This window comes from Styela clava, chromosome 4 (genome assembly GCF_964204865.1).
Source record: "Styela clava chromosome 4, kaStyClav1.hap1.2, whole genome shotgun sequence".
NCBI lineage: Eukaryota > Metazoa > Chordata > Ascidiacea > Stolidobranchia > Styelidae > Styela > Styela clava.
The window spans coordinates 6,203,801-6,489,358 of NC_135253.1; the positions used below are offsets into that span (position 1 = coordinate 6,203,801).

Genomic DNA, 285,558 nt, shown 5'->3' on the forward strand with positions numbered 1-285,558 from the left:
CTTAGTTGTGTGCTATGAGCTCAGAAGTTATAAAAAATGATTCCCATTTGCATAGTTTCTCAATTATGAAATTTTGTAGTTGTAACGATCTAAACAAATTTCAACAGATGTGCTGTAACTGTCTCCCACAAAGGTGGATCCTCTGTGTGATGTCATTCTTTGGAACCTTTACTGTGTATTCGCTAAGAGTGAACTTGAGCTCAGCGATTGTCAGTATGGTTGACTACGAGAAACTTCGAGCGATTCGAAGTCCACTAAACAATTCTAGTTCAAATGGCGCTACACAAAGCTCCAACTATTCAGTATACCGAAATGCGAGAATGTTTTCGCTAAAAATGCAACAGGTGAATAGAACGACTCTCAATTGAAACCGTCTTGACATTCGTATTTTAAATCCCATGAAGGGTTCTTATTTCACACGGGAATCTCGAGATATATAAATATTTCAAATGTCGAACCTACCCTGATTTTTCTGTCAATGAATAGTGAGAGTTGTGTAAGAATAACAAATGTTGTAGTACAATTTTAGCTATGTTCTTGGTGGATTTATTGTTTATACTTTAATTCGCTTGCGTTTAATATATGATTTGGTTGTTATCAGTGGTTTCTTCGTTATCAAATGAAAACCGCATGCACGCACATATATGAGGAATATAATTCTACTGATTTTAGCTATGTCCTTAGTTTTTCACTCTCATCGTCGTATGGTGGAAGCGCAATTCCAAACAAACGAAATGACTTTTATTTTAATAACAAATATTAATATCTTCGTTGGCCAAATGTGGTCAGAGCGCGAATGCAAATAACGGTATAAATAAAACGATTAATATGTACAACAATAGTACAAATATCTCCGATTTATGTTAGTTTTCGGTATTTTTTACCAGGAAAGTTGAGATTGAAGAATACTGGGTGGCCCAAAAGTAGGTGGTGGCTCAAAAGTAGGTATACAGTTATTAAACTATTTTATATGCTTTGAAGCTACTTGCAGTTCACTTTATGTTACTTGTTAAGTACCACAAAAATTGCCTATTTTTTAGATAATAAATCTAGTGTGAATTTTACATTAGTTTTCTAGCTGCTTGCAAGGTAATAAAAAATAAATAAAATAACTGTATACCTACTTTTGGGCCACCCTGAGGGCTTAGTCTGGAAGATCTCAAAAATTAGGGGCGATAGCGATTCATAAAAATGGGTACTCCCGTAGTGTGCGTACCAGGTTAGGGTTAGGCCATGATTTTATTCCGAATTTTCCTTATTTTTGTCCTATTAAATTAGTTCGGGAACTGTCTGTATTAGACAAGGGAAATTAATGTAAAGTAGGCAAACAAAATTAGTTACCTCCATATTAGTACACAAACTTAGCAGCGCCTAAAAATGTTTCGTAAATTCGAATGAATCATGTGCTATTTGTTTTTCATCAAATCCACAAAACATTTCCATCTACTAATGAAATAGGTTATAATGAAATGTCACTCGTATTTTTCTCTGTGTAGTTTTCAGTCTCAACGTAACCGTCTTGTGGATTTGTACTATGAGTAGTAGATAAAAAGAAGTCCCTTTGTGATAATAAATAGTGAGGAATTTTTTAAATAAGCAGACCTACTCAGAATCGTTAAGAGCTGATAGAATTCCAGCGATTTTGTCTTTTTATGGTACTCTACATTCGTTCAATAAAAGTGCGAATTGATTTATACTTTATTATAAATTAGGAGTTCAATATCTGTCTTAACTCTATAAAGTTAGTCAATTCGACCCTGGATGAGATTTAATGTCTGGACGATTGAAACTGAAGGAACTTTACTCTCTTATTTGAGATCTATTCAATTCAAGAGTCTTGCTGCACACGAACACAAATATATTTCTGTAACGTTTCCTCTGACCGAGGTCAGACTTCTTCAGACAAGCATTTCACAACTATAACAAGAAACGCAATTGTATGCACATAAATAACGGTTTCAAATGTTGGATCTGTTTGCGATAGAGAGATATAAATAAAATTGAGACAGTGCCAAGGTCAGACGAAACGTTACAGAAATATATTTGAGTTCGTGTGCAGCAAGACTCTTAAATTGAATAGGATAGCCATTTACACTCTTGTCACAGCATCCTTGCGTAATACGCATACGGATCCACCTGCGCAAAGGCATAGAGCAAGGAAAGGTAGTTAGTTTCACGGAACCTCAACTGTTAGTTATTTGAGATCGTCTGCATTCTCGCGATCGATAAACTACGTATTTCCGTGCGGATGTTTCCCGGCATACAAGTGCAAGCTACAATTTCAAATGAAGGCGTATGCTCTCGGTAACGTGCATTTTCCCGCTTTTGCGTGTTTGACATTCGCCAATTTTCAAAGGAGTTTGTATATATATATAGCCTATATGCAATATTATTTGGTATCAAATACGTATAACATACCTATATTGCTATACTACAGAGACGCTCTTTACGCCATATTGTAAGTAATAAACTAGAAATCTCGAGAAGTTTTGTCGCAACAGTCGATGCTAGATAAATGGAAATAAAAACATGAATGCATACAGAAAATTCAAAAAAGTTTGGTAAGTACGCCTTACTCCTATAGTGCTAAGCACACGCCAGGTTGAACCAATTTTAGATACGATATCAGAGAAATTTTTACAGCATTCGTACGAGAAAATTAATTCAGGTAAAATTTCCCTTAGTTGTGTGCTATGAGCTCAGAAGTTATAAAAAATGATTCCCATTTGCATAGTTTCTCAATTATGAAATTTTGTAGTTGTAACGATCTAAACAAATTTCAACAGATGTGCTGTAACTGTCTCCCACAAAGGTGGATCCTCTGTGTAATGTCATTCTTTGGAACCTTTACTGTGTATTCGCTAAGAGTGAACTTGAGCTCAGCGATTGTCAGTATGGTTGACTACGAGAAACTTCGAGCGATTCGAAGTCCACTAAACAATTCTAGTTCAAATGGCGCTACACAAAGCTCCAACTATTCAGTATACCGAAATGCGAGAATGTTTTCGCTAAAAATGCAACAGGTGAATAGAACGACTCTCAATTGAAACCGTCTTGACATTCGTATTTTAAATCCCATGAAGGGTTCTTATTTCACACGGGAATCTCGAGATATATAAATATTTCAAATGTCGAACCTACCCTGATTTTTCTGTCAATGAATAGTGAGAGTTGTGTAAGAATAACAAATGTTGTAGTACAATTTTAGCTATGTTCTTGGTGGATTTATTGTTTATACTTTAATTCGCTTGCGTTTAATATATGATTTGGTTGTTATCAGTGGTTTCTTCGTTATCAAATGAAAACCGCATGCACGCACATATATGAGGAATATAATTCTACTGATTTTAGCTATGTCCTTAGTTTTTCACTCTCATCGTCGTATGGTGGAAGCGCAATTCCAAACAAACGAAATGACTTTTATTTTAATAACAAATATTAATATCTTCGTTGGCCAAATGTGGTCAGAGCGCGAATGCAAATAACGGTATAAATAAAACGATTAATATGTACAACAATAGTACAAATATCTCCGATTTATGTTAGTTTTCGGTATTTTTTACCAGGAAAGTTGAGATTGAAGAATACTGGGTGGCCCAAAAGTAGGTGGTGGCTCAAAAGTAGGTATACAGTTATTAAACTATTTTATATGCTTTGAAGCTACTTGCAGTTCACTTTATGTTACTTGTTAAGTACCACAAAAATTGCCTTTTTTTTAGATAATAAATCTAGTGTGAATTTTACATTAGTTTTCTAGCTGCTTGCAAGGTAATAAAAAATAAATAAAATAACTGTATACCTACTTTTGGGCCACCCTGAGGGCTTAGTCTGGAAGATCTCAAAAATTAGGGGCGATAGCGATTCATAAAAATGGGTACTCCCGTAGTGTGCGTACCAGGTTAGGGTTAGGCCATGATTTTATTCCGAATTTCCTTATTTTTGTCCTATTAAATTAGTTCGGGAACTGTCTGTATTAGACAAGGGAAATTAATGTAAAGTAGGCAAACAAAATTAGTTACCTCCATATTAGTACACAAACTTAGCAGCGCCTAAAAATGTTTCGTAAATTCGAATGAATCATGTGCTATTTGTTTTTCATCAAATCCACAAAACATTTCCATCTACTAATGAAATAGGTTATAATGAAATGTCACTCGTATTTTTCTCTGTGTAGTTTTCAGTCTCAACGTAACCGCCTTGTGGATTTGTACTATAAATAGTAGATAAAAAGAAGTCCCTTTGTGATAATAAATAGTGAGGAATTTTTTAAATAAGCAGACCTACTCAGAATCGTTAAGAGCTGATAGAATTCCAGCGATTTTGTCTTTTTATGGTACTCTACATTCGTTCAATAAAAGTGCGAATTGATTTATACTTTATTATAAATTAGGAGTTCAATATCTGTCTTAACTCTATAAAGTTAGTCAATTCGACCCTGGATGAGATTTAATGTCTGGACGATTGAAACTGAAGGAACTTTACTCTCTTATTTGAGATCTATTCAATTCAAGAGTCTTGCTGCACACGAACACAAATATATTTCTGTAACGTTTCCTCTGACCGAGGTCAGACTTCTTCAGACAAGCATTTCACAACTATAACAAGAAACGCAATTGTATGCACATAAATAACGGTTTCAAATGTTGGATCTGTTTGCGATAGAGAGATATAAATAAAATTGAGACAGTGCCAAGGTCAGACGAAACGTTACAGAAATATATTTGAGTTCGTGTGCAGCAAGACTCTTAAATTGAATAGGATAGCCATTTACACTCTTGTCACAGCATCCTTGCGTAATACGCATACGGATCCACCTGCGCAAAGGCATAGAGCAAGGAAAGGTAGTTAGTTTCACGGAACCTCAACTGTTAGTTATTTGAGATCGTCTGCATTCTCGCGATCGATAAACTACGTATTTCCGTGCGGATGTTTCCCGGCATACAAGTGCAAGCTACAATTTCAAATGAAGGCGTATGCTCTCGGTAACGTGCATTTTCCCGCTTTTGCGTGTTTGACATTCGCCAATTTTCAAAGGAGTTTGTATATATATATAGCCTATATGCAATATTATTTGGTATCAAATACGTATAACATACCTATATTGCTATACTACAGAGACGCTCTTTACGCCATATTGTAAGTAATAAACTAGAAATCTCGAGAAGTTTTGTCGCAACAGTCGATGCTAGATAAATGGAAATAAAAACATGAATGCATACAGAAAATTCAAAAAAGTTTGGTAAGTACGCCTTACTCCTATAGTGCTAAGCACACGCCAGGTTGAACCAATTTTAGATACGATATCAGAGAAATTTTTACAGCATTCGTACGAGAAAATTAATTCAGGTAAAATTTCCCTTAGTTGTGTGCTATGAGCTCAGAAGTTATAAAAAATGATTCCCATTTGCATAGTTTCTCAATTATGAAATTTTGTAGTTGTAACGATCTAAACAAATTTCAACAGATGTGCTGTAACTGTCTCCCACAAAGGTGGATCCTCTGTGTAATGTCATTCTTTGGAACCTTTACTGTGTATTCGCTAAGAGTGAACTTGAGCTCAGCGATTGTCAGTATGGTTGACTACGAGAAACTTCGAGCGATTCGAAGTCCACTAAACAATTCTAGTTCAAATGGCGCTACACAAAGCTCCAACTATTCAGTATACCGAAATGCGAGAATGTTTTCGCTAAAAATGCAACAGGTGAATAGAACGACTCTCAATTGAAACCGTCTTGACATTCGTATTTTAAATCCCATGAAGGGTTCTTATTTCACACGGGAATCTCGAGATATATAAATATTTCAAATGTCGAACCTACCCTGATTTTTCTGTCAATGAATAGTGAGAGTTGTGTAAGAATAACAAATGTTGTAGTACAATTTTAGCTATGTTCTTGGTGGATTTATTGTTTATACTTTAATTCGCTTGCGTTTAATATATGATTTGGTTGTTATCAGTGGTTTCTTCGTTATCAAATGAAAACCGCATGCACGCACATATATGAGGAATATAATTCTACTGATTTTAGCTATGTCCTTAGTTTTTCACTCTCATCGTCGTATGGTGGAAGCGCAATTCCAAACAAACGAAATGACTTTTATTTTAATAACAAATATTAATATCTTCGTTGGCCAAATGTGGTCAGAGCGCGAATGCAAATAACGGTATAAATAAAACGATTAATATGTACAACAATAGTACAAATATCTCCGATTTATGTTAGTTTTCGGTATTTTTTACCAGGAAAGTTGAGATTGAAGAATACTGGGTGGCCCAAAAGTAGGTGGTGGCTCAAAAGTAAGTATACAGTTATTAAACTATTTTATATGCTTTGAAGCTACTTGCAGTTCACTTTATGTTACTTGTTAAGTACCACAAAAATTGCCTTTTTTTTAGATAATAAATCTAGTGTGAATTTTACATTAGTTTTCTAGCTGCTTGCAAGGTAATAAAAAATAAATAAAATAACTGTATACCTACTTTTGGGCCACCCTGAGGGCTTAGTCTGGAAGATCTCAAAAATTAGGGGCGATAGCGATTCATAAAAATGGGTACTCCCGTAGTGTGCGTACCAGGTTAGGGTTAGGCCATGATTTTATTCCGAATTTCCTTATTTTTGTCCTATTAAATTAGTTCGGGAACTGTCTGTATTAGACAAGGGAAATTAATGTAAAGTAGGCAAACAAAATTAGTTACCTCCATATTAGTACACAAACTTAGCAGCGCCTAAAAATGTTTCGTAAATTCGAATGAATCATGTGCTATTTGTTTTTCATCAAATCCACAAAACATTTCCATCTACTAATGAAATAGGTTATAATGAAATGTCACTCGTATTTTTCTCTGTGTAGTTTTCAGTCTCAACGTAACCGTCTTGTGGATTTGTACTATGAGTAGTAGATAAAAAGAAGTCCCTTTGTGATAATAAATAGTGAGGAATTTTTTAAATAAGCAGACCTACTCAGAATCGTTAAGAGCTGATAGAATTCCAGCGATTTTGTCTTTTTATGGTACTCTACATTCGTTCAATAAAAGTGCGAATTGATTTATACTTTATTATAAATTAGGAGTTCAATATCTGTCTTAACTCTATAAAGTTAGTCAATTCGACCCTGGATGAGATTTAATGTCTGGACGATTGAAACTGAAGGAACTTTACTCTCTTATTTGAGATCTATTCAATTCAAGAGTCTTGCTGCACACGAACACAAATATATTTCTGTAACGTTTCCTCTGACCGAGGTCAGACTTCTTCAGACAAGCATTTCACAACTATAACAAGAAACGCAATTGTATGCACATAAATAACGGTTTCAAATGTTGGATCTGTTTGCGATAGAGAGATATAAATAAAATTGAGACAGTGCCAAGGTCAGACGAAACGTTACAGAAATATATTTGAGTTAGTGTGCAGCAAGACTCTTAAATTGAATAGGATAGCCATTTACACTCTTGTCACAGCATCCTTGCGTAATACGCATACGGATCCACCTGCGCAAAGGCATAGAGCAAGGAAAGGTAGTTAGTTTCACGGAACCTCAACTGTTAGTTATTTGAGATCGTCTGCATTCTCGCGATCGATAAACTACGTATTTCCGTGCGGATGTTTCCCGGCATACAAGTGCAAGCTACAATTTCAAATGAAGGCGTATGCTCTCGGTAACGTGCATTTTCCCGCTTTTGCGTGTTTGACATTCGCCAATTTTCAAAGGAGTTTGTATATATATATAGCCTATATGCAATATTATTTGGTATCAAATACGTATAACATACCTATATTGCTATACTACAGAGACGCTCTTTACGCCATATTGTAAGTAATAAACTAGAAATCTCGAGAAGTTTTGTCGCAACAGTCGATGCTAGATAAATAAGTGGAAATAAAAACATGAATGCATACAAAAAATTCCAGAAAAGTTTGGTGAGTACGCCTTATTCCTAGTGCTAAGCACACGCCAGGTTGAACCAATTTTAGATACGATATCAGAGAAATTTTTACAGCATTCGTACGAGAAATATGACTCAGTTAAAATTTTCATTAGTTGTGTCCTATGAGCTCAGAAGTTATAAAAAATGATTCCCATTTGCATAGTTTCCCAATTATGAAATTTTGCAGTTGTAACAATCTAAACAATTTTCAATAGATGTGTTGTAACTGTCTCCCACAAAGATGGATCCTCTGTTTAATGTCATTCTTTGGAACCTTTACTGACCTTCACTGTACCAATCGTTGATCGCACGGCTTGCGGGATATAGGCTGTACTGAAAGAAGTGTTACAGCCTTACAACGCGAAGTCAAAATTGATAGCTCAAACTTATGACGGCGCGGCGGTCATGAGTGGGTCGAAACATGGTGTTCAAGTTTATATAAAAGAAGATTTTCCTCATGCGCATTTTTTACATTGTTATGCACACCAATTTAACCTCGTTATTAAAAATATGTGTCTTGATACCCCTCTCGTCCGTATATTTTTTGCAAATGTTTCGGGGTTTTCTTCATTTTTTCCGTTTCGCCGAAGCGCTCTGACCTCCTTCGCCAGATATGTAGACGCCGTCTCCCAGCTTGTGCACCAACACGTTGGAACTTCCAATCACGCGTGGTGCAGGGCGTGTCCGAAATTAGGTCTGAGCTCATTGAGTGTTTCAATGGCATTCAGAGCTCTCCGGTTTGGGACGAACGCTCTGTGAGGGAGGCGGCAGGTCTAAAGCGTCTGCTAGAAGATGGTGAGTTTTCATTTTTTCTCGCTTTTTTCTCCACAATATTCTATCACGCGGATGTATTATACGGCGCGTTGCAGTCAAGGCTAATGGATGGAGCGTCTGTGCAGTCGTGTATTTCAGACTTCTGCGATGCTGTATCCCGTATCCGGGAAACAATAAAATACGACGACACATGGAGTGCTTCTTTACGCCGCGGGCAAACAACGCAGCGGTTGATTTTGTCTGCAAAGGAATGCTGTGACATTCTGGTGAATCAAATAGGCGATCGTCTGCGCACTGAACACCTTCCCGCGTTCTCTTTGATGAACCCCAAAAATTTTTCAAAATTTGCACGTCAATTTCCCATCCATTTGTTGGCTACTGTCTCCAAATTTTACCCTATGATAAACGTGGGTAAATTGGAAAATGAATTGCGATGTATATACACCAATCAAACTTTTTTGAACATCACATCAACTTGCGCGCTCTATGGGTTCCTCATAGATAACACTCTAGTAACTACCTTTGCGGCGTCTGCAAAATTTCTGGACATCATTTTGACGACGCCTATTCCTTCCGCCGACGCAGAGCGAACATTCAGCACGCTGAAGCGTATTAAAACGTATCTCAGAAACACAATGAAGCAAGATAGATTAAATTCCTAGGCTGTTTTATCCATTCACAGAGACGTTATTTCTGGGATGCATGACTTTAATCAGCGCGTTATTGAGCATTTTGCTTCCAAGAAACCGCGGCGTGTTGCATATATGTTCAAGCAGTAGAAGTCTAGCAGCATATATATCTATGAGTGAGCGACGCATGTCCTTATCTTTGCATTAACTTTCCTTTCTTCATAGTAACGTTTTAAACCTTATTTTAGGTTTTGTCTGCTTTCCCGAAGTTTCTGTTAATATGTCATTGTATTTATCTGGGTAATTCCTTTTGAAAGAGGTTTCAAAATAAACTATGTCTATATTTATTAATCCCTTGACTTGGACCGGTTTTAAAGACGCTTTCTTATCGTTAAAAATTGTCGCTTTTGCCGATTGGTTGTTACCGATGGAATGGTTTTTATACTCATAAAATGATGGGAGAACTTACAGCGCTCATCCTGTCCCCGTAGATGGGGGTGACTTGGTCCCGCAATAGCTTGCCCCGGTTGTCAAAATGACCACGCGCCGCCACTGAGTTACCTCCATATTAGTACACAAACTTAGCAGCGCCTAAAAATGTGTCGTAAATTTGAATGAATCATGTGCTATTTGTTTTTCATCAAATCACACAAAACATTTCCATCTACCAATGAAATAGGTTATAATGAAATGTCACTGGTATTTTTCTCTGTGTAGTTTTCAGTCTCAACGTAACCGCCTTGTGGATTTGTACTATAAATAGTAGATAAAAAGAAGTCCCTTTGTGATAATAAATAGTGAGGAATTTTTTAAATAAGCAGACCTACTCAGAATCGTTAAGAGCTGATAGAATTCCAGCGATTTTGTCTTTTTATGGTACTCTACATCCGTTCAATAAAAGTGCGAATTGATTTATACTTTATTATAAATTAGGAGTTCAATATCTGTCTTCACTCTATAAAGTTAGTCAATTCGACCCTGGATGAGATTTAATGTCTGGACGATTGAAACTGATGGAAGGAACTTTACTCTCTTATTTGAGATCTATTCAATTCAAGAGTCTTGCTTCACACGAACACAAATATATTTCTGTAACGTTTCGTCTGACCGAGATCAGACTTCTTCAGACAAGCATTTCACAACTATAACAAGAAACGCAATTGTATGCACATAAATATTGGTTTCAAATGTTGGATCTGTTTGCGATAGAGAGATATAAATAAAATTGAGACAGTGCCAAGGTCAGACGAAACGTTACAGAAATATATTTGAGTTCGTGTGCAGCAAGACTCTTAAATTGAATAGGATAGCCATTTACACTCTTGTCACAGCATCCTTGCGTAATACGCATACGGATCCACCTGCGCAAAGGCATATAGCAAGGAAAGGTAGTTAGTTTCACGCAACCTCAACTGTTAGTTATTTGAAATCGTCTGCATTCTCGCGATTGATAAACTCCGTATTTCCGTGCGGATGTTTCCCGGCATACAAGTGCAGACTACAATTTCAAATGAAGGTCGTGTGTTCTCGGTAACGTGCATTTTCCCGCTTTTGCGTGTTTGACATTCGCCAATTTTCAAAGGAGTTTGTAGATATATATATATATGCAATATTATTTGGTATCAAATACGTATAACATACCTATATTGCTATACTACAGAGACGCTCTTTACGCTATATTGTAAGTAATAAACTAGAAATCTCGAGAAGTTTTGTCGCAACAGTCGATGCTAGATAAATGGAAATAAAAACATGAATGCATACAGAAAATTCCAAAAAAGTTTGGTAAGTACGCTTTACTTCTAGTGCTAAGCACACGCCAGGTTGAACCAATTTTAGATACGATATCAGAGAAATTTTTACAGCATTCGTACGAGAAAATTGACTCAGGTAAAATTTCCATTAGTTGTGTCCTATGAGCTCAGAAGTTATGAAAAATGATTCCCATTTGCATAGTTTCCCAATTATGAAATTTTGTAGTTGTAACGATCTAAACAAATTTCAATAGATGTGCTGTAACTGTCTCCCACAAAGATGGATCCTCTGTGTAATGTCATTCTTTGGAACCTTTACTGTGTATTCGCTGAGAGTGAACTTGAGCTCAGCGATTGTCAGTATGGTTGACTACGAGAAACTTCGAGCGATTCGAAGTCCACTAAACAATTCTAGTTCAAGTGGCGCTACACAAAGCTTCAACTACTCAGTACCAAAATGCGAGAATGTTTTCGCTAAAAATGCAACAGGTGAATAGAACGACTCTCAATTGACACCGTCTTGACATTCATATTTTAAATCCCATGAAGGGTTCTTATTTCACACGGGAATCTCGAGATATATAAATATTTCAAATGTCGAACCTACCCTGATTTTTCTGTCAATGAATAGGGAGAGTTGTGTGAGAATAACAAATATTGTAGTACAATTTTAGCTATGTTCTTGGTGAATTTATTGTTTATACTTTAATTCGCCTGCGTTCAATATATGATTTGGTTGTTATCAGTGCCATCAGTGCCGTTATCAAATGAAAACCGCATGCACGCACATATATATATATGAGAGAATGTACAATTATGCAATATGTATTTTTCGCTCATTTTTTAGCTGTAACTAAATACTTTATGAGTAACCGTGACCCTTGCTTTTATATTTATTGTTCATCTGGTATTCAAAATCATTTTAGCATGATATGTTTTTTATTTTTACTTCGAAAGAGCCTGCAGCCGATGGATGGGAAGGTGAAAAGTTTTTATGGGATGGCAACATGCAGGGACTGGCGCTGGGGTCATATTTTTACGGATACATATGTTCACAGGTACGCATATAAACTAGATGATACTTGCAACTTTGGAGTAATAAACTCAAAACTTTAAATTCGAACAAGTCATTGTTTAGATACTCGCCATATCATCACGCTAATGACCAAATTGCGTAAGTCATTTTTGGCGATTTCGAGTTATTTTTTATAAAAAAGGTATTTATGTAATGCTGCGCACCTGTCTGTTAACTCAGATTTATTTTAAGAATTCCGAAACGCATGAAAATGGAAATTTAGTATGACATGCACATTTGTGCAATTGTTTCGTCATAATGAATTATCATTGTTACCGCCGGACTATTGTGACGTCACAAAGGCAAAATAACCTCGGCGAAGTATTTTCGAGTGTTTGCATCTCGAATTCTAACTTAGCGCGTATTAATTTGAATTTATACTACAGTATAGGAAGATGTGCACTCGTGATATTCACTGTCCGAGTCCAATTCATCATGGTTGGCTTTCATATTGGGTGCATTGCTGTTTTATTCTCTATATTTAATCTTAGTCTTATTTCGGTGGGTGTGCAGAACGTGTTATATTGAGGAAATATATATTTTTAAACATAAAAAATAATGTAATTGAAACTGATTAGCTATTTTGGGGATTAGACATTGTAGATACTGAGAATTACATTCGTTTTTGGAATGTTTGTTTTTCAAGACTGGTGCATATGGTAAAGTAGCAAAATTGCGTATGTCCCCAAGTCATAGACACATTTTTGCCTAAGTCACAGTGCGCCATTATGACGTCACTTAACTGCGTCATACAAATTAACTTAAATCCGGCTACGATCAAAAAATGAACAATGGCAAATTATTGACAATCAATGGCATAACAATATCATTAGGAAGTTTTTTACGTTTTTCTCAAAACTGCCAAAAATAACTTACGCAATTCGGTTATTAGCGTGACGATATGTGTTTGAACTTGCGCTAATTCACGTGGATCTATCATCATATTTTCGCGTATTCAGATTTCACGCGGTGACAATTTTTTCTTTCTATTTTCTCTTCTATATATATAGTTTATATTTATACGATAGTGTGCTTCCCGTATCATGCCCTGATGAAGTTTTTCTGAATAAAAATTCGAAACGTCGGCAAACTAAATCGTCTTGCTATACACCGGTTGTGCTTTATTTATCATCGACCTGAATATACCTGGTGGCAATCATACGCTATTGAAACTTTAAATTTTAAATAATATTCAGACATTCGGTACCTGGATTGCAAGAAAACTTGGCCGTGTTCGCGTGTTTGGATTTTGTATTCTTTCGGCATCAGTGTTTACAATTATTCTCCCATTTGCAACTCAGATTGGATTTCCGGTTTTTGTGGCCACTAGAATCCTGATTGGCTTTTTTTCGGTAAGCTTGCTTTACAAAGACTAGAGTATAGTGTATTTTGAACGTCAACGAAAATATCGATTTTTTTTTCTTAACAATTTTGTGTTTATGTTGATCAATGTCAATGAACAATTGTCGTCACATCCTGGACCAAAACCACTGAATAAATATGAATATTACGTGATTTTGCATCAAGTATCTGGTTCCACGTGCGAAAAATATGGCCATTTTTATAGTTGGTTAAAAGTTCAAATTTTCGAACAGTGGAACGTCAGTGTCAGTTTTGATCTATCTTACAGTCGCAACAGGCTGAATAGGATGTCCTTATATTACGTTGGGGCATCGTGTATAACCAACTAATATTCACAGTATATCATATATATTTCGAATATACTTCATAATGTTCAATCACTAGGGCGTTTCATACCCGATCCTTCAAGCAATGTGGACTGTGTGGGCACCATCGTCTGAGAGAAGCAAGTTTTTATCGATACAATATGCTGGTAAGATAATGACATATACATTCCAGTGTAATAGTTTGCTCTTTATCATGTATACCTTTGTTGATGTAATGCTTAAATATAATTCAACTTTCAAAAGTTCATTTTAGTTCAAGTTAGTGTTTTAAACACTCTTCATTAGTCATCCGACATTGCGAACAAGGGGAACGTGTGCAGACATTTATTCTCATGAATAATGTGATATTTAATAATTGTAGCCGTAACTGTGAAAATTCGTGGCAGTTGTTTTGTTGTTATCCCCCAACAGTTAGGATTAGGGCCCAACTAGCTACAGAGGTGGTGACTCCTCTACGGCCCATGGTCCGGAGCCACGGCTCATATGATTGGGTCACATGGGCCATGGCCCATCAAGCTATGGGCCGCGGTCCCATCAGGAAAAATACAATTATCTTACCAAAATTTTCAAAACTGTCAACATTCAAATAAAAAAAAATTGCTGTATGCCACAGTTTTCTTTACGATAAGCATTTATATAAAAATAGAGCAAAATACCAAGCTACAGAAAAGGATACTCCTGTAGTATGTGTACCAGGTTAGAGTTAGAACAAAATTTTGTTCAGATTTTTCACATTATTGTTTTATTATGAGTTTGGGGACTGTCTGTGTTAGCCAAGAGAATAGTCCCTTTGCACAACTTAATTCCAATTCGATTCAATTAGGTCCAATTCGATGGGTCGTGGGCCCGGCCCATGGGCCGTAGAGGAGTCACTACTTCCACTCCTAACTAGTCACCTGGTGATTTTTATTTACTTTATCGACATTTGTAACTAACGGGTATTACAATTCATAACAGGAGGACCTTTCGGTAATATTATTGTTTGGCCTCTCGCTGGTCTCTTGCAAACAAATTTTGGATGGGAATCAGTATTCTACATTACAGGTATTCATTTTTTTTATTAACAATCGTAACCCTTTTCTCTAAAATCTTCTGTTCTCACAACTTACGTCACAATTTTTAAGACAGCCAAGATGAAGGTATTCATATTCATATGCTATTCGGTACAATTCTTTTAACATTTATCTGTGATTTTACTCACATTGCGGTAGCCATATTGATCATTTGACATCAGGCCTATCTATTCGAGCATTGCTCTCTTGTTATTCTAGGAATGATGGGATGCATCTGGTTTGTTTTTTGGTGGGTACTTATATATGATTCTCCAGCTGAACATCCGTTAATTTCTGAAGAAGAAAAACGCTACATTCAGGATTCACTAGGATACACAGGGAATGATGAAGTACGTGTGTTTTTCATTTATTACAAAGTTGAATTTATCACGCTATGGACAATATATTATTTTGATATAACTATTTAATTTATTAGGCGTAAAAGCAAAATCGATATGTTTTCTGACTCAGGTAATTACTAATACTACATTTTCCTTTTTCAGTCAATTAATCAACGAACTAGAGCGGTGCCATGGAAAACGTTGCTGGGATCGATTAGAGTTTGGTCTGTGATCATTCCCCAGTTTACTTCCAATTTCTTGCTATTTGTTTTCCTTACAATGCTACCAACGTATTTACGGACCGTGTTGAATTTTGACATAAAAGGTGTAAGTAATCTATTCAATTTAGAGTCACTGTTAAGGTTGCTTCGGATTATTGACTTTGAGACCCATTTTGAACATTTTTTGTGAGCTTTGACAGTATCAGCGATTGTTCCAACTATGCTGGTAGCAATAAAAATAAATGCAATCCAAAATTTTATTGATTCACAGCAGAAAATATTTTTTACTTCAAAATTCTGGTTTATTGCACCTTGTCTTTTTACAATCATCTTTTAATGGGTATTATGAAATTATTGTTTTTCAAAAGCAAATTCAAGCTGAAGAGAACAACCTACGGCAATAGCAACCCTGAATATGCCGCGCTAATTCTCGAATTAATAGGTTTTAATAGGTAAATTGTTATGCATACTTGACATCAATGTTCCCTCTAATTTTTGTAGTATGTGTGCGCCGAAATTTTGGTGTGTGCGCACTTTTCTGGAAATGACTAATATTTGTGCAAACACCCATGAAGAAATTTTGGCGTTCTAACCGGGTAATAGGTGGGCTTATTAAGGAAATTCTGGTTATTCAATAAGTTTTTCTGTAGATTGTAAATGCTTTAGTGAAGGCTATATGTTATCAGTAGATAACAATGAACATACATGGAAAATAATAAATGAAATTGATTGTAACAGATGGTTTTATTTGAATTCAAATAAAGGGTGAAAAAAGAACAAAAGAACATTGTTACATTACATCGAAATACGTCTGTGCGCAGTAAATCTATGCGTGTGCGCAGCCTCTGAAAGCTGTGTGCGCGCGCACACGCGCACACCTTAGAGGGAACACTGCTTGACATGAATAGTTAACCAATTGATAGATAGACACTATTTACGACATATGCAATAGAATCATTATCACTCTTGTAGACCCTTTTTCTTAGCTCTACATGTTACAAACAGTCGCATATTTCTCATACATTTACAGAGTGCAGTTTTAAGTGCCATCCCATATATGGTGAAATTTCTTACTTTCCTGGTAGTTGGATTACTTGCTGATTGGGTAATTTCATTAGGTGTAAAACCCATCTATGTTCGTAAATTATGGACATCGATAGGTAAGTTAGTTAACTAATTATAGATCTATTCCCCTAATGAATATTGTTGTTTAGCATTGTGTTTTGCACATAAGATTCAATATCATTTTCTGTCCTAAATTTGTTTGTTGTTAGTGAATTGCTGTTAGGAATGGTTGTCTTGAGATAGAAACTGAAACTTCCGAGGTTTAGTATTAGTTATACACTTTTGACAGCAACCAAAATATATTACGATTACAGTCGCAAAAACTGACTTCATAAATGCATTTTCATCAAACTTCAATCCCCAATCTTTTCTAGGTACAAATTCCTTATAATTCAGTAAAAATGCACTTTCTTCAATATATTCTGAAATACTCTTAACACAATATCCAACTTGCATTTTTTTCAATTCAAGGAATGTTTGTTCCGGGATTGACCGCCATCATTGCAGCATACATGGAATGCAACATTGCAGTTGTTTTATTACTTTTCACGCTGACTGGTAAGTAAGTAACAATGATTGTGCTAGATCGTTTTGTTCTGTTATTTATACAGAATTGACTAAATATTTTAGCGGTAACTGTAAAATATTTCAGGCAATTACTAGACCCGACTTGATTATCAAAATAATTGAGTTCTCTTAGAATTTTAAAAACTGTGACTGCGCTCAACGTAAATAAACTCATACTTTGACTGAATTTTGTATCATTCAGTCGCCACCGATGCCTTCAACACGGCTGGTTTCAAAACTGCAATGATTGAAATGGCACCAGCATTCGCAGGAATCATATACTCATTCGCAAACACGATTGCCACAAGTTCTGGTTTTATCGCTCCACAGGTAGCGGGAGGTTTACTCGAGTTGCACGTAAGTATTACTTAACTTTGCTATATTTCAAACTCTCGATCTCAACTAGAAAATGAGTTTACAATACACTTTTAACTGAATCATAAAATGTTCATATAGCCTATATCAAAAATTATCATCGGATTTTATCTAGGATGTCTATATAGTTTTGATTCATACTTTATCTATCTCATGCATTTACAGCAAGATGATCCGATCCAAGGCTGGAGATCATTGTTCTGGTTGGCATCAGTTGTTATATACGTTGGATGCATTTTTTTTCTTGTATTTGGAATATCACACGTGCAGAAATGGGCCAAGACCGATGCAGAAATAGAAAAGGATAACATGCAGCAAGTTACAGAAGAAACCTCACAAAATAGTGGTCAAAAAATGAATTTATTGATCTAAGGTGTTGATCCTATGTTCGCCCTGTGTATACTGCCACAGGCGTGTGTTATTTTACTCAGATATTTAATTTATCGTACTATGTATTGTATTATACACAATTTTACGTCGATCCCATAATTTCGATTATATTTTAAATTTATTGTAAAGAAAAGTAGATATATATATATATATATATATATATATATATATATATATATATATATATAATCTACTACTAGTGAATACAAGAATCAATCTGCCGAAATTTGGACTGTTTGCGGATTGTGATCAATGATTTTTCATAAAGCAAAATATGCCAAAAACTTCAGAAAACTGTACTGCAGCTGAAAAATTCGTACACTTTCAAAATATCATATACATGACAGGTATATTGAAATCGATTATAGTTTTTGTTTGTTTTTATGGAAATTTGGAGTTTTCAACAAGGAAATCACTAAAACTCTCCAACATGTAGCGTCCATCAAGGCCAACAACATCCATGACACAATTATTTAATAATATCTCATTTACATGAGATCAAATGATTTTGTTTGTAAAATGATCCGTATGAGAATGTAAGTGTTTTAGTTTTCATTGCATTTTTTACAAAAGGTAATCAGACATTGTGTGATCTATAGTCAACTTCTTTTGACCTCGATACGGTAATCACTGTGTCTTTACCGGGCTACGGTGCGTCTTTCACCCATGCATCAACTCGTCTATTGACTATGTTGTCAAGTGATGAAATCACATAGTTTGATTGATTTGTTTTTTGATCTTGGACTACGGCATTAATTTGATGCAAAGTTGTAAACTTTTTAACACCAATGTGAAACAGTATTTTACAGCAATTTCGAATACAAAAAACAGTTATAAAAGTTTATTTAATGATTAAAACTGAGGACGGACTATTAGAACAAGAGCAATATAACAAGATGTATGTAAGATCATCATCATAGAGCGGAAGAGAGTTGGGACACTTTTTGCATGTAGTTTTCATAGGGTGGCTAAGAAATTCCCAATCGACATATATTTTACCACCAAAATGCTTTGAAAATGGTGCATTGCACCTCACTGGTGGGGCGCATTTGGACACACTTTGGTGCACCATGGGGCAGTCTATTAAATTCAACAAAAAAATATAACGTTAAGAAATATCAACATCTAAAGACCTATGGAACTTCAAATTTGAGGATTCAATATTTTTAAAATCAACCAAAATATTTCAGACATTTGCCAAAAAAAATCTTAGAACGAATTTTCTCCATTGGCAACATAAAACCACTTTGGCGACTTACCTTTCTAAAGAGTCTGCCATTGTAGAACTACTTGTTGGATATTTTAGATTCTTACTATTACATCTGAAATAAATTATTTGTTCACTTTTGGATTGTGCCTAATTTCAATTAATTGAAAAAGAGTTCTGAAACCTCCATTTTCGACAATGTCAGTACTTTTGAAAAAAATGCCATAAACAAATACGGGTTTTTAGAGATCAAACAATATCTATTTATTCACTAACACGACGAATAAATTAAATAAATATACAGTATATAAATATTAGTTTTAGCTGAAAGAATATGGGGCTTCGTCAGTAACTTCTCATTTAGAGATGATAGCGATTATGTCACTTTGAAAGCTCTGGGTTTGCCCAGTTGAAAACAAAACTTTTGTAACTAATAAAAACATGTTGGAATGAAACGATAAGTTTTTGTTCGTTTATGCTACTCGCCAGTCGCCATTCGTTCTTTCACGTTAAAGCTAATATTTTCTTCCTCTAATATTAATTAAGAGCTGAGTATCCATCTACTCTTTACTATATAACGTCAGTCAATTCAACCATTAATGTCGGATGGTTCGAACTCACAGAAGAAACTTGACTTTTTTTATTTAGGTCGTTTGTACTCTCGAGTCATTAAAATTGATGAATTGCAACCTCAGTTCGAAAGATGCCTATTAATTCGAACTTCCTGAAGACGATGATTCGTGAAATCTGTTTCTGTCAGATATGATCAGCATAATTAATGCGAGACTAAAAGTAAGACGGTTGTTTGCCATACCAAATCCATGATTACACTATATGCCAAAGTTCTGAATGCTTGTGACAAACGAGAAAAAGCATTTCCGGGCGGAAGGTTTCTGGCAGACGAGCTACATTTTTAAATAAATGCCATGTGTTCTCATTAACGTACATTCTACCTATTCTGCTTACTTGTGGTTCGCCAATATTATTTGTTATCAAAAACGTATAACATGCCTTTTTCGCTAAACTGCAGAGATGTTGTTCACACCATATTGTAAGTGAGAGTCGGCGAAGAATAAAAAAAAAGGAAATAAAAACATGAATGCATACAAAAAATTTAAAAAAAAAGATGGATCCTCGGTATAATGTCATTCATTGGAACATTTTGTATGTTTTCGTTAAGAGTTAACTTGAGCTCAGCAATTGTCCAATTGTCAGTATGGTTGACTACAAAAAACTACTAGCGATTTGTAGTTCACTGAACAATTTTAGTTCAAAAGGCAATACGCAAAGCTATAAATTGAAACCGATCCATGAATTCCCCTGGATCTATGTGTACTTGGGGCCGGGGCTACGACTCGGTCTGAAAAATTACTCAGATAGATTTATTTTTTTGAATAATGTGAGGCACAGTTGACAAATATTTCAACAACAATGCAAGAGTTTTTACAGCAATGCTATACAATCTCGAGAAATAAAACAATATGTCTGTAAGAATATCATCATCTGCAGATTGGTAGGAGCAAATCTGCTGGGGTATTTCGAACATGAATTTAATTTAGAAGTGTTCAAATACATCTATGTTTGAGAAAAGCGTAGCGCATTGCGATTTTACTATAAAAGTCGTTGGATTATAAACTGCAAATGTAACTACTACGATCTTGGTGTCAATCTTTGCTCGGCGGTGGGGCGCATCTCGCTAAGCGTTAGGAATACGCTCACCACCGCACCTCTGGTTACCCTGCGTGGGTTCGAATCCCATGGGGGATAAATATGTGCGAGAGGATCGCTGGAGTCCACGCCGCCGTTTATACAACCGCCGGTCGGTTACAGCTCCCTCCACCACCAAGTTCATGCATCTAAAACAAATAACTGGCTAACTAATTCGATATGACGACATGGACTGGTAACCGAACGGGAGGCAGTGGTTCTATCTAGGCAGTTTCCCTAAATATGTAAATATTATCCTAATCTTTGCAAGTTCGAAAAACGAAGCGCTTTATCCTATATATATATAAATAAAAAATATTATTAGACAAAACAATTGCCAGTGTATAACAATGTTATCATCATCCTCAATGAATAAATTTCATTTTATTCTGTGCATGTATATTTTTGCATTCTTCGTTGCGTCGCTATTGTTATCGCGAATATCACGTACAAATTTGAAAAAAAAAATGAAAATTAATTTGTTCTTCTGAAGCCATCATAAAACAATCTTTCATACCGAGACAGAAATTCATATTTTCTCGTTTAAAACAATTCACTCATTTACCTCAGACCAAAATCGACCTGTTATGGGACTAATAGCAAAATAAATGCAATAAAGTTTCAGTGCGTAGTTTACAAAAATCACACATATTTGTATCCACTCGACTTGTAATCTGAACCCATATAATAAATCGGTAAATACCACAAAGCAGTGCATTATATCTGGTACAAATGGCCATTTCAACTCATTGGATGGCTATGTTCCAATCTCTAATAGTAGATCTCATCATCGAGGTGTGGGTGTTGGTCTCAATATTCGAAATGGCCTGAAATACATTGTTCGCAACGATCTCACTATCATGTGTGTGAAGATCTTTGAGTCCATATTTATTGACATATCATTAGAAAATAAAACAATCCCTTTGGGACTATTTCTAGATCACCATTCACTATAATTTTCTTGATGAGTCTGATATTAATACCCAGGCTTGTCCATGGGAATGGGATTCCCATGGGAAACGTCCCATGGGATGGGACAGCACACATTTGTATTTCCCATGGGACACGTGGGACACGAATACTGTGTGATTTTCGGGGAAATGATGGTAAAACATTTCGTTATGGACTTCATGTCAATATACTTGAGCATAGCTTTCTTGTTAGTCATGAAAAGCAAAATATATTCAGCATTGAAAATATACTTCGTGAAGGGACTGATGGACACTTGTATAATAGTTATGAATACAAAGTTAACGAAGTCCGTAAATTTTGTTGTTTTACATGTCTATTCGTACATGTAGTCCTATTTAGTAGACGCTAAACCCAAATTCAACAATTTTTATTGAACTTTATTCCAATGGGAATTCCAGGTATGATACTGAGTTACGCAAACTCAACACAAAGTCAAACAAAAACCAAAGGAATCTTTATGCTCCACTACTCCAAAATAAGAAAGCAAATTATTATACTGATTATTTGGTTTCTGCGAGACTAACTACTTATCCTTCTTCTATGCTTTTGTGCCGGTGGATCCGTATGCATATATTGCAAGGATGCTGTAGCAAGAGTAGAGATAACAATCCTAAGTGATTCAAGAGTCTTGCTGCACACTAACACAAATATATTTCTGTAACGTTTCGTCTGACCAAGGTCAGACTTCTTCAGAGTAGACATACATAGTTCAACTAGTTGAAGTTGAAGAAGTAGAAGACTAGTTGAAGAAGTCTGACCTTGGTCAGACGAAACGTTACAGAAATATATTTGTGTTAGTGTGCAGCAAGACTCTGGAATCACTTAGGCAAATTATTATATGTCGAAATTTTCCTCTCACAAAAGCAACATCAAGGTAGTGTGGAAACAATTATCAAACTTATGATAAAAATAAAATCAGATATTGTCCTTCGATTGAACTCGAATGCAATAATACCAAAATTGCAAATAAATTTATGAACACTTTTCCCAAGTAGCACAAAGCTTGTTTTACAATATGCCACAAGCCCACAACCAGCTAGCTGTGACAAAAACCACCTCTCATATCATTAGAAATAAAAATAAAAAACATATATATCAACTTCTCACTATCTGGTCTAGTGAAATATTTATGAAAAGATTCTTTTCTAAAATTCTTGAAAAATATATAGCAGGATGTCAAATTATTTTGAATGTCATAATATTTTGTACTTGCATCAGTTCGGTTTCCGCAAGAAACACTCCACTGCTATGGCTGCTAATGTTTTGGTACATAAACTGACAATGGCGAGGCTGTAAGGCTGAAAACAAGTTGTTTAATATGACATTACATTCTCTTCTAATAGCTTTGTCATGAAGCACGCAGTTTTTCAAGGATCTTTACTTGGCCAATTGTTGTTTCTGACCTACATAAACGACATGCCCAGAAGTATGGATTCCTCTGAGTAGTTCATGTTTGCTGGTGATTTGATTCTATTTGGGGAAACATGGAATAACTATTCACAGCTGCAAACCGGGAACTGGTGAACCTTCATAGCTGGATGGTGGTTAACAATACCAACAAAACTAAGTTTGTACTATTCCATGTAAGAAAACATAAAAATGTGAGTTGCGCAAAATCCTTACTGCTCAATGGCATAGAAATTGAAAGAGTGAGTGAAATGAGAATTCTTAGAAGTTATTTTTGATAAAAATCCTACTAGCAAAATTGCACATGTCATCAGTAAAACAGAAAGAAACCTGGCTGTTGCTGCCAAGATATCCCATTATGTTAATCCATCAGCTTTACCATCAATGTTTAAGGCATTATTATCAGCCACATCCGATACTGAGGCTCAGTATGGTTCCATGGGAACAAAACACTCGTCTCGAAATTGCAGAATATTTGTGATAATTTTTGAGAAATGTTTTTGGGGAAGAGAGATATGGTATATATAGCATATATAAAGTTGTTCTCAAGTGGATAATTTGGTTTTAACAAGATATTCGAATTTACGTTATTGGAATATTACTGGAAATAAATTTTATTTTTACATGGGATGGCACCGAAAGGCTATTAAAACTTGAAATTGGATTTGGAGAAATTGATAATTGCTATACCGGGAATAATTAATTCTGTTTTTCATGAGTTTCTCACGAATTGGGCCAATTAGGTGTAGTTTTGTAGTTACATAACAACTAATTGGCTTCATAACTCCCCCGCAGGAGTTCGGATCTGGAGAGGGAGATAATATAGCAACTAACCCCCAAATGTACCCCATTCCATGTTGAAATCATCAAAACAAAGTTAATTTTTCCCAAAATTCGATCAAAGACTTTCGTAGGAATCAAATTCCACCAGTTTTAAGAACACAACATGTTCCACCCATTCATTATCAAATTAAAATTTATATTCTTACGAATCGATATCTTTCAATGTTAAGCTAGTCTGGATAAATGTTATAAGATTTATATTCTGTGTATCGTGGAAATCTGAGAATAAAATCAAACAGAGTTTTCTAAAGTTTCCTCATTCACGTGGGCGTTGAAGCTGAAGGGTGACTTGCAAGTCAGAGACAATCTACAAATTAGCAATATACGGTAACATCACATTCATTTACTAATATATATGCTATAATGGAAGTGTAGATCCTTACTTCAAATCGCTAAATATAATCAAGGTTGAGAATATGATGATACTTGAAATACTATCATTAGCTTTTGACTTTCATAATAATGCGTTACCAAACTGGATTTACGACATACCTCCAACCGAAGAAGTAATTCCGATTTCTTACTGCTCGCCAGAATGCCTTATATACTGAATCCAAACTATGGAATTCTTTTCCTCTGAACTTGATGACGTTGAAACCCAAAAATGAAAAAATCCTTTCACATAAAGTCAAGTCCCACTTAGTATTCAAATATACGACAGAAAGTTGAAATACTCGTCACTCGCTCATACTTTTTTTCATAGCAATGATTGTTGAACAGTTATAAATTTGCTATTGTTCCTGTAACTACTAATTTTTGCTTGAACTGTTTTACCTGCGTACATTTCAAATAGATATATATCTAGTACTATAACATGTAAGAATAACATGTTTGGCTGGGTATGTTTGCCTCATTCAACAGTAATTGACATACTTGGATGAATTGTTCTTTAAATAGCTGTTCACATTTTGACGTTTGCATGTGTATGTTTCTTTTTCAATGTCGGGTCTTTGCTAATAAACATGCATTGCTTTTGTTATCCATTTGGGTGGTCTAATTCTTCATGAGGGTTGTAGACGGTATAATATAATTCCTGCAAGACAACTAATAATTGTGATTAGAAGAGCAGTCAAGCTATATTGAATTCTCCCCTTCAAGTTTTAATTTGCTGTGTTATTCTACGCTTTGTGTGAACTGGACTGATTTATTCCTTTGGTTAAATGTTTTGATGTAAAGTTGTCATAATGGCCAAAATGTGGATGGTTAGTGTGGTTTGACCAAAATTGAGTATTTTTTTGTAATTTCTCCTGTGCCCCAAACCCAGTTTCTTCTCAGGTCTTTCAAGCAGTTTAATGATCAATATTTTCTCAAATCAATAATTTTTCTCAAAATATTAGGTTAGTCATTTGTTGTTTTCTAATATGCAATCATTGAATATTCTTCTCGCAGATTTATTTTTCGCTCTCTGGGTTACGTCGTGATGAACAATCAATTCAACAGCTAGCTTGTTAAAATTTGCGAAAACTCATGAATCATCTATGATAAATTTGAACTGACCCTAGTAATCGACATTTCGCGATTTTGCGAAACCTGTTTTTGTTGGGCGGCTGGCGCATCGTGCACCTGACTTCTGCGTGCATTTGCAGGTTTGAATCCCGTGGGCGATAATCACACGCGAGAGGATTGCTGGACTCCTCCCCGCGTAAGGTAGTTCGCGTATCTCAGGGGTCGGAAACATACGGCCCGCGGGTAAATAACCCGGCCCGCGACGCTTCACTGAATTAGAGCGACAAAACGGCGGTTTTGACGATGAATTAATTTTATAATCTACGCTCGAGGAGAAGATTATATTTTTTACGTAACAGAATTTATCGTAAGACACGTTTAGACTAAATTATATTATAACCCAACAAGTTAGTGACCAGCTACTCGTTTAACGATCCTACGAATTTAATTATAATTAGACAAATAGCAGCACGAAGAAAAGTTGATGCTGGGTGCAGGGTTTCAATAGCGCAGAAAATATTCAAATGGAGCTCCTTGAGATGCAATGCAATGAGGAAATAAAATTCATATTCTATTCGAAAGATTCATCACTGCTTGGTTTTTATGAAAATGTATCTTCAAGAAAATCTCTATCAAAATTTTACAAACCATGCGAATAAATCCACTTCAATGTTTGGAAGTAGGCCTACATATGTGTGCGAACAGTTATTTTCAAAAATGAACATTACAAAGAACAAGCAGAGAACTAGGATTAGTGATGCCCATTTACAAAATGTTCGAATCTTGGCTTCATTCAGTGTGCCGTCGAAAATTTATCAAGCGTGATGGAGCAACAAGACAGTGTCACATTTAGTTTCATTTGTAATTTCTTTTTTTGGGAGTTGAGTTCACGAATTGTCGCAGTCTTCGCACGCTGTTCCGTTTTTAACTTTCAAAAAATACGTGCGGCCCGCCAAGACTTGTAACCAGTGGTGAGCTGTAGCCGGAACGCACCGGAACGGTGTTCTGGTTGTTGGACATTTTATTGCGTTTGCGTTCCTGTTGTTAAAATAAAATTATGGTTCGAAAAGTATAGTTTCTGCGGGATATTAATTGATGCTTTGTGCCATCATAATTCTTTTTACATTACAGCTGGCAAGTAATTAGCGCACAGCAGTAACGTGTAATGGATGTTTCGCCAACCTTTGACCCCCGTGAAAATTCATCCAATACCTTTCTAATAATAACATTTGCATGAATATTATGAATGAAAATTCTTTCAATTTTAATCTGTCATATTTCAGATAATTTTTTCATATTTCATTATGGTTCTTCGGCTCTATCTTACGACAGACAAAATTACTGGTAACGTCGTGTGGTAAATATATATTACATTTTCACGAATTTGGTGCGTTCCAGTTGTTACGATGTTTCCAGCTCATCACTGCTTGTAACCCTTAATTTTAGCCCGCGGGCGACAAAAGGTTGCCGACCCCGGGCGTAGCCGATGGTCAGTTACGGCGTCTCCAACCATCAAGTTCATGCATATGAAACAAATAAATGGCTGATTTATTCTATGTACTGGTAACCGGACTGGAGGCCGTTTTTGTGGATTTTTGTGGAGGTAGAACCCTGGATTCTTTCATTTCCGACCTACTATATGGTGGAAAAGGGGTTTTCAGCATTGACGCTATTGCAATCAAAACGACGAAATCGCATTTCCATAAGTAAACGGGGTGATTTTTAATGTCGGGAATGGGATTAGTTATTTATTTGTCCTCGGAAGCATGGACTTGAATAAGCTGATTATAGAGTAAAAAACAAACTTATACTATATTGTGTCAGCATTCTGTTTATTTATTGTATATTCTGTTTTTTGGTTGACAAATCAATGGACCTTTCCCTGACCTTTGACCCCCGAAAAATTCTTTCTATACTTTACCATTGCAAAATTTTCGGGACTATTTTATGTGCTTTTGCGAGTTGGCGCCTGTAAAATGGGGTATGTGTTTTGAACCATCATTATGATTCATCGCATACAACAATCTGTTTTTTGAACCGGTAAAGAATTTTAGCCTAGTCTATCCAATGACATTTAAAGTCATTGGTCTATCACAGCTATTTATACACTCATTTTTTATTATTGCAATTAAAGTAAAACTCCTAGGAAAAGTAATCATTGAATTAACTGATTTATATTTGAGTTTCCGAAACGCACCTGAAAACTAACGAATAGAGTTAAAAACGCCAAAACGAGGTGATGTTCACGACCACGCTTGAAAATCTGTCTGAGTGAGGAAAGTGTCTGAGCGGATGCGAAAAGGAAGCATTGTTACGTCACTTTTTGCATCTTGCTGATTGGCCAATGTCACGAAGTAAACAAGGATGAAGATGCTCGTGGAAAAGTCCATAAATCTATCTAACAGCTATACTTATACATGTAAGTTTTTAAAATACAGTATTGAATACGCCCTCTAGTGCCCTCTCTGGTATAGAGAAAATTACAGGGCGGTTTGTTTTGCCAACGTCCGGACATGTATGTATGTTTATTCGTCTCGTAAAAGCAAGACCACAGGGTTTAGTAAATGTCAACATCTGGGTAATGTTCAGAAGTTACGGTACCGGTACCGAAGTTAAAAGCATAAAGACGAGTTCTGGTTTTCAATATTTTCATAGTTATAATAATAATTTATAAAAACATTTCTGGGTGGGCCACAAACCTATTCATAATTGCAAGAGTTACGATACCGTACGTACCGGTACCGTACCTCCCGGCGGATAAGTCTACTGGCAAATAAGACAACGCCTATTTTTGGCACTGAAAAATAGGGGTTTTCCATATACCGTAACCCTCCAATAAGACGGGGAAGAAAAATTGCTTCTCTGTTGCAGAGTTAAGCACTAATAATATGTATCAATCATTTTTATATGGTTAGAACCAGGCCTTGCTTTTTTCAGGCATAATACTACTCACAGAATTAATTCATACCAATAAAAGGGTAATTTTAATCAATTCATCAATTCAACCCAATAACTGAAACGTTGAAATAACCTGTTAATATGGTGTGATAATTACGGTACCGTACTGCACTGTCAGACCTGCAGACTGTACGGTACGTCCATGGGTTATTTAACAGTTGTGTTTCCAGTCTGGTGTCCCTTTTTGCTGAATCGGAAAAAACCGAAGAGTACCGGTAATAAATAAATCACTTTTTCTTGTGGTACCAGTACCTGTAGCAGTTTTCATTTTGACGTGACGAGATTAGTATACTGGTATATGCATAAATGGGAGTGCTTCATGACACGGCCACATTTTTTAAAAGTAATAGGATAAATAACAGCTGGCAGTACAAAGACAATTGAATAATCTTGATTGACAGACACTTTGGCAGGCGGGAATACATTATGAAATATAGACTATAAACCCATATATGAAGATTACACAAATTATGTTTTTTGAGAAGACTGTGCCAAAAATAGGCCGACCCCAGAAAAAACAAGAAAAGTATAGCTGCCCAATAAGATGACTCCCCACCTAAAATCAGACCAAAAATTGGGTTCAGAAAACCGACTTATTAGCTGGGAAATATGGTATTGATAAATTAGTTAGACTTTGATTGAAGTGAATGTTGCTGCTGCTTTTGGCTTTGGGTGGTGATTCTCATTTTAATTACCGATATTTAAAGTGTCTATATTAGTGAAAAGAATTTTTGTAGTTTTTTCCCTGCTTGAGAAAGTTAATGGGCCATAGAATTTTTTGTGCAACAAAAGTGGGCCACAAAAGAAAAAAAGGTTGAAAACCACTTTCAGACTTTCTAGCATCTAAATACCGTACTAACTAGCTATAACTGTATAACAGTGTAAACGAATTTGTTGGAAAAAAAAAGCAAAAATTCCCAATACTGCTGCAGTTCACTGCAGTTTTCCAGGATTTAATAAAGCACTGGGTACCCAACATTTACTGATACTCCAGGCAATTCAAAGTGCTGTTCTGTGAAATTTACTTTTCCCTGTTTTATCCTATGTATCAAATCAGAAAATTTTGTCATTATCAACAGATAAACTTGTTGGATACCATCACTCTCAAGTCACTAGTATACTTTATATAAATAGAATCATATATAACGTGTTGGACATGGGGAAGAAATTTTCGAAAATACTTGGCAACAAGGAAATGAGAATACTTATGCTTGGCTTAGATGCAGCTGGCAAAACAACTATTTTATATAAATTGAAATTGGATCAGTCAGTGACGACTATACCGACAGTAGGATTCAACGTTGAAACAGTGAAATATAAAAACACCAAGTTCAATGTATGGGATGTTGGTGGTCAAGATAAAATCAGACCTTTGTGGAGGCATTATTATACCGGGACACAGGTAAAGTGATATGGGCCATACTGCTGTTGTCATTTGGAATTTGCTGTTGCATATTTATAGTAGATGATATCATGGTAAATTTGATAGGCTATGGTTTTAATGCTTTTTCACTTGGTTTCAAAAGTACTCCCATAGTTTGTGTACCAGGTTGGGGTTGGGCACTAATTTATTCAGATTTTCCTCATTTTAGTTCTATTACAAGTTCGAGGGCTGTCAGTGTTAGCCCCTGCCCATAGGTTGCAGTCCCCTTACACACGCGCCGTTTTTAAGCATTTTCGATTTATTAAATGACTTCGTTTTCCATATCTTTTATGCTTTCGTTTTAAACAAAGCGCTATACAAAAAGACATTCAGATGTATTAGTACTGTATTTTGAGGAAACTTAATCTCTCTAGTTCAGGGGTGGACAGCCTTTTTCGGCTCGCGTGCCAAAATCAGGTAAATTTGACGGCAAAATTCTTTCGCGTGCCGACCAAAATTAAAAACAACTATGTGCTAATTTCAAAGCAAAAATACACAAAAATTAACCTCATAAACACGTACAGACAGCTTAACTATTCAGAAAAATATCATTCCGGCAATTAGATTTGATTACTTTTCTTATTCTATATCAGCCAGACCTCCGCTGCTGCATTACCGCTGATAGAGATGTTACATTGGGTTTATGTTTTGTAACTTTAAATAAAATACCTGAACTCTTTTCAGGCTACTCCCGTTACAAGACTTAATTAAGTACATAACTGAGAACACAGATTCACAAACATATGTAGATGAAAACATGGAGAGTAATGCAGTTGTGGAGTTTTTAAGATACGAAATTTTCCGGGAATGTCATCCCAATCACGAAATAGATGGTTTTCTGCACTTCTCTTTTGCATTTCCTTCCCTGATTGCTTATATTTCTTTCGAAATCAAGTTATAACTGTAAGTTAGCAAGTAATACTAACCAAAATGATCTGTACAACTTCATAAATCAAACAGAAGTGAAGAAAAGGGTGGCACAGTCCGACTATATTTCTATATTACTTAAGAATGTAGCCAAATGAATGCTGCGCTCTTTCCGAAAAAATTTCTGGAGAGCCTACTCTTTTGTTACGTCATAATGTATTTTTTGTAATCATATGTCATGAAAGTACAAAAAGAGTTTAAATAAATGACGGATTGTTAACAAACGATAATGAATTTTACACCTAATTTCATCAGATAATTGAAGAGTCTTGAAACTTTTTATCTGAAGGTGAATGATCTCGTTTGCGAGGCCTCGCTCGCGTGCTGAATAAATGGGCACGCATACCAGGGGTTGCCCACCCCTGCTCTAGTTCTACATAGCCTACCAATTCTTACATTCAGGCTGAGATGGGCTTTCGGATGAAACTTGTTGGTTTGGCTTTGGATAACCATACATTTTGCGAAAATGCTGTAATAGCAATATGTAACATGTGTTCATAAGTTTAATTATTGATAAACAAATCAAAATAAACAACTTCTGAATGTCATCGATGTCAATGAAAATTTCTCAAATACTAACAATCTTAGAGAGAAATATTGTTGTAAATGGTGATGGGGAAAATCAGTTTATTTTAATTCAAACTTCTCTCATCCTTCCTTGCTAATTTGTAATATTTTTGTCAGGGATTAATATTTGTTGTCGACTGTGCTGATTATGATAGAATCGATGAAGCGAAGCAAGAATTACATCGTATTATTAATGACAGAGAAATGAGAGACGCACTTATTCTTATCTTCGCTAATAAACAAGATCTTCCGGATGCAATGAAAACACATGAAGTACAAGAAAAATTGGGATTAACACAAGTTAGGGACAGAAATTGGTATGTTCAGCCATCATGTGCAACAACTGGTGATGGTCTTGATGAAGGACTTCGTTGGCTGACATGCAACCATAAATCTAAGTGAAGAAAGTTTTTTTTAAACCCGTGCTCTATGTGCAAGCCTAGACTCTGATATATATCGACACGTCATCATCACGCCAAATGCACAACACAATTTCATCGTCACATCATATAATTGTATAGAATCTGCATAGGATGTACAGGTTTATTTTTCGACTATTTTGCCTGAGTAATTTTGACCACAATTTTCTTGGTGATGAGAACTGTAAAACCGATGATATCATATAACATAGGATAATTGCCATTTGTATTAGACCAATAACTGCAGTTTGATTTGCCTGTGATTAGTGTTTAGTGAATTTCAAATTAATATGTTTACAAATGCATTTTATTGTACATCTGGGCTGCAGATGGTTATTAAGAAGTATGTGCATCTCACCAGGGAGAAATAAAATACCGTATAGTGAATTCTAGTAGCAATTCTTTAACTTTTTGAATTATCTTTAATTAATTTTACTCATTATCCTGGCAGTCAATAATTACATCTAGATTATTATTGCAATATATTTATTCTGCCTGGCTTGATATGCATATGATAAATATACTCAATCCTAAGGTATTACATATTAGTTTTAGTGATTTATCATAAGTAAGGCAGTATAAGCTTCTGTGTAATGATTCTAAGAACACGAGTTGGCCACATTGCACAATTGTAGGTATTTGTTAAAATGTTGATTATATTTTTCATGAGGGAGTATGTGTTTTAAATAATTAATATTACAAAATTTTTATAGGTTATTAATTTGCAAGACATAAAAAAAGATAAAACAGTTGGAAATATTTGGCCATGACTGTTAACATCTTATTTAATGCGTTCTCAAAACAATGTCCAACAGTTTTAGGAAATTAATTTCCTTTAGTGTAACCAATTAGGCTAAATATAATAAATGGATCTTAAGTAGCTTATGCAATATCACAATTAAACTGTGAAGAGGCCATTCATTTGATCTTAATGTTCTGCATACATCTCCATGATTATGCACATTTTACCTCTAGGATTTTGATGATATATGGTTGAGCCAAAGCATACTGTTGATCATAACTTAATTTCAGATGAACAAATTATTGATTAAATTTTATAGGACAATGAACAATTTAAAACTTGTGTTGTATTAAGAAAATTTAATTTAATTTTTTTTTTAAATTGGTCAACATTTATGTTTATTATGAGAGATTCATAATGATGTGTGTTGTCACAATTATATCCATGTTTTCATAACTCATCAGGTATGTGCAAGCCAATATCTTTTCGTGCATGACTCATTCTTTTATGTGATGATTTAACACATCTGCGTTAATGTATCACAGAGCTTGATCTGTTATTATTACAATAGTGTGAAGTGAAGATTGAACTGTGAGCTGTAGTCACTTCTCTTCCTCTGTGAAGGAGTTTAAAAGAAAACCTAAATTTAGAACAAAACATGATTTTAATTTATTTGAAGTTATTCAATATTATACACCAGATGATAAATTACCATTTATTCTGAATTGTCATTTCTGCATCTGCAAATGCTATGACATTCCTAGTTGCTGCAAAAGTGATAAAGATATAACAGAACCTTTGTATACCGAGACCTGTTGTCTATGATATATATACTTCATGATTATATTCCTCAAATGTGTTTCAGTTATCAAATGTTGAATTGTATCAAATATATGCTGCTTTGTGATTTTTTATGTCATCATTTTTATTTGCATGCTTTGTTTATTACTTTCTCACAGCATTTGAGTGTTGAATTTTCTTTTCATTGACGTCATTTAGACATTAGATATGTATTAAAATGCATAAATGCAGGGTACTAAGCTTGGAGAACCATTCAGTTTGTGGCATATTCAAGATGCTTATGTGTATACAATTTTTGTGTTCTTGTTGTTGGCATTTTTACTTGCTAATATGCCTTTACAATGTCATTTTGTGTGTCACATAACTTTCTCAATTCATTTGGTTTGTATTAAACTGATGATCAATTACGTATTTTATGTCTGATAACAAGCGTTATTGAAATTCTAGAACATAGCTAGTTTTGATGAACATGTATATTATTACCTATGTATGTTGTCCGATACTTCTTGGACCAATTTTTACTGCTATATACGTTATTATTCACAGTTGTTAATAGCAAATAATTTATTGCTTTGTTGTTTCCCAAAAATGTGTTTGAAAGGCTATTTTTCCTGATGTGTTGTTTAATTGTATTGTGGCTGGCTTAAGAAAGTTCTTTAGTTCTATCTCCTATCAAACCAATATTTGCTGAAAAGTGTTGAAGTTTGTCATTTTCTGTAGTTCGAAAGTAAATTCACTATGACTCAGAATGTGATGATTTCGATCGCAAAATCATGAAATGCAATTGCAATGGATTGTTAGTGCTATGCGTCTGCAAACATAAAAAAAACTATATTTTCCTAGACAACTAGAATAAACGACTTGTTTTTGAATAAGGTTTCGGATACAAGCTTCCCTGTGTCACCTTCCCAGCAATAGAACTTGCTTGATTGTGTTTTCTTTCACTTGATAACTATAGTAATAGGAAGGGGAAAAGCTCAATTCAAGAGGTGTTATGTCATGGTTACCCTTTGAATTAGATCAAATAGGTACTGAAAAGACCTGATTTTTGACTATCAGTTTCACAATCAACGGTAATGACGAGTTGATTCAAGAAGTGTCATGTCATGGTTACCCTTTGAATTAGATCATGACATGGTCAAATATTTACGGATAAGACCTGATTTTCAACTATCAGTTTCACGATGATCGTTAGTAGCAGAGCATCATCAGAATGAATAAATAAATATATTTTGTACCTAACCAAGTCTTTTTAATCTTTATCAAATCCAATGTTATTGCAATGCTATGAACTACTACAACAGTGGAGTTATTCAGAAGTGATCAAACTCTAAAAGTGAAATTCGACTTTCATTTATTTAACTTATCGCCAAATACATGCATTAGCGTTGTATAAAGCCACATTCCATTCAACCATAATTGTCATTAGCAAAAAATTCTTGACTTTAAAGCAGCGGTTAATTTAACAGATTGTGATTTTTTAGGGCCCAATATATACGTCAGAACCAATCTACTTTGTTGTGTTTTTAATGTGTATGTTTAGGCGATTTTGATGTAAATTGCAGCGGTGTTTTCCATGCTTTTTTTTCTTTATTATCATTATTTCCGTATTAAATGACAATAATTATTTTCAGTTGTGTTTGCGGTTTACGTACTCAAACGACCATAGAAGTTTTTTTAACCTTGAATTTGTGTAAGAAAATCGAATCTATACCCTAGCATTTTGCTGGGTCAAGGTAGGTATACTTAAGGTGATTGATCACTTCGTCTAATTGAGACCTGAAAATGTGTTGAAAGCAAAGTGATGAATGATCATAGGGCGCTTTCGCTGCTAGTCGTAATAGAAGAGAAGAAGAAAGTTGCTGTGAGCCTATTAATGGATAATGATACGAGTGGCGAGAGCATGTCAAACGTAGGATAGGATTTTTATGCCGGGAGGGAAGCCGATAAGACGGCTTAATGATGATAGGGCGTACCACTACCTCTCTTTACGCTACCAGTCCATGTTTAAAATACGCAGATTGACTCCTATCGCATGCCGCAACAACTACCGGATTAAAATAAAAATTTATTTCTCCAAATCTTCTTACTCATCAATCAATAGAAAATGAAACAACTGCAATCAAATCACGTAATTCTGATATAACTGGATCTCACGTGAGTAATAATCAGGGCCGTAGTTAGCCTAGCGTTAGAAAAAGAAGCTTAGGGACCCCCGGCGTTTAATTCTAAACTACGCCTGCTATCCATTTTAAGGCGCTTTCAAATTGTAAATGCTTGTTCCCTGATAAACCGGTTTTAAATTCAAATACCATCCTATCTACTTGGTTGATTAGCATACGTATATTATGCAATTCAAAATTGTATACACGATGTCATAGTACATTTTCAATATCCACAGAAAATACATATCATGACGTCGTAATGATTTTTATACCGGTACAGTATTGTTAAAGAAAAGCCTCACAAAGGGCGTATGCCAGGGCCTCTCATAGTCCAAATCCGGCCCTGGTGATTATGGGTAATGGAAATATTCGAAGCAGCATTCTCGAAAACGCACAGAAATAGTCTGATTTCTCAATATGCTTGTAGCTTTTTAGATATGAAAATTATGTTTTAGAGTTCGATGTGTTGAACTATTCGTGGTTGAAAACGAAATAGTCCTTCGAAGATCAGAATGTCTGTGTCTGTAAACATTGGTATTGAAGCCGAATGTCTGTAAATGAATCAATAAGGAATATTTATTGTCAGTTCGCAGGAATCTTTCGATAGCTATTCCTATGTACACTTATGTGGAATTTTTGAGTGCTCCCAAGCGTTGAGATACAGGTGCCGCGATACAAATAACATTATTGTTTCAAACATATTTCTGACTTATAACTATCAGAATACGGTTCCATTACATTTGAATCCACGACAATTGCACCTGCATACTATTGCATCTATGGAAATTTGCACGGGTATTTGAACCCATACTAACCCATGGATTTCAGCACCCGCATGTGGATTGAATCCGCGTGATTTGGCAGCAGTCTAGATTTATAATGTGGATGTGTGGAACAGGATTTAATAATCCTGTTACTAATGGACTCACTTATCATAACTTTGTTAGATAATTTGCTACCTAATCCACTAGAATTTTTTTTCAATTCGCAGATAAACCTATGTATGTACAGTACCTTTTACTTCTGGTGATGGGCTCGCCTTCTGCAAATTTGCATCGAGTGTAACTTCCATAGCAAGTACAATTAAACTTTTGTCTGGAATATATTTTTGTATACGTCTCACATTTTTGTCGAACAGGACAGTCCGTCTTACCTGAAGGAATTGATTTATAATATATATATATATAATAAGAGATATCACTTTTTCAGTAAATTTCCTTTGTGCCCATTTTTAAATTACTACATATTAAAGTATTCTCTGCTTTATTATTTTACTCACCTCAACTTAAAAATGTCGCACAAATATAATATTACTTATGGCGTCTTGGACGAAACTTTCTAGCTAGACTAAAATAATTTTGAAAATTTTCAATTAAAGACACACTTACCAGATCCGCACGCATAGCATTTGGAAGTAGGATCTGGAGCGCATTGGTTTTCGAGTTGAGACATCGCTGAAAAAAGTTTATATATATTTACAATGTCACAACCACAAGTATGACTTTATGATCGGATACTCAATTATTTAAACGAGCTCAGACAAGTTTTACGAACCTTCGCGCTAACTTATTTGGAAACCTTTCCGTATCATTCATGTTTTTATGATTTTTTATTCTTTAATTTTCAAACAAAATAAGCTAGTTTAAATAAATTGAACAGTTTTTACCATAATAATGCCTCCATTTCCTAAAAAGGATTAGAAAATAGCGATATAAAGTTATACTAATTTATCTTAGCAACAACTAATCGAAGAATTTTTACTATTTCGGATTTTTTTTATCGAACCCCTTTATAAAAGGAAATTCTAATTTCATTCATCAGTGATCTTTTATTTATCAGTAATTAGATCATCATGCCCCCCCCCCCTCTCACCCAACCCTCGCGACTATAAACGGGTATAATCATGGCCACCGGTTGGTTACTGGTGCAGTGTCGTTTATTACAGCCTTGTGTATCAGTATTTTTAAATTCAACTTACTTTCCAATCTACTTGGGTAACGAGCTTACTATTTTGCCTGTAACTAAAATTTCGTATTCCATGCAATTTTAATTAAGGCGTCATATTACATTCTACATAGCGCCAGACACATATTATAGCGTCATAATGAGGTTGTGCCGTTATTGTACGGCAGAGGTTTCTAACCGGGTGTTGCAAGAATGCTCAATTGTGAAGTTTGGTTAAAAATACAACGCCATTAAAGGTTTGGAGTGGTGGAAGAAATTCTCCACTTTTCCCATATTCTCCTTAACTGCTTGAAACTAAACGCTTCAAACGAGATATAAAAACATATTGAATGCCAGATACATGAAAAAAATGAATATACTACTATGCCTTTACTATTCACGCGTATAAACAATACTGTTTTTCAGCAATTCCTAAACGGGGTTGCAAGAATCGTTGATGTGAATTTTTAGGGGTGCGAAGAGGAAAAGGGTTAAGAACCCATAGCCTGGGATCCCTCTTTGTCTAAATCCGGCCCTGATTATTAATTTCGATGCCGGTAATTAAACAGACACGCGGTGAAATGGCGCTATATACAAATATATAGAACTAGTTATTTGAACCAATATTCCTATTTGACAGAAATATTCGATTCGATATAAAAATCACTTCGTATTCGAGAAAATTATCCGTTCATATTCTGTATGCATGAATAAATAACAACAACATCAGCCATATATATAAGCTATTTCGGGCAATAGAAAATAGACGATTGGATTTACAGTAATAATTTTAATTGTGTTTTTGGTTCGAGTATTACTTACAGCAAACACATTTTGATGCTCCTCTTCCTTCCCCAAGGCATGTACAATTACATGTGTCGTTATATTTCCATGATTCGTTTATTTTGTATAAGTCACCCGTCTAAAAATAAGGCCTAGCTTATTATATTTACCACAATGCATCAAATGCGAAGTGCTTATGAAATATTTTCTAATAATAAAATAAAAATAGGAAAATGCTCGCACTTTGTGGTATGTTATTTTCCGTTTTGATTCACTTTTTTGCGGAATTTTGAATTCAACTAATGCGGTATTTCAGCTATATGCACAATACATCGACCTGTAGTTCGTGATGCCACATGTGATTGGGAAAAGAATGTGGAGTTGCAAAAAATTTAATCTAGTGCAACTTTCTTCGATTACTGGTATAATACCAAGGAGCATAAGCATAAACGGTTCCGATTGTGTACTTATCAACTTATTAATTGAAAACTTGTGAGATAAATATTATGAACCAATAACAGTCTCGAAGCTATAAGATTCTCGTAAAAATTCAAGGTACGCTCCAGAGCACAATTTTGACCATTGTATACGAGAGCGATACAATCTATTATTTCTATTCTCATTACACAAACAAAATGACGAACCAATTAATCATAAATCATTGGTTACATTCGTTTTTGACGTAGACGTGTTCAACTAATTCCGAAGACGATTTCGGGACCTCCTGAAGTATGCGCACCAAGATGGCGCACAACCTGAACTCAGGTTGTGTATACCGGGTTAGGGTTCAGGTTGTGCAACATCTTGATGCGCATACTTCAGGAGTACCCGATTTTGTTTATCACATCAGAAGTTTAAATATATATATACTGCTTCCCCGAACGGTATAAAATTAATGATAAGAATTATGTAATGAAAGAATTATGAATGAGAGAATTCATGAAACCGTACGTATTTATGTAGCCATGTGCAACGCAGTCTTGGGAACCCCAGTCATGATTCAAGTCGAGTCACGGGTCCTCGGAGTCTCAAATAGAGTCAATCACTGAGTAAAGTGCTATTTGCACAAGTTATCTCAATCAGAAGATTCGAGATTTTGGTGAATAGTGAGTGACTCACGTCGAATCGAAGACTCTAGCTTTCTCAACTCTGTAGCATTGTGTATATTGAATAACTAACTGAAGCCTCAACTCGAAATTTGGATTGCTGATTTTATTCTGAATATTGTTGTGATATGTGAGTGCGCGTGATCTTTCCCATGCAGAAAATCGCAATAAGATGGCAGTAAAAAAGTTTATGAATGAACTTTCAACAATTTTTTTTAGAGATAGTAGGTATCACCTGTTGATCTTTACAACATTCTCCATATTCGCAGTGATAAGACTTGGGACAACAGCCATCGGATATTAATTTACAACAATATGGGAAACTGATAGATGGACAGCTGAACAAACAATAAAAACGTAAAATTAAAGATCTCCGTACATAACATGTTGAAAACAGCTCAAATTTATTCTTAAAATTTTATCAGACTTGAATAACAAAGTGTGAGTGATGTGATAAAATCATGCATTTGTTTTGAAATATATTTATGAATGACTATTATTTTCGGTTACATTGGAGACACTTCGTTAAAATATTTTTGAACTATTGGCCTATTTTGGTCAGTGGAATCGTATTTTTATTTAAGTCATACTTCATTTGACTTCTCTATGTCTACACCTTGTCCACACATAAAAAATATTTCTAATACCGATCCTACAGGCTACATGTACAGAAATTACACGCCACTGTGTATAAGAACGATGGGAAATTGAGCATTATTAAATGAATAATTATCTTACCTGCGGAAACAAACTACTTTGGGTATAATGCGATGCCCATATTTCTTCGGTGCACACTTACACCGATATTGGCATCCTGCATATTCATGCTTGAACAAAGAACCAATTGGGTGTGCTTTTTTGTTCACATAACACTTACGAATTCCTATGAATTGGAATTTGCTTCAATACTCGGTATAATATTACGGTAATGAATATTGCATCAATGGATCGTTTTACACCAAATAATATGGAATCATGTTATACAAACTGGAGTTAATTCACATAATAATTGTATTATTAACTGATTATCGAAAGCAAATATACATATTACGTTAATAGTAAGATTCAATCGTTGTTGTAGCGAAGTAAATATATATCAAGTACCCAATAGCGTCTTATGTTTAATTTTTATAAAAATCACAATATCTATACTAGGCCCTTATGTTATTAGTTTCCGTTATCGCAATTTTGGTCCTACCTGGTATTGAAAGGATCCAAATTGAATGGGCAGGAAAATGCACCTTATCAGAATATAATCAACGTGCGTTGACAATCTTACTTGTTATTTTTTTAGTTACATAAACTCACTTGGTGTACTTTTTGTTGGTGATGTTCCCAGAAGTAACAGAAATACAATAGTCATTGGAAGAATGAATATGTGCTTCATTTCACTATTAGTTTTCTGATACTAAGAAATTTATAAGTATGAAGAAATTTGATTTTCCTACCTACACCTGATACAGCCCTACACAATACTGTCTGACGAGTTATCATACATCAGGAATATCATCCAATCGAAAACCACTGTTTTCTATGCTTCGTATAAAACTGCGACGAATCTATAAATAGATTACCAAACTACTGTAAACAAGATCCGAAACTTCCAGCAGTTTTGAGCTTTTATGTTCATGACTTTGCTGTTTCCTCGGACTGAAATATGACTCGTATTTTGTCAAAAATAAAAAATTACGACAGCGAAGTAGCTGGATTTTTGGGAGAATGCGGGCTCTTTTTTTACGAAAAAAATATTTATCACGGAATCATTCTAAATCAGTATTTTTTCAGGAAATAGCCACACACTGTATACAATCTTCATGGAAAAGCGTGAGGTCAAAAATATACACCATTTGCAATCTAATATAACTTAGCCGGCCTACCTCGAATAAAATTGTTTGATATGCTATTTTTGTTCCAAACACCTCGCTTGCGGAGATTCAGTGGTTACATCCAATTCATACACTAAGCGAATTTATCTACCACTTGCATGTAAATACTGTTGCAGATACATATTTTTAAGCAGTATTGGGAATGTTTTACCCTTATCCATGATTTGAATTCATGAGTCTGCTAAAATTCTTCATAATATTTTTAAAATTTTACACAATTCTCAAAAGTTCTGAATGTAAATATATACGCAAATTTTAACCCAATAATGTCGTCAACGAAATCAGAATAAAAATGTTTGTATTGTTTATTTTCATTTTATCAGCTATGCATTTCTCAATGTGACTTCAATAATTCAGAATGTAGTTACAGAGTACAATTATAACTATTTAACATGCCCATGCGAAGATTAATATTTCTATTATTGGGAATTATTAGGGCACTTAATCCAAACAAAATGGCGAGACCAAATGGAATCACGGAATGTGGAACAAGCAAATATTTATGCCTCCCCGTTAAAGTGTGCAAAAACTATATACAAACAAATAGAAATTTCAAACTCGACAAAAAAATAATGAATTTTTCAACCAAAAGCACGCTCTTTTGAAAATCAACCTTAGGGGATAACAGTATCGGTGATGTCTCGACGTAAACCAAATTTATTTTGACAAAACAATATTGAGGACAAAATAGAGATGAAACATATCCTGGAACTATTGCAAAGTAGGTGATTTATTGCTTCTTATGAAAGTACCGAAATCAACTTTTATCAACTCATTGTATGGCGCTCCGGAAGTATTCGTACCAAGATGACGCACAACCTGAACAACCCTAACTGGTACACATACTATGTTCAGGTTGTGACTACTTATAAGAACATTTCGAAAAAGAATATGCAATGCAGTCGTAATGGTAGTTAAACAGTTTTACAAATAACATATAATGAAAACTACCATATTTCCAAAATACCAAAAAATATGGCATATCAGTTGACGAAGACATACATTGGTCGATGCAGTTATTAGCAGAATCAATCAGCTGTTCAGTTCATCATTCCGTTCTCGATTCCATATCGTTCGCACAATATATTCCACCTGGTATTATATTCATGACGACATGCTTCACAGGCTACACACGTTTGTTTGATAATGTTATCTTGTAACGATGGATCAAAAGAAGTCACTAAGTCGATTAGAGTATCGTGAGCATCAGCTGTGGAGTATAAAGCATTTCACGTCGTGCGTAGAAGTAAACCAAAGGTTTTGTAGTAAAGGTAATACAGTAAGCCTGTACATGCTTGCTTGCTTTCGGACTGACTGACCTGTAAATTGTCTATCCGATTTTTTTTTTAATGAGAATGAGGTTACCAACTTATGTTATCCACAGTCATGATTTGTTGATATCGGATAAAAACTAGATCAAACTTATATCTGAATAAAAAGGAATCAAAGATTCATATTTACCAATAACGCGCACTGCAACTTCTTGCAAAGGCTTTATTTGATCTTCCATTGACTTCAAACTTTTCTTGACTGCAGAGAGTGATTCTGCTTGTGTTTCTCCCTCCATTATGTCAAGATCAGAAGCAGAAATACGATGTGTCCTGAATTGTAATTTCCTAACTAAAAAAAATTCACAAAACAGTAGTGAAGATTGAAAAAACTGGCAAAACCTTCAAAAAGGTTGGGAAAGTGGTGGAAAGAATTGATTGTGCCAGTTCACCCATACTACACAAACAAACATAAAAAAAAAAGATAAAAACACGAACGTGCATCGTTCGGGCATTCAACTTGGTGAACACGCTGCAAAAATGTGGGTGCTGGCAAATTGGCATTAGAACAAATTGAAATTCACAGCTGAAAACTACATTGATGCAAAGGTATTGAATTACAAAGTATAGACTTAATAAAACACAGCATGTTTCTTATGTGAGTAGCTTTCACTCTATCCAACTAATTAACACTACTAAACCAGGATCGAAATAGTCCATGACAAATTTTCAACATCGGAGATTTAGAAAAGTCATTACAGTAGGCTTAAATCCAGATCAATATGATTTGTTTAAATGTCACTGCAAACCAACAAAGCGTCTACACTAGTTCATGCAATATATAATGATATTTATCACATGGCAGGATATGCAACAAAGATTTGATTATGCTCCTGCACATAATCCTACTCAAGCAAAGCCTTGTTCAGAGCAAAAACAGCTCATAAAAAGACTATTCTTTTTTCACACAAAAGTTTTAAAATAGACAGAGGCAAACCACCATCAATGTAAGTATAAGAGAAAATAACTGTCCGATACAAAAATCATCAGAAACAAAATTTGAACAATGAAACAGGAAATCCAAACAACAGCCAAGAAAAAGACACATAGTGAGAAAAAAAATAAAATGGAAAACTTGTAACAGGGACTTATTTCCAATTATGATACCTATTACTACAAGGCTTTTTATATTTAAACCAGAATGAGGAAATATTAGCATGCAGATTGCGACTTCAATGACTCCAGTATTGTGCTGGGGATTTATGAATCAAATGGTGCACTATTTTATAATAAACCGCCTACCATTCCCTGTCATCCGATAAATATGCAAATCAAGCATAAGAATAACGTGACGTAAACGAACTTAAATCATACAGCAAAATTACAATACGGCATCAAGTTTGGTAATTTGAATTCATAACAATCGCCATGTAAATGTTACAAATTCGTGGGTTGAAATTGAAAATCTGTTTTAAGATTGGAGTTTGATAGAAATATCCAAGCTGTAGGATTCATTCCACGAAGTTTTTATCTCAACACTGCAATGTTCAATTTGTCCATTCAAGCATGACTGGAATGCTTTCATTTTGTTTTCTGTTGCAACAATCTGATTGTAGTGAATTTTTTAATACTTCTCAAAAAGCTTTTCCCTCAAAAATACTTTTCGCAACAGGTACATTTAAGCAGCTGTATGTCTGAATGTTTCTTACGATGACTATTCATTGCAGGGACAGTTGTTAAATGTACTTTTGCAAAATAAACTAACTAGGAAATATATTCTTCTCGGCACCCAAAGCATTTGAACGTCTGGTATTGAATTTTCTTTCAGAGTTATAATTTTCTGCATGTTTGCTTTCCTTCAGCATACTCTCTCTATTTATATAGAGCCCTATTTTCCGTGCTCTCGTAAAGCTGGATGAATAAAAGTATCAAACTTTTTCAATGTACTTCTGTAACAGTATGTCGCTACACTAGGCTATAATAAAAATCTAGAATTTACTTTGTCTCATGTTATCAGGATAGCAGGAATGTGAAATTAATATGAATGTATTAACCCGCATGGCCTAAACGAGAATACACTTCACCGCTCCACGGGATAATACATCTAACGAACGCGATCAACCATTCGGCCACTGCTCTCGATGCTCTGAACTCGGCGACAGCCGTTTACTGACTTGTATTTGGTGACGCAACAATCGGCAATCTGTTAAAAGCACTCAGCTACATTGTACAGGGTTACCAGATCAATGCGTAGTATTCACTCCTAATCTAGCAATTTAAATTCTTGTTTGCAGTTTTGCAAAAGACGAGCTTCGTATCATTTTATTTCAAAAAGTTCACTGAAGTGAGGAAGAATGATAAAACTATAATGCTGGAGCCATGTACTTTATGGATGTTTCCCCGAGTATCGATTTCCTTGTTTATTTCCATACAATGAACAATTAGTAATAGGTCAACAATGACAAAACAATTGCAATTTGTGGAGTCGCTCAGACATTTCTTTCGCACAGACAGATATTAAGCATAGTTGTAAACATTGTCTCGTTTTCGTGATTTTGAGTGTGATTTATCAGTTTTTAGTTGTGTTTCTGAAAATCAATAACTTGATCGTCATTATGTCTTCCAGGAGCTTCAGTTTAACTTTAAAACAATAACCAAAAGTTAGCGCCGAAAAGAAGTGTAGACACAGCCGCGTAAAAAGCCAATATAAGCAGAGGGCGTAGTCCGGCTAAATTATTAAATATTAATACAACCGTAAATATATATTGAACACAATTGCAAAATGATTTTCAAAACGTGTCCTGTATATCTACAAGACATTTTCTCCTATTCAATCGGGTGATGTCATTTTATGGAGCGGTGTTAATGTTACCAAAAATAGCTCTAAAAATGATGAAAAGGCAAGAAACTTAAAGGGAGGATAACGCGCGAAAATCCGAAAAGTGGATTTGGAAAAGTAATTGACATAGAAAATGTGGGGCCATACGTTGCAGTCGTGCCATTGAAATAATACCCTCGTGGTCACTGTGTAACACGTTTTTATGTGCATGCTACGCCCACGAAATTCCACCAAAAGCGTACTTTGGCACCGTGCAATAATACCAATACTACGCAATACTTATCCATGAAAAAAAATTCTCATAATACATGCATAGAATATTTCTCTAATCCGCTTTTGTCAACGTTATGGTTGAAAGTTAGCTTTTAACTAATACGACAGATTAGGCGCTAAATAAATGTAGCTTCCTCGCTAACGGTGACCACGCATGTTTTTTGAAAACAATTTTAATCCTCCATATTCGTGAGATGTACCACTATGAAACAATCTATTAAGTGGGTTACTTTTGTACGGAAATAACATTTCATCTCATATAATGGCATCGAGAGCTCCTCAGATATCAATACAATTAATCTTCGTACTTCTGGAATTTATATCTTGTCCACGACGAGGCAGATAAAAAAGACTAAGGTATATTAAAATACAACAACACCACATTCGATAACATAGTTTAAACTTATTGAAAAGTTGCTTATGAAGGGATTTTTACATAATCGACAAAAGTTTATTGTACGTATGCGTTAATCGATTATGCGTAATTGTTTACATAAAAGAAATTAGCTAAAGGAGAAAACATGAAAAGACTACAAACAAAGTTTCTGAAAATGGAATAAAGTGTACGCTTTTCCCTTTTAATGTAAACTATCCCATATAACTAAAATAGCTATAGCCTAACCCTAACAAATGCTTATCATCTTGACAAGTTTTTAACAATAGCAAACATATATATAAACAATCAACGTTATGACAACAATTTAATATGGAAGGTCGTTGCCTAATTTCGAACTTCGTGAAGCTGTTCTTTGAAAAGGAAGGTTGTGACAATGTATTTACGAGACAGCTTGTCGTTATAGCTGATGCTTATCAGAAAATTATAGTGTCTTACAAGTATTCGTTTAGAATCAAGGTTACGGTGCTTCAAAACGTGTTATGTATGAGCAATCTTTTTGAGTCCTGACAATATGGCAATTGTACATTGTTTACTTGTAGAATCAAGTACACAAGGGAATTCTCTGCCCTTTTAGCATTCTGAACACGGTGGAGTCACGAACTGGTAAAAATATAATCATATGTAAACAAAAACACCCAAGGTATTTGTCAACACAATTTTTAACTTCATTCAGCAATATTCATTTACATGCTCGGATTAACATAGTTTTCCGATAAACTAGAAATAATAGTTGCTTAAATATAACTATGGAAAGTTTCACGTGAATTCTCCTAATGTTTTATATCCAACACGTTTTAAATCCCCAGAACATAAATATGATAAAATTAGAACGTACTTAGATGGTGGAATTTTACAGAGAAATAAAACCAGCAATGACACATTTTATAATTTGAAATAAAGACTTGTAATGTTTTTATTCAGATGTTCGGTATTCACCGACAATGCAAGCTTTTACCGTGTGGAAAATTGATTTAAATCGTATTCATTTCGAGATGCAACTAAATTTGAAAGTCGATGAAGGTTTATCAAGATTTTATATTCCAAAGTCAGATTTAAAATAGAAAATTGGCCACGTACGACCAAGTAAGAAGTAACCTACACGACTTTTACTTTTACATGGATCATTTGCTGTCCTATCGCTGACACAAATCCGCCCCGGACACACCCATATCTGCGTAAGCAACAATCAAAAGCCTGTATGAATCAGACGTAAAAGTACCGGAGGGCAAAAATATATGATGAAATCACGGTACCGCCATCTTTTATACAAATTTCGAATGTTTTACAACTTTGCGATGTCCCGCAAATTGTTGTATTTATATATATATATATATATATATTAGAATTTTCACACAGAACCTGCTAATCAAGATGGATCTCAAATTTGCTTATTATTTTTCGTTCAAACTGTAATCCGGGACGAAGTTGACTTATAAATGAACAGTTTTTCAAAAGGGTTACTCTTTTTCAGATGTTGAGGATAATATTTAGTTTAAAGGGTCAAGTCCAATAACAATTGAAGGGCTACAAAATGAAATGTCATATCTTCGATTGAATATTGCAACATTTGCTTTGTTGGTGACGTCCAATGAGACATTGACGTATTTAGACCGAAACATGGATTATCGCCACAAGATATAGAAACTATTTTTTATCTTACACAGCGTGTTTCTAAATAAAACTCTAAACTGTAAATTATTTTATGTTTTTTTTTGGCAGAGATAAAATGAGTTCATTTAACGATGAATTTTTAAATTATAATATCCTCATTATATTTTAAAAATTCAAGGTTTTTCTTATCATATGCAGACTATTTTTGTCATCACAAAAACATACTTTTTGGCCCAGAAACTTTAAAAATATATTCGAGTCATTTTGCATATCGTATTAGCGGCAATTCGGATTCTTTACTATGCCACAGAAATCAAAGCATTTGATTTGAGAAATCATTTTGTGAGATATGAAAAATTTAGTATTTTAGTTTTTAAAATCAGTTTTCATATTGTTCACTCTCTTTAGCTTTCGTCCATATATCTTTCAACAGCGTTTTTGTTGAGAAGAGCAGAAAAAGTTTGCTCAATGCTTCATGGAGTAATGTGTGAGTTGGAGATTGTCAAGGCGAATATATAGTTAATTTCAAAATATTTCATCATTCTGTACATTCTTGCCTAAAATGAAATCTACAAGTAGTTTAGTCATAATTGAATGGAAACTGTTATACGGAAAGCGAAAAGTTTTTGCCTCAATCAATTTCGCATCGAAAATCTTATTTTACGTTATAATAGTACATGATGAAGATAGTTGAGAGAAACACGTAAGATCAAATTGGTACAATTTAATTTTCTAATGAAAATTCATTTGAAAAGTTATTGAAAATTTTTCGCGATTTTGCAATCACTGAACATAACATTTTAAGTTTCAACCAATGCTGAATAATTCTACAAGGATTCGAACTCAGATGTATATGTAAGGGCGGTCCACCTATTTTGTAACCTGGAGCATTTTTTTTAGTTAATTATTCCATTTTTAGGTAATGTGACGAAACACACAGCATTCTATATTAAGACGAAACGTCGTCAAATTGTGAACTTTGTTCAAAGCTAAATTTAAACGAAAATTTGCAACCATAGAACATGAACTATCGACAAACGATTTTGCTGATTTTCAATCCAGAACGTTCCGCCTTAGCTTCTTAGAACTTTGTTCATTCTTATTAACACAACTAAACAGATTCGCCCGAAACTATTTTTGCTTATTCTACGCGATATATAAGCATGGTCCGATAATGTTCAGTAATTTTTTGTATTAATCAAACGTGTTTGCAAATGAAAATAGTATATATTGCTAAAATATGCTCGTTATGCTCAAATTTGTACATTCAACGTTAAAACCGTATCATTTGAGTCGCATTACCTAAACGCTTAAAAGTCTTAGTTTTACAATGACGGCGATAACCTTGTCGTTATATTATGTCACCTCAGTAGGATGCCAATAAATCATTCGCAAATAATACTTTAAAAATACGATCTCATCGTTACTGGTTATATTTCGTCACAAGACTAGGATGACGTGTAACAATGCTGAAATGGGGTAAACAAGAATGACCGGTGATGACGACATTATGTATTATTTGCTTGCGTTCGGTATTTTCTCCGCTGACTGGGACGGTAGAACACTGCCTTACACCCCACCACAAATTCAAAATTATATATCTTTTAGACTTTTTCTCAAGTAAAACTCAAGAATTCTGATTTATTGTAATCACTACATGTAAATAAATAAAAACTTCTTGCCTAAATATATGGCATATCAATATATATAAGACAAATAATATATCAATAATTATATGATTCACGAAAAATTAATTTGTACGACAATAAAATATAGATTATAAATAATATACAAACAAAAATTTGAAAATAGAGTACAACGACGTTGTTGAAGACAAAAGTGGTTAAATTGCTACGTATATGAAAAAGTAATCATACATAAGAAATTTGCATATATGTATAAATGATAAAATTGACATTTTCTCACATGATTGAGCATCTAATAACCCCGGCAACCTCAGCCGCCTCGTTTAACGACGTGTGGTTATTTGCAATACCGGTCATGGCAAAAGTTTGATTTTTGACAGTGTTATATCTATATGTTTCGAACAAATTTGTTAAAGATGAAGTAGTACTCTTCTGTTGCAAAACTTTATTGAACAGTTCACCTTTGTGAAGGCTTTCTCGAAACACTTTTGTTGATATTCTGCACAAATCTTTCGTCGTCCATTCAGATAAATTTACTGTGCTGTATGATGCCATTTCCGTACTTGATTCTTTTATTTTACTTTTCAACCTCCCTTCAAAAATCAATAGAAAATTGTATTTGATTGCGTATTGTTCGACGGTACAAAGTTTTGTCGAATTATGAAGTCTCAGCAACAAAGTTGGAACAAGTTATATTTATATACTCACGAGATCTACTTACATTTCTTTGCGATGAAAAAAGGTTAGCAGAACTTCTTCACATTTTTCTCGGCGTTCCGTAAATCGTTTTGGATCATTAGAGCCACCGAGTGATAACAAACACGATTTTTTAAAAACAGATTATTTGATCTGGTGCTAATACTGTATGTTATCGGGCTCAATCAGTCATGGTTTAAAGTCGACTCGAGATTCAAAACGCGTCATCAACTGTGGCGCATTCCTTTCTGACGTTTTGATTTACAGATGTTGTCATGTGTTTAACATACCGGGGATTTTTATTTACTGCTTATAATTTTCCCCTCGTGAAACGATATGTTCCGGACCGCATTTCAGGTGCGAGTTTATGGGATTTGGAGTCATACTAAACACAATCATCGTCAAAGTAAGGGTGCTTCGGTACGAACTCATTAATCATTCTGGAATTGTTGTCGTCGTCCATTTCATCCTTATATAATGGCATAATGGCCAGATTTGAAAAAATGGGAGCATGAGGGTTACAAGATGGAAGCAAAATGTTATTGGTCATACGTTTGCAAATCTCCCCAAACGTATATCGCGCGAAGGGGAATTCTTTTTGGATAAACTAATAAACATGAACACTTTTTTGCATTACCTATTCTGACGCATGCGTCTGCTCAACTATATAGAAAATAGAGAAATAAAAAGCTGATATTCGGCCTTTTCCAGGAAAAAAGCTCATTCTACGGCCAACTTATACTAGCGATTGAGTGTGATTGAAGCTTACTCGTGTTATTGGCTGTAGAGTTACAGATTTCTTGTATATATTATATTCACTCTTCATCCGACTGAATATTTTGTTGACAAAATAAAATGGTTAACATTTTCGTTATCGTCAACATGCCTCAATGTTGAAACCATTGATATTTAGTCGTTTATATTGAAAAACGTTGTTTTTTTCAGATCCTACACCGACAAATATTTAATTTTACGTAATTTGCTTTGCATACTAACAGATGCAAATAATTGAGGTACAATTCTTCATATGTGACCACCAACGTAAAACACTACGATTACAGATAACAAGTTATAGTCAATATATATACAAGAAATCAACCCAATCATTAATGTTATCTTGTCGTCACACATTGGGACTTTTGTCACTGGCAAAGATTTTTAGGCGTATTTCAATCATTAACTTGTTCGCACTTTTTTTCTACCGAAGCTTTCGATAGATAAGTTACTAAGCATCAATAAAAGCAGTTTTCACGAATTAATAATCATTGTGTGGTTTTGAAAATGAAAAGTGAATCAGTTTGTTTTTTGTTGTTAAAGAGGTCAGCAACGAAAAAGACGTCAATTTACCATTAAATAAACGTATGCAGCAAACCACATTAAACATGTTTTTTCCAATTCATCATCATAATCACTGCGGAAGTATTTGCATCTTGAATTAATACAAAATCAACAAGGATATTTTGACATATTTATTATGTTTTGGTATGGTTTCCGACTTGTTATTTTTCTTCCACGCATGTTCATATTTACCTCTGACCGAGGTCAAATGTCTTCTCGTTGTGAGCGGATTCTTTGCTTTGAATTCATGGCTTGTTGGGTAAAAACATGCTTTTTTATTGAAATAACTTGCTCTCATTTACGACAACGAAAAATACCCCAATCAATCTTTTATACCCAACGTTACACCTTGATCTTCTTGTTAGTGACAAATTGATATTATCAGTTTGTGAAACGAAAATATATTTTTCTTCACTGTACCAATTAAAAACATACAGATTATCATGTTTAATTGAAATCTCGTCATTTTTTGTATTTTGAAATGCTAAATTTCATACAACAGCAACTTATTTGTCATAAACATAAAAAAGAAGTCCTAGATATTTTGAACGAGAATCGTGACAATGATAACTGAAACATATTTAACAACGCGAGCATTTAATTGGCAAAAAGATCTTTAGCGAAAGCAACCGTCTGCTCGAGTGTTTGAGCAAATATAATTTTACGAGAACCCACTTTGGCTAGAACGAAGTTTTGCGAGCATGGACTTTTGCCAGTTACAAAGTATTTTTACAAAAGTTGAATTTTGCGAAAATCTTTTTTTAAGCAATTGCACGTGAGAATGATATTTTGCACTTTAAACTCTCAGCAAAAAATATTTTGAATTATTTTTCTTCATTTTCAGTTGTTTTTTTCTGTTCGGTCGTTTATTTCTCTATCGATTAATTAAAACAACACCTCTAGTTGGCGCAATTAAGCAGCCTTTCCTTTATAAACTATTTTTGTTGTAAACAATCTTCGATGAGAAAATTAATCGAATCGCATGAAAGAAGTCGTGATATGTTTCCGTTTTCAATTAAAATCGTGGTGTTATATTTACATATACAGCCAGAACAGCAACGAAGAACGTTTGTTCTCATTCTTCAGCTCAGAGTTGAAACAGTGAGTAAAGGAGGAAATGCAAGCTATCTTATATAAAGGCTAGACCAAAATAAATATTTTATGATATGTCAAATCTCATTTTAAAATTTAACTAATATTTCTGGAATTATTGCGATTTTAGTCAAGTAAGTATAAGCAAGATTCAGAACTTCATGTCCGGTCCTGTTTTAGCGTTATTAGGCCAGCTTCAGTTTGAAGTAACTGTCAAAGATGAGTAATTATTGCCAGATCAGTAAGACGGACAAAATTGTGGTTGCTATTTCATTAATATAGTGTCATATTTGAGTTTAATTACCAGAGGGATGGCACTTTTAATATTGTGTGTGTTTTAATATTACAGAGACAATTTTAATCTCGACCATTCACGAATTTCGTAGTATACGGCAATCAGTAATTTGCTGTATTTGAAGCAATACTATAAGTAGTGGTTCTTTCGAAATACTTTAAAGTTGTCTAAAAGATAATAAAGAACAAAAGATATTATCTATCACCGAAGTACTTTTTTTTTATAGTATGCGTTTAGGTTATTTTCTTCACTTTGTAATATTTGATATTGAATTTACTATAAACTGGGATTCACCAACCATCAATCAAAAATAAGCAAAATAAAAAAAAATCCAATTTTTTTATTTTTTATTCATAGATATTAGCCTGTTAATAGTTTTACTAAATTTAAAACTACGTTTTATTCATGTCCGCACAACAATTGTAATCTTATAATTGAATTATTAATATTTAATCATTTATCTCTCACTAGACATGGTAAAAAATCAATCTTCTGTCTTGCATTGCATCGCTTCAGCTGAATCCATTTTGATACTATAATAATGTATAGTCATCACATTCTCATCCTTACTGAAACTTTAAATTCGTTCTGCAGATAGTAGCAATTTTTTTACGGTAGTCGCCAATTTTATTTCAGTCTCGGGTTATAAATATTTGACAATGCAATAGTACCTGAAATGGAATCTTTGTTTATATTATGACTGATGGTCGAACAATTTTCTCAAAAATGGGGCTTAGAAAAGTAAGTTTGATTTTTGTTTTCATTCTTACTTCATGTTGTTTTATTTATTAAACATTGTCACAAAAATATTGACTTCATGTAAAAAATTAAGGGTCAAATGACTCTTCTGAGAGATTTAGGGGGTTTCGGCAACGGTAATAAACAATTAAGAATAGTGATGGATATTATGGTCCTATATTTGCTACCATACAGAAATCAAGATTTTTCGGGCAACTATACACTTGGGCATATACTGAAAAAATATCCAGAAGTGGGAATGATGTTTTTACAAGATTGGTATATTGGTCAATATTAGGAATTTGAATTTATATGAAAAAATTATTCAGTAATAAAATCGTCTAGTCAAAAGTATACCCCAAAGTGCACTTCTGAAAATCGTATATTAAAAATAACTTTTTTTCGAATTTTTTATTGTTTTATTTGATCAGTTTAAATTACTTTGAAAAATTTAATGTTAATAAAGAGGTTATCAATCATTCAATGAAATCAATACTTTTTCTCACATTAATCTTAATATAATACGTCGCAACGTTCATTCATAGAATTATGACATGAATATTTTCACATTTATCCGAAATGTCAAATTACTATAATCTGATAATAAATTAATGGTTCTTCACTAGGGGTCATAGGTTATTCTAGAAAAAAGATAACACATTTTCACAATATGAGTGAATTTTAGTAATTACGTCTACAATTAATATTCCAAACTACTATCCGTTATGGTATTTTTTAAAATTGTAAATGTTTTACATTCGTTCATTGATAATTTGTGATATATGATCTGGCAACGCTCCTGAACAACCCCCTACATGCCGTTAGACCAACGGGCAACCATGGCGGTGTATCGATCACAAAATTTTTAATAAAATACACCACTGTGTATATTTTTAGATGAATGATTGGTAATATTCTGTCTATAAAAATATTTTTTACTTCCAAGTATTTACTTCAATCGGGAACACTTGATTGACTTATTCAAAGTACAAGTGAAATTATTATTATGTTTTACATCACTGAGTTGAAAACCGGATATGCTCGTAAATAATATTGAAAGAACAATAAGACTGAAACTATTACGAAAGTTTATATTTTTAATTATTATAAAACCTTTTTAGATTCTTCACTGTTTCGTCGTCGTAACATATGGTATTGTATCAATTTCTTCAGTTAATTACAGAGGTAAGAAATATAGTTTTATAGACGATATCGAAATATAACCAATGTGCTGCTATGTCCAAATAAAAACATATTTCAGTCAATTTCATGAACTAGCACTAAACTTTTTAATTATCTTTTTAATTAATTTAATTATCTTTAATTTGGTCCTGATTCGGTATAACATGAGAATGACCTTCATGATATTTGATAAAAAGAATATAAAAGTGGGAATTGTTCATACATATGGAAGGCTGGAATATACTACTACTTTTTAATCAAAACTAGCTATTAAATGCATGTACAAAACAAATTAAGTTTCCGAATGATATTAAACGTTCCAATTAACATTAAAACAACGATTCATCGCGTCTGAAGAGATTCATTATTAGATTCATCTATTAAGTAAATGAGTTATCAGAAGGTCTTAATTTTTACATATATTTCGACATATAGTCCAACCCATTAATAACCATTTCACGGTAAGCTGCAAAAATCATTATACGTCTGTAATTGGAATCTTCTAAACTTGATCAACAATTTTCAAATATTCACGACTTTATCAAGTTTCGCAACTGTGTAACTAGACCTCCTGAGAACTAAGAATATATATATGTATATGTTACATGCAACTCACTATTCAAAGATAATTATTATATTTGTAATTGCGTTGATACACACGCCATTTAGAAACAGGTAAAGAATTATATGTCGTCATAAATTTTTGCGCCTTCGAAGTTTGTGTCTGAATGGTGAATTATTCAACATAATCTTCAGCTTACCACTTTACTGAGTGAATTTTGATGTGATTTTCAAATGTACATTTTATGTAACAATTTCTGGCGTCTGTTTCACGAAAAAATTATCGAAGTTATGAAAAATTTAGGTGACTATAAAGCTCGTACACACAGCACTTTGAATTTTCATCTTTTCCCATACATCTCTCATTTGCGTATTTGTAAACAATTCCAATAAAGGTTGATTAAGACAAAAATTGACAGTTGGTCAATTTTATATGTATATATATGCCATACGCTTTGCTGTCTAAAAAGTGACGATGGTGAGCAATGCATCCGTAAAATGAAAAAGTATACCTATATTGAAGTTGGTCAGAAATTGTTGCCAAAATTTCGTTAACATTTCGAGTTAGCGGCTAAAAATTGTGTGCTTTAGTGAAATTTCAATTTTGAAAAGCATCGGCAAAAAAGTGCATATGTTGCTAAATCTTATGCAAAAATTTTAGAATTTCGGTTCTGTGATACGGGCATACATAGGTTTAAAACGGCTCTTAAACCAGCTTAAATGCACACTGATCGTATTTTTATATGCGATATCTAAGATCCAATAAATAAATCCCTTCTTTCTTTTCAAAATTTTTACAGCATCAAGATGTCCACCAACTTATTACAGACTTCACGATAGATTGTGCTATAAAATCAGCTCAAATCCCGTATTTTGGACAGCAGCAAATCGTGCCTGTACACGAGACAAGGGCTCCCTTATGACTATGAAATCTGCAGTCGATGTTGATAACCTCCGACAAATTATGAGCCGTTCGCAACAAGTGACAGGATCGGCATTTATAGGTAGTTTGATTCTGAGATATTCTTTTATAAATACTATTTCATGTTTTGTGCCATAGAACTAGTAAATATTGTTATTTGCATCCACCGGCATTGTCATAGATAAATTGTGCTTTTAGGTATATATGTTGAAAACGCACATGAATATCTCGTGAGAAACCAGCACTGGTCCAGGTACTTTTACTGGTAATATTCTCCAATTGAGAGCCGAGTCCTAATACATCCTATTTAAAAATCATTAACACGATAATTAAGCCTTGTTTCGATTGGTCCTCTTGCATTTCACGTAATGTCGCTGGGACAAAAATAGCACCAACGTTAGTGACATTAAAAGGTCATCAATTACAAAACTTGGAACTGTGTCTAACTATGTCATATCAATATAATATTCCGCAAAGCTGATTGAATTTATATTGTAATATCGGATAACATTCTTACATCCATCAAAGTCATATATATTACAAATGTGGAACATGGCATTTCAAATAAATTATTTGATTTAAACATCGGTAATTTTCAAGACCAACGGCCTTTTTCTCTAAATTGGTTTTTCAATAGCAACGAAATATAGAAAAATTTCATTTAAATTCGTCGTTCAATTTTGTCCAACCGATGCCGTTTACTGTCAACTTTATTGTATCAAAAACCGGTAGATCGACAAGCGTTAAGTAAAACGAACTTATCCGAGAAAAAACGCTTATTTATGACTAAACCACTTTTAGACCATTACAATACCAGTCATCATGAGTCTCGTCTTGAAACGGCAATTTCCCTGTTCCCGCGCTATCTAATCTGAAAGCATTGTTTGTTTTTTTACTATTATTTTCATGCAATACCAGCGCTATTTGTAAACTTAATGGTAAACTTTGGGAAAGGTTTGTCAAAGTAAATAATCCACAAAGTTTTGGCACCTTCGCATTGCGTCATTCCGTGCATGTCAAATTTATTTAATTTAAGTTCGGAAATTTTGACTTTTAAAATATTGTATAAATAAAGACAATAGAGAGGTTAAAAGTTGAATCAATTCTAAGTGAATGAAATTTTTTGTTGTCCTGGAATCCTGTTGCCCTTTTATCAGTAAATTCGAAGAATTGTCACTATTGTGACATAGATTATTAAAATTCCACAAAATTACTTGTATTTTACTGTAATGACATGCAACCTAATGTTAAAATAAATAATGAATTGACTTCTGATTTAAGCATCGAAATTTGTGAATACAAAATTCATTAACAAGCTACAATCTTGAATTATGATAGTCTAAAATAGCAATTATTTATTTCAGAAGCAATAAATGTAAATTTAAGAAAAGATGAGGAAAAAGCCATACCTATGCTGGCTTATTTCTCCGAATTTCGTTGCCAAGTAATTATGGTTTATATACAAACTATATTTCCCTAGTAGTGGACAGTGAGTGGATGAAATTTCATGAGACTTATCAATATGCTTGATGCCGGTTTGTTTCCATGAATTTCTTTTTGAACCATTTCACATATTTTAAATGTCTAACAAGCGTAAGCGTGAAAATACGTATGATTTTCATTTCGAAGGCACCTTTGAATATCATCAAAAGTTGTTGAATGTTAAGCTTGAAGTTTGAACATAATGACGCATATATACCAGTTCATCAAAGGTCGCAATTTATACTTATTAAGATTTTATCGCAAGCAAATTTTGTCCAGCTTGACTCGGAACGTAAACATACATTGACAGTTTACTTTGAGCGTGACACTCTTTTCGTAAAAAATTTACTTCAAAAATACTTTATTGATGACAAATTGTTATAAAGCGACTCAATTAGCCTGTAACTTGTTTTTTTTTGCTATTTTTGCAATATTTTCCATCGAATTCCAAGTGGTTTGATCACTATCACTCATATAAAACAACTGGATTTTATGTTTTTTTTCGCAGTATTTGATTTTGTTTCTCAAACGTGATGCATAGATTATTATTATTATCGATATTCATGATGTCACGCTTCTTCAATTCATTCACTTATGTTTATATTCACGTTTTGTAATCATAAAATAATTGAAGCAGAAGTATAATTCTATTTCAACACAGCCAATTATGGGCCATTCATAGAGAGCGTTTGGAGTGTGCATTTTCTGTGACTCGAAATAGCTTATAAAGCTTTAGACTTGGATGAACTGTTGAGGATAAGCGATATTATCAGAAGTTCTACGTAATTTGTAGATTCAATTTAGTTACAACTCATCTTCGTTCACAAATCTGCCTTGGTTTGTGGCGGGCAACCGTTTGTAATTAGTTGGTCATATCATTTGGAAATTCTCGAATTGCTTATCATAACAAAAAATTTTCAACGATATGAAAAAAATTAACCAGGCATAGTCTCAAGCAATCAGCAAAACAATGATTTTATATTATCATTCTTGAAGATGGCAAATAAAAACGACTCTTTCGTCGAAAATTGTCAAGAAATTTTAGCTATTGATTTCGAATCTGATACCCAGCTTTCATTACTGTAACAAAAATGGGCGATTATTACAGCTGCGTATAATAATAATTTTGAAAATAGCATGTGCATAAATTAATATGATCTAACGCTTTCAGAACATAATTTTAAAATTTTGGTCGACGATTATTTGGAATTTTTTTAAGAAAATTTAGCATTATATTATCATTTCAATATTTAGTTCACGCAAAAATTACCTCAGAAATTCTGCATAATTTTGTGATAATGGATTCATATTCATTGGAAGCATTGCCACCTTGTACATAAGACATACATTTCGCCTTTATCAAGAACTATCTTAGTGAAGGATTTGAATAACTATTGATCAGGAAATAATATTCAATAAAAAAAACTTATTTTTAGGAATGTAAATTAACTTTACTTCCGGCTTATTGCAATTTTTAAATGAAAATTTGATATATATGTTGTGTATTAGCGTTATAAAATAATACTATGATTTTCAAACGCAGTCAAAGTTAATTTATATGTGTCACTGACCCAGTACAAGCGTGTATGACGAATGGTTAATCACCATTGACGCTCGCGTCGAAAAGTTTTGAGTGCATAATAATGACAGCAAAAAAATAAAAGGGTATTTCTTAGCCAATCGCTCACTGTGAGATTTTTCACTGTTACAAATATACAATATTAGAACGAAAAGATCAATACAGATAATAATTAAGTCAATTAATATGACGAAATTCAACGTTCAGTATATCTTCTTCAACTTGGTTCAATTTAAATTAACTTTCCTAATACTTGAATTGTCGCTTGAGTTATTGTAACCCTCTGTATAAACCTATGTGTATTTTTGTAATTTTCAGGTATTATTGACAGAGGTGATGGCGCAGGCTACGCCAACTTAGATGAAACCAATATTCCAAATCCTTTTTGGGAAGATCATACTTCCCCTATTCCACAACAACTTGGGGATCCGAGATGTGGGTATATCGAATTTCCTGGCAATGGAGAATGGAAATCTGGCGCTTGTGGCGCAAGGAGAAAATACATATGTTCCTATGTGCCAAGTATGTAATGTACTTATTTCAAGTATAGGCATCCTAAAAAATAGAAGCAGGAAAATTCTCTTGATGAAAAGAAAGACAGCCTTGATAGTAAAACTTATGTTTTTGTTTCAGTGGATATTCAACAGCGAACCGCCGCCAAAAAGCAAATAAGATGTCACGTGTGCCATGGAGAATCTTCAAATCAACGATGTAATGCCCGAGGAACAGTTTTATGTCCACCAAATGCGGTAAGAAGTGACAAACGAAAGGATATTTTTAGAAAACATTTGATATAAAGTGGATATTTTTATATATGTTTTCTAAACTTTCAAGCGTTATTGTAAAACAGGGTTCTTGCCAAAACGAGGTACGAGTTGTCAATGGAAAGAAAACAATTACTAAACGATGTAAACAGACGAGAGCGTGCATGAATAATTTTCTTCAAAATTCAAAAGCGATGTGGCTCGAGGCTCAATGTAAACCCGGAAAGGGAAAGGGAAGCAGTGTGTGTAGATGTTGCTGCGAAGGAAACGGATGCAACGCTGAAGAACTGCCTTGTCTAGCAAGTAAGCATTTTAGGGTCAAAAAAGTTACAAAAGGAATATATGGTTTAGTGCATGAAAGACTGATTAGATCAAACAGTTTTTTTTTTCTGTTGTCTTCCATTTCGTCCATAATGACCTTGACTTACTTTGTTCGCACCGGTTCTATAGAACCGTCTCGCGGAATTTTATGAGTTAAGCGAACCGGTTGGCATTAATGGTTACTGTCAATGTTCTGCTTGTAACGCAACCGGCTGAAGAATATGACTTTTGTGAAGGAACCGGCTGACAAAAAATTTGAATCCCACCACTGGATATATTCGTGATTATGCAATGACCTATTGATAAACTATTTTTGCAGAGGGGTGTGATCCTATACGAGTTCCAAAAGATGGACGTATAAAATGTACAGATCAGTATATGGTTGGATCCCTGTGTACGTTTTCTTGTGATTTCGGATTTAGCATTCAAGGAAGTAAAGCAACTCGATGTACAGGAGAAACAGGATGGACATCACCCGTACCTGAATGCATACGTAAGTTTTGGTTGTCTTCGGGATTTTTTACTTTGCGTATTTTAATTATTAATTGGGAAATTAAAGCAACAGCTGAGGCATCTAGTGACATTGGGTTTCTTTGACCCAACTTTTCACGTCGTCCGGTTGATGTACTAGATTGCATATATATATATATATATATGTTGTCTACTGATTACCTCAAAGTTTTTGATCAAAGTTTGTTCAATTCTGCTCACCTTGTATGTCAGTGTTGATATGGTGGATTTAGTGCACCGTATCATGTCATATCTGCTACCAACTAACTAAATCTGTATCTTCTATCTAAATATGTATCTGTATCTGCATATTCTAGTTTCTTTGTAGTAGCCTATAATCTTTCAATTTCGAAATCAGTTCTTGTTGCCTGACGTTTAACCAACTTACTTAAAACTATACATTTGATGAATGACAAGTTCAATCAAATTTTTAATTTCTTGGAAACACTTGAGCACAATCAGTTAGATGCCAAACTGCAATTACTCTTTTTATTAAGGTACGCAGTGTGCACCAATCATGACAGCACCCAAAAATGGGAGCGTTGCATGCACTAACATTAATTTTGGTGCATCGACGTGCAGATTTAAATGCGACTACGGATATTATCTCCGAGGACTTTCTCTAACAACTTGTCTTGGAACTTCTCGATGGAGCGTTGAACGTCCAACCTGCCATTGTGAGTAAACATTTGAAGAATAGAATGGTGAATTTTTTCAGCTGCTAAATGACAAAAATATTGATTGTATATATAAGAAAATAATCCATTCGTATTTTACCATTCGCTTTTGAAAATCATTTAGAATGTCCCTTGCTTTTAGTGATAACGTGCGATAGACCCCTAAAACAGCCAGAGAATGGACGAATTGTCAATCGAAGCCCGGGAATATTTGGTGAAATAACAACATTTGAATGTGTCGAAAAATATTTCATGGTTGGAAATCCAGGGATTCGATGCACGGATAGAAATTTAGATGGAATCGGCGAATGGACAAATAAAGAACCAACATGCAGACGTAAGTGCATAGATTCTCAGATAATATATACCATTGCAATTTAAAAACTTGGCAACTTGTTTATGTCGAAAAACTATCGATTGAATTGATTGAGAAAAGAACGATCTATGTTGTCATGCAATGATTTTGAAAACTAATTAGCTCTGGTTTTACTGTTGTCTTATGAAGATCAATATATTTTGTTTTTACGTAGTTCGGTTTTCAAAACACGCACCGTAATAAATGATGATGAATTGGCCCGTGACGTCATTTCATAAAAATAAATTTGATAGGTTTCATGTTTGACAATTAAGAAAAATGTGCAAACAGCATGCGATTAAAATAAACGTGGCGAGTTGAGGTTGTTTTCGATATACACTGTCAAAAGTTCTGAAAAAGTTCGGTACTCGGCACTAGGACCGATGTAATTCAGTGATGTGAGTTGATTTGAAATTTTGATTGAGAGCATTTGAATGATCAGATAACAGGTTTCTGTGTAGGTCGCATAGGCTATTTTTGTACTGCGTTTAGTCATTTGACCTTCGCGTCCTTTACTTTGATCATTGCTCTCTTGCTTGTATTCAATCTTTTCCGGGCTTGGCTTTCTCACCAAATATTTCACAGAGAAAGCGCTAATCGAACTGTGTTGAAAAGTGGTTTACCTGTACCAACGTCGTGTCCCTGTAATGAAGCATTGCTCTCTCATTATTCATAATCTATACGCGTGGCGTAAAATAAAGAGATTTGGTTTAAATATTGGAAATTGGCAGTTCTTTGATATTTACAGCTAATAAAGTCTTTTATTTTATCTAGTTATACAATGCTCGGCTTTAAAAAAGCCGCTAAACGGGAGAGTAAATACAACGACTCAAAACAACGAAGTTGGAACGCTGGCAACATTTAATTGCAATGAGGGGTACTTTCTAGTGGGCAACCCTACTTTAATTTGTGAAGGTCCTACCAAGATTGGTTTTGGTAAATGGAGCGGAAAAGAGCCTAAATGTGCAGGTTTGTATAAATCATTTTGTCTTTGTACGTGTTTACTGAGTTTGAATGGGTATAGTTTATTGATCTTCATCGACTCACAGGAGAAAATGTAGACCCTAGGTCAAACGCTTGGATTTCATTGTACTTCAATTGTATATTTATTGGATTTACTTGTGTACTTCTGATCTGAGGAATGAATATGTTTAAGATTTCGCATTCACATGTTTTTATAGACATCTTTTTTTTCTCGTTTAAATATGCAATTTGAAAAAAAAAAATAATGTGGCGTTTCATAACAAAATATCCAGTACTTCAGTTTTCAGAAAAAAATCTTTTGTGTGAACAATGTTCTTGATGTTATCTTGTTTTTCATCCAGTTATCAAATGCCCAAAAGTGACTGCACCTATCAACGGAGAAGAAATTCAGTCAACAACATCGACACCACGGTATGGAACTGTGATCACCTTCACTTGTAAATTTGGATATTTTCGAAATGGGGCTGAAACGTCCATCTGCGTTGATCAAAATGGAGATGGGAAAGGAGAATGGACGAATAAAGTACCTACATGTAAACGTACGTGAACTAGAACGAACACCTAGATAAAGGTCGCGTCGACCGTTGATTGATTGAGTGACGCGTCATCAGTCGCCGCGACCGTACCTAGGTGTCGCTATATAGGTAACCCCGTACACTTGCAAACATTTGTTGTCGCATTGGCATTTGTACAACAGATTAACCAAGTCAAATCATGTTTTGATTCATCGTTTTAATTTTAAAGCAATTGTACATTTGAAAAAAAGTTGTGCATTTATTTCAACACGATAGCTATTTTTCTTAGAGATCGTTTGCCTGCCAAATTTGAAGCCACCAACCAACGGTCGATTTGTCCGGAACGGTGGTTCAGCTTTATCAACGACATCCGAGTTCGCCTGCGATCGGGGATATTTCCTCTTAGGAACTTCGAGAATTACTTGTCAGGATGAAAACAACGACGGCGCTGGAGAATGGAGCCAAAGTTTGCCAACATGCAGACGTGAGATAATTTTTATTTATGCTGCAGAAAATCTGGCGCTTTATTTCTATTGTAATATATTATTTTTTCAGTTAAAATACGTTTTGTTGATTTAAAATTTTGAAGCCCAGATCTTGGGTATGACAAAGATATTTGATCACATACTTTAATATTACCTAATATCACATACGTTAACGTTACCTAACCAATAAATACATCCGAAACCAGTTTCAATGAAGTATGATTTTTTTAAATTATTTTTTTAATATGGCCATTTTCATCTCTATCGTTTTCAAAAAAAAATTATAACATCTGGAATTTTTTCTAGAAATTAAGTGTGAGCCGTTTTTCGGTGTTCCAAGTAATGGTGGAATGATTTGCTCAAAGGAGAATGATTTTGGAACAAATTGTCAGTTTTCGTGTGATACCGGATTCTTTTTGTCTGGATCTACATCATCATCATGTGTTGATGACAACGGAGATGGTGTGGGCGAATGGAGAAATCCAGTACCCACTTGTGAACGTAAGTATTAGCATACCAACATTTTAATTACACTGTTGCCTATGCCTACTATGGTGTTCTAATCAAATGTTCTCTCTACTAAGTCTATACTTGAATATTCGCACCTCAAACTTTTCTATACAAATACCAGATGAAAAAAAGATGATCAAGTTGTTTATTGCTGATGATTTGATTTATGCAACAAGTCTCGCGCCCCTTTACCGTATATCATGTTTAAAAGTACTACTAAACTTCTGTTCAATTTTAGCAATCGTATGCTCTTGGCCACTGAGTCCTTCGGCACATGGAAGTGTTTCGTGCTCGGAGGAAAATTTGCACGGATCGGAGTGTGAATTTAAATGTGAAGAGGGTTATTGGCTGAAAGACTCTGATCTTCTTGTATGCGAAGGAGACGGCAGCAGAAAAGATGGAAAATGGTCAAGAAATCCTCCAATCTGTTTTGGTAGGTATTACTATTAGCAATTATATTGCCTGGTTTAAAGAACAGTACAGATGGAATTTATAAACAAACTCATATTTTGTTAAGAAATTAACTGTGACAGACCACTCATGCCACCGGAATTCGGATCAGTATCTTGTGACAACAGACAAAAGTTTGGATCAGCATGCACATTCTCTTGTGAGACAGGTTACCATCTTGTTGGCGACTCTAAATCTGTTTGTCGTGACGTCGATAATAACGGGAAAGGTGAATGGAGTGGAGACAACCCATCTTGTAAAGGTATTTTAACTATTTGAAGAGTTATTTAAAGTTAATTATTATATTCGTTAGCTTTCGTGTTGTACAGCATTCTAATTCAAAGGTGTTATCATTAAACAGAATCCAGTTGTCGCCCGTCATTTAATGAAATCAAGTTTGGAAAAGTTACCTGTAGTAATGAGAATGGATATGGAAGTTTATGCCAATTCCAGTGCAATCCGGGATACAAGTTGAGCGGAGAGGAAACTGTTTCATGCGGCGAACCAAGAACTGAATTACGAGCTACATGGAGCAGCGTTAAACCAAAATGTGAAGGTGAGAAACGCTTCTTAAATGAAACGTTGAATTACTCAAAACTTAAGCCTCACCGTTTGTTTGTGAGTAAACAAACAACTGTTCAGGATGCTTGATTATATTATGGATATAACGTAGACATCATAAATCATAGCACTAAGCAACATGCAGTACAGCGAGAGAGAGAAAGAGCGCAACAGTGACATCAAGCAACATAAATAAAGTATTACTAATGACGTCATAAATATCATCTTACACCTACTACACATAGCATTAACAACAAATTTATATTACTATATTTCATAAAGTACGTCGATGTTCCGAACCGAAAAATCCAGTCGGTGGAAAAGTGATCTGTAGCGATGACTCAGTGCTGGGAAGCGTATGTACGTTCTCATGTGATGCTGACAGATATCTCAATGGAAAAGGTAGAAAGACATGCATAACTGAAGATTCCAACCCCGGGTCTGATGTAATTTGGAATGACCCAGATCCTATTTGTCAGAGTAAGTTGATTGTTTTCATAAAACAACATACTGACACTATAGTTAAACTCTATTTATATCTGCATTTGAGGCTCACCAATAACTTGATATATTTTTGAAAATATTTAATTTTGCACAAACGTTGAAAACGATTTTTGATCTACATTATAACGTAACATGTAATTAAGCAAAAATGGAGTTATATAAAATAGTATTTTCAAATTCTATGTATTTCAAACTGTTGTTGTGACTTAGTGATCACCTGCAAAGAACTGGAGTCAACTTCCGACCTTCTCACTATTAAATGCACCAACTCCCAACTTTCCCTCGGTACCGTCTGTGCATTTGATTGCAAGGAAGGATATTCATTAGTCGGCAAAGGAGTAACTCAATGTGCAGAACCGACTTCCCGAGATGTAGGAACTTGGACAAATTCTCTGCCAACTTGTCAACGTAAGAGCATTTTTCGACAGCAAAATATTACAGAAATTAGAATTGTAATACTGAATACATTTGCTAATATATTTTGTTTTTTCAGGAATAAAATGCCAGCCAGAAAGTTTAAGTCCGTTGAACGGAACTGTGGAATGTACCGATGGAAACTTCTACGGTAGCGTATGTACTTATCAATGTGGTTACGGTTATATTTTGATTGGAGAAAGTACTAGAAAATGTCTAGAAGATTCAGCCTGGGACAATTTAGAACCGGAATGCGCGAGTAAGTAGAAAATTTCTTAAGTTTTAAAATATATGGATTAATTAGTATTTAAGAAGCTATGTTTAATTTTGCTAAATAAATAAATATATATATCTATATTAAGATCGTGCGATGCTTATTTAATCACAAAATGAAGGCATTAGGTTTATATATATATATCACATTTAAATATATTATTAATGATAACATGCATTTATTTAGCATTGACCTGTGACCCCCGCATTGAACCGCCTGAGAATGGAATATCAACTTGTTCCAATGAGAATTACATTGATAGCGTTTGTCAATCATTCTGCAACTTGGGTTACAATATGGATGGAGAAATTAATAGTCGATGTGTTATAAAAGACGATGGAACCTTGAAATTTACAAATCCGTCTCCGACCTGCACACGTACGTCATTTTTCCCCACAGCAGATTTTTCATATTGCATGCCCTTGTGACTGTGGTTGCACCATATTAGTATTGAACAAAATGCCAGTAACTAATCATCTGACTACAATAGAAAGGCAATAATAGAAGAAAACATGCGTAATTACGCTTACAGATTGCGTTTCAACGTCAACTGACATTCTAAAATGTACCCAACTGAGGCAACTCATAGAATCGCGAGTCTCGCGCCAATCGGCTCGTAATGGACCATAACTACCATCACCAACGGCATATGTAGTTCCAACAAATCTTGGCCTTCCAGTCGTTGTCTATTCCTTTGCTTTAAGATAGATATACTTTATTTCTCAACGAGGGCGCGCGACCTTGAATTGTCTGACCTAAGTTTCATAACTTCTGACGGCGCCCTAAGAACAAGAACAGATACATAAAATAAAAATAAAAAAATAAATAAAAATAAAACGGCGCTCCAGAAGTGTGTGTACCAATATGGAGGTAACTAATTTTGTTCAGAATTGGAATAAAATTATGGCTTAACCCTAACCTGGTACACACACTACGGGAGTACCCTTCTAACTACCAGCATTGTCTGTCTGTTCATTCAATAATAGTGAAACCTTCGTTACAGCAATCTATTGTGATGACATTGCCGGCCCAATAGAAGGCGGAAATATACTATGTGGGATCGGACAAGGAAACGTTGAGGGTAACAGATACGATACAACTTGTTTCTTATCATGCAGTAATGGGTGGAGAGCTATTGGGTCAACTCGAACAACTTGCCTTGGATTTGGAGAATGGGAAGGCGGTATTGGAAGATGCGAAAGTAAGTCAGATCTAACTTTAACGTAACCACGCAGCGATGCTGAAACTTTCAACATCTCGATGATCTTAATTCACATACTTGTTAATTAATATTTGTTTATTTATAATTCAGAAATAATCTGCCAACCTCCACTTGGAAAACCACCTAGGGGAGACGTTGCTTGTAACAGACGAGAAAACATACCAGGAACTGCTTGTACTTTCAAATGTAATCCGGGATTACAACTGGACAGGAATGGAGTAATAACCTGTCAAGATAATGGCCAATGGAGTAGTGAACCTCCTGCTTGCGTATCTCCATGAATAGCTTCATTTCTAATCTTTTTTATTTATAATCTGAATTGTATCTGTTCAACATCGTTGATAAGTTCGCCAAGCAAATCTTTTAGTGTCAACTCAAGAAGGCAGATGCTATTCACTGTGCTCAGTGTGTCTGCTTTACAAATATATTGTGTTTTTGTTCTTCATAAACCTTCGTAAATTTTAAAAATACTTCAAAAATATTTCATAGATAAAAAATTGTTGCACATAAACCATCTCCAATAAAAATTATTTTACAGTGATGTTTCATGGTGTTGTTATACGATATTGTTCCATCCCTAAATTTGCTGTGAGTCAGAACCTACTGAGGTAACGTTATTGTCAACGAAGTTAGGAGTCGTCAGTATTTGGTAGTTTTTAGTAAAACTGTCTTTCATTGAATTTGATTGAATTTTCAATCGCTTAGTGAAGCACTATACAACAGGTGAGAACGATGCACTGACAAATTTACACTTTATGCGCCATTACCACAGTAACAATTTTCAAGATAAACTTTTTCCACTTGTTGAGTTTTTAAAAATTATCACTTCTGAGAAGTAAGAAGCACTTTTTTTTTATATTTCACCTCTCACATTCCTACGTCGGAAACCGAAAATTTGACTGATCTATCCGATTTCGGTATGAAATCACTATATAATAAGAACCATACACTGAATTTTGGTTACATCTACTAAATGTAAAAGCTTAACGGAATGTGGCCGTATGTGTCGTCCACACGGTGCGCTGAATTGTTCGCCAATATTTTTAGTCCAAACGCGACATCACGATGTTAGTCTATGACCAGACAATCAACTCCAATTTATCCTTGTTTCGTACATGCGAAATAAACAAGCCAAATTCACAAGCCTACAATACGCAACTATAAACATGAGAAAGTTGCATCGCGTCATTAAAAACTCGTCCTACACTTGGTCGACACAAAATGATTGTTGACAACTCAGATGGAGACAAAAATAGATTACGGATAACAACAGAAGATATTTTTTAATGTTTCCAAGGTCAACTAGTCAACCAATGAATTAAATATATTTTATGAAGCTGCTAACCAGTGGTTTTCAACATGGTACAAAAATATCCTGTGACCCATTAACTTTCACACGCAAGGGAACAACTACGAAAAAAAAACAAGAAATTCTTTTTGCAGAGATAGGCACTTCCACTTTAAATAATTAGAATGAAAATTACCATTAAGTAGCGAAAAACAGCATAATCATTTAATTGTAAATAGACCAAATTTTATTATTAAATCCAACAGAATTGTAGCCCATCTGGAAATGTTTCCGTGACCCTGCAGTGGGCCATGGCCCACTGGTTGATAACCGGTGTACTAAGTTCTTGGATTGCGCTTGCTACCGCTTACCACACTTGCTACCGCATATGAAAATATTAAAGTTTGTAATAATACTTTCATAAGGTTTACTTGCAAACAACAAAAATAACCAGAAAAACGTTATATTTTGCAAAGTAAAAAACTTTGACTCAACACTGATAGTTTAACATACACTATTATGAAAGCAAACAAGAAAATATTTGTATCAACAACACGTATAAAACAAAATTTGAAAAACATTTGTATTATCAAAATTCGCATTTGATCGCAAGGTTATAAACTCTTTATTCTATTACAATTCTTAGTTCTCGTCTGGAAACGTTCTTGCATCTTTGTTTATTCTTGTATAAGATGGTTCGACGGTTTTACTTTGGTCTTCGTATATATACAATTCTATAACACTGGGCACTGACTGCGATCTGAAAACAAAACGATTTAAATATATTAACTGACATTCGATAGAGTGTGGAATTCAATGTGCGGGTATTCTAGCGAATGTGGATTGTAACTATATTTCAACACTCGGACGAAAACCGGAAACACACGTCATCAAAATTAGTCGATAAGAAGAACGCTATGCACAAGTAATCTAAGGCTTGAAGCTGTCGCGATAAATCATAATCGTGGAAATAGCTAGAATGGCATATTTCATTGAATTCAACATACTAATAAAAAGTGGTTAAATAACATTGAAGTCCATAGTTACAATCCACATTCGCTACAGTATATATGTATATTAACAAGGTTGTATCAGATTGTAATGGAATAAAAAGCTCCGAATATTCCATTCGAAAATTAAAAGTGATGATAAAAGTGTTGCTATCAAATAACTAAACGATTATTTTATGTGGAAATTCACATTTCAATACGATATCTCTTACGTTACCTTCATTAACGAACTTTTACAACAGTTTTCATACCTCTTTCTACGATTTTTTTCTTCCTCTACAAATTTTTCAACTTCGCCCTCTTCATCCCTACGTCTGTCTTCTTCTCTTTTGGAAGCACATCGAGTTCCTTCTGATCCGTAACAAGTGCATTCCATACCAATTCCTTCAAACATGTAGGGCCATCTTTCACATTTTCCGCGAATTGGGCAAGTTGTCATTCCTTTAAAATTACAAACAAGAGAGCAATGCTAAAATATAATAATATATTTGTCCGTATTATGGACACAATAATCAAATGACCAAAATAGCAACCGCAAAGTAAGCCAATGTTAAAAAGCAGTAGCTTACCGAATGTTATAAAGATTTGTACCGAATGTCATAAGATAATGTGCCCATTAATCAGAAATAAAACATTTGGGTTGCAAAGTCAGGTCTCAACGAAATCGAACTTCTAACCTTCTCCCGTCTCTAAGTACTAGAATTTGACAACAAATTGACATTGCAAAGGCTACAAAACAAACCAATATAACAAATTTTGAAACTCGCGTTCTTACTTCTAGCAAAAATTAATAAATCACTAACCCAAAGGGCATGCCGAGCAAGATTGCGAATCATCTTCTTCGCAAGGTATTTTAGTTGGTTCTACTTCATACTCCTCTTCCATAAAATTGATTGGAACAGTTTTAACTAAAAAAAATGTAGCATATATGTATATATAATACAAACGATATTTATCAGCAAGGCATTTTCACCATTATGCAAACTAGTTATTTTGTTGAAAGTTACTCGTGTTGTCGTGTGACATTTATGTTTTTATCCCCGTGCATTCGAGTTTGTGTTGGCGAGGAGGTACAATAATTATCGGCTGATAATAGTATAGTTTATCATGCATATCAGCAAAAATTCGTCTGCTTTTAAAGCGTTCAGTAACGTGGACTCGCGGAAGCTATGTAGTATCAAAAGAAACTTTTCAAGTTCATAGGCGATCAAATTATCTGCACAAATTTGAAATAACTAATACGCATGTAACTTACTACATTTGCATTGATGTCTTCCAACTCTTTCCCCAAAACATGTACACTCACATGATGAATCCGTTGTTGTTCGTTCCCAGGTTTCACCAATGGCATACATCATACCAGTCTAAAGAGTATTGCTGGGTATAGTTTGAATTAACGCATAAAAGCTAATGAAGGATTTACGAATGATATATCTCGCAACCAGGGAAACAAAAACTTGATAAATTAGCGCATTGTTTCGTCTTCTGTTCCACTAATAGTAATTCGGGGTGTGTGATATAGCGCTGAAATATAATATCTATGAAATAATGCAAAATTGGGTTCAAAACATGGGAATTTTCGTGTTTTTCAATTTTTGAATGGCGATTTCAGACAACATGCCTTCAGCCAACAAAAATGATGGCCCGAAGGCGTTTATACTTTTGTTTTGGTATAACGTTGTATGCGTCATAGTAGTCTGGTACAAAACTGAAAAAATATATATATATTCTTATTCTACGCTTTACCGAAATGCAATTTTTCTTCGCCCGCCGCATTCAATAGAATATCATAGCGATAAACAATGTAAACCTCAGAATTCCTAAGTCTAAAAAATACGGAAAACAATGTCTAAAATCCTATTGTTTGTAAATTTAAACATTTTTGACTTGCGAATCATTGTTACAATTGGAAAACCAAAAATAGTATGTAATATTGGGTATAATGGACGTTTTCCAGGCCCTACAACCCTGAAAAAATCTTCCCTATATATACTTTCTCATTGCGAAAAATTTTCAAAGCTGATTTGGAATTTTTTTGGAAAGTTAGCGCTTACAAACTGGCACACATGTTCAAAACTATCGTTTTTATTCAAAACAATAAACCACGTGCCGGTTATAGGTACTGATAGCTAATTTTAGGCGAGTCTTTCGCAGTTTTTACGTTATCAATTTATTATTATTGTAACTGAACTAAAAGCCCTTGAAAGACATAACGACAATTAAGTTATTTGATTCACAACTATTTTTAAAAACACAACTAAAAACTGACGGACAACACGGAGAACTACCGAAAAGAGGCAATGTTTACAACCACGCTTGAATATCTGTCTGAGCGAAAGAAGAGTCTGAGCGGCGGCATAAAATCCAATTGTTACGTCATTGTTAACTTATTTCTGATTTGTAATTATTACGGAAATAAACAAGGAATTTGATGCTCGGGATGGTCCCAATCGTCATTCGAATGTCCACCCCAATAGGGCAAAAATTACACTTGTTCAGATGGTTTATCATCCAGACGGCTAAGCTTCTTGTTTCAATTAAACCAGATTTAAAATAAAACTTTACCTCTTTATCTTGACACTTCTCTCCATCGGGACATATATAAGACCTAGCACAACATTCGTCTGAAACGGGTTCGCATCCAGGTGGATAACTCATTGGAGGACATCTGTAGCAAAAGTAAATAGTAAAACAGATATAAGCAAAATGGCTATTACGTATTTATGAGCAAACAATATGCCTCATAATAGGACTCGATCATTTATACAGTTCAGAAATATGAATTATGGGATGAGAGAAATATTAAAAAACCGCTGCCTATACCCTGTTATACACATTGACGTACCTGTGAACACATGCCCCTGTAGGAATCCAGAGATTTTTAATTTTTCGAATTACACATGTGCATTCAAATTTACATGGCGATCCTTTGAATGTGTGGCCGAACGTTTCCCCTTCTTCGTAGTAGGTTGAATTCACGTAGCATTTTTCTGCATCGATTTAACAAATATAATTGAGAATATAAGGATGATTGATGGCAAAATACAATTGAATGTTATCTCACGCTCTGTTCAAACTAGACTCTCAGTGATCTCCAAAACGATGTAAAAAATTGATCCAAAGTGCAATCGACATATCAAAATAACTGTAACTGTTATTGCGGATAACTGGCTTTTCAGAAGTATGATTATTAATAATTCAAACGTAGCTTTGTTAAAGTAGGAAATTTCGCATAAAGAATAACCAAAAATGTTATATAAATATATATATTATGATTCGTAATCTTTAAATAACTAACTTTAATATAAAATTCATGCTTACTTTGAGCGTCCGATAGCTTCATACAGCACGTTGACAACCAGGTTGAAGAAAAAGTCAATAACAAAATTGTAAACGGAAACATATTCACGCAGCGATTTATAAGATAAATATTTGAAAAACTACAAAGTAGATTAAATTTTGTGTTCTATAGCAATAGAAAACTTTCTGATAATTATTGAAATGATATTCGTTATTTGAATTATTAGGCTACTATTCACAATCTGATAAGTGACTAACTGCTGTTACCAATCTTATAAAAAGTACACCATTTTCAGTGTGCTATGTCATCAATCTTTTGTTTTTAAAAACAATGCTTTCATTCTGATGTGAAATATTTATTGTACTGCTCGAGGTCACGAAGTATTTTGATCGTTAGTTCCACCACGATCATGTGCGATATTATCATAGATTCTGAAAAAACGCTTCCTGCCAATCATACATCATCAAACAACAAGTATACGTCATAAGACAAAGATTTCTGAACATGATAATAAAGCGTCGGGATTTTGAAGTAGTTAAATACGGGAAGAAAAATCACTTTATCTGAAATTTTTCTGTTGAATCGGTCGTTTAAATTAATTGCTCAGTTTAATCATTCCCATTCCCTCAGCGTAAATAGTATAACACGTTTTAATATATATATATATGATAGTTCTATATTTGCCGTTTGAATTTTTTCGAATATATATATCAGTTTTATTTAATCAACTATATTGGTATATGTATATATATATATAACAGTTTATTGAAGTCAAAAAAATCGCTGACTAATAGCATTCATTATAGAAATATCGCTTCCCTTACCTTGTCTAGAAGAAACAATTCCGCAAGCAATCCCAACTCGAATGCTTGTGCCTTTCAGTTTTGTACTTTTTATGGCAGTCCGATATCCAAAAACATATATCATTGCTCTTATTATCAATCATTGCCAATATTTAAAAATATATATATATCATGCATCAACGCGACAATGATTTTAGCAATGCGTGAAGTATAAACATACTGCTTTCGCTGACGGGTTTAATGAGAAGTCGTGAAATTTATTTTCCTAGATAGCTTACGAAGCGATAAATTAACCTTCTGTTTAAGTCACTTAAATTGACTGTCAAGTAAATCCTTAAATTAGAAATCGTGGAGAAGTCAAATTTTGTTAGCTAAGCAATTAAACTTTATTGAACTTCATTACTGATCATCGATTCATAATCAGCTGTTGAAGCTTACCAAATTGAAAACGGCATTGTAAAACATGAGTGATATTTTCACTTATTCTTGAAAAATACGGTGGAAGTAAGGCGGATTTAAATTTTGATCAATTATTATCAGTACCCTTGGGATGAGTCACACCAATGAAAGAGTTTCTCCTGTTTTATATAGATGTGAATGGAGTTTTATTTTAGTATTAGAAACAATCCAAATCCGAAGCGACAGTTGAACATGATAGCCTACATTGAACAAATAAAGTTTATTTATTGTGCCTCATTCAGGAGTCAAATTTTGGTATTTATTTTAATTTTACACCAACTATACATATTTATAGTAGGCCTACATGTCGATGTAATACTGAGTGATTAAAGTGTGGATTAAATAAGATAATAACGCCAGTCGTAAAATGGCAAAAATCAACAAAAATAAAAAGATTTTCCACCTGTACCACATAGGCTACTGAGTATCAATGCTATTGATTACACTACGTGGGCTCAATAGCTAAATTCATATTGATATACAGTACCTTGACTGGCAGTGGGCGAAGACCGCTATATCGGCTTTCGTAGATTTTCAAGAATGTGGATTTCGGAAGTAGCCTAATTCAGAAGAAAGTAAATTAGATATTAAAATGATTTAAAAATATTATTCATCAGTTTTTTCAGACATCTGTTAGTGTCGAAATTTCTGTTTCTATAAATTATATTGCCTTTGTTTCAAATACACAACCACATAAACTGAAGTTCAATCGTAATATTTCTGTTCACTATATCTTTACATACTGTATTCATTTAATTTTCTTTACCTTTTCGGTAAATTTTTAAATGAGAAATAACTGATTGATATGTGTTTTTGTGCTCACGCAGCCTTATTTGCTTGTTTCGTCTTTCTCCCTAAAAATCAAATGAATGTGAAAACCCCTTTACTTGTGAACAGGTGTGCAATGACTTGCTATGATCAAACGAATATCGAAGGAATTGCGCGAAAGAACTGGCGGGTACAATCGGTACTCACGTGGGCAGATAAAGTCAAAATAATAGATTTCATAGGAATCGACAGCGTGCGTTCTCGCGACGGGAAAACCAGCGCTTCACAAAGCTGCAAAGGCTGATACAACAGCAGATAATACAGTAATAAAAAGACCTTGTTCGTTCTATTTACTGATTCAAAATGAGAGTGATTGCTTTGATCAGGTGAGTTTAATGTATTTTCGGCGTTAAAAAAGCCCAAGTGACCACAATATCTGAATATACCATAACTTATTATGACTAAGTTAAGGTGTTTCATGCGTTTGAAACAAATAACTAGACCAGAGCTGGTTTGCCATACGATAAAGCTGTATTACTGTCGGCTTTTTTCTCCCCCAGGATAAATATGTAAAACTATCCTATTGTTTCGCCCTCTCATCATGAAATTTTAAATCTGTTTCACAGATTGCAGCTGGTTTTACCGTTACAAACTAGCCAACATGCATCTTATTATTACATAATATATTATTTTCAGTGGTGGAAAAGACAGTTGTTTTAATATGATGCATGCTCATCTCGAAGGCCATGATATAGTTGGTTTGGCTAACCTTTATCCAAGTGATACTAGTAAAGGTAAATTGCCTGCTCATCTACAATAAGTGTTTAATTGACTGATTGCACATGTAGCCTTTAATAAATGAATTATACTACTATATACTGATATACGTATTATTTTTTACCTTATAGACATAGAAAAAGTTAAATAGTAATATTGGATTCTACATCGAAAATTTTTCAATGCATAAGTGTGTAGTTGAAGCTTTAATAATTTGGATATTTGAATAAATATGTTAACATTCAGTTCCAACATATTCCAACATCACTTCATATTTAGATGTCATTTTCAATGTTACTATAATCTTGCACATATTTTTGCTTTTAAAGATGAACTTGATAGCTACATGTATCAAACTGTCGGTCATGAGGCAATCGAACTTTATTCGGAAGCAATGGAAATTCCTTTATTTAGAAGGTGAGACATCCTTTATATTGATTGTAAGTTAATGAGGAAAAGAGTGTCTATAGATTGACTGGTCTATAAAATATATCAATAATTCCTAAAAAGTAGTATCATGAGACACACACTAATTATTCATTATTATTTTCATATAAATGAGTTATAGTTGTTCAGTTTATTTTTTCTTTTAGAAAAATATCTGGCACATCCAAAATAATTGATCTGAATTATGTGCCTGATGACAATGATGAGGTTGAGGATCTGTACGAATTACTGAAGGAAATTCAGGTAAAAGAAGATTTCACATGCATTAGGAAATTGAAGCCTAATTTAATGTTTGTAAGGCGAACAATGCTTGAAATCAAAAGTAGTAAAAAAAATTCGGAAGCACTCATAAATTAACTCCGATAACTCAAGCTTTTTTCTCTGAACAAGGCTCTGTACAATGGGCCACTGATATCTAGATCAATAAGTAAAGAGACATTATGTTGGAAGGACTGGAATTTTTGGTCATACATAAGCTAAGACATTGCCTATTGAATTTATTAGACCTTGGGTGGGTGAGGTAGTGGCCGTGGGATTTGAACTTGAGATGTGTAACCTGCGATGCCAACATATTTGAGTCTGGCGCTTTAACCACTAGGCCATTGTGGCCTGGCGGATGTCCACAACATCGTGAAATATTCTAAACTACCCATACCATTCACCTTGCGTTTATACAGAAACCAAAATACTAATTTTCAATTTGTTTTGCAGAGAACGCTTCATTTTGATGCGGTCGCAAGTGGAGCAATATTATCTGATTATCAGAGGATCAGAGTTGAATCTGTTTGTTCAAGACTTGGTGTTACAAGTTTATCATATTTGTGGAGAAGAAATCAAGAAGAACTTCTACAGGTGTTGAAAAGCATTGACTTTTGTCATTTGAGCAACCATGCTTTTAATCCCATGCATCAGAATGATATGTGTTCAATTGTATAACTATCCTAGTAAAATTACATCTTCGAACTGTTTTAAAATTTTGATTGTAGCCTCAGACTCTTCAACTATGATAGCATTGCTGGATCAAATATCGGATTTAAATCCCATGCTCACCACCTTACCCGGGGTGTGGCAAATTGGATAGGGCAATAGAAAATAAAATGCCAAACCGAAAAAGTCCCGTGTATAATGTCGAACAATGTATCAGCAAACATTCGAGACTAAAATTCCTATCTAAATTAAAATTTGTGCTGCCAAACTGGAATCTTATTCTATTTGTCTCACATTGGTGTTTGTTATTTAGGAAATGATTGCCAGTGGATTGAAAGCAGTTTTGATAAAAACAGCAGCTCTTGGACTTGATCCTAGAAAGCATTTGGGAAAAACTCTAGATGAAGTATCAGAAACATTACGCAAGTTGGTAAGTATACAATATTAGTGTTTTACCTTACATCTAGACATTTTTGCTCTGGTAGTGTAACATTTTTGCTTAATGTTAGCGGATGAACTTAAATTAACAGACATTAAAATTGGAAAATATTCTGACAAGAATGTAATAACGAAAAAAGGTGTAAATTTAAATTTTTGATTTTCACTCACTATAATGCATAATGTGATATTAGTTTTTGAAACTTCAATATTATTATGATACAACCAATGCAATCGAAATTACTTTGAGTGGTATGTCCTCATTTATCCTAGAATAAAGAGTATGGTTGTCATGTGTGTGGAGAGGGAGGAGAATTTGAGACATTTACATTGGACTGCCCTCTGTTCAAGAAAAGAATTGTAATGTGAGGTTTGGATAACAATTTACTACATTGCCTAATAGATTTTGATCTGATTTCGATAATTATGAGGTTTATGGCCTTATACCAAAATGCTGCTTCTAGTTATCACTAGAGATATATGCCTTAGTATATCATACTAATATTGTTGCAGTGATGGCAGTGATATAATAATACACTCAGATGACTATTTTGCACCAGTTGGTTATTTGAAGTTGAAGAAAATGCATTTGGAACAAAAGTCTGAAAGTGACATTCAACATGTCGACAAATGGCATCTTCTTTCTTCAAAAAAGTGGGAGGAGAAATATGTATCTGAGCTCAACACTGACAAACTTGACTCAGGAATCAACAATAATGGAGAATTTTTACGGGTATATTTTTTGATTAATATTACTTTGGTTTGTCAGGCACTGAATTATTCGATAGGATTTACATGTTTATCCTGGGGGAGAAAAGCCGGTAAGATGACTTAACCCAGGGTGGTCCAAACCTGGGCCCGCGGGCCAAGAGTGGCCCGCCGCTTTATTATCTGTGGCCCACAGCGCATTTGCGGGATGATGAACAAAAAATGCAATTGGTGTTGTTTCGTCATAAAAATAACCAGAAAATCATTTGACGTATTGTTACATCACTAATTTCGCTTAATTGACTAGTGTTATGGCCAGCTGAGGCAACTAGCGAAGTTGAATAATGTGCTTGGCTAGTGTAAATTGTTAACTGGCTTTCTATTTCTATCTTTTTGTTCGGGAATATATATATTCGGGTGGTTTTTTGCAACCAGCCTAAATAGTATTCAAAAAATGCTGCCTTTATGTCAGAAAATTTAGTGATTACCCTTTATCTTATATGAGTGTGAAAAGAAAGATGACCAATTTAAACATATTTTTGACTGGATATGGGAGGAAAAATACCACATGGCTTGCTTCATGTGTCTGAAGGTTACCAAAATGTAGATATAGTAAATTATTTACACGTTCTAGCGAGTTTTTTGGTGGTTTGTACTGTTTACCTATTTTTGGCACTATTGTGGCCCGCGATTGATACAAAAATAATAGTATGGCCCGCGAGGCCGATAACCTTGGACCACCCTGGCGAAACCATTTGGCGAACACCGGCCTCTCGTTCGTTTACCATGCCATGTCGGGTATGGGATTAGTAAGTTATTTGTTTTTGGAAATATGGACTTGATGGTAGAGAAAGCCGTCACCGACCAGCAGTTATGTGAACCACCCTACGGCGGCGAGGAGTCCAGCAATCCTCTCGCACATAACTATCGCTGCATGGTATTCAAACCTGCGAATTCACGCAGAGTAATGGCCAATGAGCTTCCTTTGGGTTTTGGCAAAAAATCCCTCCATCCTGCATTCATATGAAATGTATGAAACTGTATTTTTCAAGATGCTCAAGTAAGGAATTAATGCATATTATTAAGGTAGGCTATATTAAAATTGTCAAATTGTGTAGTTTTCAAAGAATGTTTAATAGGATTGGATAGGATTTATCCCGGGGGAAAAGGAAAGCCGATAAGACAACTTAACCATATGGCGAACCACGACCTCTCTTCCTGTTACCATTCCATGTCGGGTATGGGATTAGTTAATTATTTGTTTTCGGTAGCATGGACTTGATGGTGGAGGAAGCCGCATATAACCATCCCTGCATGAGATTCGAACCTGCGAACCCACGCAGAGTAATCAGAGTTGCGGTGACAAGCGTGTCCTAATGCATTGCATGATGAGCCACACGTGATGAGCGTACATTCATTTTATAACGAAGTTCATCGTGAATCGATTGTCCTTGTTTATAAAATATACTTGAGCGTTAATTAATTGCAAACATTTTCATCTGATTAGAAACAACAATCACATTGGATATTTTTCTCTTCTGTGATAGATTTCATGGGAAGAATCTGCCACTGTGGATCCACAGAATGAGCCTGGGGTGACCAATCATGAGAAATTTCTAACGGTATCGAATCTAGTAGGAACAACCTCAGATGAAGTTACTTCAGATATTGTAGAAATAGTGACATTACAACTGCTTGAAAAATTAGTAGGTAAATGTGTATTAGGATTAAATTATACATTACAATATGAAGAGTCTTCTAAGTCGAATCTATTTTCCCATTGGTCTCGAACATTAAAATATTGACAATTTTTGTATTTACCATGAGCACTAATGATATTCTTTCTATTTTTGGCAACATCAATTTATTTGTGGGTGCGTTGTGGGATGGCCTAGCATAGCAGTTGCCAAACTTTTAGTTCGTGTGGTGCCAAATTATCAGGTGAAAAACTCATGGCGCACTCACTCGAAATAAATTGCTGCCTTCAAGTAACACTCAATTTTGTGATCTTTATAGTGTACTTTATGCTTTTTTAAGTTTGTAAACATGCAGGCCTAAAGAATAAAAGCAATGTTAACTCTCCTTCCTCATATCTGCCTGAGTTTCCTTTGAAATCTAAAAAAATCACTGATGTTCAATAAACTCTGTTCGACAGCTAATTTGATTCAGTTATTCGTATATATTTGTTTGTTGTTCCAACCACCCCATTCCTCAACTTGATTTTTCAATTTCCAGGAATCTTGTCAAAACATGGACATAAACAAGACAACATTTGCTATGTTCAAGTGAATGTATCTGAAATGTCGCATTATAAACATATCAACAAGGTTTATACTCAATTTTTCAAACAAAATCCTCCTGCTAGAGCATGCATTGGTTGCATCAGTAATTCCAACAGAACAGATAAAAAGACAATTCTTCAAATTTATTGCATATCATGCAAAGAGCATTCCAGTAAGAAATGTATGCATGTTCAAGGATTATCCCATTGGGCACCTGCAAATATAGGTACATTTCAATATTCTTTTTTGACAAGCAATACTGATGGTCAAGCGAATCTATATATGTACAAATAGGATCTGAACCTGATGTTATTTAAATTAAATCATTGAAACTTTTCTTGTGCCCACAAAGTAGAAACATAAATATTGGTCTATCGAGTTACCAGTAAGAATTTTAATATACCAGTAAGTAAAAACTTCAGTTATGTGAAATTCACTAATTTTAATGCTTCAAGACTCGCGACAATCGTTATTTATTATCACATAATTTCACGGTATCCTTCTTTTTAGTCTCATAACTTCAGTAATCACTCAGAGGTGAATACGCATTTCCTTGCTTTGAGCAAATTTTCTCAAAAATTACGCATTAACGCAGACTGGAATCAACGCATAATTTAGCAATTTGTTCATTGATAATATGTCACACTAAATTTTGGTTTTCGAAGCAATGCAAGTGTTAATTCTTATCAATCTTTTTTAGGACCTTTTAGTCAGTGTGTTCTGGTGGATGATTTATTATTTGTGTCAGGAACTATAGCACTTATACCAGGAAACTTACAACTGATAACTGGTGGAGCAGAAACCCAAGCCTCACTTGCTCTGCATCATGTTGAGGTAAGTTACATATTACTGTGATTCAAATCTTCAATTATCTACTTAGATGAATTAATTTATGTGTCGAATAATATACCAGGGAAATGAGGAATGTACAATTAAAGGTTGGAACTACTGGTCTAAAGTGCTGTTGATGTTAAACACGTTTATCTTTATCTAGGATCTGATTAAGGACTATGAAGAAGTGTTTCTGGTTTTAGTTATGTATATATCAACCCTCTTCTCTGTCTTCATTTCACTCTTGTGATTGCAGTATCTAAAAATGTTTTCTTTTATTACGTAGAATGTTATGAATGCAATGTCCAGAACTTCTTTAAAAAGTTTCATGCAGTATATATGTTACCTCACAAATGTTGAAGATATATCTCATGGCATAAAAGCATGGACTTGTGGAACTGATAACAGTGATAAGATCTGTGAAGTTATCTATCTTGTCGTGGATGAATTGCCTAAAGAAGCATCTGCTGAATGGCAAGGAATCACATTATCTTCAACAGAAGAACGTGATATTGGGTGTCATTCTGGGCATTCAAAACATGACAACATTGTTGTAACTTGGAATTATTGGAAGGCAGCAATGGAAAATAAAGAAGTTTACTCATTTACATCTTCTATAAGTAAGTTTGTCAGATATTTGTAAAAGAGGGGATGAATGTGAATGTCAAAGTGTGGCGCATCGTGCTAAGTGTTAGGAATACGCTCGCCACCACACATCGGATTCGCAGGTTCCATGCAGGGATAGTTATGTGCAAGAGGATTGCTGGACTCCTTGCCACCATCGAGTCCATGCTTCTGGAAACAAGTAACTGTCTAACTAATCCCATACCCGACTTAGGTAACCGGACAAGAGGCCATAGTTTGCTATATGATTAAGTCGTCTTATGTCTTTCCTCTCCCCGGGATAAATATGTAAATCCTATACTAAAAGTTTGTACATACTAATATTATTGTAATAAAAAACTGCAACTGATAAGCAGTCATATGAAGATCAGCACTATTACCCAGCACTGTTTTACGTGTTCATTCCAATAACTGAATGATCATTACTGCGTAATTATCCATTGTCAGGTCTTGCTTCAGGACATGTTACTTCACTGGAATTGAAACACTGTGTCAACTACATTCAAGATAGTGTTAGATCATGGTTGAGTGATTGTCATTTGAATACACAGCATATCGTACAGGCCTCTCTTTTTTACACTGGAGAAAACCTTTTACCTGAAAGCGTCCTCGGTATAGTAATAGTTAATAATTATATTTTTGTGACACTTGGCATAAACACTTATGCAATTTGTTGGTTTGTTGGTATCATCTTTGAAAAATTGTTGCAAAACGAGAATGATTTTGGTTCATCTTCTTAAAGATTTGTGTATTAAAGTGTTCGATAATGCAAGGTGAATTTTAAAATCTGCAACGATCGTTATGACAGCCTGCATTTAACCAATAACTTCACTTTCCTTATTTCTTTATTAGAGTATTGGAATAAAGCTGAAGAAAGTTCACAAATGCCTCTCATCACACCAGTACAAGTGAAGAAAATATATATTAATAATAGATTCAATTGCATGACAATTTCTTGTTTAGCCTACAAAAAAATAAAACAGTGAGATTAAATTGCTCTAGTCTGTATCACAACCTCAGTTCTCTCAATTAATCAATTAATTAACTACCTTCTTCGCAACCAGGACTGGTGGTCTGATTTAAACGACCTTGTGCCAGGATGCAGTTTTGAATGTAATGTTCGACCCACAAATCATGATTTTCCTTACGAGTTCGGGGATGGTCTGTGTTGGGCCCCATTGGTTTGACAGTCCCTTTGCACAACTTGATGTAAAGTAGGCAAACAAAATTATCTACCTCCACATTGGTACATACATTTCTGGCGCGACCAAATCTGTGCCATTGTCATTGCTATCTACCTGGGGAGCATGAGTAAACGAACGAGTCAAATTCAGAGGCTATTGAAGTTGTTTCTTTAGTGCCCAAGATGTGATTGACCGTAATTACATATGGTCATGACCAGCAACTACATTTTGAGCATAATTGACAGTGATATGAAAAAATGTGTAAAATTGCATAAACATAATTAGGTTTGTATATATACCAATTTCATTTGACTGGTAGTCTATGTCTAGAACTAGCACAAATGTGCCCACATCCTGTTGGACATCTGCCTTTGCTATGTGGATAATTAAACCAATCTTTCATGCAATCTATATGTCCACCATGACAACATCCTTGGCACCATGTATACAAACTTTTCACAACTAACTGGCACAGTGAACATTTTATACCAGCCCCCATGCCTGCTTGTTTATGATCATTATCAGAATGTTTTGAACAACTCCATGGGTTTGCAGTTGGCATTCGTTTATGGCAAATTCCGCAACAGGTGTTTAGGGTGGATGAAGTGTTCATATTCTTTATGGAAGGAAGTGTGCTTAAATTAATAATCTCAGTGAAATGGTTCCATAGTTCATAACGACTGACCAATTCCAGATATGAATTTTGCCAATGTTCCAGCAGATGATCGTCAATAGGAAGACTTATTGAGGGATAATAATGACCCAGGACAATCATTGTACATGTTATAATTTGAATGTTGTTGCCGTTGCTTATCATAGACTCGTACATTGAAGAAAGCAGTTCAGTTTTACGACTGATTGACAAAGCAGGGTTTTCATAGGGTCTGGTGTAAACCACAGGAGATACTGATAATTGTTCATGTGGAGATGAAGATTGTGAATGCAGGGAGACAGCTGAAGGGCCAGAACTCCGACTATTATTCTTCTTCCTCCATTTTTCAGGGTTATGATTCTGCTGTGATGTTGAAGATGGAATCATAACAGGAACGGCAGTTATTAGTTTCTCTTCTTCTCCACTTATAGCTGGATCAAGCTGGTTTTCAAAACCATCAGTGGCAGTTAGTACAAGTCTCTGTTTAAAAGCTTCAGATGGAAGTGTAGCATCACTGATTGTATCGCTAAGAGGATACCAATCCTGATCCATGTATCCTTCTGGTCCTGAAGAAATACCACCGTGATGACCTTTCCCAAAGTCCTCACTCAAATCATACTCATCAGAGTAATAACACTCTTGTTCAGATGTAGCATGGCCCTTTGCTATATCTGTCAGGTAATGCTCAGTCTCTGGATCTGAGTGTTGTTCGGATTCTTCTCCGTTGCTTTCCCCAGTAACAATCCCATTTTTCATAGACTCTCTCCCAGTTTTAAGACTGCTTATTTCTGCTGAGTTTGTATGAAATGTAGTAGAGTTGCTTCGTTCTGTCTTTTTTGTCGAAACTCCTTCAAAAAACCTTTCCAAATATCTCCATATGTTTGCATCAATGCTCATTTGAAGATCATCACAAACTTTTGCATTGTGTAAACATAGTTTATTAAATGCCATTCCTTGTAGCTTGTATTGCTGGGCGGCCTTGATAAGACTTGAAGGATGTACGTCCGAGGAAGTAGGAAAGTCATCTTCTTTGATAGGAGTGATACTGTGTATCCCAAGCTCTGATTTAGCATTTAGAAATCGAGCAAATTTAATATTCATACTACTAGTAGACAATGTGTTTTGTACCCACGAGTTTGTATCCAGTTTTGGAGCGACCCCAACAACAGTTCTAAAACCAAACCGTGTCATTCCTTTAGTCTTAGTACTAGGTATGGCATCATATGAATTTGTACTATCAGTGGACGCATGTCCTATATATCCTCTAGCGCTTACAGAAAGACCAGAAATGTTACAGTGTTCTGATGGGCGATGTGCATCTCTAATGGAATGTTGATATAGAGTCCCATCTTTAGAACATGAAAATAGAATTTCTGGATCATTTTTTTTCCACGCTATACCAGTTGTAACATCAGTGTGTTCTGTAAAATGAGCAAACGGCATGTATGGTCGTCTCATATCCCATACATTGATAGAATGGTCCAGCATCATTGCTACACTTGCAATCTGTTCTCGTCGTTGCGTTCTCCACCGAGCCATGGCAACTAAAGAATTTGTTGGTATCACCATATGCTCAGACATTTTGTGATCTATCATATCCCAAATTTTGACTTTATTGTCTCTGCCTCCTGTTGCAATTCTCTGTTTATCTTTGGCATCCGGATGCCAATCAATTGAATAAACAGATCCTTTATGGGCTATGAACTGCATCAAACAGGAACTTGTGTTTCTGAAATAGAAAATTATAATAATCAAACTTTTGTCATATGAAACTAGCTTATATTTCTCGGTCATGACTTGAAAATTTGTTCAACTTGCAATGGTGTTTACATTTCATGATTAAATTCAACACGAAGACTTTTGAACCAAAAGCATAGAAGATCAAAACTGATTAATTCCAACTTTTAACAAACTTAAGGCGTAATTCACCTGTAATCCCAAACTTGAACAGAACCATTGTCAAACGATGCCGCAAATTGAAAATATTCATGAGGAGAAAATTGCACACATCGAACACCATCAGTTTTACTGGAGAAACTGGCAATACATTCCTTTTTTCTCATGTCAAACATTTTCATTGTACAATCTTGAGAACCACTAAGCAATCTCCCAGGCTCAGAACTATGAAAACATACTTTTGTAACAGTCCTTTTATGATCAGTAAATATTTCGAGTTGTTTATTTCTGCCTGATGCACTTAAGTCCCATGCAATGATAGCTCCATTTGTAGCAGCAGTTGCGATTAAACTTTCATTTAAATGATTCCATGCCACATCAGCACAGCTTAAATTGAGCCCTTGTCTTCTTCCGACTCTCAAGTTTATTTTTTCCTTAAAACAAGTGTCATCTACTGAATATATTTTCAAAATAGTTCGTCCAGCAACTGCTATCATAGAGCTGTCTTTGTTTGCTGCTAGCATGTTGATAGGTCCACCCACATCAACATACATTGTGCAATGTTGGTTTGCATATGTTACTCCATTTGAGATATTAGTGCCAAAATCTGATACTATTTGATTTCTCTTCATTGTCTATACCAGTATGCGGTATTCAATGGATTTAATCAATGGACCTGTAAGAGATAAATTTATTCAGTCAATTATTTTTTATCTCAGAGTCTTAATTTTATTCAATTATAACGTATCAATGTAATGTTTTTGTGAATTGACCAACTACAGAATTTGGTACCATAATTTCATCAAGAATAAAACCATATTCTGACTACTGTAAGACCTGTCTATCTGAAAAGCTAACCCACAATTCCTGTCAGGTGTCATTCTGCAGAAATTCTGGGTCTCGTGTAGTTTCGTATCGTACCTAACGTACTTCTAGCGGGCGTAGCATAACAATTTTTGGGTCTCGTCTAGTTTCGTTCCACAATAACTTCTAGTGGGCGTGGGTAACAATTTTTGCATTTATGATTCCTGACTGCGTCATCCAAAAATTCGTCACTATCACGAAATACTGAAATAGAGCTTGCCAAAGGGCGACGAACACCCGTCACAGTGCCTACAAGAGTGCAAGTACATGCCTCTCGTAGGATCGTTTCGCTGATCTCCTAATTAACAAACGGAACTAAAGCGAGACACCTATTTTCACCAAGCAACGTTCACGGATCCTCATCTGAACAATTTCGTGGGTTGACACTGGATATATTAATTAATTTACATTCACGCAATTAATCTAGTTTGGTACAACCGTAAATATATACTACTACGGTGCAACACACCTAAGGACTTGTTATTTTTAAGCAATAGGTCATGTATTGTGCCACACTTTATCAATGAGGTGCTATACGTTTTCACTCTAAGAAAGACTTCAGACAAGCAAAAAGGGACATATTAATTTACGTCCACGCAGAGGGTGTAGTTGGGTACCACACACATAAGGACTTATTATTATTTTTCACTCTAAGCAAGAAAAGTGCATATTAATTTACGTTCACTTCGGTACCACACACATAAAGACTCATTATTTTATGTCCAGCGATAGGTAATGTATTTTGCCACACTTCATCAATAAGGCCTTATACGTTTTCACTCAAAGCAAGGCTTTAGACAAGTAGAACAAACATATTAGTTCATGGTCACGCAGGGGGTGTAGTTGGGTGCCGGTTTTATTTATGGCACCTCAGAACTCGGCATCATCATAGCAAATTAGGTATGGGGTTACGGTGACAGACTGACAGCTTTGTGTGTTGGTCGTAGCCGCAGTAGAGCTAAATGACTCGTTTGTTTTATGAATAAACTTTTTCGTGTAAAAGTATGTAAGCGTATTCTTGACGCCGATCGAGCAGTGATGTTTTGCAAGTTTGAATCAACGCCATATGCGTGGCATACCCATGAGCATAGCCCTGAAAATGTCGTTTCGTTTAACTTCAGGCAGAATTTCCAAGATTGTCGACTACAATTAGTAAACTAGAAAATATATGTAATATATATTAATGTACGAAAAAAATTTCATGCAGTTAGATACTATGCAATATACAACAATCTTTCAGCTAAATATAACAGTATTTTTTGTCACAAAATTTCTTATTTTTCAAAAATAAGGAAGTCTTGTAAATAGTGTATTTAATCAGGAGTGTGCAAACTTTCCCGCCGGCGGGCCTGATATCAATACTTGGGTAAAACCGCGGGCCGCACCTTCATTTAACATAGGCTTTCTAAAGTAACAGGCACAAAATAATGTCTTTTTTTATTGATCTTATGGCATTATTATGGGTCGTTGCAAAAATGATGAGTTGACGCATAAATTTATCAAACTGTTATTCAAATTTATTGTCACTCCAAATTTGAACGAATTCAGTGGGAAATTTGCTGCTGGGTTCTTTTCCCGACTACCTTAGCCAAATTTGCTTTAATGGAAATGCTAACAATTTGATATTCATATTTCGAGGCTTCGAGAGATGTTTCCGGTAAAAATCGCCAAGATTAATTTCCAAATAATTTGCTGTCAAATCTTATTCTAAATTAGATTTAGACAAAATCAACTGATAGGCTGAAACCAAAATTTATTTAACTTTTGTATTTTTTAATAATATCAATTAGGAGATATAGGACCCTGTAACGCCATAGGCATAAACAGTGAATTGGGCTCGGATACGAGCTTTGCAACGCACAGGGAACCAGATTATAAACTGAATTACACAATTTCGATGGCCACACACCATCAAAAATTGGCACTTTTCCGCGAACCACACAAATTTCCCTTGTGGGCCGCGGGCGGCACTTTGCACAGCTCTGGTGTATATGATAAATAAACGAAAGGTATTGAATTACCTTACACAGTACCTGATAAAATATATTATTACTAATAATATAATTGTACGGGTGGCAACAGACTCTGATGACCCCAAAAGGTCGTATCGTTGTCTCCCAGTCATACACCAAAGCATCTGTTTATTTATTATTTATATATTTATGCATGTATTGTGTGTTTCATGGTTTGGCAAATAACAAACTCTCTTTCTCTCTTTCTCGCCCTATAAAATTGATAATTAGGAATATTTTTGTTCTTCTTCCATTCTTATGTTGACTACCAAATGATTGAAAATTTTTATGTGCTATTAACTTTTCCTAATTTGCGTCAGAATTTTATCTCGTGACCCACATAACAATATTTTGCCTTAGTGGCTAATCAGGGTCAGGTAATTAATGAAATTTGGTCTTACTTGTCGGACATGATTAAATTATTATCATAGTTGGTGCCCCAACAAAGTGGCCTCAAGATATACTTATGTAATAAAAAAAATCGGGAAATTATAAATATTTCAGACCGTTGCGTTACTCAAAAACGTATATTTTCATCGTGTAATCGCTTGTCTGAACATGAGCAGTACATAGGAAGCATAATATTATAAACAGATTGTTTCAAGTTGTAGATCGCGATCCCGATCAGCGTCGCTTTCCGCAAAATGTTTTTGCAGTCAATTGTAGTTCCAATGAAACTTCTCTTGTGCAGCTGTTTTTTGCGTTGTTGGCATCAAAAGACAATTATGTGGAGTGGGCAGATATAAACCGTCGGAGGTCATAATCAAACTGACAGAATTGGTTGCTACAATATAAATGTCAGCAGATATTTTCTTTATTATTCGACACTCAACAGCAGGATTATGAGGTTCGAGGACATGTGTAAAATTATTTATTAGACTGGTCCCATACTGAGATCTAGTACGCTACTGATCATCAAAACAAAACCGAGCCAGTATAAAAATAAATAAATATTCGGTTTTCAATGGGGGCGCCGCGCTGTTAAACATAACTAATATATGATTGAATATTTTACATATTGAATTTTTTTATTAAATGTTTTATTGTTTCTCATTTTAAATGCTGTGTATATCGGGCAATAAATTCATTTACCTTTCTATGTCGTTTACTTTCTGTTACGTAGTGTTATGTTACGAACACAAAATTAGGTTTTATTGAAAAGAAGCATTGTTTCCGTGTAAGTGCGCCGTGACTTTTTTTTGCTGATAATTTGGCGCCGCATGAACAAAAAAAAGTTTGGGAACCGATGAGTCATACCCAGAGCAATTCAATATTGTTTTATATCATTTTATAATGCTAACATTGTGTGGGAAAATAGATCTCTCTTCGCCATGTTTCGCATTATTTTTCATGTTTTTCCAGAGGCATTGCATGAACATTGTCATACAACTTAATTTTGTGCTGTTTTTGGTAAGTGGTGAACCGATGTCGAGGAGTTGCCAGGTGGCGGTGTTGAGTTGCCTAAATTCCAAAATTCACAAAATTTGTGATGTTTGGTGCGAAGCCTGTTTAGAGTTGGTGCATCAAAAACCCGCTTAGCCGGGGGCAGCTGCTTGTTATCTGTCTGTCTGTAATATCTGCTGAATAGACTATGTAGTATACGTTGGTTTTCCAGTACCGGTATACGGCCTCGATGAACCAGGAACTGTACGGTACCGGTACCGGTATGTCATTTATTTTTAGAATGTGAGTAGCCTAGAATATAAATTTTTGGCAAGGGTGTTGCATAGAAAATAATTATATATGTAACGTTACATTAAAATGCTATATTTATAACGAAATAGGGAAAATCTTCAATACAAACGGATATATGACGAAAAATGGATTATCATCACTGGGTTTGATATGTATTATTGATTGTTTATACTGTTTTAATTTCTTCGATTACCGGTACCGTAATTGGAACGCAATACATGCAATTGTTTTCCAAAAGAAAAAAAAAAAATTATATAAAACAAAAACTGAAATTGGCTCTGGAATTAAATTTGGCAAAAAAAGAAAATAATCCAAATATTATTATAGCAAATGATTCGAAATGCAAATCCTAATTAATCACCTAAATGAAAGAAATCCTAAATTTGCTAAAAACAAGCTCACAAGTCAAGTCAATACATAGAATAGGATAGGATTTTCAAATTTATCCGGGGAAGAGGAAAGCCCTTAAGACAGCTTGACCATATGGGGTATGGGGGACCACGGCCTAGTCTGGTTACCATTCCATGTCGGGTATGGGATTAGTTGGGTACCGGTATTTTATTTTCGGAAGCATGAACTTAATATACAGATAAAGGTCAATCAGGATGTTAGTTTCTGTGCAACGGCAATTAACATTATGCTTATTAGGTATCTTGTGAAAGCTATTGCAATTTTACGATTTGTTCATCATTTTCATTAGATCGAGTAGTGTTTGAGACATACTGACATACGGTAGGTGGCGAATAGGAAGACTCCAATATAACAGCTTCGTATTTTCCTTATTCTCTGTCCAATTTTTGTATTCTTGTTGCATTTTCCATGCAAAAAATAAGTATGTGGGCTTGTGTAATTGCGTAGATTGAGAATATTACACTATATCTGATGCACCGATGCTTACGTTGGATGTGTTAGCCAAGAAATTTATACAGTTCAGCAGTTATATTGTTATAAGGATGTTTTGTTATGCTTAGTACCCTTACCATTTCGGTATTGTTGGACTTTTCTGAGTTTGAATAACGTCAAGGATAAATACCTATAATTTTACTGCATTCGTAATTTATATCAGTACTGCTGTACTGGAAAATGGCGCAGTCTGTATGGTATGATCTGTTAATTAAAGTTTACTTAGATCAAGCAGTTCGCTTCGTGTCATTTGGAGGTGAAATATTAACAGAATACTGTAATAGGTAGGCTACTGGACTTTTCCATATACATTCTAAAATCCAACTTTACAAAAATCCAACAGGATAGGAATTACAGAATATTGGGACCTCCTGAAGTATGTGCACCTAGATGGCGCACAACCTGAACTCAGGTTGTGTACCAGGTTAGGGTTCCGGTTGTGTGACTTCTTGGTGTGCATACTTCAGGAGTACCGAATATTACAATTTCAATTTTGTTAGGAAGTCAGTTTTTAATCTATCTTAACCAGTTTTGCTTTATTTATTCAGTGCTTATTCGAGTTTTTTTTTACTTCATTTAATACACCTTTATATGCCCACTACTGGCCACTATTAGTTACAACTGTACAAGAAGCACATTAAATTTTTTTTACCCAATTTAATTAATGATTACATGAACACTGTATATTATTCTAGTACCATATTACTGTTATTTAAAACAGGACAAATTTGCAACATTAACTTATTTTTTTCTTTTGTAAACACTATAGTAAACTAAAAATCTTGTAACATAGAAGTATGCTTCAGTTTTGTATTCAATCTACGTTGGATTACGGATAAATGGGAAGATACCATTTAAGCAAACGATTAAACATAGTAGTGGAGATAAAACTATGAGGATATAGTCATGAATATAAAAGTGCAAGATGGGAATCCAACATCCAGAACAAATTCAGAAGAGTCTTTATTGGAGACTGGAATATTTGTCAAAGAAAAATGGAAAATTGTAATTATACAGCTTGTTATGTTATATTAATAACTTATTTTAAATCAGAAGTTAGAATGCTTGAAATGTAATATTATTTATTGCATAAATTAAGATGGAGGTGTTGATGTTAAAATATTTTTCCCAGTTTTTTATTTTTAAATTCTACTTTTTTATATACATACATATTTAACATATTTAACTGCCTTTCACTCTAAACAAGGCTCAACATAAGCAGCCACTGCTAGGTAGGGAGCTTCAATATGGTTGCCAATTTTAAGTAAAATTGTTCGAGGCTTTATGTTTTTACCTTTCCGCGTTCTAGAAATCGCCAATTGTTATGTCATTATCGCAGTTTAGCATGCGTGTATATTCGTAACAATTCATGCGTTGCACTATCCCAGCTTGCAAATAATCTTTTGCTTTTAATTTTGGCCCTCGGCCACTCAACTTTGGGAACCACTGCTACAGACTCTGCAACTGTTACAAAATACGTTTCTCTTGTCCTCCAATATAAGATGGAAAACATACCATCTATTTTATACTGGATTTTTTCTAAACTTAGTGAATTAACAGCATTAATATTTTCTTTTCTGTTTAGACGCGGAAGATTGGTGGAGGGGGATTTGGTATGTTGGATATTTTAATATTAATTGTGAATTATTTACTTCTATATGTACTTCAACATCTATAGCAAATATTTATACAGCTTCCATAATTTCTATCACAGCTGCTAACTTGTATTCAGGCTTCATAAGAAAGACATAACCATATGGTGAATCATTATAGAGATATTTGACATTCTTATACAAGCATTTTTTATATTTGTATTCCTAGGAGAAATTTATGAGGCAGTCGACACATCTAATGGTGAAGCTGTCGCTGTCAAAGCGGAGTCTGCAAGACAGACCAAACAGGTAGAATTCAAAAATTTTATATATATTTTTAAAATAAATCTTTGCTAGCTTTTTCAGGTGTTGTGATCAGAATCTGTTATTGATGTTCCTTTTGAAATAGGAAAATTGCTAATAATTTTTTTAATTTTTTTGCTCAAAAGGTGTTGAAGATGGAAGTCGCTGTTCTGAAAAGTCTGCAAGGCAAAGCTCATATCTGTAGATTTATTGCATGTGGTCGCAATGATAGATTCAATTATGTTGTTATGTCTCTTGTGGTAAGAATTCCTGTATTATTAATATTGTTCATGATTATGTGGTTGGCTTACCGTTTTTTTTAATTTAATTTTAATTTTAAACTTATACAAAACCAAGAAAGTTGATATGCAAATGTTGAGGTGTCATTATAGGGGTGGAATTAGAACAGTGTACCAAAGGTTCAAAAGTTGTGTGTCACTAATTGAAAAACGCTGTTGAATAAATTTCATTGTTGATTGTTGCTACCTTCCCTTTGCGAGAATACGTTCGGAAGAGTATTTTGCATGTCCTATTTCAGAGATTTACTAATTGCCGACCATTACTCGCTCGTATACCAATCGATCCAAAACTAATTTTGATTGTGTCCCAATATACACTCCATGAAACGATAAAATCCGTGAAAATCAATGTTGAGTGAGAAGTATGGCTTGTGGATATCAGAATCCAATGCATTACTATCATTTATATGCTCAAAACAAGCTTACATGCAGCATTTTGTGTTAATGTATGTTAGGTTTGATTTTTATAATTTACTTTTTCATAGGGTCGTAACTTGGCAGAATTAAGAAGAAGCCAACCAAGGGGAATGTTCACAATAAGCACAACCATTAGACTAGGACGCCAAATTCTTGCTGCTATTGAAAATATTCACAGTGTTGGTTTTTTGCACAGGTAACGGGGCTTATCAAGTATTTTGCAATATTAAATAACTCTGTGGCAATTGTGCATTTGTAGGCAAATATTTGTTCTTACAGAGTTAAAATAATAAGTTATCGTCTCGCCATTTGTATTGTGACGAATTTATACTTTTCTTTGAAGCAAAATTCTTATGTGTTACCGGTATTGGAAGTTTAACTAAGAGTTTACTTGTAGCTGATCGCTTTGCCTTTGGAAAAGTAAACAATATGAAGGGGGTGATATTCTGAGGGAAACTATAAATTCCTTTTTTTTCTCACTGATTCCCACTAATCAAATATTGAATATTGGTCTAGTGTAGCCTGAGGAAATACAAACAGCCATATACCTATATTACAACAGTCTACTAAATATAAATTACTTGTTGAATTGGCTACTTTCACTACAATAAAAGTTAATTTTCTGTATTTAAGTACATATAATGGTGTTTATAGAATTACTTCAAAAGGGTTATAAAGTAGGAAGTGCTTTACTGGAAATTGGGATACTGGGCAGTGTGTTAACTATATGATTTGGTCTGAATAATAACTCTTCTCAACTTTTGTCACCTTATAATTTTAATCTGTCTATTATTTATAACATTTTGCACAAGCATGCTAAATTTGCAAGAACTGAGAAGGTCTAACTAAATTAATTTTTTCATTCCTGATTGCAGTGAAAATAAATTGTAATTTCTGTTTTTAAAGAGATGTGAAGCCTTCAAATTTTGCAATGGGAAGAACATCTGCAACAAACAGAGTTGTTTATATGCTCGATTTTGGTTTAGCAAGACAGTATACCAATGCTTCTGGGGATGTTAGACCGGTAAGTACCATATATCCTCATATATATAAGCTTACCCCCTTAAAATGGTAAATTTATAAAAATTCGCATATATGCCGACCATACAAATAGTAACACACCATACGCACCTATCACAGCAAATGGTATCGGAAGGGAATTTATGAGAATGATAACTAATATTGGTATGTTTTACTTTTATTAATAACGGTAAGAAGTGTTTCAAAATTCTGTCATTTTTAGGGCGATCAGAGTTATGCACGTATAAGGTGACCCCTTAGTTTGGCAACTTTTTTTTTGAGTTTTGAACTTGGCTTATATGCAGGTATATACAATAACTCTCATTGTTTTTAAATGACATTTCGACTTTTTTCTTGTTTGGTTGAGATGCAGATCTCAATTTTACATATGAATCCTTGTAATAGTTGTATATAACAGTTCTATCGTGATTTTACAGGCTCGTCCAGTTGCTGGATTTCGTGGCACAGTACGTTATGCCTCAGTGAATGCCCATCGTAACAGAGAAATGGGTCGTCATGACGATTTGTGGTCATTAATTTATATGCTGGTAGAGTTTGTCAATGGACAACTTCCATGGAGAAAAATTAAAGATAAAGAACAGGTGTGAGAGAAATTTCAAATTTGAAGAATCTGATCGTGACTGCGACAGCTTTCTTGTCAATGAATCTTTTTGGGCAATTAACAGTATCAACTGCTTTTGAGATGAAAAATTGAACCTGTGAAAATAAATTAGAACATTAGCATGGGATGACAAATTGATTCCTCTTATTATCATAAATATATTGAATAGTTTTTATCTTTGTTGTCATTGACACTTATCACAGCTGTTTTCTTGTTATGGTAAAGAGAGTTTAGGAACATTTTATATATTTTTGATCAGCCTTATTATTTGGAAGGGGAAATTATTTTTTGCATCGATAAGGAGTATTTTATGGTTGAACGTTTAATAATTAATTACAATATAATGTTAATTTTGGAACTCAGGTTGGGACAATGAAGGAAAAATACGACTACCGACTACTTCTGAAACACATGCCACATGAATTTTTGGAACTTCATGATCATTTATTATCTCTCAATTACTACAAGAAGCCAGACTATCAGGTAATTTCATTTATTTCTATTACAAACAGGATTCGAATATTTTGGGATTTGGTTAATTATTGAATCCATGGGTGTTTAAGTATTCATCAACAATATGATCAACAACCCTTGTTTCCAAATTAACGCTATTAGATTGTTTGTGGTATGTCAAGTACTGACGTCATAATGAGGATTATTTTATTTCTGTCCTGCTTTCATATTTTTGATATTCTGTTAGTATGGGGATAAATAAATGTTTTGTTTATAGATGTTATTTAAGCTGAAATAATAGACAAAAAATAGTAGTTTGGAATACTTATAGTAGTTGACTTTAAACTCAAACCCTGTATTAAATCCATTCAAATTCAACAATTATCACTGCCATAGATAGTAGGCTAATCTTTGACAAACCTTTTTTTTTTTCTATCTCATTCACATTGAAAAATGACTTCATGTGGGATTTAGCATAGTAATCACTCGGTATGGAATTTCATTTTTGATTTAAATTATATTATTCACACAAGGTTGATTAATGTCATTTTAATCAACACACAATTGATTTCTATTCAGACTCTCTTTACTATATAGCAACCCAGAGTGATATTGTTATTATATTGTATGCTTTTATCATTATATTAAGTTCAAAAATCTTCAGTTTTCCAATATCTTTCCACAAGCTAGCAAATGGTGGGCTGTGGACTCGATTAATATTGATTACAGGATACACAATATTATTAAGTTGCAATGTGGCAGTTTTCTTTTCTCTCTTGGGAGGAGAATGGAAAATCAATAAATTCTGACTTACTATGTTCCCTCGGCGTCTTCAGAGATTGTAGCTTATTTGTTTGTATTGAACAGTTGCAATTGACCATAATTTTAGTTTTCTTACGAGTTCAGGGACTGTCTGTGTTAGCCAAGTGAATTTACCTCCTACCCATGGTAATCAGTCCCTTTACACAACTTGATGTAAAGTAGGCGAACAAAATTAGTTCCCTCCATATTGGTACACATACTTCTGGAGCGCTTTAAAAAGTGTCATGGCATCTGATCTACAACCATCATTGTGATTTTGATCCTAATAAAAATACTTCGAATTGAAATTGATTCTAAATTAATATCCTTTTGACTTGTAATTTAATCCTTTGTCTGATACCTACATGAGGATAATGCTCTTAATCCATGTTCTATGAATTACAATTATTATTTTTTAATAAATCTGATAAATGCCTTAATAAAGTCATGCAAATCTTCATTGGCTCTATAATATTAAATCATCACTGTAGTTCAGCTAAAGATGATTCATTGTTTTAATATAAAAATATTCAATTTATTTTTAACACAGTGTGTGCCACTCTAACGTAATACTCAACTCAAATTTAATTAGATTCACCGATGATTTGTCTATGCTAATTATTTTGTGCGTAAAACGTAGTATGTAATCACTCATGCTTCATCTTTATTTTCAATCTACGTTTAACTACAGACCAAAGAACTTGTAATGGATCATTGCTAATTCAATGTTAATGATGTTCAGATATGATTGATTTGGCAATGAATCTTTGTATCTAATTATACTTTATGCAAAACTGAAAATTGCTTCTCATTGGCAACCTTAGTGCTTCTAAAGAATTCTAAAGATATTATAATATAATGGACTATGTTCATCTGAACTTTAATACACTTGTCCCTCCAATGAAAGTTTTGAGGTTCAGGTTTTTGGTCGTGAACTTCTCAACTATTTTTACAGTACCTACCAAACAAAATATTCTTTTCCCAAAGTTTTTTTCCTAGAACTTCAGTTATGTAAAATTCGTTACCCCATAATTGTTTTCCTAATTCCTTACCAAATTTAATTGTTTTCCAAATTCGTTACCCCATGATTGTTTTCCATATTCGCTACCCCATGATTGTTTTCCGAATTCGCTACCCCTTAATTGTTTTCCAAATTCGCTACCCCAATATTTTTTTCCAAATTCGTTACCCCATAATTGTTTTCCAAATTCGTCACCCCATAACTGTTTTCCTAATTCGTTCCCCCATAACTGTTTTCCTAATTCCTTACCCCCATTGTTTTCCTAATTCCTTACCCCATTTAATTCTTTTCCAAATTCGTTACCCCATAATTGTTTTCCAAATTCGTTACCCCATAATTGTTTTCCTAATTCCTTACCCCATTTAATTGTTTTCCAAATTCGTTACCCCATAATTGTTTTCCTAATTCCTTACCCCATTCAATTGTTTTCCAAATTCGTTACCCCATAATTGTTTTCCAAATTCGTTACCCCATAATTGTTTTCCAAATTTGTTACCCCATGATTGTTTTCCAAATTTGTTACCCCATGATTGTTTTCCAAATTCGTTACCCCATAATTGTTTTCCTAATTCCTTACCCCATTCAATTGTTTTCCAAATTCGTTACCCCATAATTGTTTTCCAAATTTGTTACCCCATGATTGTTTTCCAAATTTGTTACCTCATAATTTTTTTTCTAATTATATTGAGATGAACTGCTTCAATAAGTCTCATATCAATCAGCAAATCAGCTTTGCTCAGAAATCAATCTTTTTATTATTTTTTAGGTGAGCATGCGTGGCCTTGCTTTGGACAATTTCCTGAAACTGTTGCCCAATGAAACAAAATTTGTGTATTCTTTCTTCATATGATTATATGTGTGATGTAATAAATCATGGTTTTGATTCTTAATCCTATCAGTATTTCTCATGACAAAGTCTTACAAACACATCAAGATATAAATTTTATACAATTTTTTTGGAAACATATCCAAAATTCTTATATCCATGATTAGCGCTGACGCAAAGGAAAATACTTACAGCTTTACTTAGCTTCCTTTCAATATACGTTCCTTACGAATATAAATGTTTTTTTAGATGATACAGAATCTATTCAATGAAATAATGATGAGGAAAAATATCAGAGAATCTGATCCATTTGACTGGGAAAGAGGTTGCGGAGAAGGATCTGTCACAACAACAACAACTTCAACACCACCTAGAGGGGACAGACAAACTGCTGGACCTGCTGGGTAAATAATGTTATTTTTACTCATAGTGTACAATGAATACAAAATAGTTTTATTCAGTGTACATATAAATTGTTTTTCTCAATTGTTGTTGGGGTGACAATCATTAGATCATTCCATATGTTTAAGCATTGTTTTCTTTTTCGAGATTGTTTTGCAACAGTACAGTAACAGTAAGTATGTCAAGAGAAGCATGTTATTATACAATTTAGTGTAATACATAAAATGTGAATCATCAAATACGAACCTAGAAGTATAAATTGCATTTCAGATCTTCTAATGTAATGTACCATATGATAAATGATAATTATGATTCTTGTGAGTACCCTTTCTTACATGATAGTCTTAATAGTATAGTAGCCTTGCCAGTATACTATGTGAATCTCCACACCTTATGCATTATCTTTCAGGACTTGGTCTGCAGGTAATTCTAAATTATTCATGACTTGTAGCAGATGTTGGCGCCCATTTACGATATGCAGTATAAAGACGGATTGACCCTTTACTGCCCGTTAATATTAATGAATATTTTCTGCCAACCAGATGCATGGCCTATACATATATTGTGCCATGTAGGCATGGCCCATTTGCGCATATTTGTAATAATAATGAAAATGTGTATTTATCTGAGAACTTGTAGGTAAAATGTGATTTATTGCTATATTATAATTTTTACTAAAATATGTTTGGAAGTTGGATGTTTCTTCTTGAATGTTTCATGATTTTTCAATGTTAATTTCTACTATGACCCCTTGATTAAAAACAGTAATATTCGGTCATTAATCAAGCAATTAACAGCTGGTGAGAAATTTTAATCAAGCATATCAATACCAATTCCAACCACACCACCAAGGTGAGCCACCAACCTAACATGTAATATATTTTATTTCACTTGTGATCAGTGATTATACCACAATCAAAGAATGATTTTGTTGGAAGCAATTTCTTAATGTCTCTATGACAAATGAACACCGTAAGATGAGGTATTTAAGCCGAAAGGGTGAATGTTAAAATTTAGAATTTTTTTTTATTTGAAAGCATTACCAGAAAATGTGCACTCTTTGGGCTGGTATCTAATCATATTCTGAAGCAATATTCACTAAAGTATTTCAATGAAAATTCACAGAAGTTTAAAATCAAAAATCTATGTTTACCTTTTGTCCAAAAAAGTGCTTTTCCGAGTTTTGCCCTTGAGTTAAAGCCCTCTTGTCGTGACCAGTACTTTGCAAGGAGATATAAGGCTGGTATGTATAAGCATAAAAACACTTTTGTCATATATTCCCTTGAATACTGTAATAGTATCATAATGAAATACATGTTTACCAAAATAATTTTACAGAATGGAAGTTGTTTCTGGTGTAGTTGAAGCTGCTAATACAGATCATGAACTTGATGCTGCGGCAAATATGATGTATGAAGATGGACAACAAATAAATAATGCTCAATCACCACCACCTCTTATACCTGCTGTTCATACTAGATCACCTCCCAGAATACTACAGGTAGTGATTCAATCTTCAATTGTTTATTTTCATATAGGTTATTCATTTCATATACGGGTGGACCCAAAGAAAACAGAAACTTGGATCACATGAATTTGGTGTAGTGAGTTGTTTGATTTTGGTCATCGCTTATGTAGGCCCTATTAAAAATTACATTTATCTGAAATATTTGAAATTCAATTGTAACATAGTATAGAACAGGGCTGGGCAACCCCTGCCGAACTTGGCACGCGAGCCCATTTATTCGTCACGTGAGCGAGGCTTCAGAAACAAAATCATTTTTTTTTTTTCAGATAAAAAGTTTCAAGACTCTGAATTATCTGTTTAAACTCTGCGTCCGTTTAATCATTATTGTTTGTTAACAATCCGTTATTTATTTAAAGTCTTTTTTGTCCATTCATGACATATGGCATTAAAGAAATATATTATGACGTCACAACTGAGTGAGCTCTCGACAATTTTGGTCAGCACGCGAAAGACTTTTGTCATTAAAGTTAGTCGATTTCGGCACGCGAGCCGGAAAAGGTTGCCCACCCCTGGTATAGAATCGCAATTCTAGAATATGAAGTGGATTTGGATATGAGCTTTTCTATGTTGTTATTTTATCATCAGATTATTTGTTTATGCTCGTAATTTCTCCAAATTCAGGATTTACATCCTTGGGTTACAAGTGGAATTATTCATGCTGCTAATGCAAATGCAAGTCCTGGTTCAAGTCCAAGAAGAAAATTACCTATACCACAAGTTGTATCTCTACCTCAAAAAAATGTAAGGTTTTCATTATCTTTATAAAAATTTGACTGGCGCTAAATTGTTAATTAAAATGTCTGCGAGAGCAAGTTAATTCTGGTCAGGTTTTTATGATACTTTTCAATGCATGTCAAGTGTCAGCACTTTTTAAGATTCACGATTCACTTTTTAGTATTCATTCATATACTAAGTCATATACTACCAAAATTCACCACTTATTTAACATGGATTGGTTCTAATTTTAGTTGTGATTATATTATAATGAACGATATATTTTGGAGGGTATTAAGATGAGACGGCGAATGTTGAAATTCTGAAAAAAAAATTATTTGTAAAAAATTTTAATGAAATAGATGCTTTTAAAGCTGGTTTTCTACTCAAAGTTTAATGCTTAAAATTTAAAATTATATGTTTTCCTCGTTTTTCTTTTTTTTGAGTTTTTGTAAACCTTTCAAGTGAAGCCCTCATTTTGGTTGAGGCAATTTGCAAATGATATGGAGTATGCTAAATGGTGACTTAAACTGGACAACATTTAAATGCAACATGTTGTTTGTGTCTAAATAGTTCTCTGTCTCAGTTTGGTTGGCTTGGGTTATGGTTAACAATCAATAACAGTAGGATGTATGCTACATTTAGACGTCACTGAATGCTGATTATCAAGTTGATGAAAAAGAATTAGTTGAATTACATTCAAATGATAAACTGGATGAAAAAATTAAAGCTGAAGATAAAATAATAATAGAGGATGTTGATGAAAATGAGGTAACATTTACATTTTATCAAGTTATTATTGATTGTGATAATCACCAAGTCATTATATGGTCTTGATAATTGGACTTCACCTTTTATAAGTAGAAGTTAATTATTAAAAAAAAAAAGATAATTATTTAAAAAAAAAAAATTTTCACATACACTCATACACCCTCTCGCTTTGAATGAGACCGTGTATGCGCAGCCAGTGATATCCGACGATATGTAAGACGCAACAATTTTTTCGAAATGATTGAAATCTTTGCAGTTTGGCATTGCCTCCCGGTGGTGAGGTGGTGGTCATGGGATTTGAACCCAAAATGTGCAACCTGTGATGCCAACACGCAGTTTCATGTTTATTGCTAGGCCATCACACTAGACTAGAATAATCCTATTTATATTTGCCTCGATATGTAGATGAGAAATTTGTAACTCAGGTTGATAAATGCTTGTGTTTTAGTGCAGGTCAGGACTTATTTTTTATAACATTGCTTTTTTTAAGGTTGAAAATGATTTGCCAGTGAAACCTGGAATGGCTTCAACTGGTTTTGTTGAAGTAAACAAGGAAAAAGTTGAAAGTTTAGACGAGGTCAGTTTTCACATAAGATTATTTTTGAATTGGAAAGTAAATTATTTTTCATTTCACTATGTTTTATTTTATTTCAGGTTGCAAATACGAATATTGAAAAGACTGGAAAAGAGCACAATTTGGCTAATGAAGATTTCAAATCGGCCTCAGATGAAATTGAAAAAGATAACACCAAAAAGGTTGACTGATATAGATATAATTATTAATTGAAAGAACTAGAATCCTTTTGGTTCGGCATTGCCTGCCAAACTTAATACAGCCTGGGTGAGTCGGTGGGCATGAGATTTGAACCCGAGTTCTGGGCCTGCGATGCCAACGTAGTTGAGTCCAATGCTTTAACCACTGGGCCATCATGCCCACAAAATATGGATATGGCAGCAATGTTAGCAAAATATCCTACTTGTCAAATTTTAAAAGAATGGTACCAAATGTCAAGGAAGGTGTGCTTGTGTACTATAAAAGCCAGCAGAAATTTTGAGTAAAAATATAAAGATTTTGTAGGACTGAGAAAATATGGAAAGATATTAAATCAGTTAGTGCATCAAGTACCAAAGTATCGGTAAGTACTATCCAAAGCAGAACTGTATTTAATGCATTGGATCACTATTTTAGACCATTTTATTTTATTGGCAAAACATTCTGGATAAATATCAATTCATACAATTTTTCATATGTTGCAATAAGATGTTTGATCCCATTTTTGCTTTACGCACTGCATTGTAAATTCTAAAGTTTTCTGTGCATGGTATTTCTATATGGCCATTGTTGAAATTATTGTGCTCAGTGCTGTTGAAGTATATTTATATTGATTATTGTATTTTTGTCCTAGGATCAAATTACTGGGGAACCTAAAATTGAAAAGAAAGTTGCAGAAGGAAGTCCAAGTCATGGTGAACATGAAGATGCTAAGGAAGAAATGCAGGTTTGATTAAATTTTCTTTAGTCCACTTATGTTATGTAAATGGAATATGATTAGTTAATAAGCAGCGCACAGTAACCGAATTGTACAGTTCGATGGTTTAACAGTTAAAGTGTTAGACCAGTGGTTCTCAAACTCAAAGTCTCGGGCCCTACCTCAAAAATACCTAGCTGACAATAAGCTACAAATAACAGATAGTAACGCGAAAGTATGTTTTATTAAAAAAACATTTTAAAAATACATGGATGGAACTTAAATAATGAAATAAATGAAAAGCTTTGAAATGTAAATACCGGTATCCAAAATGAGGTGGACGAGATCGAATCTAACAAATGTTTTAATTTTTAGTTAGCTTTACTACCCCTCAAAAAAATTGTCAACGCCCCTCTTGTGAGACGCGCCCGCTTGAGGGTAGGACCACTATGTTAGACTTAACAGCGTTATCATCACAAATTACACATCTTGGATTCAAATCTCATAACGCTGGAGTTATTGCAGACCCACAGTCTGATCTTGTGTTGAAATTGCAAGATAATTTGCACGATTTGGAATGTAAAACTGAATATTACTATCCAGACTATATAGAATTTTTGCATTAGCTCTGACATGGGCAAACTACGGGCCAAATCTGGCTCGTCAATCTGAACCGCCTGATGCTGCCACAACAAAACTTAACCACACTTCATGTTTAGCTAAAAAATAGTTCCAACCAAGGAATTTGTTGAAATTGCGATTAAATTGGCACAAGGTTTATTGCTTTTCACTTTTGCTTTTTGTAACACTGTAAATATTATTCATCAAATGTAACTTTTTACATCACACTTACATGGCCCACCAGTTTTGGTGGGCAAAATTTTAGCCCCTGGTCCGAAAAACTTGTCCACCCCTGCTCTATTTTCTGGTGCTGTAGTCAGATTTATAGTGACATTTATTATATAGTACTTGAGAAGACCTTTCTGACAATAGATATTACGTGTGTCATTTACATGCCTTGAATGGTCGAAAAAATTCTTATCAAGTTGATCGGTTTTAGAAGAGTAAAACAATTATATTTATTTCAGGAAATGCCTCCAGATATTTCATCCGTACCAGCCATCGAAAGACAAATTGCTGATAGTTTTCCTCTTGTGATGCCAACTCCTATACTTGCCTCTGATCTTCAATCCAAAGACATCAATCATAGTAGGAATACGAAAGACATTGAAGAGAATAAAATTTCACCAGAAACTCCTCAAAAATTATTCATTGAAGCTTCAAATGATAAAGAAGTTGAAAAACTAACTAAACCTCCCAATGAAAAATTAGACCAGAAAAATGAAAATTCTGATTTGCATGAAAATCATCTTAATGATAAGCAAATAAACCCTGGAACAAGCTTTAAAAAGGTTGATAATGATATGTCGCATAAGCCTTCTATTAAAACTGTTGCTATTGACAATGATGAAAAACATGGGAATATTTCAGCAGAGTTGGATTTACTTTTGTCTGGACTGGTAAAATCGGGAACAAGCCAGTCGAAACCGGTTCCTACTGTTTTGAACAAGGAAGGTAAAAAAGAAACTGTGAATAAACCAAGCTCCGTCCAATCTACCGAATCACATGATAAGAAGCACTCACCGTCCACAATAAGTGAAAAAAGTAGATTGCCTCAACCGAGTAAATCCTATAAATCGACAAGTCTTAGTAGAGACTCAAAAGTGCAAGAAAAAGATGCTCAAATGCATCGACATCCACAAACATTCAAATCTGGCCTTACATTTATTAAAAAATCACCACCAAGTACTGAGAATAAAGAAAAAGATATGCAAAATAAAGAAATTTCATTGACAATTTTGCAATCTCACGAAAAGCAAGAAATGTCATCTCTGCTTCCAAAGAGGAAATCTGGTTTGTCAAAAAGTGCCGAATCCGTTTTTGGTCCCAAAGACAGGTTTTCGAGATCTTCGAATAAACTAAAAATGGGACTTAAAAAACCTTCCGTCGGTACGCAAAGTTCAAGTTCATCAGCAAGTAGCCCACCAGTACATCAATCTGATGCTGGCGGTCACTCTGGTTACAGTGCTGGAGGCAGTAAAGGTATTGTTTGCTTTTTTTCAAATTAATTTTTGCTCTGTTCTATTTTGAATTCTCTAATTTACATCTAGTGATAACAAACTAGCAGCATTTTCTTATTTGGAATATTTGAATGAAAAGAACAAAATATCTAATATTAAATTTTGTGATAACTTGATCAAAGCAAGTTCAAGATTTCACTTCAAGCGACTACTGTGCCCGTAGAGCTGCATTTGGGTTGACTAGTGCCACATAGATTGCAGTAGATATCGTTTGGCATATAACCCATGTCTCACTTTTTTCTTTATAAATTCATTCCTGAATTAGGTTATTTTCTAAACTATACTGATCACAACATTTTTGAATGTTCAGTTTGTTATCTTATACACATTTGCTAAAATGAGAAAATATAGTTTTATCAAATGGTTTTCAGATGTGATAAGATTCAAAATCACTGTATCAAACTCTGTAACAACAGGCTCACCCATTTCTGAAAATTTATGTATGTCACTGCCTTAACATGACACGTTTTACTTAAATAAATAATTTTGTATTGCCAAACATCACAGAACTCATCTGCTGCGGTGCACTGTACCCATTTGCTGCGGTTGTATTACAAGAACAGGCCGTGCAGATATGTGCGAGCCCCAACTCTGAGTTTGAGTTATATCTCACTGTTTATTTTTGTATTCAAATCAGGAGAACGTCATTCTTCAGCATCGTCACCTGATCTGTTCTCACCAAGTTACAAATCACTGAGTGATGCCAATAAAAGAATTATTTCAAGTAAGAGGTTATGCTAATTGCTAAGTTTTTTTTCACTTTGTATATAATGTTTGTATATAATATAAACTACCGGTACTGCATTTTGCCATGACGTAATGCTTTTTGCACTAAATATTTTTATGCTCCAGAATGCCAGAAATGTCAAATATTTAGCTAACATCTGACATTCATGATAATGTTATTTTTTAAAATTCAGCTACTGGTGAACGCACACCGTTCATGAAAGCAATGTCTTTGGCTCGTAACAAACCAGTCGCACCATCTGATGTGTCAGAATCGAGTTTGAGCAATATTGATTTGAATAAAGATGGTCATGATCAGGTAAGTTACTCTGCCCTCCTTTGTAACAAACATGCCCATATTCATATGCATGAAATAAATGAGGGGTTTATTTGCTGTAAAAAGACACCGGTCGAGTTATCAGGTAGCGAATCAAAGTTTTACTTAACCTAAATAGCAAAGGCTGGTCTGTGGATAACCAAAAGGTATGACCTAAACTAATTTATCTACAATACCTTATTTAGTGTTATTGCGTATGGAAATTCAAATATTTTAAATTGGTCATGTTTAACGAGTAACACATAGAAAAACAGATAAGGCAATGTATATCCAGTGAGATTGATGTGGAAATGCAGTGTAGATTCTCATTTTTATTATAGTTTTTGTGGATTAAATGAAATCCTTTTTGGTCATACTGCTAGACTTTTAACTTATAAATAATAATCAAAAAATATATATTCTAAATTATTCTTAAAATCATGCATTTAAAGTAATGAATGTACTGTAATTAATTTTGGATTGATTCGAATATTCAATATATATTGGATAGTCCTGGTTAATGGGGAACTGTAACTATATAGTTCATTAGTCTGTGAGTTGTCAGGTGTATGCATTTTTAGGCAATATGGAAATTGTCTAACTACTTCATCCTTTTAATAATATGTTTTTGAATACTTATATTCTATGTACATTATTAACATTGTGAAATTACTATAAATTTCGAAATCGAATAACTTATTTCAATCAATTTGATTTTAATCTTCTCTGGCAATATGAGATTATACTAGTCTAATCCAAGCCTAGTTTACTTAGTTTATCATAATACAAGCATTACTAATCCTCTACCTGTGGTGTGTTGTAATTAAGTAGGAAATGATTACCTGTATTGTGGTGAGAGCTTTTTCAGATTCATTTAGTGTTGAGCTTGGGTGAGTGCAGCGAAGTTTCAGGTTGTTGTTGAAAATTAGGTTGCTCACTTGGATTTTGGTGATCTGCAACAGAGATAGAATTTAGGTCGCTCCAGAAGTGTGTGTACCAATATGGAGGTAACTAGTTTTGTTCACCTATTTTACATCAAGTTGTGTAAAGGGACTGAAACCTATGGGCAAGGCAAGGCAAACCAAGGGCAAGGCAAATCCACCTAGCTAACACAGACAGTCCCTGAACTCGTAATAGAACTAAATCTGAAATATCGGAATAAATTATGGCCTAACCCAAAAATGAAGATGTACATTTGGATTTTGATGTCTGCGTCAGAAATAGAATTTAGTTTGACAAATGTGATGTTTGAGCTATTCAAAATTGTGTATTTGAAAATATGGAATATTGGATACCAAAAGTTAATACCAAAATACAGAAAATGGCATACCAGTTTCAATTTAATAATATTTTGTTAACGTAATATATTCAATGGGTAAAGTAGCATGCTTATTCAGTTCAATTCAGGGAGTCAGAAATAGGTGTCAGCTCTGTAAATTGGTTTGTGGTTGGTTTGGTGAGGTATTACTAGTGATTTTGCAATAGTTTAAAAATTGTCAGATAATTTTTATTTATTGTACAGTTATTTGGTCGGGGAAAGTTTAAGTTAGAAGCAGGTATTGAATATTAGAATTGCTTCAGATATTACCTTGTCAATCCAAATATTTGTTACTATTCATTTTAGGATAAATTGCTTATTATTACAAACTTGTTCATGTTGGAACCAGACCCATATTAAAATAGATTGGATTCTTGATATTCAAAAGTTTAATCATATTCACAGAACCCTTGAAATATTTTTCCATTATTTTGTTCATTATGATTATTGTAAACATGTGTTAGCCATAGCCTACATATGTTATCAGATGTATTGGTTTATTTCTTATAATGCGAAGCCTTAATTTTAGTGTGTTTCATAATCATTCATACTTATTATAATTAACAGTCTACGATTCCAAGAAGAAAACCAGCCAGTAATTTGAAACCAAGATTAAATTTGAACAAGGATAAGAAAAACAGAGGAGAATCATCTCGAAGTCATTCCGATTTAATTCCTGCATCTTTGGAAGAAGAAATTGCTTCGGAAAAAGAAGAAAGCATGCTGACATCAACTTCTGATAGACAAATGTTGAGGCAAGTTTATTTAATTATTCCTCATGGGGAATCTGCATTGATTCTTCAAGTAAAAAAATGTTCGTAGTGTTAATTTACAATTATGCAAAATTTTTTGTCATCTTAATTTTATCATTTTTTTATTAAGATTTTACCCGTTATTTTTCTCTAGCTCTACATTGCAATTAAAATGCATGCTACAAATTTTTCGTACAAGATATTTGCCTGAAGAATCATTTAGTATTGTTGCTGCATACCTAGTGTTAATTAATGTATTCCTTACAGCTTCATATCAGAATTTGGATTATCGTGGGATAATTTGTTTTAACAATATTCAGAGACCGGAAAAATTTACAAGCTGAGTTTTATAAACTAAATTACTAACATAATTTTCAACTTTTTATGATTCAAATCATAGCCCTCTAGGGCTCAATCCACCATATTTCCACTGTTTAACCATTTCTTCTTTTATTTTATCAGGAGAGGAATAAGGAAAGGTTCTCGTCATGAATATGATGCGATTCATAATTTGGAAGAAGATTATTTTGCAGCAGCTGCATCTAGAGTTGGTATCAAGTAAGGGACATATTTTTACTACTGATTAGCATCAAAGCATATTGTACCTTTTTGCCGTCTTAAATGGATTCTTTAGGCTTAGCAGGGGTGGGCAAGGTTTTTGAGTAGGGACCAGGAATTTTGCCCATCTAGACTGGAGGGCCATGTAAAAGTGGAAAACAATGGGCCCCGTGCCGAAATTAATTTGCAAAATCAACAAATTCTTGAGTTATTTTTAGCTTTTGGTTGTGGCAGCATCAGGCGAGCCAACTTAAATTACCCAACGGGCCAGATTTGGCCAGCGGACCATAGTTTGCCCATGTCAGGCTTAGACCCATTTAACACTAATGCAGTTATCTGTTTCAGTATGTTTTATCGATGTTATGTTTACCTTAAAAATGTAAACAATTGTTTAATCCTCATATTGGATGAGTAAAACCACACACCTTTTTGAAGCAGGATGTTTTATTTCAAAACGCAATTTTTTATATTTGTAAATTGTAATATTGTGAGGAACACATTTTTGATTGTCATATCCTGAATATTTTGTTCAGTTTGAGTCATTTATCAAAGTACAATGAGGACAGAGAATCAAATTTTGAAAATGATTTAAAATATCCAGCTGCTCTCAAGAATTTTGTTGAAAAAAAGGTATTATCAGTTATATCATATCATCATTTAACTTTCCAAATGTATTTATGATAACTAGTACATAATTATTATATATTATTATGTAAAATAAATATAGCATTTTACACTAGAATGTCCTACTGATATTTCAAACCAAAATTTGGCAAATATCATAATTTTGATACATAGTTCAATATAAACACTTTAATATAGAAGTGATGTGTTCGAATATATCGAATGATATTAAAGTGGTACTCCCGAAGTATGTGTACCAAGTTAAGGTTAGGCCATAATTTTATCCGATTTCCCTATTTTAGTTCTATTACGAGTTCGGAGACTGTCTGTGTTAGCCAAGTGAATCGTTGCCCAAGGGCTTCCGTCCCTTTACACAACTTGATGTAAAGTAGGCGAACAAAATTAGTTAACTTCAGGAGTGCCATTTAAATAGTACCTCATCATTATTACTTTACTACCTTGTTGGTACACCAGCTACATACCTAATTAATTTGGTGTAATTTTTGAAGGCATGCTAATATATCTTTCTGTATTGGGTTTAGTATCTGAGTAAATTTTCATTGATTCAGTTATTTCATTTCAAAGTGTACCCCTACTGTTCAAGCTCTACATATTTTCATTTTCCATTTGTATTCAGAATGTGGAAGATGATCAGAAAACAATTCCAAATTTCATGGTTGATATGGATAGATCAAGGAAACCTGCAACTGGGTGAGTATTTCACATGAATGCGATAAGTTCAGTCAATAGAATGATCGCATGTAAACAACGGTAAAAGTTTATGATTATTATTTTACCAAAATTTCTAAACACATAAAAGTAAATGTCTCGTTAGTGAAAATTGAAGTAAGCATGAATTTCTCCACAATATTTCTGAAGTGTCAGTACAATAGAATGTTTTATTCTGAGAGGAGTTTTAACACTGAAATAACATCGACAAGTAGTAGATATGATATCAACACCATAGAACAGGGGTGGGCAAGGTTATTGGACCAAGGGCCAAAAATTTCATCCACCTAGACAGGCGGGCCATGTAAGTGTGACATAAAAAGTTACATTTCGTGAACCATATTTACAGTGTTACAAAAACAAAAGTAGAAAACAATAAGTCATAAACCAAAACTAAATTTAATCGCAATCCCAACAAATTCCTTGAACTATTATTTAGCTAAAACATCAAAATTTGGTTTCAGTTTGGTTGTGGTAGCATCAAGTGGGCCAGATTGAATTACCCAATGAGCCGGATTTGGTCCAAGGGCTGTAGTTTGCCCATGGTAGTCATAGAAACTGGTTGTTGCTGAATTCACTTATATTGACTATGCTATGATACTATTATTGACAGCTAATTATTGTTGCAAATTTAGTTTTGTGTGATCAATTCTAATTGTTAGCTAACGAACTTTTCAAAATTGAGATTGCTTAACAAGACTTATCTTTTTTCTCCAGAAAAATCACGAAACCACTTCCAATACCAAGTATGGATAGATCAGTATCACCTCTTTCATCCAATTTAAAGAAATCAAAAGGTGAGTTTTGTCTTTCAGTGTCGCTGGAAAGATCAATAAACTTTAATGTTTCAATGTGGGATTCAAAGTTGATATTTTCCCATAACATATTAATCATCCAATATTTTGGATGCAGTAATATTTTTGAAGTTGTTTTCACTATATATAGATAACATTCTACAAAGTGCAGGGTGTCAAGTTGTTTTTGTTCCAACCCTCATATTTGTGATGTAATCAGCACCGAATAATATAAGACATCTTGGCTTTAGGAGGTGTCACAAACACTTAAACCGTTTTCATTGTAGACTGAAGTTGTTCATGAGAAAGCTGCTAAAAGCTTCTAATTTTTTATGGTATTTGAACTTTGAAAAGAGCTGTCGACCCCACAAGTTAGTGTATCGAATGCAAAAGTTTGTTGTTGAGTGAAGTATAATTTAAGTTGCCTAATGGCAATGCCTAATGTATATCGAGGTTGAAACTAGCGTAGTAGGAGACAAACAATATTTTGTATAAAATTTATTCACTCAGGCTTTGTTATATTTTCAGGTACAAAATTGGAGAAATTGAGTTCAATATCATCATCAATATCACCTGCTCCAAGTCCCAGATCGATTACTTCCCCACTATGTAATCAGAATAATAATAAACAACTGGAGAAGAATATACCCAAGTCCAAGCTTCTAGAATCAAAAGGTAAGTAATAAGGAAGTCGAGAATAAATTTTTTTTGTGCATGGAAAAGGAATGAACTCTGCCTTATTCACACCTTTTGCTCCGAATAAGGCTCTTTTTGAGCAGCCACAAATATCCAGCGATATGTGAATCGTGTCCATTCAATTTCACATGTATGATTGGTACCATCTTGCTTTAAAAGGAGATTTGATATTTTAATATCCAAGTGAAAGTGATTCATTCTGAATATGATCTGGTTATAACCTGTTTTTAGTGAGCCTGAGATAACAAAAAAATTTAGCGCATTAAAAAGTCTTTATGAAGAATGGTTTCAAGGAATATAATAATTCTAACACTGTTATTGAAGATGGTACCATATCTAACAAAATCATGAATACAGGGTGTTCATAAAGTTCTATGGTAAATTTGGTAGAGGAAATTAATAATAAATAACGGAAGATAGAGCAACTTCATTATTGCTCGATTATTATTTTTATGGTTAAATCATACAAAGCACTCTTATTTTTTATTTCATCATAAGGAGTAAAAGAGAAAACATCATCGCCACAAAAACCAAAGTTAGAAAGGAGTGAAAGGGTTGATTTTGCAAAAGAAGATGTGATTGGTCCTAGTCCAGCTCGTGTTCCAAGACCACCTGTGGGGAAGAAGCCACAAACTCAAAATTTAATCGTTCAAGCCAGGTGAGAATATAGAATTGTACAGAACAGGGGTGTAGCCAAGGTTTGGTTAGGGTTCAGACCCCTTCCCCCCCTAAAAAGGCATTTTTATGTATTATACATAGCACTTTTTTGTAGCGTGATACGTTTGAATGTATTCTCACATGTGATAAGTACTGAAAGATCATGGATTTGTTCTGATATAAATTTGCATTCAGGAATCTGTTGTTTACTCCAAGGGTTAAAACATTTTATTATAAATCTTGTTATTGACAAACCTGCTTTGGTTGTGTTTATGCAAGCTGCCTATCACAGTCTCTGCTTTTTCTCTGGTGAATGCGTCTGTTAATGCTGTAACAACAGTAAAATTGACTCTTCTGTATTAAATAAAAGTAGTATGATCTATGTCCAAGAAATATCAAGTGGATTCTGTTTGTGATTATGTTATAATTTATCACTTTGATGCTATCTCGTTCAAGCATCTTTGGGGCAACGGCCACGTACTTATCTGAAATAGGGCATAGACAAGGAGAAAAGACCTGTAGTTCAATACACAATAATTTAGTACCTTCTGTTCTGTTTTAGGAATTTTAGTTCTTATTTGAAAATGGGGATTAAGTGTTGAATTGCTTCAATTGTATATGCTTATGATTTCATTATTTTCAACTGAACTCGTGTTATATTTCATCGTATTTTTTTCCACCAGGAGACGGAGATATCGTCCAGTACCATCACCACATCGTGATTCATCAACATCATCTACAGTATCAAGTATACCAAAGAGATCTCTTCCATTATCCCTCGTTCCAAATGGTGGAATCAAAACTCAAACAAAACCGAGTTCGAGAAACACAGATGACAAAGAACAAAAATCAAAATTGAAGGCAGACAATGATAAACATAATACCACCAACATATGGAGACGTGAACCTCTATCTGGTCAAAGTAGCACTTCGTCACTTACAGGTATAACTCGAACTGCGCAGATGCAGAAAGAAAGTCGAAAAATAGCTTTCGGTACGACAGTTACTCCATCTAAAGACTCTTCTGCTCTGAAGAAAAAGACTTCAAATATTTCACAGAACGGCAAACCTAAAACTTCGTTAACGAATGGAAATGTGTGGGACCATGATAAGAGTAAAATGACTAAAAGTAAAATAACTAACGGGGCTAAAACAACTTTATCATTTCAGAGTAAACAGCAATCTAAATTACCCAAAAGATAGCATTTGCCCCAAATCTTGCTTGTTTTCAACAAGAACAAAGTCAATGGTAAATCATATATTGTTGTTGGTACAAAAATTCTATGCTATATTTTGTCATATAGGGTAGAACAGACGTGGTTATCGTTCCCTTTTAGTTGTTTTCCCATGTCTTAGATACTGAAACTTGTTCCAAATTTTATCGGATTTTATTCTCAAATACATTGTCTTAATATCTTACTACTTTTTCGCTTACATTTTTCATGCTTTAGTAGTAAATATATATTATAAATCAAATAAATATATTGCTGTTCAGTGTTAAATTATCTTGTTGATTGTCCTTAGTGATGCACAGTAGCAGTGTTACATACATAGAATCAATCTAAATTACATGTAATTAATATAGGAATGGGGGAATATTGCGACTAAAATATTATAGAATTGTAATATTTGATAGTTTTATATTCAAAAGACTTGTGGCAAAATCTTTATTTCAAATTATCTTCCAGTTCAGTATTACCCAAACAATTGTGTACTTTTCTGATTGTATCTGGATTCCGCTTTACAGTGATAATGCAAGATTGTTAATTGGTCCCAATGCTGTGTTTTGATGTACCAATAATACGTGGAATCCTAATTCATCACAGGAGTTTACTTATTTTTGAATCAACTTTGCTGCTGTGTTACTTATATTGCATATAGTTTTTTGCTCCGATAATATGTCATCTTACATGTTTTGAGAAAATTGGCGGATCGACAAAAAATAAATACTTTTGCTTTCGAGAAATATGTAAAAATGAATAAACTGTAGTTTTAGAGTAAATTTGAATTATCTCTTTGACACTGTGCTGTAGTTAATTTATTGTTTGTATCTTTCTTTATTACTTGTACATTTAGTACTGTTACATCGCATGGTTGTTTTTGCCTTCTTTTAACATGTTAACTTTGTAATATTGTAAATCTTACAGTCAGATTGTTTTTATTTTGTAAGGCAGATATGACCGGTATAATACGTCGATCTTTTGGTCACTGTGGTATATTTAAAGAAAATTTGATGTTTTAATGTACTTATTATTGTTACACTACTATCAATGTCTGTGATGTGATGTTTCGCTTCATTATTTTCCTTGTCTTTTGGTCGTTTCAACTTCTTTCTGCTTAAACTACACATTGGACCAAAATAGTATCACTGTTTTTAAAATTTTGATTTCTAGTCTACTGATGGATGGTCAGTAATGGGTGAATCTGGGTAAAATTTCATTGAATATTTTAGAATCAATTTTGAGTAACCATTGCACTCACTGTATAGAGTCAAGTAGAGCTTACATTTAAATATTTTCTTTCATATGCATTTTTCTTCTTAACTTCCAAGATACACAATAAATTCATTTGTGCCATTTATGATTGGGACAGTTTGGAAACCAATCTAGCTTACCATAAAAAATTTTTTTCAATGCAATACTTTAATAATAAGAATTCAAATTTGATAACTTTGGGAAAATCTGTGGGTAGTGAAATTAAAAGTAAGATATTTCTGAGGAGGCAAAAATTTGTAGACATATATATATACTTCTCGCCTCAACTTCAGAAATTCTTGGATTCTTTTTGTTTTTAATACCACTGCTCAAGTAATAATTTTGTAAATATAATTCTCAAGCCTAATTCTCAAACTTTTAGTTACATTTGCATTTAACGATAAAAAGATATCTTGGGAATATGCGAATTCGAACCTGTGAAGTAGATTCAGATTGTTGCTTTTTTTATCCAAAGATTTGATATTTGTATTCTTGCTATGTAAAATATATTCAAAAGTATCATATATATATATTATCTATGCTGGTGAACTTTATTGTATACTTATGTGCATTATTGTATTTTATACTATTGTCCTTTGCACATTCCGTTTTGTATTTATCAGTACCAGGTTGAATAATATTCTAATGAAAACAATATTTCTGCAATTCAAAAATAGACATATTAAAACTAACCCAAAACCAAAATCTTTGATTTCTAATGACATTGAAATATTCTTTTATATATTGTTTAAAGTATTCATTCAAGTGAGCGGAAACTTCAAAGATACTTTTAGTTTCTACTATAGTTATCAATGTTTCCTCCAGAGTTTCACCTCGTGCCATAGCTTGCTTACTATTTACCTAAACATCATTTGACTGACTTCAATTCCCCAAAATTTATCTCATGTTATTAATTAAAATGGCAATAGAAAGTTGACACACGTAAGCGTAATAAGAATGGATTCCCAATAAATAAATAAATGTGATAAAAAAAAATGTTAGTGACTTTTTTTAGGTTCAAAAATAAAATAACCTTTGGTGTTCAATATTTAAATAGGTTATTGATGAACCTCCATCCATCCACCTGTTTGTCTGCCTTTGGACAAGCAATATTGTTGACAGTTGAACTATTTACCTAGTGTTTATATGGAGTGTAGTACAATTTTTGACACAAGATGCTTTCCGACCTTGTGGTGCTATATTAGAAATGCTCCTGTCCCATCTGACATCGTAACAATTTTCTTATTTCTATGCTTACATGACATTTGTTACTTTCTGAAAATCTTTTTTTTATCAATATTCTTTAATGTTGTACATGTTTGTCAAATATAATGAATCGCATCATAGATAAATGTCTTTTTAAAATTTCTGAAGGCTGAACAGCAGGAATGTGTGGATCACAATCATAGTAATATGCTTATATAGGTGCGAAGATCAAGAATTCATTCAATCTGATTAATGGAGGACTATGTGAACGAAATGGCTATTCTATACCAATTTCATGAACTGACATGCGGAACCATATTGTTTTCCAGTCGCTTCCATATATACATACCCGTATAAATCTATTTGCGCAACTTCCGAGCATTGGGGAGCCATTCAGTAGATAGTTTTTCAATAAATAAAAGCGATGTGTGTGGTCTATTACAGGGTGCGCAACCTTCGAATAAATGGGGGGCCCAGATACACTAATAACTGGATAAAACCGCAACTTTATTCAACATAGGCTTTCTAGTAGTTGCTCGCACTAAACTTTTGGTTATTGATCTTATCACTTATCGATTTTAATCGGTAAGTATGTTGATGGGTATTTGTCTGTCTGTGTGTTAGATGCACGCGATATCTCACGAAAGCGATTGAATCTGCTCCAGATTTCGCATGTGCATTCATCATATCTCGGACCAGAAGCCTATTGATTTTGGGCGAATTATGTCGTATAATTAGCGAGTTATCAATTAATTAGTGATGGGACAAAAGGTGTCACTATGGATTAAGAGCGCTGTTTTGGGATCCCCTAACTTTTGATCGATAAGTCTTCGGTCTCTAACCGATATTCTCGTATGATATACGTTATTCGCTTCGCACAACCTAGCTGTAAGGGCATTGTAACGTCGTAGGCATAGATAATAAATTGGAATCAGGCATAGGCTTTGCAACACAAAGGGATTGGAATTACCCGCACGTACCAGATTGAACTAAATTAAAAGCTGGTTTCGCGGGCCGCACACCATTCAAAATTAGCACTTCTCCTCGGGCCGCATGTTGCACACCCCTGGTCTATTATATTATCTGTTTTTGTCGAGTTCGATTTTGCACGTAAACTCGACATATCCATCCAAAGTACTACTATTTCAGTTATTCTAGTTTTGTGGCAGGTTTAGTGGAGGTATGATGCTTCATTTTTATGTCGCTGTAACACCGTCCATCCTTCTCAGATGCGTGGCCAACAGCTTGAAGAGCCCTAGCTTCAATTTTTTAGTCACTATACGTCGCAGAAGGACATGGAATTGAAATTGGCTAAGACAGGGGTGTGCAACATTTAATACAGGAAGGCCAAATACAAATAACTCGGTGAAACCGTGAGCCGCACCTTCATATAACATAGGCTTTCTAGTGGTAGTATGCACAAAATTTAGATTATTGATCATATAACATGCGCTGTTCGCTTTACACAAGCTATTTGTTAGGGCACTGTAACGTCATATATATGCATAAATTATTAATTGGATAAGTTTGCAACGCAAAGGGGTTGGCATTACTCGTACGTTCCTGATTAAACTAAATTAAAAACTCGTTCGCGGGCTGCACGCCGTTCAAAATTGGCACTTCTCCGGAGGCCGCACAATTTTTCTTTGCGGGCGGCTTTCGGTCCCCAGGTTGTACATCCTTGTACTATGGAGTGATGCAACATATGAGAAAACTTCATTATCTGAGATAAGCTCAGAATAGTCAAACTCAACCGTTTTGTACAAAAACACATCAAAGAGGAACCGCCATTGTATTGGTCGCAAAGAATATTTGATTAAATGATACGGTTCATAAAAATCCATTCCGTGCGTCACGGGTCAGGAGTCTCATGATGACAAGATCAGCTCTGTGGATATTCCAGGGCACATGAGGAATGACTTTGCAATTCACAAAAAGTATATTGCCAGCGCATATCGTAACACCGTAACTAGTTACCGCCACGGGAGTCCGCAATTCATCATGACTACGCACAACACTACTGATACGAAATTTCAGTAGCCGATGTCCACTACACCAGTATTTGGTCACTGCATGCGCGAGACCGAGGCGCGGTCCCTGTGCCTACTTTGCGCTAAATAAAACACCCGCTATCACACTGGCGACTGAGCTATTACCAGTACTTCATAAATCGCTGAACTGGCAGCGGTACCGTACCTGGTGCACCAATATTTGCAAGGAATTGAATGCCCACCCAGGAATTCTAAATAGTAATCTTAACATGGAGCTTGGCAAACTCTTAAAGCGAATGAAGTACTCCGGGCCCACCAAACCAGCAGATTTAAACTTACTAAATGAATTGTGCATACATTATGTATCATCCATTCCATATGAAAATCTTGATCTTTTTGGAGGAAAAAAGAGAATCCACGATCTGCCTACAATATATGGAGAAATTGTAATGAAAAACAGAGGCGGGATGTGCATTGAATCAAACTCTCTTTTACACTGGATGCTGGGCAAAATTGGATTTGATGTAACTATGTGTATGGCATATAGTTTAGATGGAAATGATGTTGTGAAAATTGTTAATCATATGGTACTGCTTGTAAAGTTTGATGCAGATGACATATGGTTGGTAGATGTGGGATACGGTGGTTTGAGTTTTGTATTTCCATTGGAAATGAAAAAACTAGCACAGGAACAAAGTCAACCAAATGGTGTTTATATGATTACAAAACATGAAGGAATTTACGCTGTTGAAAAGAAGCGGCAAGTACAGCTAAGTAAAGATGGGCAGAAGGTTCCATCCACACGTAATAATCTAAATCAGCCAATTAGTAAATACCAAACTAGCAGAGATTGGGAATTGATGTTTGTATTTCGGATAGAGCCAAAGACTTTTAATGACTTCCACCACGCAAGTGAATATGCTAAGACTTCTCATCCATGGTGTACTAAAAACTCGACAGTAGTCCTTCAAGATAGAGAACGTAGAGTTTTTCTTGTTGGGGACACGCTTGTAGAAAAAAGGTATGTAGACCCAATGACAGTCAGAGTTGTTGAAATTCAAAAATATCACAAGACTGAAATACCTGAGATTTTAAAGAGTAAGTTCGGAATTGTCTTAAGCTATAAATTGCAGCCAGAGTCGCAAATGACATGGTTTATGATGTAGACAAAAATATACAATTAATCAATAATCATTTAGCACAAGTGTGCATGGTACATTTATTACTATGTATCGCAATTTTGATAATACCGCTAGTCTGCTGTTCATCCCTCATGAAATATATTCATTGCTAATGCATTTTAGTTTAACCGCTGATACCTAGGAGTGATGATTTATGCATAAATTTGACATATCACTTGTAATGTATGTTTATCTGCTTCAATAAATACAAATTACTACTACGAACAAGCACTTGTTAGCACTTACACTTGTAGCCATAATGTATCAATGGTAGACTTCTTATGCATGCATTGAAACTATGATTGCACTTTCAGCTATTTTTTTTTATTGTATTCCCGAGAATATTTTCTTCAAGATAAATCGACAAGAATGAACCCATAGCGAAGCTATGGGTGACCACAAAGAAATACTACTAACACTATAAAAAATATAGTGTGGGATTGCGCTTTAGGGAATATCGATTGACTTAAGACTTAAAGCAGTTCATATAAATACGGTCATAAAACAGCTAGCTATAAGGTGGAGAATTCAATTCCACATAACTGAAGTTTGGGTCATGATTTGTAGAAATGTCTATTAACTTGTGTACTTGCAACTGCTATGTTCATGGTAACTAGGTTGGCTCATATTCATATAACAGGAGACAAAGGACATGAATAAATGAGCAACCAGTAGAGATGCTATTTACTATTTAGTAGACGATTGCAAAAGCTATTCTCTAACCCTGATTTTCAAAAAATACAGGGAAATCTCCTAATGATTTTTCATAACTTCGAGTCAACCTTGTGGGGCATCAGCGCTTTCAAGCTTTCGTATTTCCTCTTTAAAATTGTCAATATTTTCTCGAATTGCCTTCAATCTTTCTTTATATTCTCGGATTTCATTTTGCACTTGTGTTTTGGCAGAATGTAACTTCTCTATAGTTTCCTTCTCTTTTTCCTCAAAATCAGTTTCATGTTTATGTGCACCCAAAGTCAATTGTCTTGTACTTGTGAGTAAAGAATGCATCATGGCAGTTGGATCTTGAAATATCATTTCATCATACCATTCTGATACAACAGTTTTTTTACCAAGCATAATATTAGTTTCATTTTGAAACAGTTTTATAGGATGATATAATGTGATTGCTCTCTCTACTTGATCATGAAAAAATATCTTGATAACGACTTCAAACTCACCCCATCCAGTCTCCGTTATCTCATATGGTGGTTTTGTTACAACTCTCAATGGATTTGCATAACTTTCGTGTAGTTTAAATTGAATTTTTTTGACATATACTGACATGTCTTCATTTTTATATGGTTTAACATAAACTGTCCAAGTATGTGTGTGTCCATCCTCTTCTCTTTTTTTTCCAAAATATCGAGCTAGGTTTCCAAATACAATGGGTTTCACAATGCATGCACCTTTGACGCGACCACCAGACTCTGTTGCGGGTTCTGAACGATTCATGACTAAGTCCTATATGATTACGATTCCAATCTGAATTATACATAGTTGCATTAATTTTGAGTGCCACAAATTATCACGCTAAGTATAAATGGTAGCTAGCAGATAATGAATGATATTGGTATGTTTTAGGTAAAAAAAGCTTGCTGAGGAAATAAATGTTAATAATCCATAGGCAAATTCTTTACATAATTATTGGAAAAGAACCGATTTGACTTGATAGCTGGCTATAAACATGTGTATTCAGGATAACAACTATGTAACTGGCAATTCTTTGTCAATCATTTCCAACTGGCATCATTTTGATTATTGATTGTACTCTTGACAAAATAATCTCGTTTCTTGATTGACATGATTGTTGTGTATATGGTGGCAAAATATCCAGAACACCTGCAATACTCAGTTTTGCGCCATTAACGGTAACTGGTAAACGATTGCTTTCAAGCCATTCTTTTAATCTTCTTTGCCTCTCTAACAAATCTTCTTCAGAATATGGTATTTGCCCAGTTTGTTTGCACAAGTTATTCAGGACGTCGATAATTCCTTTATCTGGCTTAGCAAGTACTTTTACTTTTTTAATACAATGGCTAAAAACTGTAGTTAATTGAGGGTTTGACGAGTCCTCGCAATATAATACAATATTGTTCGATAAAGGGTCTATTGTGTATATCCATCCAACATGTAATTTCCCATCACTTCTTTCCACTTCAACTTTTTGATACACGAGTTTTCTAGTGTCAGTTATGGATGACCCATTCCACATGCCTGACAGATTCAACCTAATATTTTAATATCTATGATATAGGAATAAATAGTTTCTCATTTAGATTCTGAAACATGTATAACTTTACTATAGATTTTAAAATACGGAACGTAAAAGACACAAATAACTTCAATCATTTTGAACACATGAACGAACATGTTTTTAATAATAGCTATGTTTTAACTAACTGCCACAAGTAATAACACAATAATAGTAGTTTCACCACCTTTTTGAGCTCTGCTGTAAAAACAGCATCAATAAGTTCAGAAAAATCAAGTCAAGCATTCTATTTTTTGTTGCATACAAACACGAAATATATACGCAATATTTACTGAAATCACTATAAAACAGCATAGGCGGTTTTACTACTTACTGAAGAGCGGTGGCTAACTCGCCATGGACCACTTGTCATGCGACGGCGGTTAACGGGTATGCCTGCAATTGTACGAAGACTCTTTTTGTAATGGGAGATGGAACGGTGGCTGTTTCACTTACAACTTAAATAGTCGGGATAAATATATTAAATTAAATGTGTTTGGTTAGAATACTGTGCAAGGGATAACAAAGTGACAAGAAAACTGCCGGAAGGCATACCGGTACCGGTACCGTACGGTACTCGACACTCAAAGGATGTCTCAACTTATCATTTTTATCTAAGCCTGCTAAATATATCGGGTCTGGTATAGTTCAGTACCACATCCACTTCTTGTTGGCCTGGCTCAACAATTTTTGCATATGTCAATCCCAACCCCAACCTGACTACGTCACCGAAAAATTACGTCATTCCGACGTCACATTGGCGTAATAAGGCCCACCGAAGTATGCGGATGGTCGTCCAAAACACGTAGACGGTCACCCGAAATCGAGCAAGCTATTTCCCTCGTTTTCTTGCGCAACGATCACGATAGGAGAGAGATCGCCGGCTTTAGCAAGTTCGTTATCGGCGGCGCAGATGCCATTTCGGGCGATCGTAATTATACTTTGACAATGGTGACGTCGTAGTGACGTACGGTAAATTTTGGATGGCATAGTCAGGTGAGGGTTAGGAATACACCAAAGTTACCCTAGCAGACATCTCTCAGCGGACATCTCTCTCATTTTCGGAACGGTAATAGCGTTGCCAGAAAACGATTTAACATGGCACTTAAATGCCGCGCCGAAAAAAAGGAAAGCTAGTCGCAAAGGACTTGCCAGATTTACGGCGAAATTTTGCTACACTCGGAATTACACAAAACTTATCTGTAATTTCCGATGGCCGGGCAGATTTTTGAAGTTGATATAAAAAAAGAACTTATATTGAAGTCATCCTAATTCAAGTTTTATGAAATTTATATGTTGGGAACATATATTATTACATTGTCAAACATGGCCAAAAAGAAATTTCACATTGAAATTAATAAATGTCGGCATTTTAACCCCAAATTATGTAGTTTTCGATTAAGTGCCCCACTTTTATATAAGACATCTCAAAAAAACATCTTGTGAAGTCATTCGGAACCAAGTTTCAGAAAAATTGTATGTCGGGAACATACAATAATATCTTGTTAAACATGGCCCAAACAGGAATTTTACATCAAAATTAGTAAATATCGGCATTTTAACCAAAAATTCTGTACTATTTGATTACGTGCCCCACTTTCAGATAAGATATTTCGAAAAATCATACTGTGAAGTCATCTCGAAGAAAGTTCCAGAAAAATTGTATGTCGGAAACATGTATTATTATCTTGTCAAACATGGCCCAAGCAGGAATTTTACATCAAAATTAGTAAATATCGGCATTTTAACCAAATATTCTGTACTATTTGATTACGTGCCCCACTTTCAGATAAGATATTTCAGAAAATCATACTGTGAAGTCATCTCTAACCAAGTTCCAGAAAAATTGTATGTCGGGAACATATAATATTATCGTGTCAAACATGGCCCAAACAGGAATTTTACATCAAAATTAATAAATATCAGTATTTCAACCCCAAATTTTGAACTTTTTGATTACGTGCCCCACTTTTGAATAAAATATCCTAGAAGAACATATTGTGAAGTAACCTCGAACCAAGTTTGAGAAAAATTGTATGTCGGGAACATATAATAATGTCTTGTTAAATAAACATGGCCCAAACAGGAATTTTACCTCAAAATTATTAAATATCAGTATTCAACCCCAAATGCAAAATGCATATATACCATATGCAAAAATCGTTGTGCTATGCCCACTGGAAGTACTTGTGGTACTAAACTATAGTAGACCCAATATATCATCATATTAATTGATTGTGTGAGTACTAAATCAACAGTATACAATCTAACCTAGTTACGGTAGTTATAAAATGCCAATTTTTTTCTTCGCTACCGGCAGTCTCATTTTATTCTAAACAGCCGTTCAAAACAGTTGCGACGGGCAGGATCAAATCTAACAAATATTTTTATTTTTAATTAGCTTCACGCCCCCTCAGAAAATTGTCTACGACCTCACCCCTCTTGTGGGGCGCGCCCCGCCGTTTGAGAACCACCACTGCTATAATGAAAAGTCGGACTCGACTTGTAAAAATTAATGGCAGTGATTCGACTTGACTTGGTACTCGAATTTGCTGAGACTCGTACCGGTACTGGTGATATTATGTCACCGTAGTTTGAGATTTTATTTTTGCCGTGGTCATTCGTTAAAGATTCGGGGATATTTAGCCCCGCTATTTTATGCGGAATTTCTCTTTGAACAAGGCTTTGAATGAGAAGTTACTCATACATGTACTATGCAATTTGTAAACAAACAAAAATTTCGTTGTTTATGGAATTATTAGACTGAATACAGCTATTGTATAAGAACGGTTCCATTTTCTGATATGGAGCCACACAATTTCCCAGTAGCAAACCTCTACACAAATTTTTGTCCATTGGTCGTGACAGCATACAAACTTTGAGAATGAGACGTAGAATTTACTCGATACAGGTCAAGACTGAGAACGAAAATCTTAGTATGCATTCGAGAGTTTCCAAATCGTCAGTTCGATCTATTATTTATTGTTTAGTAAAGCAAAAAGTTTCTTAAAATTTTACTACGAAAAAAAATTTATAGACTGTTTCTTTGTTATTTTTTTTATTCTATGCTGCAATATATCATTAAATAACTCCAGCTGTATGGATGAATGGGTTTTGGTAATTTCGTTAACTGTTCGTTTCTGTTGATGAAAATTAACAGGTCAAATAGGATGACTGGAAAGGTGTGCGGCCTGCTTACTTAGCGGTGACTGATAAAATGGCCCGCGATAGCAAATTGGTTCGTAACCGCGTTTCTAAAAGGTGACCTTGATTTGAAACGTCAATGAAAATCAACCCATTTTCTAGCACATGCAAGTTTGAAAAAGTGTGTTTATTGTTCTACCACTGTGAAAAAATATTTTATTTCCGATATTTTGTTTCAATATTTATAACTGTCAGCTCTTGATGTTTTTTAAAAGTATAATGAAGTTTAAATTTCTTACAATAATTCAATATATTTCTATATTTGAGAGTGTCCGTCACATTATTGTATTCGGAACCATGTCCTCATTCGAAGCAGTCCATATAAAAATATATGGTTGTTTATGCGAAGTACGAAAAAAACTTCATTAATTGAGTCTAAATACTGTTTGTACGGGCTATATTTCTGACACATATCTCCTACTTTATGGTCTCCTAATTTGCTAGACATATAGTGGACCTTGATGAATTCCTTTTTAAGTTGTACGGGCCGTTATTTAATTCAAAATTTGGCTGTTTTCGAATTATTGATAACATTGTCTGTGGGTCTAAACGTGTGTAAGCTCAAAGAAATTAGTCATTTATGTAATGGTAAGCGATATGTAACAAGATTCTAATTTTCTTTGATTATGTATTCGTTGTTTATGTTTTTGCGTAAACACAACTCAATCCTTACATTGAATCGGGGTTTGTTATATCTGAGTAGTTGCATAATGACTCATTTTCCTCGGTGCTATAAATTTATATTCATAGAAACAGATTTGAATGTGAATCTTCCACTATGTTTCCAATACATCCACTGCAAATATTCAAATTTAGTGTATTTTGCATCTTATTATTACTGTTCAGTGTTCATACAACAATTTTAAAAAATGTCACACAATTATCGAAGATTATATGTTATTATGCCATATAATAAAATGTAGTGAATGTGAACTATAAGAGCATCATAACTACACGGTTTTACCATAAGATATCACCAATTATTACTATTACAGAATACAAATTTATGTCAATTGTGATTATTTCTGTTGAAGTTGCTGAATATCCTCTTCAATACTTTGACCTTCTTCCAACTTCTTTTCACATTCGATCATAAATCCGACTCCATCCACAACCATCTGTACAAGTTCCACTTCGGAGAAACCGAGACGATCAGCATTTGAAATATCGAAGGTACCACCTTCAGCTGCTGTGTCAACGCCGCCCGTTCCACGTTTTTGCAAACGAAGTTTTTTAAGAATTTCATCGAACTTTGGTTGTTGAGAAAACAGTGGAATCTTCAGATGAACACCAGCACGAACTCCTGTGCCCAGATTACTTGGACAAGTAAGAATGTAACCAAGATGTTCATTCCACATGTACTCATGTCCAAGATCTTTCATATGCTTTTCAATCTTAAAATGAGAACATTTATAAATGAACAATTCATATGCAGTACATAATAATTAGCGTAAGATAACTCACATTTCCTAGTCCTTGACACCATCGGGTAAAGACTTCTTTCATGTTTCCACCTTTTTGCATTGAAATAACTCTGAGATGATCTTCCTCATTTACCCAAACAAGAAAGTTCTTCTTGTCGTTGTGCCTGAGTTTTATGAATATTTTTTTTAAGGATAGATTTATTTCACTTTTGAGCTTTTAAAAAAGTTAACTATCTATTTACCACATTCCTCTTGCATCGGGCCAGTCGCGTGCCATTCCAGCGGAGAGTAACAATGGTGAAACAGGTTTATCAAAAAGAAAATGATCGTTTATCAATTGCTCTTGTTCTTCATCTGTCATCTTTGCAAGAGGATAATATTTCCCGTTCAGTTCACCATCGAGTTTTCCAAGAGCTAAAATTATGTAAACATTTCTTTCCCTGACTGTAAATTTGCAAATTTTATTCACAGTAGGACATAGATATTACCTTTACAAGATATATCTTCCACTTTTCTTCTTTCTGCACGACTGCAATGTGGTGGAAGACACAAACCTCTGATACTTCTTCCAGTTCGTACACGAGATGAAAGAACGTATTTTTCATCCAGGCAATCTCCTCCCTAAAAGTAGCATATTGAAAGCATACTGCAGTAGTAGTTTAAAATTTACGCTAATTATTCTACTAACAGACACAACTAATTAGATAAATTGTGATTTAACATTTTAATTTTCAGTCGGATATGCTACCTTCAAATTTTCCGAATTAAGATCAGTCTTATGTTTATCTGTTTTCCTGTATCCGTTATGTCTGGCTTGAATCACTGGATCAAATAATTCAGCGAACGTCTCATAAGACTCTTCATCTCCCGCTACACATCCGACAGTCATGATGAATGGATGGCCTAAAAAAAGCATTAAGTGTTTACACATTAAAATAAAGAGAATAGACGTACATCAAAAAAAAATCGAAAAAAAATCAGCAATGAGGGTTTTACCTGGATTATCGACTCCAGTTTGGATTACATTATCGATGCTGAATCCATTCTGAGTTTGTCGAGACCTCATTTTCTTGTAGATATCTTCAGTCAGGCATTTTGCCATGTGATTATTGTGCTTTGATAAATCAGGAAACTCTTCGTTTGCTGTGTATTTAGTTGTGTTTGTGTTCGGCATTTTACTTCAATGTTGTTGACGAGCTAAGAACGGTTCGATTAAAGGTTACTGATGACTGGATGTATCTCTTCATTCTCTTGTGGTTTTTATATCGAACACTATTCGCACCTTTGATGCGTGAAAAACGCATCGTGCAAATGTTTTTTTCGACTTGTCTGAAAGGGCGAACAAAAGACACGATGGGTGTGACAGACCATGTCGCTGCTTGGAAGCACCGTTTTTCGTCACAGATGATAACAAATATTATAACTTTGATTAGTGTTGTTATAACTCAAACTAATTAGGCTGTCGTCGTTAGTTATTGCAGTGTGATACATATCTGCGATGCGAACATCTGTAAATGTTTAAACTTATCTGTATTGGATGTGATTGGATTTCATTATTCCGAATATGCGACGGAGGGAATATCTTTTCCAATAAACAGACGGAATAGAGCAGGGTGGTCCAAGGTTGTCGCCTTCGCGGGCCACAAAATTATTTTTGCATTGTTCGCGGGCCACAATATTGCCATAAATAGGTAAACAGGGCAATACAAAGAAAAAAAAACTTTATTGTGCAAACAATTGATCATTGTTTGTCATTTATCTAGCTAAAACATGCAAAATACTCCAGAAAAATCACTGAAACATGCAAAAGTTTTGCTATATCGACATTTAATGTAAGATATTAAACTTTTCATAACGGGGAAAGTGGTCCCGCAAATGTAAGTGCTCTCGAACATCGATGGGGTTCTCAAAGCAAAATATCTCAAAATTTGAAAATGTTGATTGCTCACATGATAACAAAATGCCGTTTTAGATTATATTTGCCATAACTTGATTATCATAACTTGATTGATTATCATATTTTACCTAATGTAAGGTACAGGAGTATGGTGGCCCATCGTTGTCACGCGTAAAATTGAAAATAAAAATAAAATAAACCGAAAATAAAAAAATTGTTGTAAAAAAACATAAAAATAATTAATAAAAAAAAATTAAAAAAAAAAAAATAAATAAAAATGAAATAAAAAACAAAACAAAAAAAATTTAAAAAAAAAAAAAATTAAAAAAAATTGAATAAAAAGAAAATAAAAAGGTTGACAACGATGGTCCGCCTCGTGACCCATCGTTGTCACGCGTTTTTATTTTTAGAAAATTTGCTTCTGCTTGGGACCAACGTTGTCAGGCATAATCCTACGCGCACAAATGTGTTCAAATGAGCAATATTCAATATGAAAATGTTCTATAAATTCTCTATGCTACAAGTTCAACAAGAAGTAATATATTTATAATAATGATAAGAGAATATAGAATTGAATACGAAAATTCGGAAAATTTGTTTTTACGTGTATAAGGTAATTTAATTGGAGAATGCTGCTTAACTACTCAGTTGTCTAGACACTCGCAATGCCGGTACCGTCTTACCAAATACCGGTAGTCGGTTATAGTCGCTTTGCGTCTGACCGTACCGGTAGCCATACAATCACTCAAGAAAGAATGGGAGATACGGACAGTCTCGTAGAATATAGACTACTGAAACACTCTCTGCGCCTGTCCCATACCGTACAGCCGTAACGTACCGATCCAGACAAATGATAAATCGCCCGTGCTCAACCATTTATTTCAATCCATACCTCGATCCTAGTAGAATATAGTGAGTCGAGATATGGATTGAAATAAATGGTTGAGCACGGGCGATTTATCATTTGTCTGGATCGGTACGTTACGGCTGTACGGTATGGGGCAGGCGCAGAGAGTGTTTCAGTAGACTATATTCTACGAGACTATCCGTATCTCCCATTCTTTCACGAGTGATTGCATGGGTACTGGTACGGTCAGACGGTACCGTACCGGCATCGCACGAGTGTCTGAGCAGTTAAGCAGCATTTTCCAATTAAATTATTTTCTACACGTAAAAACAAATTTTCGTATCCAATTCTATATTCTCTTATCATTAATATAAATTTATTGCTTGTGGTTGAACTTGTAGCATGGAGAATTTATAGAACATTTTCATGTTGAATTTATTGGATATTGCTCATGAAAATCAGTAGTGAGTTAGAAACCCAGGAAACACATTTGTGCGTGTAGGATTAAGCCTGACAACGTTGGTCCCAAGCAGCATCAAATTTTCCAAAAATAAAAACGCGTGACAACGATGGGCCACGAGGCGGACCATCGTTGTCAACCTCCTTATTTTCTTTTTATCCAATTTTTTTTTTTTTTTTAATTTTTTTTTTAATTTTACTTTTTTATTAAATTTTTTTTTTGGTTTATTTTTCAATTTTTTTCTTTATTTCTTTTTTTTCAATTATTTTTATGTTTTTTCACAACTATTTTTTTATTTTCGCCTTTTCATTTTATTTTTTCATTTTTTTTTTAAATTTTACACGTGACAACGATGGGCCACCATACAGGAGAGTATTTACTAATTTTTCTGACATATATATTAGAAGCATTTTTTTGTAATACTGTTTAGGCTGGTTGCAAACATCATCGGATCGTATTATATTCTCATGCCATAACAATATTATTTAGTTATCATATTTAGGTAATATAACTGATGGAATATATTCCCAGCCAAAAAGATAGCAAGCCAGTGAACAATTTGGACTACCCAAGCACACTATTCAATCTCGCTAGTTGCTTTAGCTAGCCGTGACGCTGGTCAATTCAGTGACATCAGTGATGTAACACAATGTCGGAAAGATTTTTCTGTTATTTTTATGACGAAACAACACCAAACGCGATTTTTTGATTACCTTTCAGCAAAGGCGACGCGGGCCACAGATTATGACGCTGCGGGCCACATGTGGCCCGCGGGCCTGGGTTTGGACCACCCTGGAATAGAGTATTAACTTGCACATGTGGCTAAGCTCACTGTCAAAACCTAGTCACGTTGCTTTTGTTTTCAGAAATTTTTCTACTGCTTGTAAATATATTCACAATGATTGAATTATGAACAGAATCTTCTATAAGCATTTTTACTCATTTATCATGAAAGACGAAAGATCTCTGACGACAATGCATTGACATGTATAAGTGTACATATATATGGCTCATTTTTCTTAATTGTCATTCTTTTTAATGACATTTGATGGTATTGTTTTCTCTGAAACTATTGGATCAATCGTTTTCAAATTTTTATTATTTGAAGATGGTCTCGTCTCAAAGTATTCGAGACTCTCATAATAGTTCGTGGTGAGTTAGGGAATTTGTACACATATCTGCCAAACGAACCTGTCAGGCTCTCAAACTCTAAAGCAAATCAAAAATTCACATAATATGTGAACCCATTGCATATTTTTATTTTGAAAGCTAAATAATGAATGAGTTTCTCATTGCATGATCCCCTTTATCTCTGATAAAAATCTGGATACCAAAGAAATAAAAGGGCCTCACTTCATGCATTGCAATATATTCTGGAGTATAAATATAAACCTATAGCCTCTGAATAAATAGATAAAATTAATCATAAATAATATGTAATTTTTTTTCTCTCAGATTTCTGTGAAATATTAATTGATCTTCCGTCGTTATTATAGTTTTACTTGGGAATATTTAAATCAAGAGTCTATCAATAGTTACATGTAACTAACATCAGGTTCTAGAACTCGATTGACTAATTTCTATGAACTCCTAGAGATAGATGTTTTTATTTTTCGCGGTTGTTTGATGCCAGCTTTGCACTACCCGAATCACCCCACCCGTACCATACCCATGGTATATATTTTCCTGAATCTTTGCGGTTGTTCGACATCAGCTTTGGATTTTCTGAATCACCCCACCCGTGCCATACCCATGGTATATCTTTTACTGAATCTTTGCGGTTGTTCGACATCAGCTTTGGGCTTTCTGAATCACCCCAACCGTGCCATACCCATGGTATATCTTTTCCTGAATCTTTGCGGTTGTTCGACATCAGCTTTGGGCTTTCTGAATCACCCCACCCGTGCCATACCCATAGTATATCTTTTCCTGAATCTTTGCGGTTGTTCGACATCAGCTTTGGGCTTTCTGAATCACCCCACCCGTGCCATACCCATGGTATATCTTTTCCTGAATCTTTGCGGTTGTTCGACATCAGCTTTGGGCTTTCTGAATCACCCCAACCGTGCCATACCCATGGTATATCTTTTCCTGAATACAATAAACACGATATATATAGTAATTTAAACTGTAGCAATGATTAAATTGGATATTCGTTGACTTTATTGTACGATAATAAGGTTTAATACGCGCTTCTTGAGCAGTGGCACTTGAACATGTATAGTAAATGGCCGGGAAAACCTAAACAGGTTGTGATGCTCATCATGCCCCGTGGCCAACGCTTTGCGAAATTTTTGTTTGGTGTCTCGGCATTCATTTTTGTGCCCGTAGACCCAATCTTGATTTTAGCCACAAATCAAGAAGATAGAAATGTCTGCTAGTTTTTTAAATTAGATTAGTTTGATCTATTGTTTTGCTATATTGGAAAAGATAAAACAATCAACGTATATACATAGCTGCAATTTTGAGAATTTAGCCACATATACAGACGTCAACTCGAGGCAAAAACGGGGTTGTTGAATGTCTAATAATCGTGAAATAATGACGACGAGAAACTGTTAGAAAACAATTAAACCGAGGCTGTTTATCAAGTCAGAAATTAAAAGTATGACGTCTGAAATTTTAAAACAATGTTTCAACGAAGATCGCAAAATTTTAATGATGGGGGTTTTTGTGCACTTGACATTAATATATAGGCGCTCCCGAAGTATGGCGCACAACCTGAACCCTAACCTAGTAATATACTGTGTTCAGGTTGTGCGCCATTTTGATGCACATTTTTTCTGGAGGTCCCATATATAGGCAGTTTTCTCAAATTAAGTGTATAGTTTGCTCGTATTAATATATCTTTTTTTTATATTAGCAATATTCTTACCTTCATTGTTATCCACCGCTTTGAAGTTTTCAACACTCTTAGCACATCGTTGATAGCAATGTAATTACGTACGAGCTAATTAGTAATGTATGTATGTTTATTTGCCTCAAAAATGTAACAGTATCTGCATAATATTTAAACGGTATAACAGTAGGGTGACCATATTTTTAAACCCTAAAAGGAGGACACATCGTTTGGTGGAACCATATTCCACCTGTGCCTGAGATATATACATTATGTATGTACTAAATTTTTATTAAAAATCGAAGTGACGATGGACGATGTGGCGGCAATGCAATAATGCATTCTTGTCTTGGCAACGAGCAACTGTAGCCACAAGTAATGCACTCCGCTTCGCTATCAGATCTAAAGCATGGATACTTTTGCTTACGTACCTGGGATTTTTCTTTTCGGCATAATTAACTGGGTCTACTGACGTAATTTTCTGCTAAAATTGAAACTCTACTAAATTGCTAAATACAAAATGCAATGACGTAAAAGATAATTGCAGATCAACACGATTTTTACGAAACACGAAAAATGAGGACAAATCCTTCAAAAGGAGGACGTATGGTCACCCTATATAACAGAGACGGGATGCATGTTCAAGACCATACTGGCCTGAGACACGGATATGCAAAGCTTGTCCACGTTTTACATGGAGGAGAAAAAGATTTGTACTACTTTGAATTTTATTAAGAGATCTTACACAAATTTTACCTATAGATAAGCTTCAGTATATATATAATATTATTATTCCAAGCCCATTTACCGTTATATGTAAAGGCCGCATCGAACCGAAAATTTGATAACTGAATTCTCTAGCTTTTTATATGAAGGTTTTATCTAAAGAGTCAATCAAAGTTATATTGTTTTCATATATTTAGTTACCATGCATAATGAATTATGCTTACCATGTGCAAAGCACCCCAATTTGCATGATCAGCAGAAACACAAAAATCTTCGATGCCATTTTATCTTCTCGCGATTTTTTTCTTCTGATAAACATCGACAAAATTGCCTTGGTACGGTTGTAGCATGCTAGCCTTATATTCAAAAATTATTTCCGGTCTTATTTTTAAATATAAAATAGCAAATACAAACTTAAATATAACAGAATCATTGAATTGAACATTGCGATTTCATGAAAATCTAACGACTTCCACACGAATTGTTTCCATCCATTGTGTTTCTATGAATCTAGATTTGTAACAGAATAATTTATTTTTTAATAGTTATATGATAATATTTATGAGCCTATTATCCATATAACTTAGTTTAACGTAAAGATTGTTTCCATAAATTTCTCGTAGTTTTAGCAGATATATATTGGGAAAATGCGATCATCCACAGAATTTAATGCATTCAATGCGTAATTGAAAATTAAATTTCTCGCAGTTTTAGCAGATATATATTGTGAAAATGCGATCATCCTCAGTATTTAATGCATTCAATGCAAAATTAAAAATTTAAGTTTGGTTGATAGAGTGTGAACAGATTTCCGCTATTTTGTAAATTAAATTCGGTATTAAACAATTCAATTAAGCATTAACTTATCTGTTCATTTTTATGTTTAAACTTTATGAATGAGATGTGAACTTAGGAATTGTGTACCCAAAATCAACGATAAGTATCAAAAAACATTTTGTTTTTATGAAAATAGTACAATGAAAAAACATAATCCAAAGTTTCGAAGTATCAGAATATAAGGATAAGCGGAGTAGAAATAGGAGGGAATAATTTTTGTATGTATAATTATGTGCATACAGGTCTTTAAAGCTCATATATATATATATTATATGCTGTGGTAGTACATACCTAAGGGATTTTTGCCCAGCATAATTCATTCCATTCTTTAATTTCTTTATTAAGCTTTCAAAGATCCAATCGAGGACTACAAACCGGTTAGACGTTATTTCTAACTTTGTCACATAAATGAAAAATGTATTTTTGTAGGCGACTTATTGCCATTAATTGTTAAATTATTATTAGTGACTCATTTTTATCTAATATAGACTATTCATTAGAGCAAAAACTGAAATAATATTTTACTGTAATGACTGCCGATCAGTTTATTTCATTACCTTACGTCGTTTTTCTGATGATCAGTTTGGACTTGCCATACGGAAATAAAATGAATTTTATATTCAATTACCGAAAGAGTATAGGATAGCTAGTCAATCATTTTACAAAAAATGTTACGACTGGTACGTGTATATGTTTATAGATTAAGTCTATGTAAAACAAAATTAGTAAGAGCATATGCATTGCGCAGGAGCCTACTGATGAAGCATTTCAATGATTACACTTTTGATATACTGGAAATCAGCTAATACAAAACATCGTCACAACTAAAAATATTATAATATATATATATACGACAACATATATATGCCCTTCACATTATTATTCATATACTCTATATATTTTTGTTATTATCTTTTTTTGTAGCTTTTAAAGGATATGCGATATACCATAAAATGCAGGTAAAACTTATTGAATTATTTGACGAAACATTGAGTATTTAACTCGGGGCAACATATTTTGTCGGTGGACCATATAACCAACTTCACAGATCTAGCTGAATTTATTTTTTTCATATATATATATATACACAACAAATTAATAAATTCTCCCAACGGATAATTTTATTTATTTAACATCAAGTTTTTGCATATTTTATTAACATCCAATTTGAAGAAAATGTCGTATTGCCTTCTTCTCGTTAAATATATAATATATGTATATATATCATTGCTTTTATTCAAAGCGTCTCTTGTCTGAAGTGCTGAACGCTGGTAATTGACCGAATTCCGTGGTCTTGATTATTTGCGATTAATTTCTGCCACAAATACCGTATGCTCCCAGCTTTAGGTGGCCGATTAAACAAGAAATTATGCCTTTGAAAATTGATTGTAAAAGTATAAGTTTATTTTGACTCCGTGGATGTTTCCCCGACCCTTGACACCAGAGAAAATGTTGGGTCATTTTTGACTCATCGCTGATTTGGTATTGTTGCGGAAATAAACAAGAAAATCGGTGAGCGAGGAAAACCAAAGTGACTATTGAGGAAAACATCCATACATAGAATAAAATACTATAGGTTTAACATGGTAGCGGGTGGAGGGCTCTAGTGTTAAAGAATTTTACAATGTGCATGTACATAATTAGTGTCTTGGATTGTTATAAAGCTAGAGAATGTGATTATAATGAGCATTACAATCATATTTGTATATCCTTTGTTGAATACAATATTGGACAACAACTTAGTACATTTTGGGGGATTAGAACTAAAAATACATGTTTACATAGATTTTGTCCTCAAAGTGAGTATAGATTAATATTAGAATTTTTAAGAAAACATAACATAAGTAGTACAGATAAAAAAGAAGGTATGCATAAAACTATTTATAAAAAAATTGTTATTTCTATGACTGGGGATAGATTAATTTTTCTACGCAATTGTAATTTAAATATTGCATGTGAGAATGTTCATAATAATATTCTGGCAAACTATATGAAAACCTTTAATTCCAAGTTAATGTGGGATATTTTACCAGTAAAAACAAAACCTGGAATAAGAAATATAGCAGGAAATGATATGTGTGTGTTATGTGGAAAAGAACCAGAATTTGTTAGCCATCTATTTATGAGTTGTGAATATTTTGATTATGTTTCTGATTTTATGGAAAATACTGTTAGGAAATTAAATAATGCCAGACTTTTGAAAAATTATGAATCTTGTGTTTTATTGGATTTAAGCTATTTGTTACATTCCAACATTACAAGACGAGATTTAGATATCATTGTTTATTTAATTTCAATCACTAAAATATGGATACAAAGAAATTCTGTTATATTTGGAGGTAGTCCCCCTAATCAGCACCTAGTTATCAAACAAATAAAAACTGCAATCACTTACAGACTCAACATTGAAAAAAATAGAAAATCACCAAATTTTGTCAGAGAATTTGAAATACTAAGGAATTGTATTTGAACTATAAATCAAGTGTGTATAAATTTAGTATGTATAAAAATGAACATGTCTAATATATTTAATTTTTTACTTTAATTGTACATAATATAACTCAATATACTAAAAATTGATGAATTGATGAATTCAAATGATATTATGAATGCTTCTTAATTGTGTACGCTAATTATACAAGTTGAACTGGTAACACGATTGATTATTGTAGTACTTTGAATTGGCATTCAGGCACTGTTTCATCAAGTACCCTTGAAAGCAAAGGCCGTTAACAGGTTGGGTCTAGTATAGTTTAGTACCACAAGTACTTCTGGTGGGCGTAAAATAACGAATTTTGTATATGTTATTCCTAACCCCAACCCGACTATGCCATCCAAAAATTACGTCACTACGACGTCACAATCACGTCATAGAGCTTACCAAGTACAGCTACCATCGTCCGAAATGGCATCTGCGCCAACAATATCGAACTCACTAACGCCAGCGGTCTCCCTCATATTGGGATCGCTGCGACGAGAAAACGAGAGAAATAGCTTGCTTGGTTTCGGATTATCGTCTGCGTTTTGGACGACATCCGTATACTTTTGAGGTATTTATTACGCCACTGTGGCGTCGTAGTGACATATTTTTTCGGTGACGTAGTCAGGTGGGGGTTAGGAATGACATATGCAAAAATTGTTGAGCCAGGCCAACTAGAAGTGCATGTGGTACTAAACTATACCAGACCCAACAAGTTATGCCTACTTATGCATTACAGGCTTGCCATACTGCAGTAGGCTAACTGTAAACACGTTTTGGTTTGAATTACCACAGCTTTTTACAATTTGTATGTATTTTCTGGGTCGATCTCAAATAGCACCAAGTTATAGTAAGATACAGAAATATAAGAATGGCTTGTATGATTTCATAGTGCAGTAGTGTCTGAGTGTGGTGAACAGGTTATACTGTTATAGAAGTTTTCTATTTTGTTAGCATGTTTACCTTGTATTGGAGTGTCCCACAATAACCTATTGGTATTAGTGATAATTCAGAAGAAAGTTGCACTGAATAGCGCTAACTATAAGTTATTTACCGCTAAAGTTATGCATTAAATTGCCTTATAGTTAATATGGACGTAGCTTTCTAAACCTTGTACTTGTATAGTTGTATACTCACCCATTTCTGCTTTTGTATTCTCAAAGGTTCTAGTCATTATATGCATATGAAATAGATTATTAGAGCAAACATGACGGAGACGATTAAAAACAAACTGGAATTTCCTCACTATTTTGTCAGAATTCAAGCTATTGAACAATTGCAGACATCTGCAAGACATAAACTCAAAACTGGACAAAAACTGATTTCAGAATTGGATATTCTATGGCAAAAGTCCTGTGAATCGAATGATTCCAATACAGCATGTGCATGTGCAAATGCGATTGTGACTCTGGCCAGAGAAGGATTGTTGGATGGAAATAAAGTGGTTTCAACAGCAGTGAATTTTTCCTCTCACGCTCCTTGTATTAGTTGGCTGCTTCACATCATTGGTCAATTACTCAAGTTAGATGTTTTGAAACAAGTTCAGTCTTGCAATGATGCTGTTTTATATCGCTGTCCATATAATTTTAGATCTCCACCCCATCCATTTATATCCATTCTTTCAAGCAGTCCGAATGCATGGCATTTAGTGGTCTTGCAAATTGAAAACATATTACAAATTGACATTGATAATTCTGATACAAATCTACTAAATGGAATGTTTGCAATATTAAAACCAATTATTTTGTACATTCTATTAAACCCATCAACTGCAAATGAAGTGGATTTATGCAGATTTAGACTGTTGACCTGTTTATTTGAAATCATCATGAATGAGGACAAAAGGGATCAGAAATTAGAATTCAAGAAAACTATATTTCACGTTCTGGAATATCATGACCCAACAACTAATACACTTACATTTTATGAAAAAGCTGCAGAACTGAATGAAAAAAATCTGATGCTTCTTTTGAAGATATTACATTTCTGTATCACCACATCAGATGCTTGTAATAAATTAATAGCTATGAGAATGCTGAGAAGAATGACAAAAGATTGTCACTTTAGTACTGTGGACTTTGAGCTGATATTGGTTGCTATTGCACGATTCTTAAAAACCCAGCCTGTCATAGTTTTATTTGATGTTCTGTGTTGGATACAATCATTCGTGGAATTAATTGAAGATGTTTCCAGCATGATAGTAGACATGCTAAGACTCACATTGTTGCAGTTGCAGCTTTTGTGTAGCATGAATGTGATAGAACCAAAAACGAAGAATCTTCTTCTCAAGGTATTCACAAGCTTGGAGGAGAAACAATCCAATGTAGCAAATAAAGCATTCAAATCTTCTTTAAGTGAATATTGTATTTTGGATAACTATGGAAATGAAGTATTGTCATTTGCAATTACACTTGAGAGAATTTCTTCAGATCCTCTACTTTGGCTAAACTCAATTGAAAATTTACTCGCAAACAATTCCGTTGATAAAAGTGATATTTCAAACATTACTCATTTGTTATTAACCTTGCTGCTGAATACAGCAAAATTGGATATTGGAGATGAGTATGTGTCAAATGTTTTCAGCCACACTTTAAACTGTCTGATGAAACTAGCCGATGCAAACCCTCAATGTTCATTTTCAATTTTGCCAGTTTACATATATTTAATCAAGCGTTCTGATATGATGATTGTCCACAGGGTTTTCTATGCACTACCTAGTTTGGCAAACCATCCTTATTGTGTGTCACCCATTTTAAATATTTTAAAATCAATGTCATCTAGTCCATCTCTAAAACCATTGGCACTAAGGCTTTTGATTAATGTTTGGAAGAATCAGGATCGTTGTTATCCACACATACAAACAATGATATCTGGTGATGTGAACAGCATTTGGAAGAAAGATGATAATTATGATTTGCATTTAGTGAAAGGTCTTGCCATTTGTACAATATGTAAAGACCGACCTCATCAATATGGAAGTGATATGCTGAAGATAATAAATCGTTTAATTATGACACCTGGTCAAGGTAAATGCCATATTGGAATGGTTTCACTTGCATTAGAAGCTCTTTACTTTTTATGTGAAAGCAAAGTCTTGAATTTAAAAACAATGTGGGATGAGGTCGGGCCTCATTTACAAAAACAGACTGAAGCACTCATATGTGCAGGTGTTTTGAAACTTTTATCACTCGTTCCAAGCTTCATGACGGATTCTCAAGAGTATGAAACTTTCCTTGGAATTACTTTACCATGGGTTTGGAATAAACTTAACAGTACAGATGATATCTCAATTGTTGATGCAGCCTTGCAAAGTTTGTCTCACTTTGATTATTTGAATTTTAAAGTTAAGCATTTCCCGTCATCTCTTAGGCCACAAAAAAGTGACGAAATTTCAGAGGAAGAATATCTGGAAAAGCCGGTTCCTGGTTCATGTTTTGGAAAACTTTTACTTACAGTCAACAGTAAAAACTTTGAATCATTTGAAAAATTATCTTCATCAATTCTAAAACAAGAACTGAGAAGTCTTCCGAGGGACATACATCACAGAGCAATGAAATCGCAGTTACAGGCATCACAACCCAAGCCATTGAAAGCTATTCCTGAGTTTATTGTGAATTTCTATGAGCGAAATAAACAACCAGCAATGAAGGCAAGTTTAGCTTCTAGTTTGCTTTTATGTTACTCTACTTCACCAGAATTAGATAGCTCTGGTAATCCACTTCCAAAATCATTGGTCTCACAAGGAAGAAAAGTGATTGACATACTGAAAGCATTACTGAAAGAAGTGTTTATTGAGCCAAATAACTGGCAAAGTTTGTTATGGTGTGCACATGGTTGGAAGGTTTTTATGAAGAGATGTGTAAATATTGTGATAGTTGGCAGGCTTGCTGAGCTTAATATGCAAAAATTAAGAGATGATGGTGATTCCACTGAGGCGCAGGAGGAATTGGAACAAAAGATAAACACTGTTAATTTATGGTGCAGAGATAAAATTATGAATGTTTTGAAGGCTGCTTCTAAAGGAAACCCCAGCTCTCAGGGAAATGCTGTATTTGCATTAGCAGCTCTAATTATTGCAACAAACACCGGTGAGAATGATATGAATGAAGAGAATACTGCCGAGGCAAAAATTGACACAGAATTCCTTAAAATGTCACATTGGACAACAATGGCCATTGATACATTAATGAGCATAGCAAATCCGGAACATATTCCAAGTGGAAGAATTATGTCTTGGTGTCAATATAGAGCTGTATCATCCACTGGTAAGCTTAGCACAACTCAATTAGGTAAAATATGTGCTATTCATGCCCTGCCATTCATCACATTGGTTACAATGCAAAAACACAGTGGAAAAGTTCTTGAAATGCTTGCATTCTTGAGAAAGAACGATTTATCAGAAGAAGGCATAACTTTTCACAGCTTTCTTGCCTTGGGCCACATTCTGAGCGTTATCTATCATGAAAACCTGAATGATCAATTCACAAATGACGGTGTGTTACTTATCCAAAAGTGTTTAGAAATGCTTTATGAAAATTTGAACAATATCCTGAAAGAAAATGATAAACAGCTACAGGATAATCTTGGATGCCTGCTTGGTTTTGGGTTAGCTTTTTCATCTAAACTCCAAAGCTCTGATCCATCATTCAATGTCGCTGGTAAAGAAGTCATTTTCAAATTGAAAGAAAGTCTAAAAAATGAAGATCATTCACCTGAATGTGCACAAACACTGGCAACTATTTTGACATGGACTCACCTCTCTGCATTTTCCAATGGTATATTTGCAAATGATGAAGTAAACAGTTTGGTGGATATTCTTCACACTGTTGTAGATGAAAATCCATCTAAATCTGGTCTTAGTGAATCACTAGGAACTTTGTGCAATGGAATTTTTCTTTTTGGTGAGGGTTCAATTAGTGAAACAATGAATTCACTTTTCAGCAAATGGTATGCAAATTTAAGTAAGGGTCAAATACCAACTCGGGAAAAGCTTGCATCTATTACTGGTATAAGTGCCTTGGTCGGGGCAAACTCCACTCTATCCCCTGTTGCTGTGGATCCCTCCATGTTGGGATCCAGTCAGTACTTGTCTAAACTATCTGGTGTTGTGAAATCACTGCGTCTATTAGCAAGGAATTCTGATGATCCGGGAGTTCCTACTAAAGCTACCATACTTTTGGGCCACTTATATATGTCACTAGAAAGCAACAGCAGCACTATTGGTTCCATTTTGCCACCATCCTATGAATACTTACCACATACCAGCATTTTGAAATGTTTATACAATCTTTGTATAGAAGCAATAAAACCAGATAATGTGATGAAAGGTGATATACTCGATGTAATCATGAGAGTTATATCTCAAAATTCGTGGGATTTTAAGCTTCCTCCAGTGAATTGGACTTCGGTGCTTTCTCCTTTGCTTCTAGGTAGTTACAGCGAAACAACAATAAACTCTGTTATATCAATCCTACTTTCACAGTGCAATCATTCATCAGCATGCTCTTCTCTTTTATCGATATGGATTTCTATGAAAAAATTTGAATCTATTCCTTCCTCTGCTCAAGTAATGATCTATCAAAATCTGGATAAAGTAATAAGATGTCAGGAAGATTTAAAAATAGCCGACTTTCTTGAGTTAATAGCAACTCGATGTATTGATATGCCTTGGAACTCCGACCAATTTCAAGTAATGCGTGTGGCCATCATAGATGGTTTAACTAAATCATTGAGACAATCTAGTGCTTTGGCTTCTGGTATCAATGATATGTTGTATAACACGATTGAAGGATTGTTTATGAATTTACCTTTTATGTGTGACAATAAAAGACATATAGACGTTTTACGAAAGTTGTCTGAATGCATAGAATGCCTGCCTGATGCCAATGCGTTGCTTTCAAATTACGAAGTTGAAAATGCTCTTTCCAGCAATCTTCTAAAGTGCTTATTTATCAGGTGTTGCTGTACACTTACTGGTACACATCCACTGAACATGTGTAATAATACAATTCTCAAGTGTGGCAAAGATGAAAGTATTCGTAATGAGTCTTTGTGGATCATTGGTCAATGTTTATGTGGTATTGGAAGAAAAGAACAAGTGCATAGCCAGATTGAATGGCTACAAGAACTGATGGGTGAGATTAAGAAAATAGTCGAATCTTCAGAGAAACTCGATCATGGGCTGTTAGATTATTGTATTAATATATTATCTATGGCAGTTGCTTTTTGGTCAACTGCTGGGAGTTCTTTGCCCATTATGGGACACTACAAGAATAGTTCCATGATTTTGAAAGTTCAGTCTACATGTCTAAATGACTGCAAACATATGTTTCCGCTCTCCCTATCAATGTTATACAAGTCCGAGAAATGGGAAAATTTAATAAAGCATATGACTGATTGGTTGATAATGATGTTGCAGAAGGTAAATGTCATTGGTTCAATGCAAAGTTGGGAACAACCATTTAGAGGTGCTCTGTATGCAGCTGTTAATACAAAAGGATACCAATTACCCTCCGTTTGGTGCAAAGTAGTAACTGCAATTGTCAAGCCGATGCTTAGACAAGATAATTGATGGTCTACAATCATGATTCAAATTTAATATCTTGAAGCAATTAGTTTATGTTGAGCATTCCTGCTACTGATCTTGTCACTGTCAAACACCATTCCCTTTTTATAGTTGGTATGGTTTGTTAAAATAAAAGTCATATATATACGACTTATTTGTTCATATTTTGCCAATATGGGTTCAGCTACTGTAAATGCCATTTCTCTTTCACTACACTGATGTATTTAGTCTGATTGTAAGGGCACTAAAGATTTTATGCTTAATCAGTTTAGTCTCTAATCAATAACCCCTGCTGTACTGAAAATGATGACCAGGGCAAAACTTTACATTGGTCGTTTTCATACTGACGGGTGAGAGATCACCATCACAAAATTGTAACTAAAAGAACATAAAGGGCGAGGGACCGCAATCATGAGCTCAATACTAGGGTTGCTGTTTTGAGACCAGATTTGAAATCCAGGGGTCTGGCCTCAACTGACGTAGGTTCGATTGTTCTTAGTTAGTGCGTCACACATATTTTCTGGCCTATTCCTGCTTGTCTCATATAGCAGCATTTCTTTCTCAACCACCGCCATTCAACATCTATAAGTACACCTTCGTTCCTCTGTCTTCACAAGGTTCCAAGTCATTTGAGTGTCTGGTCAGCCCAAACTTGCAACCATTGAATAAGAGCTTGGCATGACCTGTCTATGTTTTCTCTATGATAACTACATTTTATCCACCAATTTGGGCAACAGGAAAATTCACATACATACAAAGTTGAACAAAAAATATATATTAACAAGTTCAGAAAAACATTAACACATATTGAAGTATCATCTTGCTATGGCAGGTATGAAATATTGCAGAGATAATTCATCATGAAGAAGGAAAAATTGTACTATGGTCCCATCAACGATATCTGCAAAAAATGACATTTCATTTGTTATAGCACATGTCAAATTTGGGGAATTAAATAAATATTTAACAAAAACTGAAAACTGGCCATTGCTCAAAATAGACACAAAGGCCAAAACAAGTAGTATCAAATCTTTTACACTGCAAGTAGTCTAACCACCAAATCACTGAGATGTGACTACGGTGCACAGTTTCCAATTTTAATGAGGCCATCACACAGAAATTTTTGAAATAAATAAAAATAATAGCAACAAGCTCTCACCACCTGAAATTTTAAAACAATTCGTCGAGTAGTTGAAGAGAAAAGCAAATTTTTCACAACAACAACAAAAAGATACATAGGTCAATTCATGTCCAAAAACACTTACTGCAAATCACACGCTCTGGGTTTATAATCTGTCCTGCCAAAAACTGCAGAAATTTTTTGATATCTATTCTAGCACTGGCAAACTCATCAGGAGGCCAAGCAAGCCTGTGAGAGACACTTTGGACTTCTTCATCTTCCATGCGCACATCAGGGATATCCAGATCTTGAAAACTAAAAACATAAAAAATGTCTGCTTTTATTGTCAAAATATCGGAAACAGCACACAAATTCGAGCTCGCACTTTGTCATGTATACCACCTACTATACTAGGGCTGCAGAGTCTAGGGCAGACAGGTGTGGGCACGGTTTTTAGATTAGGGGCCAATTTGCCCACCTAGACTGGCGGGCCATGTAAGTATGAGGTAAAGAGTTTCATTTTATGAACAATGTTTACAGTGTTACAAAAGCAACAGTGGAAAACAATAAACCTCATGCCAAAACTAAATTTAACCGCAATCTCAACAAATACCTTGAGTTATATTTAACTAAAACATCAAAGTTTGGTCGTGGCAGCATCGGACGGGCCGGATTTCGCTCACGGGCCATACTTGTCTGGTCTAGGACAACCAAACTCTGACCTCACAGCACTGGACTATACTGTAGATATGTCCTGGTGTCATTTTTAGCCAATCAATATCAAACCAAATATCTTCAAACGATCTATTGATGTCTTTCGTGACAAAAATGAAATGCAAAAAATTTTCGAGTTATTGTAATAATATTATTCAATTATTGTAATAATAGTCCTTGAAATATTAATCTGATGACTACATGTCAGGACAAATGTATACAAGAAAGCAGAAAACCAGACACATGATTGGCAGTTTCGGACATGCAGATACTTTGAAATAATATGTTGAACAGCTTTACCTAGTTTTCACTGTAACAAGATCTGTGTCAACTCTCATCAACATCTCACCCTGCTGATTTGCAGCAAGAATCAAATATGAGCTGATGTTTTTCATTTTTTCCGCAATTGTCTTGACCTGATAACAATTATTTTTTTTCATACAAATTGAAGATGGCATAAAAATAATTTTAGGCCCTATAAAAACTATATATGTATAAATTAATATGCAAATTCAGGCAGGCATATTGATTAAACACACTGTTATTGGTATTTAAAACGATCTCACCATTTTCAATGGAGGCATAAATATTGTCACATGGTAGTTTGGCATATTTGGCTCTGCATAATCTCCCCACAGTCTTCTTGGTATTACTGTTACAGGAATATCATGTGTTACAGTCCGCGAGTCAGACGCTAGAGATGGCTGAAATGTTTTATTATATGGCAATTATCAATGAATAAAGCCCTTTATGTCTTAAATTCTATATATCTTTACCAATTCAACTTCTAGTGATAGACATGGACTTTGTTTCTTCGTCAGTTTGATTTTTAATGCTTTTGCAGCTTGTGCAGATTTCAGTGCTCGACTTAAATTTTCTGCTACAACCTCAAGATAGATTTCATTGCAATCCTTGTTTACTCCTTCCATCTGGTATTCATCAAAGAAGTTTTCCTAGAAAAATGCATATCGTTCAATACTCTGTATCCGGATAACTCAAGTTTGAAAAATTACTTTTTATATGAAAACAAAAATTAAGGCTTGGCGGTGTGGCGAATCGTGCTAAGCGTTAGGAATGCATTCGCACCTCTGATTACACTGCGTGTATCCGGGGATAGCTATGTGCGAAAGAATTGCTGAACTCCTCGCCGCCGTAGGGTGGTTCATGTGATCGGTTGCGGCTTCCTCCACCATCAAGTCCATGCTTCCGAAAATAAATAACTGGCTAACTAATCCCATACCCAACATGGATTGGTAACCGGACGAGAGGCCGATTAAAGAGTCTTTCCTCTACCCCGGGATAAATATGTAAATCCAAAAAGTAGAAGCTGATTGGGTGCCACTCTGACAATGATTGAGTTCCCTGAATGCTCAATTATCATTGAAATTGGCCAACACATTATATCTAATACGAAAACACATACCTGCTTGATTTCACACCACATGCTGACCCCTCCATTAGAAACCTGATCTGGTAGAATGAAATAAACTTTTTCAGAAGTGAAACGGAGGGTGCATTTCTTTAAAAGTTTGGATATTGTATTCACAACTCCTGAAATACAATGCATAAATTGAATAATTCTAACTAACACTTACTTACTCACGGTATGTTAACCATGTATGGATGTACTAGCTCTCACGGTTTTGATATTATATTATAGGGAAATATCCCTGAACCCGGTTTGAGTACGATACGGTACCGGTACCACACGCCTGACGGTACCGGTATCTAGACTAAAGTGTTAGTTTTATATAGACCTAGCCTACATAATTTGAAACTATGGGTAAATAGTTTACTTCTTTCCTTGAACAGCCTGGAAATAGTACTCACTTGTCAAGTGGTGCACACATCCGATATCAACAACTTTTGCTCGAAAACGCATCCTGTTTTAGTGACTTAAAAGCATAAGCGACTCGCAAATTCCACAATTGAACAAGCGCGGCAATGTGAATCGGGGGGATCCCCCATAAGAAAGTGTTAAGCTATTCTTAGTTGCCAGATTTTTATTGAGTTCATCCATGGAATTCTAACGATTGTTCTAATTGTCTTTGCATGAAATTCTTTATCGTGAGTTCTGTGTTGTAGGTGCAACGTAGTTCTATATAAAATGCCCGGTCATTTTTTCTTTCTTAGTTCTTCGGAAAATTGGAATGATGCGTTCCGCATCCTGAATATGTTCATAACTATAATTCGTATTGCTAAATTGTTGTTCGTGTTAGTGCAAAAATTTATATACGCATTTTTGTTAGTTTCTCCGCAGTATTTTTGCTTCTTGTGCTGATTTCCCCGAAAATAAGACCTACACTGAAAATGAGACCTAGCCTTAATTTTAAAAATGATTTTAATATAAGCCACCACCCCCTTCAAATAAGACCTGGTCAATAACGTGATTTTTTTTCGACCTACCGGTAGTTGATAGCAAGAAATTTCTCCTAAACTTTTTGAATGATTGGTAATCCATGTTTTGCAGTTATTTTGCAGTTAAAAACGTGTTATTTAAAAGTAATTTGATATCGGTTTCATATTTGAAAATCTTGTAATTCTCTACTTCATAATTTTGTTTTTGATAAATGAAAATATAAGACATCCCCCTAAAATAAGTCCTAGTGTTATTTTTCGAAAAAAATGAAATAAGACCCAGTCTTATTTTCGGGAAACACGGTAGTTATGCATATCTATCCATCTAGGGCAGTGGTTCTCAAATCTTAACCTTTTTACTTTTGTGGCCAATTTTCGCTGCCCAAAAATTCTTGTGACCCATACATTTTTGCAAGTGATAAACTAGAAAAAAAATCCAAATCTTTCTGTAAAAATGGACACTTTCACTTTAATAATTAGAAAGAAACTTATTACTCAGAAAACAATCATTGTTAGTGCAATCAAAATTATTGATAGTGACATAAATCAACTGTGGCATTTTTTAATAGTTCTGTGGTCCACCTAAAAATCTTTCCATGGCATGCTGAGTCGGTGACTTACTTGAAACAGAGAATTGTGATCTACAGCGGATAACCCATGTACTGGCATATATTTTCAAAATAAACTTAATTTGCTCCGAGTAGCCCCAAATATATTGAAACCAAAATAACAGCATTTTACAAATATATGGACAGGGTGGTGCAGTAACTAACCGCAGTATTTTTGTTGCAACAACACAAACTACTTCTTGTAATCCGTATTGAGTGATTCCATTCTCAAGCGCTTGGATTTATCTTGTTTCAATGACGTAATTACCATAAAGTTTCTTACTTACTTAGTAACCCATAACTACGTAATGGCGCAATAAAAAAAATTCTTTTCAGCTATAGGCTTTTGATAATTCATAGATACGATAGTAAAAGTGAATATATCGGAAAGAAGGAATTGAAAAAAATATATATCGCTAATCCCGCACCAAAGCAAATATTTGTAGATAAAATGTTATAGGTTCCCCATTACGATAGCTGACAAATTTTGATTGTATAAGCCTGATCCTTTAATTTAAATTACAGTTTTTTTTTTTTGAATCAATGGGTGATGAACTCCACCAATTACAAACTATGGGAACTGCTGATGGGAATATTTTTCGTTCCATAATCAGGAACTGCAATCGCTCCCGACTGGTTCCATTGAAGAAGTTTATGTAATTTCCCTTATATTGGCTTTGCCAATACGCTTGGGTGAAAAGGTTTTCAAAACGTTTGATACCAGGCATTTAAAAAAACATACTACCTTGTTTTCCCGAAAATAAAACCTAGCCTCAAATTTGAAAATGATTTTATAAGCCCTCCCCCTTAAAATAAGACATAGCGATAGTATCTTTTGACTTAGTCGATAGAAAGAAATCTCTCCCACGCGTTTTAAATGATTAATCTATGTATATGAGACGATAAGGTTCAATGAAGTTCTCAATCGATGAGACCTTTCATTGTCGACATGAAACTACAGGTGCAAAAATTCGACAAAAAATTCAATTAAATTAAATCTTCATTGGCATGCAAGACATTCCAGAGGATGGTGATATGGTTTATTTCAAATCAATCTATGTTTAGCAGTTTTTTTTTTTTTTAATAAAAACGCGTTATTTATAAGTAAAGGGATATCGGTTTCCATATTTGAAAATCTCGTTATTTTCTACTTTGTAATTTCGTTTTTAATAAATGAAATTGAAACACATCACCGAAAATGAGCCCTAGTGCTATTTTTTGGAAGATAATTGAAATACCACCCTGTCCTATATTCGGGGAAACACCGTATGCTTATTTGCTGTTGAACCGCGTAGCTGAAATTGGAGATGTTTCTGATATAATCCACCCCGAAAACAAAAAAACCAGAAATCGTTGAATGAAATAGATGTTTATCAGGGATACAAGAATTTAAGAATTGATGCACGACATTTCGCTGAATTGATACCTAGCGGTTATGAAAAAGTGATATCGCATCAAGTTATTTGTACATAACCTCAAGGTATCAATTCACCGAAATGTCAGGAGTTTTATTTTCATAAAGAGAGAAAGTAAGAAGAAAATAAAAATAGAAAGATACGATACAAGTCGAAACTCTTTTGTTTCGCAGCTAACTATCAGCTTATATTTTCGCAATATATATAGTTTCGACACTTGTGGCTTTAGTCGTCTGTGAATAAGTAGTTTCGGTAAAAACGAAGATTAACAATTTTTGCTTTTCATTTGTTGCTTCTGAAACTGAATGAGTTGAACTAAAATAGATCAACAAATTATAATATTCAACATTTACTTACAAAATGTTGAACGAATTATGCCTAACTCGAATGCGATCTTCTTCGAAACCGCTTTTGAGCAATGTGTCACGCGCACTAAGCGTAAACATGAAACGTCGACCATTACATCATCGCCTCTTCTGGGGAATTCTTCCATAAACGCCCCTTGTTGTAATTTCGAGTGAGAAACCCCCTTTTCTACAATATAAAAACCTCGATCGACTTCTCGCAAAATTTCAGTTCTACACAGTCACACAGTATAAAATGGTGAGTACTGTACTTTAAAAAATTAAATATTTATGATTTTGATATTGTCTCACCACTATCTTAGGCTAGGTTAGTTTATGGTAGGTTACGTTATTGCTGCATCCTCATCAATATTAAAAGGAAAAAAGTGGGGCAATATTAAAATCTGAAATATTCTAACTAACCTACGATAGACGACACAATCAGAAAATAAGATATAAAAGTGGTGATGCAATAACAGTGCGAGACCGCACTTTTATATTTTTTTAGTTTAAATGCCAACTCGCAATATGATCAGATATATTGAACTAATAGCTACAGGAAAGATATATTTCAGTAGGGACAAGTTTAATACCACTGGTGGTTCTGTAGTCTATCTTACCGCCCTGACTTGTAAGAAATTTTGCGAGTCAAATGAGGTCTATTTTGTTATAACGATTAGAATATATTAGTAAATCTCGTTCTCAAAATTTTAAGAAATGCCTGTAACCGCTATAGAAATCGGGTAGAAATGAAAAAAAAAAAATTATATCGAATTACATCCCAAATGCGACATGTTTAAAAGGTGTATATATTCGCATGGCATTTTTTTCCCGGACGAGAATATCCGAGGTAGATTGAGAATTAGTGAAAATGAGTTATTTATGTTTTTCTTATTGAAATCTATATCCCGCTTCTTGTTTTTGGCTTTGGCAATAATAGAATCTAATATCTATCTATATTCTATGATGACGATATTTTAATAGTAGGATTACCAAAAACGCAAAAGGCTTTTTAGATGACAATAGTATTTTTATTTCACTGAAATCAACAGCCTGCATACAGCAGATCCATTCAGAATCAAAACTAAGTTAGACTATGCCATTCTCAGGTTAGGAACTGTAAACTTAACGCTTATCAAATTCATGCAGTTCATGTAGTAAACAGGTGAAACTATACTTCGGCGACATAAAATTACTGGTAAAAATAAATTTGACGTTTGATGGGAAACACCGATATATTTTGTGTGTTGAATGTATTAAGTAAATATTAATACGTATTTGCGCAACTAGGCTACTCTTGCGCAAGTAAACGTCACAGAACAAGCGAAAGTGTTTCGTCTGTTTCTGTCTCTGACGAAATATCATACCGAGGTATTTCTTACACTCGACGTAACGCTAGACTAAACTATTATTAATAAAAACTGTGGTGTCTGTTTTACACGGACGGAAAAGGCTTTATTGCGACCTCAACCTACGCGTGTGGTCGCATCAAAGATACCTGTTGTTGGCGACATATTATAAGGTGCCAATCACTTTACTTCAGTATGTATCAGGGTGCTTCAATACGATAATCCTATTGTCTATATGTAAGGTGATAGGTAAAATAAACACCAGTGATATTTTTGTACCGTCTGGAAACTTACGAAAAATTTCTAGGTGTTATCTTTCTCGGCGGGCTTCGCATGACCGCGTGCTGTATCAATTGGGTACACTCAGCAATTTTGAAGGACAAATTATGGAAAGGGATTGTCGATCAATACACTGAAATTAGGCCTCTTATGTAAACGTAACAAGTTGTAATATCGCTAATTTATTCATAAAATGAAACTACAAAAACAAAATTCAATTTTTACACAAAATATTAAAAAAGTTACATTTCATAAATATTGGATTTTATAAATAAAGATACTGACGTAATAGTTTAACTATAGAAATAGGGTGATGCATTGCACCATCCTTTTTCAACGTCACAATTCAAATATTTGATAAACTGCACAAGTTTGAAAAGCACCTCGTGTAAATTCCTTATATTACAAACAATTGTGCTATGAATAAATATGTTATGTAATGTGCTATAAAATAGCAGTTGGACCCTAATATGTCATCCTGGTTTCAAACCTCAATAACATATCTTGTACCAACACGAAGGGTCGTCATAAATTTCGTACCGTAAGGTTTTTTTGCCTAGTTGTAGTCGCTATTCTAGATAATGAGTGTGTGTGCGGCAAGTCAATGCCCATGAAAAAGTAAACGGACCTCCTGAAGTATGCGCTCAAGATGGCGCACAATCTGAACTCAGGTTGTGTACCAGGTTGGGGTTCAGGTTGTGCGACATCTTGGTGCGCATACTTCAAGAGTACCGAGTAAATTCCCATTATAGGTGAATTTACACATGTATACAATTTGGTACGAGCGAGAAAACGAGCACCAAACAAACCATGGATTTTTGATTTTTAGTCAACGAATATTCATTTTGTGTATTTCAATACTTCAAAATGTATGCTGAATCGAAATATTTTCATTTTTAGATAACCAAGATATGTGCCGCATTGTTGCTGTTATTCACTGTTGCAACACTTGTAGTCGGATATAGAAATGAAAATAACAAACGCGTAAAATGTGGTGAAAGCTCATTCTTCAACGCCACAAGACAAGCTTGTCAAGCCTGTGGTATATGTGAACCAGGTATATGCTAATTTTTGTTTGTAACTTGTACAAGCCTAGCGTCATATGACTCTACGTATTAGAGCCACGGAATGCTGAGACTTTATTTGATTCAGGTGAACCATGGTGTTTATACTAAGACAAAATAAATGTCACGCGCTGAGAAATGACTTTGCAGTTTTTCTCGGTAGTCTTGTGATTCACAGATTGACGTCATTTGCAACTGATCTCCCCACAAATTCTCCCCAAACTTATGAGCCATGAAAATGCAACAAAATTTCGATATCAATTATAATATGATATGACGAATACGACAAAAAATATTTTATTTTGACAAACTCAACAGGCTTTATTACGATGAAATGTGTGTGTATTATTGTTGTCTGATCTCGTTATCTGGTATTCATCAAAGGTACATACATCAAAAGAACCTGTAGCGGAACTCGAGATTATCACTGCAAAAAATGTGAACCTGGACATTTTTCAACCAGATATACAAGATTGCCTGGGAAATGTCGAATGTGTAGTCGATGTGGGGATAGACCTGTTATAAAACGATGTACAAAAACATCAGATACTGTATGTGGTGATTGTCCTTTAGGTAAGAATACTCGTTAATGCGAAAATCAATGTGACGTACAAACTTTCCACACCAAAATCACATTATGACTTGTGTTCAGGCACTTTCATGTCGTTTGGACGATGCATTTCTTGTGGATATTGCTTTCCAGACTTTGGTATCGATATACCAAGGGAGCCAGCTTGTGAAAAGCCTCAGATACCAGCTTCACACCGATGTACCGTGCTCATAGTAGATCCATATGATCCACCTTATTTAGTGTCGAGGGCAGATGATGATGGAAATCAATATTTTGTATCATGTGAGTATTTGAAAATAAGTGTTTGTTCAAAAATTCTTTTCTCTCTTTTATGCCCAAAGTTATTAATATTCCATTAAAAGTTTTAAATGTTTTTTTTAAGGTTTATTCCGGCTTAAAGTGCTTTTAGTTGACGTGGAATTTTTTATGTAAAAACTGCTTCGTTTCTCTATTTAAAAATATTATAGATTACATCTATTCCGGATTTGTAATTTTACAAGTATTTTCCTAACAGCTTACACTCTTTTGCCAAAAAAATCTGACACACCTCATGACAACGCACGATTGTTGATCGACGATAAACAAACAAGTCAAGGAGAAAGCCACACGACAACGATACCAACAACAACAAAACGTGTAAACATGGTTACGAGCGTATTGGCGAACATACCTCGGCACACCGCAAGAGAAATATCCAGTAGACTTGTAAAATATGGAGAAACTTCTTATGAATATTGGTTGGCTGGTGCCGGAATCATAATCAGTCTATGCATTGCTTTAACTCTTGGGTGTATCAGTGTAATCTACCGTCGCAGATTATCACAAACTGTGACTCAAAAACCTTATCGCCCGATTGTGAAAAATCGACAACAATACTACGCTCATTTTGTGGATGAACATACAAAACATAGTTTGAAGTCAGCTCTTTTAGACAATGCCTAATATCAAGCCTCAATAGAGTTTTTCGTTAATACTTTCTTGGGAGAAATTTACTAACAAAGTGACCATCAATGATGGAACCAAATGGAATGAAATTATTTCAAATGAGTTCAATATATTTCTGTTCGAATTGTGCAAAACCTTTTTTTATATTTGGGAAGAATATATTTTAAAACGCCTGCTTTCATAAAGCACGTCTTCGAAACAGAGAACTACGGTAGTTATTTAGTGACCAGGGTTCATTCAGCCATTCAGCTCAAAATTAGAAAATAGGCTAGTTGAGTACTGATGCCATTTGTAGGTGTATGCCAGTAGCCATTGAGAAAGCAGTAAGAGTAACCCTAGTTCATCATCAGTTGTTCCGTATACGTGTACGCTTAATCTACCAACAAAAAGTTTATTTTGGTACCTTATATTTATTCTAAATCACAAGCAAGAAATAAGTACAAAATATATACAAAGGCGAATGTTGTGCTCACGCAATTATTTTTAACAAAAAACAAAACAAGCTGAAATATAAAAAAAAAACGGTTTCTATACTAAGAATTATAAATCACAAGGGTATTTTTTAAGATCTCTGTTAAGTTATAGCGATTTCGACTTGGTTGAAATATTTCAGGAAGTAACGCAGGCAGATGATTTAATAGCTTTCATGTGTATTGTAATAACGACCCCATAAGATGAGTAAGCTTTATAATATTTAGCAACTATGTTGTTAGTGACAAAGTGTCCTGTTAATTTTTTTTGTCTTGACAACCGACCAAAACAGCATAACAGTTCTACTGTCTGAATTGTCCCAGATAAAAAACTCCAAAAAACGATTTGTCGTCGTTCATGTCGATTACAATTCCACCCCTCGTTGGATGGACAGACAAAAGATCATCTGGTCTGAGATAGAAAACACCTGCCGTATAACTCGATTCTTCAGATAGCACTGGTCTGCCAGGACGTAATCTGTCAGAATGAATGAAATCTAATAAAAAATACGGTTCACTTACACAATTTGCAAAAAATATCTCCCGAACTAAACATAAAGTCATACAGGCTTCTTACATTTTCCAAGAATTCGAGCTGGTAAGTAAAGTTTTTCTCGTATCTACGCCATTAACTGTTGTTGTTACATCTACAGTGTGTCCAGCCGGAAATACGCCGTGTGTATGATATGTTACCTGTTAATTCAACGTGAAAATAATACAGGATTACAAAAATATTACTGGTCTTTACTATATAATGTTTACATTGAACAGAGATAAAATCAACGGTTATTCGAAATTGTACCGTACTTGACTATACACATGATATAATCCTTCAGTTGCTATTCGTATGTACTGAATTCCATTGTTTCCGCTGTCATATCTAGTTTCCATATAACATATACTGTGTGGTTCCAAGTCTGGCTCCTTCCAAAGCATGCAATCATTTTCTTAATAAACAGTTTATTGTTAATACTTCATATATTGATGGTACAAATACACAACGCTATTTAACATAATAGTTAAATACGAATCAAATTTACCAGATTATTTTAAATAGTACACAAAATATATTTTTGATTTCTACTTGATCTAGGTCTTTGCCTGGGGCCATCTTCACTGAAGATTTCTGGTCCTTGTTTTCCTTCTAAGTGACACGGTCCCACAGTCAACTTTTTGTTACCTATCATAAAACATAATTTTAATTAAGTGATGTAATTATTATTATTACATGATTATTTTACAAGTAATTTATTCTCATATTTTATATATAGTTTTTACATTTTTTGTCTCTTTTGCATCTGTTTATTCCTCGTTTTACCCTCTTTATTTCAACTGAATTTTCTTTTTCTTCAATTACATCGTCATATGAGATGTCGTCAATCGATGATTTTTCATTCTGTAATGTAATCGATTCGTGACCGTTGAAATTGCGTGATATTCTAATGTTTATATTGGAATATAAAGCAATGAATAGTATTTTCAACAATTTACTTATCTATTTTTTTAACTGAATAAAAATAACAATTGAACTTTTAAAAAGAAAAGGACATGGATGCCTACTGTTCAATGTAATTGTTACCTTTCTTGGCTGATATTATTTGCTTTTGCTGGATGGATGGAATTCGGACGCCCACACGGAGACAACCGCATATCACAATAAAACGTGAATAGGCCACACATGATGCACCAAACCTATATTTCCTATTTATTTTCTACCTCGTTTATGGCATCATCATTTAAGTCTGCTTGGTGGTCATACATTTTTTCCGGGGAGTTTCCATATTTGGTATTTACTTCAAGCAGATTTTGTACAAGTTCCGTATTTATTTTCAAAAGCCTTCTTTGTTCTTGAAGCTAAAAATATCAAAAAAGGAAGTTTTAATAGAAGAATTTTTTAGCTCTTCCTCTTTTCTCCAAACGCCCACTCACCTCACACGAAAGCTCTATAACTTTGTATGCCACACCTGAAATAAGTAAGAACAAAGAACACCACAATATGATGATGAATATACGTGGGCGAGCGGTACTTTTCCGTCCACACAAAATTACATCCTTGCGTGCTTTGACCAGCTGCTCTCCTTTCTCAGAAATGTTCAACGGGGTATTTCCTTGGGGGCTCATTTGGTCGTTCCAACTAAGCTTTTTATAAATTTAATCTACAAACAAAGAAAAGCAAAAGTAAATTCTTTTATGACTTCAAATAGCAATTGGAAATCACCGGCATTGCTGAAATACTTCTGCAGCTCGTGCGTGGGGTTACAAGACGCTCGAACGCTAGACTACTGATTTCAGCTACAAGTTATACGTTATATGAGACGACCTTTCTGCACAGCGAACGAAATTGTATTCAAATCGGGTGATAACCCTTTTTCGTAACAACTATAACAGTTACACACAAAACTCAATAGATCTCAAAGATCAATAGGGTATTAAGTTTTTACTTGTTTGCACGCCTCGGCAATCACATACGCCGAGAATAAAGTCGTTGTAAGAATAGGTGATAAGGTGAGTTTCGTATCTTAGGAAATTCGGGACCGATATCTAATTCATTCCATTGAGTGCCGAGGAACCGGAACAGGGCGTGGGGCGTGTTTACACACTCATGCGATAGCCTATTATTATATACAAGGCAAACAATGTTGGCGACATCGACTCCCATAAAGATGGGTGTACTGGAGGAGGCACCCTATTGAAAACAAGAGTTTCGGTTCTCGTAATTCGTGGCCTGCCGACTTTAAAACCGGTATGACCTTATTTCAAACTCAGAAGATTATCCAGAACAGAGGCGTATAGAGGGTGGCCCCATATTTCCAATCAATTCTTTTGCTGAATGAAATTTTCTACTAAGTAGATAGTCGTTTATTTGCGACAACAGAAGACATATAGGTCCACTTACAAATGACTAAAAATATTAAATGTCGAAACGATTTTCATACTGAATTTTGCTGATTTTATTAATTCATGAGAACACACGTTTTATTCAGTCATCGTTTTGTTAAGCAAACTCGTTGCACTCACTGGTTACTGGGGCCGATGTGTATACTGTAATTCATGTTCTTTAGTCTCATTTGTTGAAATGCACCTTAATTAATACTTTTTCAACCATGTATTTTGGCACACAGATTTTAGAACACACATACAGATTGCACCCATGTATATTTTCACCCACGGACATTTGCACTCATAGTTCTTAATGCCTTTTCATCCATGTACGTTTGCGCCCATGCATTTCCACACATAGCCTTTAGCACACTCATTCAAATTGCACCCGTGGACGTTTGCACCAATATATATTTTTACGGACATTTTGCACACATGAATATTTGCAGCCATGGACATTTGCACCCGTAGACAGTTGCACCCGTGGACATTTGCACCCGCGAACATTTGCATCATTGACATTAGCACCCAGCTTTGAATCAATACAAATGTTCGTGCTCAAATATATGGGCATGGTAGTCAAATATTGAAAAATAGTAGTGCCATGAGACGCAATAAAACGCTAAAATTTCGACTGAAATATCAGCTGAGACCAAATGCCTCAGAAACACTATAAAAGTAGTAGCATTCAAGTACAGAAAATATAAAATCGATTAGCTGAATTATTCATTAGTTGCGTAGAACAGTTTTTACTTTTCACCTTACACGATCCATCGTGTCCGACAATGAATCAAAATAATTGTGGGAGAGCGACACAATATAAACACCCCCACCAAATCGGTTATATGTTGCATTCCGAGCTTCTCTTAGAGCAGTGGTTCTTAAACTTTTTGAGCCGCGCCCCCCTTTGGAAAATTTTACAAACTTCGCGCCCCCCCCTCCCCTCTTTTTGCTTTGAAAAAATGCTTTTGTGATGGACAAGTTGTTATATATTAAGATGGCGCTATAACTTAGTGTTGGTCTCATAGCGTCATTGCTCAGATTGTTTAGGCATAAAACGCTTCGGAGTACAACTTCGCCATTCACTGTCGATGTATAAAGCCAAATATAGTGGTTGGTCATCATACATTCTCGTTTTTCCGCTCAGTTTGCAATTCTTGGCAAAGTCAAACTAGTTATTAAGTAAAACTAAACAAGCAATAAACTTATCCTTTAATGTATTTTCTGCTTAAACCTTTACATAAGACACGTAAAATTTCAATCAATTGTTGTCGCTAAAGCGTTTGCGATTGCATTTTGTTTAAATCTCCATTGTTTACGGCAGCGTGGCGTGTTATTTAAGCCCTGCAAATCTTGATTTCGGTGTTTATTCTTCCTAAATCCGAAATTTCCCTCGACATATTCTTGTGCCGCAAAGACGATTATAATTACTTTTTTTTGTTCTCGCATGGAACCATGACACCTCTGAGGAAAACGAGTTAGTTTTTATAATAATCATCAGCGACGAGATACTAATGATGAATAAAGAAGTGAATCCGTAAAAGTGGCATTATAAAATACTAAAAATAAAACGGAAAACGCCATGAGTTTTGTTTTGGGGTGGACCGCGACAGATTAAAAACACTTCCTTAGACATTGAAAATCTCATAAATTCCTTGTGTGTGCTCCACACCAGTAGTGTTCTAAAACTACAGACTTGATATAAATTTTACTCCGTGGGATCGCAGACTTAGAAATATCTGTAACGGTGATATCTTGAAATTAATCGAGTGGCGGCATTGCGATAGAGCGGAGTAAGAGATGCAGGGACAGCTCATGTTGGTGAAATTGGCAAGAATACAAATCAAAACAAAATGTAATCGAAATTTTTATTGTTGCGGATTACCGTGTTATTTTGGAGTACTGGTGCTTTTATTTTGTCGACGCAATCGTAGATTTAATTTATCACGATTAAATGAATAAAGCAACCATTTTAAATAAGTATATCAATCATGGATTGAATATTTTATTCAACAGAAAAACTATTACATATCCGTTGAAAAAGTCGACTGGCGTATTCTCGAGGACTGACTCAGAAGCCGTACCGCGGGGATTTCGTTTCGATGAATATGAATTTTTCATCTACTAATATACTTTACATGTATTTTAATTGTACTAAATTAAATATACTTTCTGGGATATTATACCAGATCTTTCTAATGACGACAACGAATTCGCATGAGGGCAATATATAAACTAAATATAATCGGGCAATTGATCACACTTTGTTATGTCCGCGGATTGGCGTGGTATTTTAGATAGATAATGAGTTTATTTTGTCGTGAGTCGCCGCAACCGCGAGTTACCTTGAACACAAATGAATTAAAATAGAGAGACATTTTGAATTATTGTAGTTACTGTATTACGAGACAGAAAAATTTAATTATAACACGAAAAAGTCGGTTTTTTTAACGAACGCGGAGACCGCTTCAGGAGCCGTTACATGTAAATTTACGATTCCATCTTGTGACCTCTCAAATTCTGTGCGACTGCATCAGTTTGTATAGGTTTCGTGTACATTTTGCTGTTGGTTTGAGTTTAGCTTAAAGTTCACCACCGATGTGATATTTTAGTTTGGTTCATTTTGCAGTTTATTCAGATATAACGCAATACACCACTTAACTGGATATTTTACTATGTTATGAGGAAAATGTAAGACTTAGAATCCCCGGGATAATATGTGTTCGCATTTAATACTGTGTTGTGCATTTCCACTGCTCCTTTATTTAAGTAAACGGCATGTATTACCATAATGATTCCAAGCTGATAAAAATGATATCTTATCGTGTTTTTTCCCTTGTACTTTATGTCACATGGTGAGATTGTCCGTGCACTTTATATCTCATGTTTTAACTTTATCTGGATCTTTGGCAGTCTTCATGGATTTTCTTCTGTGTGTTTGTTTTGTGTAACGTAATTATTTTTAGTTATCATAGTAGCGATATTTAAAATATTCTTATCTCATCATCATCTATTCTATTTTTTCACAGTATCCACTATAGTCGAAATTTAAATGTAATTTGGTTTGTCAATTCCTTAGAAGGTTTAAAAATTGGACTCAAAGTATTCTTTTATTCTAATTTTTCTCCCTCTCTCACTCCGAATGCGAAATTTGTCATGCTTATTTTGGCATATTGCAACCATGAAAACTTGTTATTGCACAATAGAACGAGGCAAATATGGGTATGTTACAAATCTTTGAACGCGATACCATTCTGTCCTGCCCTAAAGGGACGATTGTTAGGGTCTTATTGGACATGAAGTGTAGGCCTACATGTGGATCGTTTGGTTATTATGTTGTTGTTCTTGTTAGTCATTCTTTTCTTCTTATTGATATAAAAAACCCGCCTTTCTAATTAACTACTGGAGAAATTGCTTTAAAATTTTCGGTGGTTAAATATTGTATTTGTCGCTAGAAGGCTATAACTGGTAATTAATTGGCTGTGGGCTCTGTACGATTCGTTTTCTGTGTGCGATGACGTCATTAAAATTAAATATTGCGCAATTTGGACCGGTTTCGCGTTCGTACATTCTGGTATCAGACGTGAAGTCGTGAAGGCTGCGTACCCTGCTATCGGTAGTCTACTGTTAACGATTACAAACATGTACTTCTTGGGCATATATTTGGGCATTTCTCTCTCTCTCTAATATGGTTGGCACCATACCGGGCTATTTAATTTGAACGTAAAATATTTTTTCATCGAACATGCCTTATCCTGTCATTATTCTCCAATGTAGTTTGTTTAGACCAAATAGTCTCAAAATAATTCAATCACTTTACACCGACGTTGCCCCACTATAAACAATTGACTAATGTAGTTTTTTTTGGTGACCGTACATTTAAACCCACGTACATTTGAACCCATATATTTGCACCCGTATATCCGCGGGTTCAATCTATGAGAGTGATAAAATCCACGGATTGGGTTCAAATATCCGTAAAAAAAAATAATTTTCATAGGTGCACTAATATGCAGGTGCAATTGTCGTGAGTTTAAATTACGGGTTCAAATGTACGTGGGTTCAAATATAATGGAACCGTTTTTTTATTGTTTATATAATTTTCATCTTTTAATAGCAGCAAATGCGTCATAGGGTGTCACAGCTTGATAACGTCTTGAGGTTTTCAGTGACTCCCTTCATAGGAATAACAATGTTTATCTTCTGTTTGTAAATGTATCTCTTATTTTTATGGGTTGGTGAGTACATATTACTACTACTACTACGACTCGAGTACAAATTACATACTCTTTTTATAACAAGTAAAATTTATATCTTTCGATTATCTGTTAAATTCTCATATCAAGGATAATAATAATCAGCCCTGTTGTGATGTATCTATTTCTCAGACAAAAAAAAAACTGACGAAAGGATTTAATTAGTGGTTTTTTATCATACCGATATAAACACACATTATGTATACAAACTGCAGAAATGTAACAATATTAATAAATTCCTGCCCTTCAGCATCATCTAGAGGCGTGTTGTTTTGAGTTGTCTTATGCGTTATATTAGAAATTGTACGTAATAAAAAAACACTAATATTTTTTAAATATATGAAAAACAATAATTGTTATTGTATATCTGACTCCAGCTTGCGTGGATTTGATGAAGAAATATAATTAGGCTGGTCATTGAGCACAATAACAAGGTCAAGCCTAAGGAGAACCCTGCCTCTGAATATTTTGTCTGTCTATTACTCTTTTCCCATCATTTGAATTCCATATTGTTTACTTTTATTTTACTTTTGATCACGGATGAAATTTCGTTTTCAAAAATCTAATTGTTACACTGATCATGGCACATTTACAGATATTTACTAATCCTCATTTCATAGAGAACGATACTTTATAAAACACTAAACTTGGAACATGCGTCTTATGCAGTTAAGGCAGTATGTTCCCCAGCTTTTTATTTTAGGGGGGGTGTTTCCAAATTTAGGGGGTGTAGACATTTCGTTATTAGTGATAAAACTATTTCTAATTTATAAAAATGTGTTATGTATTTGATTGATCATGTTCACCGGCATATGAGCCACTTTCTGAATATTCAAATACATTTTCATTTACGTTAAGAACTAAAGCATGGTGTCATACCTGAAAAGTAGGATGGATCACTGAGTTAAGGTCATAATATGTCCATTCCTATTTCTGATAGAATTCTGACTAAACTCAGAAAACCACGAAAAAATGATAGATACAGTTATCGAATGTGAAGGCTGGAAAAAATTGCCATCGAAAACGTTGCTGCGATTTCCTTGATTTACTACAATAAATAGAATGTCGGATTCATGTTTTTTTTTCGTAAACGATCTCAATGTTTATCAAAATTGCATTTGCGATTTATTGCAAACTTTCACGTTTGTTATGTTATCTGAATTTTATGCTTCCCGAGCCTTTTAAATGTTGTTGAAGTGTCCAGATTGAGAGTTTAAATTTAATAATACAGAGTGGGCTACAAAAGAAACGAGTCAGTTTGTGAAAAACATTGCCACATTATTTTGAAAACAATTTAATATTCGCGTATTCCATGTAATACTAAGAAAAGGTGGACTATTAAAAAAAAAAAAATAATTGAATTATTAAAAAAAAAATTAATTGAATGAATTGATTATTATTTTAAATACATTGGAGGTGATATACCATTATTAAACTATTGAAAAAAAATTAATAATTTGCTCATGTCTCGATATTTCGCATCCCCAGCACGCCAAATTTTAACACGCCCTGTTTTTCAAAATATACACCCATGTTTGCTGCACATTTATAATAAAGTGAACAAAAAACAATAGAAAACAGACGATACGTCAAGACATCCTGTACAACATCCAACATATTGGAGTAAAATGTACAAAAAAACTCGAGGTTTCAAGGAATGAAATCGAATGTTGTTCATGATAGGTACAATGAAAACACATAGCCACCAAATTAATATACTAAAATAGCTATTTAAATAGGCATTTTAGATAAGTGATTAAATATTTATACATTGTTCACTAATGTTATCGAATTTAATATTTTATTACAGATAATTCTGTTTTTTTAACCTCATTCAAATTTGTGCCTATTTTTGCTAATGTTTAAAAAAGTATATCACAAAATTGAAAGTATGTATTATATAATACATTTTTTCCTCGTACTTCATCTTGAACTTTCAAATCAATGAATTCCCTTTCAAAAGCAATATAATCACTTTGTTCGATAAATGATTTTGTGTAAACTGATTTGAGACGGATATCCCACTTTCTTTAATTTAATAAGGAAAGAATTTCAAATAACGCGAGGTGTGAATTTGAATAAATGTACCTTATAAATCACAAACAATAAACTATTTTTATAGTTCATCAATTTATTTTATGTGTTTTCAATCTAATTGATGGATTTGTTTATAAATTCTCCATATCACCCAAATCACCATTTGTGTTCACTTGTCGCCGGGATCCACTAAACCTTATCGCAAAAAAAAAAACTGGCTGTCCAACTGTGTATTTATTCAAAGTACAGATGAACAAATGATGCTATGAAACTTCGTAAATTTAAGTACTAACCCTAACCCATGGGTTTTAGCACCTGCATATAGATTGAACCCGCATATATACACATGGGTTTAAATGTACGTGGGTTTAAATGTACGGTCACCAAATTTTTCACATAACCCTAAAATACTCTTGTGTTTACCAGCGCCCCGGATGATTGTCAGCAAAACCGACTCAACCTGGAAATAGAAACTACCTGCTCTATGTACCGTAAGTGTGTATCTATAATATGAAGATACAGATAGATGAATAATCCCATCAAAATTCGTACGTTCAAGTTCCAAATTGAGCCATCGGCGCCATTTGCTCGACGAAAAATCACAGTGCTAAAATATTTGAAGTTTTGGTCAAAATCACTCAAGCGGAATATTTGCTGGGCGACGGGTAAACTATAACTGTTTGGTTCGAGGTTTCGAGTTTTCATGCGAATTTTCAGGTTTTGTTTCTAATCTGGTAATTTTTTTTTAGGATATTCCTGTTTTTATTTCTAATAGGATGGAGCGTGCATTTTCTTAATTTTAAAAAAGTCGATGATGGTGTTTGGGCATAGCCTGGAGGAAATTCCCTGTTAAATGAGTTATAGTTTAGTTTATTTCCACGCCTTTTTGTAATTTCTAGTTATAACTATAAGTTATAGTATGTATAAGTTAGTATAACGCAGCACATGCCCATACCCAAGGCGCAAATGATCAAAATTTCTCAATTTACCGATTATAGTTGAAGGCCCATATGACTTAACAAAACTTTTGCAATGCCAATTTGGAACCCCTGAATTAGAATAATACAATAATGTTGGGTAGTTCCTGATCATTTGTCACTTGAAATTACTGAATTAAACATTGTTTAGCCTGAAAACTGAAAAATCAGTTCTGAAATCATGTAAATAATTCATCTCCAACTTTCTAACATAATTCAAATCTTTCTGATTCCAAATTTTCAACTTTTGCATGGTAAATAAATATGATGGTTTTCAACCAGAATTCCGAGGAACACCAGTGGAATTCAAGGGCTCCCCAAGTTTACATTTAAATTTGGGAGTGTTTATTGATATATGTATATTGTTTGAATATAATCAAATACAGTATACATGTATAATATAATCATATGATAAGTTTGTTTCACTGGTGTTCTATGAAAACCCTCCAGGTGTTCCTCATCAAATTGTAGTTTCCCGTTTTTAGGTTGGCATATTTTATGATAACAAACATACATATAATCAATTGCACATGGGAAGCTTGAGCCTTCTTGTATGTTTCATTTGGTTTCGCTCCATCAAAAAGGTTGAAAATCACTGGGCAATACTAAAATGATAGCTTCTGAGTTAATTTAACGCATCGGTTAAATATTTACTGAAATGGAAATGAATGTCTCAATATACTACAGCTATGCTAAAAGAAGCTTATTTTGGCCACACATATCGGCGCTAATGAAGGATACCCCCAATAATGAATGATAATAGTATATTCCCTCAGGCCCTCCCTATGTGGCCAGCTTCTTCTACATACCTATGAATATGATAAAAAAAACTGCAGGGCTAGTTCATATGTTCGAGTCATATTATTGAGATTTTCTCCTCCAAACCTAATATTTATCGAAATAGTCGAATTATATATTTTCAAATGTAGAGACCCCAATTTAAGTTGGTGTTCCATGCAAATGGGATGTTTATTATTGCTGCTTCTGTATTTATGGACTTCAATTTCTGAATTATATTAATATACCAGGCATAGTCGAAGTACACATATTCATTGAATGTTTGTAAGATTTGAACAATATGATTCTGTTAAAAAATATTCATCTACTCCATTTTGTAGTCGTTTAATTTGTCGATCTGATCAAACGAATTTTTCATTTATTTTGCATGTCCTGTTTTGCTTATGTTGTGCATAGTTTAGTATGGTGTGTTTTTCAGCTCTACTCTTAATAAGTCTCTGTTCTGTACAATCAGTTTCTCTGACATAGGGAGCTATTTAGTTAAAAAGTTTTTTTTAAGATTGTAACGGCTTACCTACCGTAATTTTTTATACTCTGGGTTAGGTTCCGAATTCACTAATTAAATTAAATGAAACACAATTGTGATGTATTTTTTTGAACGACCAATAGTCACGCCTTTTCCTCTGAGCAAGGCTCTATACAAGAATGCACTATCTGAGAAGCAACTATTAATTGGAAATATTTTTTTTTTAGGTTTTATCCACCCAATTTATTTCACCCTGAGTGAGGTAGGGGGCACGGAATTCGCACTCGAGATGTGTAGTCTGCGATTTCAGATTACATAAGTCGAACGCTTTAAAAGCTAGGTTAATGCGCCGCCTGATGTAGTTGTTATTAAATAATATTAATGATTGTTATACATTCTTTCTTAGCTTTCATCTGTGATATAAAAATACTCCTCTCAAAGAGGTTACATTTATTAAGACTTTTTTTAACACTGTGAATTAATTGTGTACTCAGAGAAAATGGAAGAGTGTGATCAAGCAGCAGGTACCGTTTGTCATCAAAATGTGTAGGGCAGGGGTCGGCAACCTATGGCCCGCGGGCCGGCCAGATCGAATGTAATTATAATTGGACAAATGGCAAGAAAACGAGGAAAAGATGATGCAAATGGTTTTAACGGCATAGAAAAAATTCAAATGGTCAATCTTAGCTCGCTGCTTAAAATTTAACTTCTGACCTGTGTGAAAAAATGTGATTCATCAGCCACCCGTTCGGTTTTTAACTTTCTAAAAATATGTGCGGCCCGCCAATGACTCGCAACCTTAAATTTTGGCCGCAAGTGACGAAAGGTTGCCGACCCCTGGTGTAGGGTATAGAGTATATTAGTATATGGCTGCATGAAAACAATATTTTATGAATTATGTCAAGCAAGATGAGTTTTAGGAATTTGCGCATTTTTTTAAATAGAAACTGATAGGAAATAGAAACTACTGTATATCCTCGTGTATAAGCCGACCGTGAATATAAGTAGACCCCCTAAAAACATCCCTAAAACAATGAATTTATAAAAGTTCGCATATAAGCCGTTCCTACAAATCGCAATCGCTACTTTTTTGAGTTTTAAACTAGGCTTATATGCGAGTATAATTATACAGTAATCAAAATTACTATGGTAATACTAAAATTAATAACGCCTACTTCACTCTATATCTAGTTAGTTATTTTTTAGATTAATTACTGGTACCATATTCCTCAATGTGTATAATTAATATGGACTCTGATAGTCAGGTGCTTTATTGTCAGCATCATGTTCTTGTGTTAAAATATATTTGACTATCTTATGAAATTTTATTTTAAATAATTTATATTAGTAAGTGTCATTTTTTTCGATGTTTCACTTATTTATCTATTTTTCGGGAAATTACAGGTGTTGAAGAATCTTCGTCAACTGAAGATAAAGGATACGGTGGATGGGAATATATTCTTGCTGAAGTTAAGGATTGTTTACCTGGTATTGATTCTGATTCGGAGGTAAATTTTGAACTGAAATTTTACATTATTTTTAAAAACTTATGATTAGTAAATTGTCAATAAGTATTTTGTATCAATGGCATGTTATTCCTTTGTAATGCTTAATTTATTCCAATACTTATTTTATTGTTAAACATTTTTAATTCTTAATATAATTATATCAGCTTTACTTGAGGAAGTATCTTTTATATGGACTAATACTTGGTCTGCCTTCATGCAGCATATGAATAATTCATGACTGCTGTTGTCATTTCAAGTAATTGTGTTGAATTCCAATTTCAATGTGCATGCACTTACTCAGTATGTAACCTTTTATTTGGATATTTATTTTGTGGTGTTTTTTGTTTTCTTCTTCTCAAATTATATTTTAGAAACTTAATTTCAATCCTGATTTGTAATAATAACCAATTGTATCTGCTTATTGGAATATGGTTCTGTGATAGACAAAGTTACTTGATACAAATTAATTGACATACCTATAAATCACAATTTACTATATTGAGTTTTTTTTTATACAGTCAAGTACATTGCCAGAAGAAACTGATGGTGTATTTCAAAGGAAGATTGCAACATTTGACAATACAGATAGTGATTCAGATATCAGTTCATTAACCAATTTTCCCAAAGCAGGCTCAGAAAGACATGATACTTCAACTCTAAACTCTGAAGGTACAGTCAATCAGATTATTAACAGCAAACACAATTGAATCTAAGGTTTTACTATATTTATAATATATGATATATCTCTTATACACATGGCAAAATGAATAATTGATTTCAATTAAAATGTTTATTGACTTTCTTGAAATCCGATACTTCTTTTATTAATATGTTTGACCAAAGATAGGCCATTTTGAACGAAAGATGCATTTTCATATTTATGGTAGTCTTTTATATACTAGTAAACAGTGCTTAGTTCTTAACGCAAAACACTCAGTTTTCTTTCTTCAATTCGAATAGTAAATTATTAGCTTGGTTCAATAGAATTAAGCATATACACATATATAGATCAAAATACCGGTAAGTCAAAATAGATTGAAATCAACTCTTATTTCTTAATACAAGTCATGTTACTGATCTAAATAAAATGAGTGTTTTTTCATATGGCGCTTACGATTTTTCCTCTAAACAAGTCTACTTGTCCACAAGCAATCAATCTGGCTACCCAATTTATCACACATGGGATTTGTAACCTGTAATGCCAGAACAATCAAGTTAAATGCTGTAACCTGTATTTAATGGTTTCATTTTTTGGCTTTGATTAATGGGATTTATTATTTCAGCAGTGCCTACCCTATTTATTACGATGGTGTACATGGGATCTGAACCCGAGATGTGTTACCTGTAGTGCCAACACAGTCAAGTCTAACGATTTAACCGTTAGGCTATCATCTCACAATTAATATTAAAATTTCTTCGTTCTGGCACAAAGGTTATGCAAGTGCTTCAAGTTCCTCTCCGACTTCTAATACTTCATCTGCAACATCCAAATCAACGACCATGAATCCTGGTCTTTCATCATCATCCAGTGTCAATCAAGAACATTCTTCCATGTTATTATTTCAAAGACTTCACAATCATCTCAATACAAGGGACGGTGACAATCTTTGTGGAATAACTGATGATAAAGATGGTAATTTGATGAGATTTCTTCAGTTTTAGTTAATGATTCGTGATTTGTGGTACATGTTATTTAATATGTTATGAAGAAAAGGACGAACAGCATGATAGTCAGTGTTTTTCAATGTATGGGTTGCGACTTGTAACCCAAAGTTTGGCTGCATGATAACATTCTTGAGTTGCTTGTTTTTACAGTAAGAAACATATAATAAAAATATTGATTTTATTTTCTGGTAAATTTTATTGTTTATTTTATATTGAACAGATGTTTATATATACCAATGCGAAGTATCATGGCATAAAAACTTTACACCATTTACTTTTTGTTTATGATTTAATGCAGAATATTTGAGGGTGTCAGTGTCATAAGTAAATGCATCCATTTTTGTACGACTGTCAGACCTCAAATGCTCAAAAGAAAAAGAAAAACAGTCTAAATTATTTGTATTAAAATCAACTTCAAATAGGAACAGCTTTGAATAAATTGAATATTCAATTCATTTCGGACATTCCTGTTGAAATTTAACTGTAGTGTCTCCTAACAAAAATATTGCTAAAAATCTGTTCTGAATTAAACCATGATGGTCAAATAGTGGTTTGCAACCTACCATTTGAACTATCGTATATTCTTGTTATAAGCATATGCTGAATTGAAGTAGATATACGATTTCTTATTGATTTGAGGTTTGGTTATTTATTACATTGCTGTTTCATAGTTTGTCTTTTTTTTTAACGAGAGTGTCATAGGATATTGCCTTGCCATTTGTTAGAATCCTAATCTTTTATCTCTTACAGATTTACATTTGACTGACATGGATCTTGACTTACCCCTATATGAAAATGATAAGCTGACATTTTATACAGAAAATGATGAAGATCATTCACCTCCCCCTATGGATATGAGAAGAGGTAGACTCTCAGAATGACTCTTGAATGGAATTACCATTGAGCGGTTTTGTGATAGTAGCTTTTGTCGGAACCTAAGTTTAGTTTATTACTTTACAATCAAACCCATGAGTATCATAAATAGTAGGCTTTATTTCACTTAATTAAAGGTTAGCAGTGCCTTAAAGCAGTACATAATGAAACAAATGATAAAGCACCAACAAAACATGACTCAAATAACAGCATGCCAAGTATGACTCAGCAGATAAATTACTGTTGCCAGTAAACAGATAAAGTTAAGATTACCAAAATATGCAATACAAATTATATAAATTACCACAGCTTTTTCCTACCACATAAGCCAATATTGAAAGAAACTAAAATGTAGTAAATTTTTTCATTTTGGTTTGCACAATATTGTGTTAATATATTTTCAGTTAATTCAACTGTTTTCATATCTCATCTCTTGGCCATACTTGGTAATTAAGTCCATCTGGCTCTATTTTAAAATTGAAAATTTTTCAAATCAATTTTATTGCAGGACAATACCAGCCTATTATGGACAGTGAAGCATCATCTGGTATTTTAAGTAGAGATGAATCTAATGATGATTATCTTGAATCAAATGATAGCGAAGGAAAAGCTCCAGTGTTATCATTGAAGGTAAATTGTGATCGTTTAAACCAGGGGTGTGCAACCTTTAATAATACAAGAGGGCCAGATACAAATAATTGGGCGAAACCACGGACCGCACCTTTATTTAACATAGACTTTCTAGTAGTAGCACAAAAACTCTGGTTATTGATCTTATGACATGTGTTGTTCGTTTCGCGCAAGCTAGCTGTTAGAGCATTGCAACGTCATAGGCACAGATTATAAATTGAACGCAGGTGTAGGCTTTGCAAACTCTTTTCATGGGCGCACACCATTCAAGATTGGCTCTTCTCTGCGGGCCAAACAATTTATCTTTTTGGCCGCATTTGGCCCCCGGGCCACAGGTTGAACACCTCTGGTTTAAACAATTGCTACTCGTGAGATCTGTATCAATTTAGAGCAGGGATGTGCAACATATTTTGTTGATGGGCCATATAACCAACTTCAGACATTAAGCTGGGCCACACAAAAATTTTAGTTTTTCCATGTAGACAACGAATTAAAAGATTCTCACAAAGCAAAATTTTGTTTATTTAACATTAGTGGGACGCTTGAAATTTCGAGTTCTTGTATAGTTTTTAACATCAGATTTGACACTAGGTAAAAATTTATACTTGATGGGAAAAATCTAGAGTGTTGACAAGGGCCACACTAAATGGCTTGGCGCACTGGGTTGTGGCTCGCAGGCCGCCTGTTGCACATCTCTGATTTGAAGGTACATCAAACCTATTGTCAAATGGCAGCCCAATATGCCTTATATGTGGAGTCCATTCAAATGGCAATTGGGACCTTATAACTAACCTACACCCATCCTAGGATATGATATAATCATTCTGGTTAGGCATAGCTTATCCAAATTATAACTCTTGGTGGGGTGATTTGATGCCTTGTCATTCATCCCACAATTCATTTTTCTCATCCACCTATGTTGTATTTGTTATTCAAGTATTAGACTTATTGCAAATGGGATGAAAAGTTTGACACAGATTTATGCCAACCTTTGTTTGGATTTAAATTTATGATATTTGGTCTTGATCAAGTGTTTTCTTTAGTTAGGTGTTTGTATTGAGTACTGTGCAAATATCTTTATTCAATGGCTCTTCTTGAAGTATATATTTCATTGTGAAGTGAATTTAATTTGAAGGGTAGAAACTTAATCTATCACACATTTAAATTCATTATAAAATGAATTGGCTTTTTAGGTATTTAGCTGTATATATGTATCACATTTACATTTTTCATGATCGTTCAGTTTTATACCATAATGATGAGATATTCAATTTTTAATTTTGATTAAATTATTGGTTTGTTATCATGTTTGATCTATTTTGTCCTACATTTAAAATCAGTATTGGACCAGAGTCCCTAAATTTTTTTTCAGGTTTATTATAAAATCAGAGAGCAATGCTAAATATAATATAATATGGACACAAATGTAACTTTCTAGACGTTTAGGGCTGTGTCAGTATGCTGTGTCAGTATTGTAAAGGATTAGCTAACTAGTTGGCTGCATAAGAATCGCAGGAGAAGGAAAAAAATTAAAAGTGGTATCCTTCTAGTGACATCAACCATCTTCAAGTACTAAAATTTGAAAACAGTTTGGCCCTTGGTGAATTTTAATGAATTTTGCTTTGTGTCCACTGGACACTGTCCAGTAATCACCTGTTGGGTGTTTTTAAACATTGTGAATTATTTTTTTCCAGGGATTAGAAGGTTTTGATCTTGATGATTTACTTGATGATTCATATGGTGAAGATAACATTGATGTCTCCCTCACTTCTCTCAATTTGGACAAAGGTATCAACAATTTCTTATTTATACTTTCTTAATGATAATCTTTAACACTGTGCCTTTTTATATTTGTACTTAAATGAATCTTAAGTTATTAACATATTATCATAGCTGATGAATTTCAAAACACATAACCCTGCTTTACCTTAGGCATTATAAAACTATTTTAAATTTGTGATTAAATTTAAATATACCTCTCATACTTTGTATCTAGAAACTAACTAACCATCATGTATATTAATGTGTATATATTGTAGGCAGGCTAGTCGATAGTCAGTCATCCTAGTTGATAATAAATACCAAAATTCGGAAAAATTAATTTATCATTAATGATAGCCAAGCGTTTCAAGCATTAGACTAAATTAACTGTTTTGGCATCTCAGATTAAATATCTTGGGTTAAAATCATATGCCACCCCATTACATACATAATGTAATAAATTGGTAGCCAATACTCAACTGGAAATGCTTATATAATAGTAACTTCTTACATATCATTAGGTATCAGTGGGATCTTGTATAGAGCCTCGTTTGGAGCGAATGGTGTGTATAAGCAACGTATAAAAATATGAATACAACCAAAAATTCATCTGCAAAACATTTGGAAATTTGATGATACATGATACATAATAAAATATACCTAACTCTGTCATGTACATGTATGGTGCGAATGACTTATCTTGCATAAATTGATATTTAAAATTTTTTCTATAGATCAAACAAGCCAATACGATTTAATGAATCAGCTTGTTGATTTGAGTAAAACTCAAAAAGGAAAAGAAGATGGCACAGTGTCGAATTCAGAGGCTGGTGATTCTAAGCAACATTTTTTAGCATCTCGCCAATTTCAAAATGAACCTGGTGGACAGGAGAATAACATAGAAGAAGAAGTTTTGGAAAAGGCTGATATTGGTAAGATCTTCTACATAGTAATAATGTCAATCATGAACAATTTAGGTTGTGAGCTTTATGCAGGGATGTGCAATATGATTAGAGTATTTCATTTCGAGGATTTGAAAAAAAAAATCAAGCAAATAAATGCTAAAATGTAACTGTCCTGCACTTCGAAAAAAAAGTTCATTGAATATAATTATGTTGGTTTTTATATATTCTCAGCTCAGTTATACAAAACCCAAGTTGGGTATTACATATTCCAAAATATCAATTTTGAATGTATTCGGGATAGAAGATTAATTGGTTTTAGTCATCTGTCACTTTAGGTTGTTGGTCGGAACCCCCTTCCCCCTTTGCAATGTGATAAAAAAAGTATTTTTCTGTGTCATACATAGCAAATTCTTATAGCCTGACCTGAAATGCTTTTTAGAACCTGAAGAGTCTTGAAAACTCCCGGAACCGCTAGCTGTTATGGTCTAACTTGGCAATTATAAATTTCAGAACTCCTTTGTTGAAAATTGCTGACTACACCCCTGTGTCTGAATTACCTCAAGCAAAACATGTTTGCTTATATCCAGTGGTGGGATTCAAATTTTTTGTCAGCCGGTTCCATCACACAAATGTCATATTTTTTCAGCCGGTTCTGTTGTTTTTTTCAGTAATGCCAACCGGTTCGCTGATCTCATAAAATTCTGTGAGATAGTTCTATAGAACCGGTGCGAATCGGCTGAATCCCACTACTGCTTATATCCATTGTCAAGTGTCTGCACGACTGCACAGGACTCCTTAAAACCGATAATTTTAGGATTTACTGACGTGCATGTCACAAGCATATCATTGTTCCATAATTCATCACCCAAGAAACAATGTTATTAAAAGAGATTTTTCGAATCCCATGATTTTGCTAATTGAATCCATTCTTATGTTAATTTTATCATAACTAGATTGGCAGAATTTTTTTTTCAGTCTCTGTCTTTACTATGGAATATTGCTAGACTAGGTGTGCTCTCATAAGGAAATTTTCCAACAATTTGCTATGCTTATTTGTTGTCCCAAAACTTTCCATTATCACTGTCTCTTATTTTTCCTTATAGAAGATAACAAGGAAAAGAAAATAGAGGATTTATCATCCAATCCAATTTCATCATCTTCAGGAAGCTTCTCGTCTACAGCTGGTTAGTAGCCATGTCTGAGTTAGATCAATGCTTTTTAACTTTCATTAATTTTATTTTGATCAATTTTTATTATTGTACACTACATTATTAATTTAAACAAACAAGTCATGCTTTTCAGCAACTTAATATTTCGGTTAGACAATGCAATACCTCTTTAATACGGGTAGGTTTTTTATACAACACATAATCATGCCTTTCGCTTCGAACAAGGCCATATGATACTGAGGAGATATGCCACTGATATTCAAGTAGCTACTATTCTGGGACTAAAGTTTTGAGAAACCAGTACTCCCGGTCCATGTATTTGTTCATTACTCGATTGTATTCTATGTAGGGTTATTCGTTAATCCATCGTTTTTCAAACTTTTGTTTCCCAGAACACATACACTTCCTATCTCGCCTTGCGGAACGAAAATTAGGAGTGGTTTTCATTTTGCTTATGAAAAAATTGAAATGTTTGCTTTTAAAACCAGGCCGGCGGTTAATGAGAATGCCATGCGTTTCAAACTGGCACAAGGCCTGTCTGCTTGTTGCCGTGATTGGCGTGGCGTGCTCCACGAAACACAGTTGAGAAACGCTACGCTAATCTAAAGCTAAACTCTAGCTAAAAAGCATTGCATTTGATATCCTATACCAGCAGAACAGCAGCACGCTCGGTTAATTAGTTTCATATTGCACTGTTTTCATTAAACAATCAGGAAAATCACAAATTTTTCAATGCCTTTCATAGATTGTTTTTTTAATTTTTTTTCTTCTATTAGAATTATCATTGTCCGAACCTACAACAATATATCTTGATCTTCGGCCTAAAGCTGACTCGGATACTAATAATGAAAAACAAGAGGAATCACAGGAAACTCAGAATGTGGTATGAAACTGAATTATACATTTATTTACATTAAATGTTTGCAAATTTTAAATTGCTACTATAGTGCTTTATAAAATAATTCAAGAGCACATTTAATGTAATCTTAAATACATCATGTCGCTGTGGTAGAATCAAATTAGCTTATGTCAGATTTTATTAAGGTTTTGAGAAAATTTCATTTTGGCAATTTTCAAATCTCTATAGCTAAACCTGAAAGCGAGCATGGGGCACCATCTAAAATCAAAACTAAAATAGATGAAGCTTTGAAAACAAGACCAGAAAATGGCCCTGTTCCATTATGGCAGAAGATAAAAAAAAACTCAATTTTTTGAAAAATGTTTACGGGAGTGACATATTGAAAGCTTTTACCCACTGATTCAATTATCAATTCAATTTCCTATTTATCTTTTAATCAACTGTAAATTTATATCTTCGGTTTATACATTAATGCTGTAACTTTACAGAAACTTGACTTGATTCTGTCTAAATTGCGTGTTGTTATTGAAATCTTCATTGACTGTTTGCACAATTAATAATTAATAGGAGAAACCTGTAAATCGAGTTATGAGGCGAAGAGTTCGAGCTCAAACTAAAAGTATCGGAGTTTCTGCATCAAATAATATTGATCAAGATCAAGTTATGAAACGGGTTCAAAGTTTGTCCAGAATAAGAACAATGACAAGGTGTGATTACTGGAATAAAGGATTTTTTATTTTATTATATTTAACCAGTTAACTGTAATGAAGTTGTACTGGGAAATGGAGATAATTTTTTTTTATACTATTATACAGGTAATTAAGATTCCCAACCTTCTTCGTTTATTTATTTTTAAACTTTTCATTCCTCCTTCAATAAGCATAAAAACAATTTTTTTACTCTTTGATGAATCATTAATTAGCTCTCTGGCTTTTGTACAGTTTAAAATATTCATTAGTTGTGCAAAAATATGTATTTTTAATATTAATTGAAAGGTAGCCTAAATATCTAAAATAAGGCAGGCAAGATCAAATCTAACAAATATTTTTATTTTTAATTAGCTTCATGCCCTCTCAAAAAATTGTCTACGCTCCCCTCATGTGGGGTGCACCTCACCGTTTGAGAATCAAACGTCTGAATCGTTTAAAGGCTTAAATGAAGGATCAGTAGTAACTGATGTTTATGATGAACATGTTTGATATGCTGTATCAGATTTAGTCTTCCCAAATCTATTATTTCTTTCAACATATATTTAGACCTGTTTTTTAATCAAGCAAATTTTTTTTACAGAGAGGAATCAGAAGATTCCGATTCAGAAAATGATGATGATGATTTTAAAGCTTGGCAAGCTGAAAGAAATAGGTTTGTATTATATTATTTTAAATGTCAACATAGTGGGAGATGGCTCTTCTGTGGACATTCAAATTACAGTATGCTCTGACCTAATAGGTAACAAGTATATTATTGTCCTCTGTATGTTTTATAAGCTAAAGGTACATATGATAACTTTACCAGGATGTAGTTAATCTCTCAAACTGGAAAATATTTTTATGAGTTTTTTGCATACAGCTCTGAACAAGGCTCTATACTAGTAACCATTAATACATAATTATCTGCTATTTTTTTTTAAAGATTGGTTGTGCATTGTCAACCCAATTGATTACACTCATAGTGAGGTGATGAGTATGGGGCTTGAACTTGCGACCCATACATAGTTAGGCTCAGTTCTTTAACCACTAGGCCAGGGGTGGTCAAATTACGGCCCGCGAGCCGGATCTGGCCCACTTGTGCCTGCTGAAATTATGAGTATAGTTTTTATGGTTATATTTCTTCGTTAATAAAGTAATTGCCCACCCCTGCTCTAGGCTATCGCATCCACTGAATAAATTCGATAACTTCGTACTTATGTCTGCTTAAAGCTTTGTCTGTACTGAAGTAAGTGGCTCATATAAATGATGTTTAAAATTTTAAAACTTTCCAAAACTGTCAGATTTCAATTTGTCATTATAATGTATGGTATGGGTTCCCAGAGAATAAACAGTCTCACTAAACAAAAACAACTTTTCAATTTAGGATCAAAGAAAGATCATCTTTGTCCGCCGCTGTATCACCGAAAAACAAAGCGAAAAAAATGGACACTGAAACTATCACTCACCATAAAGGAAATTCTTCATTATCATTCACAAGTTCAACCAGTAACAAGAGGTCTACTAAATATGATAGAAATTTACAATCCAATTCAGGTGCTAATGATAATAGTAAACCAGCAAGAAACACAGCATTTGGCGAAAATATTCCAGGAATCGAACACATTGATAATAGCATTTATGATGGTGACAGAAGAATTTTGAATGATGATGTTACTTGCCTTGATCTGGATGAGTTATCAGAGTCTTTCGACGTTGATGAAAACAATGCAGGAATCTATGCCAGGCAAAGATTAAAAAAAGAAAAACAAGAAAAGGGAAATGTGACGACAACATCTTCATTGCGGAACAAAGCAGACAAAACTAACAATAAAAATAAAGGGAAAGTAACAGTTAGTTTTGCTGAGGAACCTAAAAAAGGTTGGTTGTATTTTTGGATTTAGTAGATAGATCATAAACTTGTATCAACAAAAATGAAAGAATTTTTTCTTATATAAAATTACATTGGAACTTGGAGGTATGGTTTTGATAGGCTATTAATATCGTTTGTGAGACAATCTCCTTCGCATCACATTATCTTTGCATTGATTTTCACTCTGTATTCTTACTCTAATCATTTCATTGCAGTTTCATATCTATTCTAACTAAATTAGAATCTATCATCCAATCTTTTAAACATGATGTTTCCCATCATTTGTTCATGCTGTGAGTTTTCATTTATTTACTGTCAGTGTTTTATCTAAATAAGTGTTCCCCAACCCCAAGGCCTGCAGACTTACATGAGACTCCATGCACAGACATATTGGCTATATTGATCATTTTCATCAGCGAAACAGTAACTGTAACAGCGTGAAGCGTTGTATTTTCATTCAGTTCTGCTAGTTTTGTTGTCCTCTGGTTGTTTCATGTTTACAGAATGTTTTGTTTTTAATTTGCTTTCCACATCGATTGCTTGGGCAAAATGAAATTCAAGCATTTAGAAATAAAGACAGGTACTTAAAGCTTAAGAGTTTATTAATTTGGAATCTGAAACAAAAAATACACTTTGACTACCATTGACTATTTCGTAGTCAAAATTCTGATTTCACTGTAGCCAGAATTTCAGACTCTCAATGGTGATAGGAGTTTTCTACTAAAATTTAAAATACTCAGTTATTAGGCGTTTTATAGGCAGAGTTTGGTAATTAACATTTTTAAAAGTTTAAGAGGCTAAAAAATTACTATTGACAAAGTTCTCCCAATCTAAAATTAGATCGATGAAAAGTCTGTTTTTAATTAGGAAGTTAACTGGAAAATAATTGGATCAATAAAATAATTTATAAATGGTAAATAGTAAACCCAAAACCCAATCACTAAAGTTAATTGGATTGATAATGTTATTTTTAATCTACCTTATGAGAATTGACTGCCTCAGTTCTCATACAATTTATCACAACTCGCATTATATAAGAATTGTTTCTATGGTTCAGCCTTTCATAGGCTAACCGTCTGTGTTTTCAACTTCTTCACAACTGTACTATGACACAACAACAGTAATAAGTGCTATAGTTTTTTCGAATATAAATTTTCCTGAGTAGAAGTTCAGTGACAACTGGCAAAGTTCTCATTAAATGTTGCGAGTGGTATAATGGTATTTATATAGTTGCCCTAATAAATAAAAAATTCAAATCAAATTAACGTTTATTCAATCCTTGTGCCTGAGTCCACCGCATTGTTATGTAATTCATTTTGCTTCGGAAATGGTCTACTACTGTTTTGGATGGACAGGAAACTTTTTTCCAAGAACTGCATACTTGAAATTTACTTGTAGCAATTTTTTTATTAACGCCTCGCCCTCAACTCAAACTTAAAGTTGAACTGCTTTGCGTCAATCGACATTCACTAGTGTGTAATGTGTTACTGTAAATCTATATAGTTTCTGTAGGCATTTCAGTAGTTGCACATATCATTGTTCAGAAATAAATCTCGTACGAACACAAAGGGTGGTTTGCGCCTCGGAATCTTCCGCTTTTGAATGTGAAATAAAAACATTTTATGCCAGAAGCCAAAAGCAGCGTTTTCCGGATTCCAAATAGAAAGTTACAGTCTAACTTGGCAATTAGAATTTTCAGAACACCCTTTTTTGTAAGATCCTGGCTTCACCCCTGTCGTCAATAGTTTCTGTGTTATGATTGGTTTTTTTTCTACAGATGATAATGATACAACAAACATATATCGTGCCAAGAATTTAAATTCAACAGCATGGAAACCATCGAATGAAGACAATTCTTCAAACGTAGTCAAGAAAACTACAGATTCAATCACAAGCAGTGTTCAAACAGAAGATTCATTTCCATTGACAAGGTCTGTTGGTAACCAAGTAATCTGCTTCAATGTTCTTCATGTCTGGTGATCGGGGATGACCAAAACCGAATGATCTACTTACTACCTTGTGCATATTTTGAAATATTCTTTTCAAATATGGGAATTGAATTTATATTCTGAATTGAGTCATGTTTAATAGGAAATGTGTATATTTACAGAGATTGAATTTATGATATAGAAAAGTTAAGGTAGCTTATATTTTGTTCTGACAGTCATTTTGTATGGATTTCATTTTTAGATTAAATGTGTCAGTATCTCCAAAAGGACAATTCTAATTTCCTAGAATCACATATTTTCCTTATTGAATTTGATTTTAAATATTTATTATGAATATTACTGCTCCTGATATAACAGACTGCCATACATTAATTAGTTTCTACTTGTTCTGAAGAATGTTCTGAAGTAAGGGTGTAAAAAAATAGAATATTCTTTTATGCTATAAATTTATCATATTTACAGGAATTCTGATCTGGCATTTCATAAAGTTGTTGAAGATATGTTACAAAGACGAGGTTTGATTTTTCTTACTACTTTCTTTGTTTTCATAATGCATATCCAATATTAATATATTTTTTCTTGTTTCCAGGTGATGTGAAATTAATAGACAAAACTGTAACTGATAAACACATTGAAGCTCAATCAGTCCTCGCCAAAAAGGTAAAAATCCTATCTCACTTTCAATTATATTTTCCATATGATTAGTGATGCTCAGTGAATACCAAGCTATTCAGATGGGAATATTCCTATATATGATGACATCTTACACTACTTATTTGTGGTCTTGATATAGAGCTTTCACAATTCAGTATTATTTAGCTCATGTTCTTTCAGGATTGAGATATTTTGATTATTTTTGTTTGTTTGTACATAGCACTTGAACTTTGAAAGATTATGAAACTTTTTTAGGTTTGAATTTTGAATTACGTTTAACAGTCTTAGTTATTTTTTTATTTTAATTATTTATTTGTTTTCAATTAAAATATAAAAGTATTCAGCAAATATTTTTGTGATTTTCTTACAGCCAATATCAACAGGCATAATATAGTCGCAAGTTTTCCTTGAATTTAAGTTTTATTTTATACACTACATCATCTATATTTTAGCAATACGAACTAGCAAAATCAATTGGATTGTCATCATCTTCATATCTTGATGATAGACAAGTATTGAGAGAAACCAAATTAAAATTAAAAGTTCTTCTGGAAAAGGAAGAACAAAAGTTGGGGAATGCAACCAGGGTATTATATGATATGGTGAGTTAATCAGTATATTTTCAACATTTTCTGAAAAAAATCCCATTGTCAGATTTGGTATTGTAATAATCCAAGGCAAAATTTAATTCCATGTTTGTATTATTAGTATATAATGCTTATGAGACATTGGGTTAACAAACCCATCAATCATTTTGGTATATTTTTTTGTCAGGACGAAAATCGCCATTTTCTTTGACCAAATGCTTTTTAGGATTAAAGTTAGGTCTAAGACTGAAATTTATCCCAAGAGTGTTACTATTTTTTTGAAATTTTCACTGAATTCCCTCGGGACGAATTTTTTTTTCTTACAAACTTTATTGTGTTTTTAAGTGAATTTACATCACTGTATAGAATTTACATGGAATATTAATTTTCTTGTCTGCCTTAAACGAACAGTGTACATTTACCATGTCATTTCAATGGTAATAAAGGAAGTCAAAATTTTTCAAATAATCTCAAGAATCATTAACCTTACTAAGCATTTTTAACATTCTATTAAAGAAGGCTTGCATGCACAAAAGTTTTGTTATTAAAATTTGATTTTCTTGGAGCTGAAATTTTTTACAACTCAGAGTCAGGAGTTTTTTTTTAATCAAAGTTGTGAGTCCACACTCTTGTTGTTCAATTATTAGATTACATAGATGTTTTCACAATCTTTTTGTGAAACACAGCATTACAGCTCACACTCATATCCTTTGCGTTCAACGATATATAGAGTAAGCAACTGAGCCTGTAATATTATTTTTCACTTCTACCAAAAGTTTGTATCTCATTACAGGATGCATCATATGAGACTGAGGTTCCCAATATTCCTCCTGAATTGAACACAGAGAAGTCTCAGATGGTTTTGTTAACAGTCAACATGTCATCAACTGGATGTATTGTGACTCACAGAACATCAGGTGGACACAAAGCAACATCAGTTGATCCTAATATCGGTTTCTCCATTACTTATCCTATGCTTATATCATGGTTTCTAGCTTTGGTAAGATATATTTCAATCATTTCTGTATTGAATTTTTCACTTCTATTTGCAGTAGAATTGTTAGAAAAAGTGGTTTTCATGCTATCATGAGGTTAGTCCAGGGTTGGTGGAAAATGTACTATGTTTACAATAATAGCACATACAGACAAAAATTGCTTAATAATATCCTGAGTTTCTGATTCCTGCCTATAATGCGGTAGCCTAAGTCAGTGGTTCCCAACCTTTTTACCCTGGCGGACCGGTAAAATTAAATTAAATGTACTGGCGGACCGGCAAAAATTGGAATGTTCGGAACAGAAAAGAGTAACATATATGTGCTTAATATAATGCAATGTCGGGCACTCAATATGCTTTTAGACAAAAAAGGCACACTTGAAAACATTTCACACGAAGAAAAACTATCAAATATTGTGTCGGCCAAAAATTGAAATAGGTGAAACATAAAATAATACCATATATTTGCGTAATGAAATGCAGTGTTGGTCACCCATTATGCGTAAGAAAGGCATACATAAAATATCTCACATAAAAAAAAACATGTACATGCCAAATCATGTAAAAACACAATTAACTCTAGTTAGAATCTTGCTGTTGTTTCGTTTTTAATATAAAACTGCAAACGAGGCCTCAAAGAAGTTTCTGCAACACGTGGCTCTGCAGCAGCGTGTAACCGATTTCTGTGCTCCGTTTTATTCAAGTTTTATCTTTTTCATCGGGTTCATAATATTAATCCCTCTGCAGTTGACCGACGGCTCAAACGACATGAATTTACATTACAATGTCAAAGTCGTCGGTAACTTGACAAGTTGGCACCAGGATCAATCCTACTGTGTCTGCTCAAAATACTGGAAAAGATCTCAGCGGCCCATGCTTTTTTGCGCATCTCGTGACCACCTGCAAGGTCGCACCAATTTCATATCTTACTGGGATATTATACTGTTTTTTTCTGTTTTCTGGTTCAAACAAAGAAATATGCATAACGTTTTATATGGATTGTCATATTAATCAGGAAAAGCATGCAGAACAGGAGAAGCACGCCTGCCGATTTTTAGGTTTCTGAATCTTGCGAGATTTGATGAAGCACATTCGCGATAAATCGCAGCCAAAAAAGCGAAAAGTGTGATTACTCGGCGCCAATATGTCGCGAAAGACGTCGCCAAGATGTCGCAATATGACGACGGAAGAGAAATTGCGCAATAAACAAACGCAACCTCGTCTTCGGTAAAGCGATTGAGACGGCATAAAAACAACAAAACAACGAAATTTCTTGCGGACCGGCAAAAAAGCTTTGCGGACCGGCACCGGTCCGCGGTCCGCGGACCGGCGGTTGGGAACCACTGGCCTAAGTGATTTTTTCTCTTTTTTTCAATCGTGCTCACTCGAAAGTAAAGAAAATCGCCTTTGGGCAAACTTAAGGGTGACAACTAAAATGCCAACATGCAATGAAATTTTGAGTTTGGTTGCACGAGACTAACTTCCTATCCTTCTTCCATGCCTTTATGCTAGTTGATCTGTATGCTTATAATGCTAGGATGCTGTAGCAGGTATAAACATGACTATTCTATCTAAATCAAGAGTCCTGCTGCACACTAACACAAATGTATTTCTGTAACGTTTCGTCCGACCAAAGTCAGACTTCTTCAGACGAGCAGTTTACAACAATGATAAGAAATGAGTAATAATGTTGTTTAAATATAGCAATGAATAAATTTGTTTGAAATTGAAATCTGAACGCAATGAAATAACTGGTATATAGATTTATTGGAATGCATTATATGCCAGCAAACGCAAATTAGCACAAGACCTAAAGCAGTTCAAGGTAATACGATCAAGAAAACAGCTATGAAGTAACTGAAGTTCTTGGAGAAAACTTTTGGCATAAAAATTTCTTTGTCTTGAAAGTTATTATCCCTATTTATTACATCATAATTCTCAGGTTCCAGAAGATTTGACAAAACTTCATCAGGCAAGAATGGACGATACATTTACTATTGATATTGATCCTGAACTTGTGCCTGAAATTAGCAATGGTATGAATATTTATTAAATTAATCAGAATATTTCTGCTAGGGCAATTTTTTATTGTGATGAATAAATTTCAAAGCATTATTAATTGGAAAATTAAAGGTTCAATGATGCAAATATAGGAAAATCCAGTGTAAATATTTGACTTCATGATGTTACAATAAACTGGAAGATTGCTTTCGCAATGCTGTTAATTGGTAATGAAAGCTCAAATTAATAACAGCACTTTTTTCAACTGTTTCTTGAATATGTGAGGTTTCGATGCTTCATAAGTTAGCACACGTTGTCACAGTAAAACAAAATTAGAATACGGTATGTCACATTTTAGGGTTTGGAGAAAATTACTTTTTTGTAATCTTCAGACCTGTATAGCCAAACCTAAAAATGAACTAGGCAAGGCACTACCTAAAATCAAAACTAAAAAAGTACAGGCTGGGCAGTGTGGCGCATCTTGTTAAGCGTTAGGAATACGCTCGCCACCGCACCTCTGATCACCCTGCGCGGGTTCGCAAGTTCGAATCCCATGCGAGGATAGTTATGTGCGACAGGATTAATGGACTCCTTGCCACCGTATGGTGATTCGCGTAAATCTGGTCGGTTACGGCTTCCTCCACCATCAAATCTAGGCTTTCGAAAATAATAACTGGCTAACTAATCCCATACCCGACATGGACTGGTAACCGGACGAAAGGCGTGGTTCCATGGTCATGGTCAGTCATAACAGATAATCAAAAATAAGTACATTTTCGAAAAAAATTGACATGATCTATCTTGGTTTTACTGCATAGACAGAGTTTTAAATAGCTACATACATGTAACATTGAACTTGAAATTTCTAATCGCAAATCTATGTCTTTGGTTTCAGTTGAAATCTTTTCATATTCTGATTATAATACTTGATTATTTTCTTTTGTTTATTCAGGTAAAGATGCACCTACTATACCAATCAGTGTTGATGTTCCTTTCAATGTTGTTGCTCTTCACCAGTCGTGGCAAGAAGATACTCAGTCTTTGTCATTACAAGCAATCGTCATTCCAAATTTTTATTACAAACCAGAGTCAAAGAGAGGAAGGAAAAAGGCAAAGGTAATTATAGTAGAAAAGATAATTTCTTGTGTGCCATATTTTGGTCAAAGCAAGGCCATGCGCCCTCACTCTAAGGTAGAAGATGCTCATCTCTAAAGGAGGCAGGGATTGAAGCTTACAGCCATCCGAATGCTTGCATGCTTTATTTAAAAAAAAAAATGCTTAAAACAAGGCACGCATCCTCACTCAGTAAATGAGACTCATCTCGAAGAGAGAGACAGACGAGCGCTCATAGTTAACCCAATAAATTGCTGAGATTTTCTCTTTCTAGTTATAATTTTACTCCCTTATTTTCAAGACTTATAAACTGATGTACCAAATTTTGATTAGTAAAATAATTCAACAATGACTATGATGGAAAGTAATTTCATAAAAATTTAAGATATTGAATTGTAGCCATTATTCACATATTTGATCTTCTGAAATATATTGTTTTCAGAAAGAGGATGCTTTCTTGCAAGTTGTTTGGCATTTTCTACAGTCAAATCGAATCCAAGATGTTTGTCCATGGCATGATAAACCTGAATCACCTATACATTATTCATTATCGGAAATTATAATAACCTGTGCAACCAAACCACTGTCAACGTATGTATCAGCATCAAATGATCCAGTGGTGAGTTTTATATTTGAAACATACAAATTTTGGCTGGAGAAATGGCGCTTCTAATTCTTTTTTTCTTAATTATAACACTGTTTTGAATCAAGTTTTTATTCTGTACATTAAAAAAAATTGACTTCGAATGACTAATTTGTTATTCTGAAATTTTAATTCGATTATTATCAGAAAACTTGCCTTAATTTATTTTGATTTTTATTTGAACTAAATTTCTAGCATAGTGGTTCCCAAACTTTTTACGGCCCCCTTTTTAGTATTTGGTAATTCTTGCGTCCCACTTCAAAAATAACAAGCTAACAATAAGCTACAAATATTAGATAGTAATTCGAAAGTATGTTTTATTCAAAAAACACGTTAAAAATATGTGAATGGAATGTAAATATCCAAAATAAGGCGGATAAGATAAAATCTAACAAATAATTTGATTTTTTTAGCTCCACGGCCCCTGAAAAAGTTGTCTACGCACCACCCCCAGCCCCCCCCCCCCTTTTGGGCCGCGCCCGACTGTCTGAGAACCACTGTTCTAGAAGGCTCTCAGTAGCAGGTAGAACTTATAATAGAGAATATGAAGTACTATGCTATGCACAAAGTCCGAGTTGGATGAAATAGTTTGATTGTTCCTATTTGTGATTTGCTTTATTTTTTTTTAGTTAATCAAAAAAGCATTGAAAAATAAACCAGGAATGTTTTGTAAAGTGATGACTCCTGAAGATCAAGTTCCTTGTAATCCTCCTTCAACTACTTTTGGAAAATTACAGGTTATTTTATGTTTTGTTCAATAGTTTCTAGGCATCATTGCAGCATAGAATTATCACACGTATTAGGGTTGATTCGTTTATGTTAGAAGAAACGAAGCCAAAAGCTGATCAATTGTGACTCTAAAATCAACATAACAGGCAATAAAATGATTGATAAAAACAAATAAATAAAAACTGACTATGAAATCAGGAGAGCAAATGAAACCTTAGACAAGGTTTAAAACGTACAGAATATATATAAGGTTTTGCCAAGAAGAAGTGGTACGTGTTCACTCACCTAAAATAATTGAATTATTTCACATACGCTCACACACACACATACGAAATACAGAGAAAATATAAAGTAAGAAGAACGCAATAAATTACATACCGATAGTTCAGTTTCAGCTATACTCAAGAAAGATCAATTATTTGTGCATTATTTGTACTCCTTGTATTGTGTTATTCAGAGTTTTTGAAATAGAATATTGTATTGATTGTTTAATGTTTCTCTCACAGACAACAATGTGCCTTCTTCAAAAAGAAGCTTTCATGTTTCCAACTGCAGTTATGGATGTGATGATTCGTGTTCAGACTTCTTGCTTTGATTTAACCGGATTAAAGTTGGCATACGTTACAAGGGAGTTTATTAATGATAACACATGTAAGTTTACATTTTCTTTTGCCTGGTCGTAGTTTTTTAAAGATTATTAAATATACCAGAAATGGTTGCGGGTATTGTTGGTTGCTTGTACAGAGCTCTGTTCAGAGGGAAATAATAAAAATGAATGAATATTTGTGAATTCATTTGAGTTTTTATATTTCTATTTCTGCAATGCTATATTTTCCATAATCAAATTTATCACATGACTTGCTGGAGATTGTATTTGTCAATTTGTGTATACTAACACATACACTAACCATTATATATTTCTTCAAGACCTTCAATACCAAAACTAAATGGCGATCGGAGACCGCCGACTTATCAATCTGCGGTTTCGATTCCTTCACGCTGACTCAAGAGCAACACTGCATGTCCCGTCACAAATTAATTAATACCTTGCTAATTATATGACATAATTCATCCAAAATCATTAGGCTTATGGTCCGAGATATGATGAATGGACATGCAAAATTTGGAGCAGATTCAACCTCGCTTTCGTGAAATATCGCGTAACATACGAAAGTATCTAAAAGACAAACAAACAAACAGAAAAACATCTATCAACATACTTACCGATCAAGATCGATAAGTAATAAAATTGTTTTTACTCAGCTTACCCTACTTTTGTGATATTTTTTAATTGGGTTTTTTAAACTGAAATTGTCATATCTTCATTCATTTAATAAAAAAAACTATGTATTTTAATTGTACATTTTTAAGGTTGAATTTTTAATAAAATTTTTTTTTGGTGATCAGTGTATCACAGCAATTCTATGAAGTCCAATCCAAAGGAAGTTGTGCCTTGTGTTGTCATAGCGATTCGTGGAAGATCTGTCATTGCAAGGTGGTCGAAAATAGTCGGTCCAAGAGATCCAGTATTAGCTAGAATGTCTGAAAGGATGTCACTCAATGCAACTTATGGAGAACAACTTTCTATCAAAAGAGGAGATGAATCATTACCAACAGGTTAGCCTGACTTGATCTTGTATGATTAGTTCGGTAGTTATAGAATTTGAGTGTGTCACAAAATATTATTTCTTCCCTAAAAATTGTTTTTTATCTGCCTGCATTTAGAATAATAATGATAAAAATTGGTAATATTAAGGCTGATAGAGGATTATGGCTTGATAAACAAAAACAAGCCCATGTATCATATTGATTATATGTGTTAAGTTATCGCTGTCTTATTTAATATCAATGAAGTTGCATTTTCTCTGAATTTAGCATGACATGTAATACAACAAATACTGAAAATATACTTGAAAAGCATAGAATAAAAATTCTCTCTCGATTTTAATGCCTATATAACAGGGGTTGGCAAAGGGTTTTGGATCAGAGACCAAATATTTTGCCCACCTAGGCTGAAGAGCCATGTAATTGGGACGTAAAAAAGTTACATTTTATGAACAATATACAGTGTTACAAAAGCAAAAGTGGAAAACAATAAGCATTGTGCCAAAACTAAATTTTATCGCAATCTCAACAAATTCCTTGAGCTATTTTTAACGAGAACATCAAAATTGGGCTTTAGAGTGGTTGGGCAGCATCAGGCGAGCCAGATTGAATTACCCAGCAGGCCGGACTTGGCCTGTGGGCCGAAGTCTGCCCATGTCAGCTATATAATATACCTACCAATCTTTATCAAATTAACATATCATATTAATATAACAAATAAATATAACTAAATTGAATTATTTTTTCGTAGATGTCAATATGTTCTGTTATCCGAGGAGTGAAACTCGTGCTATGCATCAATTATGCATCTGGTTTGGTGGACGTGTTGATGTAGAATGCCAGCCTTATAAGAAACTATTGCAACCGAATGTGCCTATTTCAAATGGTCTGACTACCAAATCAGATAAACCTAATGTTAATGGGAAAAGTAATGGAAAGAATCAGAAAAACAAGTCAAGAAGTAATTCAACAACTTCTATCAATAATGAAAATGAATCAAATGGTTAGTAATATTCTTAACTGTACATTTTAGCAGTGTAACTGGTGAGTTGTAATGCCCAGAATTTATATTCTTGCATATCAGTAGGCTTTTATTGGTACTCTGTGGCAATTATTGAGATGATTTATGGAATTTGGGGTCACAGGCAACTTACCTCAACAAAATATCAGGATTTAGGACAAGATAAGATTTTTGTATTTATTTTGGAGAAGAGGAAAGCCGATGAGACAGCTTAATCATATGGTGAACCACGGCCTCTCGTCCAGTTACCCGTCCATTGGACTAGTTAGCCAGTTATTTGTTTCAGATACATGAACTTGATATGGTGGAGAAAGCCTTAAAGGATGTCATGTCTCTGTCATTGAACATTCACTTATAATTCAATCACTCATACACATGTAAAATTATCTTTTCTACTTCCATTTGTAGATTTTCTCATTAACATTTTTTTTACAGCCTCTTCATCTATCACTGATTTGCTGCAATCATCATCTTTCGTTGTAAATTGTTGCAACACTCGTATATTTCTTGTTGTTTCGCCTCGACTTCCGACACAATTTATAAGCGATGTCCTTCATGTTGTCACACAACAAGGTTTTCAACTTCAAGGAATCAGGAGATTTAGATTAAATGAAAGAAAAGCAGCGGCATTATCAATTTCTCAAAGGTATGGAAGTGTTTGGTTTACAGATTTTTCATGATATTAGCATCATTTTCAGAATAATGAATTGGCCATTCGGTTGGCCGAATTGTTCTCGCAAATGAGCGATGTTAGTTTGTAAGCTAGAGGTTACACGAGACTAACTCCCATTCCTTGCTCCATGCCTTTGCGCTAGTGGATCTGTATGCGTATGATGCAAGGTTACTGTAGCAGGAATAAACACCATCATACTATGCAATTCAAAGAATTTTGCTGCACACTAACACAAATATATTTTGGTATTTTTTGCAAAATATATTCACAGATCGGGTCTATTGATTTGTTATGCATTTTTTACCTTTTACACTTTTGTTTTTTCTTAGGTATTTTCCCTGCTTCTGTCCTCGCCTTGATTCAGACACTCCAGTAGATGTTGATTATTTTGAAGATATTTGGTGGATTAGGCCTGCAACTGTTTTTTTATTGTCTCGAGAAAATGCAGCAGCACACTCTTCTGGATTGTTTCATGGTATGAAACAGCCATTGTCCTACTTTGGATCAATTTTATATAGCTAGACGATGTTAGTCATATGGACCGCAAGTTGCTATCTAAATACCAATCAACATGCATTTTAACTTGCAACCATTTGTGCGAAAAAAGAAAATAAGGGAATAACTTTTAAATAAACTATGGTTTATTTTAGGCAACATATTTATATGCCTTTCACTTTGAACGAGGTTCTGCACAAGCAGCCACTGCTGAATAAGGAGCTACTATAGTTTGAAAGGACCAGATTATTTTCGGGGCGGCATAGCCTACCCAATTTTTTTACACCCCGAGCGAGGTGGAGAGCATGGGATTTGAACTAAAGATTTTAACATGCGATACCATCTTAGTTGAATTCAATGGACCTTTCCCCCGAGTATCGATTTTCCTGTTTACTTCGTGACAAAGCACTCTTAAAATAGCCCCGAAAATTTTGCAATGGTAAAGTATAGGAAGAATTCTTCGGGGGTCAAAAGTCGGGAAAAGGTCCATACCCTAACCACTGGGCCACTGCGTTCATGACATTTGATTCTGATAAAAGAATTCTCCATTTTGGGTCATTCCAGACATATTATCAGTTTTGTTTCAACTTTTCAGCTTTGCAAACTGATTTGATGGTTAATTTAAGTCCACCAGATGAAGAAGGACATGTTAAAGTTATTACTTATCAATGTTTTCATTTAACACCATATACTGATGCAGTGGAACATGCTATTGGATCAATGACAAAAGTATGTTATGAATCAGATTTTTTTGTACAATTATACGATATTTCTAATGAATATGATGATTATTTTATTGGAATATCGGTTATCTTCAGTGATCATGAATGTTCACTCATCTTCAATTTGCTATTCACTTATCCGAACATAGGTTTTAATATTGTGTGCCTTTTATTTGTCGCTTATTCATGCCTTTCGCAACAAAGTTGAGGTTATGGCTTGTAAAATCTGCGATAACAGATTTCTTTATCAGTCATGTCTTATGTAGAGGATACTTGAATTAGTTATCTTTCTCTCATCTTCATTTGATAACTCATTGAAAGGCTGTGTCATACAATCAATCTGTCTTTTGACTTTTTTTCCATGCAATTTATGATCTTGTTTTATTAAACTGGTCATTCAAATTTGAAAGTATACACCGGTATAGTATACCATTTTTTATCGAAGACCAGTCATAGTGAACCACAGCCTCTTGTCTGGTTACCAGTCCATGTCAGGTATTGGAATAGTTGACCAGTTGTAGCCTCTTGTCTGGTTACCAGTTCATGTCAGGTATGGGAATAGTTGACCAGTTGTAGCCTCTTGTCTGGGTACCAGTCCATGTCAGGTATGGGAATGGTTGACCAGTTGTAGCCTCTTGTCTGGGTACCAGTCCATGTCAGGTATGGGAATAGTTGACCAGTTGTAGCCTCTTGTCTGGGTACCAGTCCATGTCAGGTATGGGAATGGTTGACCAGTTGTAGCCTCTTGTCTGGGTACCAGTCCATGTTAGGTATGGGAATAGTTGACCAGTTGTAGCCTCTTGTCTGGGTACCAGTCCATGTCAGGTATGGGAATAGTTGACCAGTTGTAGCCTCTTGTCTGGGTACCAGTCCATGTCAGGTATGGGACTGGTTGACCAGTTGTAGCCTCTTGTCTGGTTACCAGTCCATCGCAGGGATGGCCAATACCGAATAGTTCACTATTTCGAATACATTCGAAATTATTTTTTTCGAATATGAAATTTCGAATACTTCGAAAATAAAATCCACTAATTGAAGCTTATCTAAATGTATGTAGGAATTTCCATACAATAAGCAATGGAATGACTGCTATCTACAAGTTACAACCTAGCTATATTACCAGGCATTTCATATTTGCAGATTATTGCAGTATATATTTTATATGCCATGAGTCATGTTAACAGAATTAAATTAGTACGACAATAGTGGTATCGATGATGGATTTGAATATTTGCGCAACACAAAATCAACCTAGTAAAACGCCCATACTTTTAAATACCAACCATTATCCAAATTATTTGTCGAAAAGCGGGATAAAGTATGAGGTATTTTTCCGACTTGTGACAATTTTTTCGGGAGTACAAAAATACGAATCAAAAATTAATTATATTTGGGAACTTTACCACACATTTTAAGTCCGCAGATCGCCGTTGTATGTTTGAGTAATAATACTTTCATTATTTCATAAATATGAAAATAGGAATCAAAAACTATTTATAATCGGGTAGTTTACCACACATTGTAAGTCCACAGATCGCCTTGTATTTTGTAAATACGAAAATAGGAATCAAAAATTAATATTAATCGCGAGTTTGCCACACAATTTATGTCCACAGATTGCCGTGATATTGTGCCGAATATAATTAGTTTTGATTCTTATTTTCGTACTCACGAAAAATTGTCACAAGTCGGAAAAAGAATTTATACTTTATCCCGCTTTTTGGGAACTAATTTGTTTAATGGTTGCCATTGGTTTGTATTTAAAAGTATGGACTTTTTACTAGGATGATTTTGTGCTGTGCAAAATATTCGAATCCATGACCGATACTACTACTTAAAATGCCTTACCGTGTTAATTTAATTCTATTATCATAACTCAAATGTTGGTAAATCGGGCAGTTTACCACACATTTGAAGGCCACAGATCGCCGTTGCATTTTAGAATTATTAGTTTTATTATTTTGTAAACACGAATCCGAAATTAATTATAATTGGGCAGTTTACCACGTATTTCATGTCCACAAATACCCGTTGTATTTGGCATTAATACTTTCATTATTTTATCAATATAAAAATAGGAATCAATATTTAATAATATCGGTCAGTTTACTACACATTTTATGTCCACAGATTGTCGATACAACCATGAGTTACGTTGAACAGAATTAAATTAATACGGCATGACATTTTAAATGCTGGTACCAGTCATGGATTGGATTATTTTGCGCTATAAAAAATCATCCTGGAAAGGATCGATACTTTTAACTATCGTTATCAGAATTATTTGCCAGAAATTATTTTCTAATAAATCGACTTGTTTTTCCAACTTGTGACAATTTATTGGATATCGTAACAATTACGGCTATAAATACCGTATTTCCCGGCTAATAAGTCCACATGGCAAATAGGAAGATGTCTATTTTTAGCACTTAAAAAAGGGTTTTTTCCATATAGGCCTCCAATAAGACGGGTAGAAAAATTCGCTAATAATTTTATATGATTAGAACCAGATCATGTTAGTTTGGTAGAATCATACTCACAGAATTAACTATTTTTTTAACAATTGAGCGGTAAATTTAAGTTGTAAAGCGGCAATCATTTTGGACAACCTATTAACCTGAATGTTGAAATAATTTTGGAATGTGATAAGTACTACACTGTACGTCCACGGGTTATTTCACAGCTGTGTTTTCCTGTCCCTGTCGTGTTTTGCTGAATCGGCAAAACGAAAGGGTCACAAATCACTTTATCTTGGTGGTCGTGTTCCTCTTTAAAGTAACGATAACCAGCCTGCGATTAAATATCATGATTGGCAGACCCTAAGACCCAAATATAAGGTTACACAAATCATGCTTGAGAAGACTCATGCGAATAATAAGCAGGCCACATAGAAATAAAAGAAACATACTTTCTCAATTTTTCGACGTAATGGAAATGAATTTGTAAATTAAAAGCCTCGTACACGAATGTCGGCAATGTCCACCCACGCAAACGTGCAAATGTGTCGCAACACTATGCGACGTACGGTCGCACAGAATATAAACAATCAAAGTGGTTTAAAGATTCCCATAAAAATAAAAATAAAACGAAACACCACGTTTACGGCGAAAAGTGGCTACTATTCGTAATTATTCGAAAATCAGCCGAAAACGTATTCGAATACCTTGATATTCGAATATATTCGAATATTCGATTCGTTTTGGACAACCCTGAGTCCATGTCAGGTATGGGAATAGTTAACCAGTTGTAGCCTCTTGTCTGGTTACCAGTCCATGTCAGGTATGGGAATAGTTGACCAGTTGTTTGTTCAGATGCATGGATTTGATCACATCTCAATTCGTGAACACTTCTATAAAGACTTAGCCTCTGTATAGTGAAGTTGGGAAATATTTCCATATTTTCTTCATGCTTTGTAGTAACACTTCATATTGTGCATTGGCAGGTGCCAGAAGTTGAACTAAGTACAGGAGCTTCACCCAGATCATTTTATTCAAATCCAGAGATGGAACAAGTAACTGTTCTATCGTTACTTGGTGAAAAAGCAATCGATGGAGCTGGAGAAGTTTTGAGAAGTAATTTTGTAATTTTTTTCTATATTGCTTGTAAATAACTAAACAACAGTATATGACAGGTATCGATGAATCATTGGATCACAAATTATAGTTATCATTTTAATGTACATGGTGTTCATAAATTCTTAAAAAATTTTAAACTGCAAATGGAATTTATAGATACCATATATATATATATTGGTGTATTAAATGAAAAAAACCTCAAATAAACACAGATTAAAATGAAGCAAAACTGGTCGATATATATTTGAAACTGACTTGTAACAAAATTTAAATTGTGACAGACCATGACCACCCTGTATAAATCAAAATTTCAACCTGTCAGGTCTTGTACATGGTGAGTTCTCATATGCTGATGAAGAAAGAAATTCAGCTCACACAGATGAGGAATCAGAGATGGAAGCATTCAGAGGATTTGAATTGATTGCATTGAAATGGCTTCCTTCGCTGAACGGAATGCAAGCAAACGTAGGAATTTTTTTTTTTGTTAAGCACCGTTTTTTTTGATTATTGTACCATTTGGGATATTTGTGAACAGATCTTTATATATCACTTTTTCTCTGTCTATTGCCTTGGTTGCCAGCCAGTGGTTCGTGAGCTTCACATGCATAAAGCGAATAGAAATAACAATACGACACCACTCTTTATTGGTATATATATAGCTTGTATGACATGACAAATCGAGGGAACTTTTATGGAAACCACTTTACGGGACAGAAGATTTTGCTGATATAAATGAATTACTTATTTCATTTTTCTCAAAAAACTAATTTTTCCCTCGAAGGTGGCTTCTAAGTGCATTTTCGCTGAGAAGCATTGTTTACAGTAAAAAAATTGTACCTATCAGTATTAACCACTTTTATTTAAAAGTGGTCATCTACAAACAACTTTCTGGCATTAGCTTTAAGATAGTTGGCAACCACCGGTCTATTATGACTGGCTATATGCAGGTTCATAGGTCCCTCCGTCAGTTTTTTTATTTATTCTCAATCCCATATTGGAATAATTAGTGTTTAGATTTTTTTTTTTCTTTTTTATATACTTGTTTTTATGAATTTAATTAATCTTACCCAGGGTGTATTTATTGTTATATTTTAATAAACATTATTTGTATTTCAGGAATTAACACCATATGAAGTTGGAACACCAGCGTGGCACGAAAGTATTCCAATCTTACAATCATCCCCTGTTATGTTATGTGTTTTGAGAAGGGTCAATGCTTTCGAGGTTTGTATTCATATTTCGTATTTTTTATTTTGTGGGTGTGATGGCCGGTACTCCCGTAGTATGTGTACCAGGTTAGGGTTGGGCTATAATTCTATTCTGATTTACTATTTTGAGTTCGAGGACTATTTGTGTTAGCCAAGCGTATATATAACATCTGCCCATAGGATTCTGTCCCTTTACACAACTTGATGTAAAGTAGGCGAACAAAATTAGTTACCTCCATATTGGTACACACACTTCTGAGGCGCCCGATGGCCTAGTGGTTAAAGCGTTAGACAACTATGTTGGCATCACTGCTTACACACCTCAAGTTGAAATCCCATTCCCACTCAAGGTGTAATTGATTAGGCTCATAAGGCTAACAGCAAAAAGATAATCATCCTTCCAGTGAATAGAACCTTACATATCGTAAGATATTAAAGTATGCTTATAAAGATTTGGAGAGAACAGCATGAATAGGCATCATATAAATAAAATAAAAAAGAATTTAAATTATGAAAAAATGAATTTAGAGGAAATCTGTCTACAATACAGACACAAAGCTTACTTATAGATTGTTTTGCTAGATTGTTGTTCTTGTTAGTCTAGTCGGAATGTTTGCAACTATTAGACCAATCAATTTTCAATTTCAAATTGAACCAAAAGTAGGGTTACAGTTAGCACAAACTAATTATAGAGTAACTGTAACCTTTCGGTCCACCCTGTATATATGAGCTTTACTCTCTTGATAGTTATATCAAAGTAAAACCAGAAAAACCATGAAATTTGTTCAATTTAAATTTTCATTATCATGATGATGCTGTTTCTTCCAGGTATTGGAAGATGCAATGAGGATACCTAGGTATTCATGCTCAATGTCTGATGTTGTTTTCAATGCCGAGAAATTCACTCATGTCATGTCTATTACTCCCGAAATCGCCTATCGACAGGTAAATTACCTACTTTACAGTCATTTCAGTTTTGTGCGATATTTTTGTTGATGACATATGTGTAATTCACCTCTTGATCTCTTAGCGAAGTTACAGATGACCATAAAGTCCCAAGAGCTACTGAGGCTGCACTACTAACCCTTTCCGTGCGTCGGGCACGTATACGTACAAAGTCGCTAGATTGCGGCGGGTACGTTGATATACTCCACTGTTTTATTTAGCAATCGGTCGCAAACTGTTGGTCTAGTTATTCCGGGTTTTAGTTTATTGATAAGAAGTCTTCTGACTCTTCTTCGAGATTAACATAAGCGACGGTAAATCTCGCTTTCGTTTATGGCGGGAATTTTATTTGCGGCGGAACGAGGGAGTGTGTTTGAAATTTATGCAAATTTCGGTGTTTTTTGGGTGGTAATAGAAAACATATTATCCCTTCCATCTACCAAAGTATTTTGAGTTGGATCACGAAATTGCTACAGCAATATTATGCTATTGTTTGCCAACCACGAAGCGGTAACAGTAAAGGATTTAGCGAATATTTCTATTTTTTATCCTGGTTTGAAGTTTCAACTCCCAAGAAAAATAAATGCCTTTCGGTTTGTGACTCAGACCACCACTTTTGAAAAAAACTTTTTTTTTTAATCGCCAATTGCAAGCTCTTTAAATAAGCTTTCCAACGAGCCGTCAGTGGGCAGCAGAGGATCATTAGTTTTTCGTTAGTCGATCGAGTGGTTGTGGGGGTACAAATGCATAAAATCGGCGTAGCAAATACGATTATTTAATAAAAAATAAAAATTGCATGGAAAGGGTTGATAAATACAGATTGATACGAGACTCAAAGCGATTCATGTCTATTCATAGTCAGAAAACCTCCGCTTAGATTGATGTATGACTGTTACTTTGTTTTTTTTCAAATTTCTTGTCCTTTTTCCTATTTTTCACCTAAAATTTTGCTTTTTTATTTTAATTAAATGAGAACACCATTCATTCTGTATTGATTGCCCGCCAATATTTTCTTCAAATCAATACTCTGAGGTTGTATTAGTATCAATCGTTTTATGGGTAGTGTTACCAGTGTTTGAAGAACTCACTGACTTATACTTAACAACTTGTATCATTGATATTGTAATTACAATCAAATTTACAAATTTTTACACATTCTTACAGATGAAAGTGTTTTTTTCTGATAAAGAATTATTCCCTGATAATCAAAGTCGGCCCTTATTAAAATATCTTCCACCACCAACAAGAGTTCATCAGTATCGACAACAACAAAACGTAAAACCGGTTAACGGCTATGCTGATACAAACGGAAGTGGAGATCAACTTAATAATTCATTTTCAAATGGCAATTCAAGGAATTCTGACAATTCCAAACGATCTAGTGGAAAAAAGAAAAAGAAGCAAAATGGTGAGTAACAAAATGTTTTCACTATTAGTATTCTTTCATTATTGGGCACCAAGTGAATCTATGTATCAGAATATAATTTTTTATCCACAACGAAATGACCTATCGATTCCATATTTTAGGTACTGGAATATGGAAAATGTCGTTATAAGGCTATCCCTTTTTTTTCAAATTTTCTTCAGAGTCTTACTGGTCTAAATTTTGCTGGTTTTTATAATTCACAACCATTTCTTTGTATAACATTCTATACAATCCTTTTAACATTTTTTAGGACATTCAGTACGATTCCTTCTTTACTTTTGGTTCTAATTTTGGCAATGTGGCAGCCATATTAATCATTTGACCATTGTGTCTTTTGTGCATTGCTCTTTTTGTTCATCCACTTTAGCAATCATTATTCTTTATTCCATTTTTTTTAATTTAAGGTAAAAAAGACAACAATAATAACAACAACAATCAAAACAGTAATGGTGGTAGCAATACAAGTTTTTCTCTTCCTGAAGAATCCATTTTTTCATCAATGGTATCTTGTCAACAACCTCTTACTTCGGTTCTTGTTATCAAACCTGATGCTTTCCCCAGACATTTCATAAAGGTAAGGTTGCAAGTCATTGTTTTCCTTAAAAATGTACCGGTAAATAACTATTCACATTTCAAACCATGTTGATTGCGTTCGTTAAATTCTGTCGAGGCTCTATTTTTTTTTCTTTAGATTTTCCGACAACTTCATTATGAAGGCTTTAAAGTGGTGGCAGCGAAAGTTGTAAAACTAACAGAAGACGAAGCGTTGCAAATTTTACCTAACTTCCTAAAAGATGTGAGTACATTTTTGCTTCACTGCTTAATTTTATTCATCTGGGCATGGATCAAGAAGCAACGGTGTTTGTTAATTTTACTTGAAAAGATGAAGCCAGTAACTGGAGAATGAAGTGAATTTCTTAAAAAAAAATGGGCTTTGTCGAAGCATGCACTTATCTCTAATGAATCCCAACTGAAATTAGTGAAATAAAACATAGGGTTAAATGAGGTTAACATTTTTTGACTACCCTAATGCACGGAATAGTACAGAAGCCTAAAAATGATCAACTCTGAAAAAAAGTATGTAATATTCAATATGTTTCTCAGCGAAAGACAAAATTTTGATTTTTGATTTCTCCTTAATTTTGAATGCAATTAAATAATTCATCAAACGTTTATTTTCGTCTTCACTCTGAACAAGGCCCTGTAAAGGCTCTACTGGTATTTAATGATATATGACTTGATACTATTTTATGGAGTACAGGGATTTATTATAAAAAGAAAACTTTTGTATTTGATTCATTCTAATTTTACAATGTATTCACTCAGATGCAAGGAGAGGTTCAAGTTTATCTTGATCATATGACATCTGGTTTGTCATTGGTTGCATGTGTACAACGTGATAATGCAGTACGACATTTGTGCCAACTAGCTGGTCCTCACGATCCACGTATCGCCAGAAGTAGATGCTATCTTCAACGACAAAATGGATCGTCAACAACACGAGCAACATGGCGAGCTCTGTTTGGAATCGATAACATGTCTAATGGAATTCATGGTAAAAACTGCATTAATTTTGCATTTAAATAAGTTGTGCTCTTTTGGTCTTAGATATGAGGCAAAAATTAAAAAGGCTATTTCAATATGAAATTCTCAATATTTTTCTGAAAAATAGCACGTTTCAGTATGAGAGAAAGAGTGAGGGAGAGTTTATCATTTTTAGTCAGAAAATTGATTCATATGAGCATGTGTGAAATTCTTATTACATGCAATAATCGGGAGATCGCGATACCACCCTTGATTTTACTGCATTGTTGATATTTTACAAATCTTTATTCGTATTCAGTTGTGAGTGAACACTTTTTAAAAAGAATCGTTTACAAACTTTCCGATCATTCTGTTTTTAGTGTCAGACAGCTACCTTTCCGCATGCGGAGAATTGAAAGTATTCTTTCCTGAAGGATTATGTTGCCAAGAAACTTTGGAATTGAAAATGGAACTTGTGCCTACACCTGCTGAAGATAAATTTATGTGCCTTGGTTAGTTTATAATTCTCATTGTAGTGTCAAATTTTTCTTTAGCAGATATAAATAATCAAGTTACTTTCTCAACTACAAAATTTAACTCAAAATTTTACCTCTAGGATAAGAGTATTAATATTTCCTACAATTGAAATTGCTTGTTTTTTAAAATATGCCTTATTTGTAGTCAGTATGAGTTATTTTGGAATATCCAAAATTGAAATGAGTTGCAAAACTAATTTGGATAAATTAACATTCGAAAGTTTGTTAGTTTTGTAATGAATTGCCAGCTAAATAGGAAACTGTAATATTGGAAAATTCTTCAATCAGTAGTTTAGCATACTCAGCTTGGATTTTCCTGTCAATTTCATATAACGTTTACCCCAGGGGTGTGCAATATTTTTTGTCGGTGGGTAATTTTTTTTGTTGTATGGTAAAAGATAATTAAAGTGACTCCAACTCATGTGTAGCACTTTTCCTCCAACTTTGTTGTACTATGATTGTGAGATATAGTATTTGTGATATTGAATTTGATGAACGTTTTTAATAAACTTTATGTTTTTAGATAAAATGAAAGGACGAGAAGTGAAAATTTTACCTGATGATAGACAGAGTATGTTAGATTTTTACTTTATGCTGTCTTCTAGATATTTATTTGTTGCATTCATGTTGTGTCGGAAAAATTCAATTTCCACATTTTAAATAATCAAAAGAAATTAACTATAATTGGGTGCTTCATCTGGTAAATTCTAGAATATGTGCAAATGTAAAAGTTTTTTGATGTAGGAGTTTTATAAGAGAAAATTTTTAAATCATACACCAGGACATATTTCACATTAAAAAAGGGTTTTCGAAAGTCCTGTATTAAATCAGGTACAAGAACTTGTCTATTGCATGCAACTAAAGCTGGGCATATAAAGGTGTATTAAATGAAGTAAAAACTTGAATAAACACTGTTTAAAATAGGATAGGATGTACATATTTATGCCAGGGGAGGGGGAAGCCGATGAGACGGCACAATTATATGGCGAACCATGGCCTGTCATACTTGGTTAAGATATATTGAGAACTGACTTCATAACAAGATTCAAATTGTAACAGGTTTCACTGACACCCTTTAGTTCAAATCTCATTCTCAAAAACATACTCAGCTCATTCCATTTTTTTATCATAGCTCCTGTATCTATATTTATTCCAATTTTTTCAATCTTTTTTAGCAAATCATTCGACAAGTCTCAGGGTGACATACATGCCTCGAAAACCAGTTGTTGTTATTTTAACTCCTCCATTATTCCATACAAATGGTACAAGCAGACCTCGACAATCCCGTCATCCTCTTACACGACGTCCGATGGGACTGGCACATGGAACAATACCACCTTTTGTTGAGATTTTGGATCAGTTGTTAACTCAGGTTATATGACTTTTAAAATAGGATTTCATTTTAGTCTGACAGACAACTGATTTTTAATCAACTTATCACTGATGCAAAATATACCATCTTTCAATTGACGCATTTATACGCCATTCGCTTGATCAAGGCAGCCACTGATATATAAAGAGACAACTTTTTACTTAGAAGGACTGCAATCTTTTCTGTTTCAGCATTGCCTACTCAATTTATTACACCCTGGGTGAGGGGTGGGCATGAGATTTGAACATGGTATTTTACCATTGTCAAGTCTAACACTTTTATCACTAGGCCACTGAACCCATCTTCAAATTCTCGTATCAAACTATAAGTACTTCATATTATAATTATGCATTTAAGTAGTCAATAAGGGTGATGGCCGTTGGGGCTCTACAGCTGGTTTGTCAACCAGTCTTCCTGGTTGTATTCATCATGTAGCGAATATCAGGCTATGACGCCTGGCGGAGCTTATCCCTCTTCGCCCTGACCATGTACACTTAGCCAGTGAAGTTCTTCTGAACCCTTCTTGAAGAAGATCATTTGCCCAGTGGTGCCATATAAACACCAAACTCTCACATGGTTTAGCCCGCCAGCTGAAGCGGTTTACCAGGGTGTGACGTTTGGAGTCAGCATGTGAGAGAATTCAGAGTTGGCGAAGACCATTGATGCCCGTCCTAGTTAGGTAGGAGCAGCTGACGAGCAGCAAGGGTGCTACCTCTTTTCAATTTCCCTACAGCCTTTTAATATACATGTACCAAAATAAAAACAGCCTAAAATAATTTATCCAGAAGTAAACCATTTCTCATTATTTATTTGTTGTTACGCTTCGGTATGTTTTTAATCGTATCAAATATATCATTCGTTATTTGAGCTACTCTGCAACATCATAGATTCGAGCTATACCATGATATTCATTTCTTATTTTTATGAATTAATGATCTCACTTACATTTTGATTTTGCTTCCGAATTGTCCTAGGAACTTTGTTATATTTCAGGGTTTTGAAATTTGTGCACTTCGGCAAGTATGGTTCAGACAATCTCAAGCTGCAGAAATATTGAACATACTCAATTATACTCAAAATGTGGATAGCATGGTGAGTTTTCAATGAGCAATATGTTGATAGTTTTTTAGCCAACCAAGTTAAGATACTCAGCTATCTAGCTGAGTTACTCAGGTTTTTTGAAAAAGTCTTTCATTTGAGTGACGATAACATCCATCATATTCGCTTTTCTTTCGCTTCAGATCACTTCTTCGGTTCAAGGACCCAGTTTGTTGTTGATATTACAAAGAGAAAATGCTCTGGTATTGTTTGATTCAATTCTTGGAAGGTAAGTTTTATAATTTCATTAGTTTATGAGATAAATAAACATTTTATCTATATTGTGAATGAGTATTATAATTCATTATCATTATTGAACTCTGGTGAGAGTGAAACTACGCTTTATTAGTTCAATATTTTCAATTAGAATTTTTTATATTTGTTAGACATAGATTTATAGCGAAATTAAAGCAAACATCAATGTTATAACATATCGAACTGGTTACTTAATCTTTATGCTGCATGATTAGATCAGGTAACAGGCTTTAACTGGCGGTCTCACTAGAAAAGTGGTTCTTAAGCGGTGGGGCGGGCCCTACAAGAGGGGCGTAGCCAAATTTTTGGGAGGGCGTGAGGCTGATCCTACGGTGTTTACGCAAAGAAAAATACATTTGCGCCACTATCTGGTCTGTTCGTTACTTTTTGAGTTATTGTAACCTTTTTTTAACATTTCCAGTACCAAGTCTAACAACGATTCACTGTATCACAAATACTCAAGCAATATATTGAGATCACAGAAAGAAGAGCAAACGATTTCTGCAGCAAAATACCTATTTCCTCGCGTTCCTTTCAATAATTCAGTTCTATCGATTTCTCACAAAAGGGCTTTAGAATGGAAGGATAGAAATGGTGATACCCCAGATGCCAATATGGATAAATGAATTGTTTAAGCCAATTTCTTGATTTTTATCTCACATGTGATGCTTCCACAATATGCATCTCTATCCTGTCTATTTTATCCAACCCCGAATATTAAAAACTTGTAATGGTGGCGGATCAGAACTAGCGTGTATACTGTTATGTTTAAATAATATATTTCACATTGTGAAAAGAATAACATCTACTTTAAAGTTCTTTAATTTTGATATATGTGTTATGTTCTTATATTGATTTTCTGCACATGTAAATATTTTTTAGTAATTCCAATATACTCAATTATTTTTATCTATAATCCTAATGGCAAGACTTTCAACAGCTTTAGTAAATTTTTTATTTGGCAAGCCGTCTGAAATTATTTTATTTCTGTATATAATGAGCACAGTTTATTCGTACATATAGAAATTTATTTTTGGTGTCATCTACTGAAGTGATCTTGTCATCTTCATGAATCGTTTAGTTCGAAGTATATATGGCATTTATGAATAGGTTCCGGCAATCCTCTTCCATATATATCCGACATTATAAATATTTGAACCTGTTTTTTTTTTTCACTGATATTTTGTTGTAAATACTTTTGTATTATTTTGCTAATACTCTAGCTATATTCGTTTATATTGATTGACCTGTGTTGCAGTGTTTTGTTCTTTGAGTGACAAGTAATACTATATATACTTTTCTTACATTCTTGATAATAACAAAGGGCACCATATCGAATTATGCGAAGATGAGTCTCGTATGTATGTAGGATAAAATGGCAACACCCATTATAAGGTTATCTTGACTGAAGTTATGCTCGTTGTTTGAAAACTTGAACCAGAAATGATCTTCACCCAATTTTAATCAAAACTGGAGGATTCTAACTTGTATCTATTTAAGGTTGCCTTACTGATACATCGACGTATCCAGGTTTAGATTTAAACGTTGAGTATGCGAGACAAACTAATGGCACACTTTCCGTCTATTGATTTTTAAATCTAGCGTGATCTGTTTTTCGCATGCAGACTGAGTGTTAATTTCTTTTCTGTGCCATATATTCTGTTCATAATAAAATGCTTTTTTGCTTTGTTTCACAATTTTTAGTTTTTGTACCGAATTATTTATAATTTTGTTGCATTCAGAAATGTTTTTTATTTTTCTAAGAAAAAAATTTGATGATCTACATATAGTAATAATATAACAATATTTTATTGTTGGCTTTTTGTTTTTGTTCCTTTTCTTACTTTACTACTTGTACACTGTAAAGTTCTGTTTTTTGCTGTGAGCTGAACCCAATGTATTGGTACCCTTCCTGTTCCTATCATCTGCATACATTTCTTTTCACCTAGGCTGGATCTTTTGTACATCCATTGCTTCGCGTACTGTATTATTTAATTCGTTTGATAATAAAATAGTTTTCTTGCATCTAGTTGTAGTATTTTATAATATGAATACAGGAAGGTATTGTTATAAATATAAAAATATTGATCTAATATAAAACAAAAAGGGCTTCAACATTGTGTTATAAGTATGTGTCCAATGCACTTTGCTAGGGTGCCACGTAAAAAGATAGGACTACTTATTCCCAGATCATATCATTTCTCAATGGATCGAATGCGATTATTAACCATCCCAAGCAAGCAAATACTGCTCGGAAAACATTCAAAGTCAACCATGTGTTTATGGTGACTGAGGTGTCCAAGTTTGTTCCGGCAAGTTCAGGTGGAAGTGGTGCCTGCGTTGAACTTGGTGTTGATATTGTTGTTGTGGTGGTTGTGACAGTAATACCCACTCCTGATCCAATCCATGCTTCGAGACCCACCATGCCAACACTGAACATGAGAGCAACATAGTATACAATAACGGCTACAGCCGCAAGATCAAATTTGGCAAGACTTGTGAAGATATGTTTGTCTCGTGCTGCAAAATCATATCTATCCATTGCTGAAACTACACATAATATGAGGATGATATAGTAGACTGTTTGTGTTGGCATTGCGAGACTAAAAACAAAATAATACAATTGATTAATACATTTCATATTTTCATCCATATTGTGTTCAGATATTTCATAATGATTACATAGTAATTCAGTGATGAATATCTTACACCATCAGTCCTATAAACTTCACACTATGGTAATAAAGAAAAGCACACCGTGCTAAGCATTAGGAATATACTCGCCTCCGCAGGGTGGTTCACGTAACTGCTGGTCGGTAACGGCTTACTCCATCATCAAGTCCATGCTTCCAGAAACAAATAACTGGCTAACCAATCCCATGCCCTGGTAACCGGACGAAAGGCCACGGTCCGCCATATGATTGAGCCGCGTTATCGGCTTCCCTCTCCCCAGGATAAATATGTAAATCCTATCCTATTTTAATACACAATACTTACCCTTGATACTGAGTTAGAAGATTCTGCTCCCCTAAACCATTCAAGGAATAGCTGATGACAACCTGCCATATTGAGAATCCAGCTAGTGCACCATGCAGTAATAATGTAATGAACATAAATGCTTTCTCATTTTGCTCGGCAATCTGGAAATGAATTTATGATGTTTATCAGTGCTTTTAAGGCTTCTTTCTAATTAGCTAATTTGTGACCAAAGTAGTCCAGATACAATGATTATTTCTGATTGGAAAATATACTGAATAGAATTAGAAAAGCAAACCAAGTGGGTCATATTATGATGTCATAATTTCTTAACTATTAAACACCCCCCCATTGGGTTTCTAGGCAAGCCACTGAAAAAAATCTAAACTTTAAGTGGTTCAGACTAAAAACTTCTACTCCACAAGATCAGCGGTGGCAGGATAGGCTCGGCAGTGTGGCGCATCGTGCTAAGCGTTCAGAATACGCTCGCCACCGCACCTCTGATTATCCTACGTGGGTTCGAATCCCATGCAGTGACAGTTATGTGCGAGAAGACTGCTGGACTACTCGCCGCCATAGGGCGGTTCACGTAACCGCCCCGAGGTATATATGTAAATCCTATCCTATCAATCCTCACATTGGACGGTTTCATTGTTGCCTCTCCATATGTCATTTGTGCTTCGCTTCCCATACTTTTCATAAAACGGTCATTCAACCAATCTTGATTGTGTGTTGCAAATCCATTGGTAGTTTGTACATAGACTTTGTCAGTTGCCGCACTTCCACCTGATCCAGCTATTCAAAAAATCAGCATTTTTAACACTGGAAAAATTACCAAGGACGGTTTCCACTGGCTTTAACAGGTTTTTATACAAGATTTTGTAAGTTCAAATACCACAATAATAGAGTAAATGCTTGTGTAATAAACTAATCTTGTTTGCGCAGAAAAAATGAGGTTTTCTTAAAATCTGTTTACATTTGATTGAACTAGATGAATATCTATGACAGTTATGAAAGATATATACTCACCGGCAACACCAGGAAGGTTTGTCATTACTATAGCATCTTCAATTTTCTCAACATTTACTACATCTTCATCTTGTAGCAATGCTGAAACTGTATTTCCAGTGGATACTTCTCCTGTTCCACCAGGACTCTGATTAGCACCAGCTGGTTTTCTTCTTCTTTTTGTCCTGGGCTTTGCTGTGGAAGAAGGTCCACTAAACATAAGAGAAATCATAATTTTTAAACGAGGTGTCCTTTCACTTCATAGAACTAAATTTACTATTGGATGAGAATACTGGTGGTGAGAACATGACTACGTAGGCATCACAGGTTATAGATCCTTGGCTCAAACCTCACTGAGAATGTAATAAGTTGTATAGAGTAGACAGTGCCAAACAGAAAGTGTACTTCAGCTTGCAGATTAGACCCAGAACTCTAATACGTCTGTACGTGGAGTACACATACTCGTAGCTCACTAGACAAGACTGTATTATTCAAATACAACAGTTTGACATGTTACAGCGCTCAAAATAAACAGACCCTAGTGAAAGATTTCTGTTCATCTGAAAACCATTATTCTGTCAGAGGTCTTAAACATCTTGTATACAAATGACCATTGTGGACAGCATTAATTTTGCCTTTAATTAATGTGATCTAAAGGTATAAAACATTTTGTTAAGAAAGAAAATTCCTAATCTTATCTATTAGTCTGTACATGATTCACACTAACCTTCCTTCACTCATTTGAGTTTCATCAGCTACACTGGCCGCTGCTGAAGATGGTTGTAAAGATCCTGTTTCGATTCCATCCTGTTGTCTTGGACTTCTTCGGCGTCTCGTTTTCGTTACAGGTCGTTTCGAACCTGTACCGGGTGAATTGTCTGCTCCGCTGGTAGGTGGTCTGGTTTTCTTTCGAGGAGTCGGCACTTGTGATCCATCACCAACATGTGAAGCACCAGCGGTTAGTGGAGGCAATGCTCGAGGAGGAAGCGAACGGGGTTCACTGAGTGACATTATTAAAAATCCAAGTTTTAAAAAATTCTACTTGTAAATTGGTCAAAATCTTCTACATTCAGATGACTGGAAAATAAGGGGTTTTAAATCCTCCAGAAAATATTTATGTGAGGAGTACGCACTTTTCCTTCATTTAAAAAGTAAAGAATGATTAGTTACGGGTATTTAATTTCTTGTGGTTGAATCGAATGAAGAGATAATTATTTGAATAACAAAAAATCAAGTTAACTAATTTGACAATATACCGTACTGTATTCTTCTATTGGACACAAAGTCAAGCTGACAATTTATTTTTGGGAAGTTGAAAATTTCAATATTTCTATACACTGATATAAAATAGGCTTCCAATTATTCCCAAATGCAGCGAGTACCTTTTCTTGATTCATTGTAAACTTATATGTTAATTAACAGGCACATGATATTTCTTATGTTTTAAACTTAATATAGAATAATATATCAGAATATAACGTTAGAATTTTTCGTAGCTTCCCAGAATTCTCCAATTTAATTTGTGTGTATGTATTCTGGAGTTTTAAAAATAATCTATAAACTGCGGCGGTTCCTCAACTATAATTTAGTAATAACTGGCTTTAATTAGGGAATGAGGTATAACTTCATTGATTGTATATAGATATACATTGAAATAGATTGTTTATTTATTTCTGGCCTAATCCTTGTAAGTTTGTGTTTTTGTAATCTTTTTGCGTGTGTGCTGGTGAGCAGGCACATAATATTTCTCATGTTTTAAAGTTCTGTTCGCTCTCCAGAGGTCTCCATTTCCAAGCTATGCTGCTATGTGTAACATGGAGTTTTCGAAATGAACTATCTGTCTTTGTGTTCTAAGTTACACTTATAGTTATAACTTATACCATCCATCTTTGCATACAAAATTTACATGTCAAATTAAATTTTCCAAAAGAAAACTGTTAATACATTAAATCAATTGGTTAAAAGAATTTGAAAAATCTGACAACACGAAGCGTCCCGTCGCCGAGCACCAACTCATGCATAAATAAAGCTGAGACCTGACCTGGGATTCTATTTGATGTTTTTTTAACCTTTGACCTATCCTATCCTTGACCCAACGAACAACATTTTTGCTCGACTCTTTTTGCCTTTCTGCTACCTACTAAAACGACGTTTCACAACTAAGAACTCAATGATGAAACCCAGTTTACAGACTCAATTTAATGCCCGAAACCGCTGTTGAATGACCGTCACAGTGCAATGAGAATATATATCTCATTACTCAGTGCAATGACATTAAACAACATGATGGGCAACTCTGACGTCACTCCATAAGACTACAGGCAAAACATTGTATTTCATGATACGCTCCAATGCACATATTTCTCGTCGCCTTTCGCGTCCGTTTTCCGCTCGCTCTTGCTACTCGGCGTCTTTTTTACGTATAGTACCTGCCTTTTTGCGCCTGTAACGAAACAAAATAATCTCTATATCTAAGAAGTTTTGCTTACTTGGAAAGCTGGAATAACAGGCAAGCTGTAAATAGCAATTCTGGACATCATAGACGTTTTTTTTTATCAGAGAAGATTACAAACGCGATAGCGGAAAGATTAGTGTGGAACATTTTGCAGATAATGACAAAGTTCAAAGTTAGTAATTTTAATGTTTGCGCTTAATCATTGAAATTTCATACAAAACTGTGCTGCGATACAATTCCATAACACAAAGTTTGCACCTATCGAACTTGCATTTGTAGGTGAATTTATTAGACATATTACATATTCAGTTAATCGTAGGTAACATTGCTGGTACATAATGCATCGTAGATAGGTTTGTTTAAATTTAGGAATTTAGCTCATAGCCCACTAATTAATATTATCTTCTATGCAGGAGGTTGCAGGGCTGAATTCAACTTGCAGCCTTACCGATCACCTGACGATGCTCATTTAGTTTGGCTCGAGCAAGTCTTCTTGAAATGCTTGTGTGGATGGAAACTACCTATATTTTTTGCCTTCCTCCGATTTTAGACAAATTTATTCTGAGGGATTTCGCATATAATTCTCACTGATTGTTGGCTGTTTATAATTCCTATTGATTGTGAATTCTGATTATAACAATGAGTTGAAAATTTTTTTACCTAATTTACTGGCACCTTTTTCTTGTCAATACTCCAAGCTGAGGTAATAAACATGACAATACATTTATGTCATCTGGAAGCAAAATATGCACACTAATTAATAGTTTGGCACATTGAGATAATACATCATGACAGAAAATACAAATTAAAGATATGTATGACCATCACATGATAATTAAAATTAAAAAAAATTAATAGGGGCTGTGGAGTATGGAAAGTTCAAGACAAAGAAAAGAACAAATGTTCATAGCTCATGAACTCTCAATTTTGCCTCCATTGCTTTGTGAAGGCCAGTATATTTCGAGTGGCTGAATTGGTTTACCTTTATGATAGCAACGATTTTGTATTTAATATAGCGAGATTATTTCAATTTAATTGAAGTGATATAATTTCCCAAAGCAATGCTTGAATCGTCTATCAGTGGTGTCAAACTCATGGGTTTTCGAGAGCCGCATTGCATTTTGAAAATTGTAAAAAGAGCCGCAAACAGTTTTTGATAATGTATACTTAAAAGATATTTTTAAGATAGTGTTAGTTTGTGACATATTTTGTGATGCAACTAAACAGTTGGATTAAGTTTTATTATTTTCTTCAATTTCAAATGCAATTACATATTAATATTTGCATTCCACTATTATTGCAACATTTGCAAGTTACAGTATTTATTATAAAAAATCGTAAAATTCTATGTACAACCATCAAAATCATTTTTGAACAAGCTTTGAATAAGGAAAGAATAATACATACACTAAAAATAACTTAATCTAAATATATGAACCTAAAATTAACAAAAATACTACAGTATAAACTCAATGTTTTAATAATTACATTTGTCCTGGCGTTTGGCATCTTTTTTGTGTCACCAGCATACTAAGGCCAGTCTGAAATGATTTTATAGTACCAACTCTAACTAACGAGGCCACATGATCATGGATTTATCTGGATCTTTACGAATGTTTAATTAATTCCAGTAATGCAAAAAAGTTACTTTTATCATTTCATGTATAGATCAGTAAAAAAACAAATGACAGATTTTTTCGACAAGACATTTCGCACTACATTGCGTGGCATAGGATTGCTTGAATTGTTATTGATATTGATTTTTAGTAACTAAGTCGTTGTATAATTATATTAATATACAAACACATGGAAATTTTCTGTTCGAAGTTGGTCTTCGAATTTGTCATATTGACTGCTTAGCTTATTGTGTTTTTTGATTGTATTGATGGAAATATGACAAATTAAACAATGTGCTTCAGAATTTTGTGAAGAGCAGAAATGTTACAACTCCCATTTTCTTCGAAAATGCCACCTTTTTCATGTACTTTGCGTTTAATTTAATTACTCAAGTGTTTTATTCAAGTATTCTTTTGCTAGCTTGATGTGTATTCTTGATTGGGTCAAAATGTGGACAAAAAAAAATCAATATTCCAAAACTACTTTCAGTAAATTGTTTTCTGTGTGAATAATCAATTTCACTTTAGAAGGTTTGAAAAATCTATTACATTTAGATAAAAATAAAAAAACTTCCAAAATACTATTACAATTATTGTTAAACGTTCGAGGGCCGCACTGGAAGTTCTCTGGGGCCGCGAGTTTGAGATCCCTGGTCTAGATTGAAGTTGTTCAAAAAATATATGATAGTATTTTATCATGAATGATGATTATACCCCTTCCGGAATTTCTTCTATAGTACTACCAAAAGTTGATGAACCAAATATAACACAGGTGCAGTGAGGTACCCGTAATCCTCATTTCCAAAGCTGTTTTAAGTATGTCTGGCGTGTTTTGTGCCTTTTTACAAATAAGACCGCTTATGCAATCTTACGCTTTGGAATTTTTAGTTATTTTCCTCAAGCCCTGCAGGATGTGGGGGCCATACACAACTCTACCGGAGGGTCAAATGTCTTTGCATGCCTCCATAGGTTGTTTTTCTATTGCAATTTTCTATTTTCAAATCCATTATATTTCTTGGAATCACACTGTCACTGATATGTCGCCAGACTTCTGATATCTCCCCGTCTGCTATAGTTGTCCTGTGAATAAATAATAGGAATTTGAAATTAGACGAATAGTTGAAAGTTTTGCTTTATGTCGGCTTAATTTCTTGATTGATATACTTACTATTTCTGCTATTGCCTCTTGTGCTGCAAGAGTCTCACAATGCTTAGACAGGTTTGTCCACAACTTTCACATCTGAAGAAAGAGAGGAGATTTATTAATTTTCGTTAGGAATAAATAAAGCAGTCTATATGATTCAGAATGGAAAAGCTAATAAATCCAATATCTTATGTTTTATTTAAAAAATATTTTACTGAATTTGGTATATAAACCAACTAATAAAAGGGTTTAGTCAGAAAATTACAAGCATTCGTGGCTCCAAATACTTGAGAAATCAGACTATACAACATAGACCGGTATGAGTGAAATGTTAGGTGAACTTGTTAACACTTTGATTCAATACGCAAATAAAAGTGAATGCGTAATAGTATGTTACAATGAGCAGCAATCAACAATGAGTATATATCCTCACTGATTAAAAAATCTAACTGGAGGTGCATGAACTATTTGAAACCATAAGGGGTAAGTAAATATGTAATTTCGGCAAATGGGCAACTACGTAGCGTACTGAATTAATAACTTCGTAGTATTTGACAAAGGCTGGCTTTCCCACATGTACTTAACAGTGCGATGCCCGGGTGTGATATACAACAATAGTATTCACCTTACCTTTTACCGATCTCTTTTTACCCCAACTTTCAAAAATATCATTAAAATCGACAACAACTGTCAAAACAGGCACGAACACCATTCGTGCTACGCCTTGAAAGCAGCACACATCCGCTCGTTTTCGTCTCGTCAAGTATGTGCATTGGAGCGTGCTATCGAATACGATCTTCGGACAAAAATGCCGGAGTTGCGCATCATGTTGTTTAATGTCATTGCTCAGTGCAAATCAACGACTGGTGAAAATCTAAATTGAACGGTTTGACCAAAGATGCATTGTCTCTGGTTTGACCAACCCCGTGTAACTTCCGATATTTGTCCCGATGTTGGATTCGCCGTCACGCCCGACTAGGCGCAGACAGATTATTGCTTCCAAAATCATCGTGCGTTTTTCTGTGTTCTGACGGCGTTATCTCACGACAAGATTAAGTGAGTGGCTTTATAAATATTCAAATTAATTGTGCATCAACTTTAATAAAGATTTTATTATAGAATGCAGATTACAAAACAAAATAGAAGAGCAATCATTTGAGAGGGAAGGCCCTAGAACCGGTCCTAGCACTTAAAAGCATGTTGACAAATGACAGTAAGATCTGAAGATTTCAAATTCGCTTCAAGGCTCCAATGAGTAGATGTAGTAGAGAATCACTTTGTGCTACGATTGTTAAGCATAAAAAGAGTAAGTTGTGAATGTCCTAGGTAGCCAATACAGAAATGATTTGTCGAGGAATGTAAATTTTGATAAGAAATCAAGATATTATGTAGTAACCTAATATGTATATTTTCAGGAAGAAAGGAATCATAAAAAAGTTGTAGTGTGAGGATTTATGCCGTGTAGCAGTAAGCAAGGATATGAATTGACTAATAGGTAATGATTTATCTCAAAAATCAGAATCAACTTACACCATACAGCCATATCAACGAAAATTTTTGATTGAGGAACTAAAACTTTCGGCAAAAAAGATATCTGGTGAACGATACCACCCTGAAATTGTAAGGTCGGTATGAAAACATAAATTGAACACACATATTTTAACTTCAAATAATGAGTGTTTTATGATGGATTTTTCCCCATTGATTCTGTCATTGTATACAAAGTCACCAGCTGCATATGACAACATAAGAGGTGCTTTACGTTTGCCATGTGAATCCATTTTGCTTAATTTCAGGCTGGTACTAATACCCTTATTCACATAAATTGGATACCCACCATTGCTATTATCTAAACATGGCTTCAACATATATATATTTATAATTTTAAATATGCCAAAAAAATTTTGCATTATTTTGTCGAGTGTTTTTAAATTATTTATTTGAAATAAATAGCAATTAACTATTTTGCTACTGCAAAATCCACCACATTCGTTGAATGCATGAATATTTCTCCTGGAATCGTTACATTTTATTATTTCCAGTTTGTTTTATGAGGTATTCACATTTTTGTTTCAAATAACACTTTGTCAAAGTGGCTGTTATACTCAAATATATAAATCACACATGCTTAGATGGTAGACAAGGCCCAAGCTCCAATTGTTGTAGACAATTTATTTCAAAATATCGTAACTAAAATATAAATTTTTGCAGACTGCTCGAAACTCACATTTGAAGAATGATTTGCTGTCACCAGATGGGGTTTTGGCATGGAAACACATCTAGAGGGAATTTATAAAGATATGTCTAAAAAACATTTGAAACAGTCATGTAAACTAACAGACCAACATGTCTAACTCAATAGCTTGACACAAATGTCTGTTATTTTATTGGTATTTTTTATTGGATCTATCCGTAAATATATACTACTACGATCTATCTCCTATTGAGCATTTAAATACTTGGAGCATGATTATTATTTCTAAAATTACCAACATTATTCAGGTCATTAATAACAGATGAACCATGGAGATTTTTCTTCCTAGGTTCTTTCTGCATCTGTTGCTGAGATTTTGGAAATGTCTGAATTTGAAGCAACTGCCAAGTATTGCAAACTGCAGAATACCTTTCTTGGCATATGCAGCAGCACTACAAACGTGGCCTAACTTAAAAACGGAAATCTACTCCATCTGAAGACAAAAGACTGCAGTGGATCAGCCAAAATTTCATAAATTATTCTACACACTGGAAGTCTACCAGGTGCTTAGCAAAATAAATGCTATACAGCTGCATGCAACTCATTTTGTACTCATATGTTTCTGTTATAGGATGAAAAACAACAACATTTTATTGCTTCTCCAACGTATGAAGGGCTCTAAATATACCATATTGGACCCAACATCTGTCAACATCTTCGTTTTAGCTGCTTTTTCTTTAATTGTTTTTGTATTCCACGAATCCTGTTGTCCATCTTGTTGTTATTATTTTGGCTGAAGTACTTTGCTTATACATTTGCTCTAATTTTTTAAATACTTTTTGAGGTAGTGTTGTTACATCTTGACATTCAGTTATATTGATTTATACATTGAGGTATTCGCTCATGAATGATTTGAAAATGTTTTTCTTCTTTATCAAGTGTCAAATGTTCAATGATGTGATGATGGAAATAAATTTCAGCTGCTTGCATGTATGGAGATAGCCATTCCACTGTTCCCCATAAGCATGTTTTGTTGTGGAATCTTTTTTTCTGTCACTTTCGTAAGCGTAATTTTTTTTAACAAAATGAGTTCATGCAGTGGCGGCGCGTCAATAGGGCCAACCGGGGCAATGCCCCGGTTGTTTTTCGGTATAATAAAAATATTCGAAAAATACCTCAATATCGGTTGCACAGACTGTCTACACTAGCCATATTCTCCCGACATGGTTCATTTTTCGCTCGCAAAGCCTTCGCCGAACGTCGACGGGGCGACGCCGATTTTGCCCCGGTTGCTCATTGTATATCGTATTCTCTCTTTTATCTTCCACTCGCCGCGTTTGTCTCGTTTTTTTCTGTTTCTTTTACTAAATCATCGGGGCTAGCCCCGAAATTATGACGACACAATGCCGGCGTTTCTTACAACAACGTGTTGACATATTCACGCATTCCTTCTCGTTCGTTGGTTGCTTGAAGAGTTGATAGTTTCCTCGCCTTCGTTTTTGTCGCTTGTTTCACTATTTGAATCAGTTAGAGACCTTTAGTCCATTTGCTTTCGATTTTCCACATTCCTTTTGAGCTCCTCACTTCTTTCCGGTTTCGCATTTCTTAGCCTTAGACCTCATAATGAATAAGGTTGATGCACTACTTCGCACTCCGTTTTCGCAGCTGCCGCTGGAACAAAAATTAGAGGTACAACGTCTTGGGCCTTACAACCAAAAAATTGTTCACTAGAACAATCCCATGACGGAGGAAAGCGTCGGCGTACATTCTGCGCAGAAACTTGGTATAAAAAACACGAATGGTTGTGTTACAGCGAGGACAAAAATGCACTTTTTTGTTGGTGTAAATTTGGTTTTAGAGATCTTAAACATCTTTCCGAGCGTGCCAGGGATCATCAATCTTCTATGGAGCATCTGGACAATGCAGTAAAATAACGAACATTCGGAAATGTTAATATTGCAGCACAGTTGGATGAAGGACGCGCGGTTTCTATTCGTCGGCACAACCAAAACGTCGAGAAAAACCGCCATGTTCTCGGTCGATTGATAGATGTTTTGAAGTTCATTGGTTGTCACGAGCTGTCCCTCCGTGGGCACGATGAACGGGCTGGCTCTTCTAATAGAGGGGTATTTTTGGATATGGTGGAATACACCGCATCCCTAGATACAGTATTGAGAGATCATCTTGATGCCGCAACTGTTTCGAAAGGGACATCTAAGGATATCCAAAATGATTTGCTCGACTCAATGTATAAAATTTATTTACAACATTTGGCTCTGGAAATTGAGAATTGCCAGTTCCTTTCGATTCAGTCTGACGAGACAACTGACATCACGTGCGTTTCCCAACTGGCTGTGATTTTTCGGTTTGTGAAAGATGGTAAACCTACCGAGAGATTTCACAGCTTTGTACCAATCGTTGATCGCACGGCTTGCGGGATATCGGCTGTACTGAAAGAAGTGTTACAGCCTTACAACGCGAAGTCAAAATTGATAGCTCAAACTTATGACGGCGCGGCAGTCATGAGTGGGTCGAAACATGGTGTTCAAGTTTATATAAAAGAAGATTTTCCTCATGCGCATTTTTTACATTGTTATGCACACCAATTTAACCTCGTTATTAAAAATATGTGTCTTGATACCCCTCTCGTCCGTATATTTTTTGCAAATGTTTCGGGGTTTTCTTCATTTTATTCCGTTTCGCCGAAGCGCTCTGACCTCCTTCGCCAGATATGTAGCCGCCGTCTCCCAGCTTGTGCACCAACACGTTGGAACTTCCAATCACGCGTGGTGCAGGGCGTGTCCGAAATTAGGTCTGAGCTCATTGAGTGTTTCAATGGCATTCAGAGCTCTCCGGTTTGGGACGAACGCTCTGTGAGGGAGGCGGCAGGTCTAAAGCGTCTGCTAGAAGATGGTGAGTTTTCATTTTTTCTCCACAATATTCTATCACGTGGATGTATTATACGGCGCATTGCAGTCAAGGCTAATGGATGGAGCGTCTGTGCAGTCGTGTATTTCAGACTTCTGCGATGCTGTATCTCGTATCCGGGAAACAATAAAATACGACGACACATGGAGTGCTTCTTTACGCCGCGGGCAAACAACGCAGCGTTTGATTTTGTCTGCAAAGGAATGCTGTGACATTCTGGTGAATCAAATAGGCGATCGTCTGCGCACTGAACACCTTGCCGCGTTCTCTTTGATGAACCCCAAAAATTTTTCAAAATTTGCACGTCAATTTCCCATCCATTTGTTGGCTACTGTCTCCAAATTTTACCCCATGATAAACGTTGGTAAATTGGAAAGTGAATTGCGATGTATATACACCAATCAAACTTTTTTGAACATCACATCAACTTGCGCGCTCTATGTGTTCGTCATAGATAACACTCTAGTAACTACCTTTGCGGCGTCTGCAAAATTTCTGGACATCATTTTGACGACGCCTATTTCTTCCGCCGACGCAGAGCGAACATTCAGCACGCTGAAGCGTATTAAAACGTATCTCAGAAACACAATGAAGCAAGATAGATTAAATTCCTTGGCTGTTTTATCCATTCACAGAGACGTTATTTCTGGGATGCATGACTTTAATCAGCGCGTTATTGAGCATTTTGCTTCCAAGAAACCGCGGCGTGTTGCATATATGTTCAAGCAGTAGAAGTCTAGCAGCATATATATCTATGAGTGAGCGACGCATGTCCTTATCTTTGCATTAACTTTCCTTTCTTCATAGTAACGTTTTAAACCTTATTTTAGGTTTTGTCTGCTTTCCCGAAGTTTCTGTTAATATGTCATTGTATTTATCTGGGTAAATATTGCCTTTCCTTTTGAAAGAGGTTTCAAAATAAACTATGTCTATATTTATTAATCCCTTGACTTGGACCGGTTTTAAAGACACTTTCTTATCGTTAAAAATTGTCGCTTTTGCCGATTGGTTGTTACCGATGGAATGGTTTTTATACTCATAAAATGATGGGAGAACTTACAGCGCTCGTCCTGTCCCCGTAGATGGGGGTGACTTGGTCCCGCAGTAGCTTGCCCCGGTTGTCAAAATGACCACGCGCCGCCACTGTTTATGACTAGCTGAAATTCCTTCACTGTGATAAATTTTTCTAATAACATATCCTGCTATGTAATCTAAAATTTCAATTTCTTCGACTGTGAGATTGGTGGTTATTACGCTTTTAGATTAAATATTATAATTATAGGCAGTGCTGCCATCGACATGAACCACAAAATGGGGACAGGGAAACATAGTAATAAGATAACAATGAATGAAATGTAATAAACAGAATGTATTCATGCAGTGCGACCCTTGTATAATCATTGACTCTTGGTTTGATTCAATTTCTTGAGCAGAGCCCTTGTGCTTCTGCCTTCTGGGTTGCATTGTGAGCAGAAATTGCTGCTTTACCTATGGATTCCAGGTTAATGTCACATTCACGAAAGCTGCAGTGCGCAAATCACTGGCCCTTCGTTTGGTTTGACGCCGCTGAATTCTTTCTTATAGTCATCCCGGCAAATGTTTTTACGTTTACTCATTTTATATCTTATGAAGTTCCAGATCTAAACCAAATTCAAAGTTTAATGTACCGGTACATTAATTCATAAGGATACATGTCAAAATAAGGACAAAAATATTTTCTAAGACAAAGGCCTTCAAAATAAGGACGTTATGGCAGCCCTGATTATAGGTCAAGTGGAGAAAAAAACTTCTGTAAAAGGTACAATACTTGAGATAGAGTGAGACCAAAACGCTATGCTGCTAAGTTTTTCTTCTATATAATGTGCAAAGAATTCATTTTCGTCACCACTTCACCTACATCTGACTGACATTTTTTGCACTGCATCGCATTTTCAATGCCTTGCTTTCTTTCGACAAGAAAGTTGTCACATCATCCTAGTAATTTGCAACACAGACTGTGTCTTCATTTTCACAATTATTTGTTCATTTTTATCAAATTCTCCACGTCCTTCAGCAAATATTTCGATCAGTCATAAACGAACAGGGGAGTTTGCGAGCTCTGATGGAGGAGCGTCGTCGTCGTTAAGCACCTTGTCTGAACCTACCGACCGTGACGCCCGCCAATTGGAGGTGCAACATAGCCTTTGTTTGTTTATTATACGGCGAGCGGAGTTGGACATCTAGTAGTGTATAAATTTACGGTTTGACCAACTGGTTTGACTGATTACTTATCGATCTTAAGATCGATAAGTATGTTGATAGGTATTTGATAGGTTAGATGAATGCGATATCTCACGAAGGCGAGGTTGAATCTGCTCCAAATTTGCATGTGCATTCATCATATCCCGGACCAGAAGCCATGCGGTTCACCTTTTGTTTGGAATTAACCTATGGTACCTAGGGAGACTAAACTCAGCTATTCCTATTTTTTAAGCAATTCGTTTAGCACAAATATAGACAGACATTGTCATTTCATATACTGTCCATTTTATCAATGCCTCGTTCAAATCAAAATTATTTTGTGCAATGTACCTCTCAATAAAAGTAAAGCACAGTTTTAATAAAAGCTACAAGATTCACTCAAATCAAAGATAATCACTCAATACTTGAAAAGTTAGAATTTTCACAGCAATTAGGCCTAATAATAGGAGGCATAAAAAGGTACATTTGTACTGAATTATTGTACGAGATCAGCACAATAGGTCATTTCATCAATGTTGTAAATCGAATTGAATATGTGCAATAATCTTTACATGGTGAGAATTTGGACGTTTGGTTTAATCAGCGTTTTCCAACCTTTTTTGGTCGTGGACTATTTTCTCACCGGCGATAGCCTTTGCGGACTCAAGGAACTTCACGCAACTCTGCGTGAAGAAGAAATAAAACCAAATACAACAGAATTTTAACGAATTTCAAAATCGGAAATTTGAGCAATTACGCGTTCGCTAAAAGAGCCGACTTTTTAGTGTATAATGGCATTTTCTGTCGCACAACATTCAATCCGAGAATTTAAAATGTCTTTCTCTTTTAATTTAATTGTGTTCGTGGTAACTCGGGGTTGCGTCGACTTACGACAAGATGAAAGCATGACTTCTTCGAAATGCCACAGCAATCTGCGATCATAATAATGTGTGAATATATTGCCCGATTATATTTAAGTACAACTTGATTTAGCACCTTTTAAAAAAAATTGTAAAATATATTAGTAAATCAAAAATACATATTCATCGCCTTGCTTTATTATTATTAATTTAATGGTGATCATTTTAATCTGCGGTTGTGTAGACGAAAAGAAAGAAATACTACTCAGAAAATATCATGACAATCCGTGGGCACAAACAAAAACGCAAGGTAAAGTGCCTGATTATATTTTGTTTCGATTCGTATTTTTGTGTATTCGACAAATCAGAGCTGATCGTACAAGACTTACGGCGCTCAAGAACTGTACGTACCAATGGAGCCGCAGGTTGTCGATCGTCGCTATATATAATACAGAATCTTCAACAAATTAGTACTATAATATGCCATTTTCAAACCTCGACCGAATACTAAATTAAATAACATGGGTCCGAATATTCATAAAATTAACGGAGAATTGCTCACGAATGGCTCTACTTCGTACCCTGTCGGGCTTGTCCATATTTGGATCATTATGTTTTCATTCATGAAAGTCACCTTGGTATACCAACAGCTTGATATACAAAATTCCATTTTTAGTGCGTTTTGTACTTGAGACAGTCTTTGTATAGATTGACATTTCGGATAAACTAGCAACAAGATACCGTCATTCGTTTCGTTATTCGGCATCTTTATGTTAATATTTTTCTTTGCCTGATTGTTTGTCGTCACCATGGCTACGTTATCCAGTACAATAGTCTCTCTTCCTACCGCATACTTTTACTGTGCGATGCGTGGTGAAAGGCGGTACTATTGTTTTTTTATTCGCCTGTCTGTCAGACAAGCATTTCCATTCCATCGGCCACGATAGGACTACGATCGGGGATTAGTTATATCAATACTCCCACGCATGGGCCTGATTGGCTCAACAAACCCACAAATCGTCATATTGGTTTGTCTATTGTGAGACTTACAATTGGTTGCCAGAGTAATCTAATATAATAACAGAATAACGATAATACGTTAGACTTGCCTATTGCCACGCATGTATTATCTGATATGAAAATATAGTCAAGTGTAGTCTAGCCAAAACCTTGTCAAAATGTTTATTTAAGCGCAGACGAAGTTTGAATGCAAGGGAATGTAGCAATATTATCATACATATCGAGTTATCCGCCAAAAGAACCGACAACGAGTCGAGTCACCAGATTTAGTCAATATTAATATCAACACAATTTAGACCGTTATTCCTATTTTCTTATTATCGCGAGATGAAATGAATAAATCCGAAATCTAGTTAGAAAATATGCCGAGAAGTAAAGGTTAGCACAGTTCTTAAACTGAAGTTTGATGCGAAGGGAGAGATGCAACTTTATTTAGGGCAAACCAGTCGTGACAAGTTGGATTCCCGTGCGATATGACAATGTTTTAACATAATATAAGTATTATACTGTCATGAGTTTCGGTGATTTTAAATATTTATTTTAAATTGTAAGTTGAACCTTACAATAATCTAGAAAAAGTTTAAAACGACTTAGGGATTGCCTGGGATTAAGAATATTCTTTTGTTAGTTTTCAAACATGAAAATGCTGACTGTATTATTCTCGGGATAACAACAACGAGGTAAAGTTACATGCCAACGCGGAGTCTTTTATCTTATCCCAGCTGGAATTCTGATACACAATGAGCTTTTCTAAATACATCACTATTGTGTATTGGCGAATACGACCGATTACTTTTTGTGAAATAAGCGGACCGCTGCCTTGTTTCCGCAGCTTCCTATCTAAGATTGGTTGGATTTTCTGTTGGCACACGTAGCTGGCGTTATCGTTCTTATGTAATCCATAAAACAGAGGAAGTTCGGCGAAATCTACTCAAGTTAAAACATATTTGTTTAGCTAGGATATAAATGAGCGTATTGTAAGATGAACAAGTATAGGTGCCGTATATGAATTTAACTTGGATTTGGCGAAATAATAACTGTAATAAATAATGTAGTGGCCATGAGTAGTTTTAGTTTTGATTATCAGCATGGTTTTAGTTAGTGGGTCATACTTATTTATCATTTTATACTGAAAAATATTTGCGCTCTGAATTAATAATGCTTTTTGATCATATAGCTCTAATTTTAAACTCGCTTTTACAATTTTTTCGTATAGTCATATCGACGATCGCGACCCCACACTTGCCGAAAACTGCCCTAGAAGGTCAGCTTCAACAAAAATATAAATAACTATATTACCATAACTCTGGTTGCGATGACGGGTTAACATTTCTAAATTTCAATCCGATACTTGGTTAGAGCCTAAAACACCATTTACTTTATTGTCGCGTGAGTACGTAAAATCACCCCCTCGGTCCGTATGATTCGAATATATCGTTAATTTTTTGTCTATGATTTATTCAAATATTTTCAGTTATTTATCATTTAATTTATAAATTATATTGTAGGTAGCAATTTGTTCAATCTTTACTGCGAATTTGTTACCGCATTGTAGTAGTCATGGGCGACGCAGGTGAAGACAAACGGTACGATTTTCTGAGTGAATATATCCTGCAAACTTTGAAACTGAAAAACGACAAATGGCTAAAATGCATATCTGTCGAAGACAACAAAATACTCATGCAAGAGTTTTTTGACAAAAGTGATATTGGAGTTTTAGTTGTGAGTACCTCATCCGCAGGTTTGCTATCTCCATCGTACGAATTTCCAACGTCAAGCAAAACGAAAGCTGTATATTTCATCAAACGAGCGAAAGAAAATATTACACCCGATAACATCAAAAATCAACTGCTTTATGGCGATCTTTCATATGCACCCTTGGATCAACTATCGTCACTCGTGGATGAGGTATGTTCTGTAACGATACTTGTAAAGTCGGAAGCTACAAATTTTGTTTATATATTTTATGGATTTACTTCCCAAAGGACGTCTTCATTTTATTGCAGTATTTGCAGTTCTGTGCTTTTAATGTATCCGCAATATCAATATCTAAATTTTTATGGCACGAATGTAAAAGGCATAAAATTGTAAGTTGATTGACACACGAAAATTTACAATACAGTTCTATGTATCACGCACTCATGTGTCGCCTCCATCGTTGAGTTTAAATCTGTAATTAACTACGTCGTGATATAAAAAACTCGTACTTGCTCTTATGCTATTAACCTGAAAATAACAGCTAAATTACTGACATCTTTGAAATAATCCAAATGAAGTCAACCGCATTTTTCATAGATGGCGCTTAGCAACCGTATGCTATAATATCTACAGACAACATAAGGTGACAGCGCCTTTAAATTTTATGTGTATTCATATAGCGATAAGTTTACCCAGTCGTATGTTCAAATATATATTGAAACCGAAATATGAATTCCCGACTTTGGTATTTTATTAGGTCGTTCTGAGACAGTAAATATTAATTGAAAACGTGGAATACAGATTGTAGAGTTTCAATATGTAACCAAATATTGACGAATACCAACTGGACGTATACGAATAGTGTCGACCAAACTTGGTACAAACATTTAGAATGAGATATTACCAGAAAAGCGTATTCTCACTTAGGTGACAAAATCGCACACTCGATCAATGGCCCACACTCGACATTTTGTTCACGTGGTATAGCGTAAATATATTTTGCGTCAGGATATTTATCAGAAGATAAACAACTTGAATTTATTTTCAATGACTCTCGTTGTTCTTTTCTACCCCCCACCCACGATACTTCAATTCCAAGTGGATGATATAAGTGGATTGCGGCCAAAAGTTGAACGGTTTATATTTATTTCGGTAAGTAAGTGCAATTCCATAATGGCAACATAGCCTGTTTGATCAAAAAAGGTGTATATTTAAAATTATAATGACTTCCTCGAAATATATGAAAGTTTAACCAATTGTACTTCAACCATAATTTACTGGAATTATATCTCGGCTTAATTCTGTCGAAATCTAATTTTACATGTTTCATAACGACACAATTGTGATACGACGCGACTAATGCGCTTTTACCCTCCGCTAGCACTAGTACAGTTTTATACACTCGATTTAATCGGTAAAAGACTTTGGTATGGCAGTTTTCACAATTCATACTTCAAGATTAGAAACCTTATTCTTCAAAACTTCATTTAGTGAAATAATGATGTCATTTTAAACAGAGCTTAGTTTGAAGCACATAGTTCGCACAAATTGTATTTTTGGACCTTCAGTATATTTAAAAATGTGTGAAAATGTCAACATTTAAACACGTACTTTCGTCCAAGTATATAAAAAATATTGACGATCCGTGGCTATTATAAGGAGTTGCCCTACTTCACATGGTAGAGTGAAAGAAAAAATAAAAGTAGAATCCGCAAGAATGTTTATATCATACTATAAGCCTATAAGGTGGTCGATTCTTGGAATCGGGTCATTATCCTAATGTGGAATTTGTAGGATTTTTTTATAACTTTCGAAATGTATTGGAATGACTATGCAGATTCTGACAACAAAAGATTACACAACACCGAATATTGAAGACATGCTCAATTGTTATATCTCTCATTACACCGAGACCATTCTGCTATCGCCGATGTAATATTTTTAGATTTTGAATTTATTTGAGAGATGTCTACATTAACGGCGACTGCCTGTTGTATTCTCCAATATCGTATTCCATCGCGTGCGGTGATTTCAATTCATAGGTCGTGATCTCTGTCTATTTCTGTAATATATATAATTAACAATACAACGATTAGTGTCTACAATTTTGCTGCAATTGCAGCTGTAGAGCAGGGGTACAACCTACGGCCCGCGGGCAGGATCCGGCCCGCGAGGTAATGTAATCCGGTCCGCGACGCTTCGCTGAATTATATATAGTGACAATACAGCTGTTTCGACGATTATATTCTTTACGTAACAGAATTTATTGTAAGACACGTGTAAACTAAATTATATTATAACCCGACAAGTATATAATACACAATTACTCGAGTGAACTTATAATTAAATTATAAATGAAAAATATGGCAACAAAACGCAGAGTTGATGCTAAGTGAAAAGGGTTCAATGGCGCCGAAAATATTCAAATAGAATTTTTCGAGATGCAATGCAACGAGGAAACAAATCAATATTCTATTCGTGAGATGTATCAATGCTTGATTTTCATTATAAAAAGTATCATTCGCTCGGTTTTCCACTTTCCAAAAATATGTGCGGCTCGCCAATGACTCGCAACCTTTATTTTTGGCCCGCCAGCGACAAAAGGTTGCCGACCCCTGCAGTGTCGGGGGATTCACGTAACCGTTGGTCGGTTACACTTTCTCCATCTATTCTGGTCCATGCATCTGAAACAAATAACTGTCTAACACTAACTGAACCCGATAGGTCGAAATTGTCCATATGATTGAGCCGTCTTATCGACTTTGATCTCCCCATGATAAATATGTAATTCTGATCTATCCTATCTGTTGTGCACGTTTTCTTGTAATGCTGCAAGGCATTATAATCCAGTGAACGCACAGAGCTGAACTTGTCAGATAAGACAAACGATTAAGCCTTTATTTTTCTACATTTTTATGCTCTTCTCAAATCTACACTTCACTTTGATTGCATTTAAAAGTCATACATCATAATTAATGAAAAGTTCTGTGAAAAAGGAATGTTTTTCCCCAATTTAAACTGCTGCTGTTTGTTTTAGCAAAAATTACAACAAATAGTTTCCTATCATGCCTATTAGTTTAATTTTTTATCGTTCAATATAATATACAAAACGAAAAGCTGTGAAATGTTTTCTCTGCATCTGCAAACTACATTGTCTGCAACTGCCCAAACAATGAACTAATATATTAGTGGGGGAATCCCCACCAGTTTTAAAAAATATACTGGGGAATACCCCTAACCATGCAAGTCTCCTGTCTCAAGGCCTACTAGCAGCCCAATATTTGGGTCCCATATGATCATAAGTACAGCAGTCGGCAAGGGAGGGTATACTCATACTCATAAACTGATAGCATGGAGAAAAACTGGTATTTAGTTAATAATCCCAGATACACAAATTTGGATCGGGCAGACATGTCCAGCAATACTTCTGAGCACATATATCAGTATAACTGTTCAAGATTCGAATACGTGAACACACACATAGCAAGCAGTTGTGTAACGGCATCAACTGATAGCAACCGAATGACCTTCTACCGACTAAAGTTTTTTTCTCTCTCTCCACTCTCCAGGGGCAATATAAAATTTGTCTAGACCTCTGGCCTGAGTAAAGATTTTTCATGGTCTGAGAAAAAAGATCGGAAAAATGAATTGTCAGATTTACACAATAAAAATGAAGATTAGCCAAATTTCAATTTGCAATAAACATCTTTGTTTTTCAGGTGATTGTTCCATTGTTGTCCAATGACAGAAATCATGAAACATGGCCTCATGTGGTTTCAGGTGATGTACTTCGACATGTTCACAAATTGAAGAGCAGCGTGTTTGTTGTATCAGGACAAGTAAGTTGTAGATCTGGAAGGTTATGAGTTGAATATTACCTCTTCAAAATTTTAAATTTGGGGGAAATATTGAAGGAAACTTGACTAAAACTATGAAATTTTATCAAATATTAAAAACTTGCAATATTCGTTAACACGAAACAATATATTTTTTCTATTCAGGTGAAAGGTAAAACTCTTCTTCCTCTTCCTCCTGGCACGGAAAAAATTCCGGAACAAGAGGCACCACCTGTTGAAGAAGATGTCAAGTATGATTTTTCATCTAACCACTGTTATATTAGATACTGTAAAAATAGTTACTGCGACATATTTTTTTGGTTGCTTTAGAGATTGGAATTGATCTATGTCGCGTATAGTTCTTATTATGTCCGAATTGTTTGTTATAATTCTTTCTATTGTTGGAAACTATCAATATTTAAGCCTCTATGCACCTTCAGTTCCTACAAGTATTTATATTTAGTTTTACGCACTGTGCAACTTTATTATGATTTTGTGTTATCTAGTGCTGCAAAAAGGTTAACTAACTATTGGAAATATATACTTGATAACAAGGTATTTGGGAAAAGTAGTTCAAACATGAGAAGTATACAGACTGTTACAATGTCTATGAAAATCTATTAGAGATACAAATCTATTAAATAACACCAGCTAAAAGTGTCATAGTCATTTTATAACAATTTGGAATGGATATTATGAACATGAAGAATATATAAGACATATTCATTTTGATAGCAACATAATTGTTATTGACAACATGTCATTGTAATGATTTATATTGATATCAAACAGGGAAGATTTGATTGATCGACAAATACTGCATGCATTGGAATCAGTTGTCATTGAGTGGAGCCATCAAATTCGAGATGTTCTTATGCGAGACTCATCCGAACTCCTTCTGCAAGGAACAAATCCATTACCAACTACAGAAATATCTTTCTGGAAAGACAGATTCGAAAATCTGCAATGCATATATGATCAGGTATTGAATAAATTGTATGAATATGATATATTGCGTAGAGACTGAATAGTTCTACAGCTTCATCAGTGAATTTAGCAATCAATTGCTAAATCAATTGTACAATTATCTCGATAAACAACTCATTATATGAGTATTCATGATAATAGTAATGCTTAATAATTTTATTTAGGTTATCTATTTTATGTTTAGTTCATCAAACATATGAGGAAATTTTTGTCTTCGAATATGTGTAACTCATCAGAACACAAGAAATTACTACCATAATTTATGTCCAAATTTACTGAGATATCAAACGTTTATCAAACTAAACCATTTTTGTTGCTAGCCGTGGACAATTTGAAAATTTTGAACACTGATCGAACTTAGTTTGGCTCGTGAATTTTTTTTCGATTATTTTCTTTCGATTGTCTTCATAATATTCTACTTTTTCTTTCACCAGCTGAACACACACAAAGTCAAAACAATGGCAAAAGTATTAGATCGAGTTCAGAGCAGTTATGCTCCTGCTTTCAGAGAAATGTTTAGAGATGTTGTTGCAGGTGAGTACAGTATTAAACTGACAAGATCAATATTTGTTTTACCTCATGAATTGCTCATTCAAACTTTAATGTCGTATTTTATATAATTTTATAACAGGTCTCAATGAAGCCAGAGATATTCACGCACACTTGAAACCACTCAAGTGGATTTTTGAGGATCTTGAAGAGAGAGATTTTGGAGAAAGTAGCATCTATATTAAGCCATTGTTTGACACTGTTTGCAAAGTCTGGGCTCACAGCAAACATTATTGCACTCCAACCAGACTTATTGTTCTTTTACAAGAAGTGTGTAACCTCATGATTAACCAGGTTAGCAAAGTAATTTTTAATTTCTGGCAGTAAACTCATCATGTCAACAAATCAAATTACATTGTCTATCTTGGCTATACATCTCTAACTATTATTGTCCTAACGAGATACTAAATTCCAAATTGCCAAGGTTTATTATACTCTAGTAGAAAATTTTGTTGTTTTAAAACATGCTATATCTTAAAATGATGGTTATGTAACATTAGGTACTCAACAAAACCCTTAAAGACACGAAACAGAACCTGATACAAAAAAGAAGTGATTGCAGTCAGGCATTTTTTTATTATGACTACTAATTTATGTCATCAGGTGTATATCTAGAGTTAGAAATAAATGGTAGTATTTGCTAGCATGGAATTTCTATAAATATTTTCAAAGCATCAATCACCTGGCATTTGAGTGTAACATGGAATTTTTTTCTGCAGTGTCGTGTGTATCTTAATCCAGAAGAATTGTTCAAATCGGAAGTTGAAGAAGCACTGGATAAAATCAAGAATGCTGTCAAGGTGTTGGTAACATTCAGGTAAATCTTGAAAGATTTTTTTTTTAAATCTCATTTAGTTTCTGGTATGTAATTTTGACTTTATTTATAGGTCTGCATACCAAATACATAAGGACAAACTTCCAACTTATTTTGAGCAATCGGGAAATGAAACAGTTCTTTGGGATTTTGATAACAGTCTTGTGTTTGCAAGAATGGATACTTTCATTGACAGAGTCCATGCCATTGAGGTATTAGCACTTTTATAGGAAGTATTTTGTTCTTGACCATCCACTCAAGTTTTAACAAAATGTTTGTTTTAGATTGATGTTCTTGATTCATATATAGTGGTAGATTAGGATTGAAATATATCTGAAATTTACAACTTTCCACCATTTGTGGATATATCTTTATTAAATGAGACTAGCTGCATCACGACTTGCACCCTTCATATTTGGTTTATGAAGAACCATACATAAGAAAGGCAATATTCTCTTTTTGAGGAAGCTATAATTGCATTAGGACTCAATCACATAGATCAGTGTTCCTCGTCCTATGGATCGTGACCCAAAACTGGTGATAATTGGCAAGATTTTACAAAATTTATTTTTTTTTTAAATTTGATTTGCTTGAAAAAAACCTTGGGAAGCACTGCTTTGGACCGTTGAGATTTGTAAAAAAATTCTGTGTCATGGAGCAAAAATGTGACATGATTTGATTTGATAATTCACCAGATATCAACAACCCTGTGACAGCAGCTTTCCCTTATTTAGAGTTTGTTAGCTGATGCGAAAGACATGTTGAAACTGGAAAAGATTGAATTTGGTGGAATCAAAGGAAAAGCATTCAGCGATCAAGTTGTCAACATATTTGAAGAGTTCAATGCATTGTTCAAAAATATTTCTGAAATGAAATATGATCCACTGGATCCTACAGACAATGTAAATCGTTTTCCTTTTTAATCAATTTTATTCTTGAACCTGTATAAATAAAGGCCATGTTTTTGTCACCCAAAAATTATAGGATTTTTATAATATTAGAAGGTTGTTTTGATAGATTGTTCAGGGTGACTACTATGATTCGGTCTTGGGGTTCAGAAAAATATGGATAAAGAAAAATTGATAAATTAATATCTGTTACAGTATTCTGTTTGCAGAGTACAAATCTGAACACATCAAGCTAGGATAGAAAAATCATTGAATAAGGTTTCAGGATTTGAAACATCTTTTGTTTGATGAAAATACATCTTTTAGCATTTGTTCATAAAAAACAGAGTCAAAATTACAATTTGAACTACCGGTATTTATTTTTCCAGACGTTCAAGACAGACCTACAGAATTTCAAGAAGCGGATTGATGACATGGATCGACGTCTTGGTGCCATTGTATATCAAGCTTTTGATGATTGTCCTGGAACTGAAACAGCTTTTAAGCTTCTCCATATGTTTGGATCTTTGTTACAAAGGTAAAAATATGTTGACTGTAATTGTGTTTTAGCCTCTATGAGACTGATCAGTTGTTCAATAAATGTTTTATACATTCACTTAAAGCCAGAAAGAGTCAACTTGGACATTGATAACTTGGAAATAATTTGCAAGTAACGAAATTTTACAAATTTAAAAAACCCACTCAACTTTTATACATTGAGTTTGTGAACTGCCAGCTCTTAATTGATCGACAAATACTGCATGCATTGGAATCAGTTGTCATTGAGTGGAGCCATCAAATTCGAGATGTTCTTATGCTAAGGCTGCATTTCTAACCACCTGTCATATTCTATTCTTTCATATATTCATAAAACATGTTTATGTAGATTTTCAATTTCAGAATTGCCATCTTGTAAAAAAAAATTTCAATTTTTTTTTTTTTTGTTGATTTCAGACCACTTATCAAGCAAGACGTGTGGTCCAAATATCCCATACTTCTGGGAATGTTTCACAAGGAACTAGATGACGCCAAGATCATTTATGATAAACAGATGGAGCATCATAAAAAATATGGTAATTGTGCCCAAACTTTTATTCAAAATAAACTGATTTATGTTGTTGAATTGAAATTTTCAAGTTTATTCTGTATTGAATGCGTGGATTGAGATGAAATCAAATTCTGCATATTCTGAAAAAGTTGACACAAAGAAAACACAGCTGATAAACTGCTTCATTACTTCTACGGAATAAAGAAAATTGATTCAACACTTGAACTTCTGTTTGTGTATGATTGTGCCCAAAGTTTTGGTAACTTTTGAACGCTTCGCATGAATGTTATGTTCTCCTTAGAATATTTTCTGTTTTTTGGAGTCACTCTGTGGAAGAGAAAGGAACTGGTATTAATTTATTCTCTGTTTTAGGTTACTACTCACTCAACAAAAATATGCCACATGTTGCCGGTGCTATAAGATGGGCTCAAGAATTGAAACTCAGAATTCAGCTTCCTTACAATAATTTCAAACTTGTTCAGCATCCGTATGTATAGCGGGTTTTCAAAACCTTGCTATTTTAATTTTTTTTTTTTTTTCTAGAATCACTCAATACAAAATTATGTACTTTTCTAATTGCTAATGAATTGTGAATAACTACTCAATTATTCTAAGATAGTATTAAACAATTCTATTGCTTTATACTCATGTTGAATTCCCTATTTAGAGTCATGGATTCAGGTGAAGGCAAAGAAATGGAAATGAAGTATTCACAAATGATGCAACTGCTGAAGAAGTAAGCTCATTACTACTGTTACAAATTGATGTTACTTATAGTTTATTTTGCACAAGTTCAAGTCTATGCTTTTGAAAACAAATAATTGGCTAACTAATCCCATAATAATCTGGTAACCGGGCAAGAGGCCGTGGTTTGCCATATGATTAAGCCTTCTTGTCGCTTTCCTCTCCCCCGGTATGAATAAGTAAATCCTGTTATCCCATTATTCTTTCCTGTGTAAAATCCAAAAGATTCTGTTTAACACAGACTAATGAGCTTCTCTTTTCTTGTTAGATATGAAGAGAGCATATATGATGACTGGTCCAAACAAGTAGATCAAAAGTCTGAGTTCAATCTCAACCAACCTCTCATCAGTAGAAATGAAGAGACAAAACTTATTACAATCAATTTTGATCCACAGGTACAGCTATATTAATTATTGAAATTTCAGATAATTCGTATTTTCCTTGTCGAAGCTTAGTATTTTTTCTTTATGTCATTGACCGATCAAATCAGCATGTTTTATGACTAAAAAAAAGATGAATAAAGATACTCTTTCTTCTCTACCTGTCAAAAAATATTAAAGAATGTGAGAAAATGTTAAGTTTGAAGGAACTTATGTTTTTCTGGAACCGCTCTTCAAAGTAAAGTAAAAAATGTCAAGTCAATTAAATGTTGTCACAATATTTTAACAAATCTGTTTTTATTCAGCTTGTTTCAGTGCTTCGTGAAGTTAAATATCTTGAACTGAGAGATTCTGAAGAAATTCCAGATGTGGCATCAAAAATATTTGCACAAAAAGAATCTTTCAGACAATATGTTGCAAACTTGGATCTCACTGAGCAGTGGTATAACAAGGTAATAAATTATAGTGTTGAGTTACTGATACCTAACGTTTTACGAATCTTCTTTAGTTTTGACTCTCATTTTTCATAAGTGGTTAGTTATTATATAAAATTCACATTTTATTCATTTTCATTAATTTGGGAATTGTGGTAATCATGGTTAATTGTAGGTACCGGCAATGCATTTCGAACAATATATTTATATTCTGACTGGATTATGTCAACGCAGCAAAACCATAGTAACTTATGTTACATTTTTCCCATGTCATCCCATTGTACTATTTTTTGACTTTTAATTTTTTATTGTGTTTAATTTATACCAGCAACTTCTACAACTACAATGATCACTGGTTCTTCTGCGCAGTTTGATTTGGGCATTTAGCATCTGGTAATATTGCTATGCTACATTGCTACATATTTAATTTCAGGTTAAAACAACCATTCTTGATGTTGAATATCCTTTGATTGAAGGACAATTGGAAGGAATTGATAAACAAATTGCCAAAGCTGAGACAGATCTGTCATGGAAACAAGATGGTAAGACTGTGTATTGCAATTTTTTGAAAATAGGATTTTAATACTTACTCGTTGTCAGAAAAATTGATAAGCCAGCTTAATCATATGGCGAACCACAGACTTTCATCCGATTACCAATTCATGTGGGGTATAGAATTAGTTAGCAAGAGTGCACGGATGTACTGGTAGAGTAGGCCTAAACCTATCAGCGATTCCTTGATCCACATCATGACTCAATCCTTTCGCACATATTTATCTCCCAGGATTCAATCCTGTCATTTTTTCAACCTCTAACTGACTGCGTACCACTTTACTGCTTTTTACTTTGGCCGCGTACCACCGAACAATGGCATAAGAAACGCGCTCTGAGCTTCGTGCAATGTTTTAATGTATTAATTATATGCAGTAACATCGTATTAGTTGCATGCAAAATCTTGTGAGAATTTGCGTTGTCTACCGTCAGAGCTGAAAGGCTTCAATTATCGCTGCCACTTAATTATCGCAAACCTCGGGGGAGGTATACTTTCGCTTCGACATGCATACAAATTTAGTCAATAAATGACTGATAAATTAGCCTTAAAACCTAAGATTATGAGTATCAGGAAACACATACAGCAAATGGCAATAATAACATCCGTATGATGTATCAAGGCACTACCAGGGTTCCACGACATACATCGATCACTTTCACCGAAAGCTTTGTTTGTTGTCCTCATTTCGCTCTAGGTCGACAGTAGTGGACAGACTAGTAGCGCTATAGACGCTGTTCAGCAAATACATGCATTATGGAAAACAAAGAAAAAATGTTGCCGGCACATTTTAGCCAACTCAAACTCAACTCAAGCCAACCGGATCGTTGTAATATTTCAGAGTTGCTCACAGGTTGAGAACCACTGCTGTAAAGCTACGTAGGGGTTATCAGAGGAGCGATAGCTTATGAATTCCTAAATCTTAGAATGATGTGTGCAAAGCGAAAGCGCAAAGCGAAAGCGCAAAGCGAAAGCGCAAAGCTAAATGAGATGATATGGAAGCAGGTTGCGGGTGGAATTATGATATTTCGTTCACATCCATCACATTGAGTTACAAATTTTTACTATGTGTTACTATGTTTTTAATATCTGCAACTGCTTAAAGAAATGAAACATTTTCAAAACATGCTTGTTTGTAAATTTAGGAATTTGGGAATATATTCAAGAGACAAGAGATCAAGTCAGTGATTTGGAAAAAAGAGTTCAACAAGCAAAAGACAATGTTGACAAAATCAAGAAAATAATGGAAGGATGGGTTGTACCAATATTTGACAGAAAGAAGGAAAAAGTAAAAAAATAATGATTGGAAAAATAAAGCAAATGAACAGATTATAATTAACAATCTAATTACTTTTTAGGATGCTTTGTTGAATCTGGATGACCGGACTGATCGTTTAAACAAATGGTATGCTTTCATCAAAAAGAGTGGAGAAGAGATTCATGAATTAGTTACTGTGAGTAGAATTTTAATCCAAGTTAATTTTCTTTCAGATGATTTTTTTCATTAACAAATTGCTATATTTGTAATCTACGCTTTCGAAATAACTTTTTGATTTTTTTAAAACTTTAACCATGTTGAAAATCCCGAAAAGACATTTTCCAATGCTTCATTCACATTACCAGCCTCGTTTTTGAAAACAGATATTTCTTTTTTAAGAAATTGACTTAGAGAAAAAAAATCAATAAGGCCCATTTGAGTTGTAGTATTCAAATTTCGCACAAGCAATTAATTTTGACTGTAGTTATATTGCAACTGTTTTTCTTGTTCCAGACCAACATGAATCTGTTCAAAGCATCTGCTGATTCTGAAACATGGAAAGCATATGTATTGTACATTGATGACATGGTTGTGGAAGGTTTCTTTGTTGCCATCGAGTGTTCTCTCAAGTTTTTCCTTCATCAAACAAATATGAAATTGCATCTCACTCCTGTTTTCCAAGCTCATCTCGAATTGAATGCTCCAGATATGGTTTTCAAGTGAGATTGCTTAGGGCTAACAATCATGCTTAAAACAATGAGAAAGCGAAACACAAATAAATATACATGAAGTTATTTTTCTTTTCCAGATATGTATCAGCCCTTGTTGGCTGTTTCCGCTTGCATATGAAAGGGCAGCACTTTTTTTTAAAACCTATATAATTTGAAATATTGAAATTGTCTTTCGGGAGCTTGAAAAGATATTGAAAAGCTGTTAAAGTAATAACTCCTTGCAAAGACTGAAAATTTGGTAAATTAGCTAAAGAAAAAGGCAGTTTTTGACCTAATAACACAACAGTAAAAATGAACAGAGCCGACAACAATAACATCTTAGCAAAACAATCCATTAATCTAATTTGTCCAGTAATCTCATTGAGGATAGTTGAATTAGCATTGACTGATATTGAATGCATTACCTTTTTACGATCTGCATACTTTATTTATATCATTCTGTATTTTTTCATTATATTAGACCATCACTCGATTTCAACAATGCACAAGATGGATTTTACGATCTTGTTGAAGGTTTGCTCAATGATGTTTATACCATGTCATCACTTGTACCAAGGCTTGCAAAGGAACAAACTGGAATGGAACATTATCAGGTATTTCGGATTCATATATTCATTTTTGCTATGAACTGGACAAGAAGAGAGCGCAAGGAAGTTCTAAAAAATGAAAAATCTCTTGATAAATTGTGCAAAGTGACCGCTAAAAACAGTACCCATAAATTCCATCATTTACCTCTTCAAAAATGTAGTCACCCTGTTGAAGGCGTACAGTTGCTTGCAACGTAAATGTTAATAGATTTTTTACTAAAAACCAATTACAGAAGAAAAACAATTCTCTTTACTGCATCTCATCATCTGACTTCAAAAGAATTTTTTTTCAAATATTAGTAAGAGACTTCATGGACCTCAGTAACTATTCATAACTTTATCTTTGAATTTAAACTAGGCTGACATGGATGACATGGCTGATTTATCTGACATGAGAAATGAGATGATGGAAAGATGTCAGATGGTGATGGATAAAGCTTGTGAATACCGAAATGGGTAATCCTTGATTTCCTTAATTTTCAATCAATTATTCGTTTGATTGTGAGTAAATTGAATATCTTAGGATATTAGAAGCACTATTACTTTAACATTGATAAATGATTCTATAAGTTGAAAATGAACAAAACATTTTGATGCCTAGAGATATGGAAGCATATTTGTGAAATATAAGGTCCATGACTTACGGTAGTTTTCCAATAAATGAATGTTGACTTACTGGTTACATGTTTACCTAAAAGTGTTGATACGCATCATAGAAATGTCAAGTTCAAGTTATCATGCGACATTCAGGATATCGGAAAGTCGAATACAATGCCAGGATTTTTTAATTTCCCGTTGGTCCAAAAACTTTTCTATACCTATATCTCATCATTTTTTCAAAGCCGTCTTTAGGTCACTGCTTTTGAATTGTCACATATACAAAAGTTACGTGGATTAGGTATATAAACACTTTTGTTTTAGTTTTGACAACTATGCATACTTATGGGTTGATGATCGTAATGAGTTCATGAAACAATTTTTAACATATGGCCATGTGTTGACAACTGAAGAAATTGAAGCTCATGCTGAAGAAGGTGTTCCTGAAAATCCCCCAACACTTGACATGTTTAAAGAACAGGTAATAACTTTGTAAATTACTGCGTCCGGTAGTTTAGCGATGAAAGAGTAAGTCTTAACTATGATGCCATTGAAGGTTAGAATCTTGGGTGGGCGATGCTAAACCAGAAATATCCCACAAGACTTGACTATGATGGCAATGCAGGTTAAAATCTTGATTTTAAATCCCATGCCGACCTCCTCATCCAGAGTGTAATAAATTGAGTAGGCAAGCTGAACCGGAAAGATTACGTCCCTCACAAAATAGAGTAGCTACTTGAATGTTAGTGGCTGCCTTAGTAGAGCCTTATTTAGAGCAGAAGGTATTAAATATATTGTATGAAAAACCGATATCTACACATCCTATCTGCTTGTTTTATACTCAATCTGTTATATTTTTTATTATTTCAGGTTGACCAATACGAGAAAATCTATTGCGAAGTTGAAGAAGTCAACCCGGTGGCTGTTTTTGATTCTTGGTTCAGAGTTGATGCAAAACCATTCAAGCAGGCTTTATTGAACATCATTAAAAGATGGAGTTTCATGTTCAAGCAACATCTCATTGATCATGTCACAAACAGGTATGTGAATTGGGTAAATGAGTAGTAGAGCAGCTTATTTACAGTTGAAGATAACATATCACTATTACAATGATTTTTCATGACGGCATAAATGCGCGGTCTGTTTGAGAATTGTCATTGGAACATGCAAATTTTTAAGATACTATGATTATTTAATTAGCAAGAAAACAAAATTTGATCTTTTGCTTGTTGTTGTCAGAAGTTAACGGAATCCAGCTATAGAATTTAGTGGGTTTGTGCTGACCAGTTCTTGGAATGTCGTGATAATCAGCGAACCCGTTTTTGTTTCAGAGGTTAGGCGACCGCAGCAAATGGGTAACATGCACCCCAGCTTACTACTAGAATTATATTTTGGATTTTCAAATTCATGTATTAGATTTATAGCAAGCGTGTCATGCTTAAGTAGCTTATATAGGAACCTAAATACATTTTCTAAAAGAAAGAAACTGGTATTTAACATTTTGGAATTCTCACTATTTCTTTCAAATATGACCTTCTTAGCTTAGGTTAGGATTAGGCCATAATTTTATTCCGATTTTCCTTATTTTAGTTCTATTATAAGTTCATATTGGTACACACACTCCTGCAGCGCCCAATTTTGTACCAATGTCATTGCCATTGTTTGTGAAGATGTTAGTTTTGCAATTATGTTGTAGTTTACTTGAATTAAAATATTCTTTTTGATGACAGTTTGTCTGATCTTGAGAATTTCATCAAAGTTGTTGATTCTGGAATGCAGGAAGAAGTTAAAGAAGGAGATTATGATGCTCTTGTTTCTGTTATTGAACAACTCAAGGTTGGTGAATGTTTTATCAACTTTATTTCAGTTAAGTTTTTCTCGAATTGTGCTCCGTGCATTGCTAAAAATTCTGCTAACATGAATTCAATGCAGACAATTAGGTTAGTAACTTGCAAGCTCATTTATCATATAGAATACCATTATAGTTTTCTCTTATCTTATGGTTATACTTAATTCTCATTGAAATTTTTTCAGCTTATTTAATTTCTGCATGATGCAATAGTAATAAGGTTTGTTTGAATTTTGAACTAAAAGCTTGTGTTGGCATACTCATTTAAGTTTGCATCACAGTTCAAAAATCTTGAATTTGAGCATGAATCAGTCGACCTTAAAAGCTTACACACTAGATACCTTTTTATGTATAGAATGCTTATACCAAGCTTTGTTTAAAAAAAAGTATGAACACATCATAAAAACTATCACCAATTTATAGCAATTTTGTTCCATGATTTTTAGTTTCGAATTTTTTCTTTCTTTTTTAATTGCTCACAAAGTTATGTTCAAATATGATTTTTTAAATAAAATTTATTCTAGGATGTCAAAACTCGACAAAGTACAACAGATGAGATGTTTGAACCGTTGAAACAAACGATTGAACTTTTGAAAACTTATGATCAAGAACTTCCAGAAGAAACTCATAAACAACTTGAGGTAGATTTGAGTACATAGTATTCAATTACATTAAGTCTTATTTATTTTTATTTCAAGAAAAAATAAATCAGCTGAGGGAAAAGTTGAGTTGATATCATCATGATTTTCTTTAATGGTGATTTTATAACTGTTTTGTTCAATTTTGTAGGAATTACCAGAGAAATGGAACAACACAAAGAAAACTGCAGCTACTGTCAAACAAGCCGTAGCACCATTGCAATCAGACGAAGTTGCTGTCTTGAGACGGAAATGCAGCTCATTTGATGTAAGTATGTTATTGACAAATCAAGCATTTAAGGTCGAAAATGTTGATGTTGGCCCTATGTCCCTAAATATACCTAATTACACACAATCAGCCAGATTATATATTGGAAAATATACCTGAGACAGCCACTATTCTGCTACCATATATCAGATGTAAACGAGGACATAATCGATGAATCTCGATGAAACAAATGATGCTGTACAGAAAAATATAAACAGTCTTACCAGTATTTGAAAAACGTTTCTAGTCATCAGTATGCATCATTAATAATATTAGTTTTGCAATCTTCGTAGCTAAAGTATAAAGCACAATGTAGAACAATTATCCAGTCAATGTATTGTTGAAATGAGTATATCAAAATGTTATCATTTACTCTGAATTTTGCTTTAAAATAGGTGAAACAACACGAATTCCGTGAACGTTTCCGAAAAGATGCTCCATTCAGATACAATGCAGCCAATCCTTATTCTCTATTGGACAAATGTCATCTCGAAATCTTGGAAATGGAAGATGTCATGGAGAAGTTACATGAATCAGCAGCAATATTTGAAATCAATGCTCCAGAATTCAAACAGATGAAACAATGTAGAAAAGAGGTATTTTTCCACAAGATATATAATATGCATACCAGTTTTGGCTCTTTATATATAGCTAAAAAGACGAGATCATCCATTATACGATTTGATTATTATTGCATTATAAATTTCGATTTTCGTCAAACCATCTCTACGAATTCCCCTCTTGTTTTCGCATTAATGTTCAGTTAAATCATTTGATAATCTACAATATACTACGATAATGTACACCTAATTGCCAGCCCTTGAAATTTGTACATAAAAATGTGTATTGTATAAGCAGAAATGTGAGAATTTCAAGCATCATTCTTTAGGAATGAGTATATTTTGAACATTGATTGTTTTCAAATTTGCTTTATTTGAATATGATACATTTTATGTTTTTGTTTAAGGTTATTCTGCTGAAAGCATTGTGGGACATGATTACTCTGGTTAGCACAAGCATTGAAGATTGGAAGAAAACAAAATGGCAACAAATTGATGTTGAACAAATGGAAATTGATTGCAGAAAGTTTGCCAAAGATATTCGATCACTTGACAAAGAGGTTTGTATGGTTGAAGTTATTTGTACTTTTTAAGATTTACTGTTTAAAGCTGGATAACGAGTAGACACTATTTGGAAATAGGATGTTTAGAGATGCTAAAAAGTATCAAAATTTAAACATATAGGTTTAAGGCAACCATATTGCAATAGGAATATTCAACAGAATTCAACTATAATTCGCACATGCAATGAGTTGTATCTACTGTAATTAAGATTTTGGTTATTCCAAATTTCATGATACTTTATGATTTGTAATGCATGTAAAATGATGTATATTACAGTAATATCATTTTTTAATTAAACTTGGCAGATATTGGCAAATTTAAACTGGTTTCGCAATAATGACAAATTTTTTGAGCTAAAAACTACTCAACATCAATTTATTTTTATTTGTTGAATTTACACTTCTCCTAATTCATTGCTTTTTTGAGAAATTGTTGCCTTCAGAAGTTAACTTTGGACGAATTCATCTCCTCAACTTTCCTAATTTTTTAGATTATTTTGTATCAACATGCTGTGAAAAGCAATTGTTATTACTGATATTAACCTGATAATCATCAGTTAATCATTTTTCATTACTTCACATTTTAGATGAGAGCATGGGATGCTTTTGGTGGTTTGGACTCTGGTGTAAAGAACATGCTGACATCATTAAGATCTGTTGGTGAATTACAGAATCCAGCTATTCGGGACAGACATTGGCAACAGCTTATGCAAGCAACACAGGTAAAGTACATAATTAGCCCTATATCATCTTTCTGATTAAAATACTAAATAGGGTTTCTTTGGATTTTGTTCAGTAAAATGTGCATATTTAATAAGTATGTAACTTTGGCAACTTTTGGTTTATTTCCCCAACATAACTTCCAGACTTGGCGATTGGCCCATCATCATTCCAGGCACTAGGAACATAGTAACCATTGCAACTTTAATGGCCATGCACGAGTTCGCCAGTTTGAATCGCATGGAGGGAAATGAGTGAGAGGATTGCTGGACTCTTTACTTTTGTAGGGTGGTTCTTGTAGCCTCTGATCAGTTACGTCTCACTCTATCATTGAATCGATGCATCCGAAAATTTATTTGATCATTTATTCTGATACCCGGCATGAATTGTAATTGGGCGAGAGGCCGAGGTTTGCCGTACGATTTGTCGTATTGTTGACTTTTGTCCCGTAAAGGATTAAATTTGTAAATATTACACTATTTTGTCCCATGTAGTTATACATTATATACCGTACATCTAGGTGAAATTCGCAATGAATGAAAATACAACACTTGCTGATTTATTACAACTCAACCTTCATAACTTTGAAGATGAAGTCAGAGGTATTGTTGACAAAGCTGTCAAAGAAATGGGAATGGAAAAGGTAATTTAGTTTTGATTTATTGTTATTTATTATGTATATGCAAGTGAGCCGTTGGTATGTACGAATTTACTCTTGCCTAGGCCACCATTTTGTTACCACCCAGTCATTTACCAAAAATTTCAATATTTATTTTGTGTACATTTATATATTTTTACTGTGTTTTTTTTGTTTGGGGAAGCAAAAAATCTTTTCTTTCTATTCTTCATTTATTGTTCTATAGATTCTGAAAGAGTTGGATGTGATATGGGGAGCAATGAAATTTGATTATGAAAAACATACTCGCACTGGAAAATCACTTCTCAAGTCTGATGAAGAATTGATTGAAACACTTGAAGAAAACCAGGTTGGTTGTGTTGAAATTATTTTTTTTTAATTATATCCAGATAATAAATACATTCCATAACATAAATACATTTATGTAACATTTCATCAGAAAAGATTTAAACTTTTTCAGATATGCATATTTCAACTATGACAAGAAATCCAAGTCAGTCATGTCCATTGGCATGTTATAATACCAAATCTTACTCAAATTGATATTTGAGTAAATTTCCAATTGAATCTTCCAAGTAATACAATTTTGCACTTTCAATACCATCCCATTTAAGCATATACTGTCTAGATAATTTGGTTTTACAGTTTAGTTTATCTCAATGTGAAGGTTTTATTTTACTACCGTATCATAAATTGTTATTTGAGGAGGTAACATAGTACAGTAATATTGTTTTCTGTTTAATAGGTTCAACTACAAAATCTGATGACATCAAAATACATCGCATATTTTCTGGAACAAGTGTCTGGCTGGCAAAAGAAACTTTCCACTGCTGATTCTGTGATTAACATCTGGTTTGAAGTGCAAAGAACATGGTCATACCTAGAAGCCATTTTCATCGGATCTGAAGACATTCGTTCACAACTTCCTGAAGATTCAAAACGGTTTGAAGGAATTGATACAGATTTCAAAGTATGTTTTTTGCTGTTTATAGCTTGGCGCTCCCTAAGTATGTGCCCACAAGATGGCGCACAACCTGACCCCTATCCTGGTACGCATACTCTGTTCAGGCTGTGTGATTTATTAGCGAAATGTGAAAGTTTTTAAAAAATAAAGTTTTAAATATTTTTACTTGTAAAGGTGTTTGAAATAGGGGATATTTAAGATTTTGATGCTTATTCCAAAAAGGAATTCACAGCTCTGACTTGGAATACGTTAATTTGTTACTTCCAATTTTTTTTTCAAAATTTAAATTTTGAAATATATGTATTTAGGAACTCGCTGCGTTCTTGGAAGTTACTCCAAATGTTGTAGAAGCAACAAACAGACCCAATTTATATGAAAATTTGGAAGACATTCAGAACAGATTGTCACTTTGTGAAAAAGCTCTTGCAGAATATCTTGACACAAAGCGACTTGCTTTCCCAAGATTCTACTTTGTATCATCTGCCGATTTACTCGATATTTTGTCAAATGGTAAATTATATTCAATAATTCTCAATCTGCAGTAAGTAATGAATTACTAGGTTAGTGCAAATTTACATTTAAATTTATAAAAGAAATTGTCATTTATGCTCAGTGCTTGTTTTCGTAAATAAAAAAAGGTTGTTTCAAAGACAGACAAAAATAAAAGATTTTGTGATTCCATATTATTGAAAAAAACTTTAAATCATATTTTTCTTTAAATTTTCTGTAAAATCCAATGTTTTCTATTTTGTTGGGTAAAATCTTCTCTTGAAAGGATTTTAATGTTTTTGTGAACAATTCAGGTACCAACCCTGTTGCTGTTTCTCGTCACTTGGCAAAACTGTTCGATAACACGGCAAGATTGAAGTTTGAACCAGATTCTGAAGGAAACCCAACAAAATTAGCCCTGGGAATGTACAGTAAAGAAAGCGAGTATGTGCTTGATTCAAATGTATCAATATGTGAATTTAGATTATTTTTACTGAAATTTCAATTGGAGATAGTCATTCAAAAACTGCATGTTACCATGGGCTTGTCGGAAGCCGCAAAAAACTTACCTTTGAGTATTTGTTGAAAGCGCTATCTTATAATAATATGCTATAGGCTTAGAGTATATCTGTAAACAATGTAACTTACAAAACTAAGCGTATTAAACACAAACTATAATCTTTCAAATCAATAAATATTTCTAGATATGTGGATTTCTTTGAATCTTGTGAATGTGCTGGTGCTGTAGAGACATGGTTGAACAGACTTCTGGATAGCATGAGAGCAACTGTTCGTCATCAGATGACTGAAAGTGTTGTGACATATGAAGAAAAACCCCGCGAACAATGGATTTTTGATTATCCAGCCCAGGTATATATGATCCAATAATAAAGTAAAAGTTGATATTATACCACAAATGTAAGAATACAACCTTGATATAGATAAAAACAATACCGCAATATTGCTATTGGACACTTAGTTTCGAATCAAAACTTGAAGAATTTGTAAGAGCATCTATTGGACATTCATCCTAGTTTTGGTAAAGGCCATCTGGTTCAGCATTCTTATTAGAACTTATGTTTCCCGAGATAGAGCGTTTCCACTCAAAGCTTATTTTTCAGGTTGCACTGACAGGGACTCAGATTTGGTGGACAACTGAAGTCAATATTTCATTCTCAAGACTGGAAGAAGGATATGAGAATGCACTAAAAGATTTTTACAAGAAACAGGTAATATTAATATGATATTGCAACTAATTTTTGCCATACCGGTAATTCAAGCTAAAAATGAAAAATGATATTAGAATGAAGACATGTATTAGCACAATTATTTATTTTCATTAAAAAAGTAAGGTATAAATAAATTATAAATAACCAAATGCCAAATCTTTAATATTATTGACAAATGCAAACGTTTGGACTATGTGCCATGTATATTTCAAATTATATAAAAAATAAGTTGTAATTGATTATATTAAACACTAATCATTGATACACAGGTCAACCAACTGAACACATTGATTGGAATGTTAATTGGAAAGTTATCACCTGGTGATCGGCAGAAGATTATGACAATCTGTACAATTGATGTACATGCTCGTGATGTCGTTGGAAAGCTGATTGCACAGAAGGTACATTGAATCTTCTGTTTTATTCACTGGTTAGGAAACAAAAATTAGTAAGGAAAAGTTTGCCTTCTCAAAGGGAGGTTACGGTACTTCAATTCTTTTTATGTTTATGTTGGTTGAAAATATAAATTTGCTGGAAAAATGCTTACAGTAATATTTTAAATTGTTTACAAGGTCATTTGACAGACTGCTTATTCTTTGTTCAGCATATATTGTAATATTGGATCAGTCTGTGACCTATGCCACAAGGATGCATGAATGAGACGATGTCATACATTTATAACAACAAAAAACTGAATCTCATCCCACTAGATACAAGTTTTCCATAGCTTAGTCATTCAGCATAGTGCTATAGCATTCTGCAGCAACCACAGTAGATTTTGTGGTCAACTCAACTTCAATAGCAAAAATTGTCTTTATTTATAGGTTGATTCTTCTCAAGCATTTGCTTGGTTATCTCAACTTCGTCATAGATGGGATGAAAAGCTGAATCATTGTTTTGGAAACATTTGTGATGCACAACTTCGATATTGTTATGAATATTTGGGCAACACACCTAGACTTGTCATCACACCCTTGACAGACAGGTAATCATCAGTATACAAATACTCTGCTATATCCAGATACTGAAGGAGTTGTCAGTAACTGTTATTAAGGAAAATTCATCTTTTTCCATTATTGATGCAAAACATTAACACTCTGAAATTAAGCAACATATGGTGTGTATTTTATAAAATGTATTTGTGTGCTATTTTCAAAATTTGTAAGCTATACATTTTTCTCTGATGAATATTAATATGATTTAGGTGATTATTACATTTTGTTTTAGTTATGTATCACTTTTGTTTGAAACAATCCAAATTACTAATGTTTGTAGGTTTGCCATATTGCGGCCAATTTCCAGAATTTCATACTCATGTTTTATGGTTTTTATATATTTACAATATTCATTTATTCTCAGATGCTACATCACTCTTACTCAATCTCTTCATCTCACAATGAGTGGAGCACCAGCTGGACCTGCAGGAACAGGAAAGACAGAAACTACAAAGGATTTGGGTCGTGCTCTTGGTGTGATGGTATATGTGTTCAATTGTTCTGAACAGATGGACTACAAGTCTGTTGGCAATATTTTCAAGGTATTGTACTTCATGACACATTTTTCACCAGCTTTCTGTTGACTGACAACATCTAAATAGGAGGAAGAATCGAAGAACCAGTCTCGATAATCCCTTTTTAAAGAGGGTTGTCGTAAACTAATTGTTCCTGATCTTGATATTGCCTTTTTCATTCTATTTGTACAACCTATTTCATATATTTAATTTTTCTCTGTATATTTTTTTTGATAATTTTTTATGTTGATAATCAATAATTATCTTATTTTGTTTCATTTTCAGGGTTTGGCACAAACTGGTGCTTGGGGTTGTTTTGATGAATTTAACAGAATTGCAGTTGAAGTGTTATCTGTCGTAGCTGTTCAGGTAGGAAACATTTCAACATCTAATTATCATTATTATTATTTTTTTTTTTATGTTATAAGTTTTTTAAATATTGCTTTTCTATTATATTTTACACAATATTGCATGGTGTATATTTATGATGTGGCATTGTTAACAGAAATTTTTAATGGGATAATTGGGGTATGACGTACACATTATCATTTTAAGTCCATATATCTGAAACTAATAACTGATTAATTATTCCCATACCAGACATGGGTTGGTAACAGGAGAGTAGTCGTAGTTTGCCATATTATTAAGCCATCGTATGGACTTTCCTCCCTCCGGGAATAAATATTCATAAATATCCTATTTATCTTAGGTGAAAACTATTCAAGATGCAATCAAAGAAAACAAGAGTATGTTTGACTTCCTCGGTGAATATATTCAAATTGTTCATTCTGTTGGACTCTTCATCACCATGAATCCAGGGTATGCTGGAAGGACTGAACTTCCTGAAAATTTGAAAGCACTTTTCAGGTCAGTGTTGGATCACAGATTATGTATTTATTTTAGACATATCAAATTCTATATGGGCACAAATTAGCTTCCAATTGCGTCACCCCACTATCCGCTAAAATTAGTTGAACTCATTTTTTTCAAATGGGATCTTGTTTTGAGTTTTGATTCATATTAAGTTGTAAACCTTTTTTATTTTATTTGTTGGTACAATGGCCTAGTTGTTAGAGTGCTGGACCTAACTAAGTCAGCGTTACAGTTTAGAGAACTTCAAAGGTCGTTCCCAAAATAGTTGCCATTTATGGTACATATCAGTGTCTGCTTGTACATAGAATTATTCAAAATGAAGGTATGAAAACACCTTAAATAAATTAACTTTTTCACCCATTTATATGAATTTGAACAGACATATTAAATCTGTTGAAATTTGCTATAAGGTACTGAATGTCAGTCTTTTTCTTTTGTACTGTGTTTTGAATTTAAAACCTGGTTAAAAAAGAATTGGCAATTTGATTACAAATATAACTGACAAAGCTCATTGATTTTATTTCAAACAGACCTTGTGCTATGGTGGTTCCAGATTTTGCCATGATTTGTGAGATTATGTTAGTCGCTGAAGGTTTCCTTGAAGCTCGACTTCTTGCCAGAAAATTCATCACTCTCTATTCACTCTGCCGAGAACTTTTGTCCAAGCAAGATCATTATGATTGGGGTCTTCGTGCCATCAAATCTGTACTTGTGGTAGCAGGTACACTCAAAAGAGGTGACCCAGGACGTCCAGAAGATCAGGTGAAATGATAAATGGAAGAACATGAGTTTTATTACTATTTTATTCAGTCACTTTATTTTTGATATAAAATTTATTGTCTGTAGTTGACTATTTGATTGCCAGTTTATTAACCAAATATGTCAGGATTTTTGGAAAACAGGCTGTGTGTCATTATTTATTCAGAATAATACCCCTTTCAGTAATAAAGGTATAGTAGCGATTAATTAAAACACAAGTTGCCAGTAGTTGACTATTTGCTAGTAAGTTGCATAATTAATTACGTCAGTTGTTTATTTTTGTTGGAACAGGTTGTGTGCCATTAAATCATTAGAACTCATTTCCCCTTTGAGTAATAAATGCATATTGGCGATTACCGGTAGTTAAAACACAAGTTGCTTCGTTTTTAAAACCAAAAAACAATATTTTGGCAAGTGGTAATATATATCTTCCACAAGAAAAACCAATCTAATTTCTTTTTGTTACAAATATCAGGTGCTCATGAGAGCATTGCGAGATTTCAACATTCCAAAGATTGTGACAGATGATATGCCTGTATTCATGGGTCTGATCGGTGACTTATTCCCAGCTCTTGAAGTCCCAAGAAAAAGAGATCCTGAATTTGAGAAACAGATCAAGGTATTTAAATAAGCAGGCTATATATTTAACTAGAATCCTATACTTGAATGAAGCCATTAATGAAGGATATATATAGGCCTAATTGAATTAAGCATTTTTCAATGGCACAATTTTTAGGAATCAGTCCTTCAGTTACATCTACAAGCAGAAGACAATTTCATTTTGAAAGTTGTACAACTAGAAGAATTGCTTGCTGTCAGACATTCTGTATTCGTCATTGGAAATGCTGGAACTGGAAAAACTCAGGTTGGTGTTTTTGTTTTATACTTTTATATTTAGTAGAATAATACTGTTCTATAACATATCACCTATTTTTGGTATGTTGAATGTGTTATGTCAATTTTTTGATAGATTCTCAAATCACTCAACAAAACATATCAAATTCAAAAAAGAAAACCAATATGGGTTGATCTGAATCCAAAAGCTGTCACCAATGATGAATTATTTGGTAAGATGAATACAATCAATTGATCAAAAACTTAAATAATATAGTATTAGAAACACTATTTTATGAATATTTTTCATAAAAACAGGCGTCGTTAATCCATCAACTCGTGAATGGAAGGATGGTCTATTCTCTACTATTATGCGTGATTTATCCAACATTTCCCATGACGGACCTAAATGGATTGTACTCGATGGTGACATTGATCCTATGTGGATTGAGTCACTTAACACGGTCATGGATGACAACAAGGTCTGTTTATGGTACCTTGAACATTTGATACAATTTTGAATTTTTTCATTATTCTGTATCTGAAAATATCATTTCAGAATTTGTTTGAAAAAGTTAATTGTTTGGCTTCAGTTTGATTCGGTTTTGACTATTCCTGTGTGTGTTTTAAAATTCTTATCAATTTTAACGAATTGACCTTGATAAGCGCACTATGGTTTTAATGAAAAAAGAATAAATATATGGGAGGTATAAATAATAATATTTTCAACAAGTTCACATAAAGTATCCCTAACAAGGTTATTAAAAACATTTAAAAACATATTTGTATTTTTTATGTTTAAACCCTGTTTACTTTTAGGTTCTGACACTTGCCAGTAACGAACGTATTCCGCTGACACCAAGCATGCGGTTGTTGTTTGAGATCAATCATCTGAAAACTGCAAATCCATCAACAGTATCCAGGTATTCGGTTTAGTTTTTATATTACAATTTGAATCTCTCTATTTAGGTTTTATCTAGTCATAACTATCAATCACAGATTTTGAAAAATGAAAAATGTTTTTTTCTTAAGATTTTTACCTTTGAAAATGAGGAATGGCAAATAATTGCAATTTATCACAAAGTTGGTTCACAGTTAAGCCCATCTTGAATTTCACTTTTCTATATCTCAGAGCTGGTATCTTGTTCGTCAATCCCGCTGACTTGGGTTGGAATCCACCAGTATCAAGTTGGATTGATGGTCGTGAGGTTCAATCAGAAAGAGCAAACTTGACAATTTTATTTGACAAATACGTTCCACCAATATTGGACGCATTACGTTTCCGGTAACACTTTTTCTATGAGCAACTGTAATTTTAATACGGAAATAGTAATTTTTTCAAAACTTTTATTGCTGATTGGTCTTCTCTGTTGTTTTTCGATATGTGCTTTGTTTTCATTTCAAAGTCGATGAAATTAGTAAAGATAGCATTCACACAAAGCAAATAAGATTCCAGATACTTATGGTCGGTGGGAGCGTTCGACTAAACTGTGTTGGCATCACAGATTACACAGTGATAAATGGAATAGGCAATGCCAAATTCGAAAGATGACAGTCCGTCTAAACAAAATGTCGTTACTTATCAGGGGCTGTTGTACAGGGTCTTGTTTAAAAAGTAAAACCAAATAGGCGTCTATAATAAATATATAATTATTTGAACCATGCTTTAGAGTCTAGAAAATTTAGAATTCATTCTAGAATTCTTTTAAATATTACATTATAAATATCGTATTTGTAAGAAATACTTAAAATATGTCAAGTACGTTTTAACTTTCATCAAATAGACTAATATAATATAAATTTACAGCACAGTAAATTTTAAAATTTCCTATTAGATTCAAGACTATCATTCCAATTCCTGAGCAGAGCATGCTTCAGATGTTATGCTATCTGCTGGAAGTTCTTCTGACACCAGAAAACACTCCTCCTGATTGTCCCAAGGATTTGTATGAATTGTATTTTGTGTTTGCATGCATCTGGGCATTTGGGGGTGCGATGTTCCAAGATCAGGTAAATATGCATTTTTGCAAATTTGTTTTATTGAGTATATAATATATTTTGAATTTAGTGATCAATTTTGGTTGCAATTAAACTCCAAAAGAGTTCTTTCGAATTGCTCTGAAAGGCTTCTTTGCTATTATCATCATTTTGGAATAAGACTTTATACAGAGCTAAGTGATGGTTTTAGGTTTACTTTAGCGTAAAAAATAGAATGAATTTGTTAACTGTGATATGAAGTATTTATTAAAAAGTAAATTTTTCAGTTTATCTTTATCACTAGTGAATCTTTAATTTTATATACTGTAATATTATTTTTATAGTTGGTTGATCATCGTGTTGAATTCAGCAAGTGGTGGACAACAGAATTCAAAACAATTAAATTTCCAAGCCATGGTACAGTCTTTGAGTATTATATTGAACCGAACTCCAAAAAATTTACTCCATGGTCAGAAATGGTGCCAAAATTTGAGCTCGACCCTGAAATGCCTCTACAGGTAAGGACCGTAATACAATAAATTATATTTAGTAACTGTCTTTGGGCATTCCGATTACTGAAAATACCATGATTTGTTCAATTTCCATTTGACTTTTTATTAGGATTGTCATGATGAAAGTAGCAATTTGAATTACCAGTATTTCAAACTTTCGCTGTATACAACCTGGCTGGCAGTAAGCGCATTGTGCTAAGTGTAAAGAACATGCTTGTCAGCGCACTTCCATAGTCATTGTAGCATCCTTTTTTTTGTCCTCTCTTTTATGTGATTGTGTCGAATTTAGTAAATGTTTAATATTGAGTCGTTCGGTTGCCATATTTACTACTACAATGCAGCTATAAGGTGTCGCTGACTGAATGAGTCTTTCGCAACCCCTCGTCTACTGCAACAAGCCGACATCCGTTTTCTTATTTTGATATTGCCTTATTTATTTCATATAATATATTGGTTTTGCATGACAAAAATCTATATCTGAATCTGTTGATTATCTTACGCAAGTTAGCAGGGTTGAATCCCTGTGTGCAGAGAGGATTGCTCGACCCCTCGCAATTATTGGTTGGTTCACATCTACCTCAACCTCCCATAATCTGCATCAAATAACTGTTTGACTATTCCATGATTGAGTTGTTTATTAGTCTGGTCTTTTATTGATTTCTAATTTTTGTCTGTTCATTTTCAATCTGATCCAATGATCACATATAAACGAGTTGCTTATATTTATATTCTTAAAATTGATCATGAATATTTTCACTCAAAATAACTTTTGCATAAATTTTATTAGGCTGTCATGGTTCACAATCCTGATACAATTCGTGTCAAATACTTCATGGATCTTCTGATGGCTGAGATGAGACCTGTCATGTTGGTTGGAAATGCAGGAACAGGAAAATCTGTTCTTGTCAACAACAAGTTGAGCAACCTTGATGAAGAAGAATATGTTGTTGCAAATGTGCCTTTCAATTATTACACAACTTCTCAGATGTTACAAAGTAAATTATATCAGTAATTACTATTATAAATATATAGGTAGATTAGTAGTGTATTTTTTACAATTTTTGCTTTAAATTTTTGATGGTATTTAGCACTTCAACTGATTTTGAATTATTCTTTGAGATGCTTAGTAACATAGCGTTACGCTTGTTGAACATTGTTATATTTGCAAGTTGAAATTTTTGTTTCCCTGATTATAAACCAAATCCACCACCTTATTCAGGGTGACAGAATTTTAAAGGCTTTGTCAAATCAGAAAGATTCCGTTTCTTCTAAATACGAGTCTTCCATGCCCACACAAGGTGTAATGAAGTGTATAGGAAATTTCGAACTGAAAATATTCCATTCTGCTTAAAAATAGTCATTCTTTAAATATAATCAACTCCTTGTACATAGCCATGTACAATGTGAAATCATGGAAACTTAATACTATAAAGATTTGAATCATCTCAAAACTAGTAGAGAATAATATTGCTCACTTTTGTATTGCAACTTTTTACAGCTGTTCTGGAGAAACCTCTTGAAAAGAAGGCAGGTAGAAACTATGGTCCACCTGGATCAAAGAGACTTGTCTACTTTATTGATGACATCAACATGCCAGAAGTAGATTTGTATGGAACTGTACAACCACACACTCTCATTCGACAACATATGGACTATCACCATTGGTAAGAATATCGTTGTGAATCTGATTTCAGTTTTATTTTTCAGTATATAGCACTGGTTCTCAAATATTTTAAGCCGCACCTCCTTTTTAGAATTTGTCAAGTCTTGCGTCCCACCTTAAAAATAACTAGCTAACAATAATCTACCAATAACATATAGTAAGACGAAATTATGTTTTATTCAAAAACACGTTGAAAATAAGTGGATGGAATCGCAATCTCTAAACAATAAATAAATATGTAAATATCAAAAATAAGCCGTGCAAGATCAAATCTAATCAATATTTGCATTTTTAGTTAGCTTTACGTCCCCTCAAAAATTGTCTACGCTTCCCTTGTGGGGCGCGCACCACCGTTTGAGAACCACTGGTATATAGCATCATACCATTATATCAGAAACCTGTATCATGTATAAAACAATTTTCATTTTTTACCCATTTCAGGTACGATAGACAAAAACTAACATTGAAAGAAATCCGCAATGTACAATACATAACTTGCATGAATCCAACTGCAGGTTCATTCACCATAAGTTCAAGATTGCAGGTAACATAATTACATTGTAAAAATGAGCACAATAGAATATTAGTTCCAATCTATTATAGCAGGGGTTCTCAAACTTTTGGTGTCGCGGAGCCCTTGAAAAGGTTGACTACTATTCACGGAACCCCAAAATAAATGTTAAAATTGTTACTTTCAGATTTATATTCCTGAGCAAGTTAAAAGTACTTTACTCAATTTAAATGCTGAAGGTTAATACAAGTCATAAATAAATCTTAATTTCAAACATAAATCATATATACTAAAGCTATAAATTTGACACTTGACAGAAATACTATCTTTTCCTTTTTGACATTTTTGGAAGACTTAAAAGGCCGCTAATAATGTGCGCGATTGCATTTTGTTACAATCGCCGATTTTTTTCCTCAGTTTGGCGTGTTTTTGAACCTTTGAACATCTTTACGCCGGTGTTCATTCTCCCTAAATCAAAAATTTCCTTCGTCATATACATGTATTGTTACACAATGACGACGTTAATTGCTTTTTTGTTCTCGTGGAGAATTTTGAGTTCAATGTGAAAAACATGTTACCATATTATAGTCATCGGCGGCGAAATGATAAATATAATAATTAATAAAGAGGTAAATCCGCAACTCAAATTTCTTGATTGAAAAGCGGCATTCTAAAATTTTAAAACTAAAACTTAAAATGAAGATCACACGTTTGGTTTCAGCATACTCACCTAGGATCGAAAACGCTTTTGTAGACATTGTAAATCACAAAATTTGGTGTTATGTTAGGTTTTCATCGTAGTAACTGCGAAATCGAAACACAGTCAATTGTTCGCGCGATGTACCTTTTTCTCATTCTGAAACTACCGACGGAGCCGAATGCAATAAAATGTTCGTATTTTGCTCAGACATTGTGATATTTTAAACGGCGATATCGTGCTCAAAAATAATCTCAAATGCGAAAGAACAAATCAAGTTTGACAAATCCCAAGATCGCAAAAATACGACTTCAATTTATTTACAGTTGGCAGTTTATCACATATTTCATGTTATTTTAGAATACTATTCTTTCATTTTAGTAATCTCGAATCAAACGTGAGTAACGATGAGCACAATTACATTATAACGACGAGACACGTTAAATTCTCGCATCGGTCATGAATTGAATATTTTACGCAACAGAGATTTCGTTATACTTTTTTTAATCGCGAAGAATGTTTCGCGGAAATTTTCGATTTTAACTTTGAATTTGAACCACCTCCCTCTTAAGAATCCTGACTGCGCTTCTGCTTATAAATAATGTCATTTTTTAATTCCGTCTCTTTGCCATATTTCGAGGCTATATTATTGTCAGATTTTATCAAAGCTGTTATTGCCTCTTTAAACAGTCACAAAATTAGTCATTCTTTTGAAAAGTAATTGAATAGCTCGCGGAGCCCCTGGGTTTCTCTTGCGGAGCCCTGGGGCTCCGTACGGAGCACTTTGAGAACCTATGTATTATAGTACTGCACCCACCTGTTATCTGTTCCACTTTCTTTAAACCCCTTAATGAGAATTGGATTTACCGGAATTTTGCTTTAAATATAAATTGAATGAAAAGCGTAAAATAGGCAAAATGAATTGCTCTACGATATTTCACAATCAGGCAAATTTAAATCTAGATGAAATGCAACCAAATTGTATTGACTTTAAGTTTTAACTTGTCAGGTGCAATCACTCAATTTATAATAATACTAATATTTACTTTAGTTTATTTGAATAATATGGTTCTCAACGATTGCCTTGTCAGGCTTTATATAACATAAAGTTGTTGTATTTATTATTCAATGTTAGTTAGAAATGTTGTCGATAAAGTATATATTTTTGATGTTCTTCAAATAGAAGTATGTGAATCATGCATCCAGTTGAATCGCAATTTAATATATTAATTTTATCTTTTGTGTTTTACAGCGTCACTTCTGTGTTTTTGCCCTCAGCTTTCCGAGTAAAGAATCTCTCAAGACAATTTACAACAGTATTTTGTCTCAACATCTCAAGATCAATAAGTTTTCAATGAATGTACAGAAAGCAGCCTCTAATCTAGTTGACATGGCACTTGCTCTCCATCAAAAAATCAGCCAGAGTTTCTTGCCCACTGCCATCAAATTTCACTATGTTTTCAATCTTCGTGATTTGTCCAACATCTTCCAGGTTTGAAAGAATTAAATAATTTAAGTCATCGAGCAATATATACTACATTCAGGTTGACATGTTCAATTCTAAACAGCACCGTTTTGCATTGTGCATTGAAAACTATCAATCTTTAATTTATCATATTTGCTTTTTTTAATGCCAGAATGTATACAGCTCAACATAACTTCTATTACTTTTCAGGGAATTCTGTTTGCAATGCCAGATGCAGTGAAAAATGTGAATGATCTTGTGGCTCTGTGTCTTCATGAAGCATGTCGTGTGTATCGTGATAAACTCATAGATGACAAAGATATGGCAAATTATGACGCAATTTATGTGGAGATGGCCAAAAAATTTTTCGAGGTAGAAATTGATATTTATCATAGTGGAGAGGAAAGAGATAAACAGTCAGTCAGTCAGTCAGTCAGTAGTTTATTTGTCACCAAAATGAAAATGCACTCACAGTGAACATAAACTTGAAAAAAAAGTTAAAAATGACATTTAATAGTGAAAGGTGACGCGAAGAACCAAAGTTGGTTATCGAGCAGCGACACCTGTAACCATGCTCAATTATACTGCAAACTGCAGCTTTTTGTTCGGTCACATCTTTGTTTAGTACCGCAATAGATAGTTGCAGGCACAGACAAGAAATAGAAAAGAAAGCTTGAGCAATAATATATAACATTGTGTGATGGTGAAGATCACAGTACACTAATTTAGAAAATTAAAAATTTCTATGTTTGATAATGAACAATGCATTAATGATTATGTTTCTAACATCTATTCCCACTTTACATACTTCAACCACTGAAATAATGAATATTCTAAATGTTCTAGGTAGTATTTAATAACATGAGAAAGTATAGGGCGTCCATAAAATTTCAAATATTTCAACATCACAAGGGGAATTTATCAATACTATATATTATTTTGACCATCAGTGATGTATTAAATGAAGTAAAAATACTTGAACAATTACTGTTTAAAAAACAACAAACCTGGTTAAGATGTATTGAGTACTGACTTCATAACAAAATTTAAATTGTAAAGGGATTTTATGGACACTCTGTATATCTATCTCATTTGTTCAACATGTATGTAACAAAAAGTATAATCAGTTTTGTGCCTTAACAGTATTTTTACCCTATTTATATATTTGGTATCATTGAATGTAATTAAATGTAAACGATTCATTCAGGACTGCCCAGAAACATCGATTCAACCAAATCCCCACATATTTGCTCATTTTGCAACTGGAATTGGAGAGCCAAAATATAATTCTGTGCCAACCTGGGAACATTTGAACAACATTCTCACAGAAGCTTTGGATAATTACAATGAACTGAATGCAGTGATGAATCTAGTGTTGTTTGAAGATGCCATGTCACACATGTGAGTCTTAAAATAGTTGGATTAAATCGCGTTGTGGTGTTGCATGTATTCACATATATGTTATTGTGTTCCCTCAATCAAATCTTTGTTGTCATTGCAAGCTGGAGTTGTCTTTGACTCCTTTTCTGTCTATTATTTAATCAAAGCTAATCAGCTTATCTAGCTTTAGCCTGTTCACACAGGATAGGATAGGTTGAAAATAAAAAAATTATAGTCTTTCAAATATAATGTCGATAGATGCCCAACTGCCTGTTTTTACAGTGTTGAGATTCCTTGAGAAGTTGGAAACAATCACAAAAGCGTCACTTATTCGCATGTTTGGTTGTTGATACTAAGGATATCCAGAGGTTCATTGAAAATTGATGCAATTCAAAAAAATTCATATTTACAATTCAGATATCTTGAATGACTGTTTTACTTTTAAAACTGGAATAGTGAAATTACAATTTATATAAAATTCCATGGACTAAAATTTGATATATGACATGATTGGGATGTAAATAGATTGACAGATAAAATATTCAAAATCAAAATAAGTCAAAAATAAAATTCTAGAATACTCAGCTATTCAGATTCTGGTTGCACTTGAAGATGCGATTTACTCTGAAAAATCCTATTTTATTTAACTGATTTTAAGCTACAATATCATGCTTTTTATAGATGTCGTATCAACCGGATTTTTGAGAGTCCTCGAGGAAATGCTCTCCTTGTTGGTGTTGGTGGTTCTGGTAAACAAAGTTTATCAAGACTTGCAGCCTTCATCAGTGGATTAGATGTATTCCAGATTACATTGAGGAAAGGATATGGAATCCCTGATTTGAAGGTTTGAATTACCGTATATTATATTTACCTATTATTACAGAAAAGGCCAATGACCTACTATCAAATTCAATCAAGATTTGTGAACCTTGGACTTTTTAAAAATATTTGAACAAACTTACTTAGGATTATTTACATTTGTTTGCTTTGGTTTCTGAATTTTTTTTTTGTTTTTGTTCAGATTGACCTTGGAGCATTATATGTGAAAGCTGGAGTGAAAAATCTTGGCGTGTTATTCTTGCTCACTGATGCACAGGTGAAGATTTCATAATTTACATTTCATTTTTTTCCAGAATATATTTATCTTTAGTATTGTTACAAATGAGGTAAATGAGATGCAGAATTCAAAGTTACAGCAAGGATTTGTACAACTACGGTAATCCTTGAGTAATTACTAATTTTTTGTAGAAATTCAACTTCCAACATAGTCTACTGATTTCATTCTTCCCCGAGTGAATGGATAAATATAAGTTTGAATTTTTGAATTGATCTGTGATGCCAACATTATTTGGCACTCTAATGGTGTGTGTACCAGGTTAAGGTTAGGCCATAATTTTATTCTGATTTTCCTTATTTTAGTTCTATTACGAGTTTGGCGACTGTTTGTGTTAGCCAAGTGAATATACCCCCTGCCCCCCCTGCCCATAGGCTCCCGTCCCTTTACACAACTTGATGTAAAGTAGGCGAACATAATTAGTTACCTCCTTATTGGTACACATACTTCTGGGAGCACTCATTATTGTGCATCGTGCCAACCATGATCGAAATATGCTCATTATTTACTTCGATAACTTTCTCTATGTTTTCCGCTATTTTGAATAAAAATTTTAAATTGTGATCGCAGGTGGCGGATGAACGTTTCCTTGTACTTGTTAACGATCTGTTATCTACTGGTGAAATTTCTGATCTCTTCCCGGATGATGAAATCGAGAATATAATTAGTGGTGTACGGAATGAAGTAAAGGGAGCAGGCCTGGTAGACACCCGTGAAACTTGCTGGAAATTTTTCATTGAAAGAGTTCGCAGAAATTTGAAGGTAATATCTTTTATTATCAAAATAAAATTGCATGGTAAAAATTTAAATTCATCGCAAGGAGTTTTGGACTCATCAGTATGGCATATTGTGCTAAGGGTTAGGAATACGCTTGCTATCGCACCTCTGATTACCCTACTCATTTGAATCCTGAGGGGAGACAAGTTGACTTTTGGACTAATGAATACTCACTATCTTCTTGCCTTGCTCATAATTGACTAAAAACTGAAATATTTCCTAATAATGAGGAATTCAGATATGTAAAACTGTGTGAAGGTCCTGCTAATTAGTAATCCCTTTTGTTTTAACATTTGATCGCATTTTTATGTTGGTACTTTTTGCCAGGTTGCTCTTTGTTTCTCTCCTGTTGGCAGCACTTTGAGAGTTCGTGCACGTAAGTTCCCGGGCGTTGTCAACTGTACTGCGATTGATTGGTTCCATGAATGGCCACAAGATGCGTTGGAATCTGTCAGCTCAAGGTTTATTGGTGAAATTGATGGAATTGAGGTAATTTTGTAATTTTTTATGCACTATAATAGCTAAACTTTTTGCATACATTTTTTGCAATACAAATCGCGAAGCCATAATAATGTGTCTGAATGTTCGATATAGCCAGTCATATTTATCAATCTTGGTTAATATTTGATCAGTTTATGTTTAATCTCTGAGCATGGTTAGTTAAGAAGAAATTTTCTAGAAAATTGATTGTGGAGCCACTGCCATAAATAAAGATTCTATACTGTTAGGTGTTGAGTTGGCTATGTGGTCTTAATTGCCTTTCGATCATACATTCATGTATATCTAAAACAACTCTTTGAATATATTTTTAACTATCGATGGATCCACTTGTCTGTTCTTTCCTACTTGCCATCAAATCCTGGCTCCTGCTGTATTAATAAGTTGTAACTCTGTTGAGATCAGGCTGAAAGAGTCACGATATGATGGTTCGGCTTTTGTACCTCTCTGAGGATTCTCGCAAAATTATGTTTAATATTATTTTATTTAGGAGAATGTGAGGGTGTCACTGTGCAAATTCATGTCCTATGTTCATATCAGTGTCAATGAATTGAGCAAAGACTATTTGCTGAATGACAGGTATGTATTTATCTCTGTGTTCAAGGCTTCGTACAAAAAAGAATATCACGTTTTGTACTGATATCTTTCGTATGCATATAAAAAAATATATATAACAAATGTATTAAAATAAAAAAGTGAGTTAGGAAACTTTCACAAAGAATAGTTGGCCATCATCTGCAATTTTTTTTCAGTGTGTTATCTTATCAGATTTCTATCAAATAATATTGTTCTGCTATTGATCATGTGATAAATATGAATATTGATTGAATGATTTTCTATTTAATCAAATAGACGATACAATTACACAACGCCAAAAAGTTTCTTGGAACAAATCAAACTTTATGAGACTTTGTTGGGAAAGAAAAACAAAGAATTGCAAATGGCTGTTGAACGTCTGGAAAACGGTTTGGAAAAACTCAGAAGTACAGCATCACAGGTTAGTGATTTAATAGTATTCTGGTTATTTTTATTTTCGTGTCGATCTAAATTTACTGGGGGTATGTGATACAAAACCCTGATTTTTGACCTTACTATAGGAAAATTTTCTCAATAATGATATAATTTTGTTCTTAAAACTAAGCCAATTATTTTATGCAATGTGGTAAAGTCTATAACAAATTGAGCCGTCGAAAAATTGGTATTCTATTTACCGAGATATACCGAGAGTGATGAACAACCAATAATTTGCTTGAACAGGTCGATGATTTGAAGAACAAGCTTGCAGCCCAAGAAGTTGAACTGAAACAGAAGAATGAAGATGCTGATAAACTTATTCAGGTATATAACTTCCATATTCCTAAGAATAGAATTGTAAACTCAAAATAAGTGTCAGAATCGCCATATTTGGCTTAGGTTGCTGATAGCAGGTATAAAAAAATTTGATGCTTTTTGTCAAGTTTCAATACATGCCATTAATGTAGACCAGCATTTTTCAATTTATTTTATCTTGGGACACCTACACTTTTCACTTATCTTGTTTTGCGGAACACCAAGAAATTAGAAGGTAGAATTGATAATAAAAAATTATGTATTCACTTTGTGTATCAACTTGCACAACCGACTTATTACGACATCTTTTAAGGCTTCCAGTTTTAAGCCAACGATTCATAGAGTAGGGTGGTTTCCAAAAAATTTTGCTTATATTAAGACTGGCTCGAGGTCTATCTGCCTGTTTAGATAGCAAGGCCTGTCTGTCTGTTTGTCAACAGTTAAAAAACAAATTCACGACCCAGAGTAGCCAAAGTTCGACTTCAACCTATTGCTAGTGAGATTGATACAAAAAAGAACATGTTCTTAAAATTTTGAATCTGATCACTGACTGTATCATTCACATCTTGTCAGGTTGTTGGTGTTGAAACTGAGAAAGTCAGCAAAGAAAAAGCAATTGCAGATGTTGAAGAAGAAAAAGTTACTATCATTGAAATTGAAGTCACCAAGAAACAAAGAGATTGTGAAACTGATTTAGCCAAAGCTGAACCTGCATTACTTGCTGCACAAGAGGCTTTGAACACATTGAACAAGGTTTTTTATTATGTTGAGATTTTTTTTTACAGAATCTATCATAAAAATTAAAAACAAATTATCTTATATTCTGGCAACTAAGCCGATCCCACTGAAAACGGTGAATGATAAAATTTCACATATGAGCCTGAGCCAACCCTACAAATCATAACACGCTGTATGCACCTATCACAACAAATATTTATCCCGGGGAAGAGGAAACTGAACAGCCGACTTCATATGGCATACTACGGCCTCTCATTCGATTACCAGTCTATTTCGCGTATGGAATTGGTTAACAGTCATTTGTTTCAGATGCATGAACTTGATGGTGGAATAAGCCATAAAATTTTAAATCCTGAGACATATAATTTTGATATTTCTTTTGACATATAAATTTTGGGCATACATATCCACCAGTGTGTAATACATAAAAGAAGAGGAAATAATTAGTCACACAGAAACCCAGTCAATAACTATTTTTTAATAATGTCTTATATTATTTCAGAGCAACTTGACAGAGTTGAAGTCGTTCGGTTCACCTCCAAATGCTGTGGTCAATGTTATTGCAGCTGTTATGGTGCTTATGGCTCCTGGAGGTGACTTGATTAGTTAATTGTATTTTAGCGGTAAACTATGATCTAAAGAACGTCTTTTTGCTTTTCAAGTCTGTCTTTTCTCCAGAATGATATATTTCTCAACAAATTTTTGATGCAATGAGGACTTAAATTGCCATTTCAGCCCAAATTAAACTTTATTTTTAATTTTTTAAATTGTTGAACAAGTTTCTAGAATGTAACAAATTTTTAAATCTAGAAGAACTTGCTATTCTTGAACATTTCTTATTCTTTTTTTGTATAATTTGCATGTATTGAGAGGTTCAAATGTCACAATTTTGAAATAATTATTTTGTCAAATAACCAAAGCCAGACTTTCCCAGACAATGATACATGATGCAACACAATTGGACCACTCAATTTAGCCACTTTGGTTCTTGCTATTGAATTCGGTACTCCCGTAGTATGTGAACCAAGATGGCGGACACCGGAACATAGTATGTGTACCAGGTTAGGGTTAGGCCATAATTTCAGGCACAAATACAACAGGGTTCACTTGGCTAGTCCCCGAACTCGTAATAGAACTAAAATAAGGAAAATTGGAATAAAATTATGGTCTAACCCTAACTTGGTATACATACTATGTTCAGGTGTCCGCCATTTTGGTTTACATACGAGCATCTTGAATTCTTGCAGTCAGTGTCCTTGTGGATGCACTAGCACAGAGGCATAGAGAAACAAGATAATTTCTGCACATACTACTTCATTTAATCATAGTTTGTTCAATTTTAGATAGGTGTAAGAAGTGTTATATATTCAAGTTTTTTGTATTTTTTGTACTCAGGCAAAGTTCCCAAAGATCGCAGCTGGAAAGCTGGCAAGGTTATGATGGGTAAAGTTGACGCTTTCCTGGATGCTCTTATAAATTATGACAAAGAAAATATTCATGAAAGTTGTTTGAAAGCAATTCAACCATATCTTGACAACCCTGAATTTGAAGCAGAGTTCATCCGAGGAAAAGTAAAAAAAATTATTTTACTTTGTTCAGATTTATTATTGCCTAAATCATATACCTATGAATAACCTTCAAACTTTTTTGACATTTGACGCACTAAATTTCATGGATAAGCTAATTTTTTGTGACATGTAATATTGTAACCTAATTTGGGGGTTATAAATCTTTAACCGACAAAATTTATTCTATTTTTTTTTTTACTTTCTGCTACTTTTTAAAAATACATAAACAAACTGCGCCAATCGCATTTTTTTAAGAACTCAAAGATTATTCAATTTTCCAAAAAATAAGGTCAATTGTTCTGGCATTTTCCATCGCAAGTTGAGATATTAATAATTGGGACCTGCTTAAGTATGCGCACCAAGATGGCACACAACCTAACATAGTATGTGTGTACCGTTCAGGATTCAGGTTGTGCGACATCTTGGTGCGCATACATCTGGAGCACATGTAATTGTTCGTAAAACACTAATATTTATTGTAGAATAAATGAAAATTACAATATATCATATGATGACCGTTTTCAATGATCATTTCTTCATGTATTATCTTTCTACAGTCTCTCGCAGCAGCAGGTCTTTGTGCATGGGCAATCAACATTGTTAGATTCTACGAGATTTTCTGTGATGTTGAACCCAAGAGAATGGCTTTGGCAAAAGCAAATTCTGACTTAGCAGCTGCACAAGAAAAACTTGCTGTGATCCAGTCAAAAATTTCGGTAAGAACTTGAGACTATAGAAGTTAGCTATATTCTCATGATTTATGTTCAGCGAGTATGTTCAGGATAAAATATTCAGACTTACATAAAATTCAGTATATTCAGCTCTGTGATTGAATTGAATTTTGGTTTTTCGAAATAATTATGAATTCAGAATCTTCATGTGAAATTTTCAGTTTTAAAGAACAAAATTAGAATCCAGAACCCCTCCAAAAACTTAGCTTATGTTCAAGTGCATATAAGATTAAGATATTCAATTCATCACATTTATTGCATTGCTCCTTTTTCATTATATTTTTTTCGTTCACACAGTCAATACATCGAATATAAAAATGAAAATGGAATGTAAAATCAGAATAGTAATTTTATAGTAAAAAAAAATTCGGTCCGGATTCATGTTGTGCGACATCTTGGTGCGCATACTTCTGGAGCACCAAAAGTTTAAAGAAAGTTCGAGTTTTGGATTTTAGATTTTATAGACTTTCAAAATGATATATTTTGGTAATAGATCAGGTTTTCAATAATTTTTCTTATTATATTACAGTTGCTGAATGAGAATTTAGCAAACCTTACAAGCCAATTTGAAGAAGCAACTGCTGCAAAACTAAAATGTCAACAAGAAGCTGAAGCAACACAGTTGACTATATCACTTGCCAACAGGTATATCAATAAAAATTTAAATTTAAAATAAGGAGCAAATGGCAATAATCAGTGTAACAATTTGCTGATATAACAAATATCTTTTGTCTCGTGAATTTAGATATGGTTCTGTGCTATTAATATTTTGGATCAGGGTTGTAGCAAAGAATTTCAAAGGGGGGGTTATGAAATTTCTTCATTTTCTTTTAATCATCAACTACAATTTGTGTTTAGATTGGTCGGTGGACTTGCAAGTGAAAATGTACGTTGGGCTGATTCAGTCAAAGATTTCAAGGAACAAGAGACAAAGTTGGTTGGAGATGTTCTCATGATTACAGGTTGGTTTCTGAGGATACATTTAACTGTTCTCATGTATGTAGATAAGTGCTCATATTGAAGTGTATTTTCTTTAGTGAAATTTTGTGAATATGAATGAATAGTTCATGAATTCATATTTGAATTACATGCTTCATGGATTCATTGAATTTTCTAATTTCAGCCTATGTTTCGTATGTTGGATATTTTACAAAACCATATCGTCTCCAGATGTTGGAAGAAAAATGGATGCCATTCCTCAAGTCCCTTCCGGTAGTGAATTTTATGTTTCTATTTAATTTCATTATCCATGTTATGATCGAGAATTATCGTGGCTAAAATAAATATAAAGTATCAAGGAGTATCATATACAACAAGAAAAAGTGTTGGAAAGAACTTGTGCAAGAACGGCCAAATTTAAACAGTGTACCTTACTATTCCAAATACATTATAAAATAATATTTTTGCATATGAAATATCAAATATATTCCAAATTGGTTTATATTTAACGAAAACGCAGAGAGCATAGAATGTTTGTTCAATGAGTTAGAATTTAAAAATGGAAAAAAATTGAGATGAATATATGTTTTGATTGATTCTCATTTTTCACGATTTCAAAAATTGATTTTTGTTATATTGTGAGATTTTGTTTACTCAAAGTGTTAATTTTTCAAATTAAGAATTTAAAATCTTTTATATGAATCATTTCGAATCAATTTGAATGTTCAAATCATTCACTGACTGTTTTATAAATAAAGAATTATTAGGTCGATTAAACATTATTATTTATCGTAGCAATCCATTCCAATCACGGATGATCTTGACTTCATTAAAATGTTGAGTGATGAAGCTGACATTGCAGGATGGAATAATGAAGGCCTTCCTACTGACAGAATGTCAACAGAAAATGCAACAATTCTGGTTTGTTCTTTAAATGTTTTGTTAGAAAATATACATTTCAGTTTTAAAAGTGAAGACCCAAATTCCAATTCTTTCAATTAGGACTAGATTTTTTGATATCGATCTTAGTAGAGACGAATGCTGATAGGATAGCGTATTCACAAACCATGATCTCTTGTCATGTTACCAACTCAGACCTGGTATGGGGATAGGTAATTTATTAGTTATTGTATGAGGTGAACTAGCAGAACACATAAATTCCTAATCACCCCTGCGAAAATGTAAATGTTTATTTAACACTTTACCTATCTTTATGTGTAAAAGTTTAAGTGATCTAGGATGTTTTTCGTAGAAGTCATGTTCCCTCTAGCATATGTTACAAATGGCCTAGGTACTCTTTTTGTGTCACCCTGTACACGGTGCACAAAATTAGAAGATAGAGAAAACTGTAACTGACCATCACAAGCTGCAAAGTTGAGGAATCCAGCAAGCCTTTTGCACTAGGAAAGATATTTGGGTAAGACTGATAATCAGTCAAACGAGCAGTGTTTCGTGAAATCCTATTTGAATCTCCTCATGCAAGTTTGAAAAAAGCCAATTCTGACCCAATCTGTCTATTCAAACAATATTCTGTATTATTTACATGTAATGTGTTATATTTTTAGGTAAATTGTCAGAGATGGCCATTGATGGTGGATCCACAACTTCAAGGTGTTAAATGGATCAAAAATAAATATGGAAGTGATTTAAAAACACTGCGTATGGGACAAAGAGGGTCAGTAGATTTGCCATCCTATTTTATCTTCGCATTGTGCAAATATGATAACAATATGAATAGCACTCAATTAGCCGAGATATAAATCTCCTAGAAAACCAAGATAATTTTTTATAACCAACCTGAACCATTGCTTGTATGGCGTTGTTAACAAACTTAGTGAAAAAGATTTGTTGCTATGTGATAAGCAAGGAATTTGAAACTGGTATCAACGTCAAAAAATCCTTTATCAACATTTTTATAAAGTTGCCATTACTTAAATATTTCAGCATGTTTGTGTTTATGAAAATAGGGCAGTTTTTTCTTACAAGATCATAATATATTTATTGAAATTATTCATCTATTGAAAGGTTCATATGATGTCTATTTATGTTTTGCAACCAGTTCACATGAAAAGCAATTTTGATTAAAATTTAAATTTAATTATTTAATATGGCATAGCTCGCTATAAAATGTAATGGGCCATTTCATTGATATTGGAAAAATTTATCTTCATTCTATGCTATGCATTTATCTATGCTCTTCGATTATTGATATTTTTCATTATATATTTTCCTTTCAAATTATATACTTATTTTTACATTTTATTATATTTTTAGATACCTTGATGTGATTGAAAATGCTTTGGGAGTGGGAGATCCAGTATTGATTGAAAACATTGAGGAATCTGTTGATCCAGTTCTTGGACCTTTACTTGGACGTGAAACCATCAAAAAAGGAAGGTAACGTCTCCTTCATAATGTATCTTATTTTGAGGTGCTATATGGAGTGTTACCTCTTTTTCACTCTCTACAAGGCTGTGCACAAAACATTGCTGTGTATTCTATTCATTTCCTATTTTCTTAAGATAGGATAGTTTTTTTATATTTATCCTGGGGATTGGAAAGTCAATTAAACAGCCGAAGCATATGGAAAATTATGGCTTCTCGTCTGCTGCCATGTTAGGAATAGTTTTTCCATTTATTTGTTTTAGATGCATGGACTTCATAGTGGAGAAAGCGTAGCCAGCTAGCGATTGCATGAATCACTCTATGGTAGTGAGGAGTCCAGCAATCTTTTTTTCACATAATTATCCCCCATTAGATTCTAAACTGAAAACACATGCAGGGTAATCATAGGTACGATGGCAAGCGTATTACTAACACTTTGAACAATTGCCAACCACCAATGGTCAAACCTGTTCAGAAATGAAGGTAATTTAATTTCTCTCCCATATTGCTTATTGTCTTTGGCATATTATTTACTGCTATTTATTACTGAACCAGGTATATCAAGATTGGTGACAAGGAATGTGAATATCATCCCAACTTCAGACTTATTCTGCACACAAAACTTGCCAATCCTCATTATCAACCTGAGATGCAGGCACAGTGTACTCTCATCAATTTCACTGTAACAAGAGATGGTCTTGAAGATCAGTTGTTAGCTGCTGTGGTTGGTATGGAAAGACCTGATTTGGAAGCATTGAAGGTGACCAATTTGCGATTGTATTTGTTGATTGGTTAACTGAGAAAATTAATGTTATTAACTGAATTATTGTCAAGTATTGTTGCATATTATATTTGGGCCTATTGTTGCACTGAACAAGTGTGCAATTCACTATAAAAATGATTAAATAGTTAAAATTGGTAAGATAGAAAAGAAGCTGTTTGTTTTGTACTACTAAACATGCTAATGCTAATGATAGCTTGACAGTGAATCTACTTAATATTCTAGTGCAAGAAACTTGTAATGTAAATATACGTTGCAGAATTGCTAATATTCCTTAGGAGATTAAAAGTTATTTCATGGTAAATATTTTTACTAATTGAAGATTGAAGCCATCACCCAAGGACTCAGTTATACATTTCACATTCATTTACAATATTTTTGTTTGTCATTTACAGTTGGATCTGACCAAGCAACAGAATGATTTCAAGATTACATTGAAGAGACTAGAAGATGACTTGCTTGCTCGTCTGTCATCTGCTTCTGGAAATTTCCTCAGTGACACTGCACTAGTTGAAAATCTTGAGAACACAAAACGCACAGGTATGTAACTGACCACGACTAGATGTTAGACTAATTTTAGTTTGAATTCAAAGTTTGAAATGAAGAGGAGATAAATAGAATAACATATTGTTTTCACGCAAGCAAGCATTAGCGAGTATAATTGTCAGTTTTTATTGAATCATAGTCCAACTTCTTCAGATAAAACAGGATCATAAGATTTTTTGAAAGCAAGTTACTATGCTAAGTTTAAAAAATTGTGAAATGGAGTCTGAAAAAATTAGACTTTGATTTAACGAAAAGAGGAATATGAGCAAAGGGATTATGTTATTCCTATTTATCACTCTATTACTATCTTCACGATGATATCTTGTTGGAGCATCCTTGTAGCAAATGCTACAGATTGATCCAAATTAGAAAATAAATCAGGAGAAAAGGCTGTTCCATGCACAATATGCTTCTATCGACTGGTTCGGCAACCTGAAAAATTTATTCAATTTTTAGCCGCTGAGATTGAAGTGAAAGTAAAAGAAGCAAAGATGACTGAAATCAAGATTAATGAAGCTCGTGAGCATTATCGTCCAGCCGCAGCTCGTGCTTCCCTGCTTTACTTCATCATGAATGATTTGTACAAGACTCATCCTATGTACCAGTTCTCACTGAAGGTTTGCAAAACTTACTGAAGAAAATTCTCATTTTTGAATAAAATTATAATTTCACTGAAAACACTTTGACCATCAACCAGACAAAATTAAATCGTTAATCGTTTGACCAGTGTTAGTTTTAAAAGTTTACCACAAACATAAATTGCTTATATTCACTTATGAGCTGCAGCCTTTTGATACTATGCAATTATGATTGAATCATTGACAATATATTCTGAAGAATCAACATTAATTATGTGCTGATTACTTTTTATTAGGTGAATGTACTTACTTGGATGACAGTTGATGGTCCAAATGAATTGTAATCATTAATTATCTGAAGTCAGTTTATCTATTATCATATTTTATATTTTTATTATTCTAGTCATTCAGCATTGTTTTCGAAAAAGCTGTGAAGAAAGCAGAGCCAGATGAAAACCTGAAGAACAGAGTGAAAAACTTGATAGATTCAATCACATATTCAGTATTCCTCTATACAACTCGTGGATTGTTTGAAAAAGACAAACTGATTTACACCGCACAAGTTGCATTCCAGGTAAACTTAAATAGACCCAAAAATTGTGCTCACAATCTAAGTAGAATTGGGGACGTTTGAGTGATTGATGTGGCTTGAGTCAGGCTTTTTTTAAAACTCAAAGTGACTCAAAACTTCTGGACAAAAGATTTTGGTTGGATAAAGAAACCTAAGTTTTTAGTAAGTATTTGAAATGGGAATAAATTTATGATGAAGTATGATTTACTATGGTACTCAATTTTATATTGACAAGTCAACTATCTAGAAAAGATAATTCAAAATAGGATAAGCCGATAAGGCTGTTGTCAATACTTGATTAAATCCTGTTCTGGTTGTCAAATTAGTGCTAGTTTATTGCAAAACGGTTTGTTGCAAAAAGTTTCAATTCTCTATATCAAATGTGCAACAAAACCTGCGACTGGAATTGACTCGGCATATACCCAACACTGTTACAGAGGTGTGAATCACCTCATGAAAATATGAAAATATATAAATTTTTGATGCATCTTCATAATGAGATCACATGATTTCAGGTTTTTAAGGGGAAAAAGAACCAGGATTCAATCCATAACCGCCAGCATTATCACAAGGCTCTAATGATATTACAATAAGAATATCTATCTCCTTTGTGTTTCTGAAAATTTTTCGTTTACATTTTGTCTCTTTGATAGATCATGCTCATGATGCGTCAAATCAATCCAGTTGAGCTCGACTTTTTGCTACGTTTCCCCACACAATTGAATGCAACCAGTCCTGTTGATTTCTTAACCAATGCTTCATGGGGAGCAATCAAGATATTGTCGGAAATGGAAGAATTCAGAAATCTAGATCGAGACATCGAAGGATCAACAAAACGTTGGAAGAAACTGGTTGAGAGTGAAGCTCCAGAAAAAGAAAAATTGCCGCAAGAATGGAAAAACAAAAATGCTCTTCAAAAATTATGCATCATGCGTGCTCTACGTGCTGATAGAATGACTTACGCTGTGAGGTAAAAGACTTATTTTAATTCCTCTGTTAACATGAGAGACAGTATCTGCAAGAATTAAGAAAATATTTATGGCCGATGAAACCTAAATGATGTTTAAAATTTTGTTAAATAAAATTTTAATACAGCCATGGCATATTGATTCATGAAATATTGATATATGAAATATAGAACATTGGTTCATAGTTACCACAAGCATTCCTTAACTCGCATCCCCTGAAAAAAGATTTGGAGATGTATAGATTTAAAAGGTAAAAATGAAAGTGAATGAAATGTAATAAATGTAATGTAACAATGTAATAAATTTAAAAAAGCATTTTTATTAAAATCATCTTATGATGTTAAATGAGCTACTTGAATGAATTGGATTTTTACTTCAGGGACTTTGTTGAAGAGAAACTTGGCACCAGATATGTTGATACAAGAGGAATTCCATTTGAAAAATCGTTTGAAGAAACAGGACCTGAAACCCCAACATTTTTCATTCTCTCACCTGGTAAAATTTTGCATTTGTAATACGCTTGCAATCATACAATCATATCATTTGATTTCTCTGCAGGGGTTCGCAGGTTCGAATCCCATATGAGATGATTATGTGTTTAATGATTGCTGAACTACTCGCGCTGCACGGTGGTTCATGTAATCGCTGATTAGTTAAGGACTGGTAACTGAACAATACGCCATGATTTAAATCCATCTTATCGGTTTTCTTACCGCCTAGTGTAAATGAGAAATTTCTGTCCTATCCTATAGTTTACATATTTACTTTATGCGCACAACAGACTTTTCTGTTTTTTAATAATTTTGATACTTTGGACATAGCATTCTTCAAGCATTGTTTTGATTATCTAAAATTACTCTTAAATGCTTTTATCCAGGTGTTGACCCACTGAAAGAAGTAGAAGCTCTAGGAAAGAAACTTGGATTTACTTTTGATAACAAGAATTTCCACAACGTTTCGCTTGGCCAAGGTCAAGAAGTTGTTGCTGAAAGAGCACTGAACCTTGCTGGAAAAGAAGGGCATTGGGTTATTCTACAGGTATTATTATTATTTAAATATAAAAAGAAAGCATTTGTCAAGTTTATGCATTATTTAGATGTGAATTTTTGAGTTTTGTCTATATTACACTTTCATAACCTTTGGTGAATTTATACTACCGGTATCTATTATTATTCATATGATATTAATCACAATGAAGGGGAATCTATTGTCAATAAATATTAAAGTTTTTATCTTTTTGAACAATGGTCGAAAGGCATCATGCAATAGAAATGAGAAAAAATTGATGATAATGCAGTCATTTCGTTCTTTGGCGTTTTACAAAACATTTATCATTTGTCCTATTGTCCCATATTTTTTACCATGAATTGTTGTGGTAAAAACTATTCACTCTGCTTATTGTCCATATTCAGCTTTGATTCTTTTGGAAATGATACCTAAAGTCTATTTTTATTCAGAATATTCACTTGGTTGCCAAATGGTTGAACACTCTGCAAAACAAACTTGAACAACTGAGTGAGGGAAGTCATCCTGACTTGAGAGTGTACATGAGTGCTGAACCTGCTTCCACTGCAGCTAGCCATAACATTCCTCAGGTATGCAGAAGTGAATTACTCGATAAAGCAAACCTCTTTTCTGGTCACTCAATGTAAATGAGGTGTACAAACCATTGTTTTCATAACACACAGGGCATTTTGGAAAATTCAATCAAGATCACAAATGAACCTCCAACTGGAATGCATTCAAATTTGCACAAAGCATTTGACAATTTTACCCAGGTATATATATATATATATAACTAACTTTCTTTACTGTTATTTCAAGTTTTCAAGTAGAATTAGTTTAGAATTTGTTAGCATAAGCGTCAGAAATATGCTTGCTATCATACCCTTCACAGGTTTACAAGTTCGAGTTCTGTAAAGAATAATTATGTGTGAGGGGATGGCTGGATTATTTTATGCCGTTATTCACATAAGCGCTAGTCAATTAAAGTTTTCTCAACCATCCAAAAGTCCATGATCCAAAACAAATAATTCGCTAACTGATACCATACCCAACCATGGTCTGGTAACCTGACGAGATCGTGGTACACCATTTGGTCCACTTTCCTCTCCCCTGGAATAAATATGAAAATCCTATCCTAATCTCAAATCAAAGTTATCGTTCTTTTCAGGAAACTCTTGAAATGTGTGCTCGTGAAATTGAATTCAAATCAATTTTATTTGCTCTGTGTTACTTCCATGCTGTCGTATCCGAAAGAAGAAAATTCGGACCTCAGGGTTGGAACAGACTTTATCCATTCAACACTGGAGATCTCACAATATCTGTCAATGTACTTTACAACTATCTTGAAGCAAATCAAAAGGTAACATGAACATATATTTTTCCTGTTGATGAATGAAACATATAACATATCATTAATCTTACGTGGTGATTACACAATTATGCTATGAATAAGGCCATAAACACGGCCACTCATATTTTTATTTTATTCTGGAATTTAGCACAGTAAGCTCAGTTCCTTATTGATGGTAGAGATTGGCAATGGTATGTTAACTCTAGATATTTAGCTGCAACACCAAATAGCCATGAAATACTAATCAATCATTAAACTATTACAAAGTAACATGGAGCTTAGAATGCTCCTAGTGTCAAATTGTATCGATTTATTGCAAGAGTGTAACATAAGCAATAAATAGTTTGACTTAATATTCATATTCTGTCTTAGATAGACATATAGTATGTCTCCCATCCAGTATTGGTTTAGGTATGAATTCCTCATATATATGCTGTACGTTAGTGAGGAGCCAAGTTAACTTTTCACATATAACTGAAGGATATTAAACTTTCTTTCATTTATGCATTGTTATCAGAATGATGACTGATGCTTGTATCCCCAAATCTTCTTAAATTTGTCAATAACCAAACAATTTCACATTTATTGTGTGTTTGTATTCTGAGTATCTTCTGATTTTCAACTTCAGGTACCCTGGGATGACTTGCGTTATCTATTCGGTGAAATTATGTACGGAGGTCACATTACTGATGATTGGGACAGATGCTTATGCAGAACATACTTGAAAGAGTACATGAACCAAGATATGTTTGATAGTGCTATTTATTTGGCACCTGGCTTCCCATTACCCCTCAACTTGGATTACGTAGGTATGTGTAGGTATTTAAACTGTAACTAAAATTCATTCACACAAATTTGTATTTTTGTTATCTGTATTCAGTAAATTAGTCTCCTTTTGCTCTGTACAAAGCCACTGATATCTAACAGTAGCACATATACCCGTAATTGAGTCTAACGCCTCACCAATGTGCCATTGCATTTTTAATCAAAATTGAATCATCGCAGTGTCATTTCCTATTACTGTATAATTTTTGAGTGTTTCGTATGCCATGACCAATAACTGTTGAAAAATCGATGTACAAAATAACAATCAAGTTTTATTGTTCATCCTAATATATCATAAACACTCATATTATATAGTTCAATTAAATGGAGCATTTTTCATTCGTATCTTAGGGTACCATGGATACATCGATGACATGTTACCACCAGAAAGTCCATATTTGTATGGCCTTCATCCAAATGCAGAAATTGATTTCTTGACAACTACATCTGATAACCTGTTCCGAACTATTCTTGAAATGATGCCGCGTGATACTGGTGGTGGGGCCAGTGCTGGACCAAGCAGAGATGAAAAGGTATTTTAACAATATCATATGTTTGCTCTTGCATATCTCTCTCTCTTAAGATTAGAATCAGATCAGAAACATTCTAGTGATATTAAATTGATGGTTACTGCTGGTTTGTGTTGAATTTTTCCACCTTCTATATCAGGGATGGGCAATGTTTTGGGACCAGGGGCCAAAAATTTTGCCAATCCAGACTGGAGGGCCATGTAAATGTGACATAATAATTTAGCCATCAATCTTCATGAATCAGGGTGCAGGAAAAGTATGCAGCAACAGATTATTAGAAACCCTCGAGGAACGATAGACTAGGTTGCGTGGCAAGAATGTGTGAGATATGAACAAAAAAAAAACGTTGAGAGAGCGTTATGGGGACATTTACAAAACTTTGTGGACACTAAATTGACAAGAGCATGAGAAACAGGTTTGAAAAGCACACCTCCAAAACGAGTGAACAGGAAAACGTAAAGCTTTATTAACGTCCCCAGAACATGAAAATCTGTGGCAACCTGAAATCCCACTTACACAAACTACGATCATAATCTAACAAGTCTATTGCACCATACAGATTTTAATAACATCAACTATGTATTGCATGCAAAATTGGTTAAAGACAGAAATTCTTGGCAGCATCAGGCGGGTTAAATTGAATCACCCAACAGGCCGGATTTGGCCCACGGGCCGTAGTTTGCCATGTCAGTTCTATATTTGTTATTTATTTGGTCACTGACCAATAAGCCTAATGTTCGAGATGAAACACAAAATAAGTATGAATAGATGTTGATATCTGTGAAGTCTCAAACAAACTCTTTATTTCTCCATTCATTTTGTTCCAGCTGAAACAAGTCTTGGATGAAATTCTTGAAAAACTACCGGAAACATTCAACATGGTTGAATTGATGGGTAAGGTTGAACCAGCAGATCGTACTCCATATGTTGTTGTTGCCTTCCAAGAATGTGAAAGGATGAATTTCTTGATTACTGAAATCAGGTATCATATTTTAGTGTTATTTTAAAACGGTTTATGATTGAGAATAACCAGAAAAAAAATACAGCCCCACCTTCGTATGGAACATTAACTACATATTGTTTTAATTACAGATCCACACTGAAAACTCTGGATCTTGGATTGAAAGGTGAATTAACAATCACAGCTGATATGGAGAGCCTTGGTAACTCATTATTCTTGGACTCAGTGCCCGAATCGTGGACAAAGAAAGCATATCCATCACTTTCTGGTCTTTCCATCTGGTAAGTCTGTATAAACTCGTTATGGTACAAAAGCCAGGTTTTATTTTTGATTTTGTTTGGAAGAGACTTGTTTTTAAAGTATTTTTTGACAAATGGAATTCTATATTTTTTATTAGTTTTTCATTTGTAGTAGAAATAGGAATTTACATATTTATCCCGGGGAAGAGGAAAGCCGATAAGACGGCTCAATCATTTGACGGATTCAATTTACTTTCTCATAAAATAAATATTGAGTTAATCAATTTTAAATCACAATTATGACTGCTCATAGTCTTAAGTAATTAATAAGGGTTAAAATGACAATACATACGGTAAGTAAATTTACACTTTTTTCAAATAGTAGATCCATGTTTGTAATTATATATTTGTAATAATATAATTTTTGATGACAGGTATGCCGATCTCTTGCTTCGTATCAAAGAACTGGAGAATTGGACGGCTGATTTCCAACTGCCTGCAGCTTTTTGGTTGGGTGGTTTGTTCAATCCACAGAGTTTCTTGACCGCTATTATGCAGGTAATGAAATAAAACATAACCATTGTCATATACATCGTAAGTGAGGGGTATGAATAGATAGAGATTCTACGTTAGACAAGTGAAGTTGTTTGTCTTAATGCGTTTCTGGCAATGTGACAATATTGTTAGGGATCATGGAAGTAGGATTGATTTCTAATACATAGTAAATGTGTGGATACTAGTTGCCAACTGCAATAATTTAACTTTCTTGAAATGGAGATCAATGAAAATTTAAGTTTGCTGAGGTCAAACTGTCAGTAGTTTTCAGTAAACAGATTAATGTTGAAATTTAGAGGTTTTTAACTGAAGTTGAGTGAAAGTTTTTCCGCTCCACAGTCTTTAGAGTATATTCATTTCACCTCACTTCCCTGAACTATGTCCAATGTGACAGCATGGTATGAATTTTTAGTGTAAATTTCCTGTTTTCAGTCGATGGCTCGCAAGAATGAGTGGCCTCTCGATAAGATGTGTCTGCAATGTGATGTCACTAAAAAACAGAAAGAAGATTTCAGCAGCTCACCTAGAGAAGGTGCTTACATTCATGGAATGTACATGGAAGGTATGAAGTTTTTGCAATACACAAATCAACATAATTTATTCAAGAATAGTATTATTCATTTCATTATGGGCATTCCAATGAATTAATTGTTTAAATGGCAAAAGAAGCATGTTATAATGGAAACTTTTGGAGTCTGCCTAATTAACTATTTTACAACTTTTTAATTACCAAAAGCACCCTTCTGTAGAAGATATTAGAGAACTCGCTATCGCATGTTCTAATTTTGCTATCATTTTCATGTATTTTAGGGGCTAGATGGGACACACAGACTGGTTTGATTGCCGATGCTCGTCTGAAAGAACTAACTCCACAGATGCCGGTTATATTCATCAAGGTAAATTATTTTAAATGATGGCAGAAGTGGAAATTTCAAAGAACACTAAGAGATTTGAAAACTTTTTGCTGTTGTAATGTCTCACAAATTCTAACATCTAAAGTATAAATAGTTTCAATGTCATTGATGATTACCAATATAGTATTCTACTGACTATTAAGATTTTGAGATTCTTCTTTCTCATTTCAGGCTATTCCAGTAGACAAACAAGAAACCAGAAACATATATGAATGCCCAGTGTACAAAACCAAAGCGAGAGGCGCAACATTCGTTTGGACATTCAACCTTCGTTCGAGGGACAAGCCGGCCAAGTGGACTCTTGGTGGAGTGGCATTGTTGTTACAAGTTTAAAATTATATTCTAAATTCCTAGTGTACATAATTGCTTTTACTGTTGTATGCCTGACATCTGATAAATGTAGGGTGCTTACTACGCTCACTGCCCAATTTGAGAATCTCTCCAAGTTCCTTGAGAAGTGTTCTACAAATAATCACATATGCGAAAAATTAAAAATACAGAAAAAATAGCGATAAACTAGGCATAGGATTAGATTTGAAAATTTGGACAGTTGGCGTTGAACACCCATATTTGAATTTTCACTTGTGTGACTTGTTTTTCTATTTATTAGGGTAGATATCAATATTTCAGATAGATGTAAATATTAGAGAGTTCCTTTCTTATTTGAAAATATCTTGTTTTATTCCAAACCCCAAATTCAATTTTTGTTTAATTATGACATAGATAAATGGAAACTATTTATGGAACTATAATGATTTTTAGATTATATTAAATTCAATTCAAATCTGTATAAATTTTATATATATCATCCAAAGCAATAGTACTGACTATTTTAATTCAAAAGAAGCAAATTATATTATTTATCGTTCTGACGTTAATGTAGCATATTGTCTTGTTGAAGTCTTTACCAAATGTTCTAATCCAATTAAGCCAATTCATACAATAAAGATATATATATTTTGTGAAATGTTTGATATCACAATTTATATATATATATGGGGCTACAGATTGGGCACGTTCAGGCGTATCCAAAGTGACGGCCATGTGAATGCTTATACCCAACAAGACTGTCCCAGCGTGTGATTGCTTCAATAGTCTGGACCAGAAGATAACAGGCACGTCGACGACGGTTATTAATTAAGCGAAAGGTTGGAATGTGTTCGGTATTGCGCTTTTGATTTCTCCCCGTGATTCGCAGATGAATTAGCTCTATCACAATCAATTATAGGTGGAGGTCATCAATGCTTACCTATTAAAAAAGCGGCTCTCCAGAAGTGTGTGTACTAATATGGAAATAACTAATTTTGTTCGCCTGCTTTACATCAAGTTGTGTAATGGGGCTGAAATCTATGGGCAGGGGGTATATTCACTTTGCTAACACAGACAGTCCCCGAACTCGTAATAGAACTAAAATAAGGAAAATCGGAATAAAATTATGGCCTAACCTGGTACATACACTACGGGAATACCTAAAAAGGTTATACAATTCCAATGATTGTAGAATCCCGAACGGCATGGATGAACGGAAAGACTTATTCGAAATAAAAAATGAATGAACGCTCCCAAACTTTCTCATGACCTATATATACAAAACCTATACCGTATCTCAAACGGATGTGTGGATGAATAAACTCATTTTCTCGTTAGATTCTTGTTCAACGTCAAGTTATTTTATGTATTATCTTACACAAACTCTAGTTCGCGTTTCAAAACATTTCAAAGCTTACACAGAGTCTTGCTCGGAGCAAAGACGAAATAAGTTTATTGACTCCGCCCGCCCCGGGGGACAAATATGAGAATTTGATATCTTGTCCAATAGAGGTTGATTGAGCTTCAACCCATGCATTCCCGTCCGACCAAGCATCTAATCCAGGATGGATTACCCACGTCAATGATGAATATTCTCATTGCCCACATGTATGGCTGGTGGATATAAGGGCAAAGCCGTAATCGACGAGCTGTTTTAATGCTATGTCCGAAATTTCCCGACTCATATAAGTCAAATATGTAACATCTGTTTAATTAACGTATTGGGCTAGGCGTAGGGCATAGACATTTTGCTCGAATTGCTCATAAACAAAACAGCACCAAGAAGGCTATCACACGACACCGAGCAACACCGATAAAAACGTCTTTTTATTATTGAAGACGTCGCATTTTTTACACAACGAATAACATATTATATATGCAATTAATTACGCTTAAAAACGAGTTTCGCAAATTTGTACCGTATATGTTTCTCTTGCTTCGGTAACAAATATTAAATGAATGCTTTTTATACATTGTAGAGAGATGTATATATATATAAATTTACTTTTCCTAATTTTTTGTTTTTTGAATTCGGGTATCAAGTAGAGATGTATCGATACCACTCTTGTAGCCGATACCGATACCGATGCCGATATTTGAAAAAAAGCCGATTTTCCGATACTATGTAAATATTACCTCAAGTGTGCAGGGCAGACGAGTTAAAACAATAGTCTTCGAGCATTATTAATAGTGCACATTATTTCAGATTGAAAAAGAGATACACAACATATATTAAGAACTAAGATACTGATGTTTGGGAACCAAATGCGTTAATTGATTCAGATGCATTGAGCACTGACGTTGATAATCTCGGTGTTCAATTAGAAAACTCATAGGGTTTGGCTACTGTTGGTGGTAAAATAAATAAATGTTTTGCCTCCTTATCCTATCAAACTGATACATTGAGTACGTGCGCAGTATTTTGTGCCAACGTCGTATAGTGTATTTTACTCATCGGAAAATCCACTAATAATCGATTGATATATTTCTTCATAATTATCATGTACTATTAAAAATTTCAATATAAAAATTTGGCAGCGAAAATAGCCAAATTAGTTGAGCTAGTCTGCATGATAAATAGTTAAAACAAGTCAGAATCCTATTCCCGTTTCTACTCGTGAGGGTGGGGACGTGCATGGCTCATAGTTTACGATCTATCCAAGCATAAAATCATTTCAAGATCAGTATTTCAACTTATTTTTTCAAAACATTCTGGATCCTATTGAAAAATTGAATATATCGGAAATATCGGTCTACATTTAGCCAATACCGATGGACCTTTCCCCGACAATTATACAGAATCTATTAGTGAATTATTTTGGTAGACTAACTATGTGTAATCGCTGCGCATATGGTATTTGCCGGTCTGACAACCTGTACGGTACTCCTGCCGTTCAAATGGAGTAAGATTTGTGGCTTTTCCGAAGCCACATATTGACCGCCAAAAAGCAATGAGGTGGATAAAGGAATGCAACAGGCCTCACAGTCAATTCAACCTAGGATAAATCACCAGAAATACCTACGTGTGTACCGAGGTAGGCCAACATAAATATTGTTTTCAATACCTATGATATATTCAATATGTTAATTCTTTTATGAAATAAATTTTCATACAAGCAATGCGTTCCATCATGCATTTTCATGGAGGCGATGGACCAACTGATGAATACCCTGACCCTATATCAGATTCTTGTCGCCCAACAAAAAACAACATCAAATTGTAAGCTGAGGATTACTTATACCATAATTTACCTTTGGATCATAAGTTAACAGGATCTGTCACCAGATACCTCATTTGATACAGAGACATGCGAATCTGACGAAAGTGAGAAAGGATTGTCAGGGATCCAACCGGATCTGCTCCCAGACTCTTTAGTTGAAACTACCTCAAGTGCCGCTAATGAAAATGACAGCGCTTTGTCAGACAGCAGAAAAATGTAAGCAAGCATCATCATCATTTTATTTTGATTCTCTGGCATAAAACAACACAAAAAGTCAACATACAAAAAAAATGCAGAGAAAACTGGAAGTCGAGCATAACTTAAAATAGATTTCAAAAAGTACGCGGCTACCTACCAGAGGAAGAAATAATAAAATGGCACGAAAGAATTAACAAAATTCAGAATCGGGCAACACTTTTAATGTAATTCAAAATGAGAAAACACATACTTCTTCCAGCATTGGTGTCATATTTGCTAACTGTAAAAATGATGAATAAAGAAGGAAAATTAATATTGAAGACTTAGGACTTCATGCAGAATCTTTTACAAACCATTGGTGATAAAATGATGTTACTTTATATATGATGCTTCGCATGCATGCCATGTCCGGTGTGACCATGGTGATTGCAATATCATTATTTGTGCGGACTGCAAAGTCACACCAAGCTGCTCCTGATACCAGAAGTTGGCCCTGCACTTGGTAGTAACTGTGGTGTGTGATAAATATCCTTATTTTGTTAGGTTGTTTTGCATTTATCACTGTCATATAAATTACAACTTGTTCATAATCCCCTGATAACTTTAGAACAGAACCAAGTGGCGGGTGTCTGCCCATCTGACTATGGGCTGACTATATAACAATGAGGTAGTGCTCAGTGAGCGTAATTCTTCCATATTATCAGGAGATGAAACCAGGCAGCTTCAATAAAATAACTCAGCAGTAAAATCATTGTGATACATTATGTTTGTGAATGAAATTGTGTAATGAATTTAATTCTATTATTTTGACGTTCCATTGCTTTCATAATTTTTGTTTGTTGTGCCTAAAAGCATATATCTGGAGTGTATTTTTATTCTATACAATACAATATCTGGAAAACTGTATAATTTTAATTTGTAGTAATTTTCTTAGATTTACTTGCTTGTTCCTTCATCATATATTTTTTATAATCTGGTATATTCTATTTCTACACTGAATGGAATGAATTGGAATGCTGAGAGTCAACATTAAAGTAGGCAGCTACAGGTGGGAATTTCTCATGCTACTTTTAGTTCAGAAATTGTTTGGTGACAAATGAGGGCTACCAACTAATCACAGTGAAGGACTGAACCTCTTTAGTGCGTTTTTGATCTTAATAAGATTGTTTGATTTCTTGAATGTTAGCCATTGGCGATTATGTGCATGAGTACTATGATTAGGCCTCGAGATAACATTGTTAGGGCATTATTGTTCATTTAGAGTTAAAACATATGTCGTTTGTTTGTTTCTACAATACTTTTGAAAGACTTTTTGATACTGAGAAGGGCACAAGACATGTATGCTGGGTTTAAAGTTTTACTTTTCCATAACATACAATAGGATGTGTTAAAAATATTTGGGTACTGTAAACTGTACACATTTACCTCAACTTTCATTAACAATAATATTAGTTTCATGGTATTAGCATAGGATAATTTAAATGATTCCCTGAACTCCCAAGTATTTTTTCAAGAACACTCAAAAATTCCTTTTTCGAATAGTAAACTCTTTGTTCCAACATTTCTATATTTAAAAAATCGTTGAGTCTCATTGCTTTTGATCTGTAATCGAAAAATACGATTTTCGAACGCCTACAGCCCTACATATTCGTATGCTTCCTGGTTGTACTGTAAGGCATTCGTCCTCAGTATTACCGGCTCACATTTTTGTTAAAACAGAAATACTATGCTATTTCTTTTTTAAAGGAATAATTCACTTTTGAAGTTTGATTTTTCATTAGTAGAAAACCATTAAATGTGTTTTATTTATCACTATATCATTAAATATGCTGAACGACATGCTCAGATAAAAAATTGTCAGTTACTGATTGCGTATATATATATATATACGCAATGTATGTTAGTGAGATGTATGTATAGTATATGTACCTTATTAAATATAGCTCATTTGTATGAAATGATAAAAACTCACCCTGTTTGCGTGGATACATGGACTTCTAAATTTTTTGCATCCGAATACGTTTATTTTAATTGCACCTTAGGCAAAACATTTTGAATTTGCAATACTTTATAACTTGTATATATTGTGTATTTTTGTATGTTTCATATTCAATAATTAAACCTGGCTTTTTCTAGTTGATAATAAATGAATCACAACCGGTGTTAGCAAAACGATGTAATTTGCCGACGTTTCGAATTTCTATACAGAAAAACTTCATCAGGGCATGGTATGGAAAGGACACAAGTCTACCACCATTCCGTATGTCCAAGGACTGAGTGAAAAAAAATCGAAGAATTTTGGAAGACGTTAAAATCAGAGTAAGTTTTAAACCCCAAAACACTATCGGCCAATTGCTCTCCAACGTCAAAGACCGCCCATGCCCTAAACAAAAAAACGGAGTTGTATATGCAATCCCATGCAGCGACTGTTCTTCAGTCTACATTGGAGAAACCAAAATAAGCCTGGAAACTTGCAGCAAGGAACATCTACGAGATATTAAACAAAAGAAAATTGACAAGTCGGCCCTTTCGAAACACGCCCTTTCTAATAACCATAGCATCGACTGGGAAAACAGCAGGATACTAGAAAAAGAAACTCAATACAGGAGAAGACTATTTCTCGAATCTTATCACATAAATAGAGAGAAGAATTCGATGAATGACAAAGAAACCACACTTTTCCCGCCTGTGTATAAATCATTGTTTAAATAGTCCCCCTTTTTGTTTAAACTTGCGCTAATTTGTTTATTTATATATATAATAATATCATCATTCTTTTATATTAGAGTTGACGCCATGGTAATTTTTCCTTTTTTCGTTTTCTTACTCTATATATATCCACTTGTGTCCTTTCCATAGCATGCCCTGGTGAAGTTTTTCTGGATAGAAATTCGAAACGTCGGCAAATTACATCGTTTTGCTAACACCGGTTGTGCTTCATTTATTATCAACATGAGTATACCTGGTGGCAATCATGCTCTGGCTTTTTCTAGTTGAATTATCTACGATTTGGCTTTCAAATTTTGTCTGTATAATATTAGGTTTGCTTATTTTGTATCGAATATGTATTTGCGACTTTTATATCAATAAATCTCAAACTTAAGAATATTTTGTTTCCTTCGTGTACGTCGATCGTATATGATATATGCGAAATAGGCTATTTTCAGCAATGGATTACGCATAATTTTAAAATTTTGTACCCATGGACTCAAATGATTTTGTGCAGACTTTTAGAACCTTATCAGTATCAAATAATAAAATCTCGTCCCACTTGGGCGGAAAGTCATGTGACTAACGTTTGAAAAGTGTATATTTTACGATTTTTCACCTATGCCAATATTTGAAAAATAGGCACTTTTCAGCAATGGATTACGTATAATTTTAAAATTCTGTACCAATCGACTCAAGTTGTTTTGTGTAGACTTTTAGAACCTTATCAAATAATAAAATCTCGCCCCACTTGGGCGGAAAGTCATGTGACTAACGTTTGAAAAGTGTATATTTTACGATTTTTCACCTATGCCAATATTTGAGAAATAGGCACTTTTCAGCAATGGAATACGTATAATTTTAAAATTTTGTACCAATCGACTCAAGTTGTTTTGTGTAGACTTTAAGAACCTTATCAAATAATAAAATCTCGCCCCACTTGGGCGGAAAGTCATGTGACTAACGTTTGAAAAGTGTATATTTTACGATTTTTCACCTATGCCAATATTTGAGAAATAGGCACTTTTCAGCAATGGATTACGTATAATTTTAAAATTTTGTACCAATCGACTCAAGTTGTTTTGTGTAGACTTTTAGAACCTTATCAAATAATAAAATCTCGCACCACTTGGGCGGAAAGTCATGTGACTAACGTTTGAAAAGTGTATATTTTACGATTTTTCACCTATGCCAATATTTGAGAAATAGACACTTTTCAGCAATGGATTACGTATAATTTTAAAATTTTGTACCCATCGACTCAAGTTGTTCTGTGTAGACTTTTAGATCCTTATCAATATCAAATAATAAAATCTCGCCTACTTGGGCGTAAAGTCATGTGACTAAGGTTTGAAAAGTGTATATTTTACGATTTTTCACCTATGCCAAAATTTGAGAAATAGGCACTTTTCAGCAATGGATTACGCATAATTTCAGAATTTTGTACCCATCGACTCAAATTGTTTTGTGTAGACTTTTAAAACTTTATCAATATCAAACAATAAAATCTCGCCCCTTTGGGCGAAAATACATGCGACTAATGTTTTGAAGATTTATAACTTTTTGTTTTTTGATATATTCCAATGTCTGTGAAATAAGTCATCTTCAGCAATGGATTACGCATGAATGCAAAATCGAATACCAATCAAATCTAATGGTATTGAGTTAAATGTTTTATTTAAATAATAACATAGTCGGATGGCATACACTCAGTATTATTATGCCTAGTACAACTCTAAATAGTATAAATGGTGTTTTACAGTCAATGTTCTATAGAAGAGTCGTATATTTCACGAAAAAGAGACTCCAGCCGTGACGCAAAGTGCGAATCGAATCGTATAAACAGCGGTGATTTCAAAATCGCCATTCAGATGTGTGAAATTGTTGACGCGACTCAGACAGGAAATGAATAACATTAACTCATTTATCCTGGCGCTGTGATGTTTTGATAAATATGATTTCGACTGCAATGTACTTGGCAGAGGTATCGAGATTTTTTAAATGTGAAAAAAAAACGTAAAATTAATGGTAATTTTCACGCGCAACGGCGCGCATTAGAATGTTTACGGCTTTCTACGCGCATTTCCGTCGGGAAAAAGCAACATTTTTTGCATTGAGGGGGGGCGTGTGCACTAATAATTAGAGGTGTGACGTCATCAAAATTGTCAATTGAAGCCTTGATCTTAAAAATTCTGTAAATACAATCGTGAATTTTAGAGTAGCCATTCTTGCTATAATAGTGATTTTGGTGTTGTTCTGTTGGAAAATAACACAAAAAAACGTTGAAATAAAAATTAATAAATTAGGAATAATTATTAACCCTCTACTAGATACAAAATCTCGCATCATTGTTTTTTTTTAGATTAGTGCGTTTTACATATATTGCTGAATAGAGCTCTATCACACGCTAATAAAAAGCCATGAGTGAAGCTTTAGGGTCTAATAGTTGACAAAAAATAACCCATG

At 34.2% G+C, this 285,558-nt stretch overlaps 19 protein-coding genes and 1 long non-coding RNA gene across 21 annotated transcripts; 10 read left to right on the forward strand and 10 right to left on the reverse strand.

Moving 5' to 3' along the window:
* The first annotated feature begins 7,432 nt into the window (after positions 1-7,432).
* Positions 7,433-18,693, forward strand: LOC120326491 (sialin-like). Of its 2 annotated transcripts, none has more exons than XM_078112241.1 (12): positions 7,433-7,922; positions 11,342-11,576; positions 12,045-12,145; positions 13,359-13,514; positions 13,909-13,996; positions 14,808-14,894; positions 15,122-15,252; positions 15,406-15,570; positions 16,495-16,624; positions 17,001-17,087; positions 17,299-17,453; positions 17,637-18,693. In XM_078112241.1, the coding sequence occupies exons 1-12, from the start codon at positions 7,890-7,892 to the stop codon at positions 17,841-17,843; spliced, it is 1,575 nt and encodes a 524-aa protein (XP_077968367.1). In that variant the 5' UTR covers positions 7,433-7,889; the 3' UTR covers positions 17,844-18,693. The 2 variants fall into 2 exon arrangements, with proteins under 2 accessions (XP_077968367.1, XP_039248733.2); XM_039392799.2 differs by lacking the exon at positions 7,433-7,922 and adding an exon at positions 9,890-11,118.
* Positions 18,694-29,468: 10,775 nt separating this feature from the next.
* Positions 29,469-34,968, forward strand: LOC120325747 (ADP-ribosylation factor 6). Its single transcript, XM_039391891.2, has 2 exons — positions 29,469-29,803; positions 31,436-34,968. The coding sequence occupies exons 1-2, from the start codon at positions 29,558-29,560 to the stop codon at positions 31,718-31,720; spliced, it is 531 nt and encodes a 176-aa protein (XP_039247825.2). The 5' UTR covers positions 29,469-29,557; the 3' UTR covers positions 31,721-34,968.
* Positions 34,969-35,455: 487 nt separating this feature from the next.
* On the reverse strand, positions 35,456-40,773 carry LOC120327063 (uncharacterized). Its single transcript, XM_078112202.1, has 7 exons — positions 40,587-40,773; positions 40,017-40,161; positions 39,514-39,616; positions 38,212-38,311; positions 36,834-36,899; positions 36,460-36,598; positions 35,456-35,996 (listed from the first exon to the last, which is right to left on the reverse strand). Exons 1-7 carry the CDS (start codon positions 40,663-40,665, stop codon positions 35,897-35,899), a joined length of 732 nt encoding a protein of 243 aa, XP_077968328.1. The 5' UTR covers positions 40,666-40,773; the 3' UTR covers positions 35,456-35,896.
* Positions 40,774-41,447: 674 nt separating this feature from the next.
* Positions 41,448-44,500, reverse strand: LOC120327138 (uncharacterized). The gene is made up of 2 exons (XR_005567490.2): positions 42,626-44,500; positions 41,448-42,374 (listed from the first exon to the last, which is right to left on the reverse strand). It is a non-coding gene; the product is annotated as an uncharacterized LOC120327138 (long non-coding RNA).
* An 8,721-nt stretch (positions 44,501-53,221) lies between these two features.
* LOC120326283 (complement receptor type 2-like) lies at positions 53,222-68,164 on the forward strand. Its single transcript, XM_039392546.2, has 22 exons — positions 53,222-53,360; positions 54,479-54,542; positions 55,901-56,104; positions 59,402-59,605; positions 59,717-59,832; positions 59,934-60,150; positions 60,488-60,661; positions 61,176-61,355; positions 61,498-61,692; positions 62,485-62,679; positions 63,036-63,233; positions 63,499-63,693; positions 64,001-64,195; positions 64,443-64,637; positions 64,722-64,916; positions 65,016-65,210; positions 65,498-65,695; positions 65,930-66,127; positions 66,213-66,392; positions 66,594-66,785; positions 67,411-67,608; positions 67,720-68,164. Exons 1-22 carry the CDS (start codon positions 53,316-53,318, stop codon positions 67,908-67,910), a joined length of 3,924 nt encoding a protein of 1,307 aa, XP_039248480.2. The 5' UTR covers positions 53,222-53,315; the 3' UTR covers positions 67,911-68,164.
* A 1,202-nt stretch (positions 68,165-69,366) lies between these two features.
* On the reverse strand, positions 69,367-73,836 carry LOC120326264 (uncharacterized). Its single transcript, XM_039392524.2, has 7 exons — positions 73,249-73,836; positions 72,773-72,917; positions 72,493-72,595; positions 71,183-71,291; positions 70,731-70,835; positions 70,179-70,368; positions 69,367-69,677 (listed from the first exon to the last, which is right to left on the reverse strand). The coding sequence occupies exons 1-7, from the start codon at positions 73,328-73,330 to the stop codon at positions 69,560-69,562; spliced, it is 852 nt and encodes a 283-aa protein (XP_039248458.2). The 5' UTR covers positions 73,331-73,836; the 3' UTR covers positions 69,367-69,559.
* Positions 73,837-75,422: 1,586 nt separating this feature from the next.
* On the forward strand, positions 75,423-83,306 carry LOC120326470 (uncharacterized). Its single transcript, XM_039392771.2, has 14 exons — positions 75,423-75,644; positions 75,955-76,052; positions 76,365-76,452; positions 76,629-76,725; positions 77,194-77,334; positions 77,723-77,839; positions 78,121-78,212; positions 78,361-78,580; positions 80,103-80,265; positions 80,791-81,063; positions 81,538-81,671; positions 81,955-82,288; positions 82,740-82,904; positions 83,145-83,306. Exons 1-14 carry the CDS (start codon positions 75,622-75,624, stop codon positions 83,276-83,278), a joined length of 2,079 nt encoding a protein of 692 aa, XP_039248705.2. The 5' UTR covers positions 75,423-75,621; the 3' UTR covers positions 83,279-83,306.
* LOC120326468 (GATOR2 complex protein WDR24-like) lies at positions 83,198-86,696 on the reverse strand. Its single transcript, XM_039392770.2, has 2 exons — positions 86,058-86,696; positions 83,198-85,857 (listed from the first exon to the last, which is right to left on the reverse strand). Exons 1-2 carry the CDS (start codon positions 86,654-86,656, stop codon positions 83,781-83,783), a joined length of 2,676 nt encoding a protein of 891 aa, XP_039248704.2. The 5' UTR covers positions 86,657-86,696; the 3' UTR covers positions 83,198-83,780.
* A 5,557-nt stretch (positions 86,697-92,253) lies between these two features.
* On the forward strand, positions 92,254-116,873 carry LOC120325621 (uncharacterized). Its single transcript, XM_039391690.2, has 26 exons — positions 92,254-92,503; positions 93,084-93,111; positions 93,320-93,399; positions 93,540-93,653; positions 94,178-94,305; positions 95,016-95,133; positions 95,567-95,731; positions 96,115-96,234; positions 99,102-99,256; positions 100,593-100,755; positions 101,404-101,523; positions 102,142-102,267; positions 102,758-102,844; positions 102,922-103,023; positions 103,674-103,766; positions 104,825-105,839; positions 106,515-106,601; positions 106,798-106,922; positions 108,805-108,992; positions 109,452-109,547; positions 110,081-110,177; positions 110,809-110,882; positions 111,618-111,697; positions 112,223-112,369; positions 112,889-113,048; positions 113,731-116,873. The coding sequence occupies exons 1-26, from the start codon at positions 92,405-92,407 to the stop codon at positions 114,248-114,250; spliced, it is 4,287 nt and encodes a 1,428-aa protein (XP_039247624.2). The 5' UTR covers positions 92,254-92,404; the 3' UTR covers positions 114,251-116,873.
* Positions 116,874-118,593: 1,720 nt separating this feature from the next.
* On the forward strand, positions 118,594-120,127 carry LOC120326277 (arylamine N-acetyltransferase, pineal gland isozyme NAT-10-like). The gene has a single exon (XM_039392539.2). It carries the CDS (start codon positions 118,988-118,990, stop codon positions 119,882-119,884), a length of 897 nt encoding a protein of 298 aa, XP_039248473.2. The 5' UTR covers positions 118,594-118,987; the 3' UTR covers positions 119,885-120,127.
* On the reverse strand, positions 119,905-121,354 carry LOC120326278 (YEATS domain-containing protein 4-like). The gene has a single exon (XM_078111768.1). The coding sequence runs from the start codon at positions 121,349-121,351 to the stop codon at positions 120,677-120,679; it is 675 nt and encodes a 224-aa protein (XP_077967894.1). The 5' UTR covers positions 121,352-121,354; the 3' UTR covers positions 119,905-120,676.
* A 26-nt stretch (positions 121,355-121,380) lies between these two features.
* On the reverse strand, positions 121,381-122,193 carry LOC120326279 (gem-associated protein 6-like). Its single transcript, XM_039392541.2, has one exon. The coding sequence runs from the start codon at positions 122,109-122,111 to the stop codon at positions 121,626-121,628; it is 486 nt and encodes a 161-aa protein (XP_039248475.1). The 5' UTR covers positions 122,112-122,193; the 3' UTR covers positions 121,381-121,625.
* Positions 122,194-126,172: 3,979 nt separating this feature from the next.
* On the reverse strand, positions 126,173-128,025 carry LOC120326509 (creatine kinase B-type-like). The gene is made up of 6 exons (XM_078112110.1): positions 127,775-128,025; positions 127,527-127,681; positions 127,267-127,399; positions 127,021-127,192; positions 126,819-126,942; positions 126,173-126,748 (listed from the first exon to the last, which is right to left on the reverse strand). The coding sequence occupies exons 1-6, from the start codon at positions 127,950-127,952 to the stop codon at positions 126,374-126,376; spliced, it is 1,137 nt and encodes a 378-aa protein (XP_077968236.1). The 5' UTR covers positions 127,953-128,025; the 3' UTR covers positions 126,173-126,373.
* A 9,977-nt stretch (positions 128,026-138,002) lies between these two features.
* Positions 138,003-143,578, forward strand: LOC120326382 (focadhesin-like). Its single transcript, XM_039392658.2, has one exon. It carries the CDS (start codon positions 138,071-138,073, stop codon positions 143,432-143,434), a length of 5,364 nt encoding a protein of 1,787 aa, XP_039248592.2. The 5' UTR covers positions 138,003-138,070; the 3' UTR covers positions 143,435-143,578.
* Positions 143,579-144,182: 604 nt separating this feature from the next.
* On the reverse strand, positions 144,183-147,235 carry LOC120326424 (checkpoint protein HUS1-like). Its single transcript, XM_039392715.2, has 7 exons — positions 147,093-147,235; positions 146,686-146,813; positions 146,039-146,215; positions 145,829-145,966; positions 145,563-145,678; positions 144,694-144,863; positions 144,183-144,329 (listed from the first exon to the last, which is right to left on the reverse strand). Exons 1-7 carry the CDS (start codon positions 147,142-147,144, stop codon positions 144,244-144,246), a joined length of 867 nt encoding a protein of 288 aa, XP_039248649.2. The 5' UTR covers positions 147,145-147,235; the 3' UTR covers positions 144,183-144,243.
* Positions 147,236-149,997: 2,762 nt separating this feature from the next.
* On the forward strand, positions 149,998-154,401 carry LOC120327064 (uncharacterized). The gene is made up of 5 exons (XM_039393451.2): positions 149,998-150,246; positions 152,516-152,672; positions 153,064-153,252; positions 153,332-153,532; positions 153,765-154,401. Exons 1-5 carry the CDS (start codon positions 150,244-150,246, stop codon positions 154,190-154,192), a joined length of 978 nt encoding a protein of 325 aa, XP_039249385.2. The 5' UTR covers positions 149,998-150,243; the 3' UTR covers positions 154,193-154,401.
* Positions 154,076-156,839, reverse strand: LOC120327065 (uncharacterized). The gene is made up of 7 exons (XM_039393452.2): positions 156,595-156,839; positions 156,382-156,519; positions 155,944-156,061; positions 155,750-155,845; positions 155,473-155,612; positions 155,243-155,358; positions 154,076-155,143 (listed from the first exon to the last, which is right to left on the reverse strand). The coding sequence occupies exons 1-7, from the start codon at positions 156,784-156,786 to the stop codon at positions 154,969-154,971; spliced, it is 975 nt and encodes a 324-aa protein (XP_039249386.2). The 5' UTR covers positions 156,787-156,839; the 3' UTR covers positions 154,076-154,968.
* Positions 156,840-166,483: 9,644 nt separating this feature from the next.
* LOC120326247 (dynein axonemal assembly factor 8-like) lies at positions 166,484-205,158 on the forward strand. Its single transcript, XM_039392504.2, has 42 exons — positions 166,484-166,603; positions 167,484-167,587; positions 168,106-168,256; positions 169,020-169,220; positions 170,003-170,116; positions 170,634-170,755; positions 172,450-172,543; positions 173,251-173,448; positions 174,525-174,605; positions 175,367-175,473; positions 176,017-176,156; positions 176,740-176,811; positions 177,523-178,016; positions 179,786-179,939; positions 180,420-180,472; positions 180,547-180,617; positions 181,064-181,213; positions 181,992-182,198; positions 184,135-184,228; positions 185,146-185,309; positions 185,749-185,925; positions 186,579-186,686; positions 187,185-187,329; positions 188,086-188,295; positions 189,035-189,286; positions 189,740-189,950; positions 190,307-190,452; positions 191,068-191,201; positions 194,637-194,766; positions 195,092-195,234; positions 195,886-195,993; positions 196,806-196,922; positions 198,087-198,330; positions 198,753-198,922; positions 199,040-199,144; positions 199,675-199,903; positions 200,253-200,384; positions 200,932-200,979; positions 201,584-201,780; positions 202,774-202,872; positions 203,022-203,107; positions 203,555-205,158. Exons 1-42 carry the CDS (start codon positions 166,579-166,581, stop codon positions 203,757-203,759), a joined length of 6,192 nt encoding a protein of 2,063 aa, XP_039248438.2. The 5' UTR covers positions 166,484-166,578; the 3' UTR covers positions 203,760-205,158.
* Positions 205,108-209,106, reverse strand: LOC120326248 (transmembrane protein 237-like). Its single transcript, XM_039392505.2, has 5 exons — positions 207,845-209,106; positions 207,139-207,329; positions 206,747-206,904; positions 206,131-206,273; positions 205,108-205,736 (listed from the first exon to the last, which is right to left on the reverse strand). The coding sequence occupies exons 1-5, from the start codon at positions 208,126-208,128 to the stop codon at positions 205,313-205,315; spliced, it is 1,200 nt and encodes a 399-aa protein (XP_039248439.2). The 5' UTR covers positions 208,129-209,106; the 3' UTR covers positions 205,108-205,312.
* A 13,923-nt stretch (positions 209,107-223,029) lies between these two features.
* Positions 223,030-277,594, forward strand: LOC120326492 (dynein beta chain, ciliary-like). Its single transcript, XM_078111643.1, has 91 exons — positions 223,030-223,462; positions 226,972-227,091; positions 227,254-227,339; positions 227,881-228,070; positions 228,510-228,609; positions 228,707-228,918; positions 229,344-229,441; positions 229,512-229,650; positions 230,173-230,340; positions 230,715-230,863; positions 231,280-231,398; positions 231,746-231,860; positions 232,041-232,109; positions 232,386-232,512; positions 232,803-232,949; positions 233,365-233,473; positions 234,627-234,769; positions 234,840-234,935; positions 235,253-235,458; positions 235,931-236,063; positions 236,416-236,513; positions 236,979-237,135; positions 237,525-237,694; positions 238,385-238,490; positions 239,028-239,144; positions 239,293-239,409; positions 239,805-240,005; positions 240,377-240,529; positions 241,120-241,254; positions 241,773-241,895; positions 242,116-242,238; positions 242,635-242,859; positions 243,162-243,363; positions 243,657-243,786; positions 244,047-244,212; positions 244,464-244,571; positions 244,841-244,972; positions 245,396-245,556; positions 245,931-246,108; positions 246,367-246,450; positions 246,791-246,948; positions 247,485-247,716; positions 248,189-248,332; positions 248,450-248,578; positions 248,684-248,780; positions 248,866-249,029; positions 249,367-249,470; positions 249,680-249,832; positions 250,383-250,557; positions 250,869-251,042; positions 251,824-252,031; positions 252,535-252,700; positions 253,141-253,243; positions 255,160-255,399; positions 255,583-255,744; positions 256,580-256,773; positions 257,434-257,596; positions 257,774-257,848; positions 258,437-258,628; positions 258,971-259,132; positions 259,632-259,720; positions 259,994-260,138; positions 260,399-260,479; positions 261,044-261,223; positions 261,711-261,801; positions 262,604-262,779; positions 263,334-263,492; positions 264,037-264,152; positions 264,366-264,469; positions 264,631-264,719; positions 265,242-265,367; positions 266,012-266,121; positions 266,721-266,843; positions 267,387-267,591; positions 268,008-268,152; positions 268,615-268,775; positions 269,140-269,310; positions 269,961-270,277; positions 270,655-270,770; positions 271,153-271,313; positions 271,733-271,870; positions 271,964-272,053; positions 272,449-272,640; positions 273,260-273,440; positions 273,808-273,989; positions 274,814-274,968; positions 275,079-275,228; positions 275,621-275,744; positions 276,174-276,303; positions 276,552-276,637; positions 276,827-277,594. The coding sequence occupies exons 1-91, from the start codon at positions 223,115-223,117 to the stop codon at positions 276,986-276,988; spliced, it is 13,410 nt and encodes a 4,469-aa protein (XP_077967769.1). The 5' UTR covers positions 223,030-223,114; the 3' UTR covers positions 276,989-277,594.
* The last annotated feature ends 7,964 nt before the right edge of the window (positions 277,595-285,558 follow it).

Coding starts and splice junctions, on each gene's coding strand:
- LOC120326491 (XM_078112241.1), top strand. CDS start 7,890: ATGAATGCATACAAAAAATTCCAGAAAAGTTTG. Junction 7,923..11,341: donor AAAAATTCCAGAAAAGTTTG/GTGAGTACGCCT, acceptor AAATTTCAATAG/ATGTGCTGTAACTGTCTCCC. Junction 13,997..14,807: donor TTTATCGATACAATATGCTG/GTAAGATAATGA, acceptor AATTCATAACAG/GAGGACCTTTCGGTAATATT.
- LOC120325747 (XM_039391891.2), top strand. CDS start 29,558: ATGGGGAAGAAATTTTCGAAAATACTTGGCAACAAGGAAATGAGAATA. Junction 29,804..31,435: donor ATTATTATACCGGGACACAG/GTAAAGTGATAT, acceptor TATTTTTGTCAG/GGATTAATATTTGTTGTCGA.
- LOC120327063 (XM_078112202.1), bottom strand. CDS start 40,665: ATGAAGCACATATTCATTCTTCCAATGACTATTGTATTTCTGTTACTT. Junction 40,162..40,586: donor ACCAACAAAAAGTACACCAA/GTGAGTTTATGT, acceptor TCCAATTCATAG/GAATTCGTAAGTGTTATGTG. Junction 36,900..38,211: donor AGCATCAAAATGTGTTTGCT/GTAAGTAATACT, acceptor AACTTTTTTCAG/CGATGTCTCAACTCGAAAAC.
- LOC120326283 (XM_039392546.2), top strand. CDS start 53,316: ATGACTGATGGTCGAACAATTTTCTCAAAAATGGGGCTTAGAAAA. Junction 63,234..63,498: donor TAAAGTACCTACATGTAAAC/GTACGTGAACTA, acceptor TATTTTTCTTAG/AGATCGTTTGCCTGCCAAAT. Junction 65,696..65,929: donor CCCAGATCCTATTTGTCAGA/GTAAGTTGATTG, acceptor GTTGTGACTTAG/TGATCACCTGCAAAGAACTG.
- LOC120326264 (XM_039392524.2), bottom strand. CDS start 73,330: ATGTTTCCGTTTACAATTTTGTTATTGACTTTTTCTTCAACCTGGTTG. Junction 72,918..73,248: donor GAAGCTATCGGACGCTCAAA/GTAAGCATGAAT, acceptor AAATCGATGCAG/AAAAATGCTACGTGAATTCA. Junction 72,596..72,772: donor ACAGGGGCATGTGTTCACAG/GTACGTCAATGT, acceptor CTTTTGCTACAG/ATGTCCTCCAATGAGTTATC.
- LOC120326470 (XM_039392771.2), top strand. CDS start 75,622: ATGAGAGTGATTGCTTTGATCAG. Junction 75,645..75,954: donor AGAGTGATTGCTTTGATCAG/GTGAGTTTAATG, acceptor TATTATTTTCAG/TGGTGGAAAAGACAGTTGTT. Junction 76,453..76,628: donor GAAATTCCTTTATTTAGAAG/GTGAGACATCCT, acceptor TTTTTCTTTTAG/AAAAATATCTGGCACATCCA.
- LOC120326468 (XM_039392770.2), bottom strand. CDS start 86,656: ATGAAGAGAAATCAAATAGTATCAGATTTTGGCACTAATATCTCAAAT. Junction 85,858..86,057: donor GTTCAAGTTTGGGATTACAG/GTGAATTACGCC, acceptor TTTCTATTTCAG/AAACACAAGTTCCTGTTTGA.
- LOC120325621 (XM_039391690.2), top strand. CDS start 92,405: ATGAATATAAAAGTGCAAGATGGGAATCCAACATCCAGAACAAATTCA. Junction 92,504..93,083: donor TCAAAGAAAAATGGAAAATT/GTAATTATACAG, acceptor TTTTCTGTTTAG/ACGCGGAAGATTGGTGGAGG. Junction 103,767..104,824: donor ATGCTAAGGAAGAAATGCAG/GTTTGATTAAAT, acceptor TATTTATTTCAG/GAAATGCCTCCAGATATTTC.
- LOC120326277 (XM_039392539.2), top strand. CDS start 118,988: ATGGAGCTTGGCAAACTCTTAAAGCGAATGAAGTACTCCGGGCCCACC.
- LOC120326278 (XM_078111768.1), bottom strand. CDS start 121,351: ATGAATCGTTCAGAACCCGCAACAGAGTCTGGTGGTCGCGTCAAAGGT.
- LOC120326279 (XM_039392541.2), bottom strand. CDS start 122,111: ATGTGGAATGGGTCATCCATAACTGACACTAGAAAACTCGTGTATCAA.
- LOC120326509 (XM_078112110.1), bottom strand. CDS start 127,952: ATGCCGAACACAAACACAACTAAATACACAGCAAACGAAGAGTTTCCT. Junction 127,193..127,266: donor GGAAGATATATCTTGTAAAG/GTAATATCTATG, acceptor ACATAATTTTAG/CTCTTGGAAAACTCGATGGT. Junction 126,943..127,020: donor CCCGATGCAAGAGGAATGTG/GTAAATAGATAG, acceptor CATAAAACTCAG/GCACAACGACAAGAAGAACT.
- LOC120326382 (XM_039392658.2), top strand. CDS start 138,071: ATGACGGAGACGATTAAAAACAAACTGGAATTTCCTCACTATTTTGTC.
- LOC120326424 (XM_039392715.2), bottom strand. CDS start 147,144: ATGCGTTTTCGAGCAAAAGTTGTTGATATCGGATGTGTGCACCACTTG. Junction 144,864..145,562: donor CTTGTTACAGTGAAAACTAG/GTAAAGCTGTTC, acceptor TTATGTTTTTAG/TTTTCAAGATCTGGATATCC. Junction 144,330..144,693: donor CCCAGAGCGTGTGATTTGCA/GTAAGTGTTTTT, acceptor CATTTTTTGCAG/ATATCGTTGATGGGACCATA.
- LOC120327064 (XM_039393451.2), top strand. Junction 152,673..153,063: donor CTGTGGTATATGTGAACCAG/GTATATGCTAAT, acceptor TATTCATCAAAG/GTACATACATCAAAAGAACC. Junction 153,253..153,331: donor ATGTGGTGATTGTCCTTTAG/GTAAGAATACTC, acceptor ACTTGTGTTCAG/GCACTTTCATGTCGTTTGGA.
- LOC120327065 (XM_039393452.2), bottom strand. CDS start 156,786: ATGAGCCCCCAAGGAAATACCCCGTTGAACATTTCTGAGAAAGGAGAG. Junction 156,062..156,381: donor ATGATGATGCCATAAACGAG/GTAGAAAATAAA, acceptor ATTACATTACAG/AATGAAAAATCATCGATTGA. Junction 155,613..155,749: donor CAGGCAAAGACCTAGATCAA/GTAGAAATCAAA, acceptor CTGTTTATTAAG/AAAATGATTGCATGCTTTGG.
- LOC120326247 (XM_039392504.2), top strand. CDS start 166,579: ATGGAAGAGTGTGATCAAGCAGCAG. Junction 180,473..180,546: donor AGATATGTTACAAAGACGAG/GTTTGATTTTTC, acceptor TCTTGTTTCCAG/GTGATGTGAAATTAATAGAC. Junction 203,108..203,554: donor TTTGATTCAATTCTTGGAAG/GTAAGTTTTATA, acceptor TAACATTTCCAG/TACCAAGTCTAACAACGATT.
- LOC120326248 (XM_039392505.2), bottom strand. CDS start 208,128: ATGTCACTCAGTGAACCCCGTTCGCTTCCTCCTCGAGCATTGCCTCCA. Junction 207,330..207,844: donor ACTCAAATGAGTGAAGGAAG/GTTAGTGTGAAT, acceptor TCTTATGTTTAG/TGGACCTTCTTCCACAGCAA. Junction 206,274..206,746: donor CAACAATGAAACCGTCCAAT/GTGAGGATTGAT, acceptor ATTCATTTCCAG/ATTGCCGAGCAAAATGAGAA.
- LOC120326492 (XM_078111643.1), top strand. CDS start 223,115: ATGGGCGACGCAGGTGAAGACAAACGGTACGATTTTCTGAGTGAATAT. Junction 239,410..239,804: donor GGAAATGCAGCTCATTTGAT/GTAAGTATGTTA, acceptor GCTTTAAAATAG/GTGAAACAACACGAATTCCG. Junction 256,774..257,433: donor GAAGATGCCATGTCACACAT/GTGAGTCTTAAA, acceptor TGCTTTTTATAG/ATGTCGTATCAACCGGATTT.